The sequence below is a fragment of the Syngnathus typhle genome, linkage group LG19 (genome assembly GCF_033458585.1).
Source record: "Syngnathus typhle isolate RoL2023-S1 ecotype Sweden linkage group LG19, RoL_Styp_1.0, whole genome shotgun sequence".
Taxonomy (NCBI): domain Eukaryota; kingdom Metazoa; phylum Chordata; class Actinopteri; order Syngnathiformes; family Syngnathidae; genus Syngnathus; species Syngnathus typhle.
Window position 1 is genome coordinate 4,702,430 of NC_083756.1, and position 244,244 is coordinate 4,946,673.

The 244,244-nt window shown below is 51.3% G+C and overlaps 24 protein-coding genes and 1 long non-coding RNA gene across 60 annotated transcripts; 17 read left to right on the forward strand and 8 right to left on the reverse strand.

Annotated features, from left to right (window-relative positions):
• The first annotated feature begins 10,134 nt into the window (after window positions 1–10,134).
• On the forward strand, window positions 10,135–16,813 carry LOC133143988 (RNA-binding Raly-like protein). 2 transcript variants are annotated; one of them, XM_061266325.1, is made up of 8 exons: window positions 10,135–10,402; window positions 13,312–13,387; window positions 13,757–13,804; window positions 14,081–14,262; window positions 14,432–14,545; window positions 14,774–14,946; window positions 15,084–15,123; window positions 15,214–16,813. In XM_061266325.1, exons 1-7 carry the CDS (start codon window positions 10,147–10,149, stop codon window positions 15,114–15,116), a joined length of 882 nt encoding a protein of 293 aa, XP_061122309.1. In that variant the 5' UTR covers window positions 10,135–10,146; the 3' UTR covers window positions 15,117–15,123; window positions 15,214–16,813. The 2 variants fall into 2 exon arrangements, with proteins under 2 accessions (XP_061122309.1, XP_061122308.1); XM_061266324.1 differs by having other exon boundaries at window positions 15,527–16,813.
• Window positions 16,814–17,487: 674 nt separating this feature from the next.
• Window positions 17,488–29,958, forward strand: LOC133143984 (metabotropic glycine receptor-like). Its single transcript, XM_061266316.1, has 11 exons — window positions 17,488–18,564; window positions 20,615–20,720; window positions 23,036–23,129; window positions 23,230–23,444; window positions 23,518–23,586; window positions 25,376–25,485; window positions 25,964–26,202; window positions 26,269–26,407; window positions 26,485–26,590; window positions 26,722–26,868; window positions 26,966–29,958. The coding sequence occupies exons 1-11, from the start codon at window positions 17,786–17,788 to the stop codon at window positions 28,445–28,447; spliced, it is 3,486 nt and encodes a 1,161-aa protein (XP_061122300.1). The 5' UTR covers window positions 17,488–17,785; the 3' UTR covers window positions 28,448–29,958.
• A 1,594-nt stretch (window positions 29,959–31,552) lies between these two features.
• Window positions 31,553–34,698, forward strand: LOC133143904 (annexin A13-like). The gene is made up of 12 exons (XM_061266166.1): window positions 31,553–31,684; window positions 32,441–32,516; window positions 32,582–32,676; window positions 32,764–32,934; window positions 33,018–33,051; window positions 33,113–33,192; window positions 33,301–33,369; window positions 33,442–33,543; window positions 33,642–33,717; window positions 33,786–33,898; window positions 33,961–34,080; window positions 34,262–34,698. The coding sequence occupies exons 1-11, from the start codon at window positions 31,670–31,672 to the stop codon at window positions 34,078–34,080; spliced, it is 951 nt and encodes a 316-aa protein (XP_061122150.1). The 5' UTR covers window positions 31,553–31,669; the 3' UTR covers window positions 34,262–34,698.
• Window positions 34,699–39,629: 4,931 nt separating this feature from the next.
• myo3a (myosin IIIA) lies at window positions 39,630–53,686 on the forward strand. The gene is made up of 35 exons (XM_061266420.1): window positions 39,630–39,806; window positions 39,879–40,013; window positions 41,324–41,428; window positions 41,516–41,615; window positions 42,608–42,684; window positions 42,755–42,900; window positions 42,974–43,039; window positions 43,104–43,259; window positions 43,348–43,389; window positions 43,456–43,546; window positions 43,669–43,785; window positions 43,872–43,976; window positions 44,056–44,139; window positions 44,216–44,418; window positions 44,508–44,606; window positions 44,772–44,886; window positions 44,994–45,120; window positions 45,252–45,462; window positions 45,523–45,670; window positions 46,369–46,522; window positions 46,592–46,680; window positions 46,760–46,889; window positions 46,945–47,009; window positions 47,456–47,533; window positions 47,617–47,822; window positions 47,903–48,014; window positions 48,384–48,546; window positions 48,611–48,694; window positions 48,769–48,880; window positions 48,946–49,909; window positions 50,102–50,246; window positions 52,107–52,198; window positions 52,507–52,547; window positions 52,614–52,832; window positions 53,227–53,686. Exons 1-35 carry the CDS (start codon window positions 39,639–39,641, stop codon window positions 53,330–53,332), a joined length of 5,055 nt encoding a protein of 1,684 aa, XP_061122404.1. The 5' UTR covers window positions 39,630–39,638; the 3' UTR covers window positions 53,333–53,686.
• A 241-nt stretch (window positions 53,687–53,927) lies between these two features.
• Window positions 53,928–62,175, forward strand: gad2 (glutamate decarboxylase 2). Its single transcript, XM_061266242.1, has 16 exons — window positions 53,928–54,426; window positions 54,571–54,633; window positions 54,719–54,871; window positions 55,236–55,469; window positions 56,001–56,091; window positions 56,930–57,042; window positions 57,469–57,584; window positions 57,743–57,822; window positions 57,941–57,995; window positions 58,067–58,183; window positions 58,474–58,538; window positions 58,654–58,732; window positions 58,824–58,973; window positions 59,030–59,137; window positions 59,225–59,314; window positions 59,542–62,175. Exons 1-16 carry the CDS (start codon window positions 54,360–54,362, stop codon window positions 59,713–59,715), a joined length of 1,755 nt encoding a protein of 584 aa, XP_061122226.1. The 5' UTR covers window positions 53,928–54,359; the 3' UTR covers window positions 59,716–62,175.
• A 697-nt stretch (window positions 62,176–62,872) lies between these two features.
• On the forward strand, window positions 62,873–65,609 carry LOC133143952 (TNFAIP3-interacting protein 3-like). Its single transcript, XM_061266247.1, has 8 exons — window positions 62,873–63,211; window positions 63,451–63,619; window positions 63,876–63,941; window positions 64,106–64,195; window positions 64,474–64,590; window positions 64,692–64,769; window positions 64,844–64,969; window positions 65,083–65,609. The coding sequence occupies exons 2-8, from the start codon at window positions 63,578–63,580 to the stop codon at window positions 65,185–65,187; spliced, it is 624 nt and encodes a 207-aa protein (XP_061122231.1). The 5' UTR covers window positions 62,873–63,211; window positions 63,451–63,577; the 3' UTR covers window positions 65,188–65,609.
• A 1,060-nt stretch (window positions 65,610–66,669) lies between these two features.
• Window positions 66,670–67,762, forward strand: LOC133143497 (uncharacterized). The gene is made up of 3 exons (XR_009710433.1): window positions 66,670–67,062; window positions 67,157–67,550; window positions 67,631–67,762. It is a non-coding gene; the product is annotated as an uncharacterized LOC133143497 (long non-coding RNA).
• A 9,673-nt stretch (window positions 67,763–77,435) lies between these two features.
• LOC133143494 (rho GTPase-activating protein 21) lies at window positions 77,436–87,755 on the forward strand. Of its 2 annotated transcripts, XM_061265415.1 has the most exons (24): window positions 77,436–77,615; window positions 77,930–77,951; window positions 78,018–78,110; window positions 78,171–78,249; window positions 78,321–78,375; window positions 78,567–78,590; window positions 79,031–80,684; window positions 80,909–81,031; window positions 81,098–81,200; window positions 81,270–81,306; window positions 81,369–81,488; window positions 81,749–82,054; window positions 82,123–82,187; window positions 82,257–82,408; window positions 82,498–82,640; window positions 82,711–82,869; window positions 82,947–83,025; window positions 83,090–83,163; window positions 83,237–83,326; window positions 83,397–83,522; window positions 83,600–83,644; window positions 83,807–83,912; window positions 85,284–85,315; window positions 85,440–87,755. In XM_061265415.1, the coding sequence occupies exons 3-24, from the start codon at window positions 78,044–78,046 to the stop codon at window positions 86,775–86,777; spliced, it is 4,977 nt and encodes a 1,658-aa protein (XP_061121399.1). In that variant the 5' UTR covers window positions 77,436–77,615; window positions 77,930–77,951; window positions 78,018–78,043; the 3' UTR covers window positions 86,778–87,755. The 2 variants fall into 2 exon arrangements, with proteins under 2 accessions (XP_061121399.1, XP_061121400.1); XM_061265416.1 differs by lacking the exon at window positions 78,567–78,590.
• A 256-nt stretch (window positions 87,756–88,011) lies between these two features.
• apodb (apolipoprotein Db) lies at window positions 88,012–90,229 on the forward strand. 2 transcript variants are annotated; one of them, XM_061265418.1, is made up of 5 exons: window positions 88,012–88,173; window positions 88,607–88,718; window positions 88,782–88,903; window positions 89,026–89,111; window positions 89,725–90,229. In XM_061265418.1, exons 1-5 carry the CDS (start codon window positions 88,163–88,165, stop codon window positions 89,955–89,957), a joined length of 564 nt encoding a protein of 187 aa, XP_061121402.1. In that variant the 5' UTR covers window positions 88,012–88,162; the 3' UTR covers window positions 89,958–90,229. The 2 variants fall into 2 exon arrangements, with proteins under 2 accessions (XP_061121402.1, XP_061121401.1); XM_061265417.1 differs by having other exon boundaries at window positions 88,015–88,173; window positions 88,559–88,718.
• A 139-nt stretch (window positions 90,230–90,368) lies between these two features.
• Window positions 90,369–91,799, forward strand: LOC133143496 (otospiralin-like). 3 transcript variants are annotated; one of them, XM_061265420.1, is made up of 4 exons: window positions 90,369–90,528; window positions 90,671–90,736; window positions 91,122–91,145; window positions 91,492–91,799. In XM_061265420.1, the coding sequence occupies exons 2-4, from the start codon at window positions 90,679–90,681 to the stop codon at window positions 91,677–91,679; spliced, it is 270 nt and encodes an 89-aa protein (XP_061121404.1). In that variant the 5' UTR covers window positions 90,369–90,528; window positions 90,671–90,678; the 3' UTR covers window positions 91,680–91,799. The 3 variants fall into 3 exon arrangements, with proteins under 3 accessions (XP_061121404.1, XP_061121407.1, XP_061121403.1); XM_061265423.1 differs by having other exon boundaries at window positions 90,369–90,736; XM_061265419.1 differs by having other exon boundaries at window positions 90,369–91,145.
• A 1,355-nt stretch (window positions 91,800–93,154) lies between these two features.
• On the forward strand, window positions 93,155–108,591 carry lama1 (laminin, alpha 1). Its single transcript, XM_061266380.1, has 64 exons — window positions 93,155–93,501; window positions 94,339–94,509; window positions 94,578–94,690; window positions 94,772–94,823; window positions 94,902–95,092; window positions 95,173–95,352; window positions 95,423–95,512; window positions 95,579–95,696; window positions 95,812–95,990; window positions 96,059–96,140; window positions 96,291–96,451; window positions 96,510–96,650; window positions 96,827–96,976; window positions 97,040–97,135; window positions 97,203–97,417; window positions 97,508–97,619; window positions 97,694–97,804; window positions 97,876–98,003; window positions 98,079–98,165; window positions 98,233–98,444; window positions 98,818–98,924; window positions 98,993–99,173; window positions 99,238–99,374; window positions 99,434–99,667; window positions 99,737–99,880; window positions 99,959–100,141; window positions 100,215–100,400; window positions 100,474–100,601; window positions 100,661–100,790; window positions 100,862–101,002; window positions 101,067–101,185; window positions 101,250–101,339; window positions 101,469–101,662; window positions 101,731–101,873; window positions 101,991–102,089; window positions 102,164–102,275; window positions 102,339–102,495; window positions 102,578–102,779; window positions 102,858–102,974; window positions 103,048–103,211; window positions 103,282–103,420; window positions 103,488–103,590; window positions 103,656–103,772; window positions 103,846–104,025; window positions 104,087–104,241; window positions 104,315–104,458; window positions 104,535–104,668; window positions 104,750–104,897; window positions 104,976–105,100; window positions 105,162–105,312; window positions 105,384–105,528; window positions 105,601–105,742; window positions 105,824–105,938; window positions 106,018–106,170; window positions 106,238–106,386; window positions 106,466–106,660; window positions 106,747–106,924; window positions 106,994–107,100; window positions 107,168–107,357; window positions 107,430–107,579; window positions 107,647–107,797; window positions 107,869–108,002; window positions 108,072–108,285; window positions 108,365–108,591. The coding sequence occupies exons 1-64, from the start codon at window positions 93,336–93,338 to the stop codon at window positions 108,517–108,519; spliced, it is 9,297 nt and encodes a 3,098-aa protein (XP_061122364.1). The 5' UTR covers window positions 93,155–93,335; the 3' UTR covers window positions 108,520–108,591.
• Window positions 108,592–109,006: 415 nt separating this feature from the next.
• On the reverse strand, window positions 109,007–116,758 carry LOC133144028 (protein 4.1-like). 2 transcript variants are annotated; one of them, XM_061266390.1, is made up of 23 exons: window positions 116,666–116,758; window positions 115,606–115,675; window positions 115,388–115,540; window positions 115,136–115,240; window positions 115,033–115,075; window positions 114,881–114,956; window positions 114,580–114,701; window positions 114,420–114,516; window positions 114,269–114,356; window positions 113,530–113,682; window positions 113,376–113,473; window positions 113,114–113,289; window positions 112,866–112,931; window positions 112,175–112,306; window positions 111,853–112,106; window positions 111,703–111,747; window positions 111,598–111,630; window positions 111,348–111,530; window positions 111,169–111,261; window positions 111,035–111,100; window positions 109,831–109,926; window positions 109,680–109,760; window positions 109,007–109,596 (listed from the first exon to the last, which is right to left on the reverse strand). In XM_061266390.1, the coding sequence occupies exons 2-23, from the start codon at window positions 115,663–115,665 to the stop codon at window positions 109,588–109,590; spliced, it is 2,229 nt and encodes a 742-aa protein (XP_061122374.1). In that variant the 5' UTR covers window positions 115,666–115,675; window positions 116,666–116,758; the 3' UTR covers window positions 109,007–109,587. The 2 variants fall into 2 exon arrangements, with proteins under 2 accessions (XP_061122374.1, XP_061122375.1); XM_061266391.1 differs by lacking the exon at window positions 112,866–112,931 and having other exon boundaries at window positions 116,666–116,754.
• Window positions 116,759–117,734: 976 nt separating this feature from the next.
• zbtb14 (zinc finger and BTB domain containing 14) lies at window positions 117,735–122,084 on the forward strand. 2 transcript variants are annotated; one of them, XM_061266404.1, is made up of 10 exons: window positions 117,735–117,948; window positions 118,907–119,095; window positions 119,159–119,329; window positions 119,442–119,540; window positions 119,645–119,785; window positions 120,139–120,380; window positions 120,445–120,530; window positions 120,592–120,731; window positions 120,803–120,898; window positions 121,140–122,084. In XM_061266404.1, the coding sequence occupies exons 2-10, from the start codon at window positions 118,907–118,909 to the stop codon at window positions 121,272–121,274; spliced, it is 1,299 nt and encodes a 432-aa protein (XP_061122388.1). In that variant the 5' UTR covers window positions 117,735–117,948; the 3' UTR covers window positions 121,275–122,084. The 2 variants fall into 2 exon arrangements, with proteins under 2 accessions (XP_061122388.1, XP_061122387.1); XM_061266403.1 differs by lacking the exon at window positions 117,735–117,948 and having other exon boundaries at window positions 117,986–119,095.
• arhgap28 (Rho GTPase activating protein 28) lies at window positions 120,999–124,719 on the reverse strand. The gene is made up of 12 exons (XM_061266421.1): window positions 124,587–124,719; window positions 124,077–124,499; window positions 123,802–124,007; window positions 123,566–123,722; window positions 123,402–123,493; window positions 123,242–123,319; window positions 122,668–122,821; window positions 122,519–122,601; window positions 122,237–122,437; window positions 122,079–122,180; window positions 121,798–121,925; window positions 120,999–121,509 (listed from the first exon to the last, which is right to left on the reverse strand). The coding sequence occupies exons 1-12, from the start codon at window positions 124,717–124,719 to the stop codon at window positions 121,389–121,391; spliced, it is 1,878 nt and encodes a 625-aa protein (XP_061122405.1). The 3' UTR covers window positions 120,999–121,388.
• On the forward strand, window positions 122,677–160,197 carry sycp2l (synaptonemal complex protein 2-like). Of its 9 annotated transcripts, none has more exons than XR_009710532.1 (25): window positions 122,677–122,818; window positions 125,768–126,094; window positions 138,601–138,663; window positions 153,371–154,285; window positions 154,590–155,589; window positions 156,079–156,192; window positions 156,264–156,377; window positions 156,450–156,554; window positions 156,622–156,646; window positions 156,716–156,795; window positions 156,868–156,956; window positions 157,035–157,069; window positions 157,230–157,372; window positions 157,458–157,510; window positions 157,574–157,619; window positions 157,699–157,791; window positions 157,851–157,923; window positions 157,993–158,156; window positions 158,245–158,347; window positions 158,419–158,468; window positions 158,629–158,728; window positions 158,790–159,298; window positions 159,372–159,466; window positions 159,552–159,984; window positions 160,064–160,197. XR_009710532.1 is itself a non-coding variant. In XM_061266388.1 (22 exons), exons 2-22 carry the CDS (start codon window positions 155,587–155,589, stop codon window positions 160,110–160,112), a joined length of 2,259 nt encoding a protein of 752 aa, XP_061122372.1. In that variant the 5' UTR covers window positions 153,819–154,285; window positions 154,590–155,586; the 3' UTR covers window positions 160,113–160,197. The 9 variants fall into 9 exon arrangements, 1 of the variants encoding a protein (XP_061122372.1); XR_009710534.1 differs by having other exon boundaries at window positions 158,014–158,156; XR_009710528.1 differs by having other exon boundaries at window positions 157,851–158,156.
• On the reverse strand, window positions 125,561–143,720 carry LOC133144024 (piezo-type mechanosensitive ion channel component 2-like). Its single transcript, XM_061266382.1, is given in 56 exon segments — window positions 125,561–125,961; window positions 126,812–126,953; window positions 127,020–127,233; window positions 127,331–127,410; window positions 127,511–127,627; window positions 127,702–127,868; window positions 127,959–128,051; window positions 128,116–128,304; window positions 128,378–128,525; window positions 128,590–128,748; window positions 128,826–128,952; window positions 129,016–129,103; window positions 129,173–129,320; window positions 129,390–129,486; window positions 129,568–129,718; window positions 129,804–129,986; window positions 130,116–130,272; window positions 130,355–130,456; window positions 130,527–130,766; window positions 130,911–131,130; window positions 131,260–131,362; window positions 131,422–131,588; window positions 131,717–131,785; window positions 131,854–131,977; window positions 132,089–132,198; window positions 132,264–132,329; window positions 132,406–132,494; window positions 132,561–132,650; window positions 132,713–132,878; window positions 132,953–133,049; window positions 133,137–133,293; window positions 133,366–133,452; window positions 133,523–133,700; window positions 133,790–133,891; window positions 134,030–134,234; window positions 134,300–134,500; window positions 134,567–134,680; window positions 134,749–134,919; window positions 134,994–135,151; window positions 135,213–135,397; window positions 135,561–135,655; window positions 135,726–135,804; window positions 135,878–136,026; window positions 136,105–136,322; window positions 136,382–136,502; window positions 136,684–137,063; window positions 137,195–137,294; window positions 137,392–137,586; window positions 137,735–137,882; window positions 139,761–139,974; window positions 140,373–140,526; window positions 140,771–140,891; window positions 140,981–141,023; window positions 141,387–141,494; window positions 142,269–142,367; window positions 143,318–143,720. Coding segments are annotated over 56 exon segments (7,953 nt in total). The 5' UTR covers window positions 143,394–143,720; the 3' UTR covers window positions 125,561–125,769.
• On the reverse strand, window positions 143,958–146,669 carry LOC133144037 (guanine nucleotide-binding protein G(olf) subunit alpha-like). Of its 2 annotated transcripts, XM_061266412.1 has the most exons (12): window positions 146,305–146,669; window positions 146,168–146,240; window positions 145,879–145,933; window positions 145,674–145,793; window positions 145,301–145,398; window positions 145,159–145,213; window positions 145,006–145,079; window positions 144,865–144,923; window positions 144,677–144,797; window positions 144,472–144,602; window positions 144,339–144,406; window positions 143,958–144,262 (listed from the first exon to the last, which is right to left on the reverse strand). In XM_061266412.1, the coding sequence occupies exons 1-12, from the start codon at window positions 146,438–146,440 to the stop codon at window positions 144,116–144,118; spliced, it is 1,137 nt and encodes a 378-aa protein (XP_061122396.1). In that variant the 5' UTR covers window positions 146,441–146,669; the 3' UTR covers window positions 143,958–144,115. The 2 variants fall into 2 exon arrangements, with proteins under 2 accessions (XP_061122396.1, XP_061122395.1); XM_061266411.1 differs by having other exon boundaries at window positions 146,168–146,669.
• gcm2 (glial cells missing transcription factor 2) lies at window positions 149,930–153,374 on the reverse strand. Of its 3 annotated transcripts, none has more exons than XM_061266398.1 (8): window positions 153,213–153,374; window positions 152,157–152,220; window positions 151,905–152,093; window positions 151,720–151,832; window positions 151,487–151,564; window positions 151,070–151,341; window positions 150,772–151,003; window positions 149,930–150,446 (listed from the first exon to the last, which is right to left on the reverse strand). In XM_061266398.1, the coding sequence occupies exons 1-8, from the start codon at window positions 153,303–153,305 to the stop codon at window positions 150,189–150,191; spliced, it is 1,299 nt and encodes a 432-aa protein (XP_061122382.1). In that variant the 5' UTR covers window positions 153,306–153,374; the 3' UTR covers window positions 149,930–150,188. The 3 variants fall into 3 exon arrangements, with proteins under 3 accessions (XP_061122382.1, XP_061122383.1, XP_061122381.1); XM_061266399.1 differs by having other exon boundaries at window positions 149,930–150,278; window positions 151,439–151,564; XM_061266397.1 differs by having other exon boundaries at window positions 151,439–151,564.
• Window positions 160,198–161,452: 1,255 nt separating the features above from the next.
• On the forward strand, window positions 161,453–189,464 carry LOC133144025 (receptor-type tyrosine-protein phosphatase mu-like). Of its 4 annotated transcripts, XM_061266384.1 has the most exons (36): window positions 161,454–161,690; window positions 167,751–167,864; window positions 169,543–169,689; window positions 169,752–169,861; window positions 169,927–170,005; window positions 170,156–170,271; window positions 170,337–170,511; window positions 170,849–170,961; window positions 171,124–171,304; window positions 173,839–174,153; window positions 174,224–174,333; window positions 174,395–174,596; window positions 174,682–174,784; window positions 175,469–175,650; window positions 175,787–175,881; window positions 176,465–176,501; window positions 177,483–177,575; window positions 180,136–180,268; window positions 180,858–180,976; window positions 181,051–181,119; window positions 181,287–181,313; window positions 183,965–184,152; window positions 185,020–185,107; window positions 185,458–185,534; window positions 185,950–185,986; window positions 186,077–186,174; window positions 186,397–186,513; window positions 186,584–186,738; window positions 186,808–186,943; window positions 187,011–187,160; window positions 187,406–187,579; window positions 187,650–187,781; window positions 188,012–188,137; window positions 188,212–188,369; window positions 188,475–188,610; window positions 188,690–189,464. In XM_061266384.1, the coding sequence occupies exons 1-36, from the start codon at window positions 161,636–161,638 to the stop codon at window positions 188,741–188,743; spliced, it is 4,401 nt and encodes a 1,466-aa protein (XP_061122368.1). In that variant the 5' UTR covers window positions 161,454–161,635; the 3' UTR covers window positions 188,744–189,464. The 4 variants fall into 4 exon arrangements, with proteins under 4 accessions (XP_061122367.1, XP_061122368.1, XP_061122369.1 ...); XM_061266383.1 differs by having other exon boundaries at window positions 161,453–161,690; window positions 186,584–186,943; XM_061266385.1 differs by lacking the exon at window positions 181,287–181,313 and having other exon boundaries at window positions 161,456–161,690.
• A 343-nt stretch (window positions 189,465–189,807) lies between these two features.
• Window positions 189,808–192,176, forward strand: xrcc2 (X-ray repair complementing defective repair in Chinese hamster cells 2). Of its 4 annotated transcripts, none has more exons than XM_061266414.1 (6): window positions 189,808–189,901; window positions 190,074–190,155; window positions 190,381–190,416; window positions 190,475–190,624; window positions 190,780–191,053; window positions 191,128–192,176. In XM_061266414.1, the coding sequence occupies exons 1-6, from the start codon at window positions 189,881–189,883 to the stop codon at window positions 191,447–191,449; spliced, it is 885 nt and encodes a 294-aa protein (XP_061122398.1). In that variant the 5' UTR covers window positions 189,808–189,880; the 3' UTR covers window positions 191,450–192,176. The 4 variants fall into 4 exon arrangements, with proteins under 4 accessions (XP_061122398.1, XP_061122400.1, XP_061122397.1 ...); XM_061266416.1 differs by having other exon boundaries at window positions 191,182–192,041; XM_061266413.1 differs by having other exon boundaries at window positions 190,381–190,624.
• A 674-nt stretch (window positions 192,177–192,850) lies between these two features.
• On the forward strand, window positions 192,851–224,755 carry LOC133144022 (histone-lysine N-methyltransferase 2C-like). Of its 11 annotated transcripts, XM_061266375.1 has the most exons (75): window positions 193,298–193,440; window positions 194,787–194,948; window positions 195,345–195,418; window positions 195,675–196,014; window positions 196,089–196,268; window positions 196,440–196,465; window positions 196,720–196,809; window positions 196,888–196,997; window positions 197,202–197,352; window positions 197,430–197,601; window positions 197,901–198,015; window positions 198,093–198,256; window positions 198,539–203,625; window positions 203,693–203,902; window positions 203,963–204,546; window positions 204,923–205,030; window positions 205,177–205,302; window positions 205,493–205,615; window positions 205,722–205,826; window positions 205,901–206,005; window positions 206,067–206,248; window positions 206,323–206,487; window positions 206,632–206,741; window positions 206,829–206,882; window positions 207,019–207,121; window positions 207,300–207,379; window positions 207,443–207,553; window positions 207,753–207,857; window positions 207,932–208,020; window positions 208,088–208,229; window positions 208,416–208,559; window positions 208,860–208,892; window positions 208,957–209,043; window positions 209,109–209,384; window positions 209,551–209,624; window positions 209,694–209,894; window positions 210,071–210,175; window positions 210,705–211,224; window positions 211,324–211,991; window positions 212,207–212,413; window positions 212,855–213,153; window positions 213,214–213,362; window positions 213,435–213,827; window positions 213,967–214,346; window positions 214,551–214,641; window positions 214,722–215,114; window positions 215,187–215,301; window positions 215,506–215,572; window positions 215,761–215,824; window positions 215,908–216,140; window positions 216,215–216,502; window positions 216,830–216,937; window positions 217,260–218,066; window positions 218,177–218,569; window positions 218,715–218,876; window positions 219,128–219,420; window positions 219,485–219,660; window positions 219,745–219,857; window positions 219,927–220,055; window positions 220,127–220,169; window positions 220,238–220,362; window positions 220,782–220,856; window positions 220,939–221,118; window positions 221,271–221,386; window positions 221,594–221,789; window positions 221,883–222,092; window positions 222,277–222,605; window positions 222,680–222,792; window positions 222,853–222,989; window positions 223,158–223,285; window positions 223,357–223,558; window positions 223,632–223,748; window positions 223,885–223,958; window positions 224,041–224,149; window positions 224,234–224,755. In XM_061266375.1, the coding sequence occupies exons 2-75, from the start codon at window positions 194,788–194,790 to the stop codon at window positions 224,324–224,326; spliced, it is 18,387 nt and encodes a 6,128-aa protein (XP_061122359.1). In that variant the 5' UTR covers window positions 193,298–193,440; window position 194,787; the 3' UTR covers window positions 224,327–224,755. The 11 variants fall into 11 exon arrangements, with proteins under 11 accessions (XP_061122353.1, XP_061122359.1, XP_061122352.1 ...); XM_061266369.1 differs by lacking the exon at window positions 193,298–193,440 and adding an exon at window positions 192,851–192,985 and having other exon boundaries at window positions 203,693–204,546; XM_061266368.1 differs by having other exon boundaries at window positions 203,693–204,546.
• A 565-nt stretch (window positions 224,756–225,320) lies between these two features.
• cpm (carboxypeptidase M) lies at window positions 225,321–228,880 on the reverse strand. 2 transcript variants are annotated; one of them, XM_061266406.1, is made up of 10 exons: window positions 228,770–228,880; window positions 228,346–228,510; window positions 227,983–228,080; window positions 226,763–226,935; window positions 226,489–226,591; window positions 226,311–226,410; window positions 226,079–226,249; window positions 225,846–225,998; window positions 225,635–225,783; window positions 225,321–225,553 (listed from the first exon to the last, which is right to left on the reverse strand). In XM_061266406.1, the coding sequence occupies exons 2-10, from the start codon at window positions 228,506–228,508 to the stop codon at window positions 225,335–225,337; spliced, it is 1,329 nt and encodes a 442-aa protein (XP_061122390.1). In that variant the 5' UTR covers window positions 228,509–228,510; window positions 228,770–228,880; the 3' UTR covers window positions 225,321–225,334. The 2 variants fall into 2 exon arrangements, with proteins under 2 accessions (XP_061122390.1, XP_061122389.1); XM_061266405.1 differs by having other exon boundaries at window positions 228,688–228,812.
• A 152-nt stretch (window positions 228,881–229,032) lies between these two features.
• On the forward strand, window positions 229,033–234,909 carry LOC133144026 (protein NLRC3-like). Its single transcript, XM_061266387.1, has 8 exons — window positions 229,033–229,194; window positions 230,182–230,616; window positions 230,832–230,903; window positions 231,080–232,886; window positions 232,954–233,124; window positions 233,206–233,379; window positions 233,452–233,498; window positions 233,567–234,909. Exons 2-8 carry the CDS (start codon window positions 230,361–230,363, stop codon window positions 234,145–234,147), a joined length of 3,108 nt encoding a protein of 1,035 aa, XP_061122371.1. The 5' UTR covers window positions 229,033–229,194; window positions 230,182–230,360; the 3' UTR covers window positions 234,148–234,909.
• A 1,239-nt stretch (window positions 234,910–236,148) lies between these two features.
• LOC133144036 (zinc finger protein OZF-like) lies at window positions 236,149–238,702 on the reverse strand. Its single transcript, XM_061266409.1, has 2 exons — window positions 238,181–238,702; window positions 236,149–237,391 (listed from the first exon to the last, which is right to left on the reverse strand). Exons 1-2 carry the CDS (start codon window positions 238,296–238,298, stop codon window positions 236,277–236,279), a joined length of 1,233 nt encoding a protein of 410 aa, XP_061122393.1. The 5' UTR covers window positions 238,299–238,702; the 3' UTR covers window positions 236,149–236,276.
• A 33-nt stretch (window positions 238,703–238,735) lies between these two features.
• Window positions 238,736–240,088, reverse strand: ddt (D-dopachrome tautomerase). The gene is made up of 3 exons (XM_061266419.1): window positions 239,896–240,088; window positions 239,312–239,487; window positions 238,736–238,920 (listed from the first exon to the last, which is right to left on the reverse strand). Exons 1-3 carry the CDS (start codon window positions 240,001–240,003, stop codon window positions 238,848–238,850), a joined length of 357 nt encoding a protein of 118 aa, XP_061122403.1. The 5' UTR covers window positions 240,004–240,088; the 3' UTR covers window positions 238,736–238,847.
• Between the last annotated feature and the right edge of the window lie 4,156 nt (window positions 240,089–244,244).

The window sequence follows — 244,244 nt, forward strand, 5'->3', positions numbered from 1 at the left end:
GAAAACAAACGAGGTAGCTCGGAACCCGCTCGAGTGACGACAACCTGAGGGCAATCCTTTCCAAAAGGATTACCAACAAGTGACACGTGTAAATACAAAGAGCATTTGAAGCGTCCCACTGTTAAACGTTGGCCGCTCACGAGATGAATAAGAACTTACCCATCCTGAAGACGACTTAAGTCGACAGCAGAGCGAGCGCAGATAAGAGGCAAAGGATTACGGCGCCGAGAAGCTGTCGGTGCCATCAAAGGTCATCTTTATGGCAGATTAGCACAAGAGGCCGGGCAGATTTGATGAGTACGCAAATGCCGTTGACATGCGTTTGGCAGATTGCCGGCGCCAAATGTGTACTTCTGTGTGAGCCCCAATCTTCTGTTGATCACAGAACTCAGCACACTGCTTTTTTTTGCCTTTATTCATGAGTCACCCGCTCGGCGAAACATCAGCCCAGTCAGACAATTCTCGCTCGAGTTAATCCGCATGAATAAATAAGCGTGCCGCTACCGCTAATAGTTGCGCTCCGACGATATTACAGCCGTTCGATTTTCAGGGTGGCAGGTGCTGCTCGCCGGACGCCTCGCGCATCACTATTGGACGAAGGAAACATTTGAACTGCAGGCTCCACCCCAAAAAAAATGACCGAGGTCATCGGAGAGAAAACAGGGATCCGTTTGTCACGCCGCCCGGCCAAGATTCACTCGGGCATCCCGGCTCCTAAGTGGGCGCGCTGTCGGCTTGCATCAGGACCGAGGAGTGTTTGTCGTCTGGGCCGGGATGTTGCGCGCCGTCCCCGGGGCGCCGCTTTCCGCGCCAGATAGCGAATTGAGGTCGAGCCGGAATCTTAAAAGATGGCTTGTGTCAAAGACGGCTCGAGTGTCCAACCTGAGCAAAGGCGCAGGAATGCTTCCGGCAAGCCGCCGCTGACGTCTTGGAGACAAACGCTAATGCGACGTTCATTGTCGTCTCAAGGAGACATTTCAAGGAGGGAGCAACGTGACATGGAAGATGGCCTTGACGCAAACATTTGCATCTGATACGTTTTGCAGTTGTGCTGCAGTACTCATGGAACCATCGGGACCACTCCTTATCACGGCACGCAAGAACCTCGACCTTTCAATCGCCCCAAGAGCGGAACGGTGATTAGCGGTCGGTTTTCCGGCTAATTAAGAAAAACTGCCCGAGAATCCTTAATTATCCCGGAGAGGGTATTTATGAATGAGCTGGCCGCCAAGTCTCAACATGATCGGTGTCTCAAAAGATTGCTGGCTGTTGAAGGATCATACATCATTGCCCGGGGTTAGATGCAGCTCCTTCCAAACGGTTGTTGTGTTGTTGGGGGGGGAGCTTTTTAGCATGCGAACAGGTGCGCCGTCAGATTCTGGATGCTAATTAGCTTTGTCGGCATAAAGAGCAGCTAATTTTGCTTGCCGACACCGGTGGCGTTCCCAGCGTGCTTGGCATGCGCGTGCATTGTGCCAAAAGAAAGAAAATATTTCCAGGGACATGCTGGCTTTTGCGAGTTACCGCTACCGCCTGCCATCACACTGATTTGTGGTTTGACTCCATTTAGTTGGAGTTTTAGTTTGAATTTTTCGCCTATCACTAGCAAGATATTGACTCCATTTAGTTGGAGTTCAAGTTAGTGCCTTTGAATTTTTTGCCTATCACGAGCAAGATATTGGTGGCGCGTCGTTCCTCTCGAGTACCCCGGGCGACCTTCATTTATCCCAAACAATGAGTCACGGCGGAGGGCGGTGAGATAATGAAGCAACGTTGTGATTGATAGCGAGATGTCCTTAATGGCAAACTAATAAAGGGACAACGTGTCACCAGGCGCCCAAAGATGAATTCATTGCGCGTCGGCTTGGCTGGCTCATACTAATTGTTCCATCTTTGTCCTTGGAAAAAGTTTTCCTCTGGCAAAGAATGATTTTTGCAAATATCCATTTTTGGCTTCAGCACGACGCGCATGTCACGCAACGTGTCCAAATTGAAGCGAGAATCTTTGAGAGGTCTAATCCATGAGATTAACATTAAATTTGAAAGGCGGACAAAATATTAGGAACAGCACCTAGCAATCAATATGTAGTGTGAGATTTCAAAATGGACCTTCGAATATGGGAAAATGACGGGAGCGGTCCAGCAAACAGCTAGAAGAAGTTCTTGTTGTGTTGCTTCTTGACAATTGAAGTGTTTCTCTTGCTAACAATGAACATATTAGAGTCACACATGTTCAGTCAAGGTCAGATGTTGTTCGCGTCTTTGCCGCCTCCCATATCCCATGCGACTAATTAGTTTTTCATCAATGAGGACGGAAAAGAAAGAGGAAAAAAAATATTATAACATTGTCGGAGGCGCGTAGCAACGTCACTGATGGACTTCCTCAGGCGAGACACATGCCAGCCAACCTCGTTTCTGCCTATGATCAAAAATGAATTCAGTGCAAAGACGTCAGTCGTGTTGAATATGGGTAAAAAATGTGCACGTACAAAGTGATGCAGGCAGATGTGACTGGAAAATGGTCCATGTGTAAATTGATCATCTCGATCGCTGGCATCGGACCGCAAGTTCTTGGATGGATCAGAATGTCATCTGCATAGCAATGAAGGGAAATGCGCCTCGAATGGAAACAGCAGGGGCCCCATCATTGAACCCTGCGGCGCACCGCACGACAGAGCCGGACTCTTGAGCTCTCCCGTCATTGCCCACCTGGAAACGAAAATATGAACAGCAGAAAAAAAATTGTCAGCTCTGTTGTAGGGGCAAAAAACACCATCTTAGGTTGGATCAGCGCCAATTTGTACAACAAACAAGCTCGACAGAGAAGAACGAGATCATTTGTTGATTTGTACCTGTAGTGACATTTCCTTGGTTGCGGGAATCCAGCTGGCCAAGTTATCCGCGGCTCAGACTCGATTCCACAAGCACACGAGTGGGCTTGCAAATTCCCCCCGTGAGCTGACGCAGCTACCGACATCTGTCTCTTTTGTGCAGTAGCTGCGCTAATTGTCGTCCTCGCAAAACGCTTTTGTAATTAAACCAATCATCGCTGATTAATAGAAATGTAGAGTCAAACTATTTTGTCGAGGTTCTATATTTGTCTTGTTGATTTTTGTGTCTTGGCTGGTTGATGTTGATTAGGTGTGTGTGTGTGTGTGTGTGTCACTGTGCACTCATTAAGGCCGCTTGTGCGTGATGATTAGTACTAAATGAGGCCGGTCTTAATTTGGCGCGACATGCTTACGCAGAGTTCGCTTAAAGAATCACTTTACCTTCATTTGGACTTTTTGCTACTAATGACATGCATAAAAAAGTGCCGGAAATGAATTGTTGATTATTTGTGAAAGGAGCAAATTGACAAGAGGGCTAACAAAGAACTTGAGGCAAACGTTGGCATTCATCTATTGTGTTTTTTTTCTGTTGAAAAATTGTTCTCCTGCTTCTTAGTGAGTTGCTTGCACGCAACTCACCTGGGATGTTGCAGCACGCTAGCATGCGGGAGCGCTACAAGAGCTAATCGCACGTGATTGATGCCTCAACCCCTGCCTGCACGGCACACGAAATAAAACATTTAATATGACATCGTCTTGAATTTTTAGATCCAGAGCCGTGGCAGGGTTAAATATTTCAAAATTGGCACTGAAACCCAATCAAATTATCGCGACCAAGGCTGAGCCCTGCTGGAGAACAAATTAGGGACCGAGCTGCGTGCCTTGTGGTGCCCCGCATGTGATCCAATCCGTCCCAGCCCCGGTTTGATTTGTTTTTTTTTACTTCCTTTGCATTGACTAAAACTAAATCAATAGATGACATATTTCTGGATATCTTTCTGCTGCTGCTCATTGAGTCGTATCAGCATCAGGACCAGAGACAGCTCCCCCCCTCCTACTTCTTGGTGCTGCATGCCCGGTACCTTTCTTTCCACCCCCCTCCAATATAACTCTCCTCCTTCTCCCCCCTCCCACCTGTCCTCCCGCCCAATCAGATCCCCCGAGAGCGCGCAGGGAGAAAAGCGCATCCGGCCCGGCGCTGATGAAAGCGAGAGAGGGAGAGGACGGCGGCGTCATCCGTCAAGCGAGCGAGCGGTGTTGAGATATGGCGCGATAAGGACGAGCTGCTGGAGCTGCTGGAGCTACTGGAGCTGGCCAGCGGGTCACATGACAGCAGAGCAAAGCGCACGCACACAGCAACGCAGAGCCCGCCACTCGCTTTTTAGCTGCTTTTTCAACAGCCTGCTTTTGCTCCCGACGCTCTGTGAGTACATTTTTGCTCCTCTCCCCCAACCCCTCCCCCTCCTCCTTCTTCATTCTGCTGCCAGTGTTGAGTGAATGCAGCGCTGGCATCCGAGTGCTCGCTTTTCTTTTTTCTTCTTTCTGGCACTTGTTCTTGTGCTTCGCCGCACTTTGCTTTCCAGGCTCGACAGCCTGCAGACGATTTTAGTGTCAAGTGTTTTTTTGTTTTTTTTTTTGCTAGGGAAGGGTGGCTGTTTTTCTTTCCCATTTTTTTTTTTTTGCTGTCTTTATTCTGATTTCTTTGTGGCTCTTTTGCTTTTGGTGTGCAGTGGACAATTCTTTTATGTTTTTTTCTTTTCAGGGGACGTTTGGGTACTTTTCTTGCAGCCGAGCTTGCAGGTTGGTGCTTTCTGTCTTATTTTGTCTTTTTTCTTCTTCTTTTTGGAACATTTCATGTCGGATGGACCGTGTTTTTATTTTGCGCCGCCGCACGGGGGAACCGGCACCCCCCGCCCCCTCTGCCCAGCTGGTATCCGACGTTAACGTGTGCACAAATCAGCGGAGGTGAAGCAAACGCAACGAAAGGCACCTGTGGCCTTTCTTGCGAGCTGCGGCAGCTTTTATTTTGCCAATTTGGCTGGAAGCTTACCCGACAGAAGCGATCGACGTCTTCGACCACGCGAGCGGCGGGATCGGCACGCGAGCTGTGCTCGGCGGACACGTCATTAGGTACAAGTGACGATACAAACATTAAAAAAGATAATCGTGCTCACTTTGGAGCTATTCTGATATCATTTCATTCCCTTGTAATACTTTTACATTAGGGAATAAGTTTGACATGTATGACAGCGGCCCAGGATTGAAACAGCCCCAAAAATAATATGTTTGTGTTCTGAACTAATTATTGACCAGTGCGGGAATGGCTCTAAAATGAGCGTCCACGCCCGGGTCCAGGGTGTACCCGCTTCTCTCCCCAAAAAGCCTCAATATGAAGCAAATATGAAATGACGAGTCGCTCCACAATGTGGGTAATCCCGTGTCGGCTGACTGGAATGTTTCCTCGCCAGCCGTGTTTAATCACCTTGAACGGCAACCTGGTGCCAAAGTCTGATCCTCTTTGAACGTTCCAAATCGTACGTCGTCACCCTAAGTCCCTCCCCAATCACATTCTCTTCTGATGTTTGTTATTGTGGCAAGATGGCTCAACGGGTACCATGACAAGACCTTTTGTGCAAATGTGTAAATGTAAACACGACGCCCCCATCGTGTTTAGGATTCTGGTTTAGTGCCATGCTTTTGATTTCAAGCAGCGTTTGCTTACTTTGTGTTTCCTGTAGCTCAAAACATCACAAAACAGAAGACTCACCAAATAAGACGCAAAGATTCAAGATGTCGACATTTCACTCTGCAGAAAGAAAATTAAGCATTCTTTAGTTGAATCATTTCAGACCACTATCTTCATGCTAGCACATTATGCTAAAGACTATATTTGCTAACTAAAATCAGTATTTATGTTGCACTCATTTTTAAATACACACACACACTGCATCTTCTTGCTCGCAATTGCATCTCTTTCATTATGCTGCCCGGCATGTTATGGCACACTGTGGTACGACGCCAAATTGGGACTTGCCTGCCACCTAAATTAAGAGCATTCCGTTGTTCTGCCGGCCATTGTGCGTCACTGGCATAGTGAACAAAGACATTAAAAGTAAGTCATCTCATTAGTTTCAGTTTGGTCTTTTTGGAGCCCTTAACCGGACCCAAGGGGCGCACGCGTGTCATCCGCAAGGGCCAATTAGTCACACTGGCAGGCCGAAACTTGGATGCTTTCTGGACATCTCCGCAACCCCCACGCCACTTCTTCTCCCGCCGGACCGCTTCCTCGTTATCTGGGCCGAGCCCGGCGCTGGTCGCTCGCTCGGGACCTTTAAGATATGGCTAGCGTATATGTGGCTGCGTGTATGAATAAAACATCCGGAGCGACTTGTATCTGGAGTGCACGCCTCCATTATGGGCAACAATTGCTCTTTTCAATTTTTAGGGCATAACCATCCTCCACTGGCGTGCCAAGTAGCCAAACGCTCAAAAGTGTTGGAAATGCTTTGTCGAGGCGAATTTGTTAAGAGAGCTTGGCTCGTTCCTTCATTTGTGTCTACGCCACTTTCTCGTGAGAACGGGCTTCCAAGACCTTCGGGCGGGACGGCCAATACTTTGCTGATGTATGTCTACGGGCGGGTTCATCGAGTCCACGCGCATAATGGATCAGGCCTGGCCGGGGGCTTCTCGCAACGAGGCCGCTTTCGAAGCGGCGTTAATTTATTCATTGGGCCTCTAATGGCGCCGTTCATCACATTATGTGGACGAGCCCCATAACAAACACGCCGCAAATGAGTTTGCCGCGTCACCTATTGATCCGAGCCTTGTTTTGCTTTTGGCCCTGTGTGTGTGTGTGTGTGTGTGTGTGTGTGTGTGTGTGTGTGTGTGTGTGTGTGTGTGTGTGTGTGAGCGGCGGCAAATGGCACTTTCGTCTTTGCAACACATGACCGCCATCGTCTTTTGGGATTGATTGTAGCATGATGCCTTCAGAGAGTGCACTATAGGAGGCTTTGTAAGAATATTGATTGTTGCTATGCAGCACGGATGTTATGGCCAGTTGCCATGGTGACCACATGACTGACAGTCAGCTGGCATTGTGGTCATCGGCCGCTGAGAAGTAGAAGAACCGGGATGGAAAAAAACAACAAAAAACAACCACGTGTTTGAGAGGTGTAAAAGCGTAAAAGGATGCGCCTGACGGGAACTTCCTGGAGGGGAAATTGCGCGAGGCGCTCTGGTTAGCCTGCCAAAATGTTCCCGCGGGGATCGGCTGAAAGTGCCACAATCACGAGCGCCCCCTGTCAAGCGCCGGGACACGTTAGTGCAATTGTTTTGAAGAAAGCCTGCGGTCATGCTTGGCGAGTCCAAGTCGCTCGCGTTGCACGTGCAAATGGCCGCTAATTGCGCCGAATTAGCGCCTATGTTTAGCCGAGCGGCTCCTGTCCCAGAGAGAGTGCTGCTAATTAGCTTCGCCGCCACCGCGCCGATTTCAACAGCAATTTTCTTCTCCGCCGAGAGAGACGAGGAGAGCAATTCGGTGAGCCATGACGTGGACATGTCCGCAAAGAGCAAGTCCTTCGTGGAACCTGAGAAACGATTTGCGCGCAATATGTATGCCGGGTCTCCCCTTGGCAGAGGAGGGGGGGGGGGGGATTACTCACGCACTCATTGGGAGTAATTAGGAATGTGCGAGGCGCGGGAGTCAACATTCAAGGGATTTTTTTTTTTTTGCATCTCTCTGTTGCCTTACGTAAGTGCCGGAAGCGAAACGAGCGCCGTCCGTCTGTGCACCCAAGCGTGCTCGTCACAGCCGGCCCTCTTGCGATTAGCTCGCGTGCCGTCCTCATTTGCCGCGCTGCCGACAAAGCGCCTCTTAAAGAGCCCCCGTGCAAAAAGCACCAGAATCAAGGCGCCTGCGTCATCAGGGAAATCAAAACGTTGAGGCGCTTTGCCTTGCTTATTGTCCTGGCCGAGGCTCCTGGTCACACAAGCCGTTTATGACGAGTCCACGAAAACGTCATTAAACTCAGAAAAGGCACCAAAGGCAAATTGATTTAGCGCGGGAGGCAATTTTGTGCCAAGGCCAACGTTTCTTAAAGATGCAATCTCTTATTTATTCCTCTCAGTAGCATTGTAAAAAAAGTGAGGACACCCCTGAGGGACAAAGATTCTGTGTGAGGCGCTTTCCCTAGGAGACATTTGAGCTCCACTTAGGGCCAATGCTGGAAAGCGACCATTTTGCTCCTCGTTCTCGGCGCTTCATTTAACTCTGAATATGAAGTTAAAATAATAAAAAGGGCGGGGGTGGGGGCTCTACCATACGCCAAACCAGCTCCAGATATTTAGGGCGAGGGCTTACCCCCTCCCCATGGGGGTTGGAGAGGCTTTCGATGGAGCGCTGCAACGTCTTTTGTTTCCTCCCGCGGCCCACGCGACATCTTTCCTCCCATCAAGCAAGACGAGAGATGTTTGTCACACTGGAAGTTTTCCCAAGTGATGCTGCTTCATGTTAGGCTAATGAGGCGCAAAGACACGAACACTAAATGAACAGTTTAACTCCTGCCACCAGTTTTTGTTCCGAGGGACGGACAGGCCGGGCCAAAGACTTGCCCCTCGCTTCTTCAGGAAGGAAAAGGGGAAGCGCAACACCTTCATTTGTAACCTTAAGCTTTGTTTAAAACCCCAACAATGATTTGAAACCCAAGCCAGAAACCTCAAGCCTGGCTAGAAGCCTGACAGATTGAATAAAAGCAAATCAGGTGGTGAGGCTAATGCTAACTTGTTTAGCATGTGCTGAAACCCGATGAACGCTTCAATCATTGACATTTACATTGTGCCGCGGCCTTTTGAGCTCGTTCAATGCTTAGAAGCTCCAAATGAGTTTACGACAAATGAGCTTTATGAAATGACACTCCAAAAACAATGCTAATGTAGGGGCAGTGGCGGAAGTCAAGGAAAGGCTTTTCAAATACTAGCTTAGCGGTCACGCATGCTTAGCCCATGGCTGCTTGATCGATGCCGCGATGGTAAATAGGCCGCGCACCGGATGTCACCACGGAAAATAGCCTCGATGACGGATGAGGCGAGGGGAAGGAAGGCAGAGAGCGGCCGAGCGAGACAGCCCCGGGCGCCACATTCCCGGTATCCCGTCATGGGAGCCCGGCCGGACTTAATCCCATGCAGGCGGCTCCGCCGGGCAGACGCAATGGGCCGCTTTGCTACGGCAGCACTTGCAACTTTGAAATAAGACGCCACCCAGCTGATTCAACGAGAGAGGAGGCTTATGATTCATACTTTGCAAATGAGCCGCTTCTGCGACCGTTGGAAAACCCGACGACGTCTCGTCTGTCAGCGCCTTGATCTCCCGCCGAGCCCTTTGCCTTTCCCGTCTCACGACGGAAAGCGGCTTCACCTCACGCCCCGCTTTGCATTTGATGGATATTTGTCAGCTCACTGATAGCGCTCTATTTTTAATGTTTGTTTCCTCCGCCAAGCAGGTCACATTGTCAACGGCGTAGAGTAAATTTAGAAGTCTATCTTTTCCCTTTTGCTGTTTGATGAGCCAAGGTAGCAGTTAAATTAGATTGGCTGATATTTGGTTGAGAGGGTTAAGGTTAGTGGAAAAAAAAAGGCTTGAGTTGTTTAAATTCAGACATTCAATTAAGTCACATTTTCTTTGTCCTCTGCAAGGGGCTGAGGCGTCTTAGCTGAGGTGTTTTAGTGTCTATTGGGCACAAGATAGCGCTTTCAAAACAGCCTCTATGGAGGTACTACTGACGGGGGAGAAAAGCATCGGTCTCATTGCCATGGTAACCCTGCCTCGCCTCTTTTGCGTGAGAACGGTCGAGTGCCGACGCTACTTGATGGAAGCGAAGGTGCGCTCTGTTTGCGCTCAGCCACTCGAACGGATATCGCGGGCTGAGGAGGATGCCGGCGCCACGTTCAGCACTTTGGCAAAAGTCAGCTCTGAGTTTAGGATGCTTCAATTGGTCAAGGTACGACTCGAGATCATCCATAGCCAGATGAAAGTGAGCATGCACGCAGGTGCAATTTAATCCTTCACCTCTAATTCGTCATGTTGAACACTGTGAACATCAATGCCGACTGCGGATTAGCTTGTGTGTGTGTGTGTGTGTGTGTCTCATTGTCAGTGCTGAGGGGATCATTTTTTCCAAAGTAAGAACGTACACACCGAGAGTCGTGACACTTGACATCACCAAACGACGACACGGCAAAGCCGATGTGCGGCGTGTCCAAAATGTTGTGGTGGTGACGGTGTGGTTCTCGCGTGTGTCAGGAGTGCGCCCGGCGGAGGATGACCGGCAAAAACCAAACCAGCAACGTGACCAACAAGAATGACCCCCGCTCGCTCAACTCTCGCGTCTTCATCGGCAACCTCAACACGGCCATCGTCAAGAAGACCGACATCGAGGTGATCTTCGCCAAGTACGGCAAGATCGCCGGCTGCTCCGTGCACAAGGGCTACGCCTTCGTGCAGTACATCGGCGAGCGCAACGCCCGGGCGGCGGTGGTGGGCGAAAACGCCCGCGTCCTCGCCGGACAGCCTCTGGGTGAGTCGGCACTCGTCGCCCCAGCGACCTGCCCCCTTCTGCGCGCGTGCGCCGCGGTGCTAAGCTAGCCGAACGTGCGACTCCCAATTCGTCTGCAACCGCGCGCTACAGCAAAACAAATGCACCTTGTCTATCCGGACTCGTACGCATCTTCGTGGTGCTGTCCAAATGCCATATTTTCGAGTGCCAGTTCTGGCTTGAGCGACATATCGCCAATTGGCACACTCACAATTCGACAACACGGTGGGCTCGATGCCACGCCCGGCCGCGTGCTAGCCGCTAAACGCTATGAGCCGCTTTCTTCTTGGTGCACATGGCTCCTTTTTGCTCCGCATTTGCTTTGGCGCTCGTTGCGATTGCCATTCTTAACTCCACATTGGCCGTGTACAAATTGCAGCCGTTTAAAATCCCAACTACTTCTTTTGGGGCCTTTGAGGGGGTGTTACATAAGATGAGCTGCAGTAGGCCTGACAGCTTCGGAGCATGTCATTCTTGACTCGCTAAAAAGCCCCGCCCACCCCGCTTTTCTTTTTCCTTTTTGCTTTTTGCTCCACATCTCCAGCGAGCGAAAACGGTTTGAGCGGTGTTCTGACGTGCCACGGCGGCGCAGGCCTGTTTTTTTGCCAATGAAGGCAGCAGATGTGTGCCATTGGCAGTCGCTGTTGGGGAAGGACAGTCAAAGTTGAGTTTTTTTTTTTTTTCCCTGGATGATGCTGATGCAAGCTGTTGTGTAAGGGGGCCAAGTGAGCACACACGTGCGTCCTGCCCGCTTTGCATTTCAGCCGCCACACGCCTCCTCGGGGCCTTGAGTAAAGCCACATTTTGGGGCCTCTCTGTTTCTTTCCTAAGCCGCTTGCCGTGCACTTTAAACCCAGCGGATCGGATATTTTGACCCAGGAGATTGCGTCCATTATTGGGGCTCCTTAGTTGGCTTCTGCCCGGTGGGGACTTACTGGGAGCGGCGGCTCCTTCCCATTACAACATTAATGGGCTACGCTGAAGGAGAACGCGTGATGGATCGCCAATCGCGGCGCCTCCAAATGGCAGCAGGCGAGAGATGGGCTACATAAATAATAACCCGATTGAGATGCAAAGTCCATCCAGAGCAGATTACAAGGGCAGCCGTGTCGCAATCAATTGTCATTGCGCCAAACGCGACGCGCGGAAAGCAGCGAGCGTGCAGGCGGGGCCGCAGCGGGTATGGCCAAACGGCAAATTGTTCCGACCGAAGATGCCGACACAAAGCGAGCCAATGCCCAGAACATGCAAACTCCACACAGGGAGGGCCGGAGGTGGAATCAAACCCACACCCTCATAATTGTGAGGCGGACGTGCTAACCAGTGATCCACCGAGCCACCCTAAGTGCAGCGAATTCTCTGATTAGAAAGGCTCACTTGAGACGCCAGTGGAAGGCCAAGCCGTGAATCAGCCGGCCCAGCGCGATGTTTGTGTGTGTGGTGGGGGTGCATCCGCTCATGTCTGTCAGTATGAGAAACAATCGCTTCAATGCGCTTGTGTGCGGCTCACCACCGATGGCGCGTTCGCTCTTGTGGGAATTTGTGCCACAGTCCATTCGCGCCACGTAACTTGAGGTGTGAACCGTCCCATTTTGAGATGTCACGGAATAATAACGGCTAACCGCTTAAAAAATTGTTAGCTGTCCTTGTCAGCATTTCGTGGGAAAGGAAGGTCAATGACAGAGAGTACTGCGCATTGGCAGCCAGCGTGACCTTTCCGGAGCCGAGCCGTCAATGCCGACGTGATGGAAGGTGGAATATAGGGAGCAAAATTGCAGCAGGATTATTTGGGGAAACTCGTTTAGCCTGCCCGGCCGCCACGGCGTTAACGGCTCGCCCCCTTCCGAGTTTTTTCTGTGACCCGCCGACTCTCCTGCTTAGTGTGCAAATGTGGAGTCAATGCGACGCGCCACTCGAGTGGAATAGAAATAGAAGAGCCTTCAAAAGCGGCCCTAAATTGGCCCCGGGCCACGCTCGGAGTCCGTCCCTCCGCTGCTCATTGCCTGTGTTTTTGGCCCTCGCATTGATTCGATTAGGACACCACGTTGGCTGCTCACTCGAGTGCGGCAATGGCGTCGGATGGTGTTCCAAATTGGCAAATGAGTCATTTCAGAGCTCACCATGAGGGAAGCCAGGAACAATCCGGCCAAGAAACTCGTTTGTGCTGAAATGCAGATCCAAATCCATCATGTGTTAGCTCCTCTGATTGAATGCTTTTGAATTACGGCGCACGTCCATCGAGCCTGGATCAGGACTGAGACAATGTCGCACTCAGTTCTGTCAAGGCGTCGCATCCATCAGCGACCACATTTGGGAGGCTGTGAACGTGACTGCGATGTTTGCCTCCATCTAGTGGACGCCGGCTGTTATTACAAAGCTCTGGACACTTTATTAGCCCTCCCTTCCCTCGTTCCCATTTGGTATGCTCCAAAAGAAGCGTCTCTAAGAGCCAAACAATTCCATTCACTCGGTGCCTCTCTGCTCAGGAAGTCTTTCTCTCTTTATTCTCTCTGCGTTCATCGAGCCCAGCCGCAATTCTGGAGCGCCGTGCTGCTTGAAAATGACCGTGTACGGGGGCATGCGTCGCACCCGTGGCTGTGAGTTTTCTTTGTCTTTTTAAAGAAGCGTGTGCCGGCCGATGTTGAGCTGTCAAAATCGCCCGGGATGCCAGGTGACGTCAAAGTTTGCCCACTTGATGACGTTCACGTGGCCAATTCATTTCAGCCGCCGCGCGGGCATATCCGCATTTTTTGTCACGTTTGAAATATTTATATGGCTTCTTCTCGAGGGAGACGTTTTTGTCGCGCGTCGACTGGTCCTTCTGACTTGAAGAATGCAAGATGGCGCTTTGACGTGGAATCGCTTGTGCTTGGGCTTGTGTGCGTCTTCAGACATCAACATGGCCGGGGAGCCCAAACCGTACCGACCCAAAAGCGTCTCCAAGAGGCCCCTCTCGGCGGTCTACAGGTATTGGCACCTGATTTGAAGTTGATTCCATTATCTTCTCCTGTATTCAAATTCTAATCTTAATGATGACTCAAATTCTACTTATGTCATGAAATATTTGCTTGTTCTCATTTACAAACTTTCTAATAAGATATTTGGAAATCCTTATTTGCATTTTCTCACCAAGCGCACGCGGGATCAATTTGGAGCGGCGAGCATACACGAGCGGACGTCTCGCTCCGCTCCGCTTCGCTTCAGTTGACATGGCGTGCGTGCCTTGTCGTTTGGCCTCATCGCGGCCACTCCGGTCCGAGCCGCTTTGCTCATGACGCGGCTGGAATCGGAATAAACAGCCGTCTTCCTGATTTGCCTTCTCTCTCCCTCTCGCAGTGGTTACGAGTTTGACTACGAGTACTACAGAGATGACTTCTACGCCAGGTATGTTTTATCTGATGTTAATCAATCTGGTATTCCCAACAATAGCAAAAGCTTAAAAATGGTGTCCGGTGTGTGGGTGTGGGGCTACTTGATTTGAAATTGAGCAGGTCTGATTTGGTTTGAATGCAAATGTCCACTGTTGCTAAGCGACTGTAGGACAGCCGCTCCTTACGTGTTATTTTCTTCTCCACCGGTGGAAGAACTTTACTAAAAACTCTGTTTTGCTTTTGGCATTGTCCGCCAATGAAATATATTTGATTCCATTTTTGTTTTGAGGCTTTTTGACTACCACGGGCGAGCGGCACCGTCCCCGCGGTCCGCCATCCCCCTGAAACGCTCCAGGGTCCCGCCGGCCTCGTCCCGCCGCGTCAAGACCTCTTCGCCCGTCAAGTCGTCCTCATCCTCCATGTCGTCCTTGGGACCTCCCGCCTCCTCCCCCTGCCCCGATGCCGTCAAAGGTACTTACGGCAAGATGCTTTCTTTCCTAGACAGGTCACAAAGGATGAGCCCAAAATGCCCTTGTGGAACTCCCACCAACAAGCCAGCTGAAGATGTCGGCTGAAGATGTCGGCTGAAGGAGCTGCGAGCGCTCGCACTTGATAGCAAACTTGTTGTGCTCCTCGCCAGTCAAGACGGAGCAGCTGCAGACCATCAGGAGGGAGCTGACGCAGATCAAGACCAAGATCGACTCCCTGCTAGGACGCCTGGACAAGATGGAGATGCGGCAGCGAGGCATGTCCGGTGAGGGAACGCTGTCAGCTTAAAAGGGCGTTGGCCGCCAAATCGAAGCGACCTCAGCCTTGTCGCGGAGCTTTCAAATATCTTCACGTATATTTCGCCTCCACCATGGGCCCTTGCCTGCATTTCAGACCTAAATTCCCGTTTGCTGTGATCGCTGTGCTATGCCGTGTTGATGTCCTCGTGTTTTTCATCGCCAACTAGCACGGCCGTTGATTCTCATCCTCGCAGAGGCTCAAAGGATGTACGAGGACAACCGCGACAGAGGCGACGAGTCGGCGTCGGAAGCGGTCGATGACTCCGGCGAGGAGGGCGGTGACGGCGCACCGACGGACGTCGAGGCCGGGGAGATGAGCGACGCCGGTGACGACGACGAGGAAGAGGAGGAAGGTGCCCTTCATCTGGTAAACAAAAAAAAGAGGAGCGAGTCTCAGTCTCGTGCTCAAGTAAAAGCGAGCGGGCTTATTCGTGGGCGCCCGGGCCGAGGCATCCTCTTCGCTCAAATGCCCGAAGCGGAGCTGATCTGCTCCTTTTTTTGCAGATGGAAAACCACATTTCCGACGTCGACAACTGAGCACCGGGTAAGCGCATTTCTCTGCACTTTCTCTCTTTTTTTCCTCCCCTCCCTACCTCCCTCCCTACCTCCCTCTTTCTTTCTCTCTCATTTCTAGCATCTCTTCCAGTAGAGCTGGTGCAATGTGGGCTGACTAATAATGCTGGAAGGAGGTTTTTTTTTTTTACACTTCATTCGCACTCTATATTTACTCGTAATAACATAATTAAATAGAATCGCGAGGATTGGGCAATTTGCGCGTCATGATTCATTCGTTGCGACGCCTTGTGTTGTGGCGTTCGCAACCTGGCCACCAGGGGGCGGCATACGTTGCTAAAGTCACAAAGCAAGACCCAGCACCGCATAAATGCAATTGATCAGATTTGGAGCCACTTTCTGGGATCTTGGTAAAAGAGTTCGCCTCGCTGCAGGAGGTCGAGGAATTGGCAATTCCCTTCACCTGGCGAGGAAGGACGACAAGATGAAGATTGGACTGCATTGGAACAGACGCTAAATCAAAGCTACCTTATGTAAAAAAAAAAAAAAAAGAAGAAAAATGGAGGCAAGCAAGAGGCGGCCACGACTTGGCACTCCCGAAGTTACTTTCCGTTGTGCGCTGGACTGTCATTGTCTCCCATCGAGAAACTTTGGATCATTTCCTACCATTTGGTCGTCCACAATGGACAGCCTACGACATTTTGAAATCATTTGATGCACGTTGCTCGTCTACAACCGTGCCATTGTTTTCCCTCTTCACTGTTTTTTGCTCAGTAACCAAATGTCGCTATTTAATGCTGCGTATTTTTTTTCGTGTATTTTTGTGTGTGCGCACTGAACACTTGTTTACATTTTGTGATTACATGTTATGATAAAAGGTGCCAACTCACCGTGGCCGAAGATTTGACGGCATTCATTGTGCTCCTCTGAATCCGTGCGGCTGTTGTTTGTTTCTTTGTTTTTGTTTTGCTCTTCTCTGGCTGTCCAGATTTCGAATCGACTGCTGCGCTTTTAAGGCTCACTGCACGCAAATTCCACCTGCAAAAAAAATGTTCACAAAAGTACAATGAACGATTCGAAACATTTACGTCAAATATGTTTGTGTGCGTGTGTGCGTGCTCACTCCCACCCACTTTAAATATATTTATTAAAACACACTTAAGAAAATGTTCCAGAGCTGTTGTCACTTCTTAGCTTTCAAGAAACTAAAAAAAAAATAAAAAATTCTTGCTCACACAGCTTGAGAAGAAATTGTCTTTCGTGGAGCTAAAAAGCTCCAAATCCAGACCGTTTAAAAAAAAAAAAAGCGCCGCATCGGTGATTTGTGTGCACTGACCCTTTAAATCACAAACTCATATCTAGAATCCAAAACGGCTTGGAACAATCCTTTCTTACCTTCGTTCATTTTGCGAAGCGTTGTAAGTAGAGAGGTCGTTACCATGACAACTGCAGCTAGACTACAAGAGCAGTTGTCGACAGCCCTAGCTGCAGAAAACTGATGTATAGAAAATGTACATTTTTTTGTATCAATATTTTTTATCAAAAGCATGTTTACTGTACTTTTTTTTCAGTTGATGCTCAAATAGAACAAATAGAAAACTATGATAGAACACAGTATAAATATATAAAACGGCTGTAAGGAAAAGGAAAGCTCATTGTTGTTTATCGTGTATATAAAACAAGTTGTGTTCTTCTGAAGTCAATAAAATGTGTCACGTTTACTTAAATGTGGCTTCTTTCTTAGCTTCTCACTCCAAACAAAGGATCATTTTCAGTTTTGTCTTTGAAATGCTAAATCGCTTGGTAAATAATAACCATTTACTTGAATACATATGGAAATTTGGACATTTCTGTGCCAAAATGGCCGAATGGCATAAGTAAATTATTTAGTCATGGAATTTAAACATCTGATTAATGGGCGATGACTCTTAAATGGACGTAAACTTATGTAGTTGAAGTTTTAAAGAAAAAGTCATCCCTCTTCTCTCGAGGGTGCAAATTCTATATTGGACGTATTCAGTTAGAAAATAAACAAATGTTGCCAAAATACAATGTATGTATTGTAATAATTGCATTTTGACGTCATTTGACCAACGCTCAGTTAGCGACTCGTGCGATGGGACAGCGAAAGAAAATCGCTCAAACCAACTTGAATCATGTCCTTATTAATCTCATTTAAAACAACCGCCGAGGACGACGGGCTTTAAGCGTGCCCGTTCCCGAAGGTGAGTATTTTTTTCGCTCCACTTTAATGCTCGTTGTGGTCGGAAGAGGACGAAGATCTCCCGTTGAATCGCCGCCTGCAGAAAATATATAAATATAACAATAACATCCCTCCCTCCCTCCATCCCTGCCTCCCTCCCTCCCCTTTCTTCTTCCTCTTGGTTTGGATTCAGTCTGCAAGCAGGAGAGGACGCCGCCGCAGAAAGACCCCCGCCCCCCTGCGTCCTCCACGGAGACTCCACGAAGCGTCGTTGAAGCGGTTTGCAGGAAGACAACCGGGGCTTTCAATCTTTGGATTTCTTTTCGGGCGAAGGGGGAAACGACATTAAAACACAAGCGAGGATTAGGAGAGCCCACAAGTAGCCCGGCGATGGTTTAACGTTGCCACCGGTTCGCATCTTTGCCGCTCGCACGACCTGCCTGTAAAATCCATCCTCCCAGGCAAACCGGCGGACGCGACCTGGAGGGCGATGGAGGCTGTCGTCCGGCTGGCGTTGCTGCTGCTCGTCGGCTTCGTCATCGCGGCGGCGGCAGCCCGGCCGGCACCGATGCGCGAAGGCGGCGGGGCGCACCTTCGCGGCCACCGGCTGGCTCACCTTCGCGGCGGCGGCGGCAACGAGGAGCGGGTGCGCCTCCCCGCCGCGGTTGCCGACTTCCTGCACACGGGCGACTCGAGTGTCCTGGAGCAGGCCAATTGCTCGCGCAGATTCGAGCTGCCGCGGGGGGGAAGGTCACCCGAGAGCACGCATCGCTCGGCGCTGGATGCGGTGCTGCACGCCGCCAACTTGCTCAGCTTGGTGCTGCAAGCCAACAGGTCCGGGGAGCAGAGCGCGCGGCGAGATGTCGACTGGTACCGTGCCATAGTCCGCAGCCTCCTCCTGGCGGAGCAGAAGATCCACCGGGCTGTGGTCACCTCCTCGGACGGGGTCCACGTGCAGGCCACCAGGGCCAGAGGCGAGATCGCGCTCCAGGACCTCTCTGGCCTGCACAACCACTCGGGGGATGGCGAGTGGCACCGCGGCGTCAAGCACAGGAGGAAGGCCACCTTCCAGAAGAAGGTGCCAAGCCAGGATTTGGCAGCCGTGGGCAACTCCTTGAGGAGGGGCCAAAGTTTGATCCTGGACGAGATGCACGTCAAGTGGTCGGCACCCTACCTGGAGTGCCACAACGGCAACTTTGTCCCTCGGTGGCTGTCGACCTTGTCTGCTGCCTTCTACAGCATAGGGCCCAACATGGCTCCGGAGTTCAGGTAAGAAGAACTCACCTCTGTTTAGGATTTATGTCTTAGTACCTTTAGGCCATCCAGGGGTTTCCCACACTTGACTGGTACTTCCTTCAAATGGCTTCTGATGCTAGGTTTGGAACAGTTTCTATTATTTAAAACTTCTTCCATTATGTGTTCCCGCGCCGCAAAGATTTGTCATTTGTTGGTAGACCAGCTCGTCCCGTCACCCAAAGGTCGGTTTGAATCCCACGCCCGGCCGCTGTCAAAGTGAAGCTTAAGTCGCCACCAGGTCCTCATTGTAAATGAAAATCGACCTTGTCAAACAAACCATTGGTGCATTTGTTCATCGCCGTGGTGCAAAAGTGACCCGGGTAACATTTGGGGTTGTTTGGCAAATCTTGGAGTCTGTCAAATGAACCCTGTAAATGTCTCAAATCGGTGGACAATTCTTAATTGTGTCACACCTAAGCCAGCGTCAGATGTAATAAGGGGCTCATGCGTCTCCCAAAACATAGCCCCCCACCCCACCCCAAAGGAGGCTATAAATAGCTCAAACCATGCACGGTGGAAACCTCTAGCTGCAGGCGTGATTCTTTTTGTTCCCTCCCAAACTTCCATTTTTTTTCCTCCAATGAAGGGATGAGTCACACACACAGTCGCATGCAGCGGTAAAGCAAATCAGTGAAATCCAAATCATGCGTTTGGCCTCCGCCCGTGGCGCCGCATCACGTGTGAAGTTTGCGCGTATCAGCGCTTGCTTGCCTGCCTGCAAGAGTCAAGTGGGAGCCTGACCGACATCATCTCAATGAATAATTCATGCGCATCGCTCGTCGTGTGTGTCGGGTCTTGACTGAATGTTGAACTGATACACCTCCGATCGGCTTAGGGGCGGGGAAGCACAGATCGCAAATGAGTCCAAGTGGGTCGGAGCACCTCCGCTTGGCTCACCCGGATAGTCCGCCTGCTATTGTCCAAAAGTGCGCCGATTGATTTAATTGCAGCTTCAAACATTCTTCAGTTTTCTCTTAATGGCGGAATGTGATTATTGGTTGCCCCGCCCCCTTCCATGCCATCTGAACGGCGTGACACAAAAGTGGCGTTTGGTATTGTTTAAATGTCCCCAGAGAGTTTCTTTTTTTGCGCTGAATGGGCAATCAACGCGACAATTAATTAATCATAAAAGATGCATGCACAGGCCATTTTGATTTGGTGCCCTCCTGTGGTTTGTGATCAGGCTGCAGTGCGTCAGGTGGGTGACTTCTTGTTGCTCTTTTTATTTTTTTCTTCATTCTTCATTTGCTATCTCGGGCAACACTTGCTGGGCACTTGAAATGTCCAGTGAGACCGTTTTCCCATCTCGATGCAGGGCGGAGGAATTTGGAACGAGTGTCGATAAATATGACATCACGTGGCAGCTGAAAGAATGAGAAGGAGAAGGCAGCCTTTATTTACTTTGCTTTGACAGCGTCTTGGCCACAGGCGGTGCGTCCCGCCTGATGAGCAGCGACAGGACTCAATAAAAGGACCCGGGTCGCCTCGTCACGGGAGTGCTCTGCCCGGCAGCCAGGCTGGATTCATTTCTCCTCTCTCCTTGTCAGCGTAATGCATTTCTGTCACTTCAGAGACATTTTCCCCAGGGAACGCTCACACGTGGGTTTTTTTTTACACCACATTCTCCTTCTTGTCTCGAAACCTTTGTGAAAAGTTCATCGGGTCATTCGTGCGTCAGATTGAGTCACCCTGCAAAGAGGGTCCAAGCTTTTGCCCATCAGAGTGACTCAAATGTTTGCTGCTAATCTTCAAGCGTTGACATTCCGCGTTCCTCTGCCAAAGATGAACTCGTATCAAAGGCAGATAGCGGCGCTGCCCCAGCAAAACATTAGCCAAACCTGAGTGGGTTTGTGCCGGCCTTTGTCTTGCCATCTCCTTAAAAAGTTTACTTATTTCCACGCAGGCACACAAGGTTAATCTTCATGGCTCGGCGGATTCTGATAACCCCATGTGCGGGTGAACAGCCTTGGTCGCTAGTGGCCAGAGTGAACTTGATGCTTGACGCCGGCCTCCTGTGTTGCAGGGGCGTGGTGCGAGCCGACATCAATCTCCAGGATGTTGATATCGACCAGTGCTCTACTGATGGCTGGTTTGCTGGAACCCATCGCTGCAACCTGACCACTATGGAGGTGAGTGCGCCTGTTCCTGCACGTGCAATAGACAGAACATCGATCCTCTTAAAGCGGAACCTCGGCCAAGGCTCACGCTCGGTCAGCGCTCCGCTAAATGACACCGAGGCGGTAAAACGACCGGATGGTTGTTCCTGCGAGGTCCCGTTACACGGCGAATGCTACTTAAGTAAACCCTATTAGCCGTTTTGTACACGCTCGCGAATGCCTCGTCCTAATCCGAGTCGGTCGCGTGTACCTCGAGACGTAAGATGTGCGCTACGTTCTAAACGTGACCTACAGCCATGAGATAAGAATGTCTTGATGTTCAGTCATCTTCATCAGATACCAGGCTGAGCTTGAAATACTTTTGACTCTTCTTTCAAATGTCCATAACGGTGCGCCGCCATCTAGTGGCCGACAGTGCAGTTGCACCCAAAATAAGCAGGAGAAAATGATTGTTTACAAAGACAATGACAGGACGCAGCGCACTGCCCGTTTCTCTGCCATTTTGGGCCAAGCTGCAGATCGTGTGCTTCATAATGCATGCGATGTAGTGGATTGCATTGAGCCCCCCTTCAATAATTCATCACCCCCCCCTTGTCTGAGTACTTCCACCTCTCTGTGGACAGTCGATGCCAGAGACGTGCGTGTGGACAGCGGAAGAAGCAGAGAAAATGGATGGTAACCTTCCTTCACCTCTATAAGCACGCAAAAGAGCCGTGCCAGGAGCATGCACGCACACTTGCGACTGCAGAGGTTTTGATCCCAATTGTATTTGGCCATTTTTAGCACTGGAGCTGGAACATCTTGTTCCCTGATGTGCCAAATTTAGATTCAGCCCGTCTCGTTTATTCCAGGAAACGGAAATAAATTCTATTTCAAGGATGTTTTTGAAGGCCTTGACGTCAAAGCGATGACCTCCTGTCTCCAGCTTGAATGCAACCAACTCGATCCTTCTACTTCACATGCGACTCAATCAACAGCCCAAAACGATGATGGCGTCTGGGGAATTTGTTTCCTCACACTCCAATGTAAGATGCCGTAATTCATTTGCAGTAAAGACCGCAGTTTGAGTTTCGCCAAGCGACTTGCCAAATAGGCCCCGCCTTTTGGTCTCCCTTCCCCCCTCCGTAATCAGAGCGCAGTGTGTGTTTGTGTGCATCTAATGAGGTGTCATGAGAAGAGCTCCTGCATATGGTGCTGCAGGGAGCAGAGCAGAAAAAGACAAAGCCTTTAAAATAAACAACGCTTAATTTCCCGGGTGCCACCCTGCGCTGGCACTTTGCAGATTGCGCGCGCACACACACTTTCTCCATTTTCCCTGCTTTTATGCGTGCTGTCGTTCCTCCCGTCATTCTGGCACGATCCTGGGAACCAAGTATTTCTCGTTGCCGCCGATGGCTTCCCAATTAGCCAGCAGAAGCCGGTCCAAGAAGAAGAAGTAGACGCTGCCCTCAGCATCAATTAGCCTGACCGGGGATCTTATCTTCCCTTGTGTGGTGTCGCGCAGAGGTGACGGTGGAGAACGTGTGTTTGAGAACCCGCCATGTGTACTCGGCTCCAAAGATGCGGCTCAATTAGTGGCACGTCGCAAGGAAAACGTCAGCGCGGGGAAGGGTTGAGGTGCCTCCATTAGAGGTGCCAGAAGCCTGAGTGAGTGAGCTCCGAGGGGGAGGAAAATACCTTAACAGGAACCCTGCGCAACTAACTCGCTTGTTCAAACAATAGCGGGCTCATGACAAACATGGCGTCATATGCATGTTGGTGTCGTCGCACCGTAGACATGTAATAAAAAATAACACTCAACCACTCATGAAACAAAAAAAGATCCCATGCATGACGCAAATGTTGCTAAAATGCCATTTTGGGCGAAAAAGTGCCTCTTGCCCATATGCATCAAGGGTCACAAGGTCAAGAAATGTATGAGACATGAAATGAGATAATACAGAGTAGTGTTCCATTGATTAAAACAAACCAAAACACTTTCAGGGTGTCGGGAAGGCAACGGTACGGACAGCTAAGGGTCAGAAGCCAAATGCATTGGTCAGTGCTCATGAACGGGACGCGGCTCTCGACGAAACCAAGCGTCCTTCCGGGAACCGGGAAATGGAGCTTGTGTGACAGCATGAAGCGCGCTGATAAAAAGAGCCTCACCAGTGCACGTCGCCATGGCAACCTGCGAGTCAGAGCGTCTTTGACCGACAACCGGGATCCAGACGGAGCTGAATATTCCGACGCTCCCGTGTCCAAATATTAGCAAACAAATAGCTCGCTAATGTCCGTCACATTGCGCATGATGGTCAGAACGGTTTATTATCGCTTTTTGTGTTCAGTGTTTGCCCACGCGCGGCCATGGATTCGTCTTGGACAAGTACAAGTGTCTCTGCAGGAAAGGCTTCTACCGAGGTGCCGCCGCCGGCTTTACAAGTAAGTCGGCCGCAGTAGCCGAGTTAGCAAACGCCGTCACGGTTGACGCGAGTCTTGCCATCGTCCGTCGGGCTAAGCGGCGGGCGTCTTCCTCCCCCAGGGATCGGCGGCGGGAACACGGCAGGTGGCGGGAACGTGGCGTCCGCCAGCGAATGCCTGCCGTGCCGGCCGGGCTGCGCCTTCTGCAAGGACGACACGCCGTGCGCGGCGCGGCGGGACGGAGCGCTGCGCACGGCCGTCATGGCCTTCCAGAGCCTCTGCATCCTTGTGCTCTTGCTCAGCATGCTGCTGGTCTACCGCTTTCGAAGGAACAAGGTAATTTGCTTCCTGCAGCCAAAACGTGAATTCGGATTTCAAAGTGAGAGATGGTCGCTTTGTGTGTGCGCAGAGTATCCGAGCGTCGGGCGTGGTCCTGCTGGAGGCCATCCTGTGTGGAGTGTTGCTTCTCTACTTCCCGGTGAGGCCGTCTTGAGCTGAACTTTCTTTCTTTCTTTCTTTCTTTCTTTCTTTCTTTCTTTCTTTCTTTCTTTCTTTCTTTCTTTCTTTCTTTCTTTCTTTCTTTCTTTCTTTCTTTCTTTCTTTCTTTCTTTCTTTCTTTCTTTCTTTCTTTCTTTCTTTCTTTCTTTCTTTCTTTCTTTCTTTCTTTCTTTCTTTCTTTCTTTCTTTCTTTCTTTCTTTCTTTCTTTCTTTCTTTCTTTCTTTCTTTCTTTCTTTCTTCCTTCCTTCCTTCCTTCCTTCCTTCCTTCCTTCCTTCCTTTCTTTCTTTCTTTCTTTCTTTCTTTCTTTCTTTCTTTCTTTCTTTCTTTCTTTCTTTCTTTCTTTCTTTCTTTCTTTCTTTCTTTCTTTCTTTCTTTCTTTCTTTCTTTCTTTCTTTCTTTCTTTCTTTCTTTCTTTCTTTCTTTCTTTCTTTCTTTCTTTCTTTCTTTCTTTCTTTCTTTCTTTCTTTCTTTCTTTCTTTCTTTCTTTCTTTCTTTCTTTCTTTCTTTCTTTCTTTCTTTCTTTCTTTCTTTCTTTCTTTCTACTGATTGGATGAAGAACTAAATTCAACTTCAACATCTTTGACCTTGACCCTCTACCGACATTCTGCCGAGATGCCAATTAAGGTTCCCAGTGTTGCCGAGCCGCTTTGCCCGCTCAGCACCAAACAATCTCTACGAATCAGCCGCGCCGAGCCCACGTAAGCAAACCTTTGGTGGGCAAGCCGAGGTACGAGGTGGTCGCCCGCCGTCGCGTGGGCGTGATCGTGTGCTGAAATCTGCTGCAGCCAGAAATAGGCACCTACAAATGATTGCGCAGCATTTACAAAGGTAGCTTGGCGCTTGTAGCGAGGGGGAAAAAAAAGAACACAAAACGGCGCATCTCGGTGCATGCGGTGACGGTGCAGAGATTGATACACACACACACAGCACGTGGCGAATCCCACAAGAGCCGCGTTGAGACGCATCGCTGGCAGTCTAAAAATAGACGCCCGCCGACGCTTGCATTTGCAATGCTTGTGCTCCTCTTGAACAGCTGGAGACAGATGCATTCCATCCTGTTCCTGCGGCTTTGTGGAGCGGACATATTTTGGGGGTTGGTGTGAGAACTGAAAATGAGATCCTCGCTTGTCGCTTTCTTCAGAGCGCTCCCGGCATTCGCCCGAGCTGACCCGACCCGCCATCGTCACTTTTCCCCTCCTCGTCCCGTCACAAGAAGGCGGCAATATCTCCCAAGTGACGAGGAGTCAAGGGAACGGCGGCACCGAGCCGGGCGTAATTTACACTCAGCCCACCTCGGGGACGCAGAAAGCATTACCTCCTCTCTGGAAAGCCGCCGCTCGCCCCCGCCCCCCAGCCCGCCTGCGTGTTGGCTTTCATATAAAAATGGATCAATCGTTATTAGCCTCCTCCTCTTTCTGCTCCATCGCCCGCCAGCATGCTTCTTCCTGCTCACCGAGACAGGAAGTGCAGGTTGGAAGCAAGCCTGCATCCAGCGGCCCCCATGAACAGAGGAGGCGGCCCTCTCGAGACACATCGGTCTCGCAGACTCACATGGCCGACATTTTCTGTGGCGTCCTCCTTGCGTGTTCCCCAACATCCCCAACGCTTCACAGCAGTAAAAGACGAAGCCGTGTCTTTCATGGGAGTGCACAATGAGCAAAGTGGTGTTCCACAGGGTTCAACTTTGAGGCTCCTCCTGTTTCCTTTCAGCTTGCCACAGCTTGCACTTTCTAATGATGGCCTTTCCCTTCTTCCTTCGTCTTCCAGGTGGGGATCCTTTACTTTCAACCCGGCGTGTTCCGCTGCATCCTGTTGCGCTGGGTTCGACTGCTGGGCTTCGCCACCGTCTACGGCACGCTCACGCTCAAGTTGTACAGGTGACACACGCACGACACACGGAGCAGACTTCTTCTTCGTCTCTGTGACTTTTTCCCTGATGATGACGAATCTGGATAGAAAACCTTGAGTAAAAAATTGATATGACATGGATCCATTTTTCATGGGGTGGGGGGTTCTTTGTGCGTGCGGAGGGGGCTCATTAGCGCCGCCCAATGCTACTTCATCAACGCGCGTGAAGGGCACAGACTAAAAATAGCAGCGCGTGTGTGTTTGATTGATGATGCCTTTGGAATTCATCGTGTCTCGTCTTTTATTTAGGCTCCTCCATAAAAGCGGCCGCCATTCACCCCGGAGCGGCTGCTTGGAAATGACAACCATGTTCATACTAGCTCATAAAAAATAATGCTATAGAACAGCATCTCACGGCGCTAATCGAAAAATTCCGGTCCTTTTATCCGTCATGTCGAGATGCAATATCGGAGGCGGCGGTATAAAAGGCAACTGTTGCGTCTGCAGGGTCCTGAAGGTCTTCCTGTCGCGCACGGCTCAGAGGATTCCCTACATGACCAGCTGGCGGGTTCTGCGTCTGCTGGCCATCATCCTCCTGGTGGTCTGCTGGTTCCTGGTGGCCTGGACGTCGGCCGTGTGCCAGGTCGCCGACAGGAAGTCGGCGCTGATCGACGTGGGCTACACGCCCGACGGGCTGCAGTTCAGCATGTGCCTCGTGGACCGCTGGGACTACATGATGGCCGTCGGTAAGATTCAAAGCTCAGCGGGCCTTCAAAAGTATTGCAATCAGACGTTCGTGCGCTCGTTTACAGCCGAGTTCCTGTTCCTGCTGTGGTCGGTGTACCTGTGCTACGCCGTGAGGACGGTGCCGTCCGCCTTCCACGAGCCTCGCTACATGGCCTTCGCCATCCACAACGAGCTCGTCCTGTCGCCCATCTTCTACGTCATCAGGTGAATGCGGACCGAACAATCCGAACAAAAAAAAACACGTAGAGGCTGAAATCTAATTGGACAAAAAAATGCCACAGGTTCACGCTGGCTCCCGAGCTCCATCCCGACTGGATGCTTCTACTTTTCTTCACGCACACACACCTGACCGTCACGGTCACGCTGGGCCTGCTGCTGGTTCCCAAGGTACCTTCAGGCCACGCCAATTTGTTGTTGCACTTTTGAGATGAGAGCTTGCCGTTACAGGCTTAGCAAAGGACTCTTCACCAAGTCTGGAATCTTTTTTTTTTCCCAATGGTGTGTGCACGTGGACGCAGTTTCTGTTTGCGGGCACACAGATGCGAGACGACATGGCCTCGGAGGCGTACGAGGACGAGCTGGACATGGGTCGCTCGGGCTCCTACCTGAACAGCAGCATCACGTCGGCGTGGAGCGAACACAGCCTGGACCCCGAGGACATTCGGGTGAGCTTTGGGGGCGTGGCCTCGGGCTTTTGCTAGCGGTGTAGCTGCTGTTGTGGCCGCGGCATCTGAGCGCTTTGTCCTCCTCTCTAACACGCAGGAGGAGCTGAAGAAACTCTACTCCCAGCTGGAGATTTACAAGAGGAAGAAGATGCTGGCTAACAACCCCCATCTGCAGAAGAAGCGTAGCTCCAAGAAGGGCCTGGGGCGCTCCCTGATGAGGCGCATCACAGAGATCCCCGAGTCGGTGCACCGCCAGTGCAGCCGCGAGGACAAGGACGGCGGCAACGAGCACGGCAGCAATCGCAGCAGTCTTTGCGTTCTCAAGAAAAACCCCTTTGACCAGATTCCGCACAAAGCGGCCAAGGAGGAGAGCCTGAAAAACAAAGCATTCTCCTTGAAGAAGTCACACAGCAGCTACGACCACGTCCGAGGCCTGAGCCAAGGCCCAAGCCGAGGCCTGAGCCAAGCCCCGAGCCAAAGCCCGAGCCAAGGCCTGAGCCAAGGCTTCAGCGGCTTGGCCGTCGACAAGATGGACGTGAGCGCCGCCCAAGGCTCCCTGCTCGAGGCCCTGATGGGCAAGAGGCCGCTCAAGAGGAAGTCCCGGGAAAGCCTGGACGCCCCCGCCGAGTCGGTGCCTCTGGTCTGTAAATCGGCCAGCGCCCACAACCTGAGCGCCGACAAAAAAACCCTCCACCCTCGAGCTTCTGTGTTGCGCAAGTCCCTCAGTGTCATCGCCACCGCCAAGGAGAGGACGTTGGGCTTGGCTGGAAAGAACCAAAGCGATGAGGATGGGCCAGAGAGCAAAGAAGAGAGCGAGCCCAAGAACGTGGCCGCCAAAGGCAGGAACGCCAAACAGTCCGCCGAGCCGCTCAAGGGGAAAGACCTCTACGATGTCTCGGAGGTGTGTCCCTGGGAAGTGGAAGACCAGCCGACGCCTTCAGAGACCAAGGTCCAAAAACATGTTTCCATCGCGCCAGAGGAAAGCACCACCGTTCACGGGGGGGGCACCAGGGCCAGTAAAAGCCACAAGCAGACGCCCTGGGATCAGACTCCCACTGCTGGCCGACAGTCCAAGGAAGCTCAGAGGGATGAGAGCCAAAGCGGCCCAGCTTCCAAGAAACAGCCGCAACCTCCATCCAAATCCGGGAACGCCCAAAACAATCGAGCCGAAATTTGTCCGTGGGACTTTGGAGAACAGACTTTTCCTGCAAAGGCCGAGGACACGTCGCTTAAAGCCGAAGTCTGTCCCTGGGACAATCCGGCATCTCCTGAAGGCTTGCCCAGCCTTGCTGGCAGTTCCAAATCGAAGGACAAGAAGGGAAGCGGCGGCGGCGACGACAACAGGCAAACAAAAGCAAAGGACAAGAGCAAGTCATGGGAGAAGCATCAGAAAGTCGCCGAGGTTTGTCCCTGGGATGCGGCCGCTCATCAGGAGGTACCCGCTGTGGAGAAACGCAAGAGCGCAAATGTCAACAAGGCCGAGGTTTGCCCCTGGGACTTTGAGGAGGCCGGTAGCCATCCCGATCCCGCAAACAAGGCCGGCGTTTGTCCCCGGGACGTCGACGACAAGACGGCGTGACGCTCGGCCCCAACGGAGCGCCAACCTTGGACCTCCAAAAATTAATTGCGTTCCACCAGTTGCCTTCCTTTCCCGTTTGTTCTACTTTTTAGACGACACCTTTTACAAACAAGACCATCCTGAACATGACTCTCAGACCAATTATGCAACGTCTCCGCCACTTTGGGCACTCGCGCGGGCGGGGACTCGGACGAGTCGTCGTAAGGAGTTCCAAGTAGCGGAAAGGGGAGAACGACCCCACGTCGGCCGGGCATGGCGCTCGCAAACGTTAGCCAACCGCTCACGTCTGAAGCACTTTAGCTGACTCCACCAACCCGACTCAAACAACACCTGGCCAGTGCCAAGTGGGCTTTTCCCGCATCTCAAATGGCACTTTTATGTCGGCGCCAAACCCTCGCCGCATCGCATTCTCTTCGACCGGGCACACGTAGCGACCGTGGCGTGCTACAATTTCAACCCTGCAAGCAAACGAGCGGCGGCTCGTTCGTCTCTGCCCGCTCCCGTGTATCAGTGCTAGCCGGCGTGCCCACTTGCCACCGGGCGACGGGTCAAAACCGAAACAAGCGAGCCCTCCCGTCATCGGCATTTTTCAAATCTGACGTTTCCATGTAGCAGAGCGCCCACTATGTCAACCAAATTTTACTTTGTTCCATGTTATGTATCAAATTTACCACCCATCCATCATTGGCAACGTTTCACATTGACGACCCTAAGCCAACAAAATAGCTAGCTAGATAGCTACACATTTTTGGATATTTCCAACCAAACACTCGCTGTCTCCTGCCAAGTATTTTCCGTGCGGCCAAACTAATCTTTAAGCCTCGGTTCGGATCGGTCCAGAGTGCGCGTTCGTTTTTTGGAGGGGTCTTTAGAAGAAGCACTGCCACGTTGACTTGTACTGCCCCGGCCGGTGATGACAACCAGTCAGCTCCAAGTTTAAAAAGGAGTTGGCCTATTCTCTTGACTTTTATGCTTAGGATGCGCCATCTGCGCCTCGTTGAGGGTCACTCTGACCAAAAATTGCATGGTAAGCGCTTCAGAGAAAAGGAAACAAATTGCGTCTTTGACCTGCTGTGTTTCCAGACGAGAGGGAATAAGAGCGCAATGTTCTGTCTTGACGTGATGAAAGCGTGCACGCTCACACACACACGCGCACGCCTCCACTTCTCTCGTAGCTCCCCGGTCACCAATCAGAGGCGAGAACCCCGGCGGCAATGGAAACCGCCTCCTCTTCCTCGTGTATTCCTCCTATACACTGCTGTAACGTTGTAAATCTCGTGGCTTCTGCATGAATTTGAGAAATTAGTCGGACCAACGTTTCACTGCCCTGGATAGAACAACATCAGATGTTTATGGACTGTTACGAGTTGTTTAGCGCCTGATTGTGTCTCTGACCCGCCCGCCGTAATACGTGCTTGTTCTGACGACGACAAGCTTATAGCGTCCGTATATGACAAAAGTTTGGTAGATTTCTATTGTGTTCGATTGTGATAGCATGTACATAAAAAAGATACCTCCTCTGCAATAAATATTTCTATAAAAAGACGTACGCTGTTCTGCATCTTTGTACACAAACAAAAAAATAGATGGATAGATAGATAGATAGATAGATAGATAGATAGATAGATAGATAGATAGATAGATAGATAGATAGATAGATAGATAGATAGATAGATAGATAGATAGATAGATAGATAGATAGATAGATAGATAGATAGATAGATAGATAGATAGATAGATAGATAGATAGATAGATAGATAGATAGATAGATAGATAGATAGATAGATAGATAGATAGATAGATAGATAGATAGATAGATAGATAGATAGATAGATAGATAGATAGATAGATAGATAGATAGATAGATAGATAGATAGATAGATAGATAGATAGATAGATAGATAGATAGATAGATAGATAGTTATTGATTGTGATATTATTATTATTGTATGTAAACTATGTTTGTATGGGTATAGGCAGAGACTGAACGAATGACAAAAATCCATGTTACCAATAACTTCTTGTTTTCGTTTCTTTTTAGCTGCAGTAAATGAGGAGGCGTCTGGCGGCCATCTTTGTAGTCTTTCTTCGCCATACTCGTTCTTGAGATCGTATATCCTGCAAGCGTTTGAAGCTGGCACGCGCGCATGCACAGTCGGTGAGTCATGACTGTGTCATTTAGTGAGGGTGGGAGTGGGTGACTCATAAAAGATGTGCGTGGGGTATTGGGGTGGGGGCTGGGGAAAGAGGGGTGGGCGGGGGGATGTTATAGGTATAGGACCTGGTGGGAGGGGGAGCATTTGTTTGAGCTTGTGTGTCAGGCACATCTGAGATTCTAGCTTTGTAGCTGCTGGTACTTCCTGAAAATAAAAAGTTCCAATCAGGTCTGCGATTGCTAATTGGCCTGTTTCCAAAATGATGGTGGAAACCAGCTCGCCAACATTTGCGCTCAGGCTAAAGCACTGACAGTGTTTCTTTGACGCCACTAGACGGCGCCAAAGAAATAATAAAGTGAGATAAAGTAGTCCTTTGCCACCATCTTGTGGCAGCTATTGGTAATTACAATAATGTGTAAAGCGTTTCGATTAAAAAATGTTCTAACAATGATCTGTGATGTTACAAAATCATGATGCTATGATAACAAAGTCGTAATGCTCCGATAAAATGTGTCACGAACTCAGAATGATACCATAGAAAAAAAGGTTTTAATTTTTCGAGAAGAAAGTTGTCACATATATGTGATAATTCGTATACGTTTAACATGAACAGTGTCACTACGTGTCGATGAAACAGTTGTAAGGTTACGCTAACAAAAATAGGTCGCAATGTTCTGAGGACACATTTCAAGGTCAGAAGTAGTTATCCCAAAATAAAATAATCCAGTCCAGACAATTTGGTGACTGACTTGCCACAAGTGCGCACGAATCCTGCAGGGACCCCTCAAGTGCGCACGAATCCTTCCAAATTTTGTGAAATGTATTTGTTATTTTATTTATGATACGATCAATAATAATGATAATGCTAACAATACACTTGTATTTCTAATTTACTTTTATTTTTTATTAAAATAGTTGTGCTCCGAGAGTACAAACAGTTAACTTGTCCCAGTGCGTGATGACGTCAGACGCTGTCTCCCTTTTCCCTTCTTGGATCGGACTGGACGAGCCTGCACTTGTTACCACGAACATCGATCATCACCAGCCAAACTCCCAATTCGAGTCATGGGAAACTGCCAGGTCGGTGTTGTTCGCCATCAAATCTTGGCAATTCCCTGCCTTTTTTTTTCTTTCTAGTGTTAATAAAAAACGCAAACGTTCTTATTCCCGCATACATCAATACAAAACAAGACAAAGCACATGTGATTTGCCACATTTGGCGCTGGATTGTCTCCATTTGCCTTTTCTGTTCATTTTAGTTGAATTCTACCGACGTTTTAGTGGAGCGGCAGGCCACGCCCATGCGCAATTCATGGCAGCGCCGTTACGTGCACTGCAAGGGGGGGGAGCGTGATACCTTCACGGTCACTAGACTGCTGCAGTTCAACACAAGCAAGCGCCATTTATGGTGCACAAAATCGCTGGTAAAAACCAGATCAACATTTGTACTCTAAATGCAAAAAAGTAGCCCAGAACATTCTGAAGGTGCCCATAGAAACGAGATGACTAAGTGGTGGTCAATACTGGAAGGTGAGAGCCAAGTCTAGCGGCGTAGCTCACTTGTTTGTTTAGAACTACAGGCCTGGAATTTTTCCAGCCGCTCTTGGTGGTCTCTCCTCCCCCCTCGCGTGCCTCTCATGAGGGTTTTTGTTAATTGGATGATTTAAATAGGATTTTCAGAAAAACAACATGTGATCTTGACATGAGAAACAATGTTGGCCTCTTCCCTTTGCATCGGTTTCAGCTCGGTAGCTTGACTCCATCTACCTTTGCTGCATTTTCAAAAATTGTCAAAGAACGATTGCAAAAATGTCCACCCCTGTCTCGTGTTTGCAGCCCACCATCGTGCCCTACGAGGACTTTGACGCCTCGGCTGACGTCAAGGTCATCCGAAAAGCCTGCAAGGGACTCGGTAAGCAAGCCAGCCGCTTCTGGGCCGCCGCCTCTTGGCCGCCGATGACCAGCCTCCGTTTGCAGGCACCGACGAGCAGGCCATCATCGACATCCTGGCCAACCGCAGCTCGGACCAGCGGCAGCAAATCAAGCAGGCCTACTTCGACAAGTACGACGACGTGAGTCGCGCGCCTTGGCTGTTGTCAGACCCTTTCTGCAACCCGTTTCGAATTTGGCTGATGGGCAAGATGTTTGTTTTGGCGTAGGAGCTGGCGGACAAGCTCAAGAGCGAGTTGTCAGGGAACTTTGAGAAGGCGATCCTGGCCATGCTGGACCTGCCCATCATCTACGCCGTCAAGGAGCTGAGGAGGGCCATGAAGGGGGCGGGCACCGACGAGGACGTGCTGGTGGAGCTCCTGTGCAGCGCCACCAATTCCGTCAGTGGCTTTGAGTTGGTCAACAAAAAACGGGAGCGTGGTTGGATGGCCTCGTTCTCATTGGCCGACGTTTGTTTTTGCAGGACATTGCCATGTTCAGGGAGTGCTACTCTCAAGGTACGGCCGACTGTCGCGCTTTGAACCCTTACGGTTGTTTTCATCATGTCTGCATTGTCAGTGCACGAACGCGACCTGGACGCTGACATCGAGGGCGACACGAGCGGCGACGTGAGGAACCTTCTCATGGCTCTCCTGCAGGTGACTCCACGCCCAAAACGCCTCCTCGTGTTTGTAGTTGTCATCGTGGCGAGCTCGCATCACAGCACTAGCAGTGTTCTAAGGTCACGCAAAGGTCGGCTTTCGCAGGGTATCCGGGACGAGAGCTACGAGGTGGATGAGGAGCTGGCGGAGCAAGACGCCGCCGCTCTCTTTGAGGTGACCTCAGTTGCCTAGAATCGGAATTTTGTGACGCGGGTCGACTCCGACACGCTTGTGTTCCGCACGCAGGCGGGTGAGGGTTGCTTCGGGACTGACGAGTCCACCTTCACTTCCATCCTGGCCTCCAGGAACTACCTGCAGCTGCAGGCCACCTTCAAGATGTACGAGCAGGTGAGTTCCTCCCGAGTCTCTTTGGGCTTGGCCCCTTTTTTTGCCACTCGACATTTTGTTTCGGCTTATGACTCGAGTGCTGATTTGTTTTCCCGCAGCTGTCCGGCACGGAAATCCTGGATGCCATCGAGAACGAGACTTCGGGAACGCTGAAGAGATGCTACGTGGCTCTGGGTGAGTTTGTGACGTCGGACGGTTGTGAGACAAAGAAACAAAACGCGTCCTTCTCGGTCACCCTCCAGTGAGAGTCGCCAAGAACCCGCAGCTCTACTTTGCCAGACGTTTGCATGACGCCATGAAGGGGGCGGGGACTGACGAGGACACGCTCATACGCATCATCGTGTGCCGCTCAGAGGTGAAACCTTTGTTTTGGTTGTGAGGTGGCATCAAGTCAAACAAAAATCTATTGTTGCCCAGTACGATCTGGAGACCATCAAGGAAATGTACCTGGAGAAGTACGACGTGTCCCTGAAGGATGCGCTGAGGGACGAGTGCAGCGGTGACTTCAAGCGTCTCCTCCTGGCCATCTGCCACTGAGTACGTGTCCGCACCTTGGACTTGAGCTTGCTTCTTGTCTGTCTCGAACCTTACTTGAGTCAATCTTTACGAACCCACTGGTCACTTTTTAAACACTTTTGTCTGCCTCAAACCTTACTCGAGTTAATCTTTACAAACCCACGAGTCACTTTTTAAACACTTTCTGCGCTCCTTTGGTCAGGTTCAAGCGGCGGAACGGCAAACAGATGTCGTTTTGTGAACACACGGTGGTGAACTTTGCATTCAAAAATGCAACTGTGAAGTCAAAATGGAAAATGGAGACCAGTCCCCTAAGTGCTTCTGACCGTTGGTGAAGATTTATTCAAAGCTAACAAAAAAATAACGACTTGACAGACATAACTACACCTCATCTTATATTGTATTTTTGTTAATACTACATGACTAACAGATAGTGTTAAATGAATAAATTTCATGACTGTATAGGAAGAGTACAGACCATTCGAATGATGTGATATGATGCGTTCATGTACCAGTTGTGTAAAACGTTCAGAGATGACAACATAAGTGGTTGATTTCGGCTTAGTCCAATTATTTCACTTTGTTTGCCTTGATGTTGCCAAGAAAGTGTAGCGGAAAATAAAAGTTACCTCGAATGGATTGGCCTCATTTTCTTTCTTCTCAAACGTGCCACCTGAGTCCTTGTCCGTGAAGGCAGCGCCGCTGTGGCTTGGAGGCTAAATGTCTTGTTTTGCAACGTTCATAATGTGGAAATATGGGACATTTCGTACCACAGAAATCATTTTTATGCTTTCCTTATTTATCATTGAAGCCAACAAAGTGTGCAGTATTTATAACTGCCAGCAGGTGGCGGTACACACAAGTGTGTTGCTTTCTGGCCTTCCGTCTAAAATGGCGGGTTTCTGTTTGATTGTCGTAATTCATTACATGAGCGAAACATCTTTGAAAAGACATCCAACGGAGGTAACGATAAAAAAGTTCTCCACCTTTGCATTTCATTTTACAATGGAGGATTACATATGCAAACTCAAAGATTTTCAACTATGGATTTTTTTGTCGAAGCAGGAGGTCATTAGTAAAGGAAGACCAATTCCAGAGTGAAAAGGTTTGATTCGGTCAACGGAACTTTGGAACAGATTCCATTTGCTTGAGTGTTTTTATGTGTGAAGACTGCTAATATGTGGTCTTATTTAGAATAGTTCAAATCAAATATTGAATAAGCTATTCTAGAGCAGCGTTCACTAACCTTTTTTTATGACACGGTTAGTTGTCGGACACATTTTAACAGGGGGTGGGGGGGGGTTGTGACGTCAGTGCCTCCCCAGTCATGAATTAGAATTTGGGAATTATGAAGTCAGAATTAATTTTTTTAGGTAACATTCAGCGAAACTAGTTTTCAGTGGTTTCTTTTCTTTTGTAACATTCCGCACTTTTGTACATTACACTAAAAATTGTGTTATATTGTGCGTTAAATTGTGTTAGGTTATATCGTAATTATTAAATGTTTAATCACAAACGCTTTGAATGCAAATGTCTATTTAGTCTTCCTTATGCCAGCATTGCCTTCCCACAGCTTGCTTTTTCTTTTTCTTTCTTTTTGAGGCCATCGTGGTGACACCCGTACACAAGTCAGCTATGTCAACATTGTCTAGGCCCAAGCAACCCGCCCCCCACCCACCACCCAAAATAAGCACCCCCACTGTTGTCTGTGATGTGAACCCATTCCGTCACGTCTCATCACCTCGCCATCATCAGCCATGATGGTGCTTGTGAGGGGGAGATATTTGTGGTGGTGGTGGTGGTGGGGGGAGGTGTCCCTCTTGATGGCCAGGGGGGACAGGTGCATACTGGTCCTCTCAGCGAGAGGGGGGAGGCAGCTTGGATGTAAAGAGGCAGTGTATTTTAGGCAATGACGAGTGCTCTTGATGGTGAAAAGGCTCCAGGTTGGACTCCAATGACCCAAATGAGGGGAAAGGAAGCCAGTCCCCATTTGACAAAATGGACTTGGACTCTACTTTGTGATTGCAGGTGCCCAGCTACACAAATCCAAATTCCTCCTCCTCATCCTGACCTTGCCAAAAAAAGCATCCGCGCAGCTCACCAAATGTGCCGAGCGTACGTTTTGTACTTATCTTGGCTACATCGCGTGAGACAATTTACAGAGCCTTGCAATATTGAGCGATTATTTTTCCTCTAGGGCTTAAAATATTCCTTCATGAGCCAGATAGTTAAAATACTTTAAAATATGCCAAATAATAAAGTAAGTATATTTTATCATAAATAAATAAAATAAATAAATAAAATAATTTACAAGTTATTTATTTTATTTCAATTGTGCTCTGCTGGAAATATGCGTCCAATAATTACTAAGCACACCTTTCCAATTGGTTTTAGCATATAACAAAAGCAAAAAGCGGAGGATGCTAGTCGCCCTCACCGAAAACGTTTGGCCGGGCATGGAGAAAAATCACGGTGCAGAAATAATCCTCACCAAACACATCGATCTGTTTAACGATAAAAACAAAGAGGCGTGGCTAATGCTAATCTCGTAGCGGCCCGGAGGTGGTTCCTTCAATTGCCCGATCTCCGTCTGCCTCGCGTTGATAACAGATTATCATCGGAGGCCGGGAGGGGGGGGGGCGTACGGGGGTTTCATGGGAGGGAGGGGGCGGTGACGCCTGTACGACTGTGATGGCAAGTCACATTGCAGAGACACCCGATTATTGTCGTGACAAATAAATCCTCCTCGTTCACGTGCTGGTACGCGGCTGACGTCCGCAAAGACGACTCCGCCCTCGACCACTGCGCGTGTGACGTAAGCGAGCGTGCGTCACAATGCGCTGCGTGATGGAGGAATTTAGAAAAAAGAGAAAGGCCTAAAAATAACCCATGGAGGCAAAAAGTAGGCAGTGCACGGCTGCAGCCGTTTCACAACACACACACACACACACACACACACACACTGTCATATGCGGGAATCGAATTCCCGGTGTCGGCACACAAGACAGGCAAGTGTACCCCGACACCATCAGCGAATTTTAGTGACATACCGAGGAGCTGAGATCAAGTGTCATGTTTATTATTTTCTTGCCATTTTGTGGTTTGTATTCATGTGCTGTAGATGACGTTGTTTTGTAAATCCGGTGAAACGTTGACTTGATATTTCGACTCCTGGTTGGCGTGACCTCCAATGGCTGCCGTTTGACTTGTGTGACTGTGAAAGGATGAGCCAGCCAAAGCAAACGTGTCCTTTTGCTTCTCTGGACCCAACAAGAGGGATTTTGCCAGATTAGCAGAAAACTCCAAGGCTTTTTTCTGCCACTGAGTCGTGTTCATTAATTACGGGGCTAATCTCAGTGACGTGGAAGATATCAAGAACATGAGCGACCACTTGAAAGCCTTTCGACAGAAAGCGCGGCACTCCAAGTCGCTGGTTTGTCCGTTTTGGAGCCAGCCAACTCGTGCTGTCGTTTGGGCTCGGCCTTTGCGGTCTTGGTCACATCTTGTATTTGTCGGGAGCGATGCCAGGAAATTAGGAATGCTTCACTTGCTCGTCTGCCGCAGGGCAGCTCGCCAAGCGTCGTCACTCGAGCACGTTGAGTTAGCTCGCGTATGAAATAAACAGTCTGGTCCTGGCCCGATCTCACCACAGCCGGGCAGCTCGTGTACTTGTCGCCGATGTTAGCCTAATGTTCTTTTTATCCTTTGTTTTATCAGTCAAGAGGCTCATGATGGGCTCCATCCTACAACTTGGGGGGGGGGGGGTTGTCACGGCCCGCTGGCTGCACACAATCGACGTGAGACTCCATTCATGCACGGCGCGTAATAACCCTACTCCCCCACACACACCCTTTCCCTCCCCCCTCATAATCGGTTGCCTCACAGCTACATTGCAAAAATCACCACCCCCTCCCTCCGCCATCGTATTTGTCAAGTACAAACACGTGAGGCCTTTTATCAGTTTCGGTTGCCGGGTTCCGGTAAACGCGGTGGCCCGCATTGATCGCAGCATTCGCACCGAGAGCGAGAGGCAATCTGTACTCTGATCAATCGGCCAATCCAGCCACATTGTTGCGTCGGCCTTTTTTCTTTTCTTGCAGGCTTTGAAGGCAAACGCAATGATACATTGAACGCATGTCACATGTGCGCTTGCCGTTGCTTGCAATCCATTTGGAAGTTTCACGCTGGGCGGCAAGGTCAGAACGAGTGGCAATGAGTCGGACTCTCCCGCCTTAGAATAATATTCTTAAAACATGCACTGTCGGGGGAACGAAGCCCGTTAGCAGCCTTGTCCGGCCCAGCCCGGCCCAATTGTGCGGCCCCTCGCACCCTCTTGGGAGTCATCTGCGAGGCGACGGAGCGGGAAATGAGCTTGGCTCCCCGACAGCCCCCGTCTGTCCCGCCGAGGCCTCTCGCCTTGCACGCCACTGAGACGTACCGCCGGTGCAGTGTTGAAAAGGCGTAGCCATCTCTAACAAAAATAACATCAAAAATGAAAATAAAGCGAACGTTTTTTTTTTTTTACTCAACACTAGATGAGCCACATCAAATTGTTTCTTTCAATCAAGAATGAATGGATTTGTTTATTTTATTTTATTTCAAAATACAGAACAAATGGAACGGAATCAATTTGTTTTAATGACCACTTTGGTTTTGAAATGTTACTCATGCAATGAAAATAGCTATAGCTATTAGCAATCCTGCCACTGCTCACGATTTGGGCCGCTGGCAAATGGCATGTACTAACTGAAAGTGGCGGCAGCAAACACACACACACATACTGGCACACGCGGGCAAATCTCCTGGCGGAGGTGTCCGGTGCGAGTCGTCGGGTTTCGCCGACCGCGATGCATAATTGAAGACGTCTGCGGCCCACTCCGGCCCGACGCTCAAATGCGCTTCATCTCAGGCCCGAGTCACGTGCTGCTTTATCTCTTTTTTTTCAGGGTTTTTTTCTGGACGGGACGAGCCAAAAAACGGTGGCAACGTTTTGGGCTCCGTAAGGCGTGAGCGTGCTGACGGACATCTTTGACAAGCGGAGAGGGAAGGTCTCGCCGAAGGTCAGCAAGGGGCTGTAGCGTACAGTGCAACTTTCCTCCGCGGATGAATGGCCAGTCGGGCGTCTATATGGGGAAAGGCTCATGGCGCCACGCTGGCTAATTCCCGCTAATCCCAGAGCCGCTTTCCCGCGGTAGCCTCGCCGTCAGATCGGCTCGCTTCCTAGCTGCCGGGCCGGGTCGGGAATGGGCTCACTCTCTGTCCTCTCGGTACCATGTGAGTTTTCTACTTGCTAGTTTTTCTAATTGGCCGGCCTTTCAGATGGCAGGTTTGGCTGAGCCATTATCCTCTATTTGCAGCGGACGCGCTTGGAGGTTAATGCCCCAAACGCAGCCGAGGCAGAGGGACGCCCGTGCGCCTTGAGCTGCAAAGCCAAAACCCTCGCCGGGGGCACGGATCTGACGCTCACCCCAAACCGACCGCACGGCCCAGCCGTCCCGGCATCGTTGCCCTGCCCCCCGAATTGTACGTGCTGCTTGTTTCCCAACATTTAGTTGTCGCGCAGGAGATCCCGTCTCAAAATGTTTCCGCAACCCGGGAAATCGATTGTCTTTGACAACTTTCCGGACCCGAGTGACACCTGGGAGATCATCGAGACCATCGGGAAAGGGACGTACGGCAAAGTGTACAAGGTGCTCAACAAGGCGGACGGAAGCAAAGCGGCCGTGAAGATCCTAGATCCCATTCATGTGAGCATTGCCACCCGCGCCCTTCTCTCACGATGCTCGCACGGTTCTTCCATCCCTCGCCTCCTTCGGCAGGACATCGACGAGGAGATCGAGGCCGAGTACAACATCCTGGAGGCTCTTTCTGACCACCCCAATGTGGTGAAGTTCTACGGGATGTTCTACAAGAAGGACGCCAAATGTGGCGATCAGCTGTGGCTCGTCTTGGAGGTGAGAAGCACTTTGTCTATGGCGGCAGCCTGGGCGGCGTGCGGACCAAAGGTCTGATTGTTCTTTGGGCCAACTTTGTGCGGCGGGCGGCTTACGTAACGCTAAGCTGGAGTGTGACGGGGTGAGGATGAGTGGCACAGTTGAGCCGTAGGCCGGCTTGGGGCTTTGTTTGCAGCCGCTCGGTCACCCTTACTGGCCAGAGGGCCTCTCTCTCTCTCACTCTCTCTCTCGCTTTCTTTGAGCCATACCGCGGCTTCATCTCTCATATTTCATCCCTCGAAATGTCAAACCTGCAGGTCAAGTTCGGAGCACAAACGCACACGCTGAGGGAGATGTGGCTTTCATTTTGGGCTGCCAAGAAAATGTTGTCTGCGTGCGACCTTCCGTCTTCTCAGTGAGCAATCGGGCTTTGATGCATTCGTGAAAATGAATGGCGCTTTTCGATTCTTCTCATCTCACTTTGGGGAAAGGGCCTCGCATCGGTACGGCGCCGTCCCTTGCCATCCAAAGCTTAATGTCATTTTGACAGTCTGCTCAGCTTTGCTGCTTCATTTGCATTTTCCTCGCCAAACTTTCTCTAAATGTGCTGCTTTAATCCCGCAGCCCAATTTGCTGCCTGTCAGGCAGTCCGGCGTGTGGCGGAGGGATGGAAGGGGAGGGGGGGGGGGCAGAGGGATGACATGCTCATGACGTCTAGTGAGGATGCATTTAGCCTGATATTTTTCCCCCCTCCTTGGTTTGCTCATTAGCAACAAGCTGCATCCGCCACTTTTCTTTCCTCATTCATGAGGCGGGATGAGGGCAGCAGTCTTTCATGTAGGCCACACACTCTAATTTAGCAAGCGGGCAGCTGCAAAGTGCTTCAAAGAACCCCCCCCCCTACACAAACACACACACACACTTTTATTCTGTCATCAGAAATGAAAAGCCAAATGAGTTCCATATAGGACAAAAGAGGCAAATGTTGCTTCCTTCTCCAAAATGCCAAAAGGTAGGATGAGCGAGAGGGAGCTGCCTTTCATGATGTTTCATCCGCTCGTGCCACTTTGATGCGGCGGCCGCTCATTTGCACGACTAAAAGAGCGGCCGAGCCGTCGGAAGAAGGTCAGCAAAGGTCACCTTGAAGGTGCGTCCTCTCAAATGCGCCCAACTCAAAGGCGACAGGTGAACGATCTGCCAGACGCAAAAACAACCCCCCAAAAAAGAATGAAACTTTGCGTCTTGTTGCCGCAACACAAGGTCGGCCTATCGGAAGCTCACTCGACGGTTCGGCGCGTCCCGCTGAAATTGCGCCTGCTTCTCTTTTGTAGCTTTGCAACGGCGGCTCGGTGAGCGACTTGGCCAAAGGCTTGCTGAAGAGGGGCGAGCGCATGGACGAGGCCGTCATTGCCTTCATCCTGCATCAGGCCCTCACGGTCAGCCTCAGTCTCGGATTGTCTTCTGAATGAGGACGAAGATGGTGGCGGTTTTTGGACGCAATCAATGCGGCTTGCTGTTTTCAGGGTCTCCAGCACCTGCACGCCAACCACACCATCCACAGGGACGTCAAGGGCAACAACATCCTGCTGACCACGCACGGAGGCATCAAACTGGTCGACTTTGGTACGTGGTCTGCCGCAAAATGAGGTCCGAGAACGGGGGTAAGCCAAGTACGATGACATTTAAGCTGCTGTTCCGCAAGCCACCCGAAAACATCCGCCTGTTTTCATGACATCTAATAGCTTTCTCCTCTTAAGCATGCGTAGGGCTGCATTTAGCCTGCGTCTCCCTTAAAAGCACAAAACAGTGAAGTGCACGCAAATGAGGACAACGGTGTGTGTGTGTGTGTGCAGAGCTTAATGGAATATCCTAATGTGTGAAGTTACTCCAAGAGTGCTTCTGTGAGAGTCACTCCTCCATTCCGAGGCTTGCGTAACAAAGTTTGCATGACTTGCGCTGGCCGGCGTTAGGTGACTCACCGCTTTGCGTCCCCTCATCTTGAACCACATCGAGTGCGGCCAATTCTGGCTGCCGCGAGGCCTCGAATGCCAGAGAAGCCTCGAGGCCCCAGATATCAGATAAGCCCCCTCGGGTCCCGCTCGTGTCCAATCACAGTGACGTTCCGAGTCTGCGAAAGGCTTGAAGGGAAACAAAAGTGTTCGGTTTACCGTCACGATGGGATTAATCTTCCCGCCCACGTACGACCCCAGCGGAGGTGCTTTTGCTACGCTGAGCGGATAAAGTTGTGACTCATCGGGAGAAAACACACAAAATAGAAATGCCTTTTCAGAAATATTCCAAAGGCGGTTTCGGTAAATCCGGATGGTGATATTGAGTAGGCGCTATCATCGTTTGCATCGGCATGATACTTGCTCGGGGAAAAAGTGTTAAAAAGTAACTCAACTTAATTAAACATTGAGAGTATTTTTCATACTTAACTAATTAATGACTAGCGCCTTTCCCCTGATATCGTTTGAAATAAAAAGTTACGGGGAAAAAAAAGTCACTTGAGAAACAAAACATCAAGCGTGACATCGTTCCTTCGTGGCAACAAGAAGACATGCTTAAGGTTTCTCTTTGAGGTGTAGGACTTTGAGTTGTGTTTTTTACCGCAGGCGTTTCCGCGCAGCTGACCAACACTCGCCTGAGGAGGAACACGTCGGTGGGAACGCCATTTTGGATGGCGCCGGAGGTGCGCCGCCGCTTTAATCGTCGGGGCGATAAGGCGCTACTGTCGTCATGGACTTCTGTTGTTTGCTCAGGTGATCGCGTGCGAGCAGCAGCCGGACTCCACCTACGACGCCCGCTGTGACGTCTGGTCGCTGGGCATCACCGCCATCGAGCTAGGCGACGGCGACCCGCCCCTCTCGGAGCTGCATCCCATGAGAGCGCTTTTTAAAATCCCGCGGTATATCATTTAGATGCGCTCGGCTCAAAGTTTTCGCCTTTCTTGACTGTCGTGCCAATGCCTCTGTGTACAGAAACCCCCCACCCAGCCTCCACCAGCCGGAGTCGTGGTCCGCCGACTTCAACGACTTCATCAGCAAGTGAGTGAGCCCGCCCGCGGAGCGTCCGGCGTCGGCGCACTCTGAGGCCCTCCTGGTCGCTCAGGTGTCTCATCAAGGACTTTGAGCTACGACCCAACGTGGACGACCTCCTCCGGCACATCTTTGTCCGGCAGACGGTCGGCAAGGAGAAAACGCTGCAAAGACAGCTCGTCGAACTCGTCGATCTCAACCGGCAAGCAGGAGTCGGCGACAAGAGCGGGTATGCAAAATCCTCCCGTCGTCGCCGAAGTGATTCAAGCGAACAAGCTCGTGCTCAGATGCTTTTTGCCCGTTTGGTTCATTTTAAGCCATCGCGGACAAGTGGACGAAAGCGGAGACGCCAATGAAAGGTAACCAAATGGCCGCCACCCTCGCGTGACTCCCGCCCAGCCCATGTTGATTTCTTTTTTTTGCAGGCACGAACCCATCCACACCAAAAAAGGAAGCGACACCAAGACGGAGCGAGATGAGGGCGACGATCTCGCCGCTTTGGAAGTTCTGGACGAGGTAGGTAGAAATGAATTCTGAACTGATGACGCGAGAGATCCAGTGCTTCTGCAAACATTGTTTGACTTTCCGAATTCCCAGCGAGGAAAGCAATTTGTCACAATGGCCCGTCTGGTTTGCAGAACTCGGTCATCGAGCAGCTTGAACGGCGCTACGGCGAGGATGGGATCTACACCTACGTGGGAGACATCCTCATCGCCGTCAATCCCTTCCGTAGAATGAACATATACGCTCCTCAGGTTCCGTGTCAGTCCACTTGTCTGGTGCACCGTTTGTTGATTTTCATGACTTGTTTTTTTCCCCCCGCCCACTCACGTCCGGATAGTACAGTCAAATGTACGTGGGCGCAAAGCGGACGGCCAACCCGCCGCACATCTTTGCCGTGGCCGACATCGCCTACCAGTCCATGGCGTCGTACGATTCCGATCAGGTGACGCTTCATTTTTCCCGCCTTCGCATTTTTTTTGCTCGTCATTTCAACTGATGGAACACGGACCAAACTCACGCAGTGCATCGTCATCAGCGGTGAGAGCGGAGCGGGCAAAACGGAATGCGCTCACCTGCTCGTGCAGCAGCTCACCGTCTTGGGCAAGGTGATAAAGTACTCGAATACTTTCTGGGATTTTCTTTTCCTCTGCGGCAAATTGGTTTGCTCACTCGATCTGGCAGGCCAACAATCAGTCCCTCCAGGAGAAGATCCTGCTGGTCAACAGCCTGCTGGAAGCCTTCGGAAACGCCCGCACTGCCATCAACGACAACTCCAGTCGCTTCGGCAAGTACCTGGAAATGAAGTTCACCGCCGGAGGGACGGTGGTGGGCGCCAAGATATCCGAGTACCTGCTGGAGAAGTCCCGGGTCGTTCACCAGGCTGTGTAAATACCATGCCGCTTCATTTTAGAGGGGACAGGAGGGACGCGTCACTCTATGGTTATCAGCATCATTCCTCTTGGTCCATCTGCAGGGGTGAGAAGAATTTCCACATCTTCTACTACATCTATGCCGGGCTGGCCGACAGGAAGAAGCTGGCCCACTACAAGCTGTCCGACAACAAGACACCAAAGTAGCCCGATCCACGCCGGCCTTCTTCTAAAACGCGTTTCATTTGGCCAAAAGCTTCAGGCTAGAAATGAGAAAATCCCACAAGAAGCCCTTGAGACCTTTCACGATGTACATGCGCTCAAACAGTTGACCAAAAGCAAGCGGTCTAAGCGCCATCCTCCCACAGGTACCTGTGCAACGAGCACGGCAAACCCGGGCCCGACATTGTGAGCAGCGGCCGCTACAAGGAGCGATTTGACGCGGTGGAGCAGTGTTTCAAAGTCATCGGCTTCTCCCTGGAGGTAAAGCACCGTTGCCAGCATTGCGGCTCAGCAGGGCGGACGGCAGGAATTCAGGTCATCTTCTAGTCTGTCTCTCGGGGTGGTTTGAAAGGCTCTTGCGTCAGCAGGAGCTGGGCAGCGTGTACAGTACCCTGGCGGCCATCCTCAAGTCGGGCGACGTCCGCTTCTCCGCCGTGGTCTCGGAGCACCAGACTGACAAGAGCACCGTCGCCAACATGTCTGTCCTGGAAAGCGGTCAGAGAAACGTTCCTCACCTGAGAATATGGACGTTGAGATGTTTTGGCTAGATAGCCCATCTACGTTCTTAAGGTGGACTCCATGTGGCGACTCTTCGCTTCAAGTGTTTGTTCTTATTGTGGCTCAAGTGGCATCGTTGCTGCGCATTCGCCCGGACGAGCTCCAGGAAGCCTTGACCTCCCACTGCGTGGTGGCCCGGGGCGAGACCATCGTGCGCCCCAACCCGGTGGAGAAGGCGGTGGAGGTGAGGGACGCCATGAGCAAGGCTCTGTACGGCCGCCTCTTCAGCTGGATCGTCAACCGCATCAACGTGCTGCTGCAGCCTGATGGCCGCCTCGGGTAAGATGATCTGCCGTGGTGTGGCGCGACCTAAACCGCTGAGCGGGCTTGATCCTGCAGAGAGGACGACCAGGGCTTGAACATCGGCATCCTGGACATCTTTGGCTTTGAGAACTTCAAGAGGAACTCCTTTGAGCAGCTTTGCATCAACATCGCCAATGAGCAGATCCACTTTTATTTCAACCAGCACATCTTCGCCTTGGAGCAGGTACGCCCTAACAAGGTGCACGCTGTCCTTCTGCCTCCAATGTTCTGATGCTATTGAGAGTCGAGACCATTCTTCCAAATATCCGCGATTGCAAATGCTGTATTTTCTGTCGACAAGTGTTGCCGTGGCAACGCTCTGGCCGATGGGTTCGCGTGACCTCCAGAGGCGACTTCCAAAGCACTTTGGAACACACTTGACCCAGCTTCGTTCATTTCTTGGTTTATTGAAGATGGACGAGGCAGCATAAAAAAATGTCAGAACTCGCCAAAACGCCATTATGCATCCATGTCCCCAAAAAAATAGCCCGCTGTCATCTTTATTCATGGCAGAGCGGGGCTCACTTTGCCGCTTTTGTGCGGTCCTCACCGAGGCCGGGGGGGGGTTGCTTCGCCCCCGGGGGAGGGCAGAGAATGCTTTGTTAATGTTAAATGATTTGCTCTCCCCTGTGGGGAGCGCCTATAAATCAGCCTAATCGAGGTTGGAGTGGGAGACGGCGGATCTGGTTGGCACCTGGCCCAGACATACATTTGTCCCCTTGAAAGCCATTGCTCATGGATCAAGCATCAGATATTTTCTCCATTGAAGCAAATTTCCTGTGCATTTTGGGTTTGTACCTTCAATCCATTCCCAATCTCGGGGCGTACAGACCCCCACACCTCCATCGCTACACGCCAGTGAGATCTCCCCGGTGTGTGCAGGATGAGTATCTAAACGAAGACGTGGACGCTCGCATGATTGAGTATGAGGACAACCGGCCGTTGCTGGACCTGTTCCTGCAGAAGCCCGTGGGCATGCTGGCCCTCCTAGACGAGGAAAGCCGCTTCCCGCGGGCCACCGATCAGACGCTGGTCGGTGGGTTCCTTTTCCGAAAGCTCTCCTAAGTCGAGGTGCAACGGTGACAGACGGCTGTTCTATTTCCAGAGAAATTCCAAGATAACCTGAAGACCAAAAACTTCTGGAGACCAAAGAGGATCGATCTAGGATTTGGTATTCAGCACTATGCCGGAAAGGTGCGTTTTCTTCCTTCAGGACTTGGGAGTAAACATCTTGCTTTCAATCCTGAGTCGAAGAAAACATCTCAACTCTTAGGTGATCTACAACGCTGCGGGCTTCCTCGCCAAGAATCGAGACGCGCTTTCCGCGGATATCGTGCTCCTCCTGAGATCCTCGGAGAACGAGCTGGTTCGCAAGCTGGTCACCCACCCGCTCACCAAAACGGGTAATCTCCACCCCTCCCCCATTGCATTGCCCCATAATGGTTTTGGCTTTCGCAGGCAACCTGGCCCACACCAAAGGCAAAGCCGTCTCCACGCTCCTCACCCCGCGCACCTTCGCAAAGGTACTCGCCCACGAAAGCTGTTTTGGTGTCTCAGCTCTATTTTCCAAAGCAAAGGTGAAAGCCTCTTCTTTGTTTCTTCCTCCCCCGCTCTTTTTTCATGTCAAGATGGGAGTGCTTACCTTGTATACTTCTTTTCCTCTCACTGAGGTAACATCCCTTATTTTCACCTGTTGTCTATATTTTTTTTACTTTATTAACCAACGATGCTTAAAGCGATCAGGAAAATAAGAAGGTTGGAAGGAAAATGCACTGCTGAGGAGTGACAAGTAAATACACAAGTAGCAAGCTAATGCGCCGAGAAGTGCCTCCATCGCTCTAAGCTGCTCTCTTTCTATCTTTTCTGCGCTTGAGGCATCACCAAGCAAATTTCATTTCCAAATGCCGAGGTGTTGCAGAATGAACTCAATGTGGCACTTTTTGTTAAATATCTTTTTTTTCCCACCCAGCCGATTGAGACGGACGCGCCCTACCATCCTCGAGAAACCACCAACATGAGATCGCAGACAGTGGCGTCCTACTTCAGAGTAAGGCTGCAGATTTCACCTCTTGGGGGCGCTATGCTTGCCAGCTCCGAGGCCCGGCCATCAAACCGCTGTGCTCTTTGTAGTACTCCTTGATGGATCTGCTGTCCAAGATGGTGGCGGGGCAGCCCCACTTTGTGCGCTGCATCAAACCCAACAACGACAGGCGAGCCAACAAGTTTGACCGGGAGAAGGTTGCGCTCCAGCTGCGCTACACGGGGATCCTGGAGACGGCCAAGATCCGCCGGCAGGGCTACTCGCACCGCGTTCCCTTTGCTAATTTCCTCAAGAGGTCGTCCGCCCACCGACGTCCCCTCTCAAACGGGCCTTTGTGCTCCTTTGCGTCCGGCCGACGACCATCTCTCGTTCCAGGTACGGCATCTTGGCGTTCCGTGCCCACGAGGAACCCCCGGAGACTCCGCAGACGTGCGCCGCCATCCTGGAAAAAGCCAAGCTGGACAACTGGGCCATGGGCAAGACCAAGGTTGGGGCAAAGATACATTATGGCAATTTTCTTGATGTTGCCGTGCTTCATCTTGCGAGTTGTCACCTGGTCAAACAATAAAAGTTTATTGAATGGGACAAACAATCACAAGCAGCGGGGAGAAGGCCAACACTGAATTCACAATTGCTCCTCATGCCACGCCCCTTAAAGGTGGCACTTGACTTCATAGGAGACTTTGATATCTATTAGCCGTTCCCACAGAGCAGAGAACATGTATTGTGACTCATTTCTGTTTGTTCCGACATTGCACGTTAGCGTTAAGCTAGCATACTTGAGAAGAAACCATTGTGTAAGCATGTCCGGCACTTTCCCCCCCGGGTTACTTTTGACCATATGTTGTCGGTCCAGGTTTTCCTCAAGTACTACCACGTGGAGCATCTGAATCTGATGGTGCAGCAGGCCACGCAGCGCATCGTGCTGCTCCAGGCCTGCGTTCGAGGCTGGCTGGGCTCCCGACGCTACCGCCGACTCTTGAAGGAGCGAGAGAGCGGCGCTCTGGTCCTCCAGGCTGGTGAGTCGCCCGCCCATGACCGCAAGCTCCCGCTGGCGTGACGTTTTTTTGTGCCCACGCCCAGCGTACAGAGGCTACAAAGTGCGAAAGAGGGTCTCCGATGACAAGAACCAGAAGCTGGAGGCTTTTGTGCTCCGCTTTCAAGCTGGTGAGAACCACTTGCAATGGGATGGGAAAAGTGCACTTTGTTAGAAATGACACGTGTTCCGTCACCCTTGTCAGTCTGCCGGCGCTATCTTGCCAAAAAGAAGTCCAAGGAATTGGTGGAGGAGAAGCACCGAGCGGCAAGGGAGACTCAGGCGGACGAGGTTGAGAAGAACTTGGAAAGGAAACGGTATGGGAAGCAAGCTGCGCTTCGTGCTCGAGAGAGTCACATGACATGACACCACTCGTTTGCAGAGAAGCCTCCGAGGATGCAGAGAAAGCTCAGAGCGTCGAGTGGGAGAAGCCACCCGAACCGGACCGGGACATTCCCTGTCCGTCTTCAAGCGACGAAAGTATAACAGAGCAAACCAAGGCCGCCGTGGTCCTGCAGAGCAACTTTCGAGGCTACCGAGAGAGGAAGAAGTTTAAGGAGAGAAAGACGACTGGAGCCGAAGCCAACCTGCGGCCGCTGTCAGAAGAGGAAGGTGGCCAAGAAGCAGAGGAAGGTGTGAGGAGCCCCGAGGATGACGATGAGGATACATATGAAGCAGAGGACAACCAAGACAGCGACCACACGCAGGTGCCAGATGATGAGGATGACACAGAAGTGGCGGATGAGCAGACGCTTGAGTCCGAGGAACAAGTCCCGCAGGCCCTTGGGTCCGAGGAACAAGTTCCGCAGGCGCTTGTGTCCGAGGAAGCCAAAGCCGCCGTGGTCCTCCAGAGTAACTTCAGAGGGCACATGGCGAGAAAGAAGCTTCAGAAAGAAGCCCAGGGAAACATGAACCACCCATATGAGCAGGCGGCTTCCATTGAAGATACCATGGAGCATGGCGGCAGAGACCCGGAGGAGACCAAAGCCGCCCTGGTCCTTCAGAGTCACTTCAGGGGCCACAAAGAACGCAAACGACTTGGCAAAGAAAGGCAGAGCCCTGGCAGGAGGACACAAGAACTCAAAGAGGACCCAGAATCCTATGAGAACCTGCAGGTTCCGGGGGAAGAACCCTTATCTCCAAACGATGTGGAGCTAGAATTAGTAGAGGAGCCTTTGGATGCCTCCCATGTTCTTTTGGAATGTGAGGATGACAAACAGGAGGAAGAAGAGGCTGCGCTAAAGATCCAGAGTAACTTCAGAGGCTACAAGCAGCGCAAGAAAATGAAGGCCAGCAAGCAGGCGGCGCAGGAGGAGGCCCAGCAGCTGGAGACTTTCTCCAAGCAGGTCACTCACAAACACATGCAGTGTCCAGACAAAAACTATGTTGAAGTCATTTGTGTGCAAGTAACTGCTGCTCATAGGCTGTATTCATTTATCGTTAGCATTAACTTAATCCACTGCGCCCATCTTTGCACATGCTAACCGTGAATGGATCAGGCCCTATGAAGTAATCACCACCAACTACGTCCTCCGCAGATCGCAAAGACTTCTCACAACTTTGCAGCCCTGCAGCGGAAGTTGACGGAGCTCATCCAGGCCCATCGATCAAAGCCGCAGACAAACGGCGTTTTTGTCAAGGAGAAAGCAATCGACGGCGTCGCTAGCCTGCTGCGCAAATCACGTAAGAGATAAACTCAGCCGACCGATACAACAGAATGCGTCGTGTCCGACCACATTGTCCACAACTGGAGTCTTTTTTAAAATTTATTTTAGACACAGCACAATGTGATTTTTTTCCCATTTAAACTCCTCAATCTTTCAGCAAAATGCGTCGGAGTCATTTCCTGCTGAAAGATTAAAATTTGATTTGCAAATGTTTCCAATGCGAGCACAATCGGGGAGAATATGTCTGCACGGCTGGTTTATTTCCGCCGCGGGAACGCAATGTTATCTTTGCGAGATTACGTGGGAGAGCCTGTGAAAGTCAAGTGGCCCCAGGCAGGAAGTGGTTCTCGCTCAGATGTGTCATCAAAATCACTAATTGCCTTTCGGGAAGGTGAGCGGCGACAGGCGGCAAACGCAAAGTTCACCTCACGCTAATGACGCCATTGCCTCGTCCGTCACGCTCCTTTCAAATTAGAATAGCAAATAACAACTGAGGCCAAAGTGATTTGTACATTTCAATTAGACTAGATAGCGCTTGGGTGTTTCTGGAAACTTTTTTAAGAGGGTGGACAAGCTAAAGGAGATTAGCATAAGGATTAGCATAAAGCTTCTAACAGCTGCTACTGTCAAACACACAGAGCAGAGAATTGAACATTGTATATTTAAAGAGCCAAAACTTCAAGCAACCTTATTATATGTTTGCTAGCCTGATGCTAGCATATCGTATTTTCCGGACTATAAGGCGCACCTAAAAGCCTCAAATTTTCTCAAAAGCCTTATATATGGACCAAATTCCTAAATTTAAACTGGCCCGAAGCATTGTGTCATGAAATCAATCTTAAATGGCGCGCTGAAGACTATGAATTATGAATCAAAAAGACTATGGATCATTATTTTGTGATTATAAAGTAATTTGTTGCGTCTGAAGTTGAAATAAAAAAGATAAAATGGAGAATGATTTGATTTGGATTAGAAATCTGACATGATGCATTAATGGTGTGCCTTATAGTCCGGTGCACCTTATATAAAGACAAAGTTTTAAAATGGGCCATTCATTAAAGGTGCGCCTTATAGTCCGGTGCACCTTATAGTCCAGAAAATACGGTACGTATCATGTGAAACAATTTTGGGCAGGCCTTTTCTACTTTCCCTTTACTGACTTTTCCTTCGGAGAACACATGACCCTAGGTCTCCCGTGAACTTGTTCCGCATTCATATTCATGTCCCTAATCATTCGCTCCATCATCATTGCGCAATAAACGTCTCGCGAGAAAGGTCGTCAAAGCTTAATCGCATTGCGTGACAATTACAGCTGGGAATTAATCGGCAGCGTTAACGCGGAATTGTTGCAGCAATATAAAATGACCTTTTGAATGACATTGTAAACTTTCCACTCACGTCGGTTGACTTTTCTTCACCCGTTCTCTCTGAACGCCATTCATAAGAAGTAACTCCGGAAGGTCCTCAGGAAAAGGTTGCGGCCGTCCATCAAAAGCCATCGATCGCCGGATGCTGAAAAAGCACTTGAATTAGAAGTGCAGATACTCATGTAAAAAAAAAGAAAAAGCTCTTGTGTAAAACTACCAGTCCAGGTAGAAAAGTAAAAGTTTTGACAGCGTCTCAGTTGGCAAATTCATAGTGCGAGCAAGGCCCGAGGTTAACGTGCCCTGCCGATGGAGGTCAGCTCAATGGACAAAGGTCGCGCCCGGGTTAACTGCGCGCCCCTGGGCTCGAATTAATCAACTTTGCTTCAAAGCGGGTGATCGCCGCTTGAATTGTTGTCAAAGCCTGGAGAGCAATGCGCCGGGTCAAACTGTTCTCTCCGTACAAGCATGCGGCAGCTTTTTGTCAAATGTTCTTGTGTGCACCCTTTTAGCAGACAAACGACTGTCGAGGCCACCCCGCCGCAGCCTGCAGCCCAAGATCCTCAACACTCCCGAGGACTCCACCTACTACACATTGATCCATGTGAGTGGCGTGCGAGATGGCGGCTCACACGTTTTGAGGCTAAACCTAGCAGCATGTTCCTTTCATACTGAGCACGGCTGTATTTCCTGCATGGCTTTACTGTGCGTAGAGAAAAAAGGTTGACAGGGTACTAACTACCGTATTTTCAGGACTTTAAGGCGCACCTAAAAACCTAAAGTTTTCTCAAAAGCCGACAGTGCGCCTTATAGTCCGGTGCGCCTTATAGTCCGGAAAATACGGTAAGTATGCATAGAGCGAATGTTGACACTGCAGATGGTGACGGCTGATGTGTTCACGCTTGTCCTCAGCGCTCCGTCCGGGATGACAAGCGCAAGCCCAGGAAAGAAGCGTAAGTGCATTTCACATCCTCTTAAGCAAGTATTAGCCTACATTGCCATTTACTCTCACTCATCAGTCCAGGTAAACTAGTGGATGTGGACCAGCACTACTACCAGACTTTGCCCACCAGCAAGTCCACGCCCACCCTTGCCTCCGAGGAAACATCGTCCAATAGAGGCATCCGGCGCAGGTTTTCCGAGGATCGGATCCGCTCCGTGAGGACAGATCCCGAACCTGCCGACACCAGACGGCCAGAAGAATCCAAGCCCCGGTCCGAACCTGCCAAAAACACAAGGTACTCCTCCCCCCCTTCACTTTCTTTGTAAAGTTTGGTTTTCGCTGAAATCCAGCTTTGGAAGTTCAGTGACACGAGCAAAAACAAACGTTGCATCACTCTGAGCTTGTGCCTATAAACACCTTTCGTCATAAAAGAAAATAGCCTGCTCATCCAAGGAATCTCCATAAGAAGAAACGACATCCCCGAGGCCGCCTCTCAACTGAGCAAGCAGATGGCGCATCGCGCGGCGTGGTAGCGATTTCAAACCGAGCTAATTACGGAAAAGTTGTCGTAGCATCGCGAGGACGCCCGTGGCTGGCACGCGTCCATGAAGTCTTTGCTGCTTTCCAACGTCTCATTTTCCAACCCGGCAACGGGTTTCATCTGTGTTTTTGTGGTGCTCCGTTGCTAGAACGCCGTCTGCCGGCGTCGACGACAACCCGCACGACTTCAGGCACCTGCTGAGGAAGACCTCGCAGAGACGAAGGCTCATCCGACAGTACCGAGCAAAGGACTGAACTTTTCCTTGGTTTTGTTTTGAATCATACGACGGCGACAATGGCAATTAAGTCAAGTCACACTGACCAACGAGAACTTTTTAGGTGGGAATAATAATTGATAGCAAACAGCCCTACCTGATTGCAGATTGTTTGGTGTCACATTGGCTGTTAAACGTCGCCCACTCAGCATCACTTGCAGCCTGCCCATCTGCGCTCTCTTTTCAAGGGTCTCATTTTTTTCAGGTTTTTTTGGTGGCGGGGTCCCTGATCTAGGGTGTCAAGATTTGTGTGATCATGTGAAGCCCTTTAGAGACTTTTCTGTGAGGATGGGCAAGAGACTTGACCTGAATCCTTGCAAATAAAAGCCTTGCAATTTAGTCTCTATTTAGTTGTTCATATTATTACCCGTGTGTATCATATATGAATCTATTTTGCCCCAAAATGAAAAAGGTTTCGCAGCATCTCATTGTGTCATTCTTTCAATATGGAGTCACTCGCCTTACAAGTATTCGAGTAACGAGTCTGAAATACTTTTGGAGTAATAGCTGTGACGCTGCAGCGAGAGAAAAAGCCTCCTCTCCTCTCCTCTCTCTGGCGTTGGGGGGCAGGGTCCGCTCGCCGGCGCCCTATGGGCCGCCCCCCCCATCCCCAGGCAGACGGTTCGGTTGGCATTCGGTGCGCGTTTGGAGGGCAAAGTGGAGCAGCCGTGTGCGAGTCACGACGCCTCGCGGCTCGGCATGACCTGCTAGTGAATGCGTTTTTTTTTTCTTTCCTCGGGTGACGTGAGAATGGATGTCATTCCTGCACCTCCACGCGCATGCTGGTTTTGTCATCTTTTTTTAAGGATGTAACGACTTTTTTTCTTCCTGGACAACCCATTTCCCAAGGAGTGTGTGAGATCATTTAAATTGTTTAGGGAAGAAGCGTCGTGATAGCCCCCACCACCCCCCTTTCTTTTTTGGTTCTCCTCGCGTGTGCGTGGATGTGCGCGCGTCCGCCGACGTCGCGCACCACCAGCACGCCACACTCGGCGTGCTCCTGAGCCATGGCGTCCCCGGGCTTCTGGTCCCTCGGTGCGGGGGACAATTCGGGCAGCCAGAGTCCCAACACTCGTGAGTGCATTGCGCATTCATTCACGCAGGCCTCGCATCGCCTTTTTAATTAGGAATATTATTCTCATCGTACCTTACGTCACATTCAGTCGGATGACATTTTTGTGCCTTTTTTCAAGTTGCGCGTCCTCTTATCTTTTGTAGCCCGGGCTTGGTGCCAGGCGGCGGCCCAGAAGATCTCCGGAGGGCTCGGATCCAAATTATGTGGTACGTCCAGTTCAATGGTTATTTTCCTGCACGTTTTTTTTTTTGTCTTGAGTCGAATTGTGCCGATCGTGTGCATGCGTTGAAGCGCTCCTGAACGTGAACGAGGGGGACAAAGGTGCAGCCGAGCCCCCCGCCGCCAAGCAGCCGCCTCACGCGGCGGAGGGCAGCTGCGGATGCAACAAAAGCTGCGACTGCGCCAAAGCCGCCGTGCAAGGCTTCGCCGACCTCTACTCAACAGGTGCGCCGCACGTGAACGCACCTACTAAACCAACAAAAATCTGCATTCTCAATCATTAACGAAGAGCCCGAAGATTTGAAACAGAAGCACGACTAATTTTCTTGGGCCTCTTCTGACCATATTTATGGTAAAATAGCTTTGCGCTGGTTATATAATCGACCTTGCATTTCAATACATGACATTTATGATTTAAATCGTTTATTTTAGCATGTGATGAATTAAATGCACCCTGAAATCGACGATTTCTGCTGCAGAGAGGTCACCTTGATTTATTTTTTATTCTGCTGCAAAAAAAATAACGATCAACGTTTAGAACTACGGTAGATGTGAGGGGGGAAAATTCCCTCTCCTTTTTGTTCCGAAGACCTCCTCCCGGCCATGGACGGAGACGCCAGGACCCTGAGCTTCCTGCAGGAGGTGGTGGACATCCTGCTGGCCTACATCGTGGAGTCGTTCGACCGCGACACCAAAGTGATCGACTTCCACTACCCTAGTGAGCTGCTGCAGATGAACAACTGGGAGCTGCAGCACGAGCCCAGCACGCTGGACGACATCTTGATCAGCTGCCGCGCCACCCTCAAGTACGCCATCAAGACAGGTGAGCTCGCCCGCACAAAAAAAGAAGAAAAAAAAATCTTTTTGGACAAATGAAATATTAAATGGACCTCCTCCACATCCCTCTGAAGCTCCAAAGATAATCATCTGCAGATTATGCAGTCACGCGCAGCTGACGGCCCAATTAAAGCACGTCATGAAAAAAAAATATACAACACGCAAACGATCGCTTTTTGTGTACTCGACGTGCGTAAAATAATATAATTGAAACCTAGAATACACATTAAGCACTTAATGCGTTGTAGCTCCAGATCTAAAAAATAGCTTGACAATATTTCAAAATTATAACCACCTTGAAAAAAAAGTCATTCAGTTGCTGCAAATCCACAAAATAAAACAGATAAATCGATCGATAGATAAAAATGACGTTCCATGAGAAATGTTTTTGTGCTGCTGCAACAAACCAAATGACAACAGAATGCATCGTTTGGATTGTAACGCACATGATTGATAATTGATTTTGCCGTTCATTTCCTGTGAGATGTGTGTGTGTCAAGCTTTTTACCTCCGTCAGCCCACCCCAGGTACTTCAACCAGCTCTCCACTGGCTTGGACATGGTGGGCCTTGCTGCTGATTGGCTGACGTCCACTGCCAATACCAACATGTGAGTTTAAGCGGTTCCTCCTCATCATCCTCATCATCCTCATCATCATCCTCATTTCCTGTACAGCATGCGCGCGTGCTCCTTTTGCCCCTTTTTTTTGCTGTCAAATGAACAAAAAGAGGAGAATTAGCCCCCCTCACCCATTCACTCTTTTTCTATTTTGTTCTCCGCCCCGCCCCGCCCCTCCCTCCTTGCATCCCCATGGGAACAAGAGAGGGAGAAAATTGGCTGTGAAATTAAATCCAGCGGCTCCATTTAGCGTGCATGTCTGCTTTTGGGCTGATAAAGCCCCATGCCACTGGCCCAACAGTGACTTTAAAAAGCCTGCGGGCAATTAATTATAACCTCTGCGGTCAGACATGACTAGAAATGTACTTTTTATGCGACTGATAGAAATGTTAAAGCTCACTCACTGAAATGCATTTACGGTTGATGCTTTTTTTACATTTTGAATTTTTGGTTTTGGGATCGAATTAATTCTAGTTTTCGTCCGTGTGAAATGATTCCTCACCGCTGGCTACATTTTTGTTTCCATCCATAAAAAAAAAAAAAGGAGCTTGTAAAGTCAAATAAAGGAATTTGATGTTTTATTAGGTACACTTGCACAATGTATCCCGGACATTTTTAAAAGATGCATTCTGCTTCACGTGGCGTTCACGTGCAGCTTCCAAAATTGCATGAAGAGCTGTTGCAAATATTTTCACCCTGTTATAACAGTAAAAAATGATCACAAATTTAGAGAGCGTTCTTCAACGTTTGATGCCGTTTTCCTATCCCAAATTAAGTGTCCGTCAGATTAAGGGAGAGTGACGCGCGTGCCTCTGACGTCACCACGCAGGTTCACGTACGAGGTGGCTCCGGTGTTCGTGCTGCTGGAGTACGTGACGCTCAAGAAGATGCGCGAGATCATCGGCTGGCACGAGGGCCGCGGCGACGGCATCTTCTCGCCTGGTGCGCTGCGCACGAACCCGCACATACGCACCGTCAGCGTCATTCGCATATAAAAAAAGAAAGAAAGAAAATAGGGCAGCCAATTAACGTGAACCAATTGGGGAGCCTCCTCAGCATGCTTGAATTTCTTTTAAGATTATTTGCAGGATTGGATTTGACTACGTTGATACATGCTCTATACAAATATTGATATGCTGCACACTTATATATTTCATTTGTTTCCATATGGGGATATTGGAATAGAAACGTTAACATGATCTAAAAATGAAAATACGGTTTGTGTTGGCAGGAGTGTGTCGAAATGAATATTTTCATTTCAAAATGTAAATACCGACGTGTTTTTTTAACGCCGACACTTATTTTTGGATTCTCGACATGATTTCAACGCTAAAGCACGTCGGTTGCGATGCTTGTTATGTCCGCTAGGTGGCGCCATTTCCAACATGTACGCCATGCTGCTGGCCCGTTTCAAGATGTTCCCTGAAGTCAAGGAGAAAGGAATGTCATCCGTTCCCAGGCTGGCGGCCTTCACCTCCGAACATGTAACAATCATATTTAATCTGTACTCATCATTATTATGCCGGTGATGTAGTTCCCGAGCCTTCCCAAAAAGAACGACGGGCTTCCGCGGTTTCAAGCGTGCCCATCAGGATGTAAATCGTGGCAGTGGCGTCACATTCCACGTTTTCATCTTCCCTAGAGTCATTTCTCCATCAAGAAAGGAGCAGCGGCTCTTGGCATCGGCACCGAAAGCGTCATCTGCATCAAGGCCGACCAAAGGTACTGAACGTATTCATTCTGGTACCTCCACCGGTTGCGTGCCACTTTACGTGGACTGAAAACAACCACGATGTCATGCCGCAACATGATGAGCAATTTGAATTTATTTTTTTTCCAGCGGCAAAATGATCCCTGCTGACCTGGAGCGGCGAATCCTGGAGGCCAAAGAGAAGGTAAAGCGTCGGCTGCCGTGGCGCCGGTTGCCGTCCAAGCAAACGTAATACCACGGTCTGATTTCGCACAGGGTTTTGTGCCGTTTTTCGTGAGCGCCACGGCGGGCACCACGGTCTACGGCGCCTTCGACCCGCTCATCGCCATTTCCGACATCTGCAGGAAGTACAACGTCTGGATGCACGTGGACGTGAGTCGTTCGTGGCTTTGACGAATGCCAATTGCTTTGATAAAATGTGAGCCCGAGTTAGAAATCACCCAGCGCCATTATTGACCTCTTCCTTTGCATCATCTTTTTCTACCCCTTAAAGAAAATTTAGTCCGAACGGCAAAGTCCCAATCAGGATCATTTGGCTAAAGTTACGGCTGACAAAATCAACCCGAAAGAGATCAACTTTAAAATGACGCTCCAGCCGTTGTTTTGTGTGGTCAGTAAGCGCAAGATGGCGAAGGTTTGATTTATTGCGTTTGTCACATTAGGGTGCGTGGGGAGGAAGTCTGCTCATGTCCAGGAGACACCGCTGGAAGCTGGACGGCGTTGAGAGGCAAGTCTGCTTCACAAGGTCTCCAGGGTGGCCTCTTTTGTAGCCTTGGCGATCCGATCGAGTCGCCCGACCCAAGTGCTGGCTAACCGACCCCAACATAATGTTGTTGCCGCAGAGCCAATTCGGTGACTTGGAACCCGCATAAGATGATGTCGGTGCCGCTGCAGTGTTCTGCCCTGTTGGTGCGCGAGGAGGCAAGTTTGAAGCCCCCACACTACTTACCTGCTTTCAAACTGACAGTGGGAAAAAAAAAATCACCAAAGTACCGTACTTCCCTTGTGGCAGGGCCTGATGCAGAACTGCAACCAGATGCACGCCTGCTACCTGTTCCAGCAGGACAAGCACTATGACCTGTCCTATGATACCGGGGACAAGGCGCTGCAGTGCGGACGTCATGTGGACATCTTCAAGCTGTGGCTCATGTGGAGGGCCAAGGTGAGGACCGCGGCGGCGACGCCTTGCCATATGACCGATCGTACCGCCCTTCACAGGGCACCATCGGGTTTGAGGAGCAGATCGACAAGTGTCTGGAGCTGTCCGAGTACCTGTACAACAAGATTAAGGACAGGGAAGGATACCAGATGGTCTTTGACGGAAAAGTAGGTGGAATTAATTTCATCGGCCGGCGTGACTAAGTGGAAACGCAATCTCAATTGGGTTTGTTTGTTTGTGTGTTGCCCACGCAGCCTCAGCACACCAACGTTTGCTTCTGGTATCTGCCGCCCGGCATGCGCTGCCTGGACGACAAAGAGGAGAAGAAGAAACGCTTGCATAAGGTGAAGTGTATGTCAGTAATGCGCTAACCCCGCTAATGCTATTGTAGCGCTTTTGAACAACCCATTCTCACTAAAGTAGCCAGCCGGGAACAAAGGCTGCTTTGCTTTATTTCTGTTTTTATTAAGAGTCTGAATATTGACATCAAGGACAAACGTTAGCTGGTGTTAGCTACGGGTCGTTTTCTGAAATGACCTTGACTTTGTGACCGTTTGCGCGCACGCCGTAGGTGGCACCGGTGATCAAGGCGCGCATGATGGAGTACGGGACCACCATGGTAAGCTACCAGCCGCAGGGGGATAAGGTCAACTTCTTCCGCATGGTCATCTCCAACCCGGCCGCCACCTTCCAGGACATCGACTTCCTCATTGAGGAAATCGAGCGTCTGGGCCAGGATCTCTAAAGGCCATCCTCGCTCTAACTCGCCGCTGCGCTTTACCCCCTTTCAAAGCTAACCTTAGATTCCATCTGCCGTTTCAAAATGGCGCGGGGATGCTCTAGACCCAATTTCCAGCCAAATTCTTCCCATGGTTTCACCCGTCCCACATACTTTAAAATATAGACGTAATCAAGCAAAGGTCTTTCCCTCCCAATCGAGGTTTAAGGTCCAACTGGTGCACTAAAGACAATTTGACTTATTAAACTCCAAAATGCAGAAAACAAAAGCCCGCTAGCTTCTTGCTAACATCAAATGTGAAACACAATCGGAAATGAGCCAATTGTGGCACAAAGCGGAGCCGCTCCGAATTTGCACTTGGATGCCGTACGAGGAAATGGATAGCAACACAACAACAAGCGCAATATTCAATACATAACTATAGATATGTACATACACACACGTCTATCTGTATCTAGCTTTGCTGCGGACTGATGCGGTCCAAAGCTTTGTACAAGTGCTTCTGTCCGCCAGTCTTGTCCCAATCAACAAATGCCATAGATTTGCTGTGACTTTAACTGTGCTAATATGTGATCGTGTGCAATATGTCATATTAGCATTATTTTTCTAATCGTTTTGACATTGGTACGACAAAATCCTCTGTAGTATAAATGGAATTTGTCCTCTTGAAACAAAACGCTGGGCTTTGCTCCCCTCCCGTGGTCATCCAGGCCGAGCGCTAGCACCATGGCTAATTTGCCAATGCTAATGAAGGGCCGGTGACTCATAGTGTTGATGCCAGCTGTGAAACAAATGCATGCCAATAGCTCATGTGGGAATGTAGGGGAGGGGGGGTCGCCCTTAATTCATTCTACAGCAATATTGATCATGCGACTGGTCATAAGAAAAGCACAATTAGCTCCACAATCCCTTTTTGCTCTCACTCAGTAAAGTGTAAATAGTGCAAACGTGTCGCTAATACGTCAAAGCTGAGAAGGTTCGTGACGTTGACTGCTATTTTTGGGTTGGGCAAAGCGCGCTCCACGCACGGTACGACCTGCAAAGTTCATTTATCTGATACAATTGTGACAAAAAAACAATTTGCCGTGTTTTAATTTTCGTCGTTCAATAACTGCGCGAATTGACTGAATTATAGATAAAACACTAAAGTTGTATTTCAGATGCAAACCAGTTTCCATACACATTTGATTCAATTTTTGCAAGCAGGCCCATCTTTGAGCTCCAAACTTTGCCCCCTCCCAAATCTAGCATGTCAACTTGAATGTATAAGTTCTTGCGTTCTTGCCCGTCGTGGTGACTTTAGTGAGCTGGAAGGACTTTGTGTTGTCCTATGTGGCGGCGTGACCTTTGCCTGTGTTGTGGCGTCCTTTTGCTGCCTTCTCGTCCAACTTTGCTGGTATTATCTGTTGAATATAGCGCCTGACACATGTTTTGCTCTCGTGCGGGGCTTGTGCACTTTAGCCTACGAGCACAAAGCACACGCACAGCAGCCCGTGTTTGTGTTGCGTGATTCGGCTTACAAATGTGCTAATTGATGATTTGTTTTGAATATGGCGGGCGGAATGCCCCAGAAGAGGTCGCCTTAACTGCCTCCAAAGTCAAACAAGTCTTTGTTTGGTCAGGGTGAACTAATCTTGCTTTGCTGCCATCTTGTGGCGTTTGCAGGCAATTACAAATATTTTTGTTGGTGCTTTTTTCTGTCGTATTTGCATTTGTGTAATGTTTCCGAGACTTGAGGCTTGGGTGACGACGAATGGAGCGCTAATGGCTAGCGACCTAGTGCTAGCGGCCAAGCGCTAACGGCCAAGCGGTTCGTTGCTTCCGGTCCGGCTTCCTCTGCACGTGCGTGCATGCGCTTTCTTGCCTTGGCCTGCTTACGTAGTGTCTCTTTTTGTCTGTATTGGAACCTTAATATCAATCTATCTATATCTATCGATCTATCTATCTATCGCTCTGTATCTCCATGTCTCTGCGTATGGCTCGTCAAGTGTTTGTTTGGCTTTGTAAGTAGCTCTGGCGTGATGTCCAGCATATGATTGTCGTCTTAGGGCTTTGGTGTACAAAAACGCGCGTCTCTGTGCCGCCAGCATGCCGACCCCGCCTCTACGCTCTGTCTTCTTCTTCTTCTTCTCGTCCTGGATGTTCTTCTGCTTTCTACGCCGCTTCTGCCTGAGTGTCATATAACGCCGCTGCATGTTCCCCCTCCCCACGCTGGGCTTCCGTATTTAACCTCGCTCTGTCTTTGGCCCGGGGGGGCCTCCGGCTGCAACGACCCGCCGCTGCCGTTTAGATGTCTTGTTGACCGTGTCTCCAAGTGGTCCGTATTGATTGAATCCTCATGATTTGCCATTGTAAGCGATCAATAAGCCTTCGTTGACGCTAGATGATATGGTACAAATGTAGATTGTGTTAAGTGATGTGCTGGAGTTCACATTCATTTGTCCTGAACTATGTGTTAATCGATGAGGAAGATAATATATGAATAAATATTGTAATTAATTGAGAAAAAAACTGTCTTTCTGTAAATTCTTTCGACAAGAGGCCTCAAGCAGTTTACTTTTTTTTGTCACACGCACACACACACACACACACACATCGTCATTCGTCAAACTCACGGTACCTGCACATAAGACAAGGGAGTGTATCCCTACAGCAGGGGTGTCAAACTCATTTTTTTCACGGGCCGCATTGTAGTCATAGCTTCTTTCGGAGGGCCATTATGACTGTCAACCCAAATAAATGTATATTATATACAGTAAAAGCTACAAACAAACTGACAAATAACTCGTTTTCAAATCAGACAAGTAAAAACTGGTCAAATATTTTTTTAAAAAGATATTAAAAGTGAAGACAATTTGCAATTCTTGTAATGACACAAATTTGATGCATTTGTCTTCGCGGGCCCCATAAAATGATGTCACGGGCCGTATCTGGCCCCCAGGCCTTAAGTTTGACACCAGTGCTCTATCAGCGACCCCACATGTTGCCTTTCTTCTTGTCGATTGTCACCCCGCTGCGGGTTTCCCCCCGACGCTCTTGGCCGCCTTCCTGGAATGAATGGACGGGGCTGGGTGACTCACACGGCGTTTTGCAGCACAAGATTGCGAAAGATGACGGGCTCGTGTGATTTTGTCAAGATTCAAGAGCACAATGTGTTCTCTAGCCGGGAAACGTACAAGCGCGACACTCGGGAAGTCACCGGCATGACCAGAATCACGTTTGATTTGTAGCAGGATGACTTGTAGAGTTGAAAGTGAAAAAATATTCTTATTTGACGAACCAATAAAACCCCTTGGAGGAGCATTTTTTCAACAGTGGCGAGTTTCTACCTGCGTCACGATTGGTGCCATAAAAGTGACGTTTATGACTGGCTCTTTGTACTTTTCTCCACAAAGTGGGTCAACAGCGTGTGCGCGCATGGTGCGCGCGCATGCACGTTTTCCTCCGTTTATAAGGCAAAAGGCGTGTGTGCATCGTGAGCGGCTGCATATCGTCATTATTGGTGAGCGTTTCCGTTTCTTATTAAATCTTTCTTTTCTATCGCTGTGCCACATTGGATTTATTTAACAACAGCTACAGGAATATGTATATTTAGAAATCGATATCATGATACCTTAAAACGAACAAATCAAATTGATTTGTCCGATAACGATGATTCAGTTACCAAACCCCAAATGCTGTGTGAGTCATGTCATATATGATGTCAACGTGCTTTTTGTGTATGGCGCTCTTCCCGTAAAGTCTCTCAAAGGCAACCCTCAAGAGTGTGAAAAGAGGAACTCCCAGGGCCCATTAAGTCACGTTTCAACGCTTCCTTCTGCAGTCAAATAGATTCTCGTTCTTTTGTCGAGCCACGACTCCATCCAGCATGCAAGCGCAGATTTCCATTCTGGAGAGGCAACGGCAAGAGGTGAGGAAAAAGATTTAAGCAGCATGTGGTTCCGTCAGAAACTGCACAATGGTTTATTATATTCTGCATTTTAATTTTTTATTTGTAATTTGTATATGATAGGGATGATTCAAATATACTCATTTTCACGGCACTTATTCTCGTTTGAATATAACCGTTATAATATTGTAATTTAATACGGTTTCTTTCTTGAATGATATTAGTTGAAAAAGTGCTTCGGGGTTGTTGAGGATCTCCTTGTTTGTTTTCCCCTCAGCTGCTGACCATCAATGAGAAATGGGCAAAAGAGTACAACATCATGGTGGCCTTCTACCAACAGAAGGTAAATCGTTTTTTAGCAAATAGCAAGTCATTTATTTATTTAAGCAAAACCATTTGAATAAATTCAATCCCAATTTGTTATGATTCCATTTTTTAACAGGATGGTTGAATGATGTTTGAGCATTATTAAAGAAAGATGATTATTATCAATTTGATTTTTGACAGCTTCTGAGTCTCCGGGTATCGCGACGAGATCACAGCGACGTTGTGAAAGAGACATACCAAACAAAACCATGCAAGAGAGAAAAACTTCAGGTAAATATATGAATTTCTGTGTCGTGTGAACATTCACTTCCTTTTTTGAACAAATGCTCCCAAATTAAACGCTTTAAAACTCAACTGCCGCAGTGTGGCTCACGTGAAGCCACTCAATTCAATAGGCACGCCAGTGTAGAACGTGAGGATGGCGCTCTCTAGTGGACAAAAATAAGACCTGCATCTTACCTGCATTTATTTTTCTCGTGTTATATACACGAAGCCTTTAACAATTCAACAATATAAATTTTAAAATATGTATTTTTAATTTATTATAGCCTGTCAACTCTGAACTCCACAAAGCTGTGACGGAAGCCGAAGAACTCCGGGCGCACAACCATGTTCTGACGAAAAAGGGTCAGCAACAGCTGGAGGAGATCAGCCGGCTCAATAAAGTGAGTACAATGTTTTCATTTCAAAATATGATTTGCCATGATTTTCTTTTTATTTGTAAAATGACTCCCGGAATCGTGGTTGCTTTGCTTGCCCCCCAAAGGCTCTTGAGGAGAGACTCCATCCGTTTCAGACATTCGAGGAGAGTCGTGGATCTGCAGAGGACCTCTGGAAACATCAGGTTAGCTTTTGTCATCATCATCTTGCATTCACGTGTGTGTATTTGTGCCTTGACACACTTGTTTTTTTGTCCAGGCGGAGGTGTTCAAGGAGGACTTCCTGAAGGAGCGAGGAGATCGGGAGAAGCTCCAGTACAAATACATTGAGCTGCAGAAGAAGCTTTCCAAAGCCCGAGATGAGCTGCACCTCCTTAAATCGCAGGTGTTTACAATTCATTCATGAAATGGCAATGTTTCTGATCTGCACAAAAATGGCTGGACATGTCTGTGTGTGAGTTGTCACAGTTTTTGGCATTGAATGACTTCATTGTTTAGGCCACTTGGACCCGCATCCTGCACCCCGTGGTAGACTGCACTTGCAAGACGACCACAGCCCCACCAGCGTCCCAAAGAAGACGGTACCCAACGAGAGACAACTGAAACCGGACATCTTTTTGCAAATCATCCTCTCAGTTTCCTGAGACAGGTGGCCCAAATGGCCTTCAGTGAGGATTGTGCGAACATTTCTGGCGCCCTCTAGTGACGCTGGTCGTGGATTGCATTTGCGAAAATGTCCAACGCAATTTTCCATCCATTTTCTCTACCGCTTTGTCCCCACGGGGGTCGCGGGTGGGCTGGAGCCTATCCCAGCGGTCATCGGGCAGTAGGCGGGGGGAACCCTGAACCGGTTGCCAGCCAATCACAGGGCACACAGAGACTAACGACAATATTGTCAAACTGAACTGTTCACCTTCAAATATAGCTTCGACTAAACATGCATGTTTGGTCAGCTTGTTCGTGCAAGATGTCAAGCACACAAAGTAAAACTTTTAATAACCTCAAATAAAGATTTTTTTCTTCTACCTCAGAAGCAGTCCTCCCTCTCGTTTGGGCAATGGTAAATTGCTCTCGTATTCTCCACTGGCAATATTTACGACCCCTGCCCCGAAAAGAAATGGGCCGGAAAGAGGTTTTCTATTTGTCATATCGCTGTGAGGGGAGTTGGCAATTTAGAGGCCCCTTCAGGTTCTGGCCGGGCGGACTAGCCTGAGGCGAGTGAGGAGTTTCCGGGTTAACGCAACTCAATCAATCCTCTTGTTCTTGGAAGCTAAAATTCATCTTTTCAACTCTACTTTGAAACTCTGACTGCTTTTGGTCACACATCCTGACATTTCAATTATTATTACTTTAATCTATTTTATTTGCAAAGGTAATAGTCGGGACCCTGCGCGAAGGCCAAAGCAGACCTGCGTTGAAGCTGGCCCCCCACCCCACGCAAAATTTACGTCCAAAGCAGGCCAGACTGCTTCATAACCTGATGTTATGTCATGCATGTCATTCTTGTCTCTGCCACTAGATGTCAGGCGTTCTCAATTTTCACTGGGCGGAGGCCGGTGGTGTTAGGGGAGGAGGGCTGACGTCAGACTCGTGCTCCAGCGTCTGACTAAAATGTCCACAAGATGACCACAACCATAAACTCCGTGGTAGTTTAATTCGAACGAGTCATTAAATACCGGGTCGCGCCTTAATGTTGTCATTGTGTACCTGGTTGCAATTTTTGGCCCCTCTGAATGACAACAGTGACGTCTAGTGGCTGTAACAAGCATTTTGGCCCCTACACTGTTACGTATTAGGGAAATAAAGTCATGTTGATGCTGGATAAATCACATGAAGAGCAAGAGGAGAATTCTGTCACTCAAATACCGCCACTACTGTCCACGAAAAAGGGAAGCCCTGAGCATATAACCACTTACGTCCTCTGCTGGGCGGAGTATATGCCATGGGGTTTTTTTTGCAGGAGGGTTACCAGTGTGGAATGTCAGACCTCATTATCAGTCCAGCACAAGCATCCTCCCTTATCTGCTCTTTTTTAAACAAACACACTCCGCCAAATTCATATCCGTGCGTGCATGCATGCATGTGTGGCTTGAAAACTGCATCAACTCAAACATTCACGAGGAGACAGGCTGCAACTCCGACAATCAAGTCATTTTTCCGTAAATGACACTTGGCGTTTTTTTGGAGTCACCGTCAGTCAAAGGCGAACCCCGCCCATCCCAAGTGGGTTGGGGCTTTTCTAATGTGGGATGACATCACCCCCCCCCTTTTTTTTTCTCTTTCTCCTTTCAGCATATCTGTCATCAGCAAGACCGGCAAGCAGAAGTACAAGATTTGACTCAACATCCCGATGGGGGAAAGAATTCTGCAGAAAGGTGACAAAATACACATCTTTGAATGTACATGTCAGCCTTTACTGTGTGAGCAACGAAAACGCCAAAGAAAAAGCAGAGCGGCTGAGTCTGTTGGTGGCAGATGGTGAGAGATTATTCAAGTTGGCACCATCCAGAGGTCTGACTCAGAGAAAACACACACACACATGATGTGCTTGTTCCGTTGTGACTCTGTGCAGGCGCCTTCCAATCTGATCCAATCGGGCAACACTGCAGGATTGTGTTTCAAAATCCATATTTTCAACACCCTCATCATTCTGTATTTTGAAGCATTTTGTAAAACGCATGCTCAAATGTGTGTGTGGGGGGGGCTCTTTCCAGGGCCACGCTTCCCCCGAACAGAACGATGGAAGAAGAGATACTTTTTCTTTCCATAGTCGACACATTTTATGGAATACAAATAAGCACCAACATGGATGGCGTTCTGCACGTTGCCTTTATCATCAACCCGAAGAAAGGAAGCTGAAAACGTGCCCTCCCTTCAGTCCCTTGACACCAAGATGGCGGCATACGTGATGTGGCTTCGGCTCGAGTGCACAAAAGCCTGGCCCTCCGTCTCTGGATTCATAAGAGGTAGGTGAAAAATGCACAATGAGGCCAGCCCGCCCTCCAGGTTGCCGCCATTGCACTCTTTCCTTTCTTGTTATTTTCAGCTCCGGAAACTCATCCGAAACGAGCTGCCGCGTGACTCTGCGTTTGGAGAGATGATTACATTCCTACTTTGGCTCCAAACTGAAGAGTGTGAGCGATAAGAAAAAAAGGCCAAAAGTCTCACGGCCTTATCACCAAACATCAAACTGCAGCTAAGGGTTGGGGGGGGGTTAAGATAAGTGAATCATACCTTATGATCTCCCCCAACACGGCCTAATGATTCACATGGCGGCTGAGCTATTTTGTGCACCCTTGCCGTGTTTGGCATCACTTGCTGAACACTGGCGGGGTGCTCACAGGGCTTTAAGTTGTCTATTGTCTGAAAACGGGGTCCCTTCTTAGACAATAGCGCTCGAGCCCCCCTGAAACTGAGGGCAGCCGTGCGGGTCAAAGGAGGTCCTATTGTCCCGCCGTCTATTGAGGAGCCTGCAAACGAAACACTGTCACCCTTTGTTATGGTCGACATCAGCTGCGTGCAGCACCCCCTCCTCCTGCCTCCACCGCACCCGTACCACACCCCACCACCAACAGCCTTTTTTGTTTTTGGCTCCCTGGAGTCCCCTGCCCTACCGATATAAATGAAGTTGCACTTGGTAATGGCTGGGCAACATGCACAGGGTGTCTCCATTTGCTCCTATATAGTGAAAGCACTTAAATGCTCTTTTTATTTCCCTATTTAGGGGAAGTCAAGAGAATATGCACTAGAGCTCTGGCAAAAGGAAGAGAGCAGTTTTTCTATGAATAGGCATCAGTATGATTATCAAGCAATCAACTTCATTTAAAACAACCATTGTGCACATTACATCTAATTTGTGACACAATAACAAAGAGTAAAAGGATGAGAACAGATCATTGACCGATAAGCTCAATTAAATAGCATCAACAAAACAAATTATACAAACACAAGCTCAGTAGACACCGGAACACCATCGAATAGTGTCGCAAGTTGCCATGGGTCAATGTTGTTGTGGTACTTTCTGCTCTTAATAGCAACTATTATGTAACACGGTGTCCGATTGGCTTGTCGCATAACTTCCAAATTTAAACTGGTCACTCGATTGGCCGCCATCGAGCAAAGGGCGGGGCAAAAGGCGGGGCTTCATCAAGCCAGTTGTCCAGCTCTGCACAGATGGTCGCGCAGCCAACGGGGAACTTGCTGGATTACTCGTCTCGCTCCGTGTTTTAATTGTTATCATTGTCGTCTTTTATTGTTTTTAATGATCGGTTAGGGCTGGAGATGAATGAACAGCGGAGGTTCCGTTCTGGCCGGGTCGCCGTCAGGAATGCGTGCCCGCCGAGGGGCGTCTCTCGCTGCTCGAGCCTCCGCTTTTTCTCCAGCCGAGCAGGGAGCGAGCCGCTCCAGCGGGCCGCGGCCGCCGCAGGGGCTCCGCTGGCGGGCTGAGCGCCTGGCAGACGACGCTCTGCTCTCCGGAGCCACCGCCGACTGAACATGGACCGAAGGCTCTGCGTCCGCAGACCGTCGCCTGGCCCTCGTTCTCTGGATTCATAAAAGGTATGCTCGCTAGCCTTGTTTTGGAAAGATTGCTTTTAGTCGCCATGTGGATCAAGCACAGCATCGTCCTCCCATTTGTGTTAGTTTCGTGGAGATGTCATCCATCCGTCCGTCCGCCCACTTTGAAATAACCACGCAAATATCGGCATCACTACAAAGCGACACTGTGCAAGGTTAACCGTGACGTAAATGTCACTCCTCTTGCTCGACTGCCTTTGGATGCTCACGGGCATGCATTTGCAAATTGCCCACAGGTAACATCATACCAGATGACTTAATGCCAACGACATCTGCCCATCTTCACGGATCATGTCTGCACACTTTATGCCAACATAATCTGCCCATCTTCACGTATCATGTCTGCACACTTTATGGAAACCATCTTCACGCATCATGTCTGCACACTTTATGCCAATGAAATATGCCCTTATTCACATATGCCTGCATACTAAATTAAAATAAAATGACTGTAGGGCAGAATTTGTGGTTTCACGGTGCCCCGACTCCCATTGGTGAATACTTGACTTCTTTCAAGTGTCCAAGTGGGGTCATCACAACCTAGAAAAAAAAACGTCCCGCTTTGCAGACATAATCACAATGTCGTCGTCATGTTTTGGAATTCCATGTTGGAGTCCTCACATGTGCACTGTTCCTGTTCAGAGTGACACCTCTACCGGACATGAGGAAGGAGGAGGGCGTGGATTCAGATTTTTCTTTTTGGCCTTTCTCACCCATCCGAGCTCCATGCGGCCCCCCACGGACTTGTCCCACCTGAGTGTTTTGACGTGAAAATGATGTCGGCGCGCGGGAGCGAGGAGCATCGACTCCGAGATGCGCCGTGCAAGGTAGGTCAATGGAGTGGTGAGAGCGAGAGAGAGAGAGTGAAAGAGCTTCTGGCAATAAGTTGTTGATTTCTCGGAGCTTAAGTGTCATCCACGTGAGCCCAATCTAACTGAGCTCGCATTTATTCCCTCCTGCCCCTCCACACACACAATCGCAGCATTCTCATTCCTGGGGAATGCAAAGGCACAGAGCTCACCAGCGTGTGATGCGGCTCGTGTGTCCGGGTTGAGTGGGTTCGTCCCTCGCCTCGCCTTCCCTTTCCTCCATGACAACTGTTTAAGAGCAAAAAAGAGCAGCACAAAGAGACGTTTATGCTCCTGCCGCTAATCTTCCTTCAGTCGGAAGCCTTTGTGCTTCTGCGCGCCGACCCGAGCGCTTACATCGTTGCAATCATGGTGGGTCTGCAGCTCGGACCCACCGCGTGTCGTCACAGGTCAGTGGCGCTGCCATGTTTTGGATTATCGTCAGCAAATGGAATCAAGCGCCTGTGGATGCGTGCGTGCCTGTGTCGTAATCCTCTTACTCGGCTGGGCAATAAGGCCTTAAAATAAAATCTCAGTTTTTTTTTTTTTCGCCCGTCAAGAAAAAATGCAAATGAAGTTCTTGAAGTCAAAGGTTTGCGCTGGACTGGTGAGAACATCCACCTCGTCGTCTGGTGGTCGGGATTTGAATCCAAAGCGCGGCCTTGTCGTGTCGGGGCTGCGGTATTTCTTCACTCGCTAAGTATTTGTGAGCATAGCAAATGCAAAAAACGTTCCGCATTTTAACAATGTAAATAAATAGCAGGCAGCAAGTGCAATGCCGTGACATCATCACGTTGTTTACGTCGAAGCTGTCAAGGTTCACCGAGCGCCCCCTGTCCCCCCACCCTTCCTTAATGACACATCCCGGGCGGGATAAAGCGCCCCCCTCCCATCGCGCCTCATTAATGGAGAAGGGGCGTCGTCTTGAAAGCCCACACACCCTCCCCTCCCTGCTTTTGCATCACACACAGCGACCGCCACCCGAGCCGTGAAAACGCTGCGGACCCCGTAACGCAGAGGAAAAGTATTTGGATGGAAGAAAGCAGATTGTTGTTGTTTGGATGAAGGTCATAGGCCTGATACAGTCGAGAGAACGTGGCAACCAAAGTCCATCGCAGCAAGACTCTCCTCAACCCCCTTCCATGCTCACGAGGACGGATGGCGGCGGGTTGCTCTAATTTGAGCTCAGCCGGCCCGATAACCTCGTTCCCTTGCCCTTCTTTTCCCGCCTTTCCTTTTGATGGTGCTATATTTAGCGCGCATCAAGATGGAAGCTGGCTTCCTTCTGCGCGCACGGTCACGTGACTTCCAAATGTCGGCTGATCCCGCCTCCCGACCCTTTGCGTGTTTTAAGTGTGACATTTAGCCAGGCACGTGTGTGACTTTGTTGTTGGCGGAGCCTTATGTAAGCGGCTGAAAAAAAAAAAAAAAAACAACCCGCCACGTCTGTGCAAGCTTTGCAGCGACTGGCAGCAATCCACATGATTGCCTGACGCTGTCATCGCTGGAAAGTCAGCGGCGCTTTTTGCCTGATTTTTGTCAGTGATTTCTCGAGGCTTTGGCCATTCTGTGCTTCTCTGCAAAAAATTAAAAAACAAAAAAAATAAAAGCCTCCATCTCTTCGTTTTCGCTCTTCCTGCCGTGACGTCACATGTACATGAGCGTCATTGATGTCTGTTGAAATGAATGAAGATCTTGAAGAGCCCCTGGGGCTGGCTCCCAACTGCTCATTGGTGGCAAGCATTTCCTGAAGATGCCCAATCGCAACCATCTGGGTGGTGTTGCGCTCTCTCAAAGGGAGCGACCGGGAACGTAAACAATGTTTGCTGGCCCCCGCAGTCTCTTCCAACCACCCGCGTCACTCAGGTCTTCTTCCTCTGTTCCATGAAGAAATCCAGGGAGCCGCAGCCAAGTTGTCTGTTTTTGCTTCATTGCTACTATTTTTTCTGCAATCTGCTCGAATAGGCTCCAGCATGCCCGGGACCCCCGTGTGGACAAGCGGTATAGAAAATAGATGGATGGATGGATGCTACTATTTTTTTTTCCACCTAGCTCTTTGATTATTATTTTTTTTTTTTTCAGATCCACAATCACTTTGTACTTTGCCATCAACCACGGCTTCTCAGGCATTTTAGGAGGTTTAGGAGTGTACTGCACCACCTCAATCAATCACTTTGATGGATTCCGGGAGGGAGGGAGTGAGGGAGGAGCCTATAAGTCCAGCCCAGGTGAAGTCCTGCATTGCGGCCGTGAGCTGCTGCTGCTGCTGCTGCAGAGATCAGCCGCTACAACCGAGTAGCGCAAATGCAGCCTGGCTCTCGCTGGTGTCGCGGGGGTCTCATGACGATGTGTCAGCCGTGTTTCCGGAGACAAATTGACAGCACGTCCCCTCCCGGGGGAGGGGCTTTGGAATATGCCTCGGAATCATTAACGTGCGCTAATTGACGCGCCTCTCGCCGGAGATGCCGCCCCCGGCCGCCGGCTCTAGAGATGCCGCGCTCACCCGCCGGCCGCCTGTCTGTGTGGCTCGGCCGGGCGGCGCCGCTGCCCGAGTTGCGACTCCAAGCTGAAGACCGGCGTCAGGGCTGATCTGCTTCTTCTGAGGAAGGCAAGATGTCGCATATGAATGTTCTGGACTGCGTGCTCAGCAACAAGTGGAGTCAGGTCTGCGATCTCTACTGTGCCTGGAACGGTCAGGTAAGGGAGGTCGGTGGCGTCCGCATGTGGCGCTGACTCTGCCTCCCAGGGCTTTCCGGCAATGGCATCCCCCGTATCTGCGGTTGTATTAATAGCCGGCATTCATTGAGCGATGCGGCAAGTGGAAACTCTGGCGTGCCTGGCATGCTGACCTCCCAGTGTCCCCTTGCGTGCCTGCCTGCCGCTGTATCCGGGGTCCACTAACAAAATCTGCCTTGTTATTTGCTGCTATATCTTTGACTTGATTCCAATGGGAATGCTCTTTTGGCGCAGTCTGCTCACTGATCCCGGCTCCGACCATCTTTTGTAGAAGTGACGTTGGTGTCTTGTGAAGAGCACAAAAGTCCCAAAGAGGTCAATTTCCAAATATTGCATGTGATGAGTAGTCGTCACATCCAGGGCTCTGTTTGTCACTCACAAGTAATCTCCTCTGTGCTGTTTTGGTCCTTGGACTGAACACTCAGACAGGCGAGCCATTGTAGCCTTTTTTGGGCCCACAAATGAGCCGTTAAGAAAGACCCGTCGGCCGTGCCGCTCCCGGCCAGCCCTGATTCAATTTTGGGAAAATTCTTTGCGTGGAACTGATGGGGCTCTTGTTTTTTGCCCGGGTCAACTGCTGTCTGAGGTGCTGAAGACGGACGGCCTTGTTTACAAGCGAACACCTCTTTCTGTTTTTGTCCCGGCTGAGTTGCACGTCGCCTCCTCATCATCCAAAGGCCGCGCCCAATTCAATTGTGAATTTGCGAACGCAAGATTCCAATCCTGGAACGCATTTTGTCATTGGAAAGCCTTTAGGGGGCTGATGCATCAACTTGGCGTCCAGTGTGCCTTTCCTGTGCACTCTCCTTCCGTCTCGTTTCTCCTTTGTGGAGCAGCATTCCAGAGTGTTGGCCCGCACGATCGCTCCGAGCATTAGCATATGAAAGCGCTCCAGTGGCTGTGAAAAGAGAAAAGGAAAGCAAGGGGAGAAGCGTCATCAAACTGGCAACACGCTCGCCAGAAGAATGTTGGCCGGCTCCTTGGGAGCACATGTGGGCATGTTGACGCCTTTTGTCACCGTGGTAACGCCACTTCTTCTGTCATCGAGCAGCAAGAAGGAATCCGGCGGGCGGCGAGCGTCCCTTTGGTGCAATGCAGACGTTGCTAGCTCAAAGTGTTGCCGCCTTAAAGCCCGCCGAGCTCCTCCTATGCCCAACCCCCGACTGTCAGAAGAGCCAACGGCTTCTTTGGACGTCCTTGACACCAATTGCTATCTTGGATAGCATCTTGTGGGAAAGCCCAATATGTGAGCTTTGGCGCCCGTGCACGGTGATTCTTGTTGATTCTCTTTTACTTTACTTTTAAAAAAGAAAAGCTCGGCGATGCCAAAGACAAACGCAGAGTGGCTCACCAGTGTTGATTGAGGGAGGGGGGGCAAAGGAGACCATTGTGTCAAGGAGGGGGGGAAGAGATGCAGCCGAGAAGGAAAAGATGAGGCGTCGTAATTGTTTCCAGCTGGTTTCGGGTGTGGCCGCTGTACGCTTCAAGTCTCTGACCCAACAGCCAATTTTTCTTTTTTTTCTTTTTTTTATTGCATTGGCTCATGAAAATATGCCCAATAATGGCCAGTTCATCTATTTTCCAAAAGGGCTCTGGGTGGCTGGCTGCTGAAAATGTCAGGATGGATGGTCGGGTGTTTTTGTCAAAGCTCGCCATGAGCGCAAGGAAGGAAACGGGAAAAATATTCCAGCTTATCGTTTGGGTTTTCTCGGTTTTCGGTCGTCCGATTGGCTGGAACGGCTTTGCTTCGAGCGCTATCCCGCACACCTGAGCGCTCGTAAATCAAGTCTCTGATTGCGAGGTGATTGCTGCAGCTAAACACGTGCACGAGTTGGGAGGCCACGTTATTCCCGACATTCCAGCGTGCGTATCTCACGGCGAGCCCCAACTGCTTTCAATCAGTCGGCTTTCCAGATGGGCCAGGGTTTTGGGCGGGACTGCGACAGAGGGGAGCAGGCTGACTCAGTGCTTGTCGACATACTTGCGCCATTCTTCTCCACGCTCAGCCCACCCAATTGCGTCACCTTCCTTCTCGGACCACTCGCCACCACGCGCGTGCTGTATTTATTTGCGCTCCGCTCCGATGTTTTTTTTTACTGGCTGACATTTTCCACGGGGGCTCATGTTTTGGAAAGACCGCTGTGTGCGCACTACAGGACGTGCTTTTTACAGCCCGATGAAAGAAAACAGCAATTGAGGCCAATGTTGCCATTCCGTGAAAGCTCAGTCATTGCACCTTTTGGCGCCGCCCGTGCCGCTTACGTAAAAAAGCTAGCAGGTTAGCTTCCCGAAAAGACCAGCCGTATACTTTTAATCACCGCTTTTACTACGTTGTAATCCCGTCTTCAAGTGGGAGTGCCACCTCTTCTGCAGGTGCCCGAGTGAAAACAAATGGCGTCCGTCCACATGCTCAAGTAGTTATGTGCGTGCGTGGTCAAGGCGCGTTTGCCGCCGCCGGGTCATTAAAGGCGGCCGTAGCGGATTAGAATGGGATTGGGCGCAGCGACAAGCGTCGACATCCGCCAAACGCCCTTGCTCGCCCCCTCCCTCCTCCCTTTCAGTCAACGGCACGACGAGACCATCTGTCGCTCAATCTGGATGCCCCCATGTCGACCTCGGCAGACCTCTGTGCGTCTCTTCCGCTTCAAGGCCCACGTGACCTCGCAGCCACCGCCCGTCAATTTGAACCCTGCCGGGTCTCCAGGAGCGGTCGCCTGCTCACACGTCTTGCCGCCGGCCCTCGGTTGCATAACGGCCTTCCGCTGCGAGAGAGCACGGGGCTGAAAAGAAAAAGCAGAGATTGTTCTTCTCGCCCCGAGTCAGCCGTTAAGACGCGCGACTCAATGAAAGCTATGATCCGAGCAAGATGTCCCAAGTCTGGTGACCGGACGGAAGGCGTTGAGCCGGGGCGCTGCGACTCACTTTCCACGAGATGACGTTACGGCTCAGCTGAAAGACGACATTGTTTTCTCGCGCCTGCCCCGCCCCGAATCAACCTCGCTCTGTCCGTCTTGTCTGCTGCGAGGTGAAAAGGTGAAAGGGCCCAAACCACATGTTCTCTCGAGGGGTGGCGGATTATCTGTTATTTTTCACCATCAAAATATTTTCATCCCCAGAGGTGTTTGTCGGTTTAGTGTTGCTTTCCAGTTTCTATTCCAAGACTCTCAACACCCCCCCCCCTCCCCTCCTGTAGATGCCTCGCAACCACTTCTTCAACACCATCATTATATTGGAGCATGAAGGGCGCGTCCCACAGCAAAGAACTTCTCCCAACTAACCGCAGATCAGTTGGCGGCAGCGAATCGGAGACGCGAGCTGATCCTCGGGCCCGTGGGCGCACAAGTCTCCCTAAAATGGGAGCCGCGCGCCTTCTATCGCGCGACACGGGAATGCCCGACGTGGCGCTCGTGAATATTTCAAGTGCCGTCATGTGTATTTTTAGAAATGGCAATCATCTCTCGTGTCCTGCCTGAATTTCAAATGGCCGCCGTGACACAGAGGCGATTTCCGGAATGGGCTCGCAGCGGCGCTATTTTGGCTCTTGTAAAGTTGTCGAATCGGGGGTTTGTCTGTTCCAGATGTGGGCGGCATCTCATGGAAGGTAAATCCTTGTTGCTTTTTTTTTTTTCTTTTCAACTGTGGATCTCACGAATGCGTGCGAGGTTACTTTTTTAACCCTCTGCGTTGTTTTTGGCTGGACGGCCAACCTAAAGCTCGCCGCAGCCACACTGAGGGGAAATCCCCTGGATTTCTTTCCCCCGCCCGGATATGGGATGCGGTTCATCTGCTCTCGGCGCCGTGGACAGGAGGCAGCTTTTTGGGTACATGAGAGGGTCTCATTCATCATTTGCAAATGGACCGGCTCATTTTGCCCAAAACAGGTGTTACTTTGTTCAACTGCCCAACAGCGGCATCACACGGCCGGCCCGACGACTCCTCTTGTTTGTCGCCGTCACATTTCTGACTTGAGAGCCAGGCGGGAGTTTCCTACCACAAGACTGGAGCTCATCACGTGTTTGGCATCTGAACTTGCAGCATTGGCTTCAGATTGTCCTCAAATTGTCAAATGCGCTTGTAAAAATAGAAACAGCATGTGGTGTTGTGAATGCAGCAGCTCCAAAATGGGGCCCTTCAAATTCCTCCTGTCTTTTCCATAAGCAACGTCCTTGCACTGTGTTGGGCTCGATGCGCTGAGCAGATTGTGCTAACCGAACTGTGCCAGGGGAACATTCCACCACCGGGCTTCCAGTTGTTGCCGCTGATGTTCTGGCTCCGATCCAAATAGGGCGCCGCTGTTGACGACCGTGTGATCAGTCACTGTTGGCATCTTTCCCTCGTGTTCACAGGTTTGGAAAGGAACAGTGCGGCGAGAGGAATGACGTCGGCCGCTCAAACCCAAATACCGTTGGCTCATGATGTTGTTTTCAACACAATTTTGCGTGCGTGTGGCATGCCAGACATTCCTCACTCGTCAAGCTCAAGAGTCCAATTTGGATCTCAAGCGCTGTGCCCGAATGACACAAAGAACTGTTGACGTGTTTTTGCGGACGCTTGGTACCGAGTTGCCGCAAAATGCTGCCAAACTTACCTCTGCATTATGTTTAGCTCAGGTCAGAAGAAGAATAGAATAGAATGGTCAGTAAGTTTGCGGTGGGAAAACGACGGCATGGCTTTCTGTTTGTTTTCTTCCAGAAGGATGGGCCCGACCGGAGCGAGACCTCGGCTGCGGGCTCTCTCGGGACGGAGGTGGAGCCGTTCTCCTGGCCCGGGCCCAAGACGCTGTGTCTGCGCCGCACCTCGCAAGGCTTCGGCTTCACTCTGCGCCACTTCATCGTCTACCCGCCCGAGTCGGCCGTGCACAACTCCTTCAAGGTAACGACTTTTGAGTGACAACCGCCTCCAGGTCTGAGGCAATCGAGTCGTTGGTATGTGACGGTGGGGGTCGATTGATTTTATTGTCGACGCTGGCGTTGCCGCACGCTGAGTCTGAAGTTGTGGTCTTTTGTGTGAGGGAGTTGTTAGCGCTGGCATTCCGCTGAGTCAGCCGAGAATTAGCCAATGAAAGAAATGCCTGCGTTGCTCTGCCTTAACTTTTATTACTATGATGTTGGTCTATGGCATGCCTTTTTCGGGGGAGGGGAGTTTGCATGACATCATCAAATACACACTTCTGGTTTCTTGTCCAGGATGAAGACAACGGCAGCCGAGGTGAGTGTGAAAACAAGCAACTGAGGGTTTTGCGGCTGAGTTCAAACGGGGGTCACGCTTTGGCAGGGAGGCGGCGAAGTCGCCTGGAGCCCATGGACACCATTTTCGTCAAGCAAGTGAAGGACGGCGGCCCCGCGCACGGAGCCGGACTCTGCACAGGTGCGTGTGTAGATTGTGGCCAGTGCCGACGCGGTGGCTGATGATGCATTTTCCCTGCAGGCGATCGCATCGTGAAGGTGAATGGCCAGAGCATCATCGGCAAGACGTACTCGCAGGTCATCGCCCTGATCCAGAACAGGTGAGCCCGATGAAGGCGCCGCCGTGGCCGCCGCGCACGTTCCTCTTCTCACGCCGTTTGCTTGGATGCAGCGATGCATCGCTGGAGCTCTGTGTGATGCCAAAGGACGAGGACATTCTGCAGTTGGTAAAGATTCTCTTCCAATTCCAGTGGGATACAAAAAGAGATGTTTGTCACGACCGGTTGTGTTATTGGGGGGGGGGGGGCTTGGCGGCATGCTCGGTCTCCGTCGTCTTTTTTCCTTCAGCACAAAGTGGTGTCTTTGTGCTTGGCTGTCAACTTTGTTTCACACCTCTTTGTCCTTTTTCCGCCTGCAGTTTTCCAGGGACATCACCGCTCTGGTAAGATGGCAACTTTGCTACTTACCGGCTTTTCCTCCCGCCTCGCTTGAATCATCGCGGCGCTGTGCAAGGGTGGGGCACATTTCATGCCTCTTTAAAGAGGGAAAACAGCCAGCGGCCGACCTCACGCCGCTCGCTGTCTGCCCCCGAGTGCCATCCACTTGAGTCCCTTTGAGGTCGAGACATGTTGACAAAGATTGCTCGCTCAAAAGAGGCGACCTCTGTTGGGCTTCTCCTGACGACTGCAACCGGCATGTGCTCGCATTGTCGCGAGCTGCTTTGTGGGATGCCGTGTCCATTATCCGCCTTCCGAGGTCGTCGCGTGTCACCTAAACGTCTGGCTGGCGTCTGCGAATCGGGTCTTCCGCACGCTTTGAAAAAAGCATCATCGGCGGTGGCAGCTGTGGAGGACACACCCTGTCCCGTATGTTGTCTTGCAGGCGTATTCTCAGGACGCGTACCTGAAAGGAAACGCGGCGTACAGCGGCAATGCCCACAACATCCCCCAACCGCCCCCCATATGCTACCCTCGGGTCGAGATCAAGGTGACGGAGGGAAGTGACGGCGGTGACACCTCGCACCGAAAGGAGAAGAACTACCGAGTGGAAATGCCGCCGCAGACGACGACGGTCTGCGTTTGTCATGACAAGTCGCCCGTGTGCCTGGCTCGGGCGGGCCCTGACCTCAGGCCTGAGGAGAACCCACGGCGTGCTTCCACTGAGGCGTCTACTTCGCCTCTGGCGTCTTCTCCACCTCTGGCGTCTTCTCCACCTCTGGCGTCTTCTCCACCTCTGGCGACTTCGCCACTGCAGCGTCCCGCGGAGGCCCCCGTGCGCCGCCCGAGCCATCCCGACAGCCCGAGCTCCCTCACCGCTGCTTCGCCGGGCAAGCTATCAGGCGACGCCGACCGTCGCACCCCCTCGGCCACGTCCTCGCCCTCCCCTCACCAGAACATTGACTGGAGGACTTACACCACCTACAAGGACTACATTGACGCCAAAAGGCTCCACACGTACGGCTGCCGCACCATCCAGGAGCGTTTGGACAGTTTGCGTGCCGCCGCCGACCCGGGCTCCGGCTCCGCCTACGCTCAGCAGCGCTCATCATCTGCGTGTCGTCCAAGAGGCTCGAGCGCCTCTCAGGTCCGGTGGAGGAGCGCGTCGACGGAGCGAGGGCCCAACGGCGGGACCCACGCCACCCCGTTGCGAAGCGCTTCTCAGGAAAGGCTTGGCCGGTTAGAGCCGAGCGGGAATTGGCCTCGGAGCGCTTCGCAAGACGCGCTGCCATTCTGCGGTGAAGCTCGCGTGCTCGACCGGCTGGGCCAGAAGGCCGCCGTGCAAAGGGGCTCCTTCGCCACGGAGCGGACGGCTTTGGAGGACCGTCTTCTGCTTTGCCAAGGGGAGGAAGCCAGAGCCAGCAGGCAGGGGGCGGCCCAAAGAGCTCTCGCCGGGCGCGACGCAAACGGATTGTCAAATTCCTCTTTGGCGGATCGGATGTCTGGCAAACCTCCGTTAAGGACAGACGGCAACCTTTTGAGGTTAAAGCCTGTTCAGAATGCCATGGTGGAGCCCTTAGCCACCACCAAAACCACAGACTCGCTCAAAGACCAAAGAACTGGTATCAGCGGAAACCATGCGGGCTACCCATCACCCCTGCACCGGGAGCTCCGGACTCGGGCCGACAGTCTGAAGATGGAGAGCGGGTGGGAAGCCACTTTGGTGGCGAGGTCTTCATCTTGCTCGGGTCCCTCATGTCAAGCGGCCACGCAGCGGCTGACGCAAAGCGGCACCGTCCTGTCTGCCAACATAAACGGAGCCGTGGGTCAAAAGCCGGTGCGGACCAACGGCACGCAAGGACACGACGCAACGGCGGTCATCCTGAGAAAGGAGAAAAACTCTGGAACTTCTCGGCCCCACCCTCCGTCCCGCCTCTTTGCTGTTTGTGATGAGCGAGGCGCCAAGCCGTTACTGAAGGCCGCCTCTGTCGACGCGGTGGCGTGTTGGACCGATGGCGGCTCCAGGAGGCCAGGGGCCGGCCGACTCAAGGGTGGCTCCCAAAACCTGGACGACTCCCTGGACTCCATCCCCTTTATAGGTAAGAGCCTCCATCGTGTAGCGCACAGGACTCAGCCGTTTTGGCTACCGCTTTGCTTCGCCGTGGCGTGTGATGTCATGCACGAGTAGATTAAAGAGTCGTCTGAGATTACCAAACGCACTTGAACTCAACCTGGCATCCTTAAATGTGTCATCCATCAACAACCAGTCAGGACAGATCCTTGATTGAGTCTTGAAGGACGAGGTTTGTGTGTGTCTCCTCAGATGAGCCGTCCAGCCCCAGCTTGGATCTGGACACAATCAACATTCCAGCCTCAGCTGTCATTTCGGCGACGCCCATCAAGGCCACCTCACCCCTCATGCGCCGCCACATGTCACACGACCACGGTATTGGCACCACTCGCAAAATGCCGGCCTGAGCCCAATGGCAAAGTTCACTTTTCTCTTTCTCAGATTCCCTCCGGCTCGCCGTCATCGAGTCGGACTCGGGCGGTAAAACGGAGCGCTCGTTGTCGTACGACGAAGGCTTGGATAACTACCGGGAAGATAGCGCAGGGTGAGTGTGACGAGGAAGAAAAAAAAAGAAGCTTCCCGCTCACTGTTGTCCATTTTGTTACTCATGTAGGAGATCCTTGATAACCGGGCTCAAAGGCCTCAAGAAGGTGAGGCCGTCTCGTCCGCCGTCGCCAGCGAGCAAAGTTGGACATTTTGTTTTTCACCGCAGGCGATGGACAGGTCGTCGCAAGATTCCGGATCCAGGAGGGATTCGTCATCGGACGTCTTCTGCGACGCCACCCGGGAGGGTCTGCTGTATTTCAAGCAGCTGAATAACGACAAGGGCAAGGTACCTTTAGCATTGATGCCACGTTCCTTCCCAAGCTTCACCCGAGTGCTAAAGAACCTTTTTGCTCGCCACATCTCTCCTGCTAGAGCTCAGTGGCTCAATGTGGTACTACACTGCACAACTGCCAGTTAGCATTTGTGGGTGTATTTGATCTGGATTGTTTGTAGGATGAATTCTAGCGGTGTAGCACACACGGTGCAGAGAAATATGAGCATGGGAAGCGCTCCATCTCCGCCGACACTTTCCGACTCTTTTGGCAGCGTGTGAGCGGCGGCGGTGGCGCCCGCTCCTGGAAGCAGATGTACGCCGTGCTGCGGGGTCACCATCTGTGCCTGTACAAGGACAAGAAGGACAGGCGGGCGCACGGCGAATGGCGCGCGGGCGACGAGCTGCCGCCCATCAGCGTTCGGGCCTGCCTCGTCGACATCTCCTACAGCGACACCAAGCGCAAGAACGTGCTGCGCCTCACCACATCCGACTGCGAGTACCTCTTCCAGGCCGAGGACCGTGAGGACATGCTGGCCTGGATCCAAGTCATCCAGGAGAGCGGCGACCTGGACGAGGAGGTGAGAACCACATGGCGCCGGGCATTTCCCTCCGCTTGCCATCGAGGTAATCTTTTTTCTCCTTTTAGAACGCAGCCTTCACCAGCCATGACCTCATCAGCCAGAAGATCCGGGAGTACAACACCTTGATGAGGTAAGAAACGGGGGTCGGGAGGGGGAGTTCAGGGTGCGAGCTCTCCTGGGATCTTTGTCTGGTCCTCAGCCCAACGGGCAGCAAGCCGGAGGCGTCGCCCCGGTCGTCTCGGCAGTCGCTGAGCATCCGTCACACCCTGCTGGGGGGCAAAGGAGGAGACAGCAAAACCCCCTCTCCTCATTCACCCAAGCCCGAGCAGGAGAAGAACGTGATGCACAAAGGTCAGCCGAGCAGGAGGTCGCGCCGCCGCACCGAGCGGTCGTTGCCGCGTCTTTTCTTGGAGTGTGTTCATACTGCCCCTCCCTCGCAGATGACACCAGCCCCCCCAGAGACAAAGCCACATGGCGGAAGGGTATCCCGGGCCTGATGAGGAAACCTTTTGAGAGGAAACCATCTCCCGGCGTGACGTTCGGAGTGAGACTGGAAGACTGTCCGCCTGCGCGCAACAACAAGGTCTCTTGTGCATTGTTGCAAGATCTTCCTTTCACAGCCAACCTAAACATCTGAAAAATGTCCACTTTAGTTTGTGCCGCTGATCGTGGAGGTGTGCTGCGAGCTGGTGGAGGAGCGAGGCCTGGAGTACACGGGCATCTACAGAGTGCCCGGCAACAACGCAGCCATCTCCAGCATGCAGGAGGAGCTCAACAACAAGGGCATGAGCGACGTCCATCTCCAGGACCATGTGCGTGCTTGCGTTGCTCCGTCGCGCTGCAAGTTGGCTTCGTTTCAGCTCGGCACAACCATGTGGGCTTTTCGCAGAAATGGCGCGATCTCAACGTGATCAGCAGCTTGCTCAAGTCGTTCTTCCGGAAGCTGCCCGAGCCTCTCTTCACCAACGGTATTGCGCTTTTGTCTCCTCGCATGTTTTTTTGAAGTGACTTATCGACTATGTGACCCCGCAGACAGCTACGCTGACTTTATTGAGGCCAACAGAATAGAAGAACCCGTGGAGAGGCTCAAAGTGATCAAGAGACTGGTAGGTGGTCTGCCCACCTGCACGCTGGGTAACCGCCTTGTCGTCGTTTTGAACGACTTGGATCTCCTTTCAGCTTCGCCAGCTGCCCGATCATCACTACGAAACCCTCAAGTTCCTCTCGGCTCACCTGAAAACGGTGGCGGACAACTCGGAGAAGAACAAGGCGCGCCTTTTTGCCTCTTCCTTTTCGTCTCGGGCGCAGCCGCTCGCTAATACCGTTATCATCCTTGTAGATGGAACCCAGGAACCTGGCCATCGTGTTCGGTCCCACCCTGGTGCGGACCACCGAGGACAACATGACCAACATGGTGACGCACATGCCCGACCAGTACAAAATAGTCGAGACTCTCATTCAGAATGTGAGTGAAAAAAAAACAATGTGACATTTTTGTTCCGTTTTGCGCAATCCCAATTTTTTCTTCTTACCGTTTTCCAGTACGACTGGTTCTTCACCGAAGGAGGCCACGCAGACCCCGTGGTGGTGAGCATCTCTTATTTTGAGCCATTCAGTGTGGCGGTGGTCGGTTTCCAGACTCCCAATTTTTTTTGTGGTTCTTTCAGCAGCACGCCATGTTTTTTTTGACGCATGTCGGCGCCTTTTGTTTCTAAACTTTGCAAGCTGTTGTCTTGTGTTTCCCTGCAGAGGGTTTTGCAGGGGGGGAGCGCGGTGGAGTCGCAGCCGCTCCCCAACATCGACCACCTGCTCACCAACATCGGTCGCACGGGCACGTCGCAGGGCGAAGTATCGGGTAAGCGCGCCGCCTGGGCGCCAACCGCTGAGCTTTTCTCTCTCCGTTGGCTCCGCCGGCGGCGTAGAGCGGCGCTTCCCAACCGTCGCGGCAAGCGGCCCAGTTTCCATTTGTTGCGAAATGGACACCTCCGGTTACCTAATCACATTTGCAATAGCACGAAATTGGTTTGTTTGCTGGCTTCTTGCCTCGGTGAAGGTTGGGAAAGGTCGTGGCCGCATACCAGCATTTGGCTTTCGATTTATTCGCGTCTGACGGTGGCGAGAAGCGATAAATTGCAGCTTGATTTCTTTCGAGAGCTTGCGCGCGTTCTGCTGCCGCCGCCGCCGCCGCCACTGCTGTGTCTAACGTTGTTTGCAGTGTTCCCAGTCCAAAGGCCTCCTCTCAATCCCTCTGTCTCTACTAGTGAGGCTCTGTCGGGTGTCCTAAAGGCTTTGCCGCCATTCACACATACTGATCTTGACACAGGCCAAGTGGGCGGAGTCTATCACGCCACGATGTCACTGATGGACTCTATAATGTCCGTGATGGACAACTGGAACTGTAGGAAGAAGGAGGATTGTTGCCCCCGCTGTAGCTGCCTAGTCTGCCGGAACCCGCGGTTCTTTTAAGAAAAAAGGGTAACGGAAAAAAATGAGAGGACCCCCCCCTCCGAAAAAAAAACAAAGCACGCAGCTACACGGTACAGTACGGCGCCCCCTGTGGTGGCTTTTCTGTCAGCATCTGGCCACTACGACTGTCTGAAAAAGGCTCTCCGCTGTCTCTCCTCACTGTTTCATAGCTGGCCCGCGCGGGAGATGCCACGGTACGGTCTCGCCTGTCCTACCATCATCTCTACTGCAGGGGGCGCAGAGGGGCAGAGTACATCATAAATCAAATACATAAGTTAGGGGGAGGCGCCCGACACGTTGCGTCCCGTGCAGCGTCCTCTCTTGTCATAGGTCCAGCCCCTCTGGTCGAGCCCCTCTGTGACCCCGCCCGCACATCACTTCACTCTTGTCATGGCAGCCACTTGTGTGCATTGTTTTGTGTGAGCATTACCCAAAGCAGGGCATAGAAGGGAGAATCAACAAGAAGTGTGAATGATTCCGTTCTGAAAACACTCACTCCCGGCTGCTTGTGTCCATTTTGCACGGCGCACACGTCTGTCTCACGCTTCGTACCTTTCCGTGCTGAAATTTGACTCAGCAGAGGGCGCTGTTTGCTCCCTCTGTCCCGCTTTTCGGCAGTGTCCAGCATGGCGCGCGCGTGCTCGCGCTTGTGTCTCACGCTACCGTGCGCGCTCATCCCGCCATCAACATGCTTCTCCTCTTCCACCACTATACAACCTGCCCTCCTAATGTACGTTTGTTGTTCTCCTGTCTTCCGCAGATTCTCCCACGAGTGACTCGGCCAAGTCCAAGGTGAGTGTAGGGTGACAGCAAGCACAAGTGAAGAGAATTTCTGCCTTGATGGAAATACAAAGGTCCAGTCACAGAGATGATCCTTGCTTCCAGAACCCTTTCCTATCACGTGGTATGTGCGCAGGGTTCCTGGGGCTCGGGGAAGGAGCAGTGTGGCCGAGAGCTCCTGGTCTCCTCCATCTTTGCCGCAGCCAATCGCAAAAGAAAAAAGTCCAAGGAGAAAGTGCAGCCCAGCAGCTCTGATGATGACCCGGATGGGGTTTTCCCCAAGAAGGAACTTCCGGGACAGAAGGGGGAACTGGAGGAGAACGCCCTCAGCAGCGCCAAGGCCAAAGCGGGCACTAGGAAGGATCAACAGAACGGTAGAAGCGCCGAGCCCACGCCCAAAGCCAAGAGGGATCCCTCCCCGGACGTCGGTGGTCGAGGTGTCCCTCAGGGAACAGCCTCTTCCGACCCTCCGTCATCGTACCTTGGCACCCTCGACTCTGCCGCGTCGTCCGAGCCAAAAGCGCCGACCGCCGGAGCCTTTGTTGAGGTGGACGTGAGCTCCATCACCTCGGACTACTCCACCACGTCGTCCGTCACCTTTCTGACCGGCGCCGAGTCCCTGGCGTTGAGCCCCGAGCTGCAGGGCGGCGAGGAGGCGGACGACGAACGCAGCGAGCTGGTCAGCGAGGGCCGGCCCATGGAGACGGACAGCGAGAGCGACTTCCCACTCTTTGCGTTGAGCGCCGCCAGCCAGTCCACGCCCTGCCCCGAGAAGAACGGCGAGGGTGGCAGAACCAAGATGGAGGGGCGGCGGCTCTTCCCCACTCAGAAGATGATGGAGTGCGACACGCTGTCTCGTCGCCGGTCGCTACGGAGCAAGACGGACAGCAAGACGGACAGCGGGTCATCGGCGGGCGGCGAAGCCCGGGCAGAGACCTCCTCGCGCCTGGCGCGGGTCCTGGAGGTGATGAAGAAGGGGCGGTCCACCGGCAGCCTCAGCTCGTCGTCCCGCAGCGAGTCGGAGCGCTCGGAGTCCGACGCGTGGCACCTCAAGATCACCGAGCGCCTCAAGTTCCGGCTGCGCTCCTCAGACGACATATGCCAACCCAAGAGCCGCGCCTCCGACGTCAGACGAAAGAACATCCGCCGGCGCCACACCATGGGCGGACAAAGGGACTTTGCCGAGCTCGTCCACGACTGGCGAGAGCAAGGCGGCGCCGACCGGACGGCTGACCTGTCGCTGCCGGACCGCCTAAAACCCAGACGGGCCTCGCAGGACTTCAGCATCCGCGACTGGCTCGGCGGGGATCGTGGCCGAAAGGGCCAAAATGGGCCGCCGCCGAACACTGAGGCGGTGCCCGATGCTGCCCCCGAAAACGCGGTGGCCACCAACGGCAAAAGCGGCGACGACGCACACCCTCACAAACTGTCGGAGACGCAGGTGGTGTGCTCGCGCTTCTACCAGTACCTTTGACCCGGGGCCCCCCCTCAATACCTGGATAAATGTGCAAAGGTGCACTCTCAGCTGCACAGTAGTTTTGTTGTGTAAATAACGTGTACAGCTGCCATGATTGTGATGGCAAACTTCACTAACCGCTAGCCAGACTGGAACTTCCTGCTGCATGTGCGCACCCACCCGAATTTCTTCTGTTATTTTTACCCCCTCAAACGAATGTACAACTCTCATACTTGGACAATGTACGGAGTTCCTCCACTATTCACAGGAAATATATTTTTAATTCCCTATACTTGCCACAAGGTGTCCAAATGAGTTTGTCTCAGCTCACACAGAAAACCAGCCACCAGAGGGCGCCAGAGTAAGGCGTTTATTTCTTTGGCCAGTTTTTTCCAAGAAAGAAAATACGTAGAAAAAGAAACGATTTTTAAACCACGACTATGCGGGGATACATTGTCCCTGTGCTTGAAGAAACATGTGGACATAAGTACTGGGACCTCTCAATCAAGTGGCTAAATTGGAGCCAAATCAGAAGCAAAAAATGATCCTAACTTTGGTCACATGGTACAAGGGGGGCGCGTGTTGTGGGAATGTCTCTGTTTTTACCTCACATACGCAACAGCCAGAGATTAGTTAGCCAAATATATTCCAATTTTAACAAATAAAATGAAATGTAACAATAATGACAGAGTACGAGGATGCAATATTTTTGCCTATGGTCCTTTTTTCTATTTCCAATCTCTGTCCAGTTATTGTCCCAAACAGACATCAGGTCAATGTATGTTGTTGTCCTCCCAAAAGTGCCTCTTTTCCCCCCGTTTTGTAACTTTCTATAAAACGTTGTTTATAAGATGAATTTGAGACAGGTTAAGCTCTTTTTATTTCTTCGTTCGGAATGTTTCTCCAAAAACATGAAGCAGTCGCATGTGTCTCGTCAGCACAAACGCTAGTGCAATGTCCCCCTCGAAGAACACTGGAAATAAATCATTACTATGACGAGTCTTTTTGTCTCTTTTTACTACGCAGCTTGTGAATGTACTGCGAAACAAATGACCGACTGATACATTCACTCTAAATAGAAAAGAAAACAGTCTTGTATAGTGTGTATATAATAAATATAAACTCGTTTATTTCTCAAAACGGAATTCTACTGACACCTAGTGGCAGACGCGGGAATTACACCTATGTAGTACGTATTATCTTTGTTTGCTTCAGCCTCCAATAAATTCCATTTGCTACTGTCAGCGCGCACGTGCTGGCAAAATCGAAGGAGACGCTCCTCCGGACGTCCAATCAGCGTCGACTATTGACGTGACGTCTCTTCCAGGCAATTGCTTAAGTTAAGTAACTTAAGTTACCACCATTCGGAAGAGGAGAAAGCCTTCAGGCTGGAGGGTCCGCTGATGTCATCAAGGTAAGTTCCTGTTTTTTTTAAAAGCTATATTAATTGTGTAACAGTGTGTCTGCACGCTTTCAAAACTTTGAAACAAATGCAAACACACACATATACGTAATTCAAATCCAGAGCTTGAAAGTACTGAAGAGAATAGTAGTGTTTAATAGAGGTCGTGAAAAAAATCTTGTAAATATTTTGTAGGTTTGTGAACAACAAATTGTGTTATTTAATGGTGGAACACAACTTGCTCAACCTGCTCAACTAGTTGTTGGATAAGCACACATTGTTGTTTGCGAAATACAAAGCGCTATCTCGGATTTCTAAAAATGCGATAAGAGGTTATGTGAAGTATAAAGCAGGTCGGGAACGTTCCAACTTCCACCCGATCCTTTTGGTGTGAAAGGTTCAGCCGCTTTCTACCCGTCTCACTCTTTGTGCCTTTGGAGAAAAGCATGTTGGCGTTGTTCGCCCTGGCGTTGTGGCCGCTTCTGACCTCGGCGCAGACATACCGCTGGGGGCCTTGCCCCACTCCCAAGGTGCAGCCCAACTTCAACCTCCAGCAGGTAAGCCAGATGAGGTCACGTTGCTCCCCCGGCCGTCGTTAAACCCGCTCTTGTCCTCCTCAGTATTTGGGCAGGTGGTACGAGATCGCCAAGCTGCCCGCCAGCTTCGAGAGGGGCAAGTGCATCGAGGCCAACTACTCCATACGACCGGACGGAACCATCCGAGTGCTCAACTCGCAGTTCTAGTGAGTCCAGACTTTACGAGATATGAAACCTGTCCAAAGGTTTCCATGGAGTCAACTTGTCAAATCTTCTGGTGTGCGATGTTACGCTCATCCAATGAGGAATCACTTTTCTGTGTTTGTAGTAAAGACAAGGTGCGCACAGCGGAGGGGACAGCGGTGGTGCCCGACTTGAGAGAAGCGGCCCAAATTGGAGTCAGCTTCTCCTACTGTAAGTCCTTTCTCAAGGTTACGCAGTCGAGCAACGTCAATCATTATAGCCATGACGAAAGACAATGGAGGCAAACAATCGGCAGCTTTGACAAAGCTCGGCAAGGCGTAATCGGGCCCGCGAGTCCCTCAGCGGCTGCTCGCTTAAGTGGATCCCACGCGGACATCATTACATTCTTTCACGCTGGCCTTATGATAGGGAGAGTTTGTTTCAATAAAAAAAGGGAGGCTTTGGATTTTCAGTGCTTTGCCGCATTGTAGTCATAGTTACCCTCCATGACAAACTAATGAATAACTAGTTTTGAAAACAGAGACTCGTAAAAACTGTTCAAATAGTTTAGAAAGATGAATGGTAATAAGAAATTGCTAGCAATATCTCTATTTTTTTTAAAAAAGTGAAGAAAATTTGTAATTTTAGTCATGTCAATGATGTGGCGGGCCGTATCTGGACCCCGGGCCTCGAGTTTGACACAGTGGATTAGGCGGACGGGAGTAGAAAGAAAACTTTTTTTGCACTCATGGGGTTACTGTGATGGTGATTGAAATTTTAGCTTTTCGGACTGAAGCGCTAGCCCCCGACCGGGTTACATGCTGGTGTCAACCTCTGTTTGCAGTCACCCCCTACAGTCCGTACTGGATCCTGAGCACAGACTACAACAGCGTGGCCGTGGTCTACTCGTGCACCGACATCCTGCGCCTATTCCACGTGGAGTACGCTTGGATCCTGGGCCGCTCGCGCTTCTTGCCCTCAGAGACCGTGCGCTACGCTCAGGACTTGCTCTTGACTGAGGGTGTGGACCTCTTTCGCATGACCGTCACCGATCAGACGGGTTGCAAGGACGACTAGCGCCTCGTCGCTACATGCTAGCTTAATCAGTGACCTGAGAAGGGCTTTTCGCGGTGGGATTACATTCTTTCCAAATATGAAGAATGCACGTTTGTCGTTGGTCGGTCATGACACGCTAACTTTAAGCTATTCGCTATCTGCTAGTATATTTAAAACTCATTGAGCTGCTGATTGACAAAAAGGGGGAAATCAAATAATCATTGAATCATAATGCAAGTTTCTAATCATATTTGTTTTACTTGTGATTAGAATAAAGACTGTTATGAGAAATATATGTTTGACTTGGAAGATGATAGAGATCGTTAGGTTGACCTTTTATTATTTGAGGTTGTGAAGTAGCAGGTTGATTGGTTAAATGATTTGACACTTTAACCAATCAAAAAGGACTTTACTGTGGATGCGCTACATCCTTTTTCACAAGTGGGCATTTGCAGGTGTGTGTGTGTGCATGAGAGGTGGTGTAAGTGCGTGTGTGTAAGGGGGGGGGGGGGGGGTTGTTCTCCCCTCGGTCACTGAGTCTGCAACAGAAGACCAATTCCAAGCAGCAGATCAACAGCAACACTCCCAACAGGTACATCAGAAAAAACATGTTGATACTTCTCCCAAAGTATGGACATTTTCTACTCGTAATGTGCCTTAAATGCTGAATTGCGATTTTGAACGCTGGATGATCGTTGCGGTCTGACTTTTCCTGTGTTTGTCTTCATTTTAAGGCAGCGACATGAAGACTTTACTTTGCCTCACTGTTTTACTTTGTGTCTTTGTTTTCCACCTCAGCGGTAAGGACACTTTTGAAACTTACTTTGCATTGTAATTTTCTTACAAATGTATACAGAGGTGCAATAATACTTAACGTTTAATAGTTGTCTATTATAATGCTTCATATGTTTTGTTTTTTTGCATTGCGTGTACAAAGACGCATCTGTCTGCAGTGTGCCGAATTCCTCCACCATCAGTGTGTGTGTGTGTGTGTGTGCGTGTGTGTGTGTGTGTCTTGCGGCAAGATTATTTGTTTGGAGAAGCTCACAGGTCGGCTAAAAGTCTGTCCGAGCTGAATCCCGTCTTTGTGTATGGCCGTACTCGGAATGCTTGCTGGGTGTTTATTTTTTTCCATCTCTCTCTCTCTCTGTCTGTCTCTCTTGCTCGCTCCTTCCTGCTCCACAGAGGCCAGGGTCATCCCTGAGGGAGGTAAAGGACAAATTGAACTCTTCTATCACTTTTTGAAAACATATCACAATATTACTTTTTAGTAATGAAGTTAGGCAAGATTTTCAAAAATAAATCAACAACAAACTTAAGCATTGATTGAAGCTATTGATTTTTTTTTTTCTTCAAAATAGTAAAGAAATGGTCGAATACACAGGTGTCAAACTCGAGGCCCGGGGGCGGGATACGGCCCGCCACATCATTTTATGTGGCCCGCGAAGACAAATTGTGCATCAAATTCGTGTGTCATGACTAGAATTGCAAATTGTCTTCACTTTTAATAATATCTTTTTTTAATCTTTTTAAATGTGTCCAATTTCAACTTCAGTGCCGTACGATGAACCACCCGCCGTCCCCTACTGGCCGTACTCCACCTCGGACTTCTGGAACTATGTAGAGTACTTCAAGTCCATCGGGGCCTACAACCACATCAACGAGATGGCCCGGGCCTTCTTTGCCCACCAGCACCTGGGGGACACGCTGGGCTACGACAGCCCCACCGGACACGAGCACTAAGGTGGCAAGAACGACTGGGAAGTCACTGGAAGTGAAAAAAAAAAAATGTAGATGTAGATTATACTTTAGTTATAGCATTATAATTTTTAGGTTCGAATGACGCTTTAATGCAGTGCTTCTCAATTATTTTCTGTTACGCCCCCCCCAGCAAGAAGAAAACTATTCGCGCCCCCCCTCCCCACCGTGACTATCCTAACTTGTCTTGTAAGTCGTAAAATGTTGCACTGTCGCAAACGTGACAGAAGTAACAATGAGAGCGCCACTGCCCCCTGCTGTAGTAAACGCGCAATTACACTTTATTCTAGTACTGCCAAAAAAAAAGCCTGTTCCCCAGGGTCACACGCGCCCCCCCAGGAATAGCACCGCGCCCCCCAAGGGGGGCGCGCCCCACTATTTGAGAAGCACTGCTTTAATGCAATGAATTTGAAATAAAGCCAGTGTTTCAACACTTTTGACTTAAACAAATGATTATTCTGTCATGAATATAAATTTATTGTTAATTTTCCAAGATCGTAATGAAGTTTAACATTCATTTTGAAAGGAATAAAAGTAATTTATAATTTTAAACATATACTTAGCTTCATTTATTCATTGTTACATTCATTTAGTTACTGAAAATAATTTGTACTGACTGCATAAAGTTATTCGGTGAAATTAATGAAATGCTTTGAAGATACAATATTTCTCGATTTACATAAATTAAGGAAATTGTGAAGGTTTATTGGAGGAAATGTGTTTTGATAAACGAGAACAACAAATCAGCCATCTTTGTTGTTGACGATCGCCTCGAATGCGGGTGGGAAAGGAGGTAAGCACTATTTTCGAGACAAATAACATTTGACAGGGTTTAACTGACATCTGTCGACATTGTGTGTCCGTGTGTCACGTCCAAATGTATAATAATGAAACATTTGCCGATTTTCTTAGCTACCACTGCCAGTCCTTTCACTATATTCTCTATTGTTAAACGTAATTGCTACATGAACAATCACGGACACTAATTAGGGACAACAACGCCAAACAATTACGCTTTACGCATTTTTTTTTTATCAGTGGGAACACTTATCATACTGTGGGGCATTTTACATTTGTTCACATATGTACATTTTCATTGCAGTTGGGATTTGTATTTTAAAGTTTGCCTGCTACCACTAGGGGGCGCCGCTATTCATCACTTCCAAGTAAAACCAGGCACCCAACCCCCACAAAATAGTTTGAGCGAGGAGAGGAACTCAATGCTTAGTGGGTCTCGCTTGTCAGGCCAGAAGACCCCCACCCTCATCCCACAAAGACCACCACCATTCTTTCTCAGACATGAATCTGCACTCACTTGCAGAATGTAGCCAAAACAAAGTGCATGTCACATAGGCCAAACGAATGACTTGAGTAAATCTGAGTAACAATGGTAGTTGTCATCTAGTTAACTCCATCAAATGCTTTTTTTTTCCTGCTTTGTGTGTTTCACATACAGAAATGATTTCTTGGACAAGCAAGTCAAAGCAACATGCATTCAACAATGACATGCAAGAGTCCGTCTTAAATATGCAAAGGTGATGAAATGCGGGTCGAGTGCAGATTTGTTCGGAAATGAAGAGCCGGCCCCTTTTCCCCCGAGGAGTGGTACGGTCCTCCCCTCCCCCCGCGGCAAGAGAATGAATGAAATCACATTGGGATGCGGCCCAGAGCCCGCAGCAACACATTCTTGAAGCGGGGCCGGCCGGCGTGCATTCCACTCTGACTCCGACTCAAGTCGGCGTGACTTTCCCGATGAACCTGCTCGTGTTGATGCTGCTGATGCAGCAAACGGCTTCCCAGCAGCGAGGTGAGACTCTTTCTCATTGTCATAGAAACGCAGAAATGGCATCAAGAGCTCGCAAAATGTTGGCGCCGTCGATACCGAAGTCCGTCTTGACCAGATCGCCGACACGCTTTAAATGCGGCGCATGGAGGGCCAGAAAAATAGCTTAATTGTGCGCCGAGTGCCGCGCGCGTGAGCCAAAAGTTGAAAAAGTGACTCACCACCTGTAACCTTGACAAGGAACGTGCAGCTCCACGTTTAGTCTCGGAGATGCGATCTCACGGTCACTCGCCTGCGTTCGACCTCGCAAATGCCGGATCATTCCCACAACTCGAAATATCCCGTGTGCCAAACAAACATGTGAGAGTCATTTTACGCCTTTCCAGAACCACAATTTATCCCCTGCAGGGAAACACACACTGCATCTGTGTGTGGCTGATAATTAGTGTTAGCACTCGCCCTCCCCCGCACACAAACACACCAAACAAAAGTGTGTTTGCCCCCTCACAAGGCTCCTCAATACAATTGTGTGTGTGCGCGAGAGAGCCCACCCGGCCGATGATCTCGCACCTTCACAGCTGTGCCCACAAGACGGTCGAGTGTCGTCTGGCTTCTATCAGCTTACTTTGGCACCTGCGCTCCGCTTTTTCCTGCAATGTCAAGAAGGAGGCAGAAACGTCGGGGCAAGGGAATCTTTAAAACTTTACCTCCAGAGAAGCAAGACCCAGCTGCGTCTCGGCCTTGACAAAAAAGTCCTTTCAAAATATTGGCCTTGTGAAATGTTATTCCTTCTGTTGAACTTTGTTCCAATCGCTACATGTTTCTCGGATGAACATGAGCGATTGCGATCTTGCCTTGCAGGTCTGTTCCCGGCCATTTTGAACCTGGCCACCAATGCCAAGATCAGCAGCAACGCCACCTGTGGAGAGCCGCGAGCGGAGGTTTACTGCAAACTGGTGGAGCACGTGCCCGGGCGCTTGATCAAGAACCCTCACTGCCCCAAGTGCGATGGCAATTCCCTTCTGCTCGGAGGTACGGAAGCGGCCGAGAGCTCGCGATTCTCGCTTTGGAAACGAGGTGCCTTTTGCCACTTTGTCCAGAACGCCATCCCATCACCAACGCCATCGACGGAACCAACCGATGGTGGCAGAGTCCGAGCATCAAGAACGGGCGCCAATTCCACTGGGTCACCATCACGCTGGATTTGAAACAGGTGCGGCGCGGACCACGGCCGGGCGTCACCTTCGGCGCGTCGCCTCGTTCACGGCTCCTGAGTCTCGTCCGCTCTTTGCAGGTCTTCCAAGTGGCTTACATCATCATCAAGGCAGCCAACTCTCCCCGACCGGGTCAGTGCGTTTTTCCCTGCTCGACAAACTCGGGTCAAATGGCGAGACGGGAGGTCTAAGCGCAATCTTTTCCGACAGGGAACTGGATCCTGGAGCGCTCGGTGGATGGCGTCACCTTCGAGCCGTGGCAGTTTTACGCCATCAGCGACTCGGAGTGCTTGTCTCGTTACAACGTGGCACCCAGGCTTGGAGCGCCGACCTACAAAGGTGACACGGAGGTCATCTGCACGTCCTACTACTCCAGGCTGGAGCCGTTGGAGCACGGAGAGGTGAACCCGCCCGCCCACTCGGCCGCCCCATCTTATTCAGTTGGAGCAGCTCCTTCCCGTCCGTCTCTTGTCTCTCTCAGATCCACACGTCACTGATCAACAGTCGACCCGGTGCGGATGATTTGACCTCGGAACTCTTGAACTTCACCTCGGCCCGTTTCATCCGACTTCGCTTCCAGCGAATCCGGACGCTCAACGCCGACTTGATGACTCTGAGCGTGCACGACCCTCGAGACATCGACCCCATCGTAACGCGCCGAGTACGGCCAGCGTCGTCCGAGCATGCCGGACGCCCCGGTGCTCTTTTCAACTGTTGTTTTCTTCCTGCAGTATTATTACTCCATCAAAGATATCTCAGTGGGGGGGATGTGCATCTGCTACGGACACGCCCGAAGCTGTCCTCTGGATCCTGTGACCAAGGTGACACCGTGCTCTCGTCGGCATTGACCCTCTGGGAAGTTTAGTGAAACGCGTGTGTGTGTGCAGAAACTACAGTGTGTGTGCGAACACAACACTTGCGGAGTGAGCTGCGACCACTGTTGCCCCGGATACCACCAGCAACCATGGCAACCGGGAACTATCTCTGTGGGAAACACATGTGAAAGTAAGAACAAAACAGTGCAACACTTTGTATTCCGTGTCGCGTCTTCCTGATCTGCAGACTTTCACGTTGCTAGTGGTTTACAATTTAACAATTTCTCTGTGCGCCTGCCAATCAGAGTGCAACTGTCACAACAAAGCAAGCGACTGCGTCTACAATCAAACGGTCGCCGATCTCGGCTTGAGCGTGGACATGGGCGGAGTTCATCGTGGAGGCGGAGCCTGCGTTGAGTGTCGGCAGAACACGGCCGGAGTCAACTGCGAGACCTGCGCCGAGCGTTACTACAGACCCGAACGGGTAAGCGCCGAGCGGCGCCAGCGGCGCACAAACCTGCGGCCGCTCACAACTCACACTTCCCACTTTAGGTTTCTCCTTATTCCGAGTGGCCGTGCCTGGAATGTGATTGTGACCCGCGAGGTGCGAGGTCTTCCATCTGCACCAGAGACGGTACTTGGCCGGGTGATTTGCTGCTTTTGCCACCAATACTTCATTTTTGCATTCAATTTGTGTCATTGATCATTTCTGCGGGTGCGAGGCCCACCTGACGTCAGAAATGGAGCCACTAACCGCGTATGTGTCGCTGTGCATGTCCTCCAGGCGCCAGCGCGGGCCAGTGTGCATGTAAGGAGGGGTTTGCGGGCCGGAGGTGTGACCGCTGTGCCTTTGGATTCCGAGATTTTCCCCTTTGCGCTCGCTGCGAGTGCAACCCGGCGGGCAGCGTGAACGGCGACCCGTGTGACGACGATTGCGTTTGTAAAGTAGGTCGGATAGCCGAGGTGGCGCCCGACGCCTTTTTCAACTTTTGCTCCCCTTCAGGCCAATGTGGCGGGGCTCCACTGCGACTTGTGCAAATCGGGATTCTACAACCTGCAAGCTGCCAATCCGCTGGGCTGCACCGACTGCTTTTGCTTCGGCGTGTCGGACGTCTGCGAAAGCTCCACTTGGACGGCCTCGCAGGTACATGTTTTAGTCAACCAAATAAGTCCTACTAAAATTGACAAAGCATTTTAGTTCACCAAATTGAATAAAAAGACAAAAAAAAGAAAACAAACCACCCTGAAAAACCAAAACTCCAGACAAAACAAAAAGTAGTTCTAATTAAAAGTCTCATTTGATTACTTGTTTGTCAACAGGTGGTTTCGGCGGGCGCTTGGCTCCACCCTTCCTCTTCTGTCCACACCAACCTGACTCACCAACTTCCCGCCTCCGGCGACCTCTCCTCCAGCCATGGTCAAACACAAGAGCTGCGGTGGGAGGCGCCCGACAGTTTCCTCGGCAACAAGGTACCCAATCGTCCCGCGTCGGTCCTCGTCCGGATGGCGTGACACCACGTCTCCTTTTTTCAGCTGTCGTCCTACGGCGGTCTCCTAAACTATTCTGTCGCTTATGGCGGCTCACTGGACAACAACTTTGTCCCGGCCAGCACCAACGTCATCGTTCAGGTAGCTCAAGTACAGCGGTGAGACTGGGAGGGCGGAGCAGGGTGACGCAATTTCTCGCCCTCTGCAGGGCAACGGGCGAGCGCTCCGGTTCTCGTCGCCTCGCGTCCTGGTCCTCTCGCCTTCGGCCAAGCGCTCCGTAGCCGTCCGCGTGCTCCCAAATCAATTTGTAGACCAGCAATCGGGCGACCCGGTGAGCCGTGACGACCTGCTGTCCGTCTTGGCTGAGGTGACATCGCTGAGGGTCAGAGTTCACCTCAACGCCTCTGCGGGCGGAGATGTGCGGTGAGGACTCGCCGGGCTGCGAGGGCCCGTCGGCCGTGCGCGCGGCCACCCCGTCTGTCAACGCTTTTCCCCTCTCTCGCTTCTCCTCAGCCTCGTCTCGGCGTCCCTCGATGTGGCCGACTCTTGGTCTGTGTCTGGTGTCCGGGCGGTTGCCGTGGAAACGTGCGAATGTCCGTGGGGCTACAGCGGAACTTCCTGTGAGGTGAGCTCATAACTCGCTAGCTTGCGTGCTGAGAAGAGGGCCCTCGATCTGTGAGTGTCTTTCCGCGCGCCCAGTCGTGCCTCCCGGGCTTTTACAGGGTGGCTGGAGTTTTATTCGGAGGGAACTGTATGCCGTGCGAATGCAATGACCACGCCTCCGACTGCGATGTCGCCGGCGTATGTTTGGTGAGTTGCACTCAGTGACCGTTTCCTTGGTCTTCTTCTCGCGAGACAAGCAGCATCCATCTGTCGCTCAGGGCTGTCGCCATCATACGACGGGTCCCCACTGCGATCAGTGCCTCCCCGGTTTCTACGGCGATGCCACCGAGGGCACGGCGGATGACTGTCGGCGTTGCGCGTGTCCCCTGACGGAGGCGTCCAACAGGTGGGTCTCGTCGCTTGCTCTTTTTGAGCCCAACCGTGAAGAATAGTAAAAGTCCAAATCTACCTTGCGTGGCAGTTTCAGTCTGACGTGCTCTCTGGACGCTTTTGGACTGGTGAAGTGTGACCAGTGTCAGGAAGGCTACACCGGGAGCACGTGTCACAAGTAAGGAGAATGCATGTGTGCAGCTGAAGCGGGACTGCAGCGTGACACCTTGTCTTCACGTTGCCAGGTGTTCCGACGGTTTCTACGGCAACCCGCAGGTAGTGGGCGGGTCCTGCGTACGTTGCCAATGCAATGGCAACGTGGACACCGAGGAGGCGGGCCATTGTGACGCCGTCAACGGGGAGTGCCTCCGTTGCCACAACAACACGGGCGGGCGGCACTGTGAGATCTGCGCCGAGGGTTTCTACGGCGACGCCGTGCACCGAAAGAATTGCCGAGGTGTGATTCTGGAGGAATGTTGAGCTCCCTGAATCCGGATTACAGTTGAACTTTGACCCCTTTGATATGCTGTCACGCGTTGCTCTTTTCTGGCATCAAGTGCAAACCGTACACATTTTGAGAGAGACGCAATTGAAGGGAATCTTGACAAGCCCGCCCCTGCCGTTTACCTTGCTCGCTCTGCCGTCATCTTCTGCTCTCTTGACCAACCAGCCAGTTGCCTGCTAATTTGAATAATGGGTGGCACCTTAACACCGGAGCCCCCATGTAGACATCGGCATGGCTAAAATAACAGCAGAGATGAACGAGGCTTGAACTCGCTGGCTGCTTTGACTTTGGAGAGGTTGACTCATCAGATGTTCCCTCTCGACAGAGTGCGCCTGCCACGTCGTCGGATCTTTGTCAAGCGTCTGCGATGTCGCATCGGGCCAATGCCAATGTCGAGACAATGCGACGGGACGGGCGTGCGACCGTTGCCAGGTTGGACAAGATTCCTTTGTGCGCTTTCCGATCAAATGGCTTACGAGTAACGTAACGCTCGGCTGCAGCCGGGCTTCTTTGCACCGCAGGATGGCCAGGGCTGCCTGGCCTGCGGCTGTGACCCCAGGGGGTCTTTGGAGGACTCCTGTGACGCGGATGGCCGCTGCCGATGCGTGCTCGGTGTCGACGGAGATAAGTGTGACCGCTGCAGCCGCGGTTACTTTGATTTCCGTGCCAACGGCTGCAGAGGTAAGCGTGGCTCACTCGCCTCGGTCTTCTTATGCCCCACGCTGCCTTCTTTGTCCTCGCCCAGCGTGCAAGTGCAAACACACGGGCGGGAACTGCCACCACCAAACTGGGGAGTGCATCTGCCCTCCACACACAGAGGGCGACACCTGTGACACCTGCGAGGCGGGATACTGGGGTCACCATCCCATTACGGGCTGCAAGGTACCCACCCGCACGCACACGCTCTCGGCACGTGATCCTGATCCCCTCCATCCTTTCAGCTTTGCAACTGCAGCCCAGAGGGAAGCTCCGCCTCTCAGTGCGAGCTGACCGTTGGCCAGTGTCTGTGCAGAGAGGGATTCTCTGGCAGGTCATGTGACCTGTGCGCTCCCGGTCACTACGGTTACCCAGCGTGCTTGCCGTGCGGCTGCGACCTGCTCGGAACCCAAGAGGACTCGTGCAATCAGACGCTCGGCGTGTGCAACTGCCAACCCAGCGGCCAGTGTGTGTGCAAGGTAACGCGCGTGTGCTTCTGAAAACAGTATCACAACATGCCGACTGAGCGTATGCCTGTGTGTTTTGAGGCGGCGGTTTCGGGGCAACGCTGCCACGAGTGCATTTCGGGTTTCTTCGCGCTGTCGTCAGCAAATCCGGACGGCTGCTCTCCGTGCTTCTGTTCTGGACTCAGTCGCGAATGCCAGGAGCACGCCGGCCTCGCCAGAGCTCCTGTGAGTAGACCTCAAAGGTCAAGGCTCAATCCAAAAGACGCTTGCTTCCTCACATGTCGGCACGGCGTGTCGCCATAGATCACGTTGGCCGGCCTTCCTGCTCTGCCGCTGCCCTTGGTCAGCCAGTCAAACCTGGAGGGTGTCACGACTGGAGTCTACCAGCAGGGCGGTGACATAGTGCTGGACAGCCGCCACTTGAACAAGAGCGGACTGAGCGCTCCTCTTTACTGGAAGCTGCCCCCCCAATTTGAAGGCCAGCAGGTAAACACAACTCCCTCTTATCTTCAGCCTCAGGTTTGCTCCTTGCGACTTCTCAACATGCGCGTGTTTTCAGCTGCTGTCGTACGGCGGCGTGCTGTCCTATGTCGTGACCTTCTATGCGGAGGAGGTAAGAGGGCTGGCCGATCAGGAGCCTCAAGTGCTGATGAGGGGAGGAGCCTTGAGGAAGCTGCTCATCTACACCGACATACCCGCCCCTGACAGCGGCATCAGGACCCAGCATGACATCCGGCTGACAGAGGTACTGGCTGGCTTGCTGCCACTCCGGACCGGACCACGCGCCTACAGCGTTCTTCCGCGTGTGTGATCCACAGCACAAGTGGAGGTATTTCAACTCGGTGTCCGACAAGGCGGTCAGTCACAGCGACTTCCTGTCGGTGCTCGGCGACTTGCAGTACATTCTGGTCAAGGCTTCGTACGGGACGCGACTGCAACAGAGCAGGTGAGTGACCATCTCGACCGGCGCGCTGCGATTGGGTGACTGACGAAAAGCCCCTCAAGGATCTCAAACATCACCATGGAAACGGCACGGGAAGAACGAGAAGCCGGCGAGTCGGGCACTGGGTCGGGCGCGGCCAGACTGATTGAGTCGTGTGTGTGTCCGCCAGGTTATGCCGGAATGTCCTGCCAGGTAAAGTGGGGTGCTTTTGTCGCCGCGGTAACTGCGGGGAACCTCCTTTATTGATCTTTGTTGGCCCGTAGGAATGCGCGCCGGGTTTCTTCCACCAGCCACTGTCAGAATTGCCGCCACAGGCCCGCAAGTCTGCTTTTGTGCGACCATGCGTGGCGTGTCGCTGCAACAACCATAGCAGTAGCTGCGACACACACAGCGGCCACTGCCAGGTGAGCGGGCGCCACGCCGGTCCAAGCGGCCGAGGCGGGTTTCATCGGCTCCTTTGTCTCGCAGGAGTGCCAGCATCACACCGAAGGGAGCAGCTGTGAGTCGTGCTCCCCGGGCTATTACGGGAACGTCAGCGGCTCCGTCGACGACTGCTCACCGTGCGCTTGCCCCCGAGTGGACAACAGGTGAACCTTTGGTGGGGTCAGCCGCTCATTCACGGACGCAAATAACATCGGACACCTCGTGTAGTTTCAGTACCACCTGTGTGTCCGAGGGAACGCTCGGAGACTTTCACTGCACTTCCTGTCTGACGGGATATGAGGGCCGCTACTGCGAGCGGTAAGTCCCGATCCAAGATGAGACTTGGATTTCCCACTTCTGGTCCCGTCCAGTATGTCCAGCCAGCAGGTCCACTGGTATAGTCCCGTTGATAAAGAGACGTTGAGGAATCTTCTCGTCGCAATGCAGGTGCTCTCTGGGTTACTACGGCAACCCCTCATTGCTGGGGGGGGCATGCACCCCATGCGGCTGTAGCACGTGGGGGTCCCTGCATCCGCTGTGCGAGCCGCTGAGCGGCCTGTGCCGGTGCAAAGCCGGGTTCAAGGGTCCAACGTGCGAGCAATGTGATGAGCGACACGTCTTGGAGGGAAGCCAGTGCTTGCGTGAGTGTCCCGAAAACGCACGACCGTGTAAGCAGACGTCGCCGTCATCTGGTGTGGTTTGCGTCTAGCCTGTGACGACGGCTGCGCCGGCGCTCTCCTGGACGACTTGGACCGAATGCTCGCGCGATGGCCGGCCATCAACATCAGCAGTGCCGCCGTGACGTCCTACCGCCAGCTGGCGGTGCTCGATAAGCGCATCAGAGACATGCAGGTAGGCCGAGACAAAAGGCGAGGCTTTTCCCGCGTCCCTATTTGGAGTTCGCCGGCACAGATAGATGGACAAGGATTGGGTTGCCTTTCGATGTTTTTGAAGCGCTGCGTCTGTCAGCTGTTGTTTTCAGAACGGACGTCTTTGGAGGTGCAGTTGTACGCAGTGGAAGAAGACTCCACGCAGCTGACCTCTGACCTCGACATTTTGATAAAGCAGGTATGCTTAGGTTACGTGACCATGTCTGCCAATGAAGCGTGAGAAAGAGTTCAAGCTTTTGATCTGATTGGCAGGCCACGAGTGTGTCACGTGAGTGGGAGCAAGCAGGCGTGGCAGCCAACGACAGCTTGTCACTCGCGGGCCAAATGATGGAGAAGATTGAGCGCTTTCAAAACCGGATTGAAGGTGAGCCACCTTCGTCATCGCAACCTCCTCCAAATGGAACTCGCTGACTTGTGACGGGTGCAGCACTCGCCGGGGAGGCGGAGCAACTGAATCGGGCCGCCCAGGAGGGGCTCGAAACGGCTAATCAGACACGCCTCCTGGACCAGATGGTCTCCGCGATGGAAAGCATGCGAGCTGTCAATCTGAGCGCTGCCGCCAGCTCGGCACGTCTTGAGCTCAGGTATATCTTCGTTTGCCGCCGCACTCTCGCCCTGTGACTGAGAGACCCCCAGTGCTGCTTCACCCTTGACCCTTTCTTTCAGTTTGTCAGAGTCTCTCCTGGAGTCGCTCCAACGCCACTTCCTTCCTGGCACAGGCAACAGGCTCCGCCTCCTCGTCGCCAGCCTCAGCGCTCAGGTGCAAAAGTTGCGAGAAGTGCAAACACGCCTGCAAGATGCTGCAAAAGATAACGATCAAACGCACCTCGTGATAAACGCCACAAACACTCTGCGTGCCCGCTATCAGGTACACACACACACACTCACACACACGCACATACACAGCACTGTTCAAAAGTCTTGTGTGTGTGCATGCCCATGTCAGGCAGCCTACCAGAACGTCAGTTTTGCGCACATGTGCGTGGAGGATGGGATGGAAGCCAGCCAGCTTCTGCTAAATGACGTGGTCAACCTGATGGAGGCGTTCGCCAACGTCACCGCCGTAAGACATCCTCTTGCCAAGCGGTATTCCGGAGAAGCTAACGCTAACCATTAGGTTGCCGCCGTGCGAGAAGCAGGCAGACACACTGGGAGGCGAGCTGGATCAATGGCGTCCTCTGCTGAGGCAAAAAGTGGAGGATCTCGTCGTGGGACTGAAGAGCACCGATTCGCTGGAAAGAGTCTACCAAGCGGAGAGCCACGCCCAGCTGCTTGACAGCCACGTCCTCTCTTTACACAGGTAACTGTGAGACTCACCTGCCTCTACTTCAGCGTTCAGAGTTTTTTTTTTTTTTTTTCCCCCATATTAGTGCTCTGTCGTCGGTGTGGAACTCTTCTAAAAACAGCAGCCGATTGGTGCTGCTGGATGCCGATGTCGCAAACGGCGTCGACAAGGCTCGGCGAGTTGCTTCGGACGCTTGGAAGTCCGCCGGCCTTGCTGTCAATATGGTGAGAATTTACCCATGGACTTAGTTTCCAAGGAGTCAAAAGTGTCACTGACCCAATCATGTGTTAGACCGACCAAGCACAGCAATTCCTGTCAGCGGAAGACGGGGTCGGCCTGAGCGGAATTTTTGATGTGCTCCGCGAGAGTCGAGTGATCAACAAGACAGCCGAAGGTGCGTTTGCCCGTCACAATGTCTTTCCTCGCAAATGGGTCGGAAAATGAGCGTCTGCTCTCCAGATATCGGTCTGATGGTGTCCGGCGTGATTGTGAGACAGCGGATGCTGAGCAAAAGTTTGCACGACAACGGCGTCCTCCTCCGTCAGCCAATCAGAGAGCTGCAGAGTCTCTTTAACGGTGAGACGGCTGACTTGTGACTTGCCGTGACACCGCGATATTTCAGCATATCCATTCGGTGTGGACTTCTCAGGGTCGCAGCTGCCCCAGGAGACCCGGTCGCAGGTTGCGCTTGCCCGCTCCAGCCTGCTGGAGGCGCTACAGCACCTCTACTCCCTCAAAGAGCAGCTGCAGGATTCTTCTTCTGTGGTGGACAAAAGCAACCAGAGCGTGGCAGAGACCAATCGGCTGATGATGCGCACACACACCACAGGTTGGTTGAAGCTCTCAGTGGATGACGGAACATGTTGAGATGACGCTTTGTCCACGTTTAGCCGATGAGGCGCGGCGGAAACTGGAGGAGGCGGAGCATCGCGTGCAGCATTTGAGTGACAAAATAAAGCCGCTGAGCGTGCTGGGAGAAAGTCTACGCAGGAACCTGTCAGACATCCGAGTGCTCATCGAGCAGGCCAGAAGACAAGCGGCGTCTGTACGTCCTTTTGCTTTTGACGCCGTTGAGCGACGCGTGGTGTCATGTGACGGCGCTTCTGTCATGTCATCAGATTAAGGTGGCGGTGCAGGCAGATGGCGACTGCGTCCGTTCCTACCGACCCCAAAGTCAATCCAGCAACTTTAACACTTTGATTCTGACCTTGAAGACCGAGAGTCCAAACAATCTGCTCTTCTATCTGGGCAGCGAGACAACGGTACGCACGCACACACAAACGCTCGCACGCACGGTGGCATTCAGGCTTGTCCATGTGGCTGTCCACGGACATCCAGGTGGAGTTCCTCGCCGCGGAGATGCACAATGGCAAAGTTTCTCTGCTCTGGGACGTTGGCTCTGGCAGCACCAGGCTGGAATATCCGGGACTGGACATCGCGAACAACAAATGGACCATCATCAATGCCACACGGTACCTGATCGCGCCCGCTCTTCGGTGATGACGAGAGCGCTGCTGCGCCCGGCATCGCTGATCGCAGCTGCCGTGTCGTAGGCTGGGCTCTCGCGGGTTCCTGTCGGTGCATCAGCTGGAGGCGGCGCCATCGCAAACGGTGACGGCGGCGTCGCCTGGACGAGCCCGGATTCTCCACATTGACAACGCCACGGTGGTCCATATCGGAGGGCTGGCGAACGGCACTCGGGTAAGGCGCGCAGCCTTAAGTGGCAAGTGCCACAGGAAAGTGTGCATTTGTACGTTAACAACACGCGTGTGATGGCAGAGGCCGGCCGCGTTGCAGTGGACTACCTTTAGGGGCTGCGTGGGCGAAGCGTCGCTGGACGAGAAAAACGTCGGCCTGTGGAACTACATTGGGCAACAAGGACGATGTGGAGGCTGCTTCAGCAGGTGTGCGCGGACACGCCCATGCACACTTGAGTGTTGAAGCTCACACAAAGTGGCATTTCAGCCCGCAGGCGGAAGAGACGGCTTTCCACTTTGACGGGTCCGGATTCTCCTTGGTCCAAAAGTCTCTGCGAGCCACATCCACATCCATCGTCTTATTGTTCAAAACACTGTCGCCAGGCGGATTGCTCTTGTACCTGGCCTCCAACAACACAGTATGGCCGCCACGCACGCACACACGCGGACACTCGTGAATTTGGCTTTAATGTCTTCCTGTCCACTTCAGAGGGACTTCCTGTCCATTGAGCTGGTGGAGGGCTGCGTCCGTCTGACCTTTGACCTCGGGTCTGGTCCTCTGGTCCTAACCTCCAGTAGGAAGTACAACACCGGCGTGTGGTACAAGGTCACGCTGCAAAGAAACCGGCGCAAAGGTAAGCCCGGGCCCGCCCCACCGACTGCCGCTTGACATATTTCACACTTCTGATTGGTGTGTGTGTTTTTAGGTTACATGTCAATCATGGCAGCTGACCAATCATCAGAGAAAGAAGTGTTGGAGGCGGAGTCACCGGGAACTGCGTCCGATCTCAACCGTTCTGACCACGACCCCATCTACATCGGTGGACTTCCCGCTTCCCGACCAATCAGGTTTGGAGCCGCCCGATGTCGGTGGGTCACCTGCAAGAGGATGTGACATCATCGCCTCGCACTTGCGAATGCCCTCGCCAGGCGACAGGTGGTCTCCAGATCCTACGTCGGCTGCATCAAAAACGTCGAGATTGCAAGGTTGAACTTTGACCTGCTGAGAGATGCCTATGGAGTCAGGAAAGGCTGCATTCTTGAGGTGCACGCACACACGCACAGAACGTGCTGACCTCGTTCCTTTTGTTGACACGGCTTGACCCGATTATGTTGTGCTTCAGGCCGTGCGGAGTGTGTCCATGTTGAGCGCGGGCTTCATTCAGATTGCTCCACGTCCGCTCGCTCAGGAGGCGGAGTTTCTCTTCTCCTTCAAATCGAACAACCAATCGGGAATCCTGTTGGCCGCCTTCACCGATGACCTCTCCCAGCGACGGGTAGGGTTCTCCCCAAGGGTCGATGTTTTTTCAAACCTTCACGGGACTGACGATTGATTCGCTGCAGCACTTCCTGTGTGTCTACCTGCTCCGTGGGTCTTTGGAGGCGGAGCTCGGGGAGATAGGTGCGAGTCAGCGAGTGGCAGTCACAGCGGCCAAAGGCGGATCCCTCATCGACGGGTCAAAACACTCGGTCATTGTTAACGTTAATAGGAAGTAAGTGTTAAGGTTAGCAACAAAATCTTAGCAGCCTCACCCGTCTGACGGCCCGGCGGTTCGTCCCACCGTCTCCCAGGTCTCTTTCCATCCAAGTCGATGAGGGCCACGTCAAATCGGCCTCACTGTTGCCGGGCGGGCTCTCCGGGGTCGCCACGGCCTCTTTTTTCATTGGAGGACTTCCTTCGGGGGATGAGTCGCAGTTGCCAATCAGATTACAGAAGCTATCCAAGATGTTCAGAGGCTGCATACAGCACCTGGTGCTCGGCACCCAGTCAGTCTTATGCACACACGAAACCTTCAATATCCATCACGGATGAATGATTGGCATCGACTTGATGAACCGGCTCTCTCCGATAGGTTCATCGACCTGTCGTCGGCTGTCAGGTACAAGGGCGCGGCGCTCGACAGTTGCCTCCTGGAGGAGAAAACCAGCGGGGCGGTGCTTCCAGAAGAGGAGGATGTCGAAGCTACTCTGAAGCCTTCCCACCTGTCAGCCGCTGTCCCGCCTGCCCAGCCGACGCCTTTGCACCTCACGGTAATTGCTCTGCAAACGACATGACGCTTGGGATGGTGCAGGTGACCTGACCTGTGACCTGTGTCGTAGTGTACGCCCGAGTCCGACTTGCGATTCCTGCCCACGGCAGCTCACTTTGGTTCATCGCCGCGGAGTCACATGGCTTTTACCATCCGGCCAGTCGCTGTCCGCAAACGGTGAGTTGGTGTCACTTTGCCCGGGGCTTCAGGGTCGGGGCCTGACCTTACGTACCGTTCTCACCAGCGTGTCCGTGCGCCTGTCGCTTCGAACTCGAGCTCAAAATGGTTTACTGCTCCTCCTGACCGACGACAACCAGCTGAACTTTGCCGTCCTGCGGCTGGCAACCGGGCGGGCGCTGATATTGGCGAACCTCGGGAAGGGCGTCGCCACCGTCGCCTCCTCCGTTGCGGTGAATGACGGAAAGTGGCACACGGTGAGTGAAAGCAGGTTCACGTGGCGTATCTAAAACGTAGACGCGCACGTGACCACGCCGCGCGCATCCCAGATCACCGCCGACGTCAGTCGGCGCCAGCTTTCGGTCTCCGTGGACGGCTCGGCTGCCGACTCGACAACGCTCAGAGGGAGCCAGCTGAATGTCCACGGCAGACTGTACCTGGGCGGACTACCACCCGCGCACATCACCCCAAGAATAAATGTAAGAGCCGAGGACACCCGAAGAAGAAGCCCAAACCCGTAACGGAAAGTCAATGTGCCCGTGTCAGGTGACAAGCCTCCGAGGTTGTCTTCACTCTGTGACTGTGAACGGCGTCACGCTGGATCTCTCTCAACCGGCCTCACAACATGACATCACTTCCTGTTTCACTGAGGAGGAGGCGGGAAGTTACTTCAACGGCAGCGGCTACGCTGTGCTGAGTGAGTCATGCTCATTAAAGTGTGAGCGAGCCGACGTGAAGTTATTCACGTGTGCCACATTGTGTGTTCAGTGCGGGACGGATATAAGGTGGGCTCTGACATGTCGGTGTCTCTGGAGTTTCGTACCAGCCAATCGGAAGGCGTCTTGCTTGGTATCAGCAGCGCCAAGGTTGACGCCATTGGACTGGAGATGATCAAAGGACAGGTAAGGGCACTAAGTGAAATACTGTCTGCCACTTGAACTTGCTCTATTTGTATTTTGTATCGCTCTCAGGTGGTGTTTAACGTGAATAACGGGGCGGGCAGAGTACGGGTCGCCTCTGGCGGCCCCGCGCTGTGTGACGGACATTGGCACCGCCTGCTGGCCAGGAAGACCAAACACAGCCTGAGCCTGAGTGTTGACGGGCGCGACAATTCCGTCAACAACCCCTACCCACAATCCACCTCTGCAGAGACCAATAATCCCGTGTTCGTGGGCGGGTACCCAGGTGAGCTTGACACGCTGACACAGTGCATCGCGGCGGTCATGGAGGAAATGCCCCATGAGACTTTTGTGGTCTGTCGCAGACGGAATGAAACAGAATTGCCTGTCCGTCAAGACGGGCTTCAGAGGTTGTCTGAAGAACGTTCATCTCATAAAGTCGCACGTCAGCAGCCCTCTAGACATGAGCCAGGCCCACTTCTCGTTGGGGGTCACCCCAGGCTCGTGTCCTGCCGCCTAGCTGCACTTCAAATGGTCACGGTTTGTTTTTCCTTTGGCAAATAAAGATCTGCAAAAATCTGCTATCGCTTTACAGCAGGGGTCGGGAAACTATGGCTCGCGAACCAGATATGGCTCTTTTGGTGAGTCTGACATTTGTTTACACAATTGAAGTCCTAAATAATTTTGTTATATTATCAAAGTAAAAAAATAGACCTACTGAAATCAAAATGTTAAATTAGCTTTCAAAATATAAAATATTATGTTTACAATCCATCCCATCTGTTTTCTACCGCTGAAATCCACGCTTGCGTCATATCAGCCAATCCCAGCTGCCCTTAGGTTTTTCCCCTAGGCTTCAATATAAAAACGTTCTTAAAAAGAATAATCAGTACAGTAATTAATTAAAATACATGCATTTAATTTTATTTAGCCTATCATTTTTTAAATGCTATTGCTCTCACGGAAAATTTATTTAAAATAAAAAAAACGACACAAATGATGCCATCGTGATTTATTTATGCCAGTCAAGTCTTGGTTGTGATGTCATTTTACAGAGCAGGTGCTTTTAGGGATAATAAATAATAGAGACGAGGACAACATATGTGGGAAAGTGTCAAAATAATGAGGCAGAATACAACCAAACGATGTCTTCACAAGTATTGACGTGCTTAAGGGGTAAAAGTGTCGTAAAGTCAACAAATGTTAAGCCTCTAAGCAAATAAACAGCATGTTTAGCATGCTAGCATCACTACTGCAGACTGAAGGACTTGCTGAAAGTAAATGGGATGGATGGGCTGGTGCGTTGTCAACACTATCTCGCCAAACTGCCATATTAAATAGTTCGTATAGCAACCCTCCTTTTTTTTAATTTAAAGTTCAATCCAGACGGCGAGGACTGAATGAGTGAGCCATTTGAATTCATGCGGTGAACCTAAAATGGTGACAGATTTGGGCCCGAGTAATCAACATGGCAGAGTAAAAGTTGCTCAAATACTTCAGTCGACTTGTCTGCTAGCTACGAGGGCATGAGGTCTAGCTGCGGTACGGAGTCAATGTTGGATTTGGTTTCATGGTGTCGTTCAGGTCTTTAAGCTTCCTGAAAGATACAAAGGGCCGTGATATGAGTGGCTGCTCATGCTAATTAGCGTGTGCTCCTCAAGACGCTCCCGGCGTTTTTACCTGATCGCAGTCCAACCCCGTATCTCCGGAAATCACGATTCTCTTCTCGATCCTGCTTTCCGAAATCCCTCGATTTATCATCTGACAACAGAGAGAGAGCACATGAAGTGAGGTGACGTTGGGCTCCTGGACTGTCAAGTTTCTTCTTCACCTTGGTAACGTGGGTGGTACTGGACGACTCTACGGTGAAGCTCTGCGAAGTCAGCGGCAGTGCCAGTCGGAGATCGCCGTCTGCGTCCGCTCGCTTCTGAAATACGAGCAGACAATCCCAGGTCAAGCTTGTAGCTCTCCGACCGTCGGTTTGTCTACCAACTACTTTCCGGCCTTCCCCAATAGCGTCGTCACCTTCCATTCCAACGAGACTGTCCGCTTTGGGGGATTAAGAATATTCCTTTCCTGCCACAGCTAACCATTACCTACAATAGTTTTCCCAAAAGTGGGAATGTCATGGAAAGTGTCCTCACCCCTGGAGCTTCAAACACACAAGCCTTCGTCACCATGGAATCCACCTGACAAAGACACATCAACCACGAAAAACTTTCAAGCAAACTTTGACCCTTCCAACCAGTCGGCCTTTCCATCCCTATTTGGGGGAGTTAGGGTCAAGACATCGAAGGAGACGTGCAGGGATGGTTCAGATGGAAGTCGTTCACCGATTGGATTTTGACGTGGTCGGGTTTCAGTGGAAATGGTTTACAGGGAGAAGGGTTCAGAGGAACTGCTTTCAAGTGTTTCGGAAAGGACTCTTTACACAGGGACCGGATCAGTCTTCAGTAGGAATGGTTTCTCCGGGAATTTCTTGATGTGGGTGGGACAGGTTTGTGGGACCAGTCGATGCACATTCACGTTACCTCTTGCAGAGTTTCCCCAGGCTTGTCCTGGTTGTCGAGGATGCAAGGCGGTCCCTCGTCGGTTGAGTCTTGGCAGTTGTGCAGCGGTAGACCTGGGGAAGGCAAACGAGTCCCCCGGCCACTTTCTTCCTCTTCCTCCTCAGATGAACTCATTGCGGGAACAGAACTGGGCCTGATGTTAACCTTGCTATCTGAAGTCGCAACGACAGCTTGTAGACTTTGAGCCTGTCTGACTCCAGTCGCCATGACCTCATCCACAACTTCCTGCGCTAACACACTGATAGCATCTTGGCTAGTCTGACTAACATCATCGTCACTTTCCTGGCTACTCGACTCGTCATCGTCGTCACCAAACTTATTCCGCCGCTCGAGCCACAGAGCATCTCTGATTGCATCGCTGACGATGGCCTTGGCGGCGGCGTCATCGGGATGAATGATGGAAGCCCCCGGCGGAGGCGGTGGGGGATTGCACGGAGGCGCGCCCAGAAAACCTTGTGGTGCTACCTGCCACAATGACTCCTTCTCCTCCTCCCCCGACACCACCATGATGGTATGGACCCGCTCTGAAGTCTGAAAGAAGCAAGGAGACAGTTGGTGTTCGAAAAGGAACGGACGGCGAGGTAAGTGCTCACAAACACCTGCAGGACATTTTCCTCTCTGAAGGTTTTTGCCTTCTGGGCCGACTTGAGCAAAGCGTTCAGCTCAGGAGACATTTCATCCAACGGGGGCGGCTGCTCACACACATATACACACACAGACTCAAGTAAATGGATTTGGTATCTGCTCAGAGCTTCGCGCCCCTGACAATGAGCCTCACCTCGTCCGCTTCCAAAGGTTCAATCATCGGCGAGTCATCAAGTCGTCGAACAGGCGAACCCGCCAAGCGCTTGTCCCACTCGCTCAGCCCTACCTTTGGCGCCCCTCCCTCTAAGAAAGAGCGCCGCAGGTCACTGATGGCGCTCACCTTCTTCTCAGCCTTCACCGGGCTTGAGATGATTTCCTGCCGGCAGAATACCGCTCAACACAAAGATCAAGAAACTTCGAGAGGTCGTCAGCCACTATTTTACCTGACTGCTTTTAAACAAATCTTCTTGCTCGGACTGGCACACAGAAAGAGAGGTTAGGGTTTTTTCCATACATGAGTCAGCTCCAGTTCCTCGTTATCATCTCACCTCAGTTCCTGTCAGGTCTCCATCCACCGTCTCTGTCAGCTCTGTCTGAAGACACACATGAATGAAGGTGAGTATTTGCCACGGCGGCGGCTCCTCGTGCGTGGCACAGACTCTTGCGCGATACGATACACTCCAAGTGGGGATACGAACATTTTCAAGTTTGTCTTCGACTTGCTCGGGAGTTAGTGGACTTTCCGATGCCTCCGTTACTTTGCTCTCCTCCGCCTCTTGCTCAGGTTCTTGCTCAGGTTCTTGCTCAGCTTCGTGCTCAGCTTCGTGCTCAGGTTCTTGCTCAGCTTCTTGCTCAGCTTCTTGCGCAACTTCTAGCTCAGCTTGTTGCTTAGCTTCTTGCTCAGCTTCTTGCTGCTCTACCTTGTGCTCAACCTTCACCTGCACCTCCTCAACTAGCATAGAAGAAAAAATTGAGATGAGAAAAGAAACGTGTCGCTTTGTTTCACTCATTTTCACTCACTTGATCGAAACGCTCCCTCCTGATTGGTTGCTTCGTCAATATGCTCCTCCCTCCTCTTCTCGGGCGTCACCGTGGTGATGAGGTCACTGACAGTGATAGCTTTGGACACCATGTACAGGCCTGTTCCCATGTCTACACACACACAGACATGGTGAGCTGTCCCAGCTGTATCCATAGCAACATCAAGCCATCTGTCTTTCAGGACACATGCAAAGCGGCAGCCAGGGCAGCAGCCAATCTGCTTCAGTCCCATCCGGCCGTGCACGATGCGCTCGAGCATTTCCTCGAACTCTGCCTCCACTTCGCCGTAATTTAGGCACCGGCTTTCACGCAGAGACCCCGCAAACACATGCCAGAGGAGACGAGATCTCGTCGTGGCAATGTGTCGTGCGGCATCCTCCAATCAGATCGTTAGATGACATCGGCGGGTCCTCCTTCACAGTTAGGACCCCCCCCGCAAAATAATACTTGGGCCGCACTTTCGTGTTTGTGCCGTACAGCAAATAGAACATCCAACAGCCACACAGAAAAGACAAAAAAAGGTCTTGAGCGGGTGAAGGACAAAAAAAAGGCGTGGCCCCATGTGCTGACACAGCTGGTTTCCTGCAGCCAATCAGAAGCTTAATAAGGAAACACGCCACTGGCCAATCATAGCCCAGTTCTGGTGCTTGATTGACAGCGTCTGCTCTACCTGCATATGCGCTTCCAGTGATGGCTGGAGAGCCATTGAGAGAGGATGTGGCCGTGTCACTTGGCGCTGAGGATCAATCAGAACTCTGGTCACTGACACAGATTCAAAAAGGTGGATTCCAAAAACCTGAGCGGCGAACCAGCGCTAACGAGATCTCCTAATGATCCGTAACGGGATGTGATGGATTTTTCTGTCGACTGACACATTGGTAAGAGAAGTGTGGACCACAGTGTCGCTCGCCGCCATACCTCCATCCAGGCTGCGACTCAGCAAGTTCCTCTTGCTGACGCATCGTGGGAAATTGGGCGCGGGTCTGCAAATTTGAGAACTGGCCCTGCGGCTCTGGATTTGAGTGCGACCGCTGTAGTGGAACTTGGAACCGAGAGTGAGAAAACGTTTGGGAGGTTCTTCTGGAGAGATGAGTCTGAAAGGCAGAGAAGGTGGGTGGTGTGAGGAGATACAGTGGACGTTGCTCGTCGTCTTGGAGGCAAACGCCCCCGCTCTGCTTACCTGAAGAAGGAGTGATGCTCCACACAAACCTTCCACAATCTTTTGGCCGCCCTGTGGTTGAGCAACTTGAAGGCGATGGTCGATTCAAACTGTTCAAACTGCACACATGGAAAGGAGTTATCTTTCTCCATTGTGCAGTGGATGTCCAGGTTACCTCTTCGGGGCGGATCTTGATGTAGAAATTGTTTCTTTTGTAGGAGATCTTGAGGATCTTTGGCCATGAAAACCTGTTGATTCTCAGCCGGTCCCTGTAGACCAGCAGGCCGCCAGCGCACACGCCCAGCATGATGGCAACGTCTTCAGAGTCCTGCCGGCACATGCACATGGCGGTCAAGCGGGGCTTTTGGCCAGCCGGCCGGGTGGGCGCCGGCTTCCCCACGTGAAAAGAAGCAACGAGTCAAAGCGGTGGACAAATAGCACGCCGGCTTACCTCGGAAAGACCTGAAGACAAGCAAGCAAAGCGGCTTCCTACCATCTAGTCCGTTCAAAGACAAGACAAAGAAAAAGCCCGTTCACCACATCAGAAATGGGGAAACAGTCTCTCTCTCTGTGTGAGCGCAGGGAAAACGTCTTCGGGGGGGGGGGGGGGGACGTTTTGGGGGATCGCCTCGCACTCAAGCCGCCACGCACACTTTTGGCAAACTTTCGGCAAAGAGGAACAGGAGGCTCGGGAGCAAGGCACAAAAGCAAACGCTCAGGGGCGTCGCTCCATTGACACGATGGAAAAACCAGTGGACATCATCGACTCTGGGCGGGAAGCGGATCATGTATGGGTGACTGGTTTGAGAGCGGCATTTGGTTACGTCTCTGGGACGTTTGACTGGGAACGCCTACGTGTCATCAAGTGTGTGCAAAATGAGGAGACAGAAAATGTTGAATCGGCTTGTGTTTACCCTGGCGTGATGAAGGTCAACTCCATACATGGAAAGTTTCTTGACAGTTTCCAGGAAAAGCATCTCGGCTTCAGCCGGTGTCATTCCTCTAAAGACGACAAGCACACGTTGACGCTACCGTGACGTCGCGACGTGCGATTTGCATTTCAACCTGCAACTCTTGTGGAGCTCCATGATCTTCTCCTCCAATTCCTTGCTTTGGTTGGGAGCCAAGCAAAGCTCGCTCACGTAGTCGGAGCCACATTCATCTGAAGAGAAAAACGAGATGAAGGACGGGCGGGGCACAACCAGGTTGAGTGGGCGCGTCTCACCCGCGTCGTAGTCCCCCAGCTCCGACTGGACGGTGTAGGAGCCCAGGACGGCGTGAGTGGCCAAGGAACACGGGAGTCGGCCCGAGGCCACGTCCTGCCTGAGCTGCAGGCACAGGAAGTACCTGCCCGCAAAGTCCACACAGTCACCTCATCTCTCAGCACCCCCCGTTGCGTTTTTGGCTCGCTCTTGCTAGCCAAGCGAGCGGGCACGGCGGCACGCCTCTTCAACTCCAAGGGGATGGAGACTCTGGAAACACACTTGTTTCTTTATACTCACTTTTGGACAGACCGATCAACCTACCTGGTGATGTCCTCAGAGAGCTGGGCAGGGTCAGGGGGGTAAAACTTGACATTGAAGGAGAAATTCCACGGGACGCCTGCCAACACATGCAGGCACATACGCGCAGTTGGTCCTACAAAGTCTTATGCTCCGCCCACCAGAGACTCGCTCACCTCGGAGCTGTTTCTTCATCTCCTTCCCGGGATCCAACCAGTTCTAGGAGACAAGGGTTTAGAGGTCACAGGGGCAAGGTGGGGCAAGGTGGGGCGGCCGTACCTTGTTGTTGTCGACGTCTTTGAACGACAAGGCAAAGTAGTCTCGCTCCAGCAGGTTGACATGCTCGCAGACCTTGTCCAACAGCTGAAGACCACGAGCACGTTTCTGTACACGCGGCAAATGGCAAAGGTCGTCAACGAGCAGAAAACCAGCAGACACAAAGACAGACCAGTGCGCCGGTGTTTGTGAGGAGGACCCAAAACGGGGCTCGCAGCCGCACTACGAGGTCACGCGATCGATGTGCGCTCTCACCTCCAACGTGCAGCTGAAAACGGAGCCATCCAGCAGGGTGACTTTGGTCTGCATGGTCCGGAAGCTCAGAGACCTTCTGACTGGCGTGGAGGAGGCGCTCTGATCAGTTGCCAGGGAGAGGCCTCGGTCGTAGGACAGCTCGCCCTTCCCGAACTGAGTGGGTGAAAAGTGACGTCACCTTTCTGCTGCGCCCACGACAAGGCACCATCTCTTTTTACCTGTGTGGCCAGTTCTGGGACAGACTCCGCCTCCAGCCCCTCCTGCTGCATGCTTGTCATGTCAACAAATCTGTGATGACACGTGTAACGCTTTTGTTATGCCCGTGAGCATGTCTTATTGATCAGCAACATAAATGACCTCAGACCATCTCCAAAGTCACACAATCTGATATTAAAAAAAAAAAAAAAAATGTGGATGCCATTCTTTTGACCCACCATCTGTTACGTGAGGGTGGCCATGGCAACGCTTCAACCAGGGATTGAGAAAAAGAGATTAAGAGAATGTGCTCTGTTTTCAGTCAGACGATGTGGGTCAGTGTGTACGTATGCTCGAGGGGCGGGTTTGAGGGGGGGGGGGGGGCTTACACTGCTGAAGTGGGAAAATTGAACAGATATATATTTATTTTTTAAATTATTATTATTATTATTATACACACATTTTTGTGCAGAACGCTTAATAGTTTATATATTTTCACAAGTCCAAGTAGACCAGAGTGCGAACGTCCGCATGAATTTTGGTGACTGTTGGTCTTCGGCTCAAACACTTTGCGACAGAACGTGTTAAACCAAACCAGGTCAAGAATAAAAAAATAAAAGGCACCTAAAGTGGACGGGACAATTCGTGTCGCGCTTTTCACAGCCATAAAGTCACAAAGTACTTCACAGTCAAGAGACGTAACAGTCGTACAAATGACCAATCAGGACAAAGAATGATAATAATCGCCGCTTAATCACAACAGATTATTATCACTATTTTGTATGCACGAGTTTTTATTTGTCCAACCGACTTGGAATGCAAATAATTGCACGATGCTTTCATCCTGCAGCAGAAAACACCCCAGCACAGCAAAGTACAGCACTGCAACGCAGGCGCACAGCTGCAGCATGATAAAGCAAGTGGAGTGGACTGGATGGGGGGTTAGTGTGGGCTGGGCTGGGCTGGGCTTGGTACGGGACGCTGTCTTCATTCGCTCCAGAGGCGACAAGCAAACATCTCGCAGTTAGCTATTGCTTCATCATGCAACATCGCCCATCAATTAGAAGATGATGCGGTTCTTACCTTACTTGCCGGGGTCCGGCGCGCTCGCCCTTTTAGTCGTGGTGACGGGTAAGTACCCCCCCCCCCCCCCTTCCCCACCCACAGCGTCATTTCTCTGACGCAGTGTAGTACAGGACGGGCGGGGGTGGCTCAGTTTGCAGTCTTTGGTCCTTATGAAATGAAAAGATTCACAATTCTTTCACGTGTCTCACTTAAATTCTTTTGGGCGGGGAGTGACATATATATGTCCTAATTTAGTTACTTTAATTTAATTTAGACTGAAATCAAGTCTGATCAACTCCCACTGGGAAGAAGCAGCACAGAGAGCTTCTCGATCGAGATCAATTTGACATTACAAGGCAAATTGATCAAAGTCATTATGGTTTGTCCAATTAGAGCAGCAAATAGCCTTTCAGAAGGATCACAATTTTACAAACTGTAATTGATGGCACAAATTTATTTAAGAATTTATTTACTACTATTTTATTTGTAGGTCAGCTTTTATTTCAGGAAAGCCGACCGAGATTTGGCTCCCTCTAGTGAACGAGCGGAGACGTTGCAGTGATTTATTCAACTCAAGAAGTCTGCATTGCTAGCTTGAGAACTACTAAAAAGAAACAACTCTTACGTACTGTACACATTAATTTGCTTTTGAATATTTTCTGTGAGTAGTACAGCATGGGTGGCAAACGTCCGCATTTTTTTTTATTATGAACTTTGAACGTTATGTAAATTGTGAACGTTAGTGTGGGGGTAGGGGGTAGATTCAAACTTGAATGAATGAGCATCATGTACCCTGCCCTTCATTTTTATAAATCATGGAAGGACTTGGCGTCTGATGATTGACAGTTGACCACCTTGACGGTGCTGTTTTCTTTTTAGGCCTTGCACTTTTGCATGATTGGGATGTCTGTAAGTTTTTGGGCTTCGGTGTTCGTCTCTTCACACCCACCGTGCCGTGCAACAGATACAGTGACGTCGCGGTACTGGCAAGAAACTCCAAAATGATGAACCGTCTCAGGAACGACACCACGTTAACATGAGGACCGATGTCTCCGCAAGCTGCCAAGCTCAGAGGCACCGCGCATGCGCGATGAGCCGACAGGCGCTCCGTCTGGGATCTTCTCGTGCAGGCGCAAAGCGCGGCCTCGACGACTAGGACATCAACAGCAAAACATCAACAAGAATAACAGCAAGAACAGCAACTCCAAGACCGACCGGCGGGCGAGCAGTCTAAGGTTGCTGGTGGCTGGGCCTCCGGCCATCGGACGCAGCCAAACATCCCGATCGCTGCCGAAACTGAGGTAAGAGCCCGCCGCGCCCGCGCCCTGCTCGCGGGGATGCCTGCGCGTTCGCGATCCGCTCATGGCCGCCTGCTCGCTCGTGATGGCCGCGTGCCTGCGTCTCGCTCCCGGGTAGAGCCGCGAACGCGAACGGTCGCGCGCAGCCGTCCGTCGCCACTAAACACCCCGACCGACCACAACCAACACGCAAAGTGAACCGAGAGCTCGGCTTGGCGGAAATCGCCATCTTGTGCTAACGGCAGCCAGCAGGCCGCGCGTCCGCCATTGAATGGGACAAACATACGAGCCGTCGTTTCTCTTATAAGTCCGAGCACGCGGCCGAACGACGGCCAGGCAACAATTGTGTTCCGGTCGCTAGTTTATTGAGCCTAATGGGCGCTCCGCGTCGCTCTTTGACGAGACGAACGCCAAGCAGCTGCTTGACCCTCGAACAGGAAAATGTTTGCATTTATGCGTCATGCCGGTTTCGGCCAACCGCCCCAGCTTCCACTCAACCACTTGGCGTCCAATATTGGGTTTGAACTTGAGTTTCGTGACCTGCTTTGACTGTTAGCGGCTTCATGCTAATTATTAGCGCTTTGAAAAAACGCCTGCGCGTGACGTCACGACAACATTCAGGCCCTCTGAAGCGCGTGCCCGCCGTCCAAAACATTGTACCACGTCGTTATGAAAACTTTTAGCGCCATCTACCTTCCACGCTTTTCACCATAGTTTGTATTTGTCACCTTTCAAACGTCTGCTTTCATGTTTCCTTCCGTTGTCAACATGTCAACAATACTCCACTTGATTATCAGTAACGCAGGAGAATGGAACCAACGCGATGGTCGGTGCGATCCAATCAAATCGGTGCCACCTCAATCAAAAACATTTTATGACGCTTTGTCGAATCATTCCAAACGCGCGTCACCGGGCCTACGAGCTTCATCCAGCAAAGGATGCATGTGATGGGCACGCGCAGATGGCCGAGACGGTGAAGTACGTGGACGAGGAGCACAAGAACGTCTTCCTCAAGTTGCTGAACGAGCAGCGCCTGGAGGGCGAGCACTGCGACATCGCCGTGGTGGTGGAAGACGTCAAGTTCCGCGCTCACCGCTGCGTGTTGGCGGCCTGCTCCAACTACTTCAAAAAACTCTTCAAAAAACACGAGGTAGCCTCTCATTGGCCGCGCGACACACACCACACGACTCAGAACTTGTACCTGCGTGTCCAGGTGGACAACTCGTCGGTGATCGAGATTGACTTCATCCGCTCGGACATCTTTGAAGAGGTGTTGAACTACATGTACACAGCCAAAATCTCCGTCAAGAAGAGGGACATCAACCTGATGATGTCATCGGGACAAATCCTAGGCATCCGCTTCCTCGACAAACTCTGCTCTCAGGTACGAAGGATGCATGGTGAGAGCGGAGAAGTGGGCGGGGCTTCCCGCACAAGAATCGCCGTGACTCCTGATGGTCGGAATTGAAGAGCTTGTCATTTTCGTCTTCCCGCAGAAGCGAGAAGACGCACCGTCCGAGGAGAAGGACAAGTTTCCTTACGACATTGTCAAGATGGCTCTGCCTCCCGAGGCTCAGCTGGTCGGCGAGGCCGAGGTCAGCGCTCGATTCTGTTGGCAACATTTGTCAACGGTCTCCTGCTCCAGGCGTCGGGGAACGTTCGCTGAGCTAGTCTTTTTTTTTTGTGCGCGGCGGTACAGGCTCTCGGGGAGCATGAGGACACACCCAGCGCAGAAGACCTGGTCTCGGCCAATCAGGAGCTGGACAAATCTCCCAACGCGGCGGCGCTGCGTGTGCAGGAAGCCATTCTGAAGGAACTGGCCAACGAGCACGTACACAAGGTATTGGCCCTGACGGAAAACAAAAGAACCTGACTTGACCCCAGACGAGTCAGCAGAATCAATTCATGTCGATTTGGTCCAATTGTTTCAAGACAAAAAGCGGGAACGCCGCCGTCCCGATTGACGCGTCACCCTTTCGTCTCTTGTTTGGAGCAGCTTTGTTGGGGTCGGCGGCCGGCCGAATACTACCAAGTGAAAAAGAGCCAAGTACAAAACGGCTTTGTTCCGAAAAATTGCGAGCGCTGCCCTTTTGTTCTCGTAGACGACGCCGTGAATAGGCGGACTCGACTCGAGACTGGAAAATGCAGAGCGGTGCCGCCCGCGAGACGTCACAGTCGGATGTTTCTTTTCAGGTGGCCTGCTACGACCAAGACGTGGTGGCCGACATGGAGGCGGAGCCAAAAGAACTGGGTGCGGAGCACCACGCCACGCAGACCCTAGCCTTTGCCGACAGCATGGGCGAGGTGAAAGACGAGCAGCCGCCCACTTGGGCTGCGGCCGCCGACATGAAGTTTGAATATCTGCTCTATGGACATCGAGAACAGCTAGCGTGTCACGTCTGCGCCAAGACCTTCTTGGACGAATCCAGACTCAGGTAGCTAGCGGACATGGCGACCGACCTCCACGCTTGCCGTGTGTGTGACCGCGCTTGTGTTTAGGAAACACGAGAAGCTCCATTCGGCCGAGCGACCGTTCGCGTGCGAGATCTGCGCCAAGGCCTTCACCACCCACGCTCACCTCAAAGGTAAGACAACCGGCGCCGGCACCGGCTGGTCCCTTCGAACACCACTGCCCGTCTGTTCCAGAGCACCTGAAGATCCATACGGGCTTCAAGCCGTACAGATGCGAAGCCTGCGGGAAATCCTTCATTCGGGCTCCTGACCTAAAAAAACACGAACGAGTCCACAGCAACGAGCGGCCATTTGCCTGCCAGATGTGTGACAAGGTGCGCGGGGAAGGAAGGCCCCCTCCCCACACACACACCGCCACCCCCTCAACCTTTTTGTCTGTCCGCAGGCCTTCAAGCACAAGTCCCACCTGAAAGATCATGAACGGCGGCATCGAGGAGAAAAACCATTTGTGTGCGCGTCGTGCACGAAGGCCTTCGCCAAGGTGCTTGCATCACACGCTCACAATCTTGCCGCCGCCAGTTAGCGAGGGGGGGGCATAGGATTGTAATAGACAGCCCAAAACAAAATCACATGACAACACCTTGACGCTGCCATCTTTTATTCTTTGTATCGTGAAGTCTTGAATCTCGCCCGCACTTTGCGTTTGTTTGCCGGAAATGCTCGCCGGCGTGGGCTTTTGCGACGCGACTGACCGCACGCCGGTGTTTCCTGTGTGTCGACAGGCGTCCGATCTGAAGCGTCACGAGAACAACATGCACAGCGAGAGGAAGTTGGCTAATCCTCTGCAGAGTGACACGGAAGCCCTGCAGGCCGCCGCCATGGCTGCCGAGGAGTCGCACGTGGACCACATGAGCTGATCGTGACGTACACAAACGCTCGCCCGCGTTTCAAATAAAACTCTTTGTTCAGTTTCATGAGCCAAACGTCGAGGTGGACGACCGGCCGGCCAGTCGGCATCCCGCTCGCTCCGTTCAGGGCTTGACCAGCCATTCGCAGCCAGGGTTTTCGCGGTACACGTCCAGCAGAAGGCAGTCCGGGTGGAGACGCCGCTCGCCAATGTTGCCCCCGACTTCAAAGAGACGCTGCGCGCCGCTGCACAGAGATCACATGACCCGGACGCCCATTCCATTGGTGTCGCTCGACCTGACGGCGGATGCGCGCCGAGAAATAAAAGTTGAACGGAGGCAATTGGACTCTTGGGGAAAAGTCTGCCGTGCTTCTCATGACTTTTGTTTGCCATCTGTTGTGATTGCTTCAAAGCGCACGATTGTGAGAGTTCCCAAGCAGCAGCCAGTCCAGTTGCCTTCTTTCAACATTAGCCGAACCCGGACAGATGACAAAGTCAAAGTTCACGTGCGTGCTCGCGTGCATGCTCTGTACCTGCTGTCGCTCTTGAAGTGGGCAGTGACATCTTGGGCTGTCATCTGCCTGTCGAGCTGTATTGCCATAGAAACTTTGGCGTGGAACGGAGCGTAAACCTTAATGACGCCTTCGCACAGCTCGGTCACCTTGACAACACATGCGACGGCTTCACTTTTGGGTTGGAGGTCTCCTTAAAACGGAAGGCCACACCAGGAGCTCCTTTTGGGGGCTGACAGCTCCCTCAGCGTGGTTGCTTGTGTACAGGGACAGTTTGAATTATGGAGAGTAAAAGTTCTTACCTGCTTCTTGTTTTTGTCATTCCTGGTCCTGAGCAAACGACCAAGCTTATGATTGGACGCTTGGTTCATCTGTCTTAGCTGAGATAAAAGGAAATTGGGGACCTGTGGGGCGGTATCAGTGAGACAACGAAGAAACGCTCGATCGCGGGAGGACTCACTGTCCAAAGCAGTTCCTGGTGCATGATCATGAGCCGGACCAAGTGAGTCCCACCCACCACCTCCTCAAGGCCATCTCGCTCCTTGCTGCCGCGGCGATGGGTGGTGAAGAGGTTGGGCGCCATGACTGTGGCCACGTTCCAAAGGGACATCCGGTTTTGCTCCTGATGGGAGACTACCTGGTGAAGGAAGACCAGCAGAGCCTGGAAGAAGAGAGGAGCGGCGCTTTGTAACCATGGGGATGGCCTGAGAGGCGGAGCATAGCACCTGCGACAGCCACTCACTTTGAGAGTTTCTCGGTGTGCCTCAGGAAGCAACAAAGACAACAACTGCAACGCCTGAACCTGGTGCACCGATCCCGACACACCTGTGCGCGCGCGCACACGTGAACTTGGATTCTATGGGTGCGAGCGTGTGAGTGGATCGCGCGTACCCAAAACGGCGCGGAAGGTGGGCAGGTGCGCATGCGTCAGCAGAGGAGTGGGCAGCTCTCGGATGAAAAGCTTCAAGAGACCAGCGGCGTCCACCGGTCGCACCGCTGACCAGTCGAACCCCTCCGGACACCTGTCTAACTCTCTGCGCAGGTACTGCTCACACAGACAAACGTGTTTAGATACATTTCCGTGGAGTTCCCTTGCGCCATTTTGTACAACGGGACTAAGAATTAGGCCTACGTGTTGATTGTAAAATGTGTTGTTCCCGCATGGTAGAAGTGTGTCCGCGCATGCGTGCTTGACATGTGAGGTCATTTTGCTTCGGACCGTGACGACCCATTTTCTTTCACTGCGTGAGTACGGAAAACCAGTGTTTGTTTTCGTAAGTTAGTTAGGAGCTGTAGTCCTGTTCAACACCAAGTGTCAGTATCAATCACTTCCACTCGGAGCACCTGTATCCACAAGGGGGCGCGAATTCTCCGTTTCAGAAAACTGTCAGGCTACGGGCACTTTTTTGGCGAGTTGGACCGGCAATGTGGCAATATATTTAATCCAATGCTGTGCATGTGTTACCTTGAGACGAGCGACTGATCCGGATATTCTGAGAATGCCTTCAGTTTGCAGGCCAGTCTGCTGTAACACACATAACAACTACACACACACACGCAAAATGCATGTATTTCCTCCTAATCTTTAACCGGATGCTTCATGCTAGCACCTAATGGCAGAAGACCTTGTGAAAGACGAGAGGAACTTTAAGCCCGGGACATTTCTTCCTGTCGTTGTCCAGCAGCGCATTGAGCGGAACAGCAAAGACGGCGCCGGCTAACGCAGAGACCATAGGATTGGTTTAAAAGACATTCGACCTTTGACACCGGCTTCACCAACCAAGCGCACCGCCGCTCCTGTTGCGCGCTGCCCGCATGCGTTTGCTTTGAACGCCCAAAGCCAGCAGGAAGGTGGAGAGCTCGATGTGGCAGATGAAACGCAGTCGCTTCACATCGGCCGACGACAGGTCGTCTGCCTGGGTCATGCCCTGACTTGGACACACATACTACACAAACATACACACACAAGGTGCACCTGCGTCAGGGACATGGTTGGAGATGACCTCACACAGAGGTCACGCTCACCGGCACGTCCCTGCCGCGGTCAAGCAGACAGTCCCAACAAGTCTCGCTCCGTTTATGCTCCGCCACGCCGTCAGAGTACGGACTGTTGCGCGCCAACCAATCAGCTGGCCTGGCCCGCTCAGATTGAGTAGCTGCCGGGTGCTTTGAGGTCGCAGGCGGGGACGAAGGCCTGACGTCGTAACAGAACGAGGAAAGGTCGGGGTGCGCTGAAAAACAAGAGACATCCATACACTTGCTCATCTCATCCTCCATTCAGGGCGGAGGTCCCTACCTACCGGACTTGGTGTGTCTCCGTATGGTTTTGGTGGTGTTTTTGTCGTAGCAACTTTGCGCTGATTGGCTGGTGTCACTCTGAAGGGCGGAGCTTACGACAGACTCAAAGTCGGGCTGAAGAAAGAAAAACAACCACTGGCGCCACGGAGTGAGCTCGAGTGCGTGCACGCCGTTTGCGTGTGAGAGACTTACAGCAAAGATGTCCTTGACGTGCACGATAGCTTGTTTGTGCGAGTTCTTCAGCGTGTGTGTGTAGTTGCGTAGTCGCGTCTTGACGGTGAGCGTTTGTTGCCGCGTCAGCGTGGCCAGGAGGGCCCGGGCAGGGGACGGCGCCCGGGCAGGGGGAGGAGCTTCCTCGGCCGACGAACCGACCAGCAGAGAAGATAGCCCCGCCTCGTTTAGCCATGCTTCCTCCAACTCCAGCTCTGTGGGGCAATTTGATTTGAACCCAAACACCAGACGTGTGAGGCGCACACGGAATCCACCGTGCTGCCATGACACTTCTGCCTTACCGTCCATACTCCTCCTTTCCTCCTCCTCCTCCTCTTCCTGTTCCTCCATGCTCTCCAATTCTTGCCAGTATGTTTCCATGGCGATGTGCTGGGGGTCAGCGCTCACTGCTTGATCGGTCGATGAAGACGACATCATCCTGTAGGCCGCCGATTGGAGGGCGACAACTTTACGGAAGTTTCTCTGCACGTATGTAGCTTTCGAAGTACCGTACGGCCGTTTAGCACGTATGCTCGCTCTATGTTTAGGAAAGAAGCGGCAGCATTCAAAGGAAGTCCGATATATCCGGTGTATTGATTTTGGAGTGGGTGTTGAGTGTCCATTAAGAGGAAATGGATGTTTGGCAGCCAATCAGATGGAAGAGTCTTCACTCGGGTCCTCAGACTGGGACCACAACGCCTGACTTGATGGGTGCAGTCTTCTGTGTTTGCAAGCAGCAAAACATCAAGGATGTGTGGGATTACGCAAAGTGCCTAGCTTGTAGCCTCACGTTTGCAACACAGACAGGATTGTCATCACGATGATCATCTACCCGCTGAGCGATTGCCGACTAAATGTCGTCTTCGTTGACGCTATATGACATCATTGTTCACGCTTGCAAAAATATGCGGCCGCGCTAATTACAACTATGTCTTGAGTGTCGATAGAAAGCAACTCACCTCCGCTTGCCGCTGTGCTGATGTTGGACAGAAGGCGGGGAAGGGCGCAAGGATGCAAGCAGGAGGAGCTTGGAGCACAAACGCAATTGGCGTTCTTCCACTTTAATTGGAGCTTGGGAATAGCGGCTCCTCCCTTCCCACCATTTAATAGCCACTTGGCCATTTTGGCATGCTGTTGCAATGCTCCACACGATTCAGATATTAAGTCCGCGTTAAGTTTTGATGAATTGTTAATCCACTAAATCAAAAATCCCCTCATAGTATTCAGGAGTGGGTTAATGGATGATTTTTGTGTATCCACAATGCTTTGCCTTCAATCACTTGGATAAGTCATTTAATTCACCCTGATTTGTTGAACTGTTTTCATACATGAGCAAATCTTTTCACATACTTAAAGGTTGTGGTGAAATGGAAAAAGTGAAATGAAAACACAGAACCAAAATGAAAGTTATTTTTTCGATCTTCAGCCCTTCACGCTCTACGTCTGTCTGTCTGAAGAATGTCTTTTCTTTCCTATTCCACAGTGTTACATCACATTTGAGAAAAGAACGGAAGGTCGTCTCTCGTTCGGGGAGGGAAAGCGGAAACTGAGCCTGGAGAACGTCACGGCATTCTGTCAGCGTCTCGTCCACTTAATTAGAGTCTCCGGCGAGCGGTACAAGAAGATGAGTTTGGCGTAAAGCTCCTCCTCCAGCTCCAGCTCCCCCGTCTCACGCACCTGCAAGACAAGGAGCCAATCAGGTGGCGCCACTCGCCGGTCGGCCTTGACCACGACGGCCAGGAAGCCGCTTTTGCTTTGCATGAAGAGACACGTGCAGCCTTCTGAAGAACCGCTCACAGATGGCGAAACGGTAAGTCAGGCTGGTACCGACTCATTGAGTTAGGGGGGTTGCCCCCTTGAGGGCCACTTTTCTGCATGGTTACGGTTTTTAGCAGCGAGACAACTCGATTGCTATACTGTCAGTGGTTAGCTAAAAGAAAAAAGAGAGATTGCTTTGAAAGACAAATGACTTTTCCTTGGAAGTAACATTTAGTTGATCAAGGCAATCACACGAGTTGGTCTGGCTGTGATAAGGAGAACGAGCACCCCACAGACAGGCTTGCTCAGGTACTGCAATTATTGCTACTTGCTGGCTGTAATTAAATCATTTTTGTGAAAAGAGGCTTCTCTTTCTCAAAACCCAACGAGAGCTGGGCCATTGACTGAAAAAAATCCATTTTAGATCACGATCTATAATTTATTCTATTTAAAAAAAACACACTGACATTTCCTCATAATTTTGAATTACCATCAAGCAGACCTCTTGAATGTGAACAGAAGAGGCACAGTAGCCTACAGGTTTTTTTTGCACTAATGTAGAGATCCATCAAAGTAAGGGTCTTAAAAAAGTCAAGTTTCACAACTGACCCCATCTTTTATTATTATTATTATTAATAATAATAATAAATATTTACCTAGACGACAAGTCACGATCAAACAGAACTGGCAAAATACTTTTATATTGTCGTTTGTGTTGTGTATATATATATATGTACGATCTATGTAGACCAGGAAAAGTAGGTGGTACCAGGAAGATGTCAGTGCACAGCTTGAGGATGCGGTCGACGCAGGGAAGCTCCTCAAACATGATGGAGTGACTGATTCCACTGAAAAATTCCCGTACGAACTTCCCAATGACCAAAACCACAGAGGCGTACAATCCCATAATGCTGTGGGACACAAGCAGAATGTCAGTGTGCTGCTGTTGTACATGGTTACCATGGCGACTCAAGTACCCATATCCGGCCAGGAAGCCGAGACTCGGTGGGCTGACTTTATCACTGAACACAAAGATCTGAAGGCCCGCTTCTCTGCTATTGTCTGTTGAAGTTGCGCCTCCCAAACGTACAAGACTGGAAGCTGGTTGGTCGACAATCCACCACTCCTGGATCTCTTGGCTCTCGTTGACTGTTCGCTCCAGGGACAACAAAATGTCCTTGTAGCAGCCGTCTAATTGAAGGAGCAACAAAACCGAAAGTGTCAAAGAAAGTGTTTCCTTCTGATGCATGTACATGAGAAGAAATGTTCTGTGATGGCAATTAGAAACCTGTGTAGAGCTGCTCGATGGGTTTGGCGTTGGAGTCACTGGGCGCTCGTAAGAAAGATGGCAACACGGCGTCAATCACACTGGAAGAAACAAAAATCCATCGTTCAACTCGCACCAAAACCTGACTCGGCAGTTTTTAAAATGTTGAAACTTGTATCCCTGACTAAAGCCCTCACTCACACAGGAAGTGTTCTGGTACCATTCAGGAGCTGGATCAGTTCCAAACGAGTCTGGTCATTCAGGTAGGACACATATTTACCCGATGCAAGCTCCGCCTTTGCCCCAAGACTCAAGTTCCTGGTTTTACCGAGAGGGAGGCTGTTAGTTTCTTTATTAGGGGATTTATTATCTTTCAAGGAAGTAAATGTGACCTCTGAATTGTCCACGACAAGGTCAGGGGAAAGTGGTCCAGGTTGAGCACCTGGCTCAGGTATCGCCTGCTTGGTGGACTGATGGTCCACAGAGAGTTACTGCTACCCTGCAGCTCGGCCACAGTCACATCTTCGTGACTGTATGCTTCGAGAAACTGCAAAGCGCTCTGAGGGAGCAAAAGGGTACAACAGTGCTCGGACGGCTGGCTGAAGCAATGATTCAAAAACGAGACGAAACATTTGAGATGAGGTTTTACCGGAATGTAACTGTAGGAACGGACAAAGGCTCTGAAGTCTTCCTCTGTCAGGTCTTTCAGCTGATTCTGCTGTGCACTCATTGTGAAAATTGGCTACAAGGACACAGATGAAGAGAGTCAGTAAAGGACGGGATCCAGTTCAGGCCTTCTAGTTTACCTGGAAGCCTCCCAGAGTGATGGTCAGAGAGATGTCCAGCGGCTGGTTGACGACACCAGCCACCGACTTGACGAGGGACATGAAGAGCAGAGGAAACCACACGATGCAAATCAGCAGCAGAACGATCAAACCTCCCATGCCGTACTTCACCACTCGTTTCTTCTTCTGACCACGAGGCTGAGGGTATCGCTGAAGACCAGAAGCAAAAAGACTTTAGGGCTCAGGAGTCTGACAGCTTTGTCTTTGAGAACCGAATGGGGACCTTCTCAGACTCTCTCCAGCATTTTAAGACAAAGCAGTGGGCATAGACATCCTCAACGCAGATCCAGGAGGACAGAGACAAGGTGGTGTCGGTCCACACCCAGTCCATCACGGCCCGCAGCTCAGTCAGGAAAGGAACCAGTCGGAAACTACAAATGAACACGGACAAAGTAACGCAAAGTCACAGACTGCAGCGGCACGGCGGCCGCTTACCCTTGGAACAGGAACAGGTTGAGATAATTGTAGCTCTTTGTCAGGAAGTTTCCCAGGACCCGCGTCGGATAACCTGAGCGAATCTGGTACGCCGACAAGCCGAAGTAAATACATTTGACGAAATACCACAGCTGAGCCACCAAGTTGTGATTGAAGCGTCTGGACACACAGATAGGTTTGTGTTCAAAACAGGTGACATTCACCTTGGACAAGAGCAAATGGAGATGATGATTCACCTCTCCGTGACAGTCGGCAGGATGAAGAACATCCAGAAGTGGATCCCCAACACCAAAATCACCTGAAAGACCAACTTTCCCAACACGGTCTTCCTTAAATACAGAGCTCGATCAATCACCATGGTACCTGAAGACACGTAGGAGGATAGTGAGGCACCTCAACAATATTGGATCAGGCAGGAAGACGTACCAAACTGGATCAGAACCATCACCAGGAACGCTTCGGGAACTTGGTCCTCTGAAAGGGAGGAAGTGATGTCGGCGGCTGCCGAGTGTTTCTGAGACGTGAGGACAAAAAGCAAAAGATGAATCTTTGTGACTTGTGCTCACGACATGTGAACGTATACCCCAAAAGCCCAGAAGCCAAAGACGATGATGATGAAGTCGATTGTGTCCGCCAGGAACATGAGGACGTAAACGTCGGTCACGGCGCTGTACTCTGGCTGGACCAGAGCTCGGAAGAACTGACAGACTGGACTGGAAAGGGACTCGCACCTGAAAGTATTTGGTGGGCGGAGAGGTCAGTGCCATGGTAAGCTCCTCAAAGCTCCTCAAACTCCTTACTTGCTAACACAGTATTGCTTGCTCCGGATGGAAAGTTCCCCGAGTTTCCTCAGCAGCAGTTCCAACTTGCCGAGCTGTTCTATGGAGCTCATACTGCCTAAAAACAACAACAAGACCAACATAAAACAATCTCAGGGCAAAAATCAGAAGCAAAAATCCAAAGGCTGGTTAGTTTCACCTGTAGGAGAACATAGTCCGGTGGAGCTAGAGGAGGCCTGCCTCTCACCACCCCAGTACACCATATCTGTGGGAGTTGAACTTAATTCTGTCTGGTCATCTTGCTGACCTTTGGTGTCAGTGGAGATACTCTGGTCCCAAAGTCCATGGCACTGGGTTCAGGTCCACAAAGAAAGAAAATAAATCTTTGAGTCATTGTTGTTCATTTCTTGATCTTCTGCTATGGGGTGTATTTACCTTCAGTATGGCTCTGTGGTAAAATAGAGCAAGCAGTTGCAGAAGGTCATACAGAACGTAGCCTTCCTTCTTCTCCACCCCCAGTATGTTGGGAGGGTGGAAGGGTTTTGAGCGGTCCACCTCTAGTTTTTGGTTGAAGGGAAAGAACCCAAACTGGAAAAAATACTTGATCACGATGGTAACCTGGAAGGAGACAGTCCAGAGTGTTAGCACATCAGAGCTAGAAGAACAAGACTTTATTGATACTACATCAGGGAAGTTTGCCGGTTTCACCAGAAAATGACAGAGTACACATTTACAAGTGGTGGGCACCTCAGTGTAGATGATGGCTGTCATCCAGAAAGTCTTACTGGGACGAGGTACAGACAGAGTTGCCCACAGAAACACCAGAACAGGAAGTACCAATGTGAGACAGCTGGCAGACACCATGTGGTTCAAGACGATAACCAGGTAGCAGACCGTCTCGGATCTGGTCAAAACCGGTGGACATCAGTCAGTCGCAGGTTCAACGCGGTTCTTGAACGTCCAATTTCAACTTTGTGATAAACTACCTGGCAGCGATAATGTTGTAAAAGGCGTAGCATAGCTGGAGAAGCTGGGGTTGGTTGTGATAGAACTCATCAGATGCCTCCAGTTCTTCACTGTGGAAAGTCCTGAACAAAACACAATGCAATTCTAAAGCACACTCAAGTCGTCGAGATGCAGATCCTCAGTCGGCCTTACCTGTTCTTCAGAAGCTCACTCGCTGTCAGTTCCTGAGGACGAGATGTCAAGAGACAAGAAGTGGAGGTACATCCAGATGGGACGTCAGTCTTGTGAAGTAAGAGCTGCCTCCTTAATCTTGCCTTCACCCCAGGCATTCTTCTTTTGGATTGGTCCTGCTCACTCTCCGGCTCTTGGATGTCCCCAGCCAGAGCATGTCTGTAGGAAGGTGGGGACATCTGAGAGGAGGGCGAGGCAGCCCTGGAAGAGGAACGTTTGGGAACTTGTTGGTCAGATTCTCCAGAACTGGTCAAACAATGCACCATGATGTGCAGTAGGAAATTAGGAAAAACTATTCTAATAGATACGAGATGAAGTTCCCGCCAGTAGCTTGAGAAGAACAACCTGTGGTCCTCCTCATCTGAGGATGATGTGACTCTCTTCATCCTGGTCAGTTTGGCTTGGTGTGATTGGCTGGTCGAAGCTATGAAGCACTCTGGGCAGTCTTCTCTTGTCTGAACCATAGAGGCATCAGCTTTTGTTTCATCTCCAGAGGTGAATGAAGGTCCACTTCCCGCTGCTGGACTCTCGTCTTTGTCCTCATTTCCTTTTTCATCTATAACTGCTTCAAACAACGAGACATATGGAGGGAAAGTGATTCTTATCCTTGTGATGTGTATTGTGGTTTGATTTTTGTAAAGCACTTGGTGACGGCAAAAGCCATTGTGGAAGCGCTATATGGTAAAAGTCTGACCTTCTTCCTCAGGAACACTCAGGTTGATTCCTGATTCTCTGGAACTCTGCATAATCTGTTGCTGGTAGTACACATGGATGGCCTCTCTGGACGGCAGTTGACCCTGAGAAAACAAAAGTAAGCAGGTGGCGGGCCATCATGGTTGCGGCCCTTGAGCGCTACCTGCTTGGCCTGCTGGGTCAGCATGCAGCGCTCCATGCGCAGCACAGTGGAGATGTCCACGTGTTCGCGACACAAACCACCCAGCCAAGCGGTTAGCGAGTCCAGCAAAGCCGACAACACAACCCAGCAGAAGCGAAGAACGTTGGAGGCCCGACGCAGGACCGTATCTTCAATGCAAAACATGATCGTCAGTTCCTAAATTGTAAACCTCCTCTTGGTCAGACCAAACATAGTCACTGTTGGCGCTTTTCCATTTAAGGTTCCTGGCCTGGCCACCGTTGCTTCTCCGACCTACCCGCTCCCTCCTCCTTGTCCTTCTCCACGTCCTCCTCCAAATCCTCCGTCACTTCAGTAGTGGCGCAATCTAGAAGGATGAGTGAGTCACACTTGGATTCCTCAACCTTTCTGTTACCTTTGTGTGAGTGGAAGTACCTGACGTCTCCTCTCTTTCGCTTTGCGCCATCTTCTGCTCGGGCTTCTGTTTCTTCACTTTCTTCCGGCTGTGACGAGCTCGCAGGGCCGTTCTAGAGTCCGTTATCCAGGCGTGATACACGAACTGACGGGAAGGAAAGGAGAAAGAGGAGCTGTTACAGCATTGGTAAGAGAACCAAACTCAGCCAAGGATACTGCTGAAGGAGAGGAGCAAGAGCAGGAGGGGGTGAAGCACCTGAAGGGCAGATTTGTCAGGACCCTCCTCCTCCTTCTCTTCGTCCTTTTTGTCATCTTCATCTTCCTGGCTGTCGCTTTCAAACAGGAAGTAGTCTCCGCTCCTCACCACTGCCGACACAAAGCGAAGTCAGTAAGGGCGTAGCGAGCGAGGCCATCGGCCGGACGTGACTCACTGGAGGCATGGTTCACCCACGGCCTCCACCAATCCTCCTGTGCTCGCCCCTTCATCTTTTCCTGAGCTGAACACAAAACAAATGGGCAAACGGATGGGTTGGATTTACTGGTTCCGGCGGCAACAGCATGCTTTCCACATACCGTCACTACGGGAGCTCTTTTGAGTCAAATTGAGCATTTTCTCTTTTCCTCTTCGGAACTTCTGCTGGCGACATTTAATCCTCTCCATCCTGTAACACAGAGCCATCTTCAACCGGCCCTGAACACTTTGCAGGGGTTTGTAAAAGGAGGCTTACTGTCTCTTCAGTAGGTCCATGGACATCTTCTCCACCTCCAGTCTGGCGCGCACTGCTTTCACGGTAGATGCCTCAAAGAGCTCCGCCCCCCTACAAAACATTTGAAGCCTGTCACCCGCCCGCATACGTGCGAGCGTGTGTCTGTATGTTACCTAGAGGCCAGCAGTTGGGTGTTTTGCAGGTCCAGCACCACGTAGAGGAAGTAGTGACTCCGAAAGACCCTCCGTTGCAGCAACAGGAAGCAGAAGCACACGCCGTCCCAGATGATTCCCGCCTCGTCGCTGGGCAGTTCGCATTGTTTGCTGCTCTGCTGTGCCGCTGCAGAGAGGGGTGACACCTGGGTGAACGAACGCGGCCAGCGGGGGCGATGGACGGATGGACGGAATGTTTACGCTTAGCGTAGCCTCGGATGGTGCAGGCCAGGCTGAAGAGCTGGACCAACCAGCAGTGGTTGACAACCAGCGACTTGATGAAACCACACGCCAAGATCTGCAGCGGGGGAAAAGACGGACGGTCCTTTGTCGGGGCGGTTTTCTCAATTCTGCAGATGACCGCTGAGAGTCAAGACAAACGTACAGAAAGGATGTTCTTCATGGTGATGACAAAGACGTTGTAGCCGATCAGACAGTCCCAATATAGCAGGATGGAGCCGACGGGTTTAAGCAGCAGGTCTCCGCCCACCAAGAGGAAATAGAAACATGCCACTAGGTAGCCCATGCAGAAGATGCTGATCCTGCAAGAGAATTAGAATTAGAAACTGAACTGGATTTAGGTTTAACCCACAAATGAACTTTAGCCTTCTCACCTGGTGGTTCCTGTGATGAAGATGATGGTGAGGACAAACCAGAACATGTAGCTGAAAATGATGACCTTCATCATATCCAGGTAAGACCTGGGTACGACGGTCAGAAGGTCAAACACACATAGACAAACGATCACAGATGGGACGACCTCGTGCTCACCTGCACAGCATGAAGTCGGGGACGGTGTTGGGACGAAGCCCCCGGGTCAGATCCCAGTCGTGGCCATCTTCGACATCCAGCTCGCCGTTGTTGCCCGCCAGCGCCTGGACGCTGACGTCACGCTCGTCCTCGAACACTTGAAGCTGTAACGAGGCGCCCAGCAGGAGCAGATAGTCGTCTGGACCACACCCAGGCGCACGCACACGCACAATGTCTTTCCTGTCCATGTTTTCTTGAAGGAGGAGAAGGAGGGAGGACCTTGCTTACATAGAAGGAAGAGGGGGTTTGGGGGAGTCAGGTGATCTGGCAGGAAAAGCCATTTCACCACGTTGGAGTCCACGTTGGATGTGGGCGGCCGCCATGGATAATCTGAGGGACCACACAAAGCATTGTGAGACTTTGTGCTTCCTAAAGCACAAATCGCTCCGCCCCCTCCCTTCTCATGAGGTCAGCGCCCCAAAGAGCTTGGTTATTCTTCAGATGATAACGTGCAGATGCAAATGTTACCTTTGCAGGCAGCAGGCGGCAATCCAATACACAAGAGATACTGGAGGCACAAGAGCCCGGAGAGGAAGTAGCAGTATTTTGGCCACACCGCACTGATTCGCTTCCTGCTACGCCTTGACAGGACGCCGATGAGCCCCAAGGCGTGGCCAACGGCGAACAGATCCATCCGCTGACCAATCACGTTGACCACTAACAGAAAACAGGTCTGACATGCAGACAACCGTGAGCACGGGTTTCTAGACTCTCCCATTCGTGCCGCCAGTCGCTCACCTCCAGTCCGAACTTGTAAAAGAAGTAATTGAGAAAGTATTTGGCGCAGCTCAGCACGCTTTGATCCATGTGACGCCTGCTGATGTCATGGAACAAAGTTTTGGTCGGAGGTGGGACTTGGTTGCAGCGCAGACGGTGGAATTCCTGGTGTCTGTCAACCGTCACCTCGAAGGCCAAGAGCGCCAGCATCATCAGGTTGTACTGTGAAAACAAGCGTCAAGCCGCCGGCTGTCCGTGTCAGAGAGACACCGAGTCGACTGGTCTCACCCGCAAGTAGTCCAGCAGTTTTCCCTCATATTTGCGAAGACCCACCCACTGGGCGGGGTCAATCGGAGCAGCGTACAAGATTGAGGTAGACACGTTGGTCGTGGCGTTACCAGGCTAAAGACAGACAGACAGTGCAGCATCTTTTTACTTGCTGTGAACGGCGAGACAGACTGAGCAGTTACCATGGTGCAGTTGGATGTGACGGGCTGGACAATGTTGAGCTGGTACATCATCTTACAGATGGCCACCATGCACGTCCACCCGGTGCACACCCCAGCCAGCAGGGGGCGCCAGGCTCTGCAAGGCAAAGCCACAGCCACAGACGCCACAAACAGCAGATTGAACACACACACCTGAAAAGAGAGTCACAGGGGTGAGATGGATGCGACAGTAGGACGACAGACAGCGGCCGGCAAACTTTCCGGACCTCCTTGACTGAGATCCAGATCATGTAGGAGGAGACAATTTTCACAATGTGAAGTTCCAGTAGCCACCAGAGGAGGCTCTGCAGGCGCTGCAAAGACAGGAGGAGGCGCAGGAACAAAACCGAGAGACGGTCCACCACCAATCTCCACGACACCAACGCTGCGGACAGATCAGCCGAGAGTCACTTGTGGTCTTTCCTGAGCTGCGATCAGCATCTTACCTGCCGTGTGCTCCGACAGGCTCTCCTCCTCAAACGTGCAGGGCTCCTCATCTTCTTCTTGTCTCCACTTTTCCTCTGGCTCGTCCTCTTTTCCTGAGACCACGCCCCCTTCTTCCTCCTCCGCAAAGAGCTGAGAAGCGCCTCCCACTGACATGTCCACAAGGCTGCCCTCAGAGTGGACCAACCTGAAGATTAGCAGTGGCAGCATGGTGAACACAAACCAACTCAAGTGGCATCAAGTGACGATACGCAGGCAAAGCAACACTTGACGTTAACAATCGAGTCTCTCGACATGTTTGACGCTCAAGTTAGGATGCCTGGACCTCTGCTCGCTCGCTTGCGTTCTACCTTGTGATGGTGCTGTTGTGGGTGTCCACGACAGTTTTGAGGTCTGTCAGCTGGAGGAAGGGCTCATGAAAGTAGTGCAGGTGAACAATACACACCTGCAAAGGAAAAAGCAGCATTAGCATTTTCATTGAGACAGTATCCCGGCGCACACATGTCAATCCGCACCAGCAGAAAAGCTGTGGGGATGAAGATTCTTGTGAAGAGGACCGGGACTGAGAACTTCTCCAAACCCAGATCCTCCAACCTGGAGAGACAGAAGGCAGGAGAACTTGCAGACCTACATCCTACAAAGATCCAAGTGGGAGTGGGGTGCAAACCTGTGAGTGCTTAGTCCAGTGTAGTAGGTCCAGGTGTGGAGGGACGAGGGGAACTGGAAGGTGTAGACCAAAAAGAGGACCAACATGGAGTAAACCACCACAGCGACCCAAAAGCCTCGTAATAAGGCCCGCCACTTTTCGTAGTTCAACTGCAGAGACAGGACAAAGCACGGAGTCACCAGCCCCTTCTCCAAGAAGCAACTGGCATCATCGCAAGCGGCCGCTACCTGGTAGAGAGCTACACAGCACAGGAACATCACCATGTAGATGACCTTGTACAGGACCATTTTGCCTTCAAAACTGACAAAAAAGAACATTGTGCCGCAGACGTAGATCCAGTATTTGACAAACATCCTGGTGAGTACTGCAAGCAGAGCGTCCATCTGAACTCCTCCTTTCATCAAAAGGACCTCCTCGTAGCAAATCTCTTCCATCTTCTTCTCAGCTGGAAAGCAAGAAGACCAGCAGTCAGAAACCGGACGGTACCGGCTGGAGATGTTTTACCTTCCGTGTGGACGATGGTGACGGTGGACAGCCGAGAGTTTGTCTCTCCGTCCGGGTGTCGGTCTGTCTTCTCCATACGAGCCTGACGTAGCAGCAGCCAGAAGGTCAGCAGACACACGAGCTGGAAAAAGCACGGCGGGCTGAAACTCCCCTTCTGAAAACTTTCACCCACATGTGCTAACATGCGACAGTATACTTTGGAGTTCATTTAGTATATTTGAAGTGCCCCGCTTGCCAGGGGCACCATGTTGGACCCCGCTGGCCGCGAGACGCCTTCCAAGCAAGCGGCCGTGTGGTGGTACCTTTGACGCCAGCTCCCGGCAGGGATCGTCCTTTTTGGGAAAGAGTCCCGGCACCTGACGGACGGCTGCAAAGCTGAAGACGTACTGCAGGATGAGCAGCAGGTTACCGTAGGCCACCAACCACGGCGAAGACGCCAGTGTGTAGCGCCGCCGCTGGCGCATCATCCACAGAGCGCATGACCACAGCAGGAGCACGCAGGTCAGCCACGACACGTACGTGATGGACCAAGCCATCATGGCCATCAGTGCGGCCACGTAACTCTGCTTCAGGAGGAAGCCCGACGCCACGGAGGCCACGCCGGATCCGCCATGCACTTGCGCGTCCTCGCCGCCCCAATGGGCCGCCTCGCCTTCGAAAGCGCACATCTCCAACGTGTCTGCTGCACAGATGGTTTCAAGACATATCCTTACGATGACTACTTTGCACTCATTTTACAAACATGACAGTTTTGTCACTGTAACTTTGTTTTATAAAGCTAAAATGAACCAAATTGTGGTGGCCAGCCTTCACCTGATTGGCTGAAGGAGCAGTGAGGCGTGTCCGACTCCAGGACTGTGCTCTGTGTGGGTGGGGCCAAAGACCCGGGCGGACTATCCAGGGCCAAAGAATCCTGAAAGCACCACAGGCACCGTTTGAGACACGTCACGCTCATCTGACCTGGAGGCATAATCACATAAATGCTACTAAAGATGAAATCGCAATCTTACGGTTGGCGTCCCAAAATGCACATCTCCGTCATGAGCTGTTCTCCACAACTCTCGTTGGCTCTCGGCCGCGATGTCACCTTTGACCTCACCGCTGATGACTTCATCAGTGGTGATAACGTCACTGCTGGCATCACAGCTGACGGGCTCCAAAGAGTCCATTTTGTCTGTGCTCGGAACCTCTCCGCCATCCAGCAGCTGAAGAAGAAGAGCGGCTTTGAAAATGATGAGACGCCTCTCAGCCAATAGCAGCAGAACATCAATGTCTGCCTTTCCTGATCTAGCTGCCCTTTGCCCAACCTTTTCTGACATCACTGTGCTTCTTTGCCAGTTTGTGCGTAATCACCTGGTTCCTCCGCAGGCCAGCGACGACGTGGTAGAGCGTCACAAGCGTCAGCGGGCTGACAAAGTGAAACCAGCTGAGCAGCGGGTTCACCTGCATCCTCCAGGGAGCATCACAGTCCGCCGACACCAGAGGGACCAGGCCGAACACGCTGCGGCATCAATCGAGCCATCCATCAGTCAGGGTTAGGGTTTCCGCGCATATGATGCTGCTAGGCTACGGGTGTTGTTTGCAATGGCCTTTTCATGTTAGCATGAAGCTAAGGGACTTGAGTTCTCTTTTGTTTTCCGTGTCAGCTTTACAGTAAACGTTTAGTGACCGTGACAAATGAACATCTCCGCATCTTATTTGGTGCCGGGGAGAATGTCCCCTTTTCGTTTCCTCAAAGTGGTTATCCAATAAGTCTCCGAATTCTAGGAAGGAATACTTTCATTAAAGGTGGTTTACGTGTAAAGGTGGTTCAAGTAGTTTGGGGGGAAAACTTGTCATGATGTGTGTTGGTGGACTTTTGCATTCTTTTTAAAATATTTCATGTTCTGTCTTGTTTGCCTATACATGCTACCTGTTCTGGTGTCAACCAATCGTCTCGGTCCATGTCTTGTCTAGCTGTGACTCATTGTCTCGTCACTTGTTTTCTATTTAGTTCCCAGCCTTCCTTGGGTCGTCTGAATTTGGCATGATTTGTGTTCGATATAAGGCTGGGTTTAAAAACAAACCAATCAATCAAATTGATTTTCCTTACGTATGGTTGGAAAACCCCTGTTGCATATATCTCCGGAGTCAACGCGGTGAGGAAGCATTCTCCCGTGAAAATCATACAAAAAAAGAATTAACTCATATCAATAGCTAATGAGTTGTTTGCTTTATAGGACAACCAAGTACATGTGTATCGATGTGAGATGTTCTCCACTCATGCTGAGCTCTGGTATGAGGTAAGAGGATGTGCTTTAATGCTAAGCCGTTTTAGCTAAACTTTGTCTTAGTGAGAAATTTAGCGAAAATCTTGGGTAAAACCAATTAGAGTCTTACATGTATTGAACACTATTTTTGTAAGTCGTACTATGCCTTACGGTGATGTAAAAATGAGTAGAAGAGGATGCAAGTTGGCTATTAGCTTGATGCTAACGTAAATCGCGACATAATAGCCGCTACGCTAGCACATACATAACATGTACTAGCTACTGAAGTAATGTCCAATGTTGGTTGCTGTTTGTTTGCTCGCTAAGCTAACCTGCTACATGTGTTTGTTAAATAACATTACAAGTGTGTAATGTAAATAATTGTCAGTGTGCACTTGAAAACAGCAGGGTGCGCTGTTTCACTTAAATCGCTCGTTACCTTAAGGTTGCTTCTGCTAGGCACTATTGGACATTATTCTATTCTGTTCTATTGGACCCTATTCAAAATGTTTAGCTCCATGGGGTCTTAATGTAAATATTCATCTTTTTACTGATGCACCAAGTTAGAGTGAGAAGTTTGTACTGTTTTCAGCATTGGTTCTTCTGAGAATGTCTTCTATATAAAAGTACAAAATCCTGAACTGTATCAAAAATCACTTGAATCGGGCCCTTGTGAATTGAATCGAATTGATTTTGAAAATCGGAATCGATCGCAAGGCCTGATTCTGCGTGTCTTTGTGACTTTCAAGCTTGTTTTGGGGATGTTGGTGTTTTGAATGTAGGTCATGTCTTGCTTGTCTCTTGAACCCGACTTTTTACCCTCCTGTGCTTCTGCACCACAAATGCCCAGAAAGGCCTTCAAGCAACTGGGGGGTGGAGTTTCTCGGGGGTGTGGAAGGGCAAGGCATCACGTGCTTAATTAGATGCGTTCCTCGTAAATCTCTGTTATTTCCCCCTGTTTTTACAAGCGCCGGAAAAATGACGCAAGACGTTCACTCAACGTGTTCAAAGCGGGCATGTTGCGTCGTCAAATGAGCCGACCTTCTGTTTTGCTCATTGCAAACGCTCAAGTCATAGACGTAAGGCCCTCGGGCACATTTCATGCTCATTGTCGCCCTCATGTGCATTACCTTGCGGCGGTCTGGGTGGAAGGCCACGCCTCCTGCAACGAAGGCAGCTGGTAGCTGTAGACGAGCAGGAAGTGGGCGGCGGAATACAAGAGCGACATCAGAGAGAGACACCTGAAGAGCGGCGGGGGGAGCCGACCGCTCCAAGCCCACCAAGTGCACACCATCTGAAAAGAAAGCAAGTAGGGCAGGGAGGAGAGTGATGGCAGCACCACACCTGGGGGGTGGGGCAGGGTAGGGTGGGGACAGAGAGGGGGCGTTGGTGATAAGGACACCTCTTCATTGAAATAACATGTCGAGAGTGCAAAAAGGTGAAGCCGCACTGGACTGGTGTTGAAATCCATACTACACCCTCGACGGAAATAGGAAGCATGATATGATCCCATGATTAGAAAAGAATAAAAAAACGACAACCCCAACTGGTGCCTCGATGACTCGTATGCAATTTGAATCAGCCCAAATTCCATCTGGCTATCTCCTCATTTTGACGAGCAATAAGAGTCCTCGCGATTCAACCAATGGGGCAAGGTGTGTGGCATTGTGCTCAACACAGGAGGAACACCATGAGCAAGACCACGAGGAACACCACGAGGTCTGTGCGCTTCTGCGGTTTACCTGTGAGTCCCAGCAAAAGCGTGAAGAGAAGCTTGCCTCCAGCGGTCATGGCATTTGCCAGCATCATCCTGATTTTGCTCAAGACTTGTTCTACTTGGGCTGCCACCCTGCTGCCGGTGATTGCTTCGTCCTCTGGGTCGTAGAGCCGAGATTCCTGCACGGACGCAAAGCACAAACGGGCCTCCTCGGTCACAACCAAATTCAGTCGCAAGACAAACAAGGATGAGCGAGCGAGAACGCTTCGGATTGATCCAGAAACCTGATCTTCACGACCTGTCGCATAACAAGGTTCGGCTTGTAAATGGCTTACAGAGTCATCAGATCATCGAGAGCAAATGTCATTACGAAATGAGCGGAGCTTGAACCATTTTCTCCCATTTGTGCGTGTGCGTGGCCACCTGGGTGTGTGTCGCAGGGCCGAGTCTCAGGCTCAGCCTCCATGCCAGCAGGCCAACCACCAGCACACCGACATCCGGAAGGACGTGTCGCACGCCGGACGGCGCATCGCTTCCTGTCAGCCTGATTGGCAGTCAACACAACACAGCAGTGTCACGGCAGCGCCAGCTGCAGCGCCAGCCGCCTTTTACGCCAAAGCTGCTCATTGTCACCTCACGAAGCCCAGCTGATTCAGCGCCTTCTGCCAGGAGGTGCCTACAGACCAGACAAGACAGGCGGGTGACTGTGCATGAGTTAGAGCAAAGGAGCACGCGGGCGCCCCTCGAGTCTGACGGGCGGCCCTCGAGTCTGACGGGCGGCCCTCGAGTCTGACGGGCGCCCCTCGAGTCTGACGGTCGCCCCTGGAGTCAGACGGGCGCCCCTGGAGTCAGACGGGCGCCCCTGGAGTCAGACGGGCGCCCCTGGAGTCAGACGGGCGCCCCTCGAGTCAGACGGGCGCCCTTCGAGTCAGACGGGCGTTAGTCGAGTCAGACGGGCGTTAGTCGAGTCACACGGGCACCAGTCAGACAGAGGGCGCCAGTCAGACAGGGGGCGCCAGTCAGACGGGCGCAAACTTACACTTGCGGTCGGGGGTGAGGGCGGCAGCGGATATCTGGAAGAAGGTCTGCAGCAGCAGGAAGAGGAAACTGGACACACAAACCGCCGTGACGCAGCGATTGCTGTTGCCTAGGAGACCAACGACACCCACTCTTGACATTCGACCCTCGGCTCAGTAGCTATCGCTCGGAAGCAGGCAGATTTCTTCAGTTGGGTGTTTGCCAAAAACGGGATGCAAATGTTCCCTCCAATTCATTCACTCGCTCAGTCAAATCCTCTACGGACAAAGGCAGGATTCCATCAGTTGCGCTTTTTCTACTTTTGGTGAAGTTTTGGTTTGGTGCACACCGTGAGATCCCCCCCCCCCCCCCCCCCCCCATGTCCTCGGGCTGCCGAAATCTCACCTAAGGAGTCATCACGTTCAGGTCCAATCTAAACAGGAAGTGATGTCACACCTGACCCATTGTCACCCTTTTCTTTTTCTTTCCGCCGGGAGAACCACCTGACACGCTGCAACACACAACGTGTGTGTGTGTATGTTTATCGTTCTGCTTTCCTCAGGAAGGAACACATGCCAATATGTATGGGTGTCATCTTTTAGTTTCCTCAGGAAAGGACAAGCCTGACCCCCACTGTTGCGTTCACGTTGCCACATAGTATTTGTGAACATTTGTGTTGTTTAGTAAGTCGTCCATTGTGGCCCGACAGTCTAATTGGAAATGTGAGCAAGGGTCCAACATGCTGCTTTGATTCCCATTTGATTCCAACATGCTGCTTTGATTCTCATCTCGAGTCTACCATTGAGCCTTAAAGTAGCAAACACGGGATGGGCAATGCCCCCTTTTTGGCAAACCACGAAGAACCGCTGAAGGCAGGCCGTGGGACTCGAGGCGACGGGGTTACCTGCACGCAGGGAGCCGGCGCAGGGTTGGGGCAGCAGGGGCAGCAGGAGCAGCAGGAAGACGTAGACCAGCGAGAACCCGTTGAAACGTAGCAAAGCCCCTGCCAACACATCAGATCATGCACGCGTGACATCAGTCATCTTCAGTGATTTGAAAAGCGACCCGCCTGCCCGCCCGTCTGTCTGGCTGAGAAACCTTCCAGACCAATCCAGCGAGGAAGACAGCGTGGCCTTGTTTGCTCCCCCTCCCCCCTCACTCACACTGCCCCCACTTTCCCAGGTAACAACATCTGGTTGTGTGTGTTGACACACTGCTCACCACACAGCAATACGCTCACGCCTCCCCCTCCGTTTGGAATGTGAGCCGCAGAAAGTTTCGGACCATCCCACGCTTCCCTCACGTCAACGTGTGCGACAAGAATATCGATAACTGCTAAGAAAGTCAAACGCGGCCATCAAGATCTCCACACACGTTAGCTGCTATGCTGTTCACGGTGCCAATGTGGCACATGCTAACAGCTGCAACTTGACATCAAGTGCGGGCGGGCGGCCGAAAGCAAAGATTCCGTCAGCAACAAACCAATACTTTGGATTTGGCATTTCCTTTCCCGTTATCAACTCCATCAGGATTTTCCCATCCCCTCCACACTTCAGGATTCACATGGAGACTGCATTTTGCTGAGCGTCGCAAGTTTCGAGAGGCGTTGACATGCAGCAGAGAAAGGGGCCCTTCCTTTTCTGCCCTACTCAAAAGTGGCAGAAAACAGGACCTTTTGGTGATAGACACGTGGCCCGCTCGACCTTCATGTCGCAGCCGTGAGAATGCAACACGATTGACGAGAAGCTCTTCCTTTGATGGACTTTGGGTTGCCAACATAAGGTCGACAATGAAGCGCAAGCTTCTCATGCTGGAAAACAACAACCAAGTGGATGCTGTTGAATTCTGACTGATTAATGTCTCAAATGTCACAGAGCAACAGGATTATTGAGGACTCGAATGGCAGTGGCGGACAATCCAATATGAGAAGATTGATGAGAAAAAACGCCTGACCTGCGCTGAGGCTGAGCGGCAGCAGCAGCCTGAAGGTGAAACCCGCCAGGAGCAGTTGGGAGGTCGAACGGGACATGGTTCCGCCGCGTCCCAGCTCCTGCAGCCGGCGCGTATGGGGTGGGCTGTCAGAGGTGCGTCCGCCTGGACGGGAGCGGTGCCACCGCCACCGGGGGCATTCCGCAGGCACGCGCCTCCACACGCTCAAAGTGGTTCGGCCAACAAAACAAACCCCTCCGGGCTCAAAATCCAACAAGAGATGAGAAGAGGGGACAAGTTTATCTCCAGCTTACACTTCTTCCTACAAATCTTCTTCTCCTGCCCCTTGGACTACTTCGTCTCTCGGGGGCCAAAAACAAGCAGGGGCGCGCAGATGTTTTCAGACCCCCTCCTCCCTCCCCCTTTTTTTTCTCTCTCTCCGTCCACGGCCACGCAACCACCCGCTGACGGACGTCCCGCTCAACCAATCGGCGGCACCGCCGTGCAGACTGCAACCCCTCCCCCATGAAAGAACATCAAATTACAGACAGACCTCGTTCACGTCGACTTTTTGAAAGACGAGTCTGCGTGTGAAGTTCAAGTGAAGCAGCGCACTTTGAAAAAAAAAAAAAAACACACAAGGACTCAAGAAGCGCAAGCTGCTTTTATTTCACTTGGAACATGAGCAACTCCCAGCTGAGCGTGCAAGCAGGCGCTAGACAAAGCCGACTGGCAAGCAAAAGGGGGCCATTTTCCACACGGGCCGAGAAGCACTAGCTACGTTCAGGGAGTGGGCGGGGCTAGTGAGAGGCCAGCAATCCATCAGAGGAGCTCATACTGCCGCAGGTGCATGCGCTGGATGATGTCCCGGCAGTCGTTGAAGACGCGACGGATGTTTTCCGTGTCCACCGCGCAGGTGAAGTGCGGGTAGCAATAATGCTTGCCGTCGCCGGTGGCCGTGCTGATTCTCTGGCACGCACACACAAATGCACGCATTCAAGTGAGATGAGGCCTCCTATTGGGATTGGAATATTTGTTTACTCACCAGAAACTCATCTCTGATGAAGAATTTGGCTCTGCTCACCCTGACGTCTTCACCCGAATCTGGAACGGCTGCAAACGCACACCAACAAGTGGAAGTGCCGTCCCGTGTGTGTGCGTGCAGGCGGGCGTGTTACCATCAGCAGCAAGTGTGTACTTGGAGTACTCTGGGAAATAATCCTCCAGTTTGGATTTGCCAGCCAATATTTTGTCAGCCAGCACATCTTGCTTGTTGAGGAACAAGATGACCGAGATGGTCTTCAAAAACCTGCGGCCAATCACAGAGCGGGCGGGCTACGTCAACGAGAGCCGATGGGTGACCGGCCGGGGCCGATGGAGAACCTGTTGGTCCAGATGGATTTGAAGAGGTCCAGAGATTCTTGGAGCCGATTGGTGGAGTTGTCTTCTCGGATCACCATGTTGTAGCTGCTGCTTGCGGCCACGAAGATAATGGCCGTCACGTCTGACCAATCAAACAAAGACACTCGGGTAGCACTCAGGAGCTGCCAGGCTGCACATGCGTCTCTCACCGTTGAAACACTGAATCCACTTGCGGCGTTCGTCCCTCTGTCCTCCCACATCAAACATGCTACAGGACACGCACGAGCATAAAGAAGCAGTTGGTTGAGTTGACTGATGTGGGCAGAAGGGGCGGGACTAGAGACACTCACTGAAAGTTGACCTTGTCCACTTGAAACCTGGTTTCGAAAATCCCTGACGTCAGAACTCGGCATCGCAACAAATCCTTGAGGAGAAGACCAGACTGAGTCTGCCGAGCAGCTAGGACCAATGATAGCTTATCATTGGTGGCTTACTTTGCTTACCTGGTCAGTCGGGGTGTAGTCGGCCCTTCTCACACAGTCCAAACGGTCCAAGAAGCTTTGGTGCATACACACAGGTTAAGGGTGAAGCTCAGCGTTTACTCGAGGCTTAGTGTGTGTGCGTGTATGTGTGTGTGTGTTTTACTACTGAGCGCAGTCAATCAGCTGGTACTCGTTGGCACGTTCATAGCATGCCTGGATGCCCTCGTCCTTCCAAAGCTTATGAGCGTGCTCAAAAAACTCCTAAGAGAGACAAAAGTAGCATCATTATTTGTGTGTGTGTGCGCGTGGCTCGCAGCCACACGCTCACATTTGTCGCACTTTTTTGTGTCCTGTTCAAATAACGAGGCCACAGGTGACACCAACACTCACAGAGGCGTGTTGTCCTTTGTGATCTTACTCCCAAGATGTCTCATTTCATCAGCTCATTAACATGGCAACAACAAACAAGAAGTCTCCAGATGCCTTCAGCTTGGCACCCTTAACATTGTGCGTGCACACGTGTGTGCGATTGTTACCTCTGTGTATTCAAAGTCAGACAGCGGTGCGATGCTCTTGATGTAGTCGACTCGGAACTGGTTGCCAGGGTCACCCAGAGGCATGGGCGGAGTCAACATGCTCATGGCTGAGACAATGGTCTGACACACACACACACACACGCACGTGCATCAAAATGTGTGCCGTCAATCAGTAGCTCATTTGATCGCGGGTCAAGTGACCCACCACGATGGCATCCTTGACATTCTTCCTGATGTCTTGAATCTTCTGCTGCTTCTCTCTAGAGAAGAGAAAACAATTTTGCTTGTGAGGAAACACTAGCCATCAGCCAAGTCGTGCGCAAAAGTTGAATGGAGCTGACTGGACTCTTGTCTGTGGTTGTAGACCACGTGTGGCCATTGTTTGTGCCCTGAAGTTGAGCGGAAGAACCTTTGTGGCCCAAAGGAGCAAGCATGTTGCAACTTTAAAGTTGTCAGGAAGGCGTTGGGCAATAAAATTCAAGAATGGGACTTACTCAGCATTGAAACCATCAACGTGGAGGATCTTCATCTGCTTGACGATGGTGCTCTTACCGGACTCGCCTGCTCCTGCACACGAGACAAAGAGGATGTGAAGAAAGACACAGACAGATAGACAGACAGAAAGACAGACCGAGCAGTAGGAGTCTGTGCGTGGCTTTATAAGCTTGGCGTTCTTTCTGCAGTTGTCTCTCGATCTTCTTGTTGGCTTCTCGCTTGACTTTCTCATCCAGTCGCTCTTCGTCCGTCTTCCCTCCCAAGCAGCCCATGTCTTAGCCGACGCCGTCTGACCGAGCTGTTTTGTCTGCAGGCTCAAGGGCTCCTCCGAGTGCGTCCGTCCATCCGCAGTCGGATCCTTCAGCCGGAAGGTGTCGGTATCTCGTTGCTCTAAAGAGAGAATCTCAGCAGACTCACCTGCGCCGCCTTCGCCTCATGACGCCAGCCCGCCTTGTCTTTGGGGATTCCCTGTTTGCTTCCACCATGACAGGCTTTGCTTGACAACCGCGCCGCCTTCACCCACGTCATCTTTAGCTTTACCTAATTCAATGTGAGCAGCCTTCAAGAAAAGGAAAACGGTGGCGACAAAAACATGGAAACCCGGAGCAGCTAACTTTGTGTAAAGTTATGCTCGCTTTGGTTACGAGTTTGACTTTTGTCGCGTGTTGTTTGGGATGTCCGTTGTTGACCAAGGAAAACAAAGATGTGGGGTAACAGTTGGTTCTTTATTGGCAAGATCTTGGGTTGTTTAATGGCGGCCAGTACACGAGGCATGGCAGCAGATGAAACAACAACCCCGGGTCAGATGGTTTTATACTGTCCGGAAAAGCAGTTGTATTAAATCGAGCGACGTGAAAAAGAGTCCCGGTCATGCGCGTGACATTGGACAGAAAGTCTCAAATGTTGACAGACACAGTCTCGGGAACACACAGCAGACGCGGAGCTGCACTGCAAGCGCTGCTCTGCTGCCCCCTGCTGGCGTCCAGTCTGTGTCAGCGTGTCCTTTTCACTTTCTATCAGAGAAATCTCTGGACGACGGGAAGGCGACTCTGCCAATGTTTGTTCACCGCCTGCATTTCAGGGGTGGGTCTTGGATGAGCGCTTTGGGGTGGCGAGTTCCCAGCTAGGCAAAATTAGCTTCACAGCTTTGTCCAGCACCAAAAATAGAAACCTCAGCCTCACAAGAGAAGGGACTGTTGCTTACCTGTACCGTACTTGGACTGCCGCTCGGCGGCACCGTACTGCTCTGCGCAGAGAGCCAGAAAGGATCGGGCACATTCAATGATTTGTGGAGGGCCTGTTTTTGTTGTCACCTTTATTTGCACTTAAGCCAAAAAAAGAAATGCAGAGAAATCAAAACTGCCAAATGTTAAGGCTGCTGGGATTTAATTTAAGGGTGCTGGATCTGGATTGATGATAAGCGCTCTGATGGCAAATCTTGTCAAAGTGAACCCCATTTAGCAAGAAAGACAACGTGACCCCCTTCATCAGTTTTTGTGGAGCTCCTCAAGTGTTGCGGCGATGTCGCGGAGCTCAGCTGTTGCTAACTTGAGCGGCGGCGGAAAAAGCCCACCACTGCACTTGAGCTGGGCTGCCTTTCATCAGGCCCGCTCGGCCAAACATGGCCGCCACCTGCTCACCTCCTCCACCAAACATCAAAACCACTTAAGAGGCTTTCATCTCGATATTCCCGTCGCCGCCACGAGGCAAACTTTCTCCCTATGAGATTGGTAAAATGGCGAGCCAGCGAGCCATTCGCCACTTGGTGGTCGGTGGCGCGGAGTCTGCTGGCCGACCTTTGGCGTGGTTTCATTGGCGCCCACCCTCATTTGCGTCTTCCCAAAAATGTTTCCTTTTCATTTGAAGACAGCTCACCAATCAGTAAGGAGCCATTCATCATCTTGTTTCCTCACTGTGTCACTCGTCAGCCAACAGCCGAGACCAAGTGACGTCGGCCATTTTGAAAGGAGCAAAATACTTGAAGGAAAGTCACTGTGGGCGGAGCTCTTCCGTCAGGTGACCGGCGCATGATGCGAGTTGCCTATCTCGTATTCCCGACACGGGTCAGCAAACGTGACACGCACGACATCCATCATGTGACACAGCTCGCGCACATGCTTGCATTTGCAGGTGAGTTCAGCAGATGACATGTTTGTTCAGCAGCTTCCTGCTGTCACACCATGTGACCTCCTCTCTTCTTCAGGTGGGTGAAGATCAGCGTGTGTGTGTGTGTGTGCGCGCGCGTGTGTGTCATGCTCAGACCTGTCCCGTCCTGAGCTCTCATCAAAGATAAACTTCAACATAAACCGACTTCATTCTTCTTCAGTCAGCCGCTAACTTCCTGTTCTGTCATAACACGCACGCACGCACACGCCAGCCTAGACCAGGACCGGGTTCCAATACCAATTGAGCCAAAGACAAGATCTCAAACAAGGGCTGGCAGCATTGCCGTCAGTCTTGTGCTCCTCGAGGTCATCAATGGTGTTGTTCCTGCCTTGACCAGCTGGGGGCAGGCGTGAAATTGCCAGAGGCTTGATCCTTGTCAGCTGAGCGCTCAGTCGGATGTTAACCTGTGGAATGCTGGCGGTTCCCACAAGGCCGGGCGGGGCCCTGCTGCAGCAAGGTGCTTGTACGTGCTAATGCTCTGAGCATCTCCAAGTCGCAGTGATTACAGTGAGGCAAGCACGCTGCCTTCCTTGCCTAAATGGCCGTCGGCACCAGAAGCACAAGCTGGACGCTTTCTGGGTCCGGGGAGGCGGCGGGCTGCTCCCTCTCGGGCCCCACCTGGCGAGCCCTCTTACTGTGCGTCCTTAATGTGACCTCGGGTTGTGAACATTACACACACGCACGGCACAGTGTGTGTGTATGTGTGCGTCTTTGATGCGAGTGTGTCTTGTTGATGTTGGCACCCATGTTGAGAGAGGAAGATGAAAAGCGCCATCATGCTGGTACTGGTTCTGGACGTCTACGTGATGAGACGCTGATGAGACACTCCGATACGCACTGATGATACGATTACAACCAAAACTGGTCCAGCCAGTCGGGGGAGGGGGGGCGGGGCGGGGCGAGGGGGGGCTGCAGGAGTTCTGCTCCATATCACTTTGTCCATAACTCTGCAGTCTAAACCAAATGACAAATTGTCATCAATGAAGATGATGGAAATGGCACTGATGCCAAAGCAGCCACGGAGCAGTTGATGATTTACTTAAGCGAGAAGAAGATTTGCGTGTGAATAGTCCGCGATGAAAATCAGCGGACGAGAAGATGCGAAGATAAGAACATGTTGCTGAAAGGATAGAATTACAGCTCAGACACACACACGTCTTCCAGGTGGACGTCTTGCCGCACGCTGGCTGACTTCAAACTAAAAACACTTTTTCTCCTGCCCGCACCTGGCCGACAGCCCGTCTTCACTGGCCTCCTGCTGACCTTCTCTCCGATCACCTTTACCTCACCTTCAACTCTTTGTGTGCGTGTGTGTGTATTCTGAGGAGACCGATGGATCTTAGTGACAGAAGCAAACACTTCCTGTCCTCACACATTTATTACACACACACTCACACATTCTCATCCTAATAGTTTACGGTGCACATGCTTCTGGGACAAGCACCTGACTCACATTCCTCTTTTCTGTATTGTGAAAGGTCCAAGACAACACAACCAGCAAGTATGTGTTTGTGCATGCGTGTCTGTGTTTTCGTGTTTGTGTGCGCGTGTCATGAGCTCAGAAGATGAATAAATAAGACAAAGGACATACTGCATGAGGCTTGACATGTCTTTGATGATTGACAGGCTTGCCGCTCACAGGAAATGAAAGTAAGTGGTTGATCAATTCACTCAAGACATTGGAAATCCATCTGATGAGTCTGAAGAGCAAAAATATTCTGGCTACACTTTTGTCCCCAGGATGAAATGTTTTGCTTGACTTTGTTCATGTTGTTCTGCGGGGAGCTCAAAAGCAAATGTGACTTCCCCAAAGCTTGCCATCGCCATCTGAGTCGCCACGGGAGGTTAGCGAGATCAGTAGTCGTCGTAGCGGAACGTGTTGCCGTAGCCGTAGCGATAGTCGTAGGCGTCGGCCCGCTCCGTTTTGGTCTGCACCACTTCAGGCTGAAATGAAAGAGACTTGATGACTCCGCCCGACTCGTCCGTCACCTTGACTTGGGCCGAGTACGCTGACGACGACTCGTCCGGCAGGGACGAGCAGCCGGGGAGCCCGGACTGAACTTTGGGGCATGACTGGTAGGCGGCGCCCTTCGGACACGGTTGATACGACACCTGAGGACCAACAGCTCGGTCAACCACATGCACATCTTTCAACAGGTCAAACATCTACACGGATCTAATATCCACATGGACATGCTACAAGTTCACCGACTCTTGGAAGACACAATGGTGTTTGATGCATTCTCAACAAGGATCTAAACTTTCGAGGATGTCAAATCACAAAGTCTCCAAGAAAGTCACATTGTCGACTTGACATGGAGAAAACGTCTACCTTCACTGTGGTGGGACACAGAGCTGTTTGATGCGCTCCGGACTAATAAAGGAATCTACTCTGACGACGGATGTGAAAGCTGTTTGAGTATAGGGGTCAACTGACTTTGGTCGTGGTGGTGATGATGGTCTGCAGTGCTGCCGGAGAAGCCGGGGGGTTTCCTGGGTAGCGGCACGGATAGTCCGAACTGTAATAATGGGGGTTGTCGCCGTAGGGAGTGGAAGTCTTCAGGAGATCCTTCCAGCCCGCTTTTGGCAGCGGCGGATCGAAGGATGAGGAGGACGTGGAGATGGGAGCGGACGCCGAGGACGCGGGACCACTGAGAACCGGAGCCACCCTGCAAAAGTCAACGTTGGCTTTAGCCCCTTGTCGGCGCCAGGGTGCGCTTGCTATAAAGACTGACCTCGGATCGCAGAGTTCTGAGGTGACTGGATAAGACGGTGAGGTCAGGTAGCCTTGGAACTCGTAGCCGCTTCGACCCACGTAGAGTCTGGGACTGGCTGTCTTTTGCAGGCTGGCCGAAGTCTCTCCCAGCGCATTGTGGTGATGGTGGTGGTGGTGGTTGTAGTACGGATCCGTACTTTGGAATGCCGGGTAATGCTGAGGGAAGCTCGGCTCAATAAAGGAGATCCGGTCTGCAGACTCCACGCAGGAAAGAAGGGCAGGGCCGAGAGCCTGAAACCACGGCGGCATCACAATAGTAAGCACAAAAACAGGAGCAGGAGCACCAACAACTCTTTGATTGAGGGGCTCGGAGCTTGTTTTCATCTACCTGGGACTCCACGAGACGTCTTTTTGGTGCAAACGGCGGCGAGCTTACTCGTCTTTTTACCGAACTTCTTCTGGCCTCTGTCTCGGACTTGGACTCTGGTCTAGGGTGGTCGTGAACCCCTTTGGCCTGAAGAAGCACGGCGATGCGGCGCATTAACAGAAGCCAAATGGGGAGACCGGCGACAGATCAGTTGAAATTCAGAGATTTGAGTTTTCCGTCAGCTAGGGAATGTGCGGCTCACACTAGAGAAGGATCTGATTTGCTCGTTGAAGAACACACACCTGAAAGAAGATGGCTTTTCCATCCACCCTCCAGAAGTTGGTGACGGGGTACCCACTGTGCCCTCGACATGGGAGAAGCTCCAGAGCGCCGCTGCAACTGGGACAAAGTTTCTCTGGAACGGACAAGAAGACAGCAACGTCACAACAAGGCTCAGGTAGCGCTAGCACGGGTGGCCGAGCCTTACTTTGCTGCTTCTGCCGCGCCTTATCGCAGATGGCGGGCCGCAGTTGAAGTCGGGAACCGTCGGTCAGCGCACAACCTCGAGCGCAAACCACCACGCCCAAGCACGACTTCTTCAGGATCTGGCAGTTGTGGTTGTTGGTGTTCCTCATGGCCCAGCCCGACAGGTGGCGTTGCGCGTTCTTGTCCTCGGCTGAAAAGGCCATTAGCTTAGTAGCGCCTTAGCTCAACCCGATCACATTTGCTGCTTTCTCACCGCTGTAGATGTAACGCACGTAGCCATCCGTCCACTCTTGGAAGGCGTCAAACTGCTTTGTGTCCTACAAACAGTCGTTAGCGTCAACAACCTCGGCGGCTACAACTTTCTTCGATTTAGCGGCAAGTTGACTCATGGAACAATAACACGAGGACAGTGCGAGACGTCAATTGAAAGACGCGTAAAGAGGAGACCAGAAAAAGAGCAGATGTTTCATTTTCTATTGAAAGATATCGATCAGTCATGTGTGCTGTCTGTGTGCGTGTGCGCGCACATTCACGCTTGTTGTTTCAACAGTAAAAACTGGTTCTTGTATTTTTGTTCCCAGTGAAACCAAAACACACACACATTCACACACACCCCTCCTAAACTCTTTTAGTGTGTCCTATGCATTTTACTGAAAAGGCCATGATTGATTGTCATTAAAAATTGTATTCTCCAATTATGATCGCTTCTATTATATTGCCCATAAGAATACTCCTAATAATAATGTGAGCAAAAGTTTTTGTTGAGCAGACAATTTGACTTTTCCAACATGTCACTGTATAGCAAAAATCAATAATTGGTTGTTGGATTCTTTCTGATCAAAGTGATATATATTGGTGCTCAACAAATATATATTTTTTAAATGAGTGGTGCAAGAAAACCTTCCGAGATTAATTTTAGGCGCCGGTTTGAGTTCCGCCCTTGTTTTTTTTTCCATCGCATCGTCCGGGTTTCGTAATCCAAAAATATCAACATGAATAATAACCATATGATTTGGTAATATTGATGAATGAAGGGTTTAATTTCTGAAACGGCATAGCTCTGAATTACAACCCCTGATCAGACCTGTATTGCGCAAGCTTTAGTTCAAAAGGAAAATATTCGAAACAGCTGATCTCAGATTTAAATCGCCGTCAAAAATACATTCATAAAGGTCATGTCTGATTCTGTGGGCGAGGGTTCTGTATTATTTGGATGTAAGAAAGGCACACGTCTCGTATCCCATCTTTACTTGCTCAATCAATCCTGAGAAAATGATAAAAAGCAAAGAAAGGATGCAAAATGATCAACCTGCGGGAGTTTGGGGTCGTTGATGTCCCAAGTGGCCTTCATGCCGAAGGAGCACACGCAGTCAGCCTCCTCGCGATCCTCCACTCCAGACATCCTCAAACTGATCCCGGTCCCGCTCTTGAGCTCGAAATTGGTCCCGATCCTCCTGTTGCTTTCAGGTACTTGAGGGGCGGCTTCGGCGTACGCAACAAGTCCAGACTGCAAAAGTCCTGAAAAGATGGTCAAAGATTGGCGCCGTTGCAACTCGCCTGACGATTCAGTCGCAGCCAAAAAGAAGGTGAGACGCTCAACACGCTCCTGAGGGAGGGACCTCCATGTGTGTGTGTGTGTGAGAGAGAGAGAGAGAGAGAGAGAGGAGAGAGAGAAAGAGCAAGTACATGTAGCGATGTTGTGGAAACAAGCATGTTTCTCCCAAAACAAACAAGTCATTAGTCATCAATTACAGAAAGTGTGTGTTTGTGCTTGTGCTTGTGCCAATCTGAAAACATTGCGTTACAATGTTGCGTTCTCTTCACAAAACTTCTTGAAACATGCCAATCACACACCTGAGAACTGAGACCACCGCCCAGAGAATTCCCATTAGTACACTCTTATAAACATAGTTATTAATCTGCACTCTAAAACTCAAAGTTGTGAAACGTATGATACGCGTTGTGGCGTAGTCTAAAGTTAGATCAAAATTTTTATATTTCATATCTAAGCATGAGTCCAAAATGATCAAATTGACTCGTACAGAAGCTGAGATCAACCGGAGTCAAATTTTCTGTTTGGCATGCACAAACTTGGCCAATAAAGCTGATTCTGATTCTAATATAGACGTCTATTTTAGGTTTAGACCTAATATAGACGTCTATGTCAGGTTACAGAAATAACCACACTTCACATGTACGTATCAATGGGTGTGAAAAACAACGCCCCACTAGGTGGCAGCAATGCGCTTAATTTTCCCTTCGGGCTGAAAAATGAAGAAGCAGCAGAGGTGCGTTGCGAGTTTGTTTGGCCCAATTTGACGCCCGGTACTTGATAATCCGGATTTATTTCTCAAAGACAGATACCAAGAATGATGCATATAGGTGAGTGCTCAAAGCTTCGTTCTGGAAGGCTTGTTTTGTCCTGCAATGTTTGTTCGTTTAATTATCCATTTGCAGCAAAACGATGGCAAGTTCACGGCGGGTTCTATTGTGTGTGTGTTTTGTTTTTAACCAGTACATGGCGTTAGTTGTGCAATTCCGCTCTTCTGTGACGCAGATCCTAATCGGTCGTATGATAGAGCTTGCAAAACTGTCTCACGTTTTATGGTACAACCATAGCGGGTATTAAGTTTCATAGAATGCTGCTGAGATGTTTACTGTTGTTTTTTTTTTTTTCTCCATACAGCTGTTGCAGCATCTCCACAAATGATCTAATGACCAAGTTCAACATGCAACAATGTAGAAAGAGCGCCTTGGAGAAGACTGCCTTCTACTCTCTCCTGTCATCGCTGGTGAATTAAAAGAACAAAAATATCTTCTCCTTTGTCTAGAGTCTACTTGGTGATCTCTGTAAAACTGATGTAAAAACAATGTCAAACAATGATATAATTGCCAATGTCTGACATATTTTCAGTTTTTGTAAAGGTCTTTGTGACGGTGAAATGTATTGTGTTTGTCACAATGAGCAACCGCACTTTATTATATTTCATATTTAATAGAAGTCTATAAGACAAATAATGGAGTAGGGTTTGGATTTGGTATGAATGTAAAATTATTATTATTATTATTAAAAGTCCAGCAAACGTAGAGACTGCTAAAAAAAAAAAATTCAAATTTGCACCCTCCGGCATAAAATGAGTCGTCTGGCCCGCAGTAGGAAATAAAACATAAGAGGGAGAAATTGAGCGAACTTGAAGAACACGCGTGATGGGCTCCAAGCTTCTTCCGCACCAAAGTTGGAGACCGAAAAGGTAAGTGAGTGTCCAGCATTGGAAAGTGTTCCTTCAACATCTGCTGTGTGGTGCGCATGCGCAATCGCCCCTGAAAGGATCTTTGACTTGCACTGTGCGTTCTCTTTTAACTTTTTGTAGTTGATTTTGAAAAGCTTCTTAACCATGTCATTTGTGGATGGAAGTGGTTCTATAACAAGGGTGGGCAATTCTGGTCATGGAGGTCCTGCTGCAACACACCTCATTCAAATGATCTGGATTGTTATCCAGCTTCTGCAGAACTTCTGACCATTTGAATCAGATGTGTTGCAACAGGGTGACAGAAAACATGCAGGACACCGGCCCCCCAGGACCGGATTTGCTCACCCCTGCTCTATAAAGACTCGATCAGTCTTGCCTGCTGCCTCACGAGTCCCAACGAGCTGCAGCTGCGAGCGTCGCCGATTCCACAGCATGGTACGTACCAGTTCTTTCCTAATTCGATCGTTCTAATCACGTTTATTAAATTTATTAGGTGGCCTTGTATCTTGTGACTTGCGTGCGAACGCGTTTTATGTTCGGTCAAAGTGGTTTTGATCAAGCCTGTGATGGAATGGAACTGTTTTGCTTTCAAATGACTCGCGTTCATTCTGGTCATCGTTCGAGATTCAAATAGCTTTGTCTCTCATTTCATTGTGTGTATGAGAGTGCGTGCTGCAGCGCGCAAACCTCAAAGTACAGTAATAGTAGAAGGTAAAATGAGCGCCCTCTCGTGGTGCATGTAAAGAAGACATCTGCGTTTGTAGTTATTAATCAAATAAAAAAGAAATTGATTTGATCAAACTTCTGCAGTGCTTGCCGATGAGCTGATTGTTAGAATCGGGTGCGTTGAATGAGGGGAAACTTTGAAAAGAAGCTGTTGAAGCCAACTAAACCTCCCCATCGCCCTCTTGAAACATCTGTCAGCTGGAGATGGAGGCCTGTCTGTCCCGCCGAGACTCTCCTCGATTGGCTCGTGTGCTTCGTGACGAAGGCGTGAGCCCGAGCACACTCACCCAATTAAACCTGCTCGTTTGCAAGGTACCCGCCACGCCCTGCAACACGTTGTCACGTTGTCAGAATAACAAATCATCCCTTCCTGTGACGATCAGAGGCTAAGCTCAGCTGACTTTGGCCAGGTGGGTGTGGTCTTGAAGTCTTTGGAGATTCTGGTGGACAACAGGGATCTCCACGAAACCCTGGTCGGTCTCGGGATCACACACCAAGTATGTCACGCAAATTTAATATCTTCCAAGTCCATGCAAATTTGCCGGTGTGATGTCACGGTTTGGGTTTAGGTGCTGTCTTGGTTCCAAACATTGCGGAAACTCTTGGCCACGTCTGGCTCCCCGAAAGGCTCGGCTCAAACGTCGCTGGTCGAGCGCTTCTACGACTTCCTGCTGGTGAGGTGAACGATGGGAAGGCGAGGGGTTGTTTCCGTGACAACGCTTTTGTGCTTCTGTCTTCTAGCTGCTGAGCCGCTCGTGTCTTCCAGGTTGGTCACGCCACAGGTCTTGTGAGCTCAAGTGGTAGGACCTCTGATTTCTGTCTGTTGCTCCTTCAGGCTTGGAACGATCTTTGACCCTTATGGAACTTCTCCACACGCTGCTGGAATCGAAACTTCTCTTCAATGTCAGACTGGAGGTAAGCGCGGATTATGATTCTCCTCTCATTGGTGGCGCTGTACTTTGCTGCTGTTTTTGTCTTTGCGGTCAGGCGGCGAGAACTTTCAACAGCATCCTGGATTCTTTGGGCCGGGATGAGAGGAAGCACGTCCAGTCGGAGCGAATGCTACTGCAGATGATGTGACTATTGCGGAGCTAAGCACAAGGACACTTGCACATTGCCGCACTATGCTCGGACTCATTGGGCTGACCCCGCAGGCCGACGGTGGCGGCGACCATTCGGACAATCGGAGGTGAGTGGACAGAGTCAGCCAATCCAGAGAGGCCGCGAACGAACGGCTTTGGGGGGAATCCGAGTCAAGCCCAAGCCAGCGGCGATCCAAAAGGAGCCTGACGTTCCCTCAGATTGGATCGGGAGCTCAATTGTTGAGCAGCGGCGCGCTTGTCTTGCAGACTACGAGTTGCAGGTGAGCCTATCGGAGGCTTTGTGCCGTATGATTCCCAGGGAGGAGCGAGTCCAGCGGGCCAACGAGTGGTTCTCCTGCTCGGACATCGCCGGCGCGTTCTGTCTCATCACCTCTGCGGACTTTGAGACGGTCGGTGTTGAAGCACGCTCTCCTGTGCGCCCGTCCCGTCTGTCTCTGACCCGTTTGTCTCGTCTTCGACCCGTGCAACTCCAAGGATTGTCGGCGGTTCCTCAACTTCGTTAACCGCGGCCAAGGCAATTATAGAAGGTAGAACATTTGCCGTCTGGCACTTTTGCCGCCCGCTCGCTCGACTGTCGTTTTGTATGTTAGGGTTTGGACCTTCCCGTGCATGGGAGCCTTCCTGGAGAGCACAGAGGTCAAGCGCAGACTCGTGTCGGGGGGGGGGGGGTCATATATGAGGCCCTGTGCTCACTCTGCCGCCTCCTCTTCCTCAGCTCTTTGGGCCCAAAGATGACAAGTTGGATGAGTTCTGGGTAGACTTCAACTTTGGATCACAGTGTGTCAGCTTTTTCGTAGACCTTCCTCAGGTAGTTGTGACCCCCCTTTGCGCCTCATTTGTGTTGTGCGAGTGCCTTGTTTGTTTCAGGGCTTCCTGTGGGGTTCTTTGCATTTGCTCAAGGAAGAGGTGGCCCGGTACCAGCTGAAGCTCCAGCAAGATGGTGTGTTTGGAGGTGTCACAGATGCAGGTTCCATTCAGGAAAGGTTAACTCAGGCTGAACGGTTCCAAGTCTTTTTGTTCCCGGAAGGAGGCGAGGCTCAGGCCATCCTCACAGTCCATCTGAAGTCTCCGATCACGCACCTGGACAGCAAAGGCAGTAGAGTCCAGCTGCGCTTTAAGCCCGAGCTGCTCGAAGAGCTGGAGGCGGCGGCCGCGAGTGTCTTCCCGGGAGAGGTGGGGCGTCTCGCAAACACCCGGTGGACTCGTTTGGGCTGTCTCATTTTCAGGAGGAGCTGACTGACTCATGGCTTTGTGCAAGCAGGAAGGCCACAAAAATGCGAGCGAGCAAGCCTGGGCCTCCCCCTTGCCTACAAGACCGCCGGCCCGGAGATACAGGAAGAAGACATGTAGCCGGACTTTGAAAGGTCAGTCCGACCTCCTCTCATCTGCCATGGCCCCGCTGACGAAGGTCCATCTGTCGTCGGCGTGCGTGCAGTTCTTCCACTGTCGTCCCCGAGCAGCGATGACCAAGACTCAGTTGCCACGGTAACCTTTTGGAGACATCTTAATTCCAAGTATTGCTGGTGGACTTTTAGGGCTGGCTGATGAGTCCAATGTGTTTACCAGAGTTAAAAAAAAAAAAAAGAATCAATCATGGTTGTTCAAATCAGAAATGTTATGACACTTTTTGTTTTCTTGACATTAGACTCCAAGCAGTAAATGGGCGTCTGACCTCTTTGACCAAGTTGCGTGCTCCACGCCGTTGAAAGTCTCCGGCGAGAGCGCTCCGGAGAGCCCGCTTCAAGGCAAGAGCGCAGGTCGCGGTTGGATATTCTCATGAAAAGAAACTGAAACCTTCAATGGCAGTGCCAGGTGGTCATGTGGGTGCGGAGCCTCTGATCTTCGGGGAAGAGAGCTTGGATTTTGGAGAAGACATCTGTCTGCAGGAAACGTCCTGTTTGAAGAGGAAGCAAATGGATAAAGATTCAGGTGTCACTTCGTTGTATTCAAATTTGGTGGCCTCAATTAAGATCAGAAGGGGGAGGCCAGGCACAAATGTTGTCCTTGCGGTGGTCTTGCGAGACGTGCAAGGTGTCAATGCTCTGGTCAGTTTGGCTCGGCATATTACCAACGCCGCTTCTCGTTTGCTCGGGCGAGGTTTCCTGACTGACGAACGCGAAACCCCGAGGAAGTCCGGAAGCGCTCGGCCTAGTGAGTTCCGAGGGGCGTCGCCCGAGGAGCTGCCCCAGGAGGAGGTGGAGCCGCCTGAAACTGAAGAGCCGCCCCAGGAAGGGGAAGAGCCGTCTGTGGACATGACTTCCGGCATCAAAGAAGCTTTTGACATCATCAAAAGAAACCTCCAACAGCATCACGATGTCTGTCATTTGATCATTTCTAGATCAGTCCATTCTTTGCATCCCTTTCGGACAACGTGTACATTTCTTGCAGGACTGCTGGCAGAAGGTCCAAGACCAAAGTCTCCTATCGCTCAAAGAGCAAGAGCGGCACGTCACATCGCTCTTTGAAGACATCCGCCAACACAGGTAGTGAGCCAGTGCCCAGGCCCACGACACCAGCCCGTCCTTCTGTCCGCGCCACTCCTCATTCATTGTGTGTTTGTGTGTGTAGGGCAGTTCTGCTTAACCACTTTGAGAAGTCTGTGGCAGAGCATCTCAAGTGTTTGGAGGAAACATCCAGGACCTATCTCAACATGTACTCACAGTTACAGGTCATGATGTCAGAACGACGCAAGCACAAAACTGAAATGGATTCATGTGGCATCGTGCGCGCAAATAAAAAGATAGCTTGCGTGATGTCGCTATCCACATCGGATGGAGATGAGCCACAATATCTCGTGATTCAGAGCAGATATTGATCTGACTCCGAATGGGTTCAGACTCGGCTGAGAACGGAACCGGAGCAGATCTGTTCCACGTGATTCAGACTGGATCTGGATACAATTTGGACCACAGCCACACCAAAATGACATTTCTTTTTCTTTTTGTTTCTTCCAGTCGGAGAGGCGTCGACTGTCCGACTTTTGCGAGCAACACAAGCTGAGGTGAGTGTGACCTTTGACCCATACAGTTGGATCGGCCTTGGCAGTGGGCCTAAAGGTTTTCGGGCGCGTGTCGTCTCAGGTTGAGGTCCTTGGACGAAGCAGGAGTGGAGCCAGAGTCTGGCCACTGAGATGCAATCGACCCCTTTTGGATCGTTTTTCTTTTTGGATTTGACCCTTTTGTTCAGTATGTAAATAAAAGCATATCAGCAGTTGCAGGAGTTCCCTCGCGTGCGTGCGTACGCACATCGACGGCCTGGCCAACCGTACTTCACCCCCCCCCCCAACATCCTCAAGAGGTTGTCTGGACACAATTGGATTTCAGCCCCGCATGGCTTTCAGCCAGCCACTAAAAACCGAAACATGATTCAGTCCGAGTGCCGGCGCTCAGGGCAAATGTGCTCGGCTGCTGGGAAAACACCGCAATTTTTAAGCTTGTTGTATTTAGATAGCATCTTTGGAAACAAAGTGAGAAGGTGCTTGGCAAGAAACACAGCAACAACATTAAACAAAATGTAGCTATGTGTACAAATGTAGGAACGCACCTAAGAAAGAAAAAAAAAATCTCTTTCGTAAAGTAAAATAATAAATAGAATAATAATGAACAATAATAATTCAAACGCAATACACAGGTTTCTTTGTACATTTAAAATTTCTTTTATTGTACTTTTACTTTCACATGTACAGTAAAGAGAAAACCACATTTGAATTAAATTAACTATTGAATGTTTTTAGGCAAGAGGTTTTGCTGCACTTTGAACGTAATCTAAACAGTTTGATAATCTACAAGATCATTGAATTTAAGTACATATCTGAGATTTAGAAAAACAATCAGATCTATTTGTAATTCTAATGGTCTTCTGTGAACGAGTGATTTGTACTACTGAGCTTTTATAGTTGTCTCTGCGCAATAGTTCAAATATGGTAATACCAGAGAATAATATATTTTAATATTCATCAAAATTCATCATTCAGTACCAGTGAACCTTACAACTGTGTATGGACCCCGTGGAGGTTATTTTGTGTGTTTTGGGGTGTTCTCTTGTATTGAGGAGTCCTGGTTGGCCACTGTTACTAATTTTTCCTTTGTTTTTTTATCTTTGATTTGCTTTGATGGCTTTTATCTTGAGCACTTTCTGACTTTCTTGGCTGGTGTACGCGGCGTGGCGTCCAGCAGGGGTCGCTGCCGAGCCGTCGTAAGCGCGAACGTGAAAGGAGACTTTGTGAGACGCGCGCGCCCGCACCCGACACGCGCACACACCGCTTAATCACCATCAATTTAAGTTGTTAATTGACTAAAAACACACGCAGACACTCACGCGCGCGCACATTATATATTGGCCCCGATGTTAGCATGATCATCATCGAAATTTGTTTATCGAAATAAGTTGACAATCATCGAAACCGTCGACCTCCTGAGCCCCCCTCCGTTGTGACGTCACGAGGCCAGCCCCCTCCTCGCGCAGCAAGGGAGAAGGGACGAACGGGCTCGTGCATGTGAGAGCGCGAACGAGCGCGCGTGTGCGTGACAGAGGAGGACGACGAGGAACAAACCCGAAAAGAAGAAAAAGGGAGGAAGAAGAGTACGAGAAGTGCTACCAACACTTTGAACCTTGAACGAAAAAAGCCAAAAGAGCTTAAAAGAAGAAAGGTGATGGACGCTTCAACTTTGTTGCTCTTGTCGCTCCACGTGACGGCAGCCCTCACAGGTAACAACACAAACGGCACAACATCTTAAACCAACCGGACTTGGACCTGGGCTCAGTGGGCTGGCGGGTTGGGTCGCCTGGGTAGGGGGGCTGCATCTGTGTGTGTGTGTGTCGGCATCCAAGTTTCCATGTGCAAATCTCCTCCCCTCTCTCCCAACATTTTCCCCCGCTATGCTTTTTTTTTGCGAGTCTTTTTTGGGGCTTTTCTTTTGCCTTTGCAGCTTTTTTTGGCTCGTGTCGTCGTGTATGTTCAAGTTTGTGTGTTCGTGTGTGATTGTGTACCCGTGTCTTCGGGTTTGTGTACACGGGTTGTCGTTGTTTTAGTGTCGTAGCCGAGTGTGGTTTTGTGTTCATGTTTGTGTACGCGCGCGCGTTTTGTGGATGTATCTGTGTTGTGTTCACATTAATGAGCTTGTGTGTGTGTGTGTGTGTGTGTGGGGGGGGGGGGGTCTGCAGGTATGATAAAAAAAATTAATACATGAAAATGACAGCTCTACAATGTCTTTTTTTCCTAAATATATAAATCAATACCAGCACAATCTCTTTTTAAACAAGATAAAAATAGTGAATTGTATTCATCGTCAAGTTAAACCAAGTAAGAACTGAGATTCAATTTCAAAATTCCCGTTTGGGAAACATTAGGAATAACCCTTTGCCAAAGCCGCAGAAATGGCCCGATGGAAACGGCAACACACACAGACGTCATGACGCAAGTAGACATTATTTGCACTTGTGCCTTCCCGCTGTCATTAAAATATATTTAAGTGTGGCTTTGCTGTCGCTCTTCCATGACATGTCTGCTGTTGTGCCACGGGTCCGGGTTGGTGCGTCAGCGATGCGGACCTGTGTGCTTGTATTTGTCATTTTTGCTCGGGCAACATTTGGCTTTTCAAAGGGTTCTTGACTGCATGTGGTCTTTTTCAAACAGAGTTGTTGTTGGAGCGAGACGTGTTCATGCGGGCACTGTGCTCATGAAAGGCCGTAGCCGAAAGGAAGGCCTCCTTTCCTTTGGGTGTAGCTGCTCACCCCTTCCCTGCCTGCTCGGCGCAGGAGGGGGAGAGAAAAAAAAGCCCTGGCCTGTCCTCAGTAACTTGAAAGAGGCGGCGGGCGGCCGCTTCCGCTGGCTCTGCAAGCAGCCAATCACCTTTTGGCTTTCTTCCAAGCGCCTCAAAGAGCAAATGAGAGCTGGCTAATGGAAACGGTGACTTTTTAAAAGCGCGGCAAGCGGGTCATCGGCGATGCCGACATTTTTGGCCAATAGGATACGAGCGTGCTTTTTGTGCTGTACGAAACGCGGCCTCCCCGCACGATGACCGACGACACGCTTGGACCTCTGCCTGGGCGGGTCCAGCTGGTTTTGAGGGGGCCGTCCTATCACGCAAACGAGCTGGCATCGTCCCGCCCACCCGGGGCACCCCACACGAGAAAACAAGCACACGTCCGGCCGTATGGCCATCAGCGGTCGCAAAAATGCCCTCGCCCTATGCGCTCGGCCGACGCTAATCTCCGCATTAGTCGAAACTTGGCTTTTGGCTTGGACAAGATCAGAATGTCGTTGCTTGAAAAGGGCGCAGATACTCGGCACGGGAGGGATTCGGTACGTTGGCCACCTCTGGAGTCACAGCAGGCAATGCTGAGGAAGCCTTTGTTTGTGGTCACACTTAGACAAATAATTGCGTAACTCGCCATGGAACTAAATGCTGACCAGTTGCCACACACATACACACACACACAAACACAAAAACACACACTCCCCTGTGACCTGATGTGTCCAGGTTCAGACCGTCGCTGAGTCAGGACTCTCCATTTTCACCTTGAGTGTGTGCAAGCAAGTGTGTGTTCAGGTGCAGTCGGCTCAGCTTTTTTCTTTTATCTGGTCAGGATTTTAATGAAGCTCGCACATTGTGTGTGTGTGTGTGTGTGTGTGTGTGTGTGTGTGTGTGTGTGTGCGCGTGTTTGTTTCTCTTTCACATGCCAACATGTCCACCCACTGAGTGCAAGCCGTGAGCCGTGGCCATGTTGAGCTTTTTTTTTCCTCCGGCGATTGGGACATCTTTATCGACCGATATGAAACCTTTCTATCGCAATGTACTTTTCGGTTTTATGGCTGGTACGCTACAAACTATTTTCCGGCCAAATGTATTGTTGAGGGCCAACATTCCATTTTGTACATTTCTCCTTTATTCCCACAAATTAATTCCCAGGGAAAGTTTTCAAATTCCATGGAAGAGAATCTCATATCGTGGTCTCGCTAGTCGGCTTTCCGCACAAATTGCCGACGAGATTTTGTGACGCCTGCGTTGGCCTCACGGACGCAGAGCGCGGCCCGCGGGATTAGCGCTGCCGCCCGGAGACGCCGCGTGCGCGGCGGCGAGGATTAGCGGCTTTACACTCCTTTTGTTTAACCGGCTTGATCGACGTACGTGCGTGTGCGCTCCTCAACTAGACGCGCTTGTGATCCGCTTCACACCACGTGTCAGTGTGATGTCATGCGCGATGTCACGGACGTGATAACGGCAATGCAAAAAATCGGGATGCCGTTGTCCCGCCGGGCGTCGTTTATGATCCTCGGCCAAACCTGCCTCACCTTGCCAATGACCACCAATCTGAAACTAGAAATCGGGGCATGTGACCTCTTCCCGCTGTTGCCGCCGTGTATCCGTGACAACAAAATGGATGCAAATAATATCTTTGACATGAGATTACCAAAACATGTCTTCAAAAGATTACCACGGTGTGTGCGTGTGTGTGTCCTGTGTGAGTTTTTTTAATCCCTGTTCTGAGATGTCATTCTGATTAGTGTTGTGGCCCAAATCCCAGATCATATTCAAAGGATTATTGTTTGAAGATGTGAGTGTGCGCGTGCACGTCAGACACAACTAATGAGATGTGGATTAGTGTGCTTGCTGTCTTGTCTTGTCACTATAATCTGCCTGTTGTGTGTTCAGCAGGTTTGATGATTCCTGTTTACTTGTCACTACTTCAGCGTTTCATTATACACACACGCCGACACGCGCGCACACACACACACACACCATCTGTCTGTGTCAATGTGGGACAAAGGAGAAGAAACATCTATCAAATTTAGGATAAATATATTGCTGAGATATTATCATCATTATGCTAATTATTGTAAAATGCTGCCAGCTAACTCGCGCGCACACAAGCTCATTAAACAGTCGCGCGTGCACACATGCGCGCACACACACACACGCATTGCCAGAAGCTTCTATGTAACCTATATTCCTGCATTGATATTTGTGTGTGTGAGCGCGTGTGTGCGTGCGTGTGTGTGTGTGTGTGTGTGTGAGAAACTGAAAGATTATTTTCATCATCATCATGGTTACCGTTCGTGCTGTTTCGGTCTTTTTCAGTGTGTCAGAGTGTTGTATGGATGCGCACACACGCACACACACACGCTTTTGTGCAGGTAAGGGAGGGGGCGCTCTAAGTACCCCTCAGGTCCGACCCGCAGCAAGTTTGCATTAGTGCAGCGCCGCGAGGGAGCTCCGGGCCACACGCACATGCGCACTAACACACACACACAAACTTAGTGCGCTTCAGAGGGCCGACGTCAGAATCAAGTCTTGTTAAGGTTTGTGCGTGCGTGTTCTGTGGGTGAAGACCTTTGGCTGGACTGTCAGGATGAATGTCGTCCCTCTCGGAGGTGACCTTCTCCTTCTCCACGGTGGCACCAGGAGAAGCCGGAAGACGAGACGGAGGAAGGCGCTGGGCTGGCTGCATTTTGACCAATTGTGAGCAGCGCCTTGTTTTGCTCCTCTGTCTGAATTTGGAGTTGCGCACCTTGGGTGCAGTACCATGTTGTGCCACAACATGCTGAGCGGCAGCATAAACACACTCGGACAGACAGTTTTGTGATCGACTTGAACCATGTGGCTCGTGGGATTGGTCACCAATGCCTTGGTGCAAGTGAGCATTTCCTTGGAGATCCAAATGGCAAGGCCTCACCAAACTTGCAGTTGCCTGGGCACGGTGGCTATGAAAACGGCCGGCCTTTTTTGCTTCAACATTTGGATGCCAGTGGATGCCAGTTAGCCTTCACTGCTTCGTTTCTATTTTTAAACATAACTTAAAATGAAGCTACAACGTTCGTTGTGCTTAATGTAACTACAGCTGAAAAAAGGACAATAGCCAGAGGACAAACTATTAACCCCTGACCCAGTTTTAAATTGACCGCTTATTGGCAGTCGCATTCATGAAAGCGCCCGATGCGATAATCGGCAAAATGCCAAATGATATTGCCAGTCAAAAATGTCCTTCCATCATTGTGCGGCGGCTGCTGCTATTGAGCGATGCGGTCATCAAACTGAGTTTGTAAAAAACGTTTGATTCCGAAACCCCCAATTCTGAACAACACGATGAAGTTGAGTGAAGCTGGATTTTCCAAGCTGATTGATGTAAAAGAGGAGCTGGCCGCCTTTTCCAACTTCCCGCTTGTGTTTATTGTTGCGTTTTGGGTTGTCATGTGTGGCGTTGCCGCAGACACTCTGCAGAAGGTTGTGCTGCGTTCATCGTTCGTCCCAGCGCTGTTGTCGTGTACAGACGTGTTGTGTCCTGCATAGTCAGACAGCAACCCCCCTGATGCCCCCCTCCTCTCGCTTGCCGGGAGCAGTTGCGGCCTTGAGGGAGGAGGAGGGCAAGATAATCTGTGTGTACGTTTCAGGCTAATTATTAGTCATTAGCATCTTATTCTCATAGCGTCACAGTGATGCCTCAAGTACACACGAGCGCGCTGGCTTGACTGCTGCATTATTCATATTCAGCCCGAGGCAAGTTAGCCAGCTCTGCTAACGCTAAAGATGTTAGCAGCCAGTTAGTGTTGCCGGACACGCGCACACGCACAGAATATTTTACAGAATAAATACAGCCCTCAAGCGCTCGTACGGGTAGCAATCTGCAATCAGGCTTTCTTTTGACGCGGCACTCATTCTTGCCACGTACCGACGCATTTGTTTGTTTACAAATGGAACGTCGTTGGCCAAAGCGGGCGCATCGACGGACGACCGGCCCGTGCTTTGAACCAAAAGCAGTTTTGCAGGTCTTCATGTCCATCTGAGAAAAACACCGACTTTATTTTCCAAATAGAAGCTTGGATTCCGTCCGTGCGGCCCAAGCCTTTCTGAGCTCCACAACCTTGTTGCCCATTTTTCCTTGCCCACCTTCACTTGCTGCACTATGTCACACTCACGCACGCGCAAGCCAAGTGCTGTGTTGCAGACATTTTATTGTTTGCCCTCCGAGGACGTGCGCGCGTGCGTCACCACTTAAATGCCACCACTGCTGTCTGTCATTGTGTGTCCCCCGTCACCCTTAATCTCACACTCTCGCTCTCGCACACGCGCACGCAGCGAGATGCCTTGGGACTTGCTGGGAGCTGGCGTTTCATAGCAGCGGTCTGCCCTGTCTCGTACAATCATCTCGCAGGGTTTAGCAACGTGCTAACAGATAACTGGCTAATGGTGTGCACCCATTATGCACAAACATACACACACTAATTAGCAGCGTGAAACCAGGCTTGTCTAATGTGTGATATTATACTGTGTGTGCGTGTGTGTGTGCGAGAGAGCGAGAGAGATGGGCAGACAAAGAAAGGAAGGCAAGCGAGTTTCCTGTAACTTTAACGACCCCAAAACTCTTCCTGCCTCCTTTTGTAGCCCCCCCCCCCCCCAACTCACTGTTTACGCGCATGTGTTTGCGCGGCATGTCGGGTATTGATCTTTGCGGTGATTAGCCCCCCCCCCCCCTCACTAAATAGCAATTGTGTTTGCATTGCCTCTTGATGAGCTCACGTTGGTTTCCATAGCAACACAAACGTCCAAGTTAACCACCTGTGCGTGCAAATCGACAAGAAAACAGCGTTATCTGGGGTGTGGCCTTCAAAGGTCGCCCTGGTTGTCGGCAAGTGTCCTATTTTTTTTTTCCCGTTCCGGTTTCCGGCAGTCGTTTGGTCCTGGTGGTCGTCATCAATCGCTGAGCGAGCGTCAAGACGTTTCGGCCCATTGTTTTTCCTTTGTTGTTGACCTTGTGTGTATTTTTCAGCGTGTCTGTTGGGACAAGGCCCGCACTGCAATCTGGTCCAGTCCAAAGAAGACGACTTGGACTGGGAGCAAGGCCCGCCGCCGTCACAGAACGCTGCCGTCTGGATGCCGACAGGTAACTGTCCCTCAGGGAACCCGCTCGAGCGCCATGCTCTTTGTCGAGGTGCCGCGTGGAAGGCCATCCGAGCGTTCATTCCAAAGCCGTCCTCACGCCGGTTCGCTTTGGTTGGCCTTGGGTCGTCGCACCTCGACTTCCCAATTGCGTCGCCATCTTCCAAAAGAAATTCCGTGTCACCAATTAAAAGGTTGCAACCATGCTTCCTGCACGAGAAATGGGAAAATGCTCTCCAAGCAAGAGAGCAATGTGAGCTTTGCTCTGTGTTTTTTTTTTTTTTTGCACTTGAATGCAGCAGCAAAGACAATCTGCAGCTTTTCTTATCTTGCGACACTTTCTCCTCTGACTTATGGACGCACGCTTCACACTCGGCTGCACACAACACCAGTCCGTGCGTGTGCGCGCTGTTTGTCACATGCTCGCCGAGGTTACTCTGCTGACGAATGAGAACTGGGCGCTCTTAAATCAGGCAGCCAATCACGTAAGAGACAATGTGAGCGAGGACACACAGAGTAGACGTGCTTACTGTCCTATTCGCTCTGATTCATGTCCTCCTCGCCTTTCTTCTCACACCGACCTGTGTGTATGTGTGTGCGCTCCCGTGTGCCTGTGTGACTAATTGCAGTCAATGGAAGCTATCAGATGACACACAAACATGAGCACACACACACACACAGCAAAGTGTCAGGAATGGCGGCACCGAGGACAAGTCCAAACGAGTTTCGCGCTTCCTGCTTGGGTGCCTCGGTGCCGGTCACACGACTGTGGCAATTCCGCACTCGTCAGATGCAAATTGAGCATCGGGGCTGCTCGACAGGGAATCTCTAAGATGGGGGCGTTGCGGCCTCCCGCAGGGAATCTCAAGTTGCGGCCGCCGCGTGGCACCGCTGTTTGGCGCTTTCCTGCCCTCCGGTCAGACGTGGTCCAGACGTGGTCGATTCCTTCGCTTTAAGGTCTGCAAACAAATAAAACTGGGCTCGCCCGATGTCTTTTTCCAAAATATGCCAATGATCTATCTCAGTTGAACATGCCTTGTTGCTTTTTGTCAGCCCCTATATGGAACGGCGATCCAACATCGCCCGTTTGTCCGCTCTGTGCTTTCCAACACCTCGACGGACTTGATGCCGTTGTGCGATTCTTCTTATTTGGCTTGACCGTGTTGACATTTGGAATCGCCGTGGCAACCACAATGTCGGTCACACTGCTGCACCCGCTCATTGATTTATTCCACTGCCGGCGCACACGCACGCGCGTGTGTGTTTGTGTCTCTGCAGAGTTCAGGCTATATTAATATTTCTAATAGGACTGTTATCAGCTCACTGCCAGCTGTACACAACACACACACACACACACACGCACATCCCTGTATGCTGAGGCTTGAAGGCAAATCCCAGCACACACACACAGCCGCACACTTGTGTGTCGTTTGATGTTAGCACAATGCTTGTGTGGATCAAAAAGATCCGAAGGTCAGAGCAACTTTTTGGGTGTGGACATGCGCAGGCACAAACACACCCAGGTAGAGGTTGGTAGAGTGTGCGCGAGATGCCGCCGGCCGGCTTGAAAATCGCTTGTCGGCGGGTGTGAGCTCGCTTGAGCTCCCAATTGAGGATGTGGGGAAAAAGTTGCCAGCCGTCGCGTGCTATATGCTAACACATGGGCGACTCCCCGTGCGCAGGATCCGCCTCCTTCTTGTACGTCAACATGAGCGGTCGCAGCGCCGGTCGGCGGGCCCGTCTGCTGATGTCGCCGCTCAAAGAGAACGACACGCACTGCATCCACTTCTCCTTCTTCCACGACGCCGAGCTCAACGTCTACGTCAAAGGTGCGTGCACGTGGGTGGGGGTGTGTTTGCCTGTGTGTTGAGAGTGTTTGTTTCTGTTGCAGAGAACAACAGTCCACTGGCGCTTCCCGTGTTCAACTCATCCAGCCACGAGCAACGCACGTGGAACATGTTGGAACTGGCCGTGTCCACGTTTTGGCCCAACGTCTACCAGGTAGGTACACATGGTGTTCCCCCCCCCCTGGCAATTGCCGACAGTGTTGCCCGCTTGATTGACAGGTGGTGTTTGAGGCGGTCAGCAGTGGGCACGGAGGGGGCGCGGCCATTAAAGACCTATCCCTGCAGGGACACCAGTGTGGTACGTACACAATGCTCCACCTCCATCTTCCTGCTCCTCCTTTCATTCATTGCATCAGCTTGTTAGCTTGCAATTCATGTTGTTAGCTTTAGCATTTCATCTTAAACATCAGCGTACAAGTAAATAGCCGCCTTGTGTGCCTATGTTAAGCGAGCGCACCTCACTTCCTGCACATCAAAGGCGTGGAAGTGAATGCGGGCCAGGCAGCGGTGTTTGCGTGCACAGTGAGCGGTCGCCCTCGCAACGACGTCCGCCTCTTCCTGCAAGTAGGTCCCGTCCTGAAAATGAACATGATGATGACATTGGCGGTGACCACTGCGCGCGTCACCAGGGCGGGAGTGGTCGTCGCGCCATGGCCACGGAAACCAAGCCAGTCAACTTGCGGCGTTACGTGGCGACCTTTCACGTGGACAACACCACCAAAGAAGACTCTGGCCGCTACCGCTGCATCGGCCAGTCCGAGCGTGGAGTTGGCGTTTCCTCCTATGCCGACCTCACTGTCAAACGTGAGTGTGCTGCTCCTTTCCTGCGCGAGGGAGGGGAAATTGTCACCTGCCCTCCGCATTCACGCACACATGCACGCACGCCTACTATTGGGTCCGAGTCAAGCGCTCCTTGAGTGACAGAGTTGAACAGCTCTAGATTGTACACGAGGATGCGCGTGTCAGTGAGTGAAGTGGGTCAGCAGCAAGTAGAGCAGCACCAGCGGGGATTGTGGGTAATAAATTCCAGGTCTGCTGCGACTCGCCGAAGGTCACGAATATTAATGAGATCTTTAACTGGTCCCGTTCCCGTCCGGGTGTGCTGCGTGTGCCACTCACGGCCCTCTCGTGTGTCCCTCAGAGCCCCCCGTGCCCATCGCCCCGCCTCAGCTGACGGCGGTGGGTGCCACCTACCTGTGGATCCAACTCAACGCCAACTCCATCAATGGCGACGGTCCCATTGTGGAGCGCGAGGTGAGCGGCTGCTTCGGGTGGGCGGGGCCTCCAGGCAGGATGAACCTGAAATGAACTCTACCCTTTTGAACTTCCTTTGAAACGAGGGCACCAGCTATGAGCAGCTGAGCTTCCGTTTGCAGGCGAGGCAACGTCCTGACCCCCACGTGTGTTTGCGTTCAGGTGGAGTACCGCACAGCGGCGGGCGTGTTGATCGACACGACGCCGGTGGACAAGACCAACCACAAGATCGGCCACCTCGACCCCGATACCGAGTATCGAATCAGCGTGCTGCTTACCCGGCCCCTGGAGGGAGGCACGGGAAAGCCTGGGCCGCCGCTGCGCGCCCGCACCAAATGTGCAGGTGAGAGACACGCTCTAGCTAGCCGCTCCGCTTGCTAACAAGCAAAGATATTTGAATGAATCCACTTAAATAGTCCAACATGATTCACGGCAAGAACGGAGCCCGCTTTAGGGGCCTTGAGCGTCAGGTTGCCGTCAAGACATTAGCACCATTAGGATCGTGCCGCAATCGGCGCCGATTAGCGGCGCTCGTCAGGTGGCTAATGCCTAGCCGGCATCTCATTAAAATGGAGAGCCAGATGATGCTGCGCTAGCGCTGCGCCCATTAGCTGCTAATGGCTGCAGAGCACGCTTCGGCAAGTGTGCGCGCATCTAATGAGGTGTTGTCCTCGTCTGTTTTGTTGACTGTTTGATTGTTGTTGTTGATTTTCGTAAACGGCATTCTGCTGCTATTTGGCACACATGCACGCTCTAAAGAGTCTCAGCGGGGAATGTTGTCAAGTTGCTGCACAACTTTGATGGCTGCTCTCTGGTTAGCTCCCCCCCTCCGGGGACTATTTGTAACAGAAACAAGCACACCTCAGGGATTGAATGAGTCTGTGTGTCTGTCTGTCTCTCTCTCATCTCTGTCTCGCTCTCTATCCGTGATTGACAGTTGGCTTCCACACTCAGCATGATGATTTACGCTCTGATAACATTCGTCTGTCATCAAGTCGCTTTTATTTATTCATATTACGGCACATCAATTATGTAATCTCTGCGTGTGCGTGTTTGTGTTTGTACGTGCGTGTGCGTTAAATAATGAATAAGTGTGTCCATCATACAAGCTTTGTGACTTAGAGCCCAGTGAGGTGACTCAGTGCGACACCACAGCTCCGGTTATTCTTTTGAGATGGTATTGCTGCGTACTTTTCAATTAGAGCACCGCTGGACGTCGGGGCCAGTGGGTGCTATAGCGATGACGGAAGGACGGACAAGAACACCACGCACAAGTTAAAATCTAAAATCAGCAGACAAGTTTGTGTGCGTGCGTGTTTTTAATTGGCATGTAAATCAGTTGAGAATTGTGACTTGTGAAGGAGTTGTTTCAAAGTGAAATATTTTCAGAAGAAAGCACACACACACACACACACACGAGCGTGCGCACGTGTATGTCGACATCCATTAAAGTGTGTCCTGTTTGTTGAGGCTTTTAGAATATTTCATATCAATATTTCACTGTCATTCTTTTTTCACGTCACATTTTCACGCTCAACTCGCCCAGGAAACATTTGAAAGCTTTTTGAGACCTTTTTACTTTCTCACTTTTTGCTGCTTTGCAACCTTGCAAGGCTTCCCATCGCGCTTTATCACATCTGTCACTGTCTCCCGACGTTGTGTTGCGTGGGATATTACGTGCATGGGTCAAGGCCGAAAGGATTAGCGTCATTTTGGCCTCGACTGTTTCTCGCCTTGTCTCGAGAGTGACGGGCCGACCCCCCCGTGCGAACTCACCCCTGTCGGGCGCCGGGGCGGTGTGACCGCACGACGCTTTTCTGTAGCCGAGTAAGAGCTAAGTGGACGGATGCGCTCGCATCGCGTCAACAAGTGTTGAAGACGCTGATGAGCAGGAGGATCGCGATGACGAAGGTGACGAGCCAGCAGCTGCACCATTGAGTGAATAGCACTCTAATTAGCTTGGCGACAGGAAGCCACGCAAAACACGCACAAAAGACACAGCTGTCACACACAAGCCCTCACTGTGCGTGCGTGTGTGCGTGCGTGAGGACAACAGGAAGTTGGCTTAAGATGAAGAAGGGCTTGATTGACTTATCACTCAGGAAAAAAATGATGACAACAGCAGCAGCCATCTTTTTTCCTCATCGTCTGATTTAAATGTCAAACACGCACACGGTTGAGGGAAATCGTCCAAATGTTGCATTTGGGCGCGATCCTCGGTAATCCCTCTTCCTTGCGCGCGTACGCGATTGCCCAGCGGCAGCGCACTGGCATGCAAGAAGGAACAAAAGAAACGTTAAATATAAACACAAAGGAGCACAAGCATTTGCCCCTTTGTCCACAAAGCCAGCATTTGATCGAATCCAAGTACTCATTTCAAAGCCTGAAAAGCGGCCGTGTTGAAGGCAAACGGTGTCAGGTGCTGTAAAATGCATGTCTTGCGACTGGCTTCCGTTGATGTCTCAGAGCGTTTGGAGAAGGTACCAAACGCAGCTTTGATGTCCAAAAGCAGCAGATGATCAGAGGTGTGTGGGTTGCTCCTCACAAGTTGTACGAGTGAACAGTTGTCTTCGCCAGAGCACTCACCAGAAAACAAAACAAAACATTGAAGTAATGAGGAACCTCTGACATATAATCAACACATAGAAAAAAAAAAATTCCCATCTCATGTCAACAGTGTCAAATGCACTTTCTTTCTCCAAACAGCACAATCGGCTCACCGGACAAAAATGAGCTCGTCGTAATTTTTTTCACTTATTTGTGGCGTCAAAAAGCGTCACTTTGCAAAGTTTGCCTCTCCGTTTGGCTGTGGACCGCAATCAGAGCAATCGTGCCCATCCCAAACATGGCTCTTATCTCTTTGTCCATCGTTCGCAGAGCCGCTGCACGGTCCGCGTGGCCTGCAGGTGGCAGCGGTGCGCGCTAAAGAGGTGACGCTGCGTTGGGACTCTTTGGGCTACGGCGTGACGCGCTGTCACAGCTACAATGTGACGCTGCAGTACCGCTACCAACCCGCGGGGGCGACTGAGGTCGAAGAACGGCAAGAAACGGCTTATGGTACTCGGGGCGTGGCGCCGCAGCACACCCTGCGTGACCTCACACCCTTCACCAACGTTAGCATCAGGCTCATCCTCAGCAACCCTGAAGGACGTAAGGAGAGCGAGGAGCTGTTGGTGCTGACGGACGAGGACGGTACGAAAATGCTGACCCGCCTTACTTCCGAGCGTGTTGGAGGCTCGTGCTAATGCTAATACGTCGGCAGTTCCCGGAGCGGTTCCGCTGGCGTCCGTCACGGGCGGCACCTACGAGCAACACATCCGGGTCAGCTGGGCGCCGCCGCTGCAAACATACGGACGGATCCGCCACTATGAGGTCAGTTGGCAGCCGGCGTGTCCCCAAAATCCCAAGTGATGTGCGCTCGCTTTCCTGTCAGGTCTCCTTCAAAGCCTTGAGCTCGTTCGACTCGGACGTGGACCTGACCAATCAGAGCGGGAAGGTGCTGAAGGCAGCCAATGAGACGAGTCACGTGTTCACTGGCCTCTTCCCGGGTTCCACCTACTCCTTCACGATAAGAGCAGCAACCGCCAAAGGCTTTGGACCACCCGCCGTCACGCAGTTCACCACCAAGATCTCAGGTGTGGGCGGGGCCAGGCGGGGGGGCTCTTCACAGTGAAATCACACACAATCATGACCGATCTCACCCCCCCCTTACACACACAGCTCCCATCATGCCAACGTACGAGCGGCAGCCACCAATCAACCAAAGCGACGCCACCGTCAGCGTCCTACTACGACCGGCACGCAGCCGCGGCGCCCCCGTCAGGTGAGATGCTGTTTGTTCTACAATTGGCAAGTAACAATTTGCCTCATGGAATCACATTGAGATGCCAAAGCTCAGATTTGAAATTGGACAAGTGCGTGCCTGCGTTCACTCGCTCGCGACTATCGGTATGTCATTGAGTCGTTTTTTTGCACCAGTGGATGTGTGCGCAGTGATGTCATCGTCAAAGAATTCAAATGACACTTTGATCTGCTCAACGTGTTCTTTAAATCTTTCATGTTTTTCCTCATGAAAACTTAATCAAGCGGAAGATTGATGCTGTTCAATATTTCAACGGTTGTGTGTGTGTGATTTAAGCGCAAAGCAAAACTTGCTTTTCACTCACCCAAACAAGTTTTCGGATGATGGGGATAGTGACGGCACGGTGGCCGAGCGGGTCAGTCATGGGCCCGACGGCTTGGCATCGGGGTTCCTTTCGGCCTTCTTGTGTGGAGTTGTTGTGTTCCCGCTGTGCCACATTGCGAAAAGCTAGCTTAATGGAGGCCTCTTAATTGTTGTTTGTCTATTGGTGCCTTGCGATTGGAGGAAGCGCTCGGGAGAATGAATGAATGAATGAATGAATGAATGAATGAATGAAGGATGACATTATTGTCATTATTTATTTTTTTTAATCTTTTTTTTAAGAGTTGGCTGCTAATGCTAATGAGTGTGCCTGCATATACGCAGCAAGTACCAGGTGGTGGTGGAGGAGGAGCGCCCCCGCAGGCAGGCAAGGGGAACTGCAGAAATCTTGCGCTGCTATCCGGTCCCCGTCCACTTCCTGAACGCCAGCCAGCTCGACTCACACTACTACTTCAGCGCCGAGCTAACTGTGGGCCACGTCAACAAAGGCACGCCGTTTTGTGTCGGTGAGGACAACGGCAACAATCGGTTGATGATGATGAAGATGGTGATAAAGACAATGAGGAGTTTGACATTGCAGCTGATGATGATAATGATGGAAGATGCTATGACAGTGACATCATTGTACGTATTGCTGTTTAGGTGATAATGGCACATATGGTGGATTCTGGAATGTGCCTCTACTGCCTCACAAGAGTTACGCCATCTACTACCAGGCAGTCAGCAGTGCTAACGGGGTACGCGCGCACGCACGCACGCACACGGTGGCCGGGTGCAAAGTGAGATGGAACATCTTGTGTCTTTCTGGTTTTAACAAACAGACGACAAATTAACCACAAGAGCTCATGAATATTCATGTGCACACACACATTCGCTACGGCGCCGTGTCTGCGGTGTGGTGACAGTGAAAAGCTCTCCTGTCGCTGCATTATTCAATGCGCACACACACACACACACACACACACACACCAATTAAACCTCCAAGCGTCAATAATTAACACACAACACAATAACATCTTGTGTGTGCGCAGCAGTAAACAATTATCTGTTTCTTTCAAACACACACACACACACACACGCGCGCGCGCAAGTAGCAGGAGCTGTCCCAGTGTGTGTTTGTATTGTTTTATGCCTTTATGGGGACCAGATGGAGTAGAAGTTAAGGACTCGGGTGTGTGTGTGCGTGTGTGCCTGTGTGTTGGCTGTTAAATGCCACGGGCTGAGCCACAGCCATTTTCCTTCTGTCCATTCTGTTTACAACCTGTGTGTGTGTGTGTCTGTGTCTGTGTGTGTGTGTCTGTGTGTTTTTTTCTCTCACAGGAGACAAAGATTGACTGTGTCCGTGTGGCCACTAAAGGTAATGCAATCTTGACTTTTATTTCGGTAGGTGAGGAATGAGTTTGTAGATTGAACCCATAAAGAAAAGTTTAGCAGCTGTCTTCAATGGGGACGCAGCGAAACGCTAACCTGTCCTTGGCGTGTCCTTGCTCATACACGCACGGTTTGGATGCTATGCTAACATGATGCTAATGAGTGGCACTCGCCAGGGAGACATTGGACAGAGCGGCTAAGCACGGCTATGGCCGCACACGCGCGAACACACAACTTTTGAACGATAGCGGTCGCCGTCTCTCCCGACAGTCGCACCGTGGTAGCCAAGCGTGTCGACTGGTTAGGAGTGCAGCGAGGATTGTGAAACATTGGCCGGCCTGTGACTGATTATTCAATCGGGAGGGAGAGTTGTGACCAAAGATCTGCCGTCGCGACTGACGGGCGTTTGTTTTCCCCATGGCGGTGCACCATGTCCCTCCGCTCCCGGCCGCGAGATGGCACAAATGTAGCCAATGGCGGCGGAGAACACAGAACGGGTGCCAATACGGCCATAAATCGTCACCACCATCATGGCTGTGGGGTGCTCACCGAAACAATACCTGTTTGGTCATATGGAGCTTGGCGATGGCGCCGCCGTACGGCCACAGGACATTTTGTGCATGTGTTAACTCTGTGCTGCCTCTCTGCACATTCCTTCCTTTATCTTCCTTCCTTCCTTCCTTCCTTCCTTCCTTCCTTCCTTCCTTCCTTCCTTCCTTCCTTCCTTCCTTCCTTCCTTCCTTCCTTCCTTCCTTCCTTCCTTCCTTCCTTCCTTCCTTCCTTCCTTCCTTCCTTCCTTCCTTCCTTCCTTCCTTCCTTCCTTCCTTCCTTCCTTCCTTCCTTCCTTCCTTCCTTCCTTCCTTCCTTCCTTCCTTCCTTCCTTCCTTCCTTTCTTTCATCCTTCCTTCCTTTCTTTCATCCTTCCTTCTTTTCATCCTTCCTTGCTTCCTTCCTTCCTTCCCTCCAGCTGCTATCATCAGCACTCAGCTCAGCACGCCGCACGCCGCCCTCGGCTTCGGCCTCCGAGGCCCCGCCGCCGCCGGCGACAAGCAGCTGGCAGGTCAGACATCGCCCACACGTCTGCACAGAGCACACACACACACTGATCGGAAAGGCCTCTGTGCCGTCAGTTGCTCCTCTTGTCACGCATGCGGCCAGCCGTTTGCCGAGCGTTTCTTGCCCATCTCCGGAGTGTCCGAGGATATGGTTTTATTTTGAAAGGGGGCTCTTATTACGTACCCCATCGGTGCAGACAGACACGGCGTGCCTGTGCCTGTGTTGCATTCATTTACAGCACACAGACAGAAAAGCACACCTCCCCCTCAGTGTGTCAGGCGAAAGCCCAAGGTTAAGAAATCTGCGTTTATACACAAACGTCTTTGATGGTTTGTGCGCGCGCATGCAGGTGTGCGATAGATGCTCAGGTCACCAGTCAAGCTGACCTCGACTAGATAAGTACAAAGTAACCAAGATATTTCCGTGGCTTTTGTGAAAGAGCCTTGACCGTTCTCAACCAGTCTTGAGCATCAAAGCGCCACAGCAAAACGGTTTTAGCCTTGCCGGCAACTACGACGCTCCCAAAATGCTCTGATTTGTTGCCGAATCGATTTGGAGAGCCGCTTGTCGCAAATCCATATTTTTTGTGGCTCGCCTGTAAAACACAACTTTTTTTCTCCAGACGCTTGCCAAATATGTCCGTGCGCTAGTTTGACTAATTTTGTTGCCTTGTGGATAACCTTGATGTGAAGGTAATCTGCATCGTTTGTGGACCGGCGCCGTGGCAGTATACCGTTTTTTTCCGTGTATAGTGCGCCCCCATGTATAGTACGCACCCCTAAAAATGGCATGCTGATGCTGGAAAAAAGCTTGTACCCATGTATAATACGCACCGAATTTTTATGAATTTTTTAAAAAAAAAAAATATTTTTTTTTTTTTTTTTTTTTTTTTTTTTAAGTCCCAATGATCGTCACACACGCAGGGAGGCAATGGGTCCCATTTTTATAGTCTTTGGTATAGTCTTAACTAGGCTGGATGTAAATTTTTTTGTTGGCGTTGATTTCTCCGACTGCCCGTAAACGCACCACCGCGCTCCGTGCGCATGGAGCGTGTTTGAAGTGAACAGTAGAGAAGAAAGGAACAAGGCAAAGTGTTGTAAAATAAAATATTACCTGTAATACGGATTTAGGTAGAGAACTGAACTCTCGCTCTTTATATAGCTGACGTGTCTTGCTCATCCGTTCTGCGCATCTGTAATGGCGGCCTCCGTATGATATCCGGTTTGCGTGTGTGCGAGAGCGAGAGAGAGCGAGAGAGAGAGCGTGCGAGAGAACGCTCAACCGTAGCGCGCCGCCGACCGCCCAACTGCACCGGGCTGGCCGATTATTGTGACAGAGCCGTCGCTGAAATTTAGAAGATATTTTTAAAGTCCTGATGTACTTTCTAAAATTTAAGTGGACCTCAGTGCGCACTGCGCAGGGAGCTTAATTTGGTGCGGTCGCGCAACCGCAGCGCGCCGGGCGCTCACCACCGCGCTTCGTGCGCGCACGGGACAGCAAACGAGCAGGTGATCGAGCAAGCGTCTGATACGAGAGCATTGCGGTCGCATGGAGCGTGTTTGAAGTGAACAGCAGAGAAGAAAGGCAAAGTGTTGTGAAATAAAATGCACAGAACGGATGCGCAAGACACGTCAGCTATATAAAGAGCGAGAGTTGTTTTCTTCCTATTAGTTTCAATTCACAGTTTAATTAGCAGTTTCAATCAGCAAATAACAAAATGCGTATTACAGGTAATATTTTATTTCACAACACTTTGCCTTGTTCCTTTGGTCTCTGCTGTTCATCCTAAAACACAAAGGCGCTCTTTAAGCAATGCGACAGTGAGCGCCCGGCGCGCTGCACCAAATTAAGCTCCCTGCGCAGTGCGCACTGAGGTCCACTTAAATTTTAGAAAGTACATCAGGACTTTAAAAATATCTTCTAAATTTCAGCGACGGCTCTGTCACAATAATCGGCCAGCCCGGTGCAGTTGGGCGGTCGGCGGCGCGCTACGGTTGAGCGTTCTCTCGCACGCTCTCGCTCTCTCTCGCTCTCGCACACACGCAAACCGGATATCATACGGAGGCCGCCATTACAGATGCGCAGAACGGATGAGCAAGACACGTCAGCTATATAAAGAGCGAGAGTTCAGTTCTCTACCTAAATCCGTATTACAGGTAATATTTTATTTCACAACACTTTGCCTTGTTCCTTTCTTCTCTACTGTTCACTTCAAACACGCTCCATGCGCACGGAGCGCGGTGGTGCGTTTACGGGCAGTCGGAGAAATCAACGCCAACAAAAAAAATTACATCCAGCCTAGTTAAGACCATACCAAAGACTATAAAAATGGGACCCATTGCCTCCCTGCGTGTGTGACGATCATTGGGACTTAAAAAAAAAAAAAAAAAAAAAGATGTAAAAAAAAAATTTTTTTTTTTTTTTTTTTTGTACCCATGTATAATGCGCACCCCGGATTTTAGGACAATAAATTAGTAAAATTTTGCGCACTATACACGGAAAAAAACGGTAATAAGCAAAGTTAGCTTGGTGCTGGCTGATTGTGTCTGCACCTGCGCTTTCAGGCGCTGCCACCAGAAAACCCGACCCGGATCACGAGAAACAATCGGACCACACGGTGAAGATCGCCGGCGCCACGGCTGGCGTCTTGCTCTTCATTATCATCTTCCTCGGGGTCATTCTCCTCATGAAAAAAGGGTAAATGGCGCAACAGCTCCTCATTCTTCAACTTGACCAAAAGATGAAAATGAGGAAAATTCCACCTCTTAATTATCAAAATGTCATCGTCAGATTGGAAAGCAAATAGCATTTGAGGTTGTGTTAGAAAAGAAAAATAGAATCTCAAATGGAATCATTTGTTCAAAGAAAAAAAACGGAAAAATGTTTTTCCAGGCGAGTCAAAGCCTACGAGAAGACATGAGGGGGCGGGGTCAGCCGCTTGCCTCAGGGAGGACACACACAAACACACACAAACAAACACACAGGTCTTTTCATTTTAAAAACAGCTTTTCATACTTATTTATATATATGACTGTTAGCTTTCCCATCTTCAGGTCAGAGTCAAAGTGTGTGTGTGCGTGTGCGTGTGCATGCGTCAGTGAATCAGACAAATGGATGTTTTGATTTGCACACTTGGAATAGAAAGAGCAAAAATACATAAAGCTTTTAAAGGAGACTTCAAGGTCGCTTTTTCATATGTCCAATGCGCACACATACACACATGAATAGATGTGGGTTGTAAAGGCCTGTTTTGAGCTGTGTTTTTTTTCTTTTTCCATGCCAACAGGAAGTTGGCGAAGAAGAGGAAGGAAACTCTAAGCTCCAGACAGGAAATGACTCTCATGGTCAACAATCCACAGCACCCAACAATGGTGGACACACACGCACACACTCTCAATGGACACAGTGAGTATTGCACACACACACACACACAATCCAAATGAGCCAGATGATGATGGCGTGCGCGTGTGTGCTGCCAGCGGTGTCATCCGCGTCGACATTCACCATGAAGACTAACAGCAGCACCATTCCAAAGTCCTACTACGCAGGTAACGCTTCAGCCCATCAGCGCTCCCTCTGAAATGAACCACTTACGCCCTTGCTTCCTTCCTTCCTTCCTTCCTTGCTTGCTTCTTTCCTATTTCAAGTCAAGGTTGAATTGTGTTTCTGCATTGTCATTAATCTATCCTTCTACTTGTGTGTGCGCTTCTGGCAGACGCGGCAGTGCCGACCGCCATTTTAGGTGAGCCGTCTTTTCTTTCTCGTCCTTCCTGTAGAACAGGAAGCAAACGGTCAGACGGGAAGTAGACAAGAGAGATAGGGAGAGGCAGACAGACAGGAAGTGTTGACCTTGTGGCTTGCCTCCATCCCCGCTCGCTGCTCTTGGCTTCTTCATGGAAAGCGACCAGTCATCCTTTCATGAGTCAATTTCAAGTCCATTTTGCTTCTTGATTGGAAAGCGCCCAGCGTCCGTCCGTCCGTCTGTTGGCCCGTCACCCCATCCTGCATCCACCACATGTCTGCGCCCTCCGACCCGTGCATGGACACGCGCTCTTGTGGTCACCCTCCAAAATCCGTCGGTTCCAAGTTATATCCGTATGTTGGCTAGGACATGGCGCGCCGCCTCACAGCGTCTTTAAAATGTAGTAACCGCACCACATTTTCTCAATGGAATTTTACTATTGGCCAATCGGCTCTGTACATACAACAAACCTATTAGTTTGTTTTCTGTCTAATAAATGGAGAAAAGGTCAAATCACATTGCCATGAGGAATTTACGGAGGTCCAGTTTTGTCAATATAGCGCAGCGGTAGTCAAAAGTTTGGGGGAAGAGCAAGAAGCCAAATGCTGCTGAACGCTGCCAAACTGCCGAATGCTCCCAACCGCTGCTAAACGCTAACTGGGACGCTAAGTCTCAGAGGGAGGCTAACGGCGTTTTTAGCTTCAGTGGTTCTTCGCCGTCCGCTATGTAGTCCACTGCCCGGCTCGTCATTACGGAGTCGAGAATGATTCGCAGTCGCTGCTCATTCCTGACTCCCGTATCACTCCAAAAATGTTTTTACCGAAGCAACGATGTCTGTCTCGCTGACCAAAGTGGCCATTAGAAATCGTATTTTTCCATATTGCGACGCGGCAAGCGGTGTCTGATTGTCGCACTTTGTGTTTTCCCACTGCTTTTGCTCAGAGGACATGGATGAGCTTGGCTAGTCAGGTTAGCCACATGTGCGAGTCTTAGATAGGTAGGCCCGCTGAATTATTGAGCTCGTGAGCAGGTTAAAAGGCTGCAAGAAGGCGCCTCCTGTTGGATTGATGATTGACTAGCGTTGTGCTAGCCTAGCTTGTGTGCAGGCTAAGGCTGAAGCTCAAGTTGTTGCTTAAACCTTGTCTCCTCTCTCTCTCTCTCTTTCTCTTCTTCCTCTTGTCGTCTTTGTTGTGTAAAAGTTCCCATTCATGGTAAGTTTGGGGACCAAAGGGGGCTTGATGGGGGTGCACGCGGGTGGGGTGGTGGGAAGGGGTCGCCTCAGTGCATGTGGCCATGCCCACTGCCCTCTGTGATGTCGTCGAGCGCGGTTCCTCCACTCCAGCTGCTCGCCATTGGTGTTGTCGTCGTGTCACGCATCACGAGCCGCCGCCATCGCCGCCATCGCCGCTATCGCCGCCGCCTTCATCTCATTGCCATGATTGGTTGAGTTGGAAGCAGTGCAGCCAATGAGAGCAGAGAGCTTAGTGACTCACGCGAGGTCTGAGGTTTGTGTGTCAGAACCGAAAGCGTAGCCCGAGCCAGAAATCCGGACCGCGGCTGCCTCGTAATGACTCACGGAGCCTGAACTCTCCCTGAGTTCCTTCAGTTCTCCACCTTGACCACTCCTCGATCTGGAACAGTACCTAATCTCAACTTCAGTACTGGGTCAGAACCTCTACTGGATCGAGATGAATAAAGCTGACTTTGACTTTTTATTGGATCTGATCCAGTACTGGACCTGGACCACTACTTGTTCTGAATCAATACTGTAACCTGACCAGCAGTAAAATCTAGTTCGCTAAATCACATGGGGGGGAAAAAAGTTTCGGTTGACACTTGCAGTGTGAAAAACGTTCTGCAGTCATGTTAGCTCAAGGACGAGTTTACAATTGTTAGCCACATTTCACCGGTTCCCCCTCGTTCGCCCCCGGTGAGCAAACAAAAATGATTAATGATTTGTGATTAATCTTCTCGGCAAACGTACGCTCTCCAGCTTAGACCAATTAACGGCCCTAGGTATGCTAGCATTAGCATTCTGAGATACCCAACAACGATGCTCCGTTGCTCGCATGGCTTCTTTGTTTTAGAATGGTACACTATTGTACTAAATTTACCATTTTGAGTTTGTGCCATTACTGGAAACAACTAACGAGGTGACTGTCCAGCAGCAATGTCGCTCATTTTGTTCGCCTCCTGAATTTGTTCAGCTGCCCGAGCTTTACACGCTCTGCTTCTGTTTGCTCGTCTCATGCAAAGTAGTTAGCTCAAGTGGGATGGACAGCTTTAGTCTTTTCCACGTGGGTATATTCCAAACTAGTTTCAGCAAAGTCCCAGCTCAGGTCAGCGTGATGCTGCGGGTATGCGCCGCTGACCGGGTGCGCTTGACAAAGCAAACGATTGGCACCTCGATCACACTTTGTGTCTCTGATTGTATAGCAAAAATTGCCCCCCAAAAATCTAAACGCCTCCTTAAATGTGATGTTTAGTTGTGTGCATTTTTGTGTGTATGTGCGTGCGCGTGTGTGTCTTGTCGTCATCTGGGCACCAGGAAAAAGCACCTTGTGGACCAGGTCCGGGTGTCATTTGCGGTGTTTGGCACGGAGGCCACTTGTTGACGTGCTTTGTGGCTTTTGTGTGTGCTTACGCCACAGACGAGCTGAGCAGCGAGACCAGCAGCTTGGTCCAGAACCACCTGAAGCAGCGTGAAGCGGAGCGCGAGCCGCCACGCTACCACCCCGACTCGGCCCAGAGGCATCCCGCCATCCGCGTGGCCGACCTTCTGCAGCACATCACGCAGATGAAGTGCTCCGAGGGCTACGGCTTCAAGGAGGAGTACGAGGTGGGGGCGTGTTTGTGTCAGTGTGTGCCCGCCTTACCCATTAACACACATGCACACTAGTTGTGTGTACCCTGAATGTGCCAGTTTGGACGTGCTTTTCAATGATGATAATGACGAAGTGTGAATGTGAGGAGAACAATAATAATGATCGCCTTGCTTCTTCTTTGTCAATGCATCCGATCGGACAGCTCAACGAGGTGAGACTTTCCTATCTTCTTATCAACCACACGCATCGGTTCATTGTTTCGCACAGTTCTTCTAATTCATTGGTCGCAATCATCCTCTCACACCGTTTGATCGGTACTGTCTCCAAATGGGACTTTCGGCGACGCTTGACCGGAATCCTTAATGAGCGAGCGTCTTCCGATGAGCCGATGCTTTGAATGGGACACACCTGCCTCGGTCGCTCCTCTTCAAAAAATTGCTTCCCGTCTTTGAGGCGGAGGTGTTTTTGGAGCGAGTCCTCAAGTTGGTCTAACAGTGCCTCCCACAGTTTGGTCAAAGAACAGAGGACAGGACACAAAGCATTAGCTTTTGCTCGCTCTCCCTTTCGCTCACACGTGCACAACTGCAAATGAGTGACGGAAGTCAGGAACAAAAGCAAGAAAAAAAAAAAGAATAGAGGAAAAAGAGGTATTCTTTTTTTTATTTCAGTGTCTCGCTCGCCGACAGTACACACCCTCACACACATTTGCCCGTCTCCATGACAGTACGCAACAGACGTACATGTTTTCTTCAGCCGATGGATGGATGGATGGATGGATGGATGGATGGATGGATGGATGGATGGATGGATGGATGGATGGATGGATGGATGGATGGATGGATGGATGGATGACTTCATTTCTGTTGTGTTTGTTTGCTTAGAGTTTCTTGGAGGGTCAGTCGGCACCTTGGGAATCGGCCAAGCAGGATGAAAACAGAATGAAAAATCGCTACGGGAACATCATTGCCTGTATGTACGCATTAATCTGCCCCCATCACCCCAAAAATGACTTTTACAAAGAAAAGAAAATTCTCTAACTGTGGAAAACTGTAGTCATAAATTGCATAGATTATAAACAGTTGATCAATTTGTGCTTTAGGATTTCATCTGACCATTCTGGTGTGCCTGCCCGGGCCACCGGGGGCAGTATAACCACACCATCTAAGTTGTGTGATAAAAGAAATTGGCTGAATGACGCCTCATATGCCGAAAACCTCCGAGGTCTCTTCTCTCAAGGCACCGCCCCGCTTACCTGTTACTCTGTCTGTCTGCCTGTCTGTCTGCCTGTCTGTCTGCGCATATGTATGTGCCTGTGGTAGACGACCATTCTCGTGTACGTCTGCAGCCTCAAGATGGAGAGAAGGGCTCTGACTACATCAACGCCAGCTATGTTGACGTGAGTAACACACACACACACCCACACAGTCCTAAAAAGCACACAAGATGAAGACCGCTTTCAACATGGACTCACTTGGTTGTATTTCATCATGAGCTCAAAAACACGTACGCACGCGCGTGCACACACACACACGCACACACACACACTCTCTCACTCAATAAATAGTTGGTTGCCTTTAAAGGTCAATGCAAAAGATGGCGGCCCTTTCTGTTTCCATGGTTACAGTGGTCATCCTGGATGCAAGTGGTGTTGACTGAGTAAACAAACACAGAAATGTTTGTGTTTGTGGGCTAATTTGTTTTACCACAATGACATCCTAACAAAATCAAAGTGAAAACTCCGCCCCCCCTCCGAGCAAATTGTTCATCTGTCAATCAAGTGAAAAAGTTGCCTTTGTCTCCTTCCTTTGCAGGGTTACCACTGGCCCAACCACTACATCGCCACGCAAGGTCCGCAGCTGCGCTCGCGGCATCCTCACGTGTCATCACAACCCCCATGTGCGTTACGTCTGTATGTGTGTGTGTGGGCGCGCGCCGCAGGTCCCATGCGGGAGACAATGTACGACTTCTGGCGGATGGTGTGGCAGGAGAACACGGCTGCTATCGTCATGGTAACCAACCTGGTGGAGGTGGGGCGGGTAGGCAATACACACGCACACACAGAGAGAACGAGCGAAAGAATGCGGGTGTGCGTGTATGACTTCATTTCCCACAATACACCTGTGTGACATGACTTGTTGAAGCGGTGCAAAGCCACGTCCTGACGTGAACTTCAGGCAGAAGGAAAAGTGCGGGAATGAGTGCAGACCTTCAGCCAGGCCGGGCCGCCTTTGAGAAGTGTGCCTTACGCTTGCGTGCAGGTCAAGTGTTGCAAGTACTGGCCCGACGACAGCGAGATCTTCGGGGACATTTCCGTGACGCTGATGGAGACGCAGCTGCTCTCCGAGTACGTCATCCGAACCTTCGCCGTGGAGAAGGTGAGCCGCTTTGTCAGGTCGTCGCCGGTCCCGAGCTGAGCCCCGCTAACGGGTCACCCTTGTGTTCCAGAGGGGCGCGGCCGAGATCCGGGAGATCCGCCAGTTTCATTTCACGGGCTGGCCCGACCACGGCGTCCCGGCACACGCCACCGGACTGCTCGGCTTCATCCGCCGCGTCAAGGCCAAGACGCCTCCCGCCACCGGGCCCACCGTGGTGCACTGCAGGTCTGACGCCTTCCTCCTCTCTGCCGTCTTCCTTGTCTCGCTCTTCATTGAACTGCGTGTGCGTAACAGCGCCGGTGCGGGCCGCACGGGTTGCTTCATGGTCATCGACATCATGCTGGACATGGCGGAGCGCGAGGGCGTGGTTGACATCTACAACTGCGTGCGAGAGCTGCGAGCGCGACGCGTCAACATGGTGCAGACCGAGGTATGCTCGAGTGCGGCGCGGCGGCGGTGGGCTCAAAAGGTGACGAGCCCACGCCCTACACCCTCAGGAGCAGTACGTCTTCATCCACGACGCCATCCTGGAGGCGTGTCTGTGCGGCGACACGTCCATATCGGCCAATCAGCTTTGTTCCGTCTACTACGACATGACCCGTCCGGACCCGCAGACCAACTCCAGTCCCATCAAGGAAGAGTTCCGGGTAAGCGCAAGCGCACACACGCTAATCAGGGAAGCCAAAACATACGATATCAAAGCGCCTTTAAAATAAATCAATTGGCCGAAAATTCAAAGGTAAAGTGAGAACCTCTATGTGGACTCTTTCGCAATCATCCACATCTACTCCTTCCATTCTTAACGTTTCAGCATTTCCACGAGCTCTATTTAAGAAAAAAAAACCATGTCGGCTGTGACACCGTAGTGACGCTGCGTGTGCGTGTGCGGCAGACGTTAAACATGGTGACGCCGACGCTGCGTGTGGAGGACTGCAGCATCGCGCTGCTGCCGCGCAACCACGACAAGAACCGCCGCATGGATGTGCTTCCTCCCGACCGCTGCCTGCCCCTCCTCATCACCATGGACGGCGAGAGCTCCAACTACATCAACGCCGCGCTCATGGACGTATGTGCGCCCGTCGCTCCTGACTCGTCCCTCCCATGGCCGCCTCACCTGAGTGCTTTGTGCCTATTAGAGCTACAAGCAGCCATCGGCCTTCATCGTGGCGCAGCATCCTCTGCCCAACACCGTCAAGGACTTCTGGCGCCTGGTCCTGGACTACCACTGCACCGCAATTGTCATGCTCAACGACGTGGACCCGGCGCAGGTCGGCACTCCCGCATGATGACCTCATTGATTGGGAAGATAGGTGTAACCCGCCTCGGGGAAACGATTGATTTGCGTGACCTCTCCCCCGTTCTTCTGTAAACGCGGCCACGATACACGGCACCGTCCATATAGCGACGTGAACTGCGACTGGCGCAGAAAGATGGCTGGCTCTCTGTGCTTTCGAACTCTTTCCTTTCCGCTTTGAACTTGTTGCCCGCTGTCCTCCAGCTGTGTCCCCAGTACTGGCCCGAGAACGGCGTCCATCGTCTGGGCTCACTACAGGTGGAGTTTGTGTCGGCCGACCTGGAGGAGGACGTCATCAGTCGCATCTTCCGCATCTACAACAACACCAGGGTGCGGGCGGGCTCTTCTTATTTTGTCTCCTTGTCATCTTTCTCCTCTAATAGTCTTCTTCTCCGACCCGATAGCCCCAGGACGGTTACCGGATGGTTCAGCAGTTCCAGTTCTTGGGCTGGCCTCGCTACCGGGATACGCCCGTCAGCAAGCGCTCCTTCCTCAAGCTGCTCCACCTGGTGGACAAATGGCAGGATGACGGCGGAGACGGACGCACGCTTGTGCACTGCCTGTACGTACGCCCGCAACAAAGTGCCACGCGCACGACATTCATTTGCTACACAGAAGTTAGAAATGTCCACCCTTTTTTGATTGTTTGTTTTTCCTTCTGCTTTAGGAATGGCGGAGGGCGCAGTGGCGTCTTCTGCGGCGTCAACATTGTTTGCGACATGTTACGGCAGCAGCGGTCCCTCGATGTTTTTCATGCCGTCAAAACGCTGAGAAACAACAAACCCAACATGGTGGAACTTCTGGTAACACCCGTGTGCACATACACACACCTGACCAGTTTGACTGTGAGGCCATTTCTATTGTTTCTTGTTTTCTTGACAGGAACAGTACAAGTTTTGTTACGAAGTGGCTCTGGAGTACTTGTCCTCGACATAGAGAGGACAACGCCGCTTCCATCTTCACCCTCCTTTTATCAGCCTCCTCGCTGCCGGACAGAACCGGGAAGTCCAAAACGACGAGCGCGACGACTACTAGCGGAGGACATGTTTTTGCACTGTTTTGTTCGAATGCTGTCAAACGTTCACACACGCACATGCACACGCGTGTTTTTTCGAGGACCCATTCTCATGGTATGCATCTTTACACCTGAGTGGAGCTTCCATTCACTCTCCCAAAGTTGATGTGCTTCGCTTCCTGTTTGTTATATGATGATGGCAAAGAAGCCACCTTTATTAAATGTGCTTTTATCTGCTTTACACACACACACACATACACACACGCACAAACACGAACTAGACATCACATTCAAGGAGGCGTTTATGGATTTTTTTGGGGGAGAAAGAATTTGATCCTTGTGTGTGTTAGTGTGTGTTCATGCATGATGAGAGCACAGTGGTGAATTGTGTCAAAATGACAAAAGTAGCCCACGTATGAACGAGAAGTCTTTGTTTTGGGTTTGTGCGGTGGCCAGGTGGGCATCGTAAGACACTGCGAGTTGTGACGTTTGATATTTGTGTACATAAAACTCACTATTTATTATTTCTTGTCCTTATGGAGCATGCAGACACGTCTGGTGCTGACGTTAAATGTATTTATTGAAGAATCGTGTTTGTGTTTGGTTCATAGCTACGACGAATAAAAAAAGGTCAAGCACTTCCTTCGGCACACTTTGTCCTCCAGAAAGGTACCCTGAACAACTTTCCAGCGGTTTGAAATTGTTGAACGTTTTTCGAATCAAGTCAGTTCTCTCGCCTGAACCACTGAAAACAAATGCAACCTTGATCGTAACCCCACAGGCTCAAAAGTAGGACATGTCCGGGAAAAAGAGGACGTCTGGTCACTCTACCAATTAAACTGAAATACACATTTTGCACAAAATGTACAAAAATCATTATCCCGGATTTTTGTTTTCCGGGACAGATCATGAAAACCCGGGATAGTGATGCATTTCGCTTCTTTTCTCTGCGTTTTTCTGCCTTCCTATTCTGTCAAGTAGGTGGCGGTAATGCGCCATGAAGCTGCTTTGCCAACCGCCAAGAAGCACCATCGAAGAAGAACAAGCTGGAAGTAAACATGACTGAAAGTGGCGCGCAGGTGAGATGGCGAAATGTTCAGCACTCTATTTGACAATGTTTCTTTTTATTCGAATTGACAGCGTTAGCAATGGTTGAAAATGTTTCTTTTTGTTCGAATTGACTCCGTTAGCAATGGTTGCATTGTAGCATTTGCATTGCCCGATAACGGGAGCCGTCCCCCGTGTGTTCAGCTCTTCGCTCGTCTTGATGGCCGCCGAAGTGTTCATGACATCGAACCTCGCCTCTTCCCACCACACGCAGGACCCGGACCCGGTCAGTCTACCACACATTGTACCACACTTTACGACATGCTATCCAGTACAAACTATTTACAATAAATAAAAAAAACGTGTGAAAACATCTCAAAAGTCTGAACAAAGTCACGTGATGTATGAAACAAAGTCACGTGATGTATGAAACTGGGGGAAGACCTTTTCAGTGCACCTGCTGCACGGGTTCTGCTCGTTTGCTGACTTTGCGTGGCCATTTTTGTGTCAGGTGCGGTGGTGGAGCTGTACGGGACGGAGGGGACGGGTGAGTCGAGGCCGCCCTTTGTCTGAGACATTCTCTTCTAACGCTGGCAGGCGCACAGGTAAGACGGAACTGCTCTACCACTTCCTGTGCCGTGCCGTACTCCCCGTTGATGCCGGCGGTCTGCAGCTGGAGGTGCTTTTCGTCGACACCGACTACAGTCTGGACGTGTTGAGGCTCGTCGGCATCCTGGACGCCAGGCTGGGCGGTGGTACGCTGCCCAACCGCCATCGAGCAGAATGCTGGTGTGCTTGCAGGACTTTGTGTGAACATGTGTGTTTCTCTCTTCCCCCCCCCCAATTAACTCCTTCTCTTTCTTACTCCTAATCCCCATCCTTCGCCCACAACCCCATCCCTCTCTCCAAGCGGGGTCGTCGAGCCGGCCGCGGCAGCCCGCAGAGGCACGCGTGCGTGAATGCCTGTCCCGGCTGCTGGTGGCGCACTGCAATTCTTCGCGGCAGCTGCTGGCCACCCTGCACGCGCTGGAAACCCGCTTGGCGTCTCGGCCCGGCCTGGCGTTCATCCTTCTGGACAGCGCCTCGGCGTTCTATTGGCCGGACCGCGGTGAGGGCGGAGCCAGCGTGTCCAAGCAGGAGGAGAAGCTGAGCAAATGTTCGCAGCTCTTGGGCGCTTTGCTCAGGTAGGCCGACCTTTCTTCTTTTTGTACTTGGGAGCAAGCGGCCGTCATTTGTTTTTCTTTTTGTTCTATCAAAGCATCTTGTCAGAGCATTTTCTCGTCCTCATTCTCACCTGCCATCCATTGGCCAGGGATTACCGGATCAGCGTGTTTGCTTCCTGCCACTCCAACCAGAGGCGCTGTAGCCACACCTCCTCCTCCTCATTCTCCCACCTGTGTCGCCCTTGGCAACGGCTGGTCACTCACCGCATGTTGTGCTCCAGACAGGAAGTTGCTCCAGCGGGAGGCGGCCCCAGAGCTCACGTGTTCAGCGTGCATTGCACGTCCTCGTCGTCCGGTAGCAAAGCTCACAAGAGCTGCTCCTTCCGCGTCGGGGATGGCGGCCTGGAATTTGTCTGACGCTCCTCCTCTGGCCGCTGTCCGTCCAGATTGTAACATCCATCCGTCAGTCACAAAGCATCGGCTCAACTCTTGACGTTTACCTCGCCAGCACGTCTCATTTGATTCGATCTTCAACGGCGTGCGTGTTAAACGGCGGGTGTTTGTAAAGTGTGCACGGAAAGGTCGAGAAAATAGACTCTAATCTACTATCTGGGGAAATGCCGTGTATGCCTTTCCCACACTGTTAAGACGGCCCTATTTTCTAAACTAAAAATGCACAAAGCTCCACAGAAAATATTGGTGAATCCATGGTTTGGAAGCTGCTGAGATGCTTGCACAAGAGCGTGTGGCATTCTGATATGGTCTAATTGAATACTGCTTTCTGATTGGCTCACAAAATGACATCCGTGACCATGATTATCTGATAACAAACCGCAAATGAGGCAATTAAAAAAAAATAAAAAATCTGACAAATGCAAACTGTTTTTACAAAAACCCTGCCACAATTTTAGGGCACTGTCGGTGAGGGCAGCATTCCCAGCCCGAGAGCTTGCGGCGACCCTCACATAGAAATACTGAATGTGGAATAATAAAAAACGACTTTGTCATACCTGAGATCCTTATTTAACGATGTCAAACTAGAAAAAACACGCTCGTGTTGCTTCCCGCCTCTGCATCTTCCATTAAGTGGGGCAGTGCAATGCCGAAGCGGCTCGTGGAGCTTGATTGCTACGGTTCAATGTCATGCAAAGGTGTATTTATTCCATTTTTATAGAAAAATTATAATATGGTCACTGAGGAGAGTTGCGGGTGGGGCATAACAAAATAACTGAGAAGCACTGTATTAATTATAATATATATAATATATGCATCTGATTTGGTGGAGAAGTTTGCAAATTAGGGTAAGGAAACCGGGAATTTAACATCTCAGATGTGTAGCAAGTTCGAGATTGGAACGTTCCCTTGCTATGTTTGGACGGAAGGAGCTGTTGTGGCGAATTATGTCCACTGGTGGGCGCAGTGACGCTCCGCTGTGAAAACAAACGCCTCCTGTCAGTGAAGAAAGAGTTGGCGGATTGCGATTTATTACTCAATGGCTTGATTTAAAAAGAGGGGAAGGAAGTCTGAGTTGTGTGCAAGCAGCGTGGGATCGTTTCCCCCTCAGTGGCGGTGGTTTTTGACTTCGCGTAGTCTGCCTTACGCCCGATGTCAGCTGGAAGTTAACGGGAGGGGAGTGCACGGGCGTCAGAACGAATTTGAAGTTTTATTTATACAAGGCGCACAAATAGAAGAGTCCAGAAAATTTGAGATTGCACTCGTTTTCTCTGGGAAGTTTCTGTTTGGTTTGAATTCAGTTGAGCCTTCTACGGATGCTCGGGTTTGCAGTGCCAATTTTCAAAGATCCAGTCCGGCCTTTGTGTGTGTTCCGTCCGGATCCTGCTGAGTTGAAATCCAGTGCGGGGCTTGAGGTCTGATGACACACACCGAATCACCACAAGTGGATCCGTGCGCGGGGTCAGATGCACTTTGACACCACGATCTGAGTAAACACAAGTATGCTAAAAACACAAGGGTGCCCATAGACTATTCTTGTGTATTTACCGACTTAAGTTGAGACCGAGACGGACAGTTTGTCAGCCGGCGAGGGAGTGAGGCAGGCAGGTTTGTCGCAAGACGGTGGTGGGCTCGATGTGTTCCACGGGACATGTCCAGGACGGCCCTATTTTTCTCGGTGCCGATGACAGGAGGGCGGTGCTTCGGTTGCTCAAACATGGCCTCCATGATGGAGCTTCGGCTGCAACTTTAACGTTTTCCTTCGGCTCGCTGCGTTCCCCGAAAGCCAAACGCGAGTAGTGCGGACGCGACAATTGGCAATGCGACCGCAATTTGCTTTGATTACCGCGCCAAATAAATGTGTACTGGCGCTTGGTCAAGTTGTGTGTCAACACATCGCTTGAGCTTGCCAGCAAGCTGGAGAGGAAAAGAAGCCGGAGACTTGCATCCAATCCGTAAGAAGCTTCACTCGCTTTTCTCGCTTTTGACACCTCAGGGTGCCCCTGCGCGGGACTTTACTTTTCTTTGGACGCGACTGCGGTTCGCGAGCGGCGTCTTGAGCGTGACGGCTAACTATGCTAACGTTAGCTGTTGCTAACGCAAGTGATCAGTCAACTGGGCGGTGCGACGAGCTAAAGGCTAAGGCTAAGCGCCCAGTGTTTACACGTTTCGCTGGCTTTCTGTAGCAAATGTTTCCAAGCAAAGCTCAAACCTCGAACTTTGTCGTCGGTCCAAATTCAACTTTGGCGCCTTTCCAGCATATTTTATTGGCCGGTGGAGACTTAAGAATGTTAGCTGGCTAACATTTACCCATTACTCCAGGTCGTCATCACCATAATCGTGGTCTTCTTTTCTGTGCTCGGGAGCTTTGGCAAAAGTCTTACATTAGTGTCAATGTCGATTGCTGACAAAACGTGATAGAAAGAAACACGAGTTTTAAGTTTACATTATAAGTTGGGCGCTTCGGACCGGGCACGAATTCGGAGTGAAATCAAGTTCAAACGATGGGACGCAGTCAGGTGGATTTCAATAAAAAAAATTGAAACGCGTTCAAGTGACTGAATTAGCGGGATCTGAGTGATTGGCACCCGACCAGTGAATATCCACATCAGTATTGTACAGTATATGCATGCGCTTATAAGTGGAAACATTCCCCCGAAATGACGGTGTGGCCCCAAAGTCTGACTGGACTTCACCTTGTGGGCCGTGATCCTTCCCAAAATGTCCCTTCCAAAGCCTCGTGTTGTCATTTGGGAGTCAGGAATGAACGACCGATTGCAATTTGCCATCCGTTAACTACTCATTATCAGTGAATAGGCATCTCAGTTCTAGGCCTAGGTAGTCCCTCGGACTTCTATTAAGAATCCCCTTTAAGGGTGTGAAACCCCCTGTTTGGGAGTCTGCATTGGGAGCATTTCCCAACTCCCGGATCACTTGAACAAGATGCGAGAAGATTTCCTCAAAATGCAGAATGTGGCTGGGATGGCCACTTTGACGTGACTATGGCTCACAAACCATTTTGAAAGTTGAATGAAGGCTTTTTTGATGCCAGGGAAAAAAAACACTTTTGGTGGAGTGTTTTTGCGTGCCCCCAAAGCATTAAAATTTTAGTGTGTGTGTATATATTGTAGGATAAATAAAGTTCGATCAATCAATGTACTTTTGTTTAAGTGGTGCCTTGCTTTTTGAGAATGTAGTTGCACTGGTGGAGGCGTTTACATTCATCAAGCAAAGATGAACACACGCTATCGGTTCGGAAAGTGGCAGCAGCCGTTACATTGGTGTCCATGTTTTGACCCAGAATGCCCTCAGAGGACAGAAGAGCGCCACCTCCTGTCACCCGGGCTGGACGCAAAGCTGCCGAGTCGGCGAAGCGGCCTCGCGGGCGACCTCGCAAAGATGCTGTAGGCGGCCGCGCTGTACCTCCACCTGCCTCGCCTCCTCCTACAAAATCAAGGAAGAAGTAAGTGTGATGAACTGTCACTCGTCCTGTGTGCGTGTGTCTGTGTGTGTGATGGTTGTTTTGATTGTGAAGGCGTTTTGTTTTCATGTATTGTGAGGCCCACCGCTGTTTGCGGGCGATAGCGACCGTGCAGCCCGCAAATAAACGCCCCAAATTCTTGACTATGCTGATATCCGCCGCTAATAAGCACTTCCCAGTTTCTTTGTTCCTGGCTACTCCGCCTTGTCACAAAGCGTGAAATTGTCCTTGGTGTGAATGTGAGCGCTCGTTCGTCTCTGTGCCCTGCGACCAATCCGGGGTGTACCCCAACTCTCTTAGTTTGGGGTAAGCGGTTGTGTTGCATGCTTGAAGGAAAGCTTGATCTTCACACACTTTGGCGTGTGTTTGTGGATGCAGGGGGAGGAGTCGAGGCCAAGCCCAAGTGGAGGATGAAGAAGGCGTGGACACGACTGAGAAAAGGCAGATGGCAGGTGAGGATGAAGATGTGGCTCAAATTCATCTCAAACTGGGACCCTTTGAATCAGTGGCTCAAAGACTTTTCCTGTCAAGTGTTTGAAAATCCACCTTCTTGAGTTTTTACCGACGTGTGAACGCTAGTCAAGAACCGTTCATGACGTTCAGATGCTTGGATTAGGGCCCCAAACCCCTCCAAATTGGATGTGCAGGAAAACCTCAGACGAGAAGGTCAGGAGGATGATGTTTCCATTTGGATTTGTTTGTCAACAGAGGTGACAACTGGACGCCGTGGCTCCGCCTCCAGGAGAAGATCCAACACTGAACCCATCCTGGCTGTCCCAGAAGCTCCTCCATGCGAACCCCCTCTTCCTTTGGCCCCGCCCCTGACGTCGATTACTGAAGAGGAGCCGTCTCAAAACGGCGCCATTGCCCCACCCCCTCCTCCGGACAGCCCCGGCGATGAGATGAGCCGAGCTAGTCTGGCCTCCAGCCCCGCGCCGTCATCCCCCCTGCGCCTGGAGGACGACGACGCCCCGTCGCCGCTCTTACGACGTTCCGTGTCAGAAGATTCTGGCTCGCCCACGCCCAGCCTCGGACACACCGAAAAACGGTGAGTGTCGCCGCCATACGTGTTTGTGCGTGTGCACAGCAACGGTCCTCACGCTTCTCGTGTGGTCCCATCAGCCTGCAGCAGTGTGCCTTCTGTTACCGCGGCGAGCACCCCCCTCTGGGCCAAGGCCCGCTGGTGGTGTTCGGTCCTACGCCGGGCTACATCCCACTTCACGTCCTCAGCCGCCGAACCTCCCCGGACCGCGACGGCGATTGTCACGATCACTGCTACCCACGCGGCCAGGCCGTGCACACGTGAGTCGCGCCACATTTCTGGTTTTAATATTTTTATCCCAAAAAAAAAAAGTCATCAACAAAGCAAAACATACAAATTTGTGTCTTCCTTTCCTGTGTTTTGGTGGGAATTCCAATAACTGACTTTCTGTGTGTGTCTGTGTGCACGTGTGTGTGTGTGTGTGTGTGTAGGAACAGCAGCAGTCCAGCACAGTGTGGTGAGTAAATAGACTCCACTTGTATAGTGCTTTATTCCCACCGTACGGTGCCCAAAGCGCTTTCCAATGCCTCCCATTCACACACCAATGGGAGGCCGCCGCCGCCGCCGCCATGCAAATGAGGCTTCAGTGTCGGGCCGAGTATGGAACCCACCACCTTGGAGTTGGGAGACAACCACGGCATTTTGCATTTCCATGTTGCCGTTGTCTGACGCAGCCTCGGAAGAGCGATCGACCTTTTTCTTGTTTTGCAGACGACGAGTCCTCCTCGCAGTTGCTGGAGCAGCTCGGAGCCGTGGGCCTTCCGCACGACATTGACGTCCAGTCGTTGTTTGACCCCACAGGTACCTTTTCCAGGCGCATGCGCGTGCTGTCTGTCGCTCGCGCCTCAGCTCGCACACACTCGCTGTTGTTGTGCGCAGGTCAATGCTGCGCTCACCTTCAGTGCGCCGCCTGGTCTGAGGGGGTGTGTCGCGGCGAGGGCCAGGCGCTGCTCTACGTGGACAAAGCCATCGACTCAGGAAGCTCGCAGGTCAGTTGGCAAAACACACCAATGAAACAAAGTGCTCATTGAACATCATGTAAAAATAAGCAGCAAATAAAAATGAATCATTAAAGTAGGCTGTTGCCTTTTCATTCAACTTGTTGACATGGAAGCGTCCTGTAAAAAAAAAAAGTAGAAAGAAGTGAATGGCAACTTTGCTCGGGCCTCATGACGAGCGTCTCTCCTGTCCAGGTGTGCGCCTTCTGCGGCGGGCTCGGCGCGTCGCTGCGTTGCCGAGAGACGGGCTGCGGGCAGAGCTACCACTTCCCGTGCGCTGCCGCCGCGGGAGCTCATCAGGACTGGGAGCAGAGACGCACGCTGTGCACGAGACACACACACGCAGGTTCGCACTCAACAAGGACCTTGGTTAAAGCCAAATAGTTTGACCCGTGCACCCACGTCGCGGCTCTTTGCTTTCAGAGTCTCGGTCGTGCGTGGTGTGTTCCCGCGGCGGTGACGCCGGCGCTCTCTTGATGTGCTGTTGCTGCGGCAACCAGTACCACGCCAAATGCTTGGCCCCACCCCTGAATCCCTCCTCACTTATCCGGGCCGGATGGCAATGCGCTCCGTGTCGAGCGTGTCAACGATGCAGGTATTCACGCGCGCTCGGGTTGCCGAGATTAGTTGACTGGTCACGGCAAGCGATTGAGTCATCAATCAATCTTATCAATCAATCTTTTATTTGCCAAGCTTGAGCACGGAATTTGACTCCGGTAGATCCGTATTATTTATTTGGACATATCTTAAAGGCCTACACGGTAATGGTTGTAGAAAAGCGGCACGATTTACAAATGAGGCCATTAGTCGACAAATTGCGACGACGACGCACACACACACACACACACACACACAGCTCCAATGATATCATGCAAGCGCTGGCATCTTCTTTAGGCTACGGGAGGAGACGTCTGTGTTGCTGGTGTGTGCTCGTTGCGATAAAGCTTACCATCCACACTGTCTGACTCTTCCACTGGATCACACGCCTGACAGCAAATGGACCTGTCAGGTGAGTCCAAACACACACGCTCTCTCACACTCTCTCACCCACTCACACTCTTTGGTTGTGCGGGGCTCTTCTTCCAGAATTGTCGAGTGTGTCGCCGCTGCGGCGTGAGGTCTTCAGGGCGCTGGGCCAATCATCCCTTCCTGTGCGTGTCATGTGACCCAGCTTTGCCTTGTGGCGTGTGTGGCCACACCCCTGACGTTTCCTCACTGCAAGACTGCGTGACCTGCGTCCACTGCTACAGGTACACGGTCCACACCAGTGAAGTATGCTATCGAGTTGACCTCTGACATAAGCCACCGTAGAGTGTTCCACCCAGTATTTTTTTTTCTTTTTCCGTCTTCCACTACATGTGAAGCTCCTCCACGGTCATGTCGCGATCTTTCTGCCATCCATTGCGTAGTTTGACTGAGAATATTTCGGTGGTTACTGTTAAAGGTTAAAGATAAAAAGCCGTCAACATGTTGCGTGACTTGACTGCGTGTGCCATGTAACAGCTTGTGTCGTGCGCTCGTTTCCCTTGTAGGTGTGTTCACACCCAGTGTGTTTCCGTCGAGACGGGCGTCGGCGCCACAAAGTGTGACCGTGACAGTTACGTTTGCTCTGCGTGTCAGAGGGCGGAGCCAGCAGCACTCCCAATAATCTCACCCAGTCCAGATGTTCAAAGTCCCACTATTCCTACGAGTACTCCTGCTCACAGCCCAGTCCAGTTCTCTAGCTCTACGCAGGCTCAGACTCCAACTGACGAAAACCCAGTACCTTCTCCATCCGATGCCACGGAACCTCCATCTCCTTCGAGCCCCACAGAGCAAAGACTGTGTCTCGTCTTGTCTCCGTCCGACCCAGCGGAGCTCCAGCAAAGTCCAACGTCATCTCCTAGCTCCAACGAGCAGAGACTTAGTCTAGTCCTGTCTCCCTCCGACCCATCGGAGCTCCAGCAAAGTCCAGCGTCTTCACCGTCTAGCCCCACGGAGTTACAAGAAAGTCCGCAGTCATCTCCCTCTCATGCTGCAAAGCCAGAGCAAAAAAGTCCAGAACACACTTACCCCACAGAACTTCGTCTAGTACTGTCTCCCTCTGACCCTGCAGAGTTTCAGCAAAGTCCTGGATCCTCCTCTTCATCATCATCTTCTAAGCCCAAAGAGCTTAGACTGAGTCCAACACAATCTCCATACAACCCTACAGATCTCCACCCGAGTCCAGAACAGTCTCCCTTGAACGCTACAGTTCAGAGACAAAGTCCACCGGCATCACCTGCAAACCTCTCAGTGTTGCCAGAGTATCCAACGCCATCTTCCTGTTCAGAGCTTCGCCAGAGTCCTTCTTTCAGTAGTGAGACGCGGACAAGTTTAGATCAACATAGTCCACCACAATCTCCATCTGAGGGCATGGCTCTCCAACCTTTGAATTGTCATCAAGCAGAGCTCCAGCTGAGTCCTGTTCTCTCCCTTTCCGACACGACAGAGTTCCCGAAAAGTCAAGTCCCATCTCCTTCAAACGTCACAGATCCCCAGCAAAGTCCAATGCCTTCTCCTTCTAACACAACAACTCTCTTTCTAAGTCCTACACCATCTCCATCTATGGTCGCAGAGCTCCATTCAAGTCCAGGCCCATCTTCATCTGAGCCCACAGAGTTCCAGAAAGGTTCAGTCCCATCTCTGTCTAATAACACTGAGCTAGAGCAGAAACTGCTCCCATGCCCTAAAGTCACAGAGTCCCCCCAAAGTCCAACACCTTCCCCTTCTAATGTCACAGAGCTCCATCTAAAACCAGTCCCATCTCCATTGAAGTTGACGGACATGCAGCAAAGCTCAGTCCCATCTCCTTCTGACCTAAAGGTTCGCCAATTAAGTGCAGTCCAACCTCTGTCTGATGACACAGAGCTTCAGCAAAATGCACTCCAAGCTCCAAACATCACAGAGTTCCAACAAAGTGCAACGCCATCTCCTTCTAGTGTCACAGAGCTCCATCTAATCCCTGTCTCATCTACATTGGAGCCCACCAAGGTCCCACAAAGTCCAGTAGCATCTCCTTACACAAAGGACCTCCATCTAAGCCCAGAACGACATCCTTCCAATGTCACAGCTTTCCCTCCAAGTCCAGTACCCTTTCCTAACATCACAGAGATCCAGCACTGTCCAACATCACCACCTCTTAAAACCACTGAACCTTCACCGCTATCTCCTTCTAACACAACAGCTCTCCATTTGAATCTAGTCTCATCCCTGAATTCTACAGAGCTCCAGCAAAGTCCAGTCCTTTCCCCTTCTAACGTCAACGACATCCTGTGTAGTCAAGTCTCGTCTCCTACTCACATTGCAGAGGTCCAGCAATGTCCAACACCGTCTCCTTCTAAAATAAGTGAACTTGGGCTAAGTCCAGTGCCCTCTTCATCGAAGCCCACAGAGTTCCAGCAAAATCCACTCACTTCTCCTACCAATGTCCTGCAGCCCCACCAAAGGCCAGGCTCACCTCCTTCAAACATTACAGAGGTCCAGCAAAATCCAACACCATGTCTTTCCAACATCACAGAAATCCCACATAGCCCATCACCATCGCCTTCTAACATCCAAAACCTCCAACAAAGTCCAAAACCAACGCTTTCCAATGTCACCATGAGCCATCAGAACCCCTTACCAACTGCTTCCAACGTCCCCAACATATCTTCTGATGTCACAGAGCTCCATCGAAGTTCAGCATCATCTCCTTGCACCCCAGAGCTCCATCAAAATCCAGCAACATCCCCTAATATCACTGCGCTTGATCAAAGTTCACCAACCTCTCCTTACGCCCCAGAGCTCCATCAAAATCCAGCAACATCTCCTAACATCACTGCGCTTGATCAAAGTTCACCAACCTCTCCTTACGCCCCAGAGCTCCGTCGAAATCCAGCAACATCTCCTAACATCACTGCGCTTGATCAAAGTTCACCAACCTCTCCTTACGCCCCAGAGCTCCATCAAAATCCAGCATCTCCTATTATCACTGAGCTTAATCAAAGTTCAACAGCATCTCCTTACGCACCGGAGCTCCACCAAAATCCAGCAACATCTCCTAACGTCACTGAGCTTCATCAAAGTACGGCAGCATCTCCTTGCGCACCAGAGCTCCATCAAAATCCAGCAACATCTCCTAACATCACTGAGCTTCATCAAAGTACGACAGCATCTCCTTGCACACCAGAGCTCCACCAAAATCCAGCAACATCTCCTAACGTCACTGAGCTTCATCAAAGTACAACAGCATCTCCTTGCGCACCAGAGCTCCATCAAAATCCAGCAACATCTCCTAACATCACTGAGCTTCATCAAAGTACTACAGCATTTCCTTGCGCACCAGAGCTCCATCAAAATCCAGCAACATCTCCTAACATCACTGAGCTTCATCAAAGTACAGCATCTCCTTGCGCACCAGAGCTCCATCAAAATCCAGGAACATCTCCTAACATCACTGAGCTTCATCAAAGTTCAACAGCATCTCCTTACGCACCAGAGCTCCATCAAAATCCAGCAACATCTAACATCACTGAGATTGATCAAAGTTCAGCAACCTCACCTTACTCCCCAGAGCTCCATCAAACTCCAGCAACCTCTCCTAACATCACCGAGCTTCATCAAAGTTCAACAGCATCTCCTTACACCCCAGAGCTCCATCAAAATCCAGCAACATCTAACGTCACTGAGCTTCGTCAAAGTTTAGTGACATCCCCTTCTCATGGCACACGGCTCTGTCAAAGTCCAGTCCCACCTCCTTCTGTCACAGTGTGCCCATCTATATCAAAATCCACAGTGCTCCATCATAGTCCAGTCCCATCTCCTTCTAATGCCACAATCACAAGACCAAGTCCAGTATCTTCTCCAGCAATCCCCACAGAGCTCCAGCCAAGTCCATTACCATCTCCCTCATCAGAGCTCCATGATAATCCAGTGTTGTTGGCTTCAGAAGCCGCCGAGCAAATCCACAAATTCGAAGAACCCCAAAATATCCAAGAACCTGTACTGCAACCTCCCCCGCCGTCTCCAGTAGAGCTTGTGAGCGGCCACCCGTCCTCCTTTGAGAGCGCAGAGCTCCACAAATGTCCTGCTGCGCCCCAGCTTTGTCCAATTCAAGTCCAAGGCCCACAAGTCAATCACGTTCCTTGGGAGCGTAAAGAAAGGCATAGCAGGTCCCCAATAGCTAACCTTTGCTCCACACCTCCCCCGTTGCCTTCGGTTCCTTTGAACGTGGAGCGAAACGCTACACGTTTGACCTCCACGCCACTTCAACTTAGTCCCCCATCCAGCCTTTCCATAGATTCGAGCAGGGAGAAGCTTGCAAAAAGTCCGGTGTGGTGTAGTGTTCTGTCCGAGCGAAGCCCGTGCAGGTTGGACGATGCAGATGTAGCAAAGCCAGCGAGAGAAGCCCCTGAACTGGAACGGGACCTGTCACGGGACAGTAATTCCCCTGCATGTCTCGAATCTGTTGTCTGTAACACTGCCGCTGACGGGCCCGCACCCTCGACACTTTCCACTCCGCAGAGTGAGCCGTCGAGCCCCCTTGGACACCTGCCGTCGCCCGCACCAGCAAGCCTTGTCCACCAAAACGTTTCGGTGGACCTTGGCAGCCTCCCTCTTGTCCTTTCTGAGACTGGTACCGTGGAGGATGTTCTTGGTGACCAAAGCGATTCTCCCGACTCCCGACATCGGACTGGATCCAGTGGTGCTAGTCCTGCCGGCTCATTTCAGGCACCGTGCAAATTGATGACAGACACCGCCTCTGTTGAACATTCACCAGTCAGGACCTGTCCTTCGGATCAACCGGGTAGCCCTGTAATGCCAACAGGAAGCTCTTGCCAGCCAGCCGCCAGCGCCTTGTCATTGGACGCTTCAGTGGGTGAGCGCCATGCGGCCGGCTGTGCGCCTGATCCGAACCCCCCTCGGCTCCCACTGTCTGGCGGATCCAGTCCCCTGCCCGTCCCGAAGTGCAGAAATGCCTTCGAGACAAAGCCTTCCCATTCCACCGGAGCTCGTCCTACGTACTGCAGACCTGTTGATGCCAGCTCTGATAGTCAAGGTCTGATCACACTTGTCATGGAGTCCAGCGTCTTCTCCAGCAACCAAAGTTCACATTCTAGCAGTAGCTCGACTCCACCGGAGGCTGCCGAAACGTGTCCCAGGAGCCCCACAGGGAGCACAGATTCCAGCCCCCAAGTGGACACACAGGCTACTTCCCCAGAGGAGAATCCACTTCAGCTTGATTCCGGTCCAGGCGTGACTTTGGAACCTGCACGGAAGACCAAATCTCCAAGTTACCAACCCGGTGGTCCTGCCGCGAGCCACGCTAGTCCGACTTTCCCGAGACAGTTTCCAGCACCATTAGGCCCCTCGAGCGACAGAGCAGCCGGCAGTTCCACTCAGGCACATGGCGATTTGCTCGAAACTGGATGCGCTCGTGAAACCCAAGCGAGAGAGGCCGACTGGAGTCAGCTTTTTCGTCATGCAGAGAGCATAGAAAGTCCTGAACAGCCAGAGACTGGTACGGGTTCAGCTCTTCATACTCGCCTTCAGTCAGAAACTGGCCCAAGTGATGCCGGTTCCGCTTCTGCCGTCTCGTCTGAGGCGGAGTCCACCTCCAGTAAGTATGCACAAGCATTCTGTGCACATTCAGATGTGACTTAACTCTTTGTATTCTCTTTCAACAGTCACCACGGACCAGGAACCACCTCTCCACTTGCACCAGTACCTTCCTGACACGTCAGAAGGAGTACCGGACCAGGCGGAAAATAAGCAGCACATGCTAGAGGAGGAAAATGCGAAGCAGATGCAGGAGGAGAATAGGGAGCAGCAGCAGCAGGAGGAAAATTTATTGCAGAACCAGGAGCAGCCCAGGACTTTAAGATGCCTCCCGTCAGGTACGGAGCAGGCAGTTAGTTCAAATAACCTCCAGAAGGAAGCTGACGATGTCTCCCTAGGAGTCCATCCATCAAGCGGTGAGCCCGCTGCAGCCTCCCCCTTCTTCTCCACTCCTCCCTCACCGTCGTCGCCCTCACCTAGCGCTTCCCCTCCGCCGTGGCCAGACATCTCCTCAGCGGCGTCCCCTCCCCCCAGCGCGGAGCCCGACTGTTCCTCGGAATGGCCACGAGAAGACTTCCGGGAGATGCTCGAATCCACCAACGATGCTGCCTCATCCCGGGCCGGCTCATCAGAGAGGGACGACGCGGTCGCAATGAAACCAAGACGGGAGGAGAGCGACAGCGGCGGGGAGGCAGTGGGCGGGGCAGACCCTTCTTTCGACTCGGAGGTGATGACGCTGATGAGCTCGTTGTCTCCGAGCGCCTCCCTCAGCCCTCGCCCTCTCCACATGCGGAGTCTAAGGCCTCCTCCTCGCTCGCTGCCTCCAACGGACGAACTGTCCATCCGACTCAGGCAGTCTCCGTTCTCCACGGAGGCCTCCCCTGAGACCTCGCCCAACAGGGTCCCGCTCACCCCGCCGCCCCTCTCCCCTCCTTCGCCCAGCGTCAGTCCACCGTCCAGGGAGTTGCCGCCCCTCTGCAAGGTATGGCTAAACCCAAACCCATTTGAAAACAAGAAGCGCAAGCCGTTTGGAAAAACACCTCAAACGACGAACGAGCCTCTATCACAGCAATGTCAAATATGTTGCATGAATAGTTTGGTCTCCTAGCTTAGCCATATACGTGTGACAGTAAAGGCCCGTGAAACGTGAATTCATATGAAGCCTTCTCTACGACAACTTGAGAACTTGATCGATCTGGTAAAAAATAATCCACTGTCGCTCAAAACTATTTCTAATAGGAAAAGCGAGTTGAAGCCAAAGAGTTCATTTGTGTCGTGGTATGTTTCATGCATGGCGTCTGTGTGAATTTGTAAGTAACGTCTTGTCGTCCTTGTTTGATCGCTGGGCCGGCCGGCAGACCTCACCGTCGGCGTCCGCGGTCATCCCGCTCACCCGTAAGATCAGCATGGGCAAGCCCGCCATTTCCAAGAGGAAGTTCTCCCCGGGCAGGTCCTGCGTGCGGCAGGTACGTGAGCTACCGCTCCCGGTGTGGTTTGTGGCCCACCGTGGCATTCACGTTCTTGCGTTTTGTTCCCTCCTTCCCACGGTCTTCCTCGCTCTGCTCTGCTTCGCCATCCCTCCACCACCCCCTCGTCCTCCTCCCTCCCTCAGGGTTCGTGGTGGAGTAACACGAGGCCGGTGAGCCCCCACTCATCCTCCCAGGACTCTGTGGGCGAGGGAGGCCAGGACAGCCCCAAGTCCCGCCAAGCGGACTCGCCGCTCTGGAGCATGAGAGTGGTAAAAAAGTGCTAAATGAGTCCCCCTCGATCCCCACCCACCCACCCATCTATCGGCCCCAGTGCCTTAACGAAACCGCCCACCCGTTGCCTGGCCTGTGAACGGCTGCAAAAGATGCGCGGCCTAACTCCTGACGAGTCTATCTGCTGATTAACGTTCTCGTCGTCTTTCCGTGTGATTCCTTTGTTAGGGTCGTGGCTCAGGCTTTCCTGGAAGGAGGAGGTCTAGAGGAGGAGGAGGTGCGGGAGGAGGACGGGGGGGACGAGGAAGAGCTCGGCTCAAGACGCAGGACTTTGTGTCTGTGTCGCCTGCGGTAATTTCATTGATATTTTTCGACCCGTCCGGTTGGACTGCTTGCCCAGGAGCATATAAGACCGGCCTGGCCTAACGAGCGCTCCAACCGCACGCTGTCGTTGCAGTACGGCTTTGTGGAGTCGGTCCCGCCCAAGGAAGAGGAGGAGGAGAACTCCATGCACAACACTGTGGTCATGTTCTCTACCTCGGACATCTTCACGCTCCAACAGGTTGGTGGCAAAGGTTCGTTTTCGGGTCAACTGCAAAGTAACCTTGCTCCTTTTGCGCTCGCCCGCCGGCGTAGGACATGTGCGTGGTGTGCGGCAGCTTCGGGCGCGGCGCGGAAGGTCGCCTGCTGGCGTGTTCCCAGTGCGGCCAGTGCTACCACCCGTACTGCGTCAATGTCAAGGTAGCCGTCCCCGGCCCCTCTCCTCTGGCGCTGCGCTCACGCCGCCATCCACTTTGCGCAGGTCACTCGGGTCATCCTGACCAAGGGCTGGCGCTGTCTGGAGTGCACGGTGTGCGAGGCCTGCGGCGAGGCCACCGACCCCGGCCGGCTCTTGCTGTGCGACGACTGCGACATCAGCTACCACACGTACTGCCTGGACCCGCCCTTACACACCGTGCCCAAGGGGGCCTGGAAATGTAAATGGTGAGTGTGTGCACTTGGGGCCAAAATACTCGCCGCCGCCTCAGCCTTGTAAAATACCTGCTGTTTTGTGCCAGGTGTGTTTGGTGTGTCCAGTGTGGTTCGGCCTCACCCGGGCCGCACTGCGATTGGCAGAGCAATTACAGCCACTGCGGCCCGTGCGCCAGTCTCACCTGCTGCCCCCTCTGCCAGAGAGCCTACGCTCACGACGACCTCATTCTGCAGTGTCAGCAGTGTGACCGGTGCGGACAGCCACTCGGCGAACATCTTTTTGGTTCTGTTCAGTTTTGTTGCCATTTATTTGCCAACCTGACCACCATGTACATGCCAGACGAATTCACATTCAATTTATCTTTAAGATAACAAGGTACGATTTCTGCGTGTAGGTGGGTACATGCCGTTTGTGAGGGTCTGGCCACCGAAGACGAGGCGGAGGACACCGCCGACGAAGGTTTCGACTGTTCGCTGTGTCGAACGCACAGTCGCGTCCCGTTGGGTAACGCCCACACACACACATACGCACACACGCTTGTGCACATGAGCCGATCGGTGACGTTCTGGCCAACTGGCGTGAATGTTCCAGGGAGGCCCGATAATTTGGACATGGCTCAGATCCTCTCCAGGAGCCGCGAAGCAGGTGTGTTCTATGACAGTCGGACTCATAGTCTTGGCCGCCGACTTTTTTCCGCGACCCCGCACAAAAATGGCCGACATCTCCTGAAAATCGGCCCGAAAATTGATCGGTATGAGGGCAAATGGCTTTGTGTGCGCAGACACCAAGACGTACAGTCAGGATGGCGTATGTCTGACCGAGTTGGGCCTCTCTCAGCTGCAGTCGCTGGTGGAACCTTTGACCTCAGCTCGCAGGTACCGCAGGTGAGCAAAGTGACCTCCAATACAGGCCAAAAACGCTTGACTTGAAATGTCCCAGGTCGGAAGGAAAGAAAAGAAAAATATATTTTTACATGGGAACACCTTCACGACCTACAGTCAGATAGATGTATTCGGAGATGCCGAGGAAGTGGTGATCATCATTGTGTCTGTCCACCGTCAGGTACAAACCCAAACTGAAGCTGAGGATCATTAACCAGAACAGCGTGTCCGTCCTGCAGACTCCACCCCACCCAGACGCAGGTGACGCTCACGCACGCGCATACCCTCGTTTGAATGTGCCCCTATGAAGGTGTGCTCGCGCAGGTCACCTGGAGTGTGACCTCAAGTCGGACTCCAGCCCTGAGAGAGAGCTCGCCCTCGATGATGATGTCAGCAAAGACGTGGCCAAGAGGAAGAGGAAGCCATACAGGCCAGGTGAGGAGAAGCTCTACACAAAGTACTCAGTGAACAGTTGGACATGTGCATTCCAAAGTGAACGTAGAAGAAGTAAGAAGCATTAGCTTCGTGCTCGGTTTGCCTCGGGACCGGATGACGTTCACTCTGCGCGATTGCGCGCGGGGGCCTACGCAATGAAGTGTCCATGTATGATCTCACGGAATGCTTCATCTCACAGGCATCGGCGGCTTCATGGTGCGGCAGCGCGGCGGGAAGGCGGGAGGCGCTGCTGTTAAAGGCGGCGGCGAGCAACCTTCCGGCCAGACGCCGCAGGCAGACGAAGGTAACGCGACGTTCGATAGACCGCACGCTTCTCGCCCCGCGTCGTCATCCTCCTCGCCGTTCTCTTGCTCGCAGACGGAGCCGAACGCACCGCAGACAAGGCGAAGAAGAGATATAGAAAGAAGAAGACCAAGCTGGAGGAGGCCTTCCCGTCTTATCTACAGGTAACGCCCGCCCTAGCCCGCGCGCAGTCGCAGCGTTGTGATTGGCCATCCCGCCTCTCCCTTCAAGGAAGCCTTCTTCGGTCGGGATCTTCTGTATCGTATCCGTCAAGTGGACCAGAGGATGCTCTCGGAGGCGGCGAGGATCAGCCAGTCAGGAGCGGTTGACACCCCCTCTGGAAAGCTGATCAAGGCAAAGCAGGAAAGACTCTGTGAGTCACCCCCTGACACACATATATGCAGACACACACACATTTTTACAGAAGATAACGAAAATCAGCCAAGATTTATTGTTGAGAGGCTGACTAATACGGAAGGCGCAACGAGGCCATCACGGGAGAGCCACGTCCCCCCTCCCCCTGCCCTAACCAAGCAACTGCTGGTGTCATGTCTATCAGCAGGCCCGGACATCGGCTCCGTGATCCACGACCCCTTGCTGACCTCTGAGCCGACAGGAAGCGGCGGGCGAGGTCAGAAAGCATTGCACGAAGAACCTCTGGACGCCATCCTAAACCCCGAGCTGGACAAGATGGTGACGGACGGTAAGTTCTAGTTGCTCACATGTCGGTATTGATAAGATGTTAGCGGTACTATTGTAGTACTGCCTATCAGTTAACAAAAAAAAACGCCATAATAATTTTGGGATAAATCCACATTCATGTAAAATAAATAAAGAAAATACTTGAACAAATCACTATTATACCATTGAACATCATACAAGCAATTATTTAGTGTACATCGATCAGTTGTGCCTGGAGTGGAACACTCAGCTGCTGCTCGCCCGCATCGTTCGTAGCCACTGATATGTTTTTTTTACTTTTTTTTATGGGGTCATGTTCCAGGTGCCCTCCTCAGCAAACTGCACAAGATTCCAGGTAGGTGCCCTCAATTCTCACTTGCAGCACGTGTTCACACTTTATGTTTATGACGTGTGCGCAGAGCTGGAAGGGAAAGACGTGGAAGACCTTTTCATTGCCGTGCTCAGCCCAGACAGCAGCCAGCAACACAACCAATACACGCACACGGGTATGTGCGTTCACACACACAGCCCCAGGTGAAAGGCGCATGGTTGACTGCGGCGCGACCCTCAGCAGGCTCCGGCGCTTTTCCTCGTCTGGCTCTGCTGAACGGCCTGGCGGGCCACGCTGCCAAGTCGGACAACGTGCCGGGGGTTCCGGTCTGCGGCGGCACCCCTTGCCCGCTACAGGCTAATCAGGCGGCGGCAGAGGGCGAGCACGACGCCATGTCGACGGCTCAGAGGAGTATGATGAAGTGGGAGAAGGAGGAGGCTCTCGGGGAGCAGGCCACTGTCGCGCCCGTGCTCTATTGTAACACCAACTTCCCCCAGCTGAGGGAGCACTACCCTGGTAAGCGCGCTCACGCATGCTTAGCAAAGTTGCGGTGATCAGATGAAATGGAATGTGGTTGAAATTGAGTGAATTGCTGTGATTGCCATTGACGCACACTTATGTAGGATACTCGCGCTAAGAGCTAGCGTCGGGCTTAGCACTCTTCTTTGCACGTCTTTGTCAGAGTGGTCAACGAGAGTCAAGCAGATCGCCAAGCTGTGGAGGAAGGCTAGCTCGCAGGACAGAGCGCCGTATGTGGTGAGTGCCTCGTCGTCCAGATCGCCGCGCCGGTGCTTGGTCTTGACGATGCCGTGTGGTTTCTCACAGCAACGGGCACGGGACAACCGGGCGGCTCAACGCATCCACAAGGTCCACATGTGCAGCGAGCCTCCGAAGCGCACGCATCCATGTCCACCGCCGCCCCAGGTGCCCTATGACACCGGCTGCCCGGACGCCGCCGACTCGGCTCTCCGGGATCCGTTCAGGCCCAGAGAGTCAGAGCAGGAGCAGGAGTGGAGGTTGAGACAGGTGAGTGGGGGCCGCATGGTCGTCAGCATGGGGGGTGGGGGTGCAGTTGTTGTCATAGTAACCGCGGTGACGACGACAACGATGATGATGATGTTACTGCTGCTGACGCTTGTGTGAACGGTGCCGAGCGTCGCTCCTGCCTCCTCTACTAATGTCTCTGATGTGTCATTGAAAAGGGAGAGGTAAAAGACAGATGGCGAGCCGGTAAGAAGAGGCAGGAAAATACAGATAAAGATTGTCCCTTCCAGGCATCTGTAGCAGGAGGTGGCAAAGAGGCTCTGGTAAGCTCTCCAGGTGAACCCTTCCTGCCGTCCTGCATCCGTGACCCCCTGAAATCCTCTTCCGGCGTCGTCAATGACCGCGGAGCCGCTTGGCTCGCCCCCTCTGGTGGCCAAGCGTCCCCCTCGTCATCATCCGCATGACTGACCGCCACGGCGGCTCTGCGGTAATCACGGGATTGACTTCCCGAGCCGCCGCCTGAGGATTTCAGTCTCATGGCTGCAGGCGTGTTTCTCGCTGAGAGCGGCTTCAGTTCTCGCAATCCCGCCCAGACGCGTTGAGGTGAAGCTGTGAGCCCTCCGTGTCCGCCACGCGGCTCCTGTCAAATTTTGGGTCGTGGGGATGGGAGGGCTTCTCCACCGGAGAGCAGGACCACCTGCCGGGATTGTCTGGGGCTCCACGTCCTGCCTGAGTGATGTCGTGTTCTTGCATGCATGCGCACACTCAAGTAGCTTGGGGTCTTGAGCGCGAGAATGGAAACAGGGGTGTCTCTGGCCTGACGTGCGCAATGCCACTCTGTCTTGTCCTCAGCAAATGCGGCAGAAGAGCAAACAAATGGCCAAGATAGAAGCCAGTCAAAAGCTGGAGCAGGTAAAGAGCGAGCAGCAGCAGCTGCTGCTGCAGCAGCAGCAGCTGCTGCTGCAGCAGCAGCGGCAGCTCTTGGCCAATCAGCGGCCGGACGCCTCGCCGGACGCACGCCCACGTCACCACCTCCTCCAAGGCTCGTCGCTGGCTGATGACGTCTTTCTCAGACCGCAAGCGCCACCCCCTTCCGGATGCGCGTCACTTCCGCACTCCCCCCGCTCCCCTCACTCCTCCTCCTCCCCCCTCCAGCAGCTCCCCAACTCCCCTCAGATGTTTTCCCCTCCATCGTCCCGTCCGGCCTCTCCCTGGGACCCTTACAGCAAGCCGGTGGGGACCCCTCGGCCCACCTCCGTTCAGCACTGCCCCCCCCTCAGCATCTCCCCTGCTCGCGACACCTCAGGGTCTCCAGCGCCATCACCCGATTTCAAAGCCTCCGATGCTTCCCGCGCACTTGCCCTCCAGACTGGTAAGCCCCCGCCCTCCCACGCCTGGCAGTAGCGCACCCCATCATCTTCTACCTCCGAAACGCTCCTCTTTTTTTCCTTTTTCTCATTTTCCCATTCAGGTCCGCAGCACAGCAAAGCAGCTATGAAGAGCCCCCCCTCGGCCTCACAGGTGTACCACAGGTCTCTGGTCCAAGGGGGCACCTTTAAAGCCCCCATGGCCCCCCAAAACCAGCTGCAGCAGGACTCTTTTTGTGTCACGGCGCCGGGAGCCAGGAGGGAGCCATCTAGACCGGCAGACCTCGGCCTCCCGCAGTCTCAGGACCCCGCCTTTCATTCAGGGATGGGCTCCCCTCGGCGTGGCCCATACGCCCCTGCGCCAGGCACCCCCAGGTTGGACTGTAACCTCCCAATGGCCCAGTCCTTGGTCCAGCAGTCGGCTTTGCCCGAGGCCTACACCAACCCTTCGAGCTCGTATCTCACGAACGCGCTGCCCGCGCTACGCCCCGACCACTTGAAGATGGCGAGCGCCTCGCCTTCCCACCACGTGTCGGAACCCCATCCCCCCCTTCCCGTGCACTTCACTCGATCGCCGGGTGGCACCGTGACCTCCGACCCCTACGCCAAAGCTCCTGGGACGCCGCGCCCCTCGCCGGACCATTATGCCCAGCGACCCTCCTCCCCCGACCTTCAGAAGCCCCTAGAAGCCCTCGGGCAGACCCTAGTGGAGACCTCGGCTTCTCAATTCATGAGATCTCCACTCGGCGGGGAAACAGCGACCCGCAAGCAGGTAACGGCCCCTGCGGCGGGTCGTGTTGAGTTGTGTGTCGCTCGCTCCTGCGTGTCAACCACAACGTTTTGCATGACGCGTTGCTTGACAAATTGGTCTGACCAAGGGGAAGTTTTTTCATAAAACACGCCAATTTAAGCCTGGGCCTCTACGGCCGTAGTTTGGATGGGTGACGTGACACGACATTGAAATAAAGTGGTGGTTGTCATTGTCAGTCGCAGCAGCGGGACTCCTTTGTTGGGACGTCCGGGAGGAGCCTGGCCCTGGAGTGCGCCGAGACGTCCGAGCACAGGACGGCGGCAGCTCACGTGGGCTCCGGAGCCTCGCCGACCGACGAGACGACAACCGGCGACGAGACTTCGTTGGGAGGACCAATGGCCTTGCTCCCGCAGCTCGGCGACTCAGAGGAGAAGCTGAGACAGGTGCGACTGCTCTCCTTTCGGCATGTCGTCCTTGGCCTGCGTGCACTACTTATACTGGCCTTGTTAATCATGCCATTTCAACCACTGGCTTGCACTGCTTGCATGACCTTTCCTAGTAGGACATTTGCATGTTGCTCATCACTCAAGTGCTGAATATTAAAATTCTCCAGTGGTACTCGTAGCATGCGGTTGTGAACCGGTTGCCCTACTAGTACAAGAACGAAAGGCATGTCCTGCAATCCACTACCATTTGAGCAACTCCTTGATATAGAGCTTCAGAAGCCACTTCTCCTTCCTAGTCAGCATACATCCCTACTACATGGGCCTACTTGTGTTCTCACGGCACAAAAATGTCATTCTCGTGCTTAAGTAGAACGAGCGTAGTCACCCTATGTGTGCGTGCAAATACGTGGCGACTACTTCAGCGAGATGTCTGACCAGGATGCCGAAACGTCTGCGCTCGTGCAGCGTCAGAGGCTGCGTCAGCTCATCCTGAGGCAGCAGCAACAGAAGAGCGCCCTGCGGCAGGAGAAAGGTCTACGGGAGGCCGGACCCTCACCATCCATACCTGCTTCCGGTGTGCCGACACCCCATCGCTGGCCCATCGCCCCGCCGAGGGACGCCTTGGGACGGCCTCCGCCGCCTTACCCCGGCACGCCGCATTTGCCGGGAGAACAGCTGCGAGGTCTGACCTCGGCCAACATGGCTCCGTTTCCCCCGCAGAGAGGAATGCCCTTGAGGTGAGAGGAGTTTGTCAAACGCGTGCGGGTCAGCATGATGAGCGCGTTTGCCGTCTTCAGGTTTTTTCCGCAAGACTCTTTCCCGCATAGCAACGCCGGAGGAGGAGCTCCCGCCGTCGCCCCCGCCCAATTGAGGAAGCCGCTTCCCAGTGAGCTGATTGTCATCCGTCCGGTGACCGCCGCTGGCCCGCACCCTCACGTCTTGTCAGGTGAGACGAGTGCTTGACGCTTTTGGCTCATGGTGCGCGCGCCGCTAATGGAAGTGTTTTGTGCGAGAGCAGCCGCCCCCCAGGCCTTTCCCGTCCCCTGCGCTCTCCCCGTGCAGCAACACAGCATCCTGGGTCAACCCTACATCGAGCTTCGCCATCGCGCTCCAGAGAACCGGCTGAGAATGCCCTTCTCCCCCGCGGCCGAGGAGGCCCCGCCCGGCACGCGCCTGGGGGAAACTGCGGTCGGCCAGCCTGTGCTCCTGATGGTGCAACTGAACCAGCAGGATCAGCGGAACCTGGTCCACACGGCGGCGCCGGCCCTGGCTCAGGGCCATGACGTGGCACTCCAGGGTGCCGAGGGCATCGAGGAGCACTTGGAAGGCGTGGAGTCGGCTGTCAAAGATCTGGAAGACGTGGAAGTGAAAGACCTAGTTGACCTCAGTCTCAACCTGGATCCCGAAGATGGTAAGAATCGCTGTCTCGAGACAGTTATTGTTGCTGATTTTTTTTGTGTGAGGATTTGTATGAGAACGCCGATGTAGACTAAACGCCCAAGATTTGCCTTATTGGGCCTCAACTGAAGGCGAGCACTTGTCCACTTCAGGCAAAGAAGACTTGGACCTGGGTCCGAACGACCTCCACCTCGATGACTTCCTGCTGTTGGGGAAGTTTGACCTGATCGCTTACGCTGACCCCGAGCTCAACCTGGAGGACAAGAAAGACATGTTCAATGAAGAGCTCGACCTAGGGGAGTCTGTAGGCGAGCCGAAGAAGGTGGCACCCCGAAAGGACAGCCTTGTCGACTCTGCGGTTCCGGTCAAAGAAGAAAATGAAGAGGGTGTCCAGGCGGATCCTCCAAACCGGTCTGCTCCCCCTCCTCCGCCTGTGCATCCTCAAAAGATTCCTGGACCGGATGGAGCCTTTGGACTAGCTGCGGCGGCTTCTGGGGCTGAGGCAGCAGGATTGAGCCAGCTTGCCTCCAAGGTAGGCAATAACAGTTCATGAATCCCTTGAATGCACACTAACATATTTCCTTGGCACCATTAAGACGGCACCAGAAAATTGCTTTTAGAATAGTTACAGCTTTGGCCGCTGCGCTTTTTTCTCAAGTAATGGGCAATGGGTTAAGCCCAAAAATTGCCATGTATGGGTGTGATGTATTTAAAAAGTGTCATTATTTCCCCTCAGGGAAAGTTGGGGCAGTCCGTTTGTGGTTCTGGGCTTTTGCAGGCCAATGTAAAGGCTCCACCTTGTTCCCTGACCCCGCCGCTGGCTCCAGGTGAATCCCGACTCAGGATGTGACTTGTCTCAGCTTGGGAGCGGAACTCAGCTGTGATCCCCATATTTGTGCTTCTCCAGGTCCGCAGTCCGGCTTCCGGCAGAGCGTGGCGGGACCCTCATCGGCTTACCTGGCTCCTCACCCGCCGCCCTCTCGGCAAACTAGCGCTCCTCACGCTCCTCTGGGGCTGCCTCTTGGCTCCGGGCCTCACTCGCTGTCCCTCCAACTCTCCCAGCCTTGCCCGCTCATCAGCCCTCAAGCTCAGCCCCTTCAGCCACCGTGCTCCAGAGAGGAAGTGTCTCCTCTGGGCCAGGACCTGAGTCAGAGCAATGGCAAACATCTCCTCCTGGAGGAGCAGCCTCTCCTGCTGCAGGACCTCCTGGACCAGGAGCGCCAGGAGCAGCAGCAGCAGAAACAAATGCAGGCCCTGATCAGGCATAAGTCTACCCCGGAGCCCGGAATCCCGGATCTGGGTGAGCCAACGACCGAGCCGTGACCTACGCACGCGTTTGCTGTCGTGTTGCAATGAACGTCTGTGTGTGCAGTGGACTTTGACTCCGTTTCGGACCCCATCATGAAGGCCAAGATGGTGGCTCTGAAAGGCATCAATAAGGTCATGAGCCAAGGTAGCCTGGGCCTCAACAACATGGTCATCAACAGGTATGAGGGCTCTATCCTCTGTGTTAGGGTTCAAGAAACATTCAACCCCAAGAAGCTAAAATCTAATATCCAACACACGCGCAAAAGCGATTGCTGCCATAAAATATTTGAATTTTGGCAAGGCAGGCCAACAGAGGCCTTTCTGACCCTGACGGCTCACCGATGACTCTCACCTGACTGTTTGCTGCTTTTGACGCCTTCTAGGTTTCATCAGGCTCCAGCCGCCGCCACTCCTGAGGCCACAAGTCAGCCGCCTGCTCCAGTGGCCCAGGTGACACACTCCCATACAAACACACATGGGGATTTTAGCAAGAAACAGATGAGACACACATGATTAGCTTTAGCGGGTCACATAAAATAACATGCCGGGTGGGCTGTGCGCATTTGCCACCAGTAGACACACCAAAATCTCCAAAGTTTGCCAAATCCTGAACCCGGAAGTGTCTTGTCTCCCGTCAGGGCGCCAACTTGAACGCTCAGCTGGCGCGGCCCAACCCACCCAGCTTTGGACCGGGCTTCGTCAGTGAGTTCCTCCCCGTGTTAAATAGTTGCGGTGCCGCTTTGCTAGTCAGTGACGCCACGCGCCTGCGCGCACGCGTCCCACAGATGACTCTCAGAGGCGTCAGTATGAAGAGTGGTTGGGGGAGACGCAGCGGCTCCTGCAGATGCAACAGCGCCTCCTGGAGGAGCAGCTCGCCGCCCACCGCAAGACCAAGAAGGCGCTGTCGGCCAAACAAAGGACGGCCAAGAAAGCGGGTCGCGAGCCGGCCGAGGACGACGCCGCCCAGCTACGCTACGTTGTCGAGCAGCAGGCCGCCGTCCAGAAGCAGCTGGAACAGGTCAGCGCTCTTTTTCAACCGTAACCCTAACCACCGGTCGGCGACTTTCTCAAATGGTGTCTGTTGCGTTTAAGATCCGGAAGCAGCAAAAAGATCACACGGTGCTCATTGAGGACTACAGGAGCGGCCAGCGGCAGCAGAGGGCCCCCCCAACGTCACCCCCTGCCGTGCTGCCCCAAAATGCGCCACCTTTACCGAGCGGCGTTCAGAAGGTCCCCCCCACTTGGTCGGCGCCCCTGATGCCGCCCGCCCTCCCGACGGTCCCTCAAGCTCCGGCCACGGTTCCTGGGCTCCCGGTTCCGGCGTCCGGTTTTGCCTCCGGTGGCATCGGGGGTAGTGACCTATCGGTCCCGACGCCTCAGGTAAACAGACTGGCAATCAAATGACAGTCCACCCCTAGTTTTTCACCAACCAGCAACACATCCAAACAGCAATCTTCATAGACACGCGATCAGTTTCTCTGCTCTGTGGCTTCCTGGACTTGACTTGCTTGTTTTGGCTACTCAATTGCACGGCATGGATTCCATAAAGGATCGGTGCTTGTCGTGGCGCCGTGTGTGACACATCGGGACGTGCCTGTGTTGTGTAAAAAGTCATCCAAATGTGTGACGTGACAAGTAGGGGAGGGCACGAACCGTGACCAGGTTGCAGACATTCAGTCAGCTTTCCTGTTCCTTCTGTTCCTGTAGGTCAAATTTGATGACAACAACCCCTTCAGTGAGGGTTTCCAGGAAAGGGAAAGGAGGGAAAGACTGAGAGAACAGCAAGAGCGACACAGAGTGCAACTCATGCAAGGGGTGAGCACGCACACACACACACGCACACACACACACACGCACACACACACACGCACACACACACATACACACAAAACTTTTGAACAGCAAACATAAAAGTTCTTTTCTGGATGCAACAAAACATTTTTTTTTGACTCCGCCTGTTTGAGTCCTCCCGGTATTCACGAAATGAAAAGACCAATTGAACTTCGCCACCTGCATCCAGCCCAAAGTTCCTTCTACTTGTATGCCTCGGTATCATTTAATCGCGCGCAGTAAGCTGTCAGGAGTAAGACTGTGCCGCGTTTATTTGGCATGTCCTTCATGGAACCTTCTGTCTCAGGTGGAGCATCATCGGCTGTTGCAGCAGCACAGGCTGGATGCGGACCAGCAAGGCGGAGCACGGCTGTGTCCCGCAGGGCCGGCAGTCGCCACCGGGTCCCTTGGCCCAGCCCCCGCCGAAGACGCTCTCTCCCAGATAGCCTTCTTCAGTTCCGAGCTGCCCCAGGACTTCCTCCAGTCTCCCCCTGGCGCCCGACCACCTGCGCCGGGGGCCCAGGCGGCAGTACCGTTCCCTGCGCCCCAGCAGGGCTTTACCGGAGGACTGCACCCGCACGGGGCCGGCATCTCCCCGGAGCGATTCGCGAGGGTCTTGCCCTTGGAGGTGGCGCAGACTAAAGCAAGGGCCGCCGGAAGTCCAGCTCAGGTCCGCCCGTTGGGCACCCCTCCGACGCCGCCCAGTCAAGCCGCTCAAGGCCATCATCCGTTCAGTCCCGACTCTGCCTTCTCCTCGCCATCAACCGCCCTCTGCGCCCCCTTCTCCTCGTCCTCCCTCTCTCAGCTCTACGCCGACATCCTGCCCGACGACGGCCCCAAAAGGAAAAAGAGGAGCAGCGTCAACCGGGACAGTGGTGCCGGGACGCCGCTGTACGCTCACTCTGACATCGCAGACTCGGCCGACACGTCCTGTTCCACCCCCGCACGGGGCATCGCCGAGCCGACTGACTCTAACTTTCCCTCGTCGGCTTTGGCGCCGTCCTTGGAGCTGGAGAGGCAGCTGTCTGTGTGCTCGACGGCCCGGGAGAGAGGCGGTCTCACGGGCGCAGACCGTCCGAAAGCCTTCCTGCGCGGGAGCCGCGTGGAGGTCAAGGTGGGTCATGTCACCTGACTTAATCGTACGTTATCCCCCAGCCGCGTCTTTTAGAACAACTCGCCCAGTTCAGACTGGATGGCCTTAATCTTTCCTGTGTTTCCCCCCAGGAGGAGCGCGAGGAGCGGGGCGATCCGGTCCAGTCGCAGTGCGCCTCCCCTCTTCACGACCCCGGGAAGGAGCTCCTCCGCCACCTGCTCAGAGAAAAGGCCTCGCCCCATCAGACGCCATCGCCCGGCACCCACGGCCCGCTCACCATCTCTGGCGAAAGCCTGCGCTCCGAGGATGAGGACGGCAGCGCATTCCACGACAACGTGTCGACGTACGCTCTGATCTCAGACGTCCTGGACTCGTCGACCAGCAAGAAGCTCTGCAAGCGAGCGGCTGCGCGGCCCGACAAAGACAAAAGTCTGAGCAAGTGCAAACAGAGGCGACGAGAGGACGAGGACGCTCTCGACTGCTCGTCTTCTCCCTCGGAGCGGTCGGTGACGCACCTCACGCAGGTCAGCTGGCAGCAGGCTACCTTCATTTGTCATTTGCATGACTCAGAAAGACGAGGATTCCGAACGATGGGATGCTCTGCAGCCGCTTGTTTGGAATTGGAAGAAGCGTGGCCGGATTTGTAATGTTACTTTTTGGTGCCCTCAGCTCTCGGCGCTGCCCCTGATGGAACCCGTTCTGGTTCTGGACCTGAGCCCTTTCCCCCCGTACGGCAGCTCGTCTTTGGGCCGAGTCTCCAGGTTGAGCGGCTCCTTCGGCAATGCCTGCCTGGACGGAGTGGCCGACTACTACGCGCAACTGGCGTGCAAGGTAGGAGGAAATTTTGGGGCGCTCCAATTTTTGATTCGAGGGCTGGCTGTTTGCACAGTTGTTTGCAAAAACAGAGCATTATTTATTGATCACATGAGTGCTCGTGCTAATGGCTAACAGCGGCAATCCAACAACTTCACACGATTCATTTGTTGGGCAAATTTGCTTTGCTACTTCCATCGTCCAAACAGTTTGAGCAAGTGATTTGGGCGAAAAGCCAAATGCGCGTCTTCCATATGTAACATTTGCAGAACATCCTGGGAAACCCCCCCACCCCTCCGGCCTCGCTGCCGCCCACCCCCCCTCCGCAGAAGCTGCTCAACGGCTTCGCCACAGCGGAGGAAGTGAGCAAACAGGACAGCGAGCGCACCGCATCTTGCGACGGTCCAAAATGCGGCGGTGGTGCCGTGGGGCCTGACCTCGCCCCGTCCGGTGCGCCAGTCAAATCCAAGGGCGAAGCGCTCCGGCGGGCCGCCCGGACTGCCGACGTCGATGTGCCCGCTTCCCTGCCCACGCCGCCCCACAACAACCAAGAAGAGCTACGGTGACGCCAGCCGCCTGGCCCGCTTGCGGACACCTCACTCACTCTGCCTCTTTTGTCCAATCAGTATCCATGACTCGTCTCCGTGCGCCAGCCCGGACGGCTTTGTTCCGTCCTCGTCCCCCGAGAGCACGGTTGACGCCGAGGTCAGTAGGTATCCCGACCTGTCGTTCGTCAAGACGGAGGCCCTGTCCCCCTGCCCGTCGCCACCAATTCCCATCGTGCCCTGCTCCTGGGGCAAAGGTCGGTCCTGCGGAGCGTCATCGACGGCTTCCCGTCCCGCGAGCCGTTTCCCTTCGACTCATTTGTGCCACTGGCTTTTTTCAGGCTCTGCGCTGAAGCGGGAAGTCAAGACTGAGGCCGGTCAGCAAGCTCCTCCCTCCTGCTCCGACGCAGATCTGGTTCCCATCGCCATCACCTTAAACTCGACCGCCTCACAGGTGTGCCCCTTTCCCGAGTCGTCCTTTGACGCTCGCTGCTTTCCTCTGACGATGCGGCTGTCTTTCCAGAATGTTCTCAGAGTTATGGCAGCGGTGGCAAAGCTGCTGCGGTTGCCCGCCCCCATCAACTACCAGCTGAGTCGCGCTTCGCTCGTCCCGCCCGCCCTGGTGGCCGGAGTCTCGGTGCCGCTGCCTCAGGTGCCATTCCGCTCCGAGCGCATAAATGCACTCGTCTGCTTTTACTCAGTCATGCACGTTTGCCTCTGTAGGCCTCAGCAAGCAGCATGCAGCAGAGGACAGCACCACCAACTGGTCTGTATGCTTCCTTTTGTATGCGTGCGTGTGTTATCACGTGACCTCTCAAGTAGCCTTTGGTCCAGGTGCCAGGTTGGACTCGATCCAACACAACGTGGGCAGCGCTCCCGCCGTCTCCATCCCGCCGTCGTGTGGCTTCTGCAAAGTGTTGCTGGGCAACGGAGTCCGCAAAATCCATGAGGCCAAACAAGTAAGATGCTGTCCAAACAGCAGTTTTGATGCTCGATGCCGGGCCGGTGGCTAGCCAACTATTCCAGCAAAAATATGACTGACTGATACCAAAATCCAAGACATTTCTAAAAGCACTGTGGTTAAACGTTAACTGCAACTCGACTGCATTTCAGAAATGTACTGAACCAGTTTAAAAAAAACAATCATACCTCTAAAGGGAGCTGGCGTAATACTTTAAAAATCCAAGTTCAAACTGTCAAACTTTCTAAGTAGAACTACAACTACTGATGACTAATAATATCTTAAAAATTGGCGCATGTTGCGACAGTCACAGTGTTAATAAAAAAATTCTGACCGATGTAATTCAATGTTGGAAAACATTTGACTCTGATGAAGTCCGAGCTCGACGTGCTTGAATGCAACTGTTGTTTGTTGCAGGAGGGTGGATCCAGTCTGCTGTTCTGCAGCCCCACCTGCTCGGCACTCTACTCGTCCGGACCAAAGGCGGCCGAGGTGAGGCGGGGTGTGGCGCCCGAATGCGAGCTGCGATGGGCTGACGAGCCATGACATCATGTCTACGTTGTTGTGCCCCCAGTGCGCCGCTCCGCTCCTTCCTCAACACCGCTACGCCAACAACATGTCGTCCTTTGCCGTCCACTCGCTCCCCGCCACACCACTGACCCCCTCCCGGACTGCCGCCGCCTCCCCGCCCCCCCGCTTCCCTTCTGCTTCTGCCATCACAATGGAGACCAAACCCCGCCTGGACGGCCTCAAGGTGGGAAACGTTTTTGGCACGGCACTCTGCCGGCTCACCAAGCCCCGCTAACCCTAAAACCTAACCCCATGTCTATGGTGCAATGTTCTTATACAATACGAACGCTGCTGTTTTGTTGCCGCCAATGTCATTTTGCTGTCCGCCTTTGACAGGTGAAGGTGAAACTAAAGCCCCACCCCCACGCCTTCTCCGAGGCTGACTGTCAGCGCGCTAAGCGAACAAAGAGTTTGCGCTGGCGCCGCTGGAATGTCAACGTGGCTTTGACCAGGTGAGTGGCGCCGTCGCGTCACCCCTCACAATCCTACGTGTGCATGTTCACATTTTGACACCGGGGTATACCCACTCTAAGTCCGACGCTGGTTTAGACACGACAAGATGCCGCGTAACAGTAAAACCGTCCGACCCCATCGTGCACCTTTTCAAATCATGGCACGTGACATTTGATGCACCGGGCCTCAAGCCGTCTCCTCCGCAGCAGGGGCCCCGTTTCCGACAAGGCTGTCGCCGTGCCGACCGAGGAGGAAGCGGATGTGTTGTTGAAGAAGCTGGGGGCGTGTCTTCGGCCCGACCCCTTTCCCGCGGACCAGCGCAGGTGTTGCTTTTGTCACCAGCAGGGCGACGGAGAAACCGACGGAGCCGCCAGATTGCTCAACCTGGACTTGGATTTGTGGGTAAGTGTGCCCCGTGCAGTATCATCGGGCTCGTCACGCGCCAGCGCCGTGACGACACGGTTGCACTTTGCCCCCCCCCCCCCCCCCCCTCAGGTGCACCTGAACTGCGCTTTGTGGTCCAGCGAGGTGTACGAGACTCAGGCGGGCGCTCTGATTAATGTGGAGTTGGCGCTGCGCCGGGGTCTGACGCTGCGATGCGCCCATTGCCAGCAAACGGGCGCAACCAGCGGCTGCAACCGGCTGCGCTGCACCAACACCTACCACTTCACCTGCGCCATCAGGGCACACTGCACCTTCTTCAAGGTAAGAAAGAGAATAGAAGCTTGGAGGGCAAGCATTGACGCAAGAACGTCTCTCCCCATCACGCATGGAACAAAAAAAAAAAACCCATTCGGATAAGAACTGAGACGATGCGCGTCCTCTTATCCTGTGGCCAAGCTCGAACCGGCGGCAAAACGTGTCTTGTGGCGCGCACGTGTGTGTACAGGACAAGACCATGCTGTGCCAGCTCCACCGGCCCACGTTGTCAGGCCCGCCCCCCGAGCCCTGCGCATGGCCGCGCCACCCCTACGACTCGGAGCTGCGCTGCTTCGCCGTGTTCCGCCGCGTGTACGTGCAGCGGGATGAGGCGCGGCAGGTGGCGGCCATGGTGCAGCGCGGCGAGCAGCGGCACAGCTTCCGCGTGGGAAGCCTTCTCTTCTGCGCCGTGGGCAGGCTCCTGCCGCGCCAGATGAGCGCCTTCCACGACCGTGCCGCCATCTTCCCCGTTGGCTACCACGCCAACCGCATCTACTGGAGCATGCGCCACAGCAACAGGTAATGCGCGCATGGTGCTTGTAAAAATTCCGTTTGCTTCAAACAACCAAAGAAAACAAACATGTGACCTCTAGGCGCTGCAAGTACATGTGCTTCATCGAGGAGCAGGAGGCGCGGCCACTTTTCAAAGTCAAGGTGGTGGAGAACGGCTACAACGACCTCGTCCTGACGGCGCCCACGCCCAAAGGTAACGTCGGTCCGCCCGTCCTGTGCTGTTCACGCTCACATGCGTCCACCCTCCCCGCAGGCGTGTGGGACCAGATTCTGGAACCGGTGGCTCGGCTCAGAAGCTCCAGCGGAATGCTCAAACTCTTCCCGGACTTCTTGAAAGGAGAAGACCTCTTTGGAATTAGCGCTTCGGCCGTCTGCAGGATCATCGAGTCGGTACGCGTTGTGCTCCAAATTACATCATGCGAGCCCAGCTTAGGAAGTAAAACACTTTGGAACAGCACCCGCTTGTTCTGTCGCACGCTTGTGAGCAGCGTGAAAGGAGCTGCCAACACGCCTGAGGCGCGATAGTGACTGCCTGTGTGTGCGCGCGCGTGTCCGTAGTTGCCAGGCGTGGAGGCATGCGAACGCTACACCTTTCGTTACGGCCGCAACCCGCTGATGGAGTGGCCGCTGGCCTTCAACCCGTCCGGCTCGGCGCGCTCAGAGCCCAAAGTCAGCCAGGCCAAGAGGTAGCACGCCGCGCATCCCCCCCCGCGCACTTCCCTCTGCTTGACAATGACGCGTGTGCTTTTCCCGCTAGGCCGTACCTGTTGACCAGCATGGCTCCGCGCTGCCAGGGCTCGGTGGGCTCCATCGTGGGCGCGGTTCCGGGCGTGATCTCGCTGTCGCCAGGCGAGACTGTGGCGGGCACTCACCAGGGGCGCCACTCCAAGCTGGCGCAGTACCGCCGCATGAAGGCCGATTGGAAGACGAACGTCTACCTGGCGCGCTCACGCATCCAGGTAAGTCCCGCCGCCACCGATGTCAACTGTCCGAGCGAGGCAGGGCACCGAGTCACCGCTTGTTTGCGTGCAGGGCCTGGGGCTGTACGCCGCCCGGGACATCGAGAAGTGCACCATGGTCATCGAGTACATTGGCGCCATCATCAGGAGCGAAGTGGCTGACCGCAAGGAGAGACTCTACGAGAGTCAGGTGACCTTGCCCGCCCACATTTGTACAGGCCCTTCCTTATTTTAGCCATGGGAGAAATGTTGAGCATGAAATCAGCAAACTGCCACAGAGGGTGTCTGAGCGCGTGCACGTCCTCACTCTTGTCTCACGTGCGCAGAACCGAGGCGTGTACATGTTCCGAATCGACAACGACTACGTGATCGACGCTACCATCACTGGAGGACCCGCCAGGTGCGAGGGTGCCGCTCTGTGGTGGCAGCCGCCGCTCGCCACCACCACTGATCCCGCCTGTGCCCGTGCTTGCCATTGATAGGTACATCAACCATTCGTGTGCGCCCAACTGTGTGACGGAGGTGGTGAGTGTGGAGAAAGAGAACAAGATCATCATCAGCTCCTGCCGACGCATCCAGAGGGGAGAGGAGGTAGGTGGGGCCGCCATCCTTTGCGCTGCCGCACGCCGTTCTTACTCAACGCCGTCTGTCCTTCTGCGCGCGCGTGTACGTCAGCTGTCCTACGACTACAAGTTTGACCTGGAGGACGACCAGCACAAGATTCCCTGTCACTGTGGCGCCTTCAACTGCCGCAAGTGGATGAACTGAGGTTTGATTGGCGGTCAGGCAGGCAGGCGACCAAGAGGCTGGTCCTCTGCGTGTAAATGTGTACAAAGAGCAGAAGATGATTTGTTGCAAAGATTTTTTGCTTTGATTTTTGTATTTATTACTGAAAGAACTTATTTTCTAATAGCACTCCTTTGCGCCGGGTGCCGAGTGGCAGCATGTAAATAGTCCAGCAAAAAAGAAAAACATTTAAAGAAAAAAAGAAATCAACACTTTGGATGAGAGGCCATTTTGAATTTTTGTTCATTGGCCCCGGTGTTCTTTTTATTTTGTCTGTGATCATGCCCCCACCTGTTTTTTTTTTACTCTACAGTGTGATGATTATGAAATGAACTTTGTTTTGGGAGGTTAGTGGAGCCTGATTTTGAAACATTTTCAGAAAATAAAATACTTTACATCTTAAAAAGCAAAGCCCATTGCGTTGGTATTGGCACAACAACACAACTACAACTTTGCTAAACTTTTAAAATTCTTTTTAAGTAGCAAAATTGCCAAACGAGAGAAATTTGATTTTGCAGATCTAACACGAGGAAAGTCGATTACGCAACGTGCACTGTCAAAATTTTCACATTTTTGCATGCTTGTGCGTCCACATTGAGCCTCCTGTTAGCTTTTGTGTGCACAGAGCGCCCCACGCCACCGCCGAGGAGAACTCACTGTGGCTCGTCGCACGCGACCCCAGCAACGCACAGCGCAGCAACAACTTCATAGAGTCCAACGACGATGACGACAGCGAGGAGGATTAAATGGCTCGGTCAAACGGGAAGTTCTTGCGGCGACCCATCCTAATGTGAGGACTTCTTCACCGTGGAGCGGCTCTCCGACAGCTAGAACAACCTCAATGCCAATTGCAGGCCCGTTACCCCCTCAGCCACGCCCTCTCCAGCCCGTTGAGCGAGCGGGAAGACGTCGCCGACTTCTCTGTCTAGCCGTCCTCCTCGGCTTCCAATCATACTCCCCCCCCCCCCCCCCCCCCCATCGCAAAGAACATCAGCTGATCAAGCGCTGCAACGCAAGGGCCGTTCCAAGCGGCGCCAGCGTCCATGGCGGCGGCGACGACGACGAAGGCCTGGTGGTTGAGAGCATGGGGTCACCCGTTGCTGTGGCGTAGCGACGCAACACAAAGTCATGCGTCAGGGCCGAGTTTCGCTCCGGGCCGAAAGGGATGACAAAAGTCTCCGTCAGCACCTCGTGGCCGGGATAGGTCACCTGGAGGTGGGGGGAGGATGCATGCAAACATTGAGATACAGGAAGTGTGTGCACCCAAGTGTGAGCGTGTGCACACTTAACAGTGAAAGTGTAGTTGCCCGGCAGCAGCAGTCTGTAGTATTCCCCGTGTTTGTTGGTCGTGAAGGGCTGCATGTTGCGGCGACCGGTCACCTCCACCACGGCGTTGCGCACGGCCACCCCCGACCCATCTAGCACGCGCCCTTTGACCCCTGAACACGCACACAGAGTCAACGAGTAGGCGCGCCCGGCATGGGCCGAGCCCCTCCCTTACCCAAGTGGACTTGGCGGATGAAGGCCAGCAGACTCCTCCTGTTGTCAGCCCACAAGGCAACCAGCTCCCCGGCCGGAGGGAACTTGCAGCATGACACCTCCAGCGTCACCTCCAGGCACTGAGCCCACACGTAGTTGTAGTCCTGCATACCCCCTGCCCACACACACGCACGCCAAGCCGCTCATTCTGAGGACTGCCAGGCTCCGATCGCAGCCACTCGAGCGGGCACTGACCCGAGAGCGGGTACCACTGGTAGCCGTTAGTGATGCCGTCCTTAAAGGGTCCCTGGTCTGCACAGTGACCCCCCTTGTGCATACTGGCATGGTTAGCCGAATACACCTTGGCCAGGTGGACAAAGACGTCATCGTCGGGCGTCAAGCTGGCCTCACCCACCAGGTCGTCACCTAAACACGCCTCAAACACGTTTGTCGCATGCGTGTGAAGGCGTGATTTGAGCGCGCTTACCGCTGTTGTCGTAAGCATAGCTGGCCACCAGGGCGCCGCCGTGGAGGTTGGCCGAGAGGACAAACGTCTCCGTCTTCAACCAGCCCATCACGGCCCGCACCTGCTGCCACGAACGCAACATCAGAGGCACAATGGCGCGGGCGGGCATGCCCACTTGCTGAGTAACAGGCCGGCTGACCTCAGCCTCTCTGCCGCTGTCGTCGTCCGTGACATGCTGCCCCGGTGGATCAGCGAAGGCATCAGGGAAGTTTCTATTCAGGTCCACGCCATTATGGTTGAACCTGACGTACACACACAGTCACGAGTGGAACCAATGTGTTGTGCTGTTTTGATGTTATCATTACACTGCAGTATTGATGGTGACAGGTAGAGGGCAGCAGCAAAAGCAAGAGGACGCGTTTGTGTGTGCCGTGAGGGGGCGCATGCGTTGCACGGGGTGTGGGCGCATGTACCTTCCTTGGCTGAGCTGGCAGTTGCTGTCAGCCCGGTCGAAGCCGTCTGGGTTCATCGTGGGCAGGAAGTGGACACGCGTGCTGTTCAGAATCTGCATGGCCCAGCTCTCGTTGCCACGGTAACCACGCACCAGGTCGGCCACTAGCTGCAGAAGCAGCTCGCGGCCCAGAACCTTCACACACGCGGAAAAAGAGCAAACGGGTCACAGCGCCGCCTTCTGCTATGGAGTGGCAATAGCGTGGGAATGTGAAAAATTCGTCTCTGAAACAAAGACGCCGGGAGGAGGGTGCGGAAAATTCGTCAGCCAGCCCGGACGAGAGCGGATGAATGGACGCGGAAGGCGAGAAGGGTGGGAAAGGTGCAAACGTGTCGGGGCGGGACCGAGTGCCCTGCGGCCATCCGGCTGGTTGCCAGGGTGACGGGCTAACGCGCACGCACGACACCGTCACAGGTTGCGTGTTCCATCTTCCCTGAGCTGTCAGATAGCCCCACCTCTTCTGTCTCTCAGCAAATCAACATAGGACTAAAGTAGCAGGGAACGCAGATTGAAACAAGACCAAGCTCCTCAAGTCAAAAAAAACAAAACGGATATGAGGCAGGAAGGATCAACGTGTGCATGTGCTGGTCCATGATGAGCAAAACAAGATGTTGGAATGTTTGTCATGCAGCTCAAGAGGATTCTGAGAAAATAAACCTTGACAAAACAGGAAGCCGGCCACCAATCAAGGGCTCAGCTTCCTGGCAGCCATCAAGTCCAAACATTGGAGGCCCCAAAAACCAAAAACTGCACTGTTTAACGACGGCAAACAAAACAGAACAAACAAACACGCCCAGCGCATCTCAAACTCTCCGTTACACAACCACGGCCGCCATCTCGCTTGAAACGGTTTTGTCGTCGCTTGGGCCCTGAGCTACCAAGGCAACCGCTCACTTAATGCTTAGCGGCCCTGCTACGGTTGGCCGCTCACTTGATCGGGCTGAACTTTTCCACAGGTTGGCCGCATTCCTGCTGTGAATGTCTACATTCTGGTGCTGTCAGGTCAAAGGTCTTTTTCTCTGAGCCGACACACTCCACTGATGCCATTTATTTACTTTGTGGAAATAGACAAAACAGTGTGTTGGTTTGTGACAGGCTTTTGTGGATCTCCTTTAGACTCGCTTCCTGTCTGCAGGGAGGGACCCTCTAAATGTGTGTGCGTGTCTGTGTGTGTTGGCTCACCTCATTTCCATGCATGTTGGCCACATACTTGAACTCGGGGATCCCAATTGTGTGACGGTGGGGGCTCAGACCCAAAGCCAACACCCACAGCTGTTGACCTGCCGCGTAGACCCCACATGTGATTGTCATTCGTCATGCGCTTTTGGAACACTTTGGGTGCTCATGTGACACTTGCTCGATGGCTGAGGCACGCATACACACGCTAATCTGAGTTAATCCAAGACAGTGCGTGTGTGATTGGCCAGATCAAAACACAGTGGATTAGATGAAGTGGAGTTAACAATCAGGTTAAGTGATCGCACAAACCAGTCAGTGTCACGCTCGCCCCGGTAACGGAAACCGAGACCTGACCCGTGTGGGTACCTGCGACTGAGCGTCCGATGCTGTACAGGTGCGCAATGTCTGGATTGGTAGCGTTGACCTGAAGAAGGTAATGCTCTATCTCGCGGTTGCTGTGGTAACGAAAGTCCAGAGTCATAGCGGCGGGGACAAGCATGAAGACGAGGAAGAGCTGGCGGTCCGACATGACTAGGCAGAAAAAAAAACACAATAACCATCATGTAAATTGATCATCTCAAAGAAGAATAATCCCCAAACTTTCTCTCCACGAGACACTTTTTTTCAACTAGAAACACTCAATAAAGATAGGGGACAAGAATTGATGATTGCACCGCAAAGACTCTTTCCAATTGATAAAACGCATACCAAAAGCAATATAAAGTTTTCCACTCAGGGTCCAAAAGGTCATTGAAAGAGCGCGGTGACGTCATGTCGTAGCCTCAGTTACCTGCGTGCTCTCAGTTTGTCGACGTCCACGCGATCTTGGGAGGGCGGGTAGTCAATCCGAAACCATCTGCGCTGCGGCTCTACTCACACGGGAGGAGGGGTTGGGGGCGTGGTCTTGCTAGATCAACTGGTTGATGCCACGCCTCCAGCAGATTCAGTCAGCCCGCACCTGAGGTGATGGGCGCTAACCGGTGCTTTGGCGCCGCCTAGAGGCCGCTCCCAATGCTGCAAGTCTCAGCAAGAGCCACAAGAGGCAGGATTTCTTCCGGAACGTATTTCAACGTTCCCTCTATGAATTGGGCGGGCCAGGTGGTCTGACCTTTGGTTGCCAGAGCGACCGAGGACTTTCCCTCGACTACTTTCGAAAGGCTCTCACTCACACGGTGAGACGAGACGAGACGACACGAAGAAGAACGTGAAGTGGATGTGAGTTTTCTTTCTTTTGTTTGACACATGGCATTGCTGTTGAAAAGGACTACTTGTCACGTTATTCAGTGAGTCAGTTAGTTAGCGAGCGAGGCGCTCGGCTAGTCTAAAGACGACTTGTTAGCTTGTTTGGCAATTGGTCAGACATTTCACTCGGTCCGCTTGTCGGTTATTCAGCTTTCAGTCGCTCAGTCAGTTTCTCGATAAGTTGTCAGTTAATTACTTTGATTAAAGTTTGGGGACGGTCAGTTACCGTAGTGGCCCAAATATAAGACGACGCTGATTACAAGACGACCCCTTTTTCAAAATTCAAGTTTGAAAAAAGACCTTCAGAGCACCAAATTTAATTTTTATACAAACAATTATAGAAAGAAATGATTATAACAATATGTTCAAGAGAAAAAGCACGTTATTTTGCCTCATTCAAATCATGCAAAACCTGTCTTAATATCTGAACATTTAAATATGTAAACTAATGAATGGCTTCTGGTTTTTCCATTTTATGTTATCTCTTCTCTTTTCTTCGCTTTTCTATCATACTGCTATTTTTTTTTATTTTTCTTCATCGTGCAATGGCTATTTTTATTTTTCTTGTTCGTGACAGGGGTTCGCTTTGGCCTGATGACTTAAGTTCACCATTTACTTTAAAGATATTTGGCACCATCCAGCGTTGTTAATGGGTATAATGTCTAGACCCCGAATGTAAGACAACCCCCATGTCTTATTTCAACCCCAAAAACATCGACTTATATTCGGGCCAATACGGTACTTCTTTAGGTAACGTAACAATAAGGAAGTAAACCCAGCAGCAAAGTCATTGTCAAACAGCCTTGAGGACCAGGAAGGAGCCGCTGTGCATGTGGAGTGTTGTAAAAAGAGCAGACTTTGGTCTCCACTGGCATCTTGTCGGGACATCGGGCGGGCGACCTTTAGATGCGGGATGGTACTGTGGTCGTCGCTTATCACTTTGCCTCACATTCATTTCAGGTTTCCTCTTGATCAAAAGTTAACTCCAAACACCCCATCGAGGGGTTGAGAACACAGAGCTCGCCCACGCGGTGACGGAAATCGGAGCAACGCCAGCCAAATGACTTTACGAACCCGAATTCCAGTACGGCCATAAAAGAAGTCATAAAACAGATCTGCCGCTCCTCCATGCGGGAAAGATGGCTCTCGATGACGAGAGCAAGGAGCTGCTGTGGCATACGCTCATTGATCTGGAGCAGGATGACTTCAAGGCCTTCAAGTTCCATATGCACCTGCCTGGGAACATTGGCCCAAACGCAGACGAGGTGGACATCGCCAATCAACTGGCAAAGAAGCACGGCAAGAAGGCTGTGGAGGAAACCATCAAGATTCTGGAGAAGATCAACAACTACAACCTTGCCCAGAGGCTTCGCAGCGACGCGGCGCAAATCAAAGGTAAGGTGAGGTTGTCGCACACCAACGTGGCTTCTGGTGGAGGTCTTGCAGAAAGTAGCTTACCTGAAAACTCTCAGATGATGCACAAACTCAGAGCCGCTCAACAGCTCTGGTTTAGCTTCTGTCTGATGAGGAACCTTCTTTCTGGAATACCCCGAGGAGCCCGTCCCAATCTGCAAGCAAGCCCTTCACCTGAATCTTCAACGTGTTTGCAGATGCCCGCGAGCGTGGAAGGAGCAACATGGTGATGGCCAGGAGGAACAAGGCCCGCGGCTTGCATAGAACAAGTAAGTTGAGCTGTCCAACCGCTAAGATGAGCCCAGTTGCCTCCTTCACTTGCCTCCTTCAGGCTCCCGTGTTTATATGGCGGCATCGGTGCAGCACGCTTGCAGCCAGGCCTAAAGACATGTTTGCGACACAGGATCTCCTTCTACTCCCTCACGTGTCACCCATGCGCCCTCAGATAGCATCTTCTCAGTGGATAACGACCAGATCGGCAAATTCAAGCAAGAGCTGCAAGAGAACCTGCGGGGGACTTATGTCAACGCTCCCGTGGGCGATACAGAGCCCAACCAGCAGGGGCGTCTGGACGACGTCTACACCGAGCTCTGCATTACCCGCGGTGGCGCCGCTCTCCCCAACAACCAGCACGAGGTCCTTCATATGGAGATGTGTGGCGTGGCCAAGGAGGAGTCCATCGAGCCGTGCGACATCTTCGAAAGCGGGAAGCCCGTCCGCAGGCTGCTCACCGTAGGCTTCGCGGGCATCGGGAAAACCTTCCTGGTGCGCAAGTTTGTGCTGGACTGGGCCAGCGGGAGAAACAACAGAGACGTGGACTTCATCTTTCCTTTCACCTTCCGCGAGTTGAACTTGGAGAAGAAGAAAAGCTTTTCGCTGGCAGAGCTCATCCGCCACTTCATCTTGGAGAGCAAGGCCATGAGCGTCGAGATGCTGAACGTTATCTTGGTCAGGCTGCAAGCCTCGGGCAAGCTCCACTTCCAAAGCAGCAGCATCAAGATTTTGTTTGTGCTGGACGGCCTGGACGAGTGCCGCCTCAAACTGGACCTTAGCGACAAGAGCAAGGTGGACCTGGATGTGACCCAAGCCTTCCACGTGGAGGTTCTCCTGGCGCATCTCATCAAGGGGAATCTGCTTCCATGCGCCCGGGTTTGGATCACCACGCGCCCCCAGGCGGCCCACGACATCCCACCACACCTTGTGGACAGCAGAACCGAGGTGAACGGCTTCAGCGAATCCCAGAGGCTGGACTACTTCAGAGTTCAGAGTTTCCCGGAGTACATCATCAAACACATCCAGAAGTCCCGCAGCATTTTCATCATGTGCTACATGCCCATCTTCTGCTGGCTCACCGCCACTGTTCTCCAAGATTATCTGGACACCGGAAAGAAGGTGGAGCTGCCTAAAACCCTGACCGAGGTGTACACAAAGTTCCTGCTCTATCACCTGGAAAAGTCAAAGGAGCGAGAGAAACGGAAGAGCATCAAGTACGTCAAAGCGCTGGCCAAGCTGGCTTTTCAGCAACTGATGAAAAAGCAGCAGATCTTCTACGAGAGCGACTTGCGGGAAAGCGGCTTGGATTACCTGCAGGCTGCAAAACACTCGGGAGTCTTCACCAGGGTCTTCAAGGAGGTACACCCGCTCAAGAAGAACCAAGGCTATACAATGTTTCAGTTCATCCACCTGACCATCCAGGAATATCTCTCTGCTCTGTACGTGATGATGAGCCTGTTCCAGGACAACAAGAACGTACTGGGTGTTTCCGAGTTGACGTTGACGCCTTGCAAGCAGAAGCCGCTCGTTCGGGTCCATGAGGCGGCCATCCACAAAGCCTCAGAGAGCGACGGAAACTTGGACTTATTCCTCCGCTTCCTGATGGGCCTGTCCTTGCAGTGCAACCAGGACCTCCTGGGTAAGCTGCTGAAGGCTCCCAAGAACTCCAGACACAGGAAAGAAGAAACGGTCAGGTTGATCAACCAACGGATAGAGAAGAACTCTTCCGAGGAGAACATCAACTTGTTCTACTGCCTGAATGAACTGAAGGACGAGTCCCTGCTGGAGCAGATCCAACAATACCTAAGCTCGGGGCGGTTGTCCTCGGATGACCTACCTACGGCCATGTGGTCGGCCCTGGTCTTCTTCTTACGGTCTTCTGACGAAGCCATGAGCTGCTTTGACCTTAAGCTCTACTCTGCGTCCGAGGTGGGGCTCCGGATGCTGCTGCCGGTGGTCAAGGCTTCTCAAAAATCATTGTAGGTACCCTCGAGCCAGCACGTAGAACCACCCGTGCCCGTGTCAATCGCTCTCTTGTCTTCTCAGGCTCAACGACTGCAACCTGAACAAGAGAAGCTGCGAGATGCTGGCCTCCGTTCTAAGCTCGCCCTGCAACCTGAGGGATCTGGATCTCAGCGACAACAACTTGTACGACGACGGGCTGGAGGCGCTTGCCGCCGGACTGGCAAAGCCGCAGTGTACCTTGCAAGTTCTCGGGTAAGGCTCTCCTCCACCTCCGTGGAGTGGCAGAAGGAACCTTAGGCTTGGCCCGCCCACTTTTCTGCCCCTTTCCGGCAGGCTCTCGGGCTGCATGATCACCACGCGAGGATGCGTTTCACTGGCCAAAGCTCTCCGGTCCAACCCCTCCCACCTCCAAGTGCTGGACCTGAGCTACAATCACCCCGGAGAGGAAGGAAAGCAGGCCTTGGAGGCGGTCCGAATGGATCCTCGCTGCAGTCTGCAGACCGTCTGGTAGGATCCAAACATCTTCCAGGGAGCTCACTCGTCTGAATCGATTGACGACACTTGTGGGTCTTTTTTCAGCCTGGACTACAGCGGCAAAGAACGTTTGATTCCCGGTGTCGAGAAATGTGAGTCCGCTTCCGGTGGTCGACCACTTTCAAGATGTAACCTTTTAGCCTTGTCGTCTCGTTCTCAGATTGGTGCGGACCCACGTTGGACTCCGACACGGCTCACAACTGCCTCCAAATGTCAGACTATGGCAAGAAGGTGACGGTGGTTCTGGTGGAGCAGCTGTACCCCCAAAACCCACAGAGGTTCACTCATTGGCGTCAGGTTCTTTGCACGAGCGGACTGAGTGGACGCTGCTACTGGGAGGTGGACGTGGAGGGGAAGGTCTACGTGGCTGTGACCTACGACGGGATCCGGCGAGTCGGGGAGGGTGACGATGTGTGTCTGGGCGCCTCGGAAGCTTCCTGGGCGCTGATCTGCGAAGACGACGGCACCTACTCTGTTGGCCACCGGGAAAAGACACTGGGCCTCGCAGCTTGTCCTGCACCGGCGTCCGGAAGGGTGGGCGTGTTCGTGGACCATCCCCGCGGCGTGCTGTCCTTCTTCGAAGTGACTTCGGTGGGGAGGAGACTCCTCCACACCTACCACGCCACCTTCACGCAGCCACTTTATCCAGCTTTTGGATTCGGCTTTGATAACGGATTTGACGGCATCGGGAATTCTGTGTCCATCACCAGTAAAGGGGCGTCCGTATCCACCCGCTTCTAGGCGCCATGTTCATCCAATGAGCAACCAACAGAGGGCGCCCTCGCCCATTCACTGCACAGCACAGTAGACACATTAGTCATTGTTCGCGTTGAGCAAAAGCGCACGTTAGCCTTGGCGGTGATATTCTCCGCTAGTGTTGGCTCGTGAGTGAACGAGTCGTTCAAAAGAACACATTTTTTCAGTGAATGAATCACTTCCTATGGTGATTCGTTCTTTTTTCAGTTAATATGACTTTAACCAACATGCAATAACGTAACTTGTTCCACACAGTAGGTGTCAGTAATGTGCATTAAATCTGGTGCCACCTCGCTGTAAAAACAAGATTTGCCAAGGAAAGAAAGAACCACTCACTGAAACACCATTTCTTTTGTGCTCGTTTTTTCCAAGCTGATAACTAACTTTATTGCATGAAAGGACGGACCGTTATGCAACAGTGGGGAAATTATGCTTCTCTTTGGGTAATCTTGATTTTATAACACTTATTGTAGTTTTTAAATAACGTGAATGCATATACACGCCTAAATATTGTTATCCAATATATCTACTGCAATTTCACATTAGAGTGCTGGTTTGAAATGTACTTTTATTATTATTATTTTATTTATGTGAAAAATTGTCTGGTGTTTTATTCCTTGGTTTTATTTTTTTGGGCATGAAAACATAAAAATCTGACATTTAGTCAACTGTTTTGTATGACAATATGGATATGTTTTACATTGTGTGTTGGTGTCCCCCAAAATAAAGAGCAAGTAGTCAAATACACATTCTTAACAAGTACAAAAAATCCATCAAGTTTTTAGGTACACCTGAAAATGGTGGTGTACCTAATGGACTGTCTGTGTGACGTCACAGATCAGCCAGCCACTCAGGAGGTGGGGGTGAGGGTGGGTGTGGCATTTTTCACTTTCAGTTCAGCTTTGGCCATGATTTTTCCCTAATGAAGTGGCCTGTTATTAGGTACACCTATAAATGGTGGCGTACCTAAAGGAGTGTCTGTGTGATGTCACAGATCAAACAGCCAATCAGAAAGTGGGGGTGAGGGCGGGTGTGTCACTCTTCACTTAAACCAGGGGTGTCGACCTCCAGTCCTCGAGGGGCCGCGTTCCAATATGTTTTCCAAGTTACCCTCGTTAAACACACCTGCGTGAAAACATTTAGCACATTTTGACGTTCTCGGTAGCTAAAACTTTTCACGCAGGTGCACTTAACGAGGGAATCACACGGACACTCCATTAGGTAAATAAAGGTTAACCTAAAAAAAAAAAAAAAAAAAAAAAAAAGTGAACCCTGAACTTTGAACCCGCGGTGACCCCGCGGTGACCCCGTGGTGACCGCGGTGACCCCGCGGTGACCCCGTGGTGACCCCTGGGTGACCTTTGAACCCGGAACTTTCAACTCTAGTTAAAAATCGAAAATGTGCACATGACCCCGTGAACTTTGAACCGACCTTTGACCCCTGGGTGAACTTTGAACCGTAAACTTTGACCTTTGACCCCTAGCTAATTACGTTTTTTTTTTTTTTTTTAAACCGGCATAGCAGAACGATCCATGGTCTTCAGATGCCGCGCTGTCGCCATCTCCTGGTCAGTTAGTGAAATGCTTTTGCTGATGTTTTTTTTTCTCTCAATTAAAACAAATCAATTAGCCAGTTGGTTTTCTTTATTTAATATCTATTATCAGACAAAACCAAATTGTGAATCAGTCACCTAGGCTATAGCAGAACAAACAATCCATGGTCTTCAGATGCCACGCTGTCGCCATCCCCTGGTCAGCTAGTGAAATGCTTTTGCTGTTTTTTTTCCCTCTCAATTAAAACAAATCAATCAGCCAGTTGGCTTTATTTAATATCTGATATCAGACAAAACCAAATTGTGAATCAGTCACCTAGGCTATAGCAGAACAAACAATCCATGGTCTTCAGATGCCACGCTGTCGCCATCTCCTGGTCAGCTAGTGAAATGCTTTTGCTGTTTTTTTTTCCTCTCAATTAAAACAAATCAATCAGCCAGTTGGTTTTCTTTATTTAATCTCTGATATCAGACAAAACCAAATTGTGAATCAGTCACCTAGGCCAGTGCTTCTCAAATAGTGGGGCGCGCTCCCCTATGAGGGAATCATTGTCCACAAAGTTAGCAGGAAATAGGCTTTTGGCGAGTGTGGGTTCTTGTGTGTATTTTTAAGCCTCCCTTCTGAGAGAATCTGTGGCCACAAACTGAGCAGGTAAAAGGTTTCTCACCAGTGTGGGTTCTTGTGTGTAATTTTAAGCTTCCCTTCTGAGAGAATCTTTGGCCACAAACTGAGCAGGAAAAGGGTTTCTCACCAGTATGGCTTCTTGTGTGTATTTTTAAGTTTCCCCTGTGAGAGAATCTTTGGCCACAAACAGAGCAAGAAAAGGGTTTCTCACCAGTGTGGGTTCTTCTGTGTTTTTCTAAGTTTGCCTTATCCGAGAATCTTTGGCCACAAAATGGGCAAGCAAATGGTTTCTCACCAGTGTGTGTTCTTGCATGTTTATTTAAGCCTATCTTCTGTGAGAAATTTTGGCCACAAACTGAGCAAGAAAAAGGTTTCTCACCAGTGTGTGTTCTTGTATGTGCTTTTAAGTGTCCCTTATGAGAGAATCGTTGGCCACAAACCGAGCAGGAAAATGGTTTCTCACCAGTGTGGATTCTTGTGTGCTGGTTTAAGTTTCCTTTCTGAAAAAATGTTTGGCCACAGACCGAGCAGCAAAAAGGTTTCTCACCGGTGTGTATTAGTACGTGTCGTTTGAAACTCGTTTTATGAGCGAACATTTTCCAACACCGAGAACATTTCCATTGTTTGCTTTCGGACTGGTATACAATATCACAGTCACCATCAGCGCTAGGAGCATGTGACATGTCATCACAATCTGATGCTGGCGATAAGAGGCCGTCTGCTTGCAATCTTCCACAGTGCTCTCCGTTATTTCCTCTTGTCATTTGTTGACTTAAGCTGCTTCTTGGAGGCTCCGCCCCTTTGCTCATCTCACGACGACCCTCATCGGTACTCTTCAAAGAGAGCACACTGTAGATATCCTCTTCTTCCTTCTCCTTTTTAATGTCGTAGAGGTCTTTTTCCTCCTCTTTTATGTGAAATTGCTCCGACTCCACGTCATCTGTTTTGATGACAGGATGCACAAAGTGGGCAAGCTCTTTGTCCTCCTCTTCCTCTTTAATGTGAAGGCGCTCTGGCTTCTGCTGCTCAGGACCAAAATATTCACTGATATCTGCAAACACAAACACACATGTAATGTGATTTACATTTACAACAAACGTTATTGGGAGAGCCAAATGATTAATAATTACCACGTTACTGCTTGAGTCTTTATACGTGATTATTCTTAAAGGACACATCTTGGAAAATGGACTTTTTTTCTTGCTTTTAAAATAATTCTCTTGTGTATTTGGAGTCTTCAGGAGTGTAGAAAGTTTAATATATATATATCCCTCCAGGTGCTGCAGAGATACTGTTATGATCGTTTGGAGGGGCTATTTTATTTTTATTTTTTTATTTATTTTTTTACTTCGTTCAGATTTATCTTTTCTATGACCTTTTTTTTTTTTTTTTTTAATATATTACATCACATCTGTTGAGCTAGGACAAACCAAAGGGTTTATTGTTGGGCAACTGGGAACTGTTGATGGAACGGGGAACATTTTCAGATCGGACACTTCCGGTTAAAGGTCCGGTTAGCATGACAGCGTGTACCACGCCAACGTGAATAAAAACAATAACCCGGTTGGGTTGAATCAATCACCTGAGTGTATGCCTCGTTTATAAAATCAACATTCTTTAACAGCGTGGTTACTTTGTTTTTGTAAAGCGATGTGTTACGGCAAAGTCGTTATGAAAGCGTTACATGAATCAATATTGTATTGCATTCCTTCTTTAGTCTTATTCTCGTTATTCTGTCTATGATATGCAGTAGGATTCTCCTATAAAATAAAAACTGGACTATTAATCGTCGTATGAAACAGTTATTTCCTAAGCAAGTGAGAGAAAGACGTGAACAAACCTGCTCTGATTAACACAACACGAGGCTGCTGCCAAGGAGTTTCCAGTTGTAGACGGTCCTTTTCCTCTTTTGTTGCACAAATTTCCTCCGCGTACTTTGCTGTGGTCCTGGCACGCATTTTCACTCTACTTCGCCACCTCTGTCCAACCACGTTTTGCGCTAATTTGGGTTAACTTGGCTGAGAATTTCAAAACACAAAGAGAGAACACAGACACGTGAAGAGATTAGTTTGAATGATGGTCGTATATTGCCAATGATTCAGTCTGTAGTGGGGCAGGTGCGGACGTCGGCCATGTTTGAAATCTAACTACGGCAAGTGCAGTAGGTCAGATCAGTAACCGTGATGCGTTGCCAAATCAGAGATGATACATTTGAAGTTATTTGAAAAATAAAAGCTACGTCCTGATTTACGAGTCAAATAATAGAGGTATAATCATGCGTGAATACTTTTAAATTCAGATTATAAACAATGCTGTGTGTTTCTGCTTTTAAATATATAAAGGAGTCTTTCAGTCATATCATGCGCACACACGCACACACGCACAAACACAGGTGTTGAGTTTTTAGGTGTTGAACAATTTTAATATTCTTTGTTCACACAACATTTTGAATAAAACTTATATCAACTGCTTAAAACTTTTGTTTTGTCTCACATTTATAGACTGCTTTATAGAAAGCTCATAACTGTTCCGGCCTTTCCAACCTGGTGAGGCTGCAAACTGTGGAACTGAAGGGTAATCCTGTGAATAAGAATAAAAAGGAGTCAAGCATTTACCAAATCTATAAACAGTGATTGCAGAACCACACACGGAAAAAAAAATCTGCAAAGTAGATACAGTGTATGCATTATTTAGAAATTTACAGATTTGCACAAACGATCGTATTTATTTATCTATCAATGGCGGCGGAGGTACGTACTCTACGTTACGTACGTGTTACATACACTCCTCTGCTTTATTGCCCAGATCTCCGTAAACCGCAATGTTCTCTGATTGGTTCTACATATTCCGTCTGTATATTACGGAAGCCACACAAAACAATTTATAAAAGGCACACCTTCGTTTGTTGAGAAAATGAAAGGCTTTTAAGTACGCCTTATGTTGCGGGAAATAGATAAGCTCCGGTACCCACCTGTCTTCAGTCAGAGCAAGCTCTTTGGTTAGAAACTCAAAGAGCTTGGCACTGTGCTCCTTATTCTTGTCAGCAGTGTCGGTTACCCCGATAGCAGATATTGACAACACCACACAGGGAGTGCAAGTTCCTGCCATCATCATTGGTAACCCCGGCTTCACAATCAAGTGCATTCTCTGTAAGAAAGAATTTGGCAGACAAATCATTTATACCATTGATTAAAGATAAATCATTCATATCATTGATTTAAATTGGTTAAAACCTGGGCGAATTTCCATCAAACTCACGGTGGGTCGAAAAAAATAATAACAGATTGTGTTATGCATTACATGTGTAAAGACATACGCCCGCTTAGTTCAGTGAAAGGAGAAGGATTCAATTTATCGTTGAAAAGTTTTACTGTTAAATTTAGTGTTATTAACACATACATTGGGCCAAATATTGTATTAATCTTTTTTTTTTTTAACTGAGAAAATTCGATTGATGACAGTGGGGGTGTGGAAACCATTAACTTTTACAAGGATGATATGTTAGAATGTTATTATGACTTTTTTTCTGCAGTGCTAAATTGTAGCATTACTCACGTCAAGTGGCTTTCCCAAAACATCCGCAGCGAATGTACATAGCTTTTTCAGGAAATCCTCCGAGAATGAGCTTGCTGGTAAATTGCTCTGCAATTCGACAAACGGCATATTTATCGGTGTACGGAGAGCAACAAAATCCACGTCGTCTGTCAAAGTGTGGAATGTGTCTGATTTTCTTCTTGTGATTTTGATTGGTTGTTGGCATCCAACTTCAGGGTGCGTTGCCGCCACCTACCGGACTGGAGTGTGAATCATTTGCGTGGAGGATTAAAAAATAAACTATCAACGTAAAACCTCTCCTCTGACCCAGTTCCCCCCAAGTAGTCCCATATATGCCTATTGCTTGATTTTTGCAAAATATTTCACGAATTAATGCAAACTTATTCTCTCTGCGTTCTCTCAGCTCCCTCTCGTACTCCGTGCACTCATGTCGAATGGCACATTTGATTCCAATTGACTCATACGTTGACATCGCCGCCATATTGGACGTGGAAAACGAGACCGATTAATACAAGACCCTATCCAAATGCTCACACTTTGCATTACACCCGGCGCCCCTTAGTGAAGTGCAAACCTAGGAGAAGTGCATGGCGATTCAGCGCATACGGTACAAGAGTCAGAAAACTGCAGAATTTGGATCGTGCGTATTACGTCATCGACTTTTTGCCATGTTGTATCTGCGTCATCGTGCACTGGTTATTTTCTTGTATTTGATTTGTTTATTTTGGCTACTACAAAATCAATCAATCAATCAATCAATCAATCAATCAATCAATCAATCAATCAATCAATCAAACAATCAAACAATCTATCTATCTATCTATCTATCTATCTATCTATCTATCTATCTATCTATCTATCTATCTATCTATCTATCTATCTATCTATCTATCTATCTATCTATCTATCTATCTATCTATCTATCTATCTATCTATCTATCTATCTATCTATCTATCTATCTATCTATCTATCTATCTATCTATCTATCTATCTATCTATCTATCTATCTATCTATCTATCTATCTATCTATCTATCTATCTATCTATCTATCTATCTATCTATCTATCTATCTATCTATCTATCTATCTATCTATCTATCTATCTATCTATCTATCTATCTATCTATCTATCTATCTATCTATCTATCTATCTATCTATCTATCTATCTATCTATCTATCTATCTATCTATCTATCTATCTATCTATCTATCTATCTATCTATCTATCTATCTATCTATCTATCTATCTATCTATCTATCTATCTATCTATCTATCTATCTATCTATCTATCTATCTATCTATCTATACACACGCTACGTTTATCCAACTTGCTTGGTTTGCTTATGTGTTTCATGTATTAAGTATTTTATTGTTATATGTTTATCAAAAGAAGGCAATGATTTCTTTGGGTGGACTATGCCACACCTCACAAGTTATCTGTTTGTTTTACTTGTTTATTTAATGGTGGTGACAGACCATGGCAACCGACCAAAGGTTATTGAGGAGTGAGTTTTGTATTTACTTTGCCTATTTGCATATGTTGGCTCAGGCAATCCTGAGAAACGAGTTATCAACCCTTTACTTAAAATAACTAGGCCAAAACCGTAATCAACCAATTGTGAGAAGCAGTTAAATTCCAAGCATGAGCAAAAAGGGACTGAATTTCGCAAGCACAAGTTGGACACTTTGAAAAGTCAGGCAGAAAAAGAGGTACAGTTTTTCCAAAAAATTACAAATTACAAGGTCAGCAGCATCCCGTCTCCACTGTAAACAGTGTTGACGGTGCACGGTTTCCCCTCCTGAGATGCCGGATGGTGGATCAGAAAGCCGTCCGGAAGTCATTCTCCATGGCCTCGCCAAACTGCAGAGGCCGCGTTTCGCTAGGCCATCCGGTACCTGTCAAAACAGCCTGATCGGACTTCTTCTTCAGCTTGACGGCATCCCTTACCGCAGGTGTCCACCAGTAGGTTCGGGGGTTGCCGCTACAACAAGCACCGACCACCTTACGGCTACATCTCCGGTCGGCTGCCTCAACAATGGAGGTCCATGATCCACTCAGACTCAATGTCCCCCGCCTCCTTCAGGACGTGGGAAAAACTCTGGGCGCCCTTATGGTTGAACATTAGTGTTCATTATGGACAATCCATGTCGAGCACAGAAGTCCAGTAATAGAACACCGCTCGGGTTCTGATTGGGGTGGCTGTTCCCCCAATCACGCCCTTCCAGGTCTCACTGTCATTGCCCACGTAAGCATTGAAGTCACCCAGCAGAACAATGGAGTCCCCAGAAGGAGCGCTCTCCAGTACTTCTTCCAAGGACTTCAAAAAGGGTGGGTACTCTGACCTGCTGTTTGGGTGCATAGACACAAGTGAAGATGAATTAGAAGAAGCCACAGTTGTCATGAGATACAGAAGAAAATGTTGCTTTTTACTTATTTTTGTTCTGTCTGATTTTGCTTTGGGATTCATTTTGTGTATAAATAACCTGCCAATGTAATTTTTTTATGTATGTGAAATATGATAGAAAACAAGGGGTGGACTTAATTATGTTTTTGTACCCTTTGATTATGAAAGCAGTTTGATCTATGATATCTGATCATTTTCTTTTTCTTTCCTCCAAACATTTTGTTTTTATGTTCAATAGATGAAATACACAGTGATACACTGCAAAACAGACTCACGGTATATTTCTTGACAAAATGAATGAATGAACGAAAAGAAAACTTTTATTGTTTCAACCCTACTAATGTGAATCATTTTTCTTTGTTGCGAAAAACGTTACTCTGATGGTGTAGAACACAGTTGTTAAACTCAAGGCCCGCCACATCATTTTATGTGGCCCGCGAAGCCAAATTGTGCATCAAATTTGTGTGTCATTACTAGAATTGCAAATTGTCTTCACTTTTAATAATATATATGTTTTTAAATATTAGACCAGTTTTTACTCGTCTGATTTGAAAACGAGTTATTTGTCAGTTTGTTTTGTAGCTTTTACTGTATATAATATACCTTTATTTGGGTTGACAGTCATAATGGCCCTCCGAAAGAAGCTATGACTACAATGCGGCCCGTGAAAAAAATTAGTTTGACACCCCTGGTGTAGAGGTAAATACAGCTGACTTGTGTGCGGGTAGCATGGGATCAATTCCCATTAAGTGGCAGTGTGCATGTGGGTGTAATTGGTTGGTTGTTCATCTTTGTATGTGCCCTGCGACTGGCTAGCGACTAGTTCAGGGTTTAGTCTGCCTTTTGGCTGATGTCATCTGAGATAGGAAGCGACAAGTGGTGTTGAAAATGGATGGATGAATAGTTTTTCCACTGATCATATAATCATTAAACACAATGAAAATACCTTGAAAATAATCAACCACACAAATCACCCCAGAATCAGCGTGATTCGTTATCCCAAAGAATAATGTTGACTTCCCTTGAAAACAACTAACCTAACCTTTATGAATACTGTCTATTTGACATATGAAGCCTTGACAAATGACAGAATCGACTGCCTGTTATAAACATGTAAACTATAAGCGGTGTTTTAATGAGCTTACTTATCTTAGCTGCGTCACTTAAGTATACACAAGATACACCCTGCTTCAACCTTAGACACATTACAGTTTTGGACTTTAACCTTTCTTACTTTGAAATCGCAAGTAATAGTGAGCCTTCCCATAATAGACTTCTCGCTCCACACCTCAAACAGGTTTGTACATATCTTTGTTTTGTCTATTGATTCGTTTGTTTTTCCAAAATTTAAAATGCATCGGCAGAGGATTGTCATAAATACTAGAGAAAATTCTTACTGTCAGCCTATTTTGTTTTATATAATGATACATGGAACTGGCAGGCTTGGTCACAAAAAAGAGTTTAGCACTTTAGAACAAACCTAAACCACAAATCAGACACTGTAAATTAAAATTTAAAATGACCATTTGTTACGGATTCATTGACTTGGTTTCGTTAGGGAACATTTACTCAACAAAATTTCAATTGGAAAAGCAATAAAAGGCAAGGATTGGAAATTGATCACATTTGTCCTCAAACAAGTGATGAAGCAAATTCAATTTTATGTTAATCATCTTCATGTTTGTACATGAAGTACATATGTTTTGTTTTATTTCATTTTTGTTTCGTTTTTGAATAATGTTATTTTTTATTTATATATAATTTTTTTCTTTATTATGCATTTTATGGCTGGTGCGACTTATACTCCGGATCATTTTATACTCCAGAAAATACGGTACCCATCAGTGGAGACTTTGAGGGGTCGCTTTTGTGTTGAAGTTAATTTGTGTAATTTTGTCAACACACAAAAGAAAATCTGTACCTTTACATGACGTCACGATCA

What these genes read in the sequence shown, in the direction of transcription:
- LOC133143988 (XM_061266325.1), top strand. Translation starts at nt 10,147, where the DNA reads ATGACCGGCAAAAACCAAACCAGCAACGTGACCAACAAGAATGACCCC. An exon ending in AGAGATGACTTCTACGCCAG is followed by an intron (nt 13,805 to 14,080) that starts GTATGTTTTATC and finishes TTTTGTTTTGAG; the next exon opens with GCTTTTTGACTACCACGGGC. An exon ending in CTGCCCCGATGCCGTCAAAG is followed by an intron (nt 14,263 to 14,431) that starts GTACTTACGGCA and finishes GCTCCTCGCCAG; the next exon opens with TCAAGACGGAGCAGCTGCAG.
- LOC133143984 (XM_061266316.1), top strand. Translation starts at nt 17,786, where the DNA reads ATGGAGGCTGTCGTCCGGCTGGCGTTGCTGCTGCTCGTCGGCTTCGTC. An exon ending in AACATGGCTCCGGAGTTCAG is followed by an intron (nt 18,565 to 20,614) that starts GTAAGAAGAACT and finishes CCTGTGTTGCAG; the next exon opens with GGGCGTGGTGCGAGCCGACA. An exon ending in GGACTACATGATGGCCGTCG is followed by an intron (nt 26,203 to 26,268) that starts GTAAGATTCAAA and finishes GCTCGTTTACAG; the next exon opens with CCGAGTTCCTGTTCCTGCTG.
- LOC133143904 (XM_061266166.1), top strand. An exon ending in CAGGGAGTGCTACTCTCAAG is followed by an intron (nt 33,052 to 33,112) that starts GTACGGCCGACT and finishes CTGCATTGTCAG; the next exon opens with TGCACGAACGCGACCTGGAC. An exon ending in TCATCGTGTGCCGCTCAGAG is followed by an intron (nt 33,899 to 33,960) that starts GTGAAACCTTTG and finishes ATTGTTGCCCAG; the next exon opens with TACGATCTGGAGACCATCAA.
- myo3a (XM_061266420.1), top strand. Translation starts at nt 39,639, where the DNA reads ATGTTTCCGCAACCCGGGAAATCGATTGTCTTTGACAACTTTCCGGAC. An exon ending in TTCAACGACTTCATCAGCAA is followed by an intron (nt 43,040 to 43,103) that starts GTGAGTGAGCCC and finishes CTGGTCGCTCAG; the next exon opens with GTGTCTCATCAAGGACTTTG. An exon ending in CCTACTACACATTGATCCAT is followed by an intron (nt 52,199 to 52,506) that starts GTGAGTGGCGTG and finishes GCTTGTCCTCAG; the next exon opens with CGCTCCGTCCGGGATGACAA.
- gad2 (XM_061266242.1), top strand. Translation starts at nt 54,360, where the DNA reads ATGGCGTCCCCGGGCTTCTGGTCCCTCGGTGCGGGGGACAATTCGGGC. An exon ending in CGACGGCATCTTCTCGCCTG is followed by an intron (nt 57,043 to 57,468) that starts GTGCGCTGCGCA and finishes TATGTCCGCTAG; the next exon opens with GTGGCGCCATTTCCAACATG. An exon ending in AAGCTGGACGGCGTTGAGAG is followed by an intron (nt 58,539 to 58,653) that starts GCAAGTCTGCTT and finishes TTGTTGCCGCAG; the next exon opens with AGCCAATTCGGTGACTTGGA.
- LOC133143952 (XM_061266247.1), top strand. Translation starts at nt 63,578, where the DNA reads ATGCAAGCGCAGATTTCCATTCTGGAGAGGCAACGGCAAGAG. An exon ending in GCAAGAGAGAAAAACTTCAG is followed by an intron (nt 64,196 to 64,473) that starts GTAAATATATGA and finishes AATTTATTATAG; the next exon opens with CCTGTCAACTCTGAACTCCA. An exon ending in TGCACCTCCTTAAATCGCAG is followed by an intron (nt 64,970 to 65,082) that starts GTGTTTACAATT and finishes TTCATTGTTTAG; the next exon opens with GCCACTTGGACCCGCATCCT.
- LOC133143494 (XM_061265415.1), top strand. Translation starts at nt 78,044, where the DNA reads ATGGACACCATTTTCGTCAAGCAAGTGAAGGACGGCGGCCCCGCGCAC. An exon ending in TACCGGGAAGATAGCGCAGG is followed by an intron (nt 81,201 to 81,269) that starts GTGAGTGTGACG and finishes TTACTCATGTAG; the next exon opens with GAGATCCTTGATAACCGGGC. An exon ending in ACAACTCGGAGAAGAACAAG is followed by an intron (nt 83,327 to 83,396) that starts GCGCGCCTTTTT and finishes TCATCCTTGTAG; the next exon opens with ATGGAACCCAGGAACCTGGC.
- apodb (XM_061265417.1), top strand. An exon ending in GTGCTCAACTCGCAGTTCTA is followed by an intron (nt 88,904 to 89,025) that starts GTGAGTCCAGAC and finishes CTGTGTTTGTAG; the next exon opens with TAAAGACAAGGTGCGCACAG. An exon ending in TGGAGTCAGCTTCTCCTACT is followed by an intron (nt 89,112 to 89,724) that starts GTAAGTCCTTTC and finishes CTCTGTTTGCAG; the next exon opens with TCACCCCCTACAGTCCGTAC.
- LOC133143496 (XM_061265419.1), top strand. Translation starts at nt 91,028, where the DNA reads ATGGCCGTACTCGGAATGCTTGCTGGGTGTTTATTTTTTTCCATCTCT. An exon ending in CAGGGTCATCCCTGAGGGAG is followed by an intron (nt 91,146 to 91,491) that starts GTAAAGGACAAA and finishes TTTCAACTTCAG; the next exon opens with TGCCGTACGATGAACCACCC.
- lama1 (XM_061266380.1), top strand. Translation starts at nt 93,336, where the DNA reads ATGAAATCACATTGGGATGCGGCCCAGAGCCCGCAGCAACACATTCTT. An exon ending in ACAGCGGAACTTCCTGTGAG is followed by an intron (nt 97,620 to 97,693) that starts GTGAGCTCATAA and finishes CCGCGCGCCCAG; the next exon opens with TCGTGCCTCCCGGGCTTTTA. An exon ending in ATGTCGCCGGCGTATGTTTG is followed by an intron (nt 97,805 to 97,875) that starts GTGAGTTGCACT and finishes TCTGTCGCTCAG; the next exon opens with GGCTGTCGCCATCATACGAC.
- LOC133144028 (XM_061266390.1), bottom strand. Translation starts at nt 115,665, where the DNA reads ATGACAAGCATGCAGCAGGAGGGGCTGGAGGCGGAGTCTGTCCCAGAA. An exon ending in TCCCAGAACTGGCCACACAG is followed by an intron (nt 115,541 to 115,605) that starts GTAAAAAGAGAT and finishes TCACCCACTCAG; the next exon opens with TTCGGGAAGGGCGAGCTGTC. An exon ending in GAGCTCCACAAGAGTTGCAG is followed by an intron (nt 114,357 to 114,419) that starts GTTGAAATGCAA and finishes TGTCGTCTTTAG; the next exon opens with AGGAATGACACCGGCTGAAG.
- zbtb14 (XM_061266403.1), top strand. Translation starts at nt 118,769, where the DNA reads ATGGTCGGTGCGATCCAATCAAATCGGTGCCACCTCAATCAAAAACAT. An exon ending in TTGGACGAATCCAGACTCAG is followed by an intron (nt 120,381 to 120,444) that starts GTAGCTAGCGGA and finishes GCTTGTGTTTAG; the next exon opens with GAAACACGAGAAGCTCCATT. An exon ending in CACCCACGCTCACCTCAAAG is followed by an intron (nt 120,531 to 120,591) that starts GTAAGACAACCG and finishes CGTCTGTTCCAG; the next exon opens with AGCACCTGAAGATCCATACG.
- arhgap28 (XM_061266421.1), bottom strand. Translation starts at nt 124,719, where the DNA reads ATGTCGTCTTCATCGACCGATCAAGCAGTGAGCGCTGACCCCCAGCAC. An exon ending in GGAAAGGAGGAGTATGGACG is followed by an intron (nt 124,500 to 124,586) that starts GTAAGGCAGAAG and finishes ATTGCCCCACAG; the next exon opens with AGCTGGAGTTGGAGGAAGCA. An exon ending in ACCGCGGCAGGGACGTGCCG is followed by an intron (nt 123,723 to 123,801) that starts GTGAGCGTGACC and finishes ATGTTTGTGTAG; the next exon opens with TATGTGTGTCCAAGTCAGGG.
- LOC133144037 (XM_061266411.1), bottom strand. Translation starts at nt 146,400, where the DNA reads ATGAGAAAGTCAAGCGAGAAGCCAACAAGAAGATCGAGAGACAACTGC. An exon ending in GTTGATGGTTTCAATGCTGA is followed by an intron (nt 145,934 to 146,167) that starts GTAAGTCCCATT and finishes TCTCTTCTCTAG; the next exon opens with AGAGAAGCAGCAGAAGATTC. An exon ending in GTGGATTCAGTGTTTCAACG is followed by an intron (nt 144,798 to 144,864) that starts GTGAGAGACGCA and finishes TTGATTGGTCAG; the next exon opens with ACGTGACGGCCATTATCTTC.
- gcm2 (XM_061266397.1), bottom strand. Translation starts at nt 153,305, where the DNA reads ATGTCTGGAGTGGAGGATCGCGAGGAGGCTGACTGCGTGTGCTCCTTC. An exon ending in CGTGCGTTACATCTACAGCG is followed by an intron (nt 152,094 to 152,156) that starts GTGAGAAAGCAG and finishes TGGCCTTTTCAG; the next exon opens with CCGAGGACAAGAACGCGCAA. An exon ending in TCATCACCACCACGACCAAA is followed by an intron (nt 150,447 to 150,771) that starts GTCAGTTGACCC and finishes GTTGGTCCTCAG; the next exon opens with GTGTCGTATCAACCGTGTCC.
- sycp2l (XM_061266388.1), top strand. An exon ending in TAAACCTGCTCGTTTGCAAG is followed by an intron (nt 156,193 to 156,263) that starts GTACCCGCCACG and finishes TGTGACGATCAG; the next exon opens with AGGCTAAGCTCAGCTGACTT. An exon ending in GGCCAAGGCAATTATAGAAG is followed by an intron (nt 157,511 to 157,573) that starts GTAGAACATTTG and finishes TTTGTATGTTAG; the next exon opens with GGTTTGGACCTTCCCGTGCA.
- LOC133144025 (XM_061266383.1), top strand. Translation starts at nt 161,636, where the DNA reads ATGGACGCTTCAACTTTGTTGCTCTTGTCGCTCCACGTGACGGCAGCC. An exon ending in AGGCACGCCGTTTTGTGTCG is followed by an intron (nt 175,651 to 175,786) that starts GTGAGGACAACG and finishes ATTGCTGTTTAG; the next exon opens with GTGATAATGGCACATATGGT. An exon ending in ACGACGTGGACCCGGCGCAG is followed by an intron (nt 187,782 to 188,011) that starts GTCGGCACTCCC and finishes GCTGTCCTCCAG; the next exon opens with CTGTGTCCCCAGTACTGGCC.
- xrcc2 (XM_061266413.1), top strand. Translation starts at nt 190,090, where the DNA reads ATGGCCGCCGAAGTGTTCATGACATCGAACCTCGCCTCTTCCCACCAC. An exon ending in ACACGCAGGACCCGGACCCG is followed by an intron (nt 190,156 to 190,380) that starts GTCAGTCTACCA and finishes TTTTTGTGTCAG; the next exon opens with GTGCGGTGGTGGAGCTGTAC. An exon ending in CTCTTGGGCGCTTTGCTCAG is followed by an intron (nt 191,054 to 191,127) that starts GTAGGCCGACCT and finishes GTTCTATCAAAG; the next exon opens with CATCTTGTCAGAGCATTTTC.
- LOC133144022 (XM_061266369.1), top strand. Translation starts at nt 194,788, where the DNA reads ATGCCCTCAGAGGACAGAAGAGCGCCACCTCCTGTCACCCGGGCTGGA. An exon ending in GGGGCCTGGAAATGTAAATG is followed by an intron (nt 206,249 to 206,322) that starts GTGAGTGTGTGC and finishes GTTTTGTGCCAG; the next exon opens with GTGTGTTTGGTGTGTCCAGT. An exon ending in GGACAAGATGGTGACGGACG is followed by an intron (nt 208,560 to 208,859) that starts GTAAGTTCTAGT and finishes GTCATGTTCCAG; the next exon opens with GTGCCCTCCTCAGCAAACTG.
- cpm (XM_061266405.1), bottom strand. Translation starts at nt 228,730, where the DNA reads ATGACCTTTTGGACCCTGAGTGGAAAACTTTATATTGCTTTTG. An exon ending in AAAACTTTATATTGCTTTTG is followed by an intron (nt 228,511 to 228,687) that starts GTATGCGTTTTA and finishes TTTTCTGCCTAG; the next exon opens with TCATGTCGGACCGCCAGCTC. An exon ending in CATCGGACGCTCAGTCGCAG is followed by an intron (nt 228,081 to 228,345) that starts GTACCCACACGG and finishes TCTACGCGGCAG; the next exon opens with GTCAACAGCTGTGGGTGTTG.
- LOC133144026 (XM_061266387.1), top strand. Translation starts at nt 230,361, where the DNA reads ATGGCTCTCGATGACGAGAGCAAGGAGCTGCTGTGGCATACGCTCATT. An exon ending in CGACGCGGCGCAAATCAAAG is followed by an intron (nt 230,617 to 230,831) that starts GTAAGGTGAGGT and finishes ACGTGTTTGCAG; the next exon opens with ATGCCCGCGAGCGTGGAAGG. An exon ending in TGTACCTTGCAAGTTCTCGG is followed by an intron (nt 233,125 to 233,205) that starts GTAAGGCTCTCC and finishes CCTTTCCGGCAG; the next exon opens with GCTCTCGGGCTGCATGATCA.
- LOC133144036 (XM_061266409.1), bottom strand. Translation starts at nt 238,298, where the DNA reads ATGCGTGCCAGGACCACAGCAAAGTACGCGGAGGAAATTTGTGCAACA. An exon ending in TGTTGTGTTAATCAGAGCAG is followed by an intron (nt 237,392 to 238,180) that starts GTTTGTTCACGT and finishes TTGTGTTTGCAG; the next exon opens with ATATCAGTGAATATTTTGGT.
- ddt (XM_061266419.1), bottom strand. Translation starts at nt 240,003, where the DNA reads ATGCCGTTTGTCGAATTGCAGAGCAATTTACCAGCAAGCTCATTCTCG. An exon ending in TTTTGGGAAAGCCACTTGAC is followed by an intron (nt 239,488 to 239,895) that starts GTGAGTAATGCT and finishes TCTTTCTTACAG; the next exon opens with AGAATGCACTTGATTGTGAA. An exon ending in CTTGCTCTGACTGAAGACAG is followed by an intron (nt 238,921 to 239,311) that starts GTGGGTACCGGA and finishes TCTTATTCACAG; the next exon opens with GATTACCCTTCAGTTCCACA.